Source organism: Cavia porcellus, unplaced genomic scaffold (assembly GCF_034190915.1).
Source record: "Cavia porcellus strain 051 isolate PalLab524CR breed Dunkin Hartley unplaced genomic scaffold, mCavPor4.1 scaffold_23, whole genome shotgun sequence".
Classification (NCBI taxonomy): Eukaryota; Metazoa; Chordata; class Mammalia; order Rodentia; family Caviidae; genus Cavia; species Cavia porcellus.
This window is the reverse complement of record NW_026947506.1, coordinates 3,214,762-3,503,119: the sequence shown is the minus strand read 5'-3', so window position 1 is coordinate 3,503,119 and position 288,358 is coordinate 3,214,762. Positions and strand designations below refer to the sequence as shown.

At 46.7% G+C, this 288,358-nt stretch overlaps 2 protein-coding genes and 1 long non-coding RNA gene across 18 annotated transcripts in view; 1 reads left to right on the top strand and 2 right to left on the bottom strand.

Moving 5' to 3' along the window:
• Window positions 1–112,346: 112,346 nt before the first annotated feature.
• On the bottom strand, window positions 112,347–249,297 carry Ccser2 (coiled-coil serine rich protein 2). 15 transcript variants are annotated; one of them, XM_063233716.1, is made up of 14 exons: window positions 249,159–249,295; window positions 247,475–247,592; window positions 246,484–246,631; window positions 214,953–216,411; window positions 213,724–213,920; window positions 185,335–185,425; window positions 173,146–173,308; window positions 168,444–168,639; window positions 145,663–145,746; window positions 142,174–142,260; window positions 138,243–138,332; window positions 129,434–129,518; window positions 123,050–123,089; window positions 116,586–116,883 (listed from the first exon to the last, which is right to left on the bottom strand). In XM_063233716.1, the coding sequence occupies exons 4-14, from the start codon at window positions 216,370–216,372 to the stop codon at window positions 116,820–116,822; spliced, it is 2,517 nt and encodes an 838-aa protein (XP_063089786.1). In that variant the 5' UTR covers window positions 216,373–216,411; window positions 246,484–246,631; window positions 247,475–247,592; window positions 249,159–249,295; the 3' UTR covers window positions 116,586–116,819. The 15 variants fall into 15 exon arrangements, with proteins under 15 accessions (XP_063089782.1, XP_063089788.1, XP_063089780.1 ...); XM_063233712.1 differs by lacking the exons at window positions 123,050–123,089; window positions 129,434–129,518 and adding an exon at window positions 217,237–217,442 and having other exon boundaries at window positions 112,347–116,883; window positions 246,480–246,631; XM_063233718.1 differs by lacking the exons at window positions 116,586–116,883; window positions 123,050–123,089 and adding an exon at window positions 112,347–113,814.
• A 214-nt stretch (window positions 249,298–249,511) lies between these two features.
• LOC134472410 (uncharacterized) lies at window positions 249,512–263,081 on the top strand. 2 transcript variants are annotated; one of them, XR_010042214.1, is made up of 3 exons: window positions 249,512–250,740; window positions 260,337–260,465; window positions 262,556–263,081. It is a non-coding gene; the product is annotated as an uncharacterized LOC134472410 (long non-coding RNA). The 2 variants fall into 2 exon arrangements; XR_010042215.1 differs by having other exon boundaries at window positions 251,580–260,465.
• A 19,179-nt stretch (window positions 263,082–282,260) lies between these two features.
• Window positions 282,261–288,358, bottom strand: part of Rgr (retinal G protein coupled receptor) — a 9,888-nt gene continuing 3,790 nt past the window's right edge. Inside the window, exons 4-7 of the mRNA XM_003466148.4 lie at window positions 287,310–287,463; window positions 285,971–286,088; window positions 283,986–284,099; window positions 282,261–283,684 (exon numbers count right to left, since the gene is read on the bottom strand). Coding sequence (XP_003466196.1) covers window positions 283,577–283,684; window positions 283,986–284,099; window positions 285,971–286,088; window positions 287,310–287,463 — 494 coding nt within the window. The 3' untranslated portion in view covers window positions 282,261–283,576. The remainder of the gene's footprint in view (window positions 283,685–283,985; window positions 284,100–285,970; window positions 286,089–287,309; window positions 287,464–288,358) is intronic.

Here is a 288,358-nt window from a genome sequence, read left to right as displayed (position 1 = left end):
AGAGTAACTAACAGTTGTTAGCAGTAATTAACATTATTATTAATCATTAGCATTGACCAGCGTTGTCCAGAGGAAAAAGAACCAATAGGAAATATATGTGTATAAAAATATGGACCATGGAGAATTGGCTGAGAGATTACAGAGACTGAGAATCCCACCCCTGAAATAAGCCGGAGACCCAGGAAAGCCAGTGGTTCAACTTGCTGAGTTCAAAGGACCAGGCTAGCGGGGGCCCATCTGAAAGGCAGCAGGGTACCCAGCTGAACGGCGGGGAAGATGGGATGAGAGGTCCCAGGCTAACGGCGGGGCTCCGGAGCTGAATCCCTCCTTTCTCTGGCTGTTTTTCTACTGGAGACCTCAATAGATTGGATGATACCCACCCTAAGGAAGACAAGAAGCAAAGCCGATTCAAATCCTCCTCTCACTCAGAAACACTCTCACAGACATGCTCAGAAATAATCTCAGTGTGGGCACCCCAAGCACATAAAATTAACCATCGACACGTAAAATCAACCATTCCAGCTTTTGTTATTAGAATAAATTACAGGCTACCATGCCTGTATGCCTTATTTCCTTTTGATGACAGACACCACCAATGACTCCATGATTAAAATAAATATAAACATTCAATATCTAATAAAACTTCAAATGTGTATAGCCTATTATGTTAGTTCTGTCACCAGGACAAATACCTGAGACAAATCAGCTTCTAAAGAGGAAAGGGTGATCGTGCTCACAGTGTGAGGAGTCTTGGTTCATGATTATCCAGACCCAAAGCTCTGCCAGCTCCACTTCACGGTGGGACAGAACTGCTGATGTCACAGCTGGGAAGAACAGAGAGAGGAACATGCCAGCCACCCATCACCCCATTTAAAGACCTTCCCTGGGTGACCCGAGCCCTCTCGCCCTCTCTCCCTGGTTCTGTTAGAACCACACTGGGGACCACCTGGGGCGTTGGTGGTTATTCCAATCCAGACAATAGCAACAATGTCAATACCTTTCACATGGCTCCCCACAACACCCAATACCCCACAGCACCCAATTCAAAGAGGAGCGATTCATTCTGGCTCCTGGTTCGAGGTATTCGGTCTATGGTCAGGGAGCCCCAAGGCAGAAACATCATGGTAGAAGGGCACTGCAGAGCACCCCATGAAACACGAGGAAAGGGGAGCACCAGAGAGGTTGATGAACCCCCAATGGTGCCCCCCACTGACTTACCTCTTCAAACCAGGCCCTGTCCCGTGGTCCTATCTCATCACAGCTCATTTGGCTACGGACTGACCAATGGATCAGTCTACTAATGAACGAGCACCCCCATAACCCAATCACCCACAAAAGCCCCACCTCTGAACACGCATGGGACTTTGGGGATGTCCTGGACACAAACCACACAGCACCAACACGTAAGCACTTCCATTTCTAGAAATCTGTTCTAGAAATGTGCATACATGGTTTTAAAATTAATGAAGATAAAGACACGGATGACAGCATAGTGGCTAACAACCAAAAATAACTAAAAATAACCATTAATCACGGGCCGGTTAGATAGATCATAGCACATGTTTAAACAGGTGGATATCCCTCTGTGGTAATATATGAAAGTTTCCATAATTTAAATCAATTTTTAAAAGTCTCATAATGGCATGCAAAATAGTCTATCTTTGTAAAAAACTAAAAATTTATGTGTATATATATGTCATATGAACACTTACATATTTATCTTGCATATACGTACAGCATCTCTGGGATATATATTTTAAAAAGTAACTCTTTTTCACTGTGAGAGGTAGTTTTCTGAAAAACAGAAAACAGTCTTTACCATATGTCATTTTGTTTATTTTTAGCTTTGTACCTTAAGCTTATGGGACCTACACAACTTTTAAAGATAATTGCAGGATTTAAGCAAAATCACACAATTCTGCCTCATTAGTAAAATCAAAGAAATGCAAAAATATGCAATGACAAAACAGCACTGGCCTATAAAAAAGACAGAGTTACTTTGTTTTGTTTGCTTTGTTTTAAAATAAGCAGCTTGATCTCAATTTGCACAATGTGGCAGAGAGGGGGAAGTCCGATCTGCCCTGCTAGTAGTCAATCAACGCAAACATTGGATAAACCAATTAATTCTCAGTTTTTGGTGAGCAGCTGAATTCTAGAAACATGTCCTGAGGAACTGGCTAAAGACAGGGACGGAGATGTGTGCACAGATGTTAGATCACATGGCTAAACAGTGTAAAGCCTTTTGGAATGATGTTTTGAATGCCTGGTTTTTACTAGCAGGAATACATTTTGAAGTTTATTAAGTTTATTCTTCAATATAAACATGAGTCTTGAATATGAACATAAAGGACATGAAGAGAGAACCTCATGAGATAAAATGAACAGATGAATATTATATGAAGTCATAAATGCAGCATCGCCCTAAGTTCCCAGAGATTTTTGTGCAGCGGAGGTTTGGTTGGCAGGTTAAGCAGCAGGAAACCGCGTCTCACACGTCCTGCGGCCTCAGCTCTTAGTCTGCAAGTCACAGAATTCAGCTGAAAGAATCTAAGGTTATTTCCTCCCCCTAGCATCCCCAAGACAGTCCCTGTTTCAAGTCTAAAGCTGCTGAAGGACACTTTAATAAACGATCCCCTGCCCCACGCAGGATCTGCCCGATTGTCTCATTCTCACGTCTGAATTCTGAACATACAGGGCCACCAGGCTGGAAGCTTGGAAACCACATTTTCCAAGCCGCCCTTGCCAACAGGTCTTCGATTAGATCTGGCTCTTGGGAGTGATGCCCAGGAAACGTGGAAGGCAGAAGAGAAGAGGCAGGAGTCTCTTGTCCAGCAGCTACAGAGGGCTCTCGGGGACAGCAGATGGCAATGTGTGGAGGCACCAGCGCCTGCTGCAGGCTTCAGAGCAACAGGAGCGAGCCCTCGGGCCTGCAGAGGGGCACATGTGGCCTGCCGCCTTGGGAACTGTCAGAAAGCCCTCGGGAGTCCTGCTCTCCTGACTCCCAGGACGCTGGCAGCAGCCCTGCAGACCTTCAGTCTCCTCCCAGCTCAGCCAGGGTGCAGTGAGCCCCTCCAGCCCGTTCTAACCCTTTCCCGTTACAACGCCCGTGCCTATCTGCTTCTGCTGAGAAAGCTCCCATGGTCAGACCCCCCTGTCTTCAGAATACAGCTCTTGAAAACAGAAAAGACACAAGTTACTGGTACTTTGGTTTTCAGAAATCCAGTCAAAATGTTCATCTTCTTATTGTTGTTGATGATTTTATTTTTCACTGAAACGTGATCTCACTATGCACTCCAGGTGGACTTAAACTTGTGATCCTTCTGCTTCAGATTTCCAAGTGCTGGGAAAATGTTTGTCTTCTTGACATTTTAGGTACTAAAATATGACCAAAGAAGTCTAAAACTCTAGCATTCCTAGTGTTTAGGTTTTTAAAATGCTGGTTCTCAACTAGAGGCAGCTTGTCTGCCTCCTACCTGAGGCACAGGAGGGGCATTTTTTTGTTATTGTTGTCCAGGGATCGAACTCACGACCTCACGCTTGCCAGGCAGGTGCTCTAAGGGGCATTTTTGTTGTCGATCCCATGTGGTGGAGGGAGGAGATGCTGGTAAGTGTCTCTCAGTCCACAGGAAGCTCCTCAGAATGCAGAGACGCCTGACCTGCAGCATCCGTGCCAAGGATGAGGGGCACCACCTCAGTCTAACCCATCAGTGCCCAGGGTCACTGTCCAGAAACCTCAGGCTGGAAACGTTTCAGCTTATCTTTGATAAAAGAAGAGAAATTTTTGTAATTAATTCCTAAAACAAAGTACAGAAGTGGCAGGGGAGAGCAGCCCCCTGCAGAACGTTCCTAACTTGCGGAACGAGGCAACCAGAAGAGGACTATCATGGAACAAAGCGAGAAAAAGATACTCAAGCATAGAAATTAGAGCTTATCTCTCCCTGCAAAATAATGACACTGGTTATTACTGCACGATCAATTATGGATGCTTTTTCTTCCCCTCTATGCTTTTCCAGATTTTGTAAATTTTATATAATGGTCATACATTACCTCTGTAATTGCACAGAAAAATCAATAAGCATTATACTTTTCTCGGGTGGAAATATTCTAGTCACACTGCCGCCTGTGCGTCCTGTCCTCTCCGAAACCCTCTGGGGAAGCAGAGACAAACAGAGAAATTATACAACTCCCCCCAGCCTGATTGTTCTGCTTTATAACTACCCATCCTCCCTGCAAACTTTATTAACACGGCTTTTCGGGTGCACCCAAGGTGGTCAGGCAGGAGCCGAGATTTTCCCCCACAGAGATAATGGTGTGCAAGAGTGGGGGTCCCATCCTGATCTAATCAAGAGATCATTGTTCAGGGAACACGGAAACCTCCTGAGAGAGGGGAGAGGGCCCTCCTTCCCGGCATCCCCGAAGAGCCAGCCCAGGCCTTTCTGCTTGATTTCCAAGGCCCCTTGCATGTGAGATTCTTTGGATCTGAATTATGTGCATCCATTAATAGCAACATTTTACTGTGAAACCATATTTCTAACTAAAGTTTGGCTTTTAATCTGTGGGTTTCAAGAGTACAGCTTGTTGCTGAAATTTAAAGACCCATAAAATATTTATTTTGTTATTTTAAATATATGAATTATTCAAATAGTATTGGGCCATACCCAGAACTAGGCCAGGTGCGCCCCCCACTCTTCTAGCAACTCCCCCCAACTGGCAGGGAGGGAACAGCCGTAGCAAAAGTTCTAGAAAAGCCCCTCAAAAGCACCAATACCTCAGCTTCAGGCTCTCCTAAGATAACAAGAAACGCTTCTCCTGTCCTGCACAGGCAGGAGCACGGCAGCGTCCTTGTGTCCACAGCGCCCTGCTGAGTCCACAGCAGCTCAGCATCCAAGCTCAGCACCTCCAGCTCTGCGTCTGGCCCGGGAACACATCTGAGACAGGAACAAGCATTCACTGTGGCAAGAAAATGTTATTTGTTATACACAAACCCCCCACTTCTACCCCCTCCAAAAAAATAAAACTAAAATTCCCCTTTGTTTAGGGGAGAGATGGGTCTGAAGGTTGGAGAAGCTCAGAGAATGGAAGGCAAATCGCCCCTGCCCTCCCAGGACAGAAGGTGTCAGGAGGTGGGGGAGGCCGATGGGAGCCAGCTGAGTGCTGCTGCTGGGGTCCAGAGTGCACCCCATAGGCCCCTGTGCGGAAGGTTTGAATGCAGCCCATGGAGCTGTGAGGAGTGCAGGATCTTTAAGCTGCATACAAGAAGAAATTGGGTCATTTGGGGCTCCGCCTCCAGGGGATACTGGAGATCCAGCCCCTTCCTCTCTCTCTTTGACCCCCAGAGACCAGGAGGTGAGCTGGCCCCATCACGTCCTCCTGCTGTGATTCCCCACATCAACAAGGCCAAGTACCAGGACAGAAAGAGCAGGAAAACCAGAGTAAACCTTCCCTCCTTTTAAATTTATTGTCTCAGGTATTTTGTCAGAGTAGCAAAACGCTGACTAGCAGTATGAGTTTAGCCTAGCAAGGAAATAAAAGGATTTAGGATCACTGCAGAGAAGTTTTTTGAGGGAAGGAATAGTGAATAACGATCTCTCTTCCATTTCCCCCATTTACTGAAATCAGGACTTCTCACTAATTGAACAGATTCATGTGCATTGTGAAAATTCAACAAATATTTTTTGAATTAATGAATGAAGGCACGGGGTAAGGGTGTTAAACAAAACTAGATTTTTATCTTTGCAGTGCACAAAAGTACTGTGTCTTTCCTCTTTCGGGTCATTCCACTGACTTGATAATCATGGTTTTTAAGACGCCTTCAACTCAAACTCACTGACAGGCTGTAATTTGCTTATTCATTGTAATTTAATTGTTTCTTCTGCTTCTCCATCAGAGGCCGGGCCCAGTGAACATCTCCGGGTGCACTGTCTCCCCCCCACACACACACACATACACACCGGCAAACTGCTTTCCCCGGGGTGGCAGGCCCCAGCCTAACGTGCCTCAGCTGTGAGGCAATGGGAATCGGGCTGAGCCGGCAGCTCAGAGTAGGCAGATACTGTCTGGGCCCAGTCCCCTCTGCAGGGTTTGGAGAAGCCGTGTAGACCACAGGCTGGTCCCTGCTACTCTTTATGAAACCATCCCAGGCCCAAAGCACCATGCCCTGAACGCCATCATGCACCCTGTGACCTGACAAGGAAACCCTAACCCTAACCCTAACTCTAAGTGCCATGACAGAGATGCTGAGTGTGCTTTGGGGAATACACAATGCCACCATCTATCACAGCGTGGGATGAAGATGGACAGAAGAGCAGGGAAGACTCGTAGAAGAGGAGATGTCTGCGCCTTTCTGAGAAGAGAAATGAAGGATCAGGTGGAGGAAGGGGAAGAGTGGTCACTTCCAGGCCGGGCGACAGCCGATGCAGAAGCAGAGACGTGGAAGAGAAAGCACACACAGACGCAAGAGCGACCAGTGTCACATGCATAATGGGGACCAGGAGAAGGGCTCGGGATGACCGAGAAGACAAACAGAAGATGGAATACAAAGCTTCTTCCGGAGTCTGGACCTCACGCTGGAGGAAAATGTGTCGTAGACCTGGAGCTGACACCCATGGGTGCTTCGCGTGAGGATCTCTGGAGAGCAAGGGAAGGCTGGAGCAAGGAGGCAGCCCGGAGCAGCCCAGGGCTGAAGGACAAAGGAAGAACCCCTGTGCTGTGGGGGGCGGCACCCTCCGAAACCCCGCCAGTGCAGCAAAGTTCCCCCTCAGCCACAGGAGTCAGGTTTCTCAGCTTCCACAGGCCTGGCACCTTCCCACCACTTCTCAGAGTCATTTCCACCATGGTCCTTCTGATTCCCAGTTTGGGGCTTTCTGGTTCATTTCTTCTGCCACTGGCTCAATGATGCCACCTTGTCCTCAGATTGCATGCCATGGTGACCTGCTCATTTCTCCCTGGATCTGCCCCCAACCAACTAGCTCGGAACGCTGACCCTGCTACACCTGTATATATGGAGATGGAATCAGGTACAGGTTTGGTCAATATCACAGCTCCACAAGCTCGGTGTATGGGAAAGGGTACTCTCCTGGGTCCTACAGAGACACACATGTGCATTGTAAGGCATTGGCTCAAATGACCGAAGATGCTAAGAAGTCCCAACAGCTGTAGTTTGCAAGCCAGAGGTCCAAGAGGGCCAATGATACGATCTCAAGTCCAAAATCCCGAGTGTGAAGAGCTGATGGTACAACCTCAGTCTGAGTCCAAGTCTAATGTAAAAAATCCCATGTCCTAGCTCACAGCAAGACAGAGAATTCCTTCCAACTCAACCTTTCATTCTGTTCTGTCCTGCAGCAGATCTGTGATTCTTGTGAACATTTTGTGCCTATCAACTTGAAAATGACAATGTCCCTAGAAACATCTTTGTAGACACCTCCTGAAACATTTGGCTGAGTATCTGGGAACTCTGGAATTCCATCAAGGAGATGCGTACAATTAATGACTGCAGGACTCCAGTAGGGTGCGCAGGTCCTGGAGATGTCAGTGTCCACAGGAGTAAAGATGTTTCCCACAGTGAGGCTCAGCAGGGCAGGCAGGAACATGCCCAGAAGGTGGCTGGTCTGAATCGGGAAGCACTGTGATGGTAAGGCACCGCCTCCAAAGACTAAGCACGGAAAGGTAAAAGGTAAAATCTCACATCGTGATGGTTGACTTTGAGTGTCAGCTGAATTAAGAACTGTCCACCAGGCTGCGAAAGCGTTATTTATTCTCTGTGATTACATTTGTTATCCTCGGTGCTTCATCAGGCACTGAGCTGGTCCCTCTTCTACCAAAAGAGAAACCAAGTGGTTTAACATTGAAGTAAAGCAACCGGGCTGCCCCAGGGTCCCCACAGGTGTTTCTTGGGGAGATTAGCCTGTGAGCTGATGGAACCAGCGTGGAAGATGTGTTTCAGTGCCGGTGGGTGCTGTGCAACCTGCTGGAGGCCAGAGTGAATTGGAAAGATGCAAGTGGGGTGAATGCGCGCTCTCTCTCTCTCTCTCTCTCTCTCTCTCTCTCTCTCTCCACATCCTATTTGTTCATTCTCCTGGGCAGCTATCCTCCTACCATCTATCTCCTTGATCCCTTGAACCAGGTAATTTTTACTCAAGAGGTACAACAAGCTCTCTGAAACAATTCTTTTTTCCACCAATGAATTTCACTAGATAAAAATCCTAAGGCTGCCTGATTTGGGCCAGAGGCTCCATTGCTGTATCACTGAACAAATAATCAGCCTTCTTCTCTTCTGTTTGCATTGAGAAGTAACAGACAGAATTAATTCCCTTCACTGAGAAAATTCCAAATCCATTTGTAAATACCGGTTTGGTTCTTAAATGGTCCTTGAGAGGTGATATATAATTAAACGCTGTTTAGATTTTACTTAAGCAAGAAGTTTCCAGTCGTGATTGTGATGGAAGTGTGTTTACAGATCTTATTAAGGTCCTACAGAAACCTAGAGGCATCCACCAGGCCTCTGTTGGCAAATTCCCAAAGCATAAAGCAGGGTGCTGTGGGAGAAGATGGGCCAGGGGGTGCGGAGTTTTCCCCAGAGGGTAGGAAGAAAATAACGAGTGAACAAACAGCAGGTCTTGCAAACGGCCACGGGAAGGCTGTTCCAGCTCCTCCCTGCAGCTGACTTCACGGTGCAGCCACACACCGCGAGCCCAGCAGCCCAACTCCTGCACCCCCTGGGCTCACAAAGGCTGGGTGAAGTCAGTCCCCGAAGCCTTGGACTGCAATCTTTCCATGCAGTTGTTGCCTCGGAAGAGGTCTCTTTGGGCTCTTCAGTGACTGCCTCCTTGTCACCTGACTGTGGCTGCCAGGCAAAACAAGCATGGTGCCTTGGCAGCTGTTAACCTGTCGGCATCCTGGCATCGCCCCTCCCTAAGCGTGCAGCCCATTCCATCTGCTTGCCTTGCCACCTGCTACCCTCCATCAGAGAGACGACTGGTCCTTAGACTCCTGTGAAGGAAAAATCTAAGGGGAGGAAGCCGATGAGGTGTGTGAGTGTGGGGAGCACAGGAGGGCCCTGGTGGACCATCACGAGGGCCTAGGCTCCAACTCTGAGGCAGTGGCGAGAGAGCGTGTATCGCCAAGTAGCCCAGCTGGGGGCGCTGTGCACAACACTGGACTAAGAAGGTCAACCTCTCAGTAACCTTCAAAGCCCATTTTCTCCTTGTTATGCAAAAGATTTAAGGCAAAGGTGGCCCAGTATTGGCCATGAGGGGCTCCTGGCACTCCCTCCAAAATCCTGAGGTCTCTGTGCAGATAGGGTTAGGAGGCCAACGCCCTCCATGCAGGGGCCATGCAGTGTGATGGACACTGCGGTTTGCCCATCCAACATCCATGACCCGCTTCTGTCTTGCTAGCAGCATTGTGAGGGTGAGATGTGCAGCCACGTGCTAGGTAGACGATTCCATCCCGGGCTCCGCGGCAGCTAAGAGAGCCCGCGTGCTAATTAGACACAAGAGAAGGACTTTGGGGATACCTGGAAAAGGGCTCTTTCCTGTCCACAGCCCTGCCCTGGCCCACAGTTTGGTCCTTTTGCTTCCTGCCCTGGACATGAGCCAGAGGCTGGAAATGGGGCAGGCACTGATTAGAACAAAAGTGATAAACTGAGAATGGACAAGAAAGGGTCAGGACCCAGCTGTCACCAGCCAGAGCCCCGCTCATCCTCGGGCACTCATCCTCGGGCGCTCATCCCCGATGTCTGGCTGCATGACAGATAGACCTCTGCTTACTTTAAACTCTTCAGATTCCTCACATCGCATCCTGGTAAGCAGAGGTGACCCAGTGTGAGCTCAGTAAGTAGAGGGACTCCTTAAACACCCAGTGTTTACATTACCAACTCCGTAGATACCCAGGTTCTTTAAAACAATACACCCTGTGAGAGGGGAGGAACGGTCTAAAGAGGGAAGGCAGTGGCCACTGTTGATCTATTATCATGATTTGAAACCCAGGTTGTTTTCATTGTTCTGTTTAGTTTTATTCTGTTTTAGTTTGTCTATCTGCATTAGATTTGATGGCATGGACAGCTGTTCAAAGATAGCAGGATACACTATGGTAACCATTTTTGATTTCCTGTTAGTTTGATTTGAAGCCCTGTATTGTTTTCACTGTTTTGTTCTGACTGATTTTATTCTATTCTGTTTTGTTTGATAGTCTCAAGTCTGAGGGTATAGGCAACTACTTTGAAGACAGTAAGATATACTACCCTACCCATTCTGGTTTGACTATTATCTTCTTTTGAAGTCCTATAATGTTAGCAATGCTTTGTTTTTATTGGTTTTGTTCTATACTGTTTTGTTTGATTTTATTGTGCCTGATGATATGGGCAATTCTCTTGAAGGTAACAAGAGGCATTATGGTATTGATCTTGTATTTTGTTTTTAGGTCATGTACCATGTTGATCCTTTTGTTTTGATTGACTCTCTTCTACTTTGTCTCATTTGGTTTTATTCTCTACAAAATAAAAAAATTAAATTAAATACCTGATACACACACACACACACACACACACACACACACACACGTGCATGTACACACACACACCCCTCAGTGTTCTCTGGGGATGATGTGAGTTAGTACCAAAGATGTTGACCCCCCAAGACTAAGGCGTGGGATGACCACACTTCTCTGTGAAAGCTTCAGCTGTGCGCCCAGGAAGTCAGGAATGCACTGGGATCTGCCAGGGATGGGTCGTGTTTGAGTGGGCCATAGAGGCCTGGCACAGGAGTCATCACCATAGCAATGGTCTGCTTCTCCACGGGAGCGGGAGGGCCTCTGCGACCTGGGGCCAAAGGTGCTCATGGGTCCTGCAGGTGCTGTGCACAGACAGGGCCCGAGCCTGGTCGGCCCAGCTGTCTGTGCCACCTTCTTCCGTGTGCAGAGCCCAGGCCAGTTCCCTGCACAAAGATGACTTAGCACAAAGAGGCCCTGACTGGAAGGCCTTGGCTGGGGAGGTGAAAAGGTGAGAGCACCAGACCCTGCGGAGGGGGGGACCACAGGGACCGCCATGCTCGCTGGGGCCAAGGAAATGTAAAGAAGCAGCCGTGTGAGCAGGAACAGGAGCTTTGGAGTTGCGAGCCCCAGCCTGCTGGGTCTCTAGGCCACAGGGCACAGTGCGGTGCAGGGAGGGTCACAAACGCTGGCACCTTCCCGCACCCTCTGCTGGCATAATCGGGCATAAAAGAGCCCCTGGCAGGGCAGGACAGAAGCCTGTGAGCCCAAGCCCAATATCATAAAGGAGACAGGAGAGGAACCTGGAGCCCAGAGGCAAAGGTTAGCGACTACACGGGATCCCTGCATCCGGCACCCAGGGACCCAGTCTGCCTCCACAGTGTGAGAGATGCACTAATCGGGGAGCAGGTTTTGTGGCTCAGAGACATCTAAGCACACTTCAGCATGGGACATGGGGGAACTGAGGAGCTGAAAACCATTCAGAAACCACGTGGAACCTGAGGCCAGGAGCGCTCCGTGCCCTTTGGGTGCAGGAAGGCAGGACCAAGAAACAGAGGAGGGAATGGACCCGCTGCAGGAAACCGCATCTCAGCCCAGAGGAGAACGGAGGCTGGAAAGTCACAAAAGGAGAAACGGAGTTTTCCAATGTGGTGCAGACACACAAGGGAATGCTTCTCAGCGGTACAAAGGGAATCTGCAGCAGCGTACACGGGCTTAGAGGTCACAATACTAAGCGCGACACACGAGGCGGGGAAAGACACGCATTCCATGATTTCATTCACAAGCAGAACAGGAAACCTCTGTGCCTACAGCGGCAGACGGGAGAAGGGAGGGGACCAGAGGGCAGGAGGGTGGGGAAGAGGCTGAGCTCGGGGACATCACCTAGCACGTACACAGCCGGCAGGAGCAGCAAGTTCTGTTTTTCTGTTGCACAGAGAGGTGATCACAGTTAGCAAGAGCACATCACAAGAGCCGAAACAGCTGGAGGAGAGGCCTTGGAGTGCTCTCCTCACAAAGGAAGACGTGTTTGAGGGGATGGTGGGCCAAAATACCCGAATTGGTTATTGTATAATTTATACACTCACCAAAATATCACAATGACCTCAAAAAGATCCTTAACTCTTATCCATCAGTTAAAATTAAACACATTTTAAAGGGAAAGACCTCAATTTGCACCTTAGGAAAGGATCTGGGACAGGCATCACTCCAGGAGATGGAGACAAGCCTGTCCTCGGCCAGGGCTGGTAGAAGGCTCAGCCTGTTTCGTCCTTCTGAGGGAGGAGATGAGCCACAGACTCAAGTCCCCAAGGTGCTGGATGCTTGATACCTGGCAGGCCCAGAGTGAATGCCACAGGACCCCTAAGGGCTGAGATTGAGGAGGGGCCAACACCCGCTGTGGGGTGACAACCAGAAGGCTTAGAGGGTGCTCCTTCTCAGGGCTCCCTTCCTCCCTCTTCTCAAAGACCCTCTGCTCTTAGAGGGGAAGAGATTCAAAGACTTCACGTCATGATTAAGTGAGTTTTGGTTGCCTGATCCTGAGGTTTATAACAAATAGCTGAAGCACATATTCATTATAATAATGGGTTTTATTGAAAATTTTCATGCATGCAAAGTGTATCCCTAATCACGTCCTTCTGCCACCCAGTCTCCTTTCTGTAATCACCTGCCTTCTAATTTGCCAACTTTTTCTTCTCTGCTGTCTTGGTTACTTTTCTCTCATGGCCGGGACAAAATACCCAACACCCGAAATGAAGGAAGTAAAGGTTTATTTAGCTCACTGTTGGGGCGGTTTCAGTCCGTAATCAGCTGTCTCCTAGGCAGGGTGGCGTGGCTGAGGGGTAACACTTCAAGGTAGCAGCTAGCAAAAGACACAGGAGCAAACAGGTGGCAGAGAAGCATCTGTTTTGTTCCTCTGCATCCGGTGCGTGGATTACCTGGGCGCCAAGTCTTTGGGTGAACTCGGCCTGGTGGCAGGGCAGAGCCCAGGGCAGGCGCCATGGGGGTCTGCTGGGGCCTTGCTGTGGGATCGAGAGTCTCTGCGGAGCCCACAGTCCTGCACAAGCAAAGGTGACAGACAGGACTCCCACAGCGCTGGCCGAGCTTGGTGCCCGCCCAGCCTCTCTAATCCAGCTGCGGCAGCCTCTCAGGGTCTCTGGCCCCAAGGTCCTGTGGTCCCTGGGGTTTGTGCTGGAGATGGCCAGGAAACCAGCGGAGGCGGAGGTGAGGTCTGGGCTGGGAGTCCCGGCCGGCCGCATTCAGGGAACAGAGGACCAAGGCCTGGGAGCAGCTGGCGTGGTGGGCATTCGGAGGGAGAAGAAAAGGACAATTTAAGGCTCATCACTGTGACCACACTCTGCCTTCCCGGGTCTGCAGGGGCTCAGGCGAAGCACGGAAATTGCTTTGAAATTACTTTAGGCCGTATGCGCTGTGTTCTTTTAAGCACAAGGCTGCTTTGGGGAAAAGGAAATCACAGGAGTGGTAGATCTATAAAAGTTATAAAATCATCTGAAAGATTCCCTCAGAGATACAGGGACTGTCAGTGAATACCCTGAGCCCGGTCCTCCTCTATTTCCAGGCCATTTCTGTTGCATAGCCACTCGGAGATTGGTGGCCTTCTCCCTGCTGTGGGGCTCGGCCCCTCCTGGGCCTCTACCGCCAAGTAGCTCCTGTCCCTGGGTCCTGCCCAGCCCAATGGGGACGGAAGCAGATTTCCGGGCCTCTCGTCAGTGTCCCCACAGACGGGCCATGGCCTTTGCCTATTTAAGGGACATGCTCATTCCCATAGACAGGGACACAGATGTCAGCCTTCAGGAGAGCAGTGGCCAAGGAATTACACATGCGTGCGTGCACACACATGTGCACACACGCACATACATGCACACTCACTTTCCTGGATGTGGATCCCCACACCTGCCAGCAAGGAAGAGTGAAGGGGACACAGTGATGACTGGGGTACCACCTTTGTCTCCTTGGTGTCTGTGGCTTCTCTCACTGCCAGCATGGAGACGGGGTGCTGACCTTCACTGGACACCACCCCTTCCTTGGAAGGGAGCGGCCACGCAGGTCCTCGCATGGATTCCAACCTGGCTCCTGGGCAGGAGAAGGTGAGGGGGGAAAGGGGACCTTGGAAGATCAGGGTCACATGGGACCGGTGGTCCCTGGGAAGCAGGGAAGCAGGATGGCCATGTCTGAAACCCAAACCCAGCCTCAGTCAGGCTCAAGCACAGGCAGCCTCTTCACCCCTCCTCGTGCCTGCTGCAAACCCCTGGCCTTGAGATGTCCCGATACCACCCACCCTGGCCTTCTCACTGCTGTTCCCTGAGCTCCCCCCCATCCCACCCCTACCGCAGCAGCCAGGATCTGCCCCGCCCAGCCATCCTCCAGCCCTCCCTCCACCCCCGCAGAAGTGCCCAAGCCTGGGCCATGGCCACCATGAGCTTTCGGTCCACCCTGAGCTCCTGGTCCCTCTGTATTCTAGTGCAGCAGCATCTCATGATTAACTCCGTAAATAATCTTCTTCCCCCAGAATTGGAGGGACAGCTTGCTGTTTGAACCCTGCCTCTCACTGGGCACACTCAGCATGTGGGACTGAGCAGACTTCACTTACTGGGAGACGGTGCTGGGAAACTGCCCCAGTGTTAACACCAAACCCCCAGAATAGTTACTGATTTCAAGCAAAACAGAATATGCAAAGAGCTTAGACCTGTATGTCCAAAATACACAATAAACCCTAGATATGACTATGACTGCCCCTCCCCCACCTCCGCCTGTCAAAACCCCTGTCCTGGTCGGGGGTTATAGTGACCCTTGTGCTACAGCTGTGCAGTGGGAGCCCTCAAACATCGTTGCCAGTGGAAGAGGGGAATTCTCAATGGATTCGTGGTCTTTCTGTGGTTAGCGTACTCACACACCCCAATTTCCAACCCATGTCTTCCTAATTATCTTGACCCTGCTTACACAAGCCCTGAATGTGTCCAGTGTACAGCTGTCTCCTGTTTCATTGAGAAAGCAGAGACCACGGGCATCTTTTCCTCCATGTCCAGCCCTGTAGCCTGAGAACGATTTAGATCCCAGCCAGCCTCCTCTGGCCCAAGACCCAAGCCCGTGTGTCCGTCTATTTTCTGGGTGATCTGGTCCTCCACCAGCCATCCCTGTCTGCATCCTCTCTACCAGCTGGGGTGACAGGGGAATAGGGGTTCGGGGGCAGACTCCTTCCTCACCCCGCAGGCGGCACCTCCATTCTCACAGTGTCCCCACTGGTGATACTTCTCTGTCCCGTCTCCTCTTCAGAACTTCTGAGAACTCGGCCTCACCCCGTCCGTCCGCACACCGTGACCTCCACCCGTGCCTCCTCCTCCCACACCCAGGCTCTCTTCCCACCGTCCTGTCTAAGTCAGTTCTTCCCTTATTCCCACCCGTCTGTGCCTCTGGTTAGGGCGCTGTCCCCCCAGCTCGGAGCCTCCACCCCACCCCACCCCACCTGTACCCATTCCTTTAGTGTCCAAAGAGTGCTTGGCTCCTCTCCGCCAGTTCTCAGTCTTGAGTTTACCAAAACCTCTTCCTCTATCTGACCCTTCAAGGCTGGGGCTTCCTAGACGTCTCCTTCGGGTCTTCTGCCCTGCTGTGACACACACCCTCCTGGGTCACTTCATCCTCCTACACGGTTGTGTTCCTAAACCTCTGTTTCAGTTGGTCTTTTCTCTTAAACTTTGTGCTTCTTTAATCCTTGCTTGGGCATTCCCAGGGCTCTCAGTGATCGGTCCTCAGTCTCTCTCTCTCTCTCTGTGTCTCTCTGTCTCTCTGTCTCTGTTTCTCTCTCTGTCTCTGTCTCTCTCTGTCTCTCTGTCTCTGTCTCTCTGTCTCTTTCTGTCTCTGTATCTCTTTCTCCCAGTCTCTCTCTCTGTCTCTATCTTTCTGTCTGTCTCTCTCTGTCTCTGTCCCTGTCTCTCTGTCTGTCTTTCTCTCTGTCTCTGTCCCTGTCCCTGTCTCTCTCTCTGTCTGTCTCTCTCTCTGTCTCTCTCTCTGTCTGTCTCTCTCTCTCTCTCTCTCTCTCTCTCTCTCTATCTGTCTCTGTCTCTGTCTCTCCATCTCTCTCTCTCTGTCTGTCTCTGTCTCTTTGTCTCTCGCTCTCTCTCTCCCCCGGTCTCCCCCACATCCTTTACACTCCATATCCCTTATCCTCCTGGGACACTGCTTTCCACATGTCCCCTAAGGTGTGACACTAAGCAGTTCCTCTCCCCTCCAGCCAACCTATCACCCCTTTTTTTAACTTTCACTTTTAAACAGTCCCAGATCCATCCCTTCCTGTCCCTCCTGCTGCCCTGGTTGCAGCTCCCCTCCTCCGTGGCCCACAAACTGCCCCCATCTCCTCGTGGGTCTCTACTGTTGATCTTATTCTTTGGAACCCTCCCCTGCACACGGTCCTGGGGGAAGACACCGAACTCCAATCTGCTTCGGTTTCCACCCTGCATAGAACTTTTCGACGGATTCCCATTTCAAGGTTTTTTCATAGCCTCAAAGGGCCGAGGTTATCTGGCTCTCCAAACCCCCTACTGGCCCCCTCCCTTCTCTCCTGCATACTTCCCTCCACCGGCACCAAAGCTACGCAGCCCCCGTGGCCCATGCAGTGTATTTGCACCTGGGCGTCCCCCGAGTGCCGGAGGAAAGAGTGCTTCTTGTTCCCTAGACCGCTCACATCCAACACCTGAGGGCTGTTTTTCTTCCAAAGCTGAGCATCAAACCCAGAACCTCGTGCATGCGGGGCCAGCCCTGAACTGTTTGTCCATCCCAGACCTCTGTGCTCTTACCCCACCTTCCCTGGGGCTTTGTCTTTCTGTCTGTCTTGCTTTCTGGCTCCCCGCCAGCCTTTGAGCTCCTCGAAGGCACGGCCACGTCTTCGCCTTCTGTGTGTGTCTGCCGCCTCCCCAGCCCTGGCCTGTGCAGGATCTTCAGCAAACGATGGATGAACCGAACTGAACTGACTGTCTAGCCGGCCGCTGTGCTGCTCATGCTCAGAACTCTCCACATCTGGCCCACATCAAACCATCCGACGACTCCCCTTCAAAGGCAAGAGCATTCCTTGCAGATGAAAGTCCTCTGTGCGCTGTCACAAGCTCTTTTCCTGACTCCGGCTACATCAGTTTCTACTTCACTAGGATGGTCCCATACGCGGTAGCTATTTTCTGGTTTGATAATAAAATGAAAGCTATCTGATGCCCAAATGTCATCCCAAAGGACCTGTGTGATAGGAGGCCAGGGGACTGGAGCTGGAGTCGCTGCTCTGCGGCTGATGTGTGTCAGGCAGAGAGCAACCCGCTCCCTGGCTAGGGCTCAGCGTCCTCGCCGTCCTGGTGCCACGGCGGGAGCTGAGCCTGGTGACCCGGCCCACATGCCGAGATCCTTCCTGGTGCAGGCCTGGCCTCCCTGCCAGCACGAAAGCACGGGGGTGCTCAGTCCTCGTCACCTCTGTCTCTGTATCCGCGTTCTTTAAACTCCTTATTCCTCACCCTACTGGGACATTGCCTGCCACGCTGTCCCTGAGTCAGGAGACTAAGCAGCTCCTCCTCCCCTCCAGTCAGCCTAACACCAGTTTCTTTAAGTCTCACCTCTTTCCCTTCCTGTCCCTGCCCTCCTGCCCTGTCCAGCTCTCCTCCCCTGTTCCTAGGGATTGCCACCCTCTCCTCATGGGTTTCTATTTTTTGCCAGAGTCGCTACTAAGGCAGCCCAGAGGCTGTAAGACGGTGAATTTGGAAGAGGTAAAGGGGATGAGAGCAGGCTCTATTCCTCTCATCTGAGGATGAGACTCTGGAGAAAGTGTCAGCCTGACAAGCAGGCTCCAACGCGCTCCTGGTGCCCTTGACCCTTGGATTTCCCTGAGTGTACACTTGAGGCTCTTGAACTTGTTCACTCCTCACTTTGTCTCAGCCAGTTCTTTTCAAATACTGACCTACAGAGCTGTCTGCTCTGTTACAGATGGCCCTCATGCCAGGAGAGCCAGCGATACAAAGAGTTGCTCCCTGCCCCAAATCCTCTACTGCATCTCACCTCTCCCCCAGAGCCTGTCCTCCCACTGGGCTTCCCCAAGCTCGCTCAGACAGAGTAAATCTCTGAGAGATGAGGACCTGCCCTGCTCTGTGCTCCTAGTCCTAGAGGGGCCTCAGGAAAGAATGGAGGCCTGTGTGTGTTAGAAACAGCCAGCAACTGGTCGATGCATCATCAGAGGTGAGGAAAGGAGCTGACTGGGGGTAACTCGGCAACCACACACTCGCCAAGAACAGAGCACATGGTCCACGCTGTGGGGAGTGTGAAATGATTTCCTTCACACTGCTCCTTACTGGAACATTCCCCACTGACAGCAATCACTCACCCTGCCAGGGAGACAGGCTCACAGAAACAACAAAGGAGAAAGAACACACAGGGTTACCCAGGACTGCACAGGGACACACCAACACATGCATACGCACACCTCAGAACGTATGCACAAGCACCCAGGTGAACACACCTCAGTACACACAGACCTCACTTACGCTGTTGTGATGCACAGATGCAAGACCAGCATTCATGTACTTGAACCCACACAGCCTCAGACATGTAGAGCCCCAGCTTGAGGCCCAAACACACACCAAACCCAGCCACCACAAAGCACACAACATCTCCTAGAACCCAGAGGACCATATAGACCCTCGAGTAGTATTTGTGAGTGTGCAGCTTTGCACAGACACCTCAACCCTGACATTTCATCAGCATAAAGACAGCCAAAGTGACCTGAAGAGGGTGAAACGTGTGCAGTATACAGACATAAGAGGGTGAGCTGACTGGGAGAGAGCACAGCTAGAGAGATGAGGAGAATCTGAACTGGGGCTGCGAAGGGATTCATTGCCAAGATGCGAGCAAACTTGGTGGCTGTCCCTGTGTGCTTGGTAGAGAGGAGGAATTTGTCTGGGGACTCTGGCTCAGGCGACAGGCTAGCACTCGTTGGGGCAGGAACACTGGGGAAGGAGGTGGCAGGATCACTCTGGGGACCTGCTGTGGAAATGCCTGAGTGCCTGTCACTGGGCACTGCTCTGGCCAAGCCTGCGAGGAAGGAGGAAGGAGGAAGGAAATGCCCCAGGCATATCATCTGCTGTTATGGCTGTGCCTAGATGTCCCCCCAAGCCTCATGCAGTCCTAGGTGGGACTTTTTCAGAGGTGGCTGGATCTAGAGTATGTAAATGATTCATGGTATAAGGTCAGAATTCAGGGTGCGAGGATTAAGGGTGGGGGATCACTACATCAGCCCGCTGGTCAGTCTGACACTGCAGGACACCCTGGCATCATGGATACAATGTAAGGGGAGAGAGAGGTTTGCCTCTTGCTTGCTCTGCTGCCTTCTGCCCACCATGAGCTGTTTCTTCTCTGTGATGCCCCCTCAGCCGTGCCACCCTGCCTTGGGGCCAGCTGAGTATGGACTGAAACCTCCAAAATCTGCAAGCTAAATAAACCTTTCCTCCTTTAACTTTGGGAATCAGGTATTTTGTATCAGAGATGACAAAAGTAGGCAAGACATCTGCAGAGGCCAGGGAGCACACAGACTAGAAGTCAGAGCAAGGAGCCTGCTGGGGTACAGGGGGAGCACTGGTCCCACCTTGGGATCCCTCAAGACTTTCCTGTCCATAGCACTCCTGGCTGAGGCTCCCCCCAAATCTCCCAGGTGTGGTTCAGCAAACTCTTTATGATCTCACAGCATGGTGCTCAGATTCCTCTGGGCACATCCCATTCTGGAATGAAAAAGGACACTTCTGGAGGCAAATGTCACCCTATGCCTTGGCTCCTCCTCAGGCTCCTCTACTTAGGACAAGAAGGTGTGTGTGCACAGGGTTCTGGTTCAGTAATCACCTTCAACCTCAGAAGTGTGACGGTTTTCACGACAAAGGACACCTGAGCAAGGACAAATAAATACCCAGGTGCCACCTACCAGAATGGATGGCTTGAGCCAAGCAGGGAGAAGGCTCTCCAGAGGAAGACCCCGCTACTCCAGGGAAGGACGGCTTCACATGGGCTGCAGCAAAGCTCACTCATTTTTAGCATTGAACGTTTCCCTTGTTGCATGAGAAGGAAGTTCTTCTCTCAAAGGCCTAATTCACAGGACCCAGGTGGGCTTTAATAGAAACCAGTTCCCAAAGGAAGCCACGCTGAGTGGCCCTGAGGGCTGCCCATGGGCTCTGCGCCCCAGGAGACACTCACTGCCCTTTGTCATGTTCCCCTCCCTTCCTCTCCCCCCAGGTCCCTATAGCTGGGACTGTAGGGAGTTTTTAGCACACTGGGTTCGGGACCAGGACCCTGGATATATCAACCTTCAGAGGGACAGCCTGTACCTCTCTGCCTGCATCCCCAACACATCAAGGAAGCTCACATAGACCTCGGTGGGGGGGGGGGGACCTAAGGGGCCTGAGGACACCATCTTGGGGCCACAAAGCTCAGGGCTAAGGGGTCCACTTTTCTCCCTGCTCCTTCATTCCACGAACTCTATTAGATGATAACATGCGATTTGGAGGTGATGGAGAGATGCCCAGAAGGTTCACATCTATCAGTTCAGACAGATTTGCATTAAAAAATGTTGTAAGATGGGTTAAGTACATACCAACAGTAACGAGAACACAGAGCTATGAAATTGCAAGGTAAATAGTCACCCTGCATGTGTGTGTGTGTGTGTGTGTGTGTGTGTGTGTGTGTGTGTGTGTGTTGGGGATAAGAGGGTCATTCAGAAGACTTCACAGAAGCACAAGTGGGAGCAGGCAGGTGCACACCGCACTGGAGAGCCCAGCCTGGGGATGAGCACTAGAATCATGGACATCCATGACACGGACCTGAGGGCCATCTCTGTCCCTGGAAACTGACCCTCCCTGCTGATATGATCTTGCCCAATTCTTCCCATCCGTGCCAAGCCTGGCCATCGAGTCTCTTCCCTGGGATGTGGATCTTAGATTCATCTCTAGTGGCTTGAGTTCTAAGACAAAACACTCAGGAATCTCTGACGCCCATTTTTCTCTCCTTGGAGAAGAACAAGGTGCAGAAAAGAGAAGCAGGAACCAAGCTGGGGAAGAGCAGGAAAGGGAGGTGGGGAGACCCAGACCGCTCCTGAGGTTTCCCGAGGTCACTGCACCCCTGACCTCAGCCCCTCCAAAAGACGCCATGGGCTCTCCACTGAATTGCATCCTAATACAGCAAGGTCTGTCTGGGTCTCCCCACATGTAGCTTTCTCCAGAGGACTGGAGTGACGAGGTGTGTGCACTGGGAGAAACCGAGAGGGAGAAAAGGATGCGAGCAGGAGGGTCCCCTGCCCTCTGAGGGACAAGCAGCAGCCTCCAAAAGGAGTCAGTGAATGTTCCAGCCCACACAGGCAGGTGTGACCTTGCAGAACCCGGACTAACACACGGGAAACCAGGAATGCAGACAGCACAGTAAGCAAGGAATGGCTGGGACAGAACTTCGACAGAACTTGGAGAAAGCAGTTGCCTTGGAGTCTAGTGGGAAGATTCCAGAGGAGTCTCCAAGGCAAAAACCAAAGGATCAGGCAGAGGAGAAAGAATTAATGCGGTGAGAGATCCTAAAACAGTGTCATGAGAGAAATAGATAATCTTAGAGCCAAAAAATTATATTCAACAACACCCCCTCCAAATCAACCAGGAGATCAGCATAATCACATTACATAGAAAGTGGTGATTAACCTGCTGCTCCTCCTTTATTTTGGCAGCTCAGAAGCTGCTGACCGGAGAGCAGTGGGCTCTGTAGGAAGGACAAGGTGGGAACCGAGGACATCATTATGGACTGTCTGTAAGTCCACCAGAAAGTCCACCCATGCCATTGCCATCGTGTAATTCTGGTGACCAACTTAACACACAATTTAACTCAACGGAAGTGACATTATTCATTCTTGACAACAGTTTTGTGATCCCTACTTCTATTTTTAAAATAATTTAAGAAACGTCTTCATTCAAAAAATGAGATTTTTTTTCTTATCAGCAATAACAACCCTAAATCAGCAACTCTTTTGCCATGTCCACATTCATGGTTCTATTTTTTAATAGTTAATACATGTATGTTTTTTGTGAACATTCAGGGCACAAAGGTTGTATAAGAAGGGACTCTCTTTCTTGTTCCTGTTTGCCCACTACAAACAGTGTCGGGAGCTGCTTGCTAGTAGCCCCCGAGACGGGCCATGCTGAAACACAGTGCTGTGGCTTATGCATCCTCTTTCCCACAGAGGTCTACGTGGGTGTGTTCTGTTCTGTTTTGTGCTTCTTCCCTAACAGAGCTCTGAACATGTTCGATCTCTGTGTATACAGACTTGCCTCTCATTTTGAAATGACAGCAAGGTAATTCTACAAACTGACCCATCGTGTTCTATTTCTTTAGGCCCTATGTGTGAACTTTTGGGTCGTTTGCATTACTTTACTAACATAACTAAAGATGATAAAAGCTCCCTTATAGGTTGTCTAGCTGTAAGTAAGTTCCCATAATTTATCTAAGTTAAAGGGGATATGCATTAGAAGTTTGGTAGTTATGCTCAAACTGCCTCCAAGGTCCCCCCAGAAAATGTAGGAGAACAACACTTCAGCCATAAGAGAGTGTGCTGGGGCACTTTGACTGTCAGGTGGTGTTACAATGGGGGGATAGTGTCAACCTCAGCCCCAGAAGCCCCAGGACCTCACAGTCCTGCGTCCTCAGAAGGAGCCCAGCTAAGCAGGCATGGGGTGCTGTCTGCGGCCTGCGCCTGGCCCGTACAAACTGAGCAGATCTTAGGTCACTGTCAATACAAGGCCACAAAAGGAAACTGCAGGAACCCACATGCACACAGCCCATCCGGGCCACAGTAAGCTGCTGGTAGAAACTCACCCCATACAGTGCCGGAAGCGCTCAGCCTCCTGAGAGGAAGCTGCTGCTCAGGGTCGGCGCCTGTCCTCATCTCCTTCAAAAAGCTGAGCAACTTTATCTCCAGGGTGAGGCCTGTGCACAGCTCATTTATCTACGTTTATATTTATTTTATAATGAGAAACTTGAACACTGTCCTATAGATTTAAAGATTCTTTTCCATTTCATGATCTATCATGATTTTTGTCTACTAAGGAAATCACAGTTCTATCTGATTTATAAATACTCTTTATACACTGTAAGGATGTATTCTTCACTGTGTGTTACAATTTTCTTTTTTTGGCTTTTGTGTTTGTCTTCTCACTGTAATTATGAAATGTTTACCATGAGGATCATCCCACTTTTACAAAGTATTTATCTGTCTTTTCTGTAAAGACTTCTGAATGCTATGAAACCATTTCAGTGGATTTTCATATTTTAAGGTTACAAGATTCCTTTTTTTTTCTGCCTTCCATTCTTTTCTTATTTCCCCATTTTTAAATTTTAGTATGCAGTGTCTCTGGAATACTTGTTTAGATATAATTAGGTAAAGATCTAAGTTTACTTTTTTTTACCCAAGTCAATGCCTCGATGTAAAAGCTTTCAAACTCTACCACATGGCACTGCTACAGTGGCTGTCAAACTTAATTTGTTCCAAATTCATATTTAAACACAAAAAGTTCAAGAATGGAATGATGTTCTCCCATAAGAAATACTGTAATGGAAAACCAAATAATTGGTTCTGAGGCCCCAAAGTTGCACTTACAAATTTGTTTTTCCAGGACATTATCACAAAGTCAACGGCCTTAGATTGTAGAAATATCCTATAACATATCAAAACATGAGAAATACAGTATATTAAATATCAAAGCAATACAGTAAATGAAATCTTTAAAAACTTTTGTACAGTGCTTTATCTCGCTGTGGACACTTCCTAGTGTACTGCGAGCTGTAGAGAATCACAGGAGGAGAAGAAATGTTATTTTTGGAAGGAAAGTCTCCTCCCATAACTGCTGAAACTAGGGCCTTTTCTCTTGGTCTTTTTCATCTTTTTTCACTAAAAATTTGTCAGACTAAGAGCATCGCTTAGACTGAAGCTTTAGCACTCTGCATCTGGGGGGGACTCCACGTGGGACTCACTCTCAGCCTGGACAGGTTTCTCCAAGTCAAATTTCTGGTTCAACTATTGAGCAAAATTATGAACACTAAGCAGATATTTTCAAACTTTGCTGTTCAAATAGTAGCGATTCAAGCTTGAAGCAGTGGGACCACCAAGATATCACTGTATATGCTCTTTTGGAGAATTAAAAGCACTTGGTTCTCAAAATGCTTTAAATATCTATCAACACCATTAAACAGATTGTGCCAGTTCAAAAGCTTGACATATCCTGCAGCTGACACTCTGTTCCCTTTTTATTAACTACTCCTAAAAATACACACTATAAAAGGATTTGTGAAACACTGAGAAGGCTAAAATTGTGAAATTATAAATATCAGAGTGGAAATTAATGCAAATGACATTAAGAAAACAATATAAAAATTAATTAACCTGGCGGCTGACACAGTGGCTGGAGCCCCCAACACGCAATGCCAGGTCCCAGGGGGACACGCCACTTAGGGACACCTCACAGCTGACCAGAAGATGAAAGGGTCATCAACAGAATCCCCAAGTATTCGATAGATAATAGCTAGCTACAGAGGCTCCCTGAGACCGTCAACTTAGAATTCAATATAATAAATCATGGGGAGCCCCAAACAGAGGGAGTTGAATTCTCTCGTCCCAAGAAGAAACTAAGGTGAGAAGAACCAATCAAACATACAATCCTGATGCTATTACTGCAACAGCTAAAGGTTCAGTGCTCCTGCCGCAGTGGGTGACTTACCGAGCTGTCCGAGGTCACGCTGTCTCAACTCACTGGAGGCATAGTCACACTGAGGTTGGGGGTTGGCCAGCTGAATGGAGAGGTGAGCTGGCAGGGAGCCTGTATTGACCTGTGGTGAGTGACAGGAGTGGAGCCATTCCATAAATGGGGGGCTCCGGTGGATGACATTCTGGGACAGGGCAGGACTGGCAAGTACAAGGGGCAGCAGTGACTTCAGTCAGTTGTTCCCTTCTCGAATGGGATTGATGGAGTGAGCTAGGCCTGGGTAGCATGACCTGGCTGAGACCAATAGGTTATTAATCCCTAAGGTGGCAGTGCACACTAGCCACACTAACACAGTGAAGGCCTCAGAAGCTTGACTGATCCAGAGGGGAGGGGCCAGCATACACTGTCCTTGTTTGCAACTCACTAGCACACTACAGGAGGAAGGGTCACCTAGCCAGCATGCTTCAGAAGAATTGTAACCAACAAAGAAAGAAACTGGGGCCTCCTGGAACAAACAAAAAAGATGAGAAGAGGAAGCAACAATAAAAATTCCCCAGGTCCCAACCCTGAGAACACTGACCCAGGACAGGTAAATACAAAGGAGAATGAGGACAGCAATGTGCAATGTCAGACACGGCACTAGTGGATATAAAGAGATATCTTTGGGACCTCATAGACGAGTTCAAAGATGAAATATTTAGCCAAATAAAGCAAGGTATAAGAAAATTAATAAAAGAAATACTAAGCACCCCTCAAGCAGACACAGACAGAATAAGGGAGGAACTCAAACACAGGAGAGAACCATTTGGTGAAGAATATAAAAAAATATAGAATACATGGAGTACATTCAAAGGGATTACCAGGAAATTAAAAACTCTATGGAAAGATGGCAAATCAGCTTGAAAGAAACTAAGGATAGATCATCCAAACTGGAGGACAGTTTTTCAATGTGGGATTATGAAAGGAAAAACTTTTTAAAAATAACAAGGAAACAAGCAGTAACAATACAAAGGCTAAAAGATGACAAGAGGATCTATAATTTGAGAATAAAGAATGTGAATGAAGAAGCAGGGGTACAAACAAAGGAACTGCAAAGGCTATTCACAGAAATAATTAAGGAAAACTTCCCAAACATAAGGAAAAGGAAATGATATTCAGGTGTATGAGGCAGAACTCCAGCCACCTACAACCAAAACAGAGCTACACCCAGGCATATAATAATCAAGATTCCATAAATTCGGTATAAGAACAGAATATTAAAAGCTGTTAGAGACAAGAAGCAGATAACCTATAGAGGAAGGCCTCTATAACAGCAGACTTCTCAACACATCAAGTCAAGAAGAGCCTGGAAAGAAATATTCCAAGCCCTGAAAGAAAATAATCTCCAGTCCAGATTGATATACCCTGCTACAATGTCTCTAGAAATTAATGGAGAAACAAGATGCTTCCAAGACAAAGAGGAACTTGGGAAATTTGAAACCACCAATCCAACTCTACAGAGAATACTGCAGGGCATTCTAGAGAGAGAGAAAAGCACTAGGATTCCAGGAACAGTGGCAGAGAGGCCTCAATGAATGGAGCAGAAAGCAGAATGAAGAAGATAAGCAGACAAATGATGGCAAAAAAGAGCATAACAGAAATGAGGCAGAAAATTTGGTTATAATCTCTAATATAGATGGCCTTGATACACTAACTTTAAAAAAATAAATAAATAAAATAAAAAAACCACATGTGGAGTAGATCAAGAGGTAGGGTCCACCGAGGTGCTACTTATAGGAAATACAATCAACATGAAAAAGAGTACATGGGCTGAAAATCAAATATGAGAAAACAACGTTCTATATGATAGAGAACCAGAGAGTAATAGGGGCAACTAGACTAGTATTTGTGGATAGGGTGGAAAGATAGGATTTAATAGGTAAAGGAATACAATTAGAGATCATGTCTAGGAGAGAGAAGATTTGGGACCACTTAGGTAAATAGCAGGTTGCCCCCCACCCCCAATTTAAAACCAAAGGTCTTAGTCAGACCCAAAAGTGCATGGTGTACCCTGGGGAAGTGAAAGGGGAGGGAGAGTCTTAAAAAAGATGGCAGAAGATACTGTTAATATTATATCAGGATTTAAAACCCACCTTACTTACACCACTCTGCTTAGATAGATTTTATTCTGTCCCGGTTTGTCTACTTGCATTAGATTTGAGGGCACAGACAGCTATCCCAAAAACATCAGGATATAGCACAGTAATCATCTTTAATTTCCTATTATCTTAATCTGGAGCCTTGTATGACTTATACTGTTTTATCATGACTGATCTTAGTTAAATGTGGTTTGTTTGATTGTTGTTTGGTATCAACAGATTTTATTCAAAACTGATATGATTGATAGTATCAAGTCTGAGAGCACAGGCAACTACACTGAAGATGACAAGACTCTACAATACACATTCTGGTTTGATAACTGCCTGTTTTTGAAGTTTTATACTATATACAAAGTTGCATTTTATTAATACTGTTATGTACTGATATATTCAATTATATTATGTCTGACGATATAGCCAATTCTATTGAAGATAACAAGAGACAACACAGGAACCAGGGTAGAACTCCTTGTACAACAGTCTTATATGTCTTTTTTGTTTCATGTGTTTATAGGAATATGTTTTATTTTATCTTACTTTGTTTTGTTTCTCCCTCTAATATAGAAAGGATAGAAATACATGTTAAGACTCATGCATGTGTAGAATCTATCAACAGTTTATGAGAACTGATCTTATGACACATGATGAAATGAACAGATACTTTGAAGAAAAAGAGACACTAACGTACCCAGTGCTGATCCTGGAGTGTCATAATGTGACACCCGGCAATAGTATTATTCTTTGTTCAGAGTGGTATCAGCCTGCTTGGGTTTGTTCAATCTCAACATAATTGAAGAGGTGGATAACTGCATGTATGTTTAAGTGTATAGGATTGATAACCATATTTCTAAGTTTTTGTTGGAGAGTTGAACAGGACTACAGGACTGGTTGCAATCTCACTGTTTGTATCCCCACTTTATATGCTCCACTTTAGTATCTTGAATAACTACTTGTAAGAGGACAATGTGTAATCATCAACTAGTGATTTCTTACTGTTTATTTTTTTCTTTGAAAGTATGTATTATTTCTACCTGTTTTCTGTTTTGTATAGTCTTTCTTTAAATAAAAATTTTTAAAAAGACACTACAGTACCCAGTGCTGACCCCAGAGTATCATGATGTGAAATCCATAAATACTATTATTTTTTGTTCAGAATGATTTTAATCTGCATTTGTTGTTTAACCTCAACATAAATGAAAATATGGATAACTGCATGTATGTTTAAGTGTATAGGACTGACAATCATATTACTAAGTTTTTGTTGGATAGTTGAACAGAACTGTCTGCAGTCTCGCTGTATGAATTGCCACTTTATATGTTCCACTTTTGTATCTTGAACAACTTTGTTTTTTAATTTATTTTTTCCTTAATTAAAAAATAATAAAAAATAAATCAATTTTTCAAAAAGGAAAAAAAGGGGAGATTGAGGTAAAAGAGGACATAACAACACAAGTCAGAACAGAACAATTTAAGCAACATAGTGTTTCACCACCAGATAACCTGACATAATAGTAGTTACTACAGCGTCTCTTTCCTTGAAATATTTGATATAACTTTACATACTATAGCATCAAATATATGAAGACAGTGTGAAACCATTCAAGAGAATGAAAGTATTACAGGGTATTTAGAACCAGCTAACAGAAAACGAACAATGGTTTCTATATTATCTCTTTGCCTATAAAAAATTTTGTTTATACTATCACATATAATAAAATCCAATAAGATACAACATGATAAAACCAATGGAGACAGAAGAACAATAGCTTGATGGGAGTTCAAAACAAGATGATATTAAAACAGCATGAGCTATTATGATGTATTGTTTTCTTCAAAATAGCTGTTCATAGTATCACAGACAATAAAATCAAACAACCCATAATAAAACCATCCCAATTAATGAGTGAAAACATTATAAGGCTTCAAACCAATGTAATGGGGAATCATGATTACTACATACATTTATGTATTCTTATCATTTCTTACACTAGGGAAACTATTGAGTATTTATACATGTGAGTTTGATTTATTTCACTTATGAGTATGGTCTCAAGCTGTACCCATTTATTTGTAAATATCACAATGTGATCCTTCTTTATAGCTCAGTAGTACTCCACTGTATAAAAATACCACAACTTTTTTTTTTCCATTCCTCAGCTGATGGACACTTAGGTTGTTTCCAAGACGTGGCTATATTGTGCTGCTATAAACATGGGTGCACATGTATCACTGTGGTATGATGTTGTCAGTTCTTCTGGGAATGTGCCTAGAAGTGGAATAGCTGGAACAAATGGGATTTCCAAGCCCAGCTTTTTGAGAAATCTCCAGACTGACCTCCACAATGATTGCACCAGACTACACTCCCACCAACAGTGCAGGAGAGTTCCTTTTTGCCCACAGCCTCTCCAGAATTTGTTGTTGTTGGTTTTCTTGATGCTGGCCATTCTTTCAGGAGTGATATGGAATCTCAGTGCGGTTTTGCATTACAGAAATTTGCATTTCTCTAATGAGTAATGATGATGAACATTTTTTCATGTATTTATTTGCCATTTGTATTTCTTCATCTGAGAATTGTGTATATATCTCAGATGCCCATTTTTAGATTGGATATTTGAATTTTGGGCGTCTGATTTTTTTTAATTCTTTATATGTTTTAGACAGAAGTCCTTTGTCTGAGGAACAGTTCACTAAGATTTTTTCCCAGTTTGTGGGTTTTCTTTTCACTATGTTAGAGATTTCTTTTGACGTGCAGACACTTTTTAATAAGAGGTGATCCCAGTTATTGATCCTGGGGAGTATTTCCCATGCAGTTTGATTCCTGTTCATAAATTCTCTACCTACCCCTATGTCTTCAAGGTTTTTACCCAATTTGTCTTCCAATAGATTTAGTGTTTCTGTTTTAATATTCAGATCTCTGACCAATTTCGATTTTAATTTAGTACATGGTGATAGGCATGGGTCTAGCTTTAGTTTTTGGCAAATGGAGAGCCTGTTTTTCCAGCACCATTTATTAAAGATATTGTCATTCTTCCAGTGAACCTGCTTGGCTCCTTTATCAAAGATAAGGTGGTTGAGTGCATTTGTACTTGTGGTTGTATCTTCTAATCTATTCCATTGATCTTCAGCTCTGTTTTGATTCCAGTACCATGTTGATTTTATTACTGTTGCTTTGTAGTATAACTTCAAGTCAGGGATTGTGATGCCTCCTGCTTTGTCTTTGCTGCTTAGAATTGCCTTTGCTATTCTAGGTCTCTTCTGGTTCCAGATGAAATTTAGGAGTGATTTCTCTAGATCTATAAGGTATGTTGATGGTATTTTTCTTGGGATTGCATTGAATCTGTATAACAGTTTTGGGAGAATGGCCATTTTCACAATATTTATTATTCCTATCCACGAGCAAGGGATATCTTTCCATTTTCTGAGATCATCTTCAGTTTCTTTTTTTCAGTGTAATATAATTTTCCCTGTATGGGTCTTTCACTTCTTTCGTAAGAGTAATTCCTAAACATTTCAATTTTTTGGCTGCTAGTGTGAAGGGTGTGGCTTCTCTTATTTCTTTTTCTGTGATTTTCTTGTTAGTGTTTAGGAATATTATTGATTTTTGAGTATTGATTTTGTATCCAGCTACATTGCTGAATTTATTTATTGTATCTAGGAGACTTTCAATGGAGTTTTGGGGATCTTCTATGTAGAGTATCATATCATCTGCAAATAATGATAATTTAACTTCTTTTTCTATCTTTATGCCTTTTATTTCTCTCTTTTTTATCTTTATGCCTTTTATTTCTCTCTTTTGTCTAATTGCTCGGGCTAGTATTTCCAGTACTATATTAAATACGAGTGGTGATAAGGGATGTCCTTGTGGTATGCCTGATTTTAAAGTAAAGGCCTTCAATATTTGGCCACTTAGTATGATACTGGCTGTTGGTTTGTCATAGATGGCCATTATTATATTGAGGTAAAGACCATCTATTACAATTTTCCGTAAGGTTCTTATCATAAATGAATGTTGGACCTTATCAAAAGCTTTTTCTGCATCTGTAGAAATGATCATGTGATTCTTACTTTTGGCTTTATTGATGTGGTGGATTACATTTATTGATTTACATATGTTGAACCATCATCCCTGCATGCCTGAGATGAATCCCACTTGTGCACAGTGTATAATCTTCTTGATGATTTGATGCAGCCTATTTGCCAATATTTTACTGAGGATTTTTGCATCTGTGTTCACAAGGGAGATTGGTCTGTATTTCTCTTTTTTTGGTTGGGTCTTTCTCAGGTTTTGGTACTAGAGTAGTATTTGCTTCCAGGAATGACTTAGGAAATATTACTTTCCTTTCAATCTCATTGAATAGTTTGAGTAGTGTCGGCATTAGATCTTCTTTGTATTTTTGTAGAATTCTGCAGTGAATCTATCTGGGCCTGGGTTATTCTTTGTGGGTAAGGACTTAATTACATTTTCAATTTCATTAATAGAAATTGGGTTATTCAGCAGTTTTACATCTTCTTGTCCAAGCTTTGGTACTTCATATGTTTCTAGGAATCTGTCTATTTCTTCTGTGTTATCAAACCTTTGAGAGTAGAGGTTTTCGAAATAGGTGTTGACGATCTCCTGTATTTCTAGAGTCTGTAGTGATTTCAGCTTTTTCATTCCTTATTGCATGAATTTGAGCTTTTTCTTCCCTTTTTTAAATAAGCTTGGCTAGGGGCTTATCAATTTTATTTATTCTTTCAAAGAACTAACTCTTTGATTCCTTGATTCTTTGGATTGTTTTCTTAGTCTCTATTGCATTGATTTCTGCTCTGATTTTTATAATTTACTCTCTTCTTTTGGCTTTGGGCTTGACTTGATCTTCTTTTTATAGATGTAGGTGTAGCATCAGGTTATTTATTTGTATTCATTCTGTTTTCCTGATGTGGGAATTCAGTGCAATAAATTTTCCTCTGAGGACGGCTTTCATTGCATCCCACATATTCCAGTAAGTTGTATTTGTGTTTTTGTTTGCTTGTAGGTATTGTTTAATTTCTTCTGTGACCCACTGATTACTCAAGAGTGTGTTATTCAGTTTGCATGTATTTGTGGGATTTTTGCAGTATCTTTTATCATTAATTTCTAATTTCCTAGCAATATGATCCGATAAGATGCAAGAGATAATTTCAACTCTTTTGCATTTATTTAAATATGTTCTGTGAGCTAATATATGGTTTATTTTAGAGAATGACCCATGTGCTGCTGAGAAGAATGTGTACTCTGTTGTTGGATGGAACACTCTGTATATGTCTATTAAGTCCATTTGTTCACAGGTGCAATTCAGTTCTGTTATTTCTTTGCTTATTTTATGTCTGGTTGATCTGTCCCTTGGTGTCAATGGTGTGTTAAGATCTCCTGTTAGAATTGTGTACTGCTAATTTGGTTTTTCATTTCTGTTAATATTTGTTTTATATAACCGGGTGCTCTGGAATTTGGTGCATATATATTTAAGATAGTTATCTCTTCCTCTTGAAGTTTTCCCCTAACCAGTATGTAGTGGCCTTCTTTATCTCTTCTGATCATTATTGGTTTGAAGTTCACATTGTCTGCAAAAAGAATAGCCACCTCCACTTTTGGGGAGGGTTCCTGTTGTGTGAAGTATTGTTTTCCATCCTTTGACTTTCAGTCTGTGAGTATCCTTTTGGATGGGTTTCTTGTAGACAGCATATTGTTGGATGTTATTGCTTGATCCATTCTGCCAGTCTGTTTCTTTTAATTGGTGCATTGAGACTATTTACATTAATGATTATAACTGTTATATGTTGGTTTATTGTTGACATGTTATCTTTCTGCTGTTGAATATCTTTCCATTTCTGTTTAATTGTCTGCTTTGCTTAGTAGTTTTTTCCTAAGTGTATCTGAACTGTCTTTCAGTATTCTTTGCAGGGTTGGCTTGGTGATCACGAAGTTCTTCAGCTGTTCTTTTTCATGAAAATATCTTATTTCTCCACCGATTTTGAAGGACAGTTTTTCAGGGTACATCAGTCTAGGTTGAAAATCATTTTCTGTAGGATCTGAAGTACTTCACTCCATGCTCTTCTTTAGATTGTTTGTGCTGAGAAGTCTGCTGTGATTCTGATAGGTTTTCCTTTATAAGTGATCTGTCTTTTCTCTCCGACAGCTTTTAATATTCTATTCTTTTGTTGGATTTCTGGGATGCTGATTATTATATGTCTGTGTGTAGTTTTATTTTGGTTATGACTATTTGGAGTTCTATATGCTTCACTGATCCTGATGTCAGTTTCCAGTCTCATGTTTGGGAAATTTTCAGCTATTACTTCTCTAAATATCCTTTTGACATCCTTTATGTTGTCCCCTTCTTTTTCATTAATCCCTATCAATCTTATGTTGTTTTTGTGTCATCTTGCAGTTGTTGAATTGTTATTTCCTGACTTCTTGTTATTTTTAAAAGATCTTTCCTTTCCTGTTCACTAGCTGCAATCTTGTCTTCGAGGTCTGAAATTCTATCTTCACTTTCATTGAGGTGGTTTCTACAAGTTTCAATGGAATTTTTGATTTCCTGTATATCTCTTTGCATCTGCTTTATGTATTCTGTTTGTTTCTTATATTGTTCATCCAGGGATTCTATCTTTTTGTTTAGTTCCTCCAATTTTTTAACTGTGTCTTCTTTAGATATGTTCAGCATCTCCTTCATTTCTTTTTATCATTTCTTCTTTTACCTGGGAGATTACTTCTAGTTTGAATTCTTTTAAAGATTCCTGGGGTTGCTTCTTTATTTTTGTTACTATTATTTCAGGCATATGGCATGTATTTTCTTCTATGTACATGGATCCTAGGTTTTCTTGGGATTGGATGGATGTTTGAGATTGCATTTTGGTCTTTCATTTTGTCATTTTCCTATATTTCCATATTTCAAGTGTTGTTCCAAAGCTTCCCCTGGGCACACTGGAAATTGTCTCCCATGTCTTGGGCTCCTGGGACTCCTCTGGTAGCACAGCTCCCTCCTTGGGCAGTGAGGCCCCCAGATTAGAAGAAGGTGGCCAGTCTCCTCTCAAGAAGGCCTAAAGCCTCCTCAAGCTGCACAGCTCCCCACTCTGGCAGCAAGGCTCCCCTGATGTGAAGAAGGCCACCTAGTGTGGTCCAGGCAGGCCCAAATTCCACTAAGCCCAATCTAGTGTGGCCACAAGCCCAGCAGGCCCCCAACCCCCTACAGGAGGTCTCATACTCTCCCGGAGATTGGATGTTGTGTAACCATCCACCTCCTTGGATGGCAAAGCTCCCCGGGCTGATAGAAAGTCACCCCGATGGCCTAGGTAGTCCTCAAACCTCCTCAGCAGGGCTGCTCCCTCCTGCTGGCGGTGCAGTAGTGCTGGTGCTCTCCAAGCTGAAAGAAGGTCACTGGCAAGGCCGAAGCAGGTTCCCGTGGCTCAGTCCAGCTCCCTCCTCCAGGCGGGGCAGCTGTGGCATGCCTTCGTGGGTGAGAGAAGACCGTCAGCAAGGCTGGAGCCTTGAACAACTATTTGTAAAAGGACAGTATGTAAACATCAACTAGTGATTTCTTACTGTTTATTTTTTCTTTGAACGCATGTATTATTTGTACTCATTTTCTGTTTTCTTTAGTCTTTCTTTAAATAAAATTTTTAAAAAATTAATTAATCAAAGAACTGGTTCTCTGAAAGAAAAAATAAAATTTTTAAATCCTTAGCCAATCTTATCAAAGAGAAAAGAATCAAATTCATGCATTGAGCAATGAAGAGTGAAATCACTACGGATCCTATGGAAATTCAGAAGACTATCAATACCTAGTCAGAACATCTTTACTCTCATAGGACAGAAAATACAGAAGAAATGGACAGACCCTAGAGTTACCTATGAATTACCAAAAGTGAAGTAAGAAGGTATAAAAAATCTGCATAACCCAAAATCAGTTAATGAGACTCAAAATGTACTTAAATTTTACCAACAAAGAAAAACCCAGGTCATGATGGATTTATTGTTGAATTCTACAAGAAATTTAGAGAAGATTTAACACTGATACTCCTCAAACTCTTTAATGAAATTGAGTGAGAAGCACCTCTCCCTAACTCATTTCTAGAGGCAAGTATTACCCTGATGCCAAAACCAGAGAAAGACCCAAGCAAGAAAGAGAATTATAGACCAATCTCTCAAATGAACATAGATGCAAAAACTCTTAATAAGATACCAGCAAGCAGAGTGGAGCAAATCGCTGAGAAAATTATATAATATGACAAGTGGGATTCATTCAAGAATGCAGGAATGGTTCAATATGCACAAATCAACAAATGTGATGCACCACATCAACAGAGCCCAAGACAAAAATCAAATGATCATCTCAATAGATGCAACAAAATGTTTTTGATAAAGTCCAATGCTCATTCATGATTTTAAAATGCTACAGAACATCAGGATAGATGGCCTTATCTCAGTGTGATAAAAGCTATCTATAGGGCTGGGGGTTTAGCTCAGCGGCATAAGTGCCTGCCTTGTAAGCAGGCAGTCGTGAGTTCGATCCCCGATACCGATAAAAAGAAAAAAAGACCAAAAAAAAAAAAAAAAGCTATCTATAAAAAGCTAACAGTCACCATCATACTCAATGGACAAACACTGAAAGCTTTCGCTCTAAAACCAGGAACAAGGCAAGGATGGCCACTAGCACCACTCCCATTCAGTACAGTTCTGGAAACATCAGCCAGAGCAACTGGCCAGGAGTGAGCAGCTGTTAAAGGGTTAAGGGCAGGAAAGGGAGAAGTTGGACTGCCATTATTTGCAAGGTGACAGGATGCTCTACAGAGAAGACCCCAAAACTCCACATAAAGACCTAGAATAGCCAAATGCAGTAGTGTAGCTGGGTATAGAATTAATACTCCAAAATCAATAGTATTCCTGTTCACAGACCACTAACTCACTGAGAAAGAAATTAGGGAAACCACACACTTCACAATAGCATTAAAAAAAGCAAGACTTAGGAATCAATATAACAAAGAAATTAAAAACTCTATACATTGAAAATTATGGTACTCTGAAAAAGGAGGTTGAAGAGGATATCAGAAAATGGAAAGATATCCTTTGCTCATAGAAAGAAAGAACCCATATAGTGAAATGGCCCTACTCCCAAAATTGTTTTATAGATTTAATGCAATCCCAGTAAAAATACTACCAGCATACCTCAAGGATCAAAGAAAATATTCCTAAAATCCATTTAGAAACAGAAGAGACCTAGAATAGCATTATTTTTTCTATTAAATAAAAAAAATGTCTCTCAGTTCATAGAAAAGGAAAGTTTACACTCATATTGATTGAAGAACTTTTTTGCCCATATTTTGCACTCTGAGGGGCTACTTTAAAGATAACAATATGCAATGTATTAGCTATTGTTATTCTATCACCTTGTTATGAAAGTCTGTTTTACCTTTTTATTATATGTATATATATATATATATATATATATATGTGCAATTCTTTCTCATTGATTTGCAAGAACCATTTTTCTGGCCTAACAAATGATAGAAACATTTGCTAAACTTCAACAATAGCCTCTCTTGAAGTGGGGAACAGAATTTTAAAACGGTTTTAGAGCTTAGTGAAGGCAGGTGAGGAAGACCTCTCCTTTTGTCCATGCGGAAAGTCCACTGAGGCTCTTTTTCTAGCCGTCGTGACCATTAAGCATTGATAAGAACCGAACTTAAATGATGAACCATCTAGTTGCTGTAACACAAAACATGAAACCAAGTCTCCAAAAATAATGATGCACATTTAAATATATTTCTTTGTGGGGTTGTTTTGCTCTAGAAGTCAACAAAGTTAGGTAATTTACTAAATAAATAAAAAGGGCCTAGGATGTATATCAGGGCAAAGACCTGTGTTCAATCCCAATACCAAAAAAAATTAAATTTTTCACTGGACAAGACAAACATGACATGGAATTGGCATAAAGAGGGGCAAAGGGGAGTCTGAGCTGTTTGTAACTGTTTTCTAGACAACAGCTCTCGTCTCCTTTATACTAGCCAAGGGAGAAATTCTTCTTTGCAGCAAATAACAAAGAAATGGAACCAAAAAATTATTTTTAGAAGGACAGATGTGCACTAAATACATACTCTAAGCCCCAGCAAGCGTGGTTGGGGGATGTATATGCCAATCATCCCCTAGCTTTAATGCAAATAAAATTCTAATAGCAAAATAAATGAGAAATAAAGCAAGAGACCCATCAGCTAAGAGGTAAACACCAGGACGGAACCGACCCTCCACCTTCTAAGTAAACATGGAAAACATCAGCATTCATACAAAAACGTATGTCATCGGTCAGGGAACTTGGTTGCATTAAATGGAAAGCAAGTGTGATTATCTTAAGCAACATCCGGAACTTAGATTTAACAGGCTGCTAGGAGATAAGGGCTGGGAAGAAGCAGAAGCCATCAAAGTTAGAGACTCGAGAGCAGGATGCAAGGAGCATCAGGCAGGCTCTGACTTAAATGCTAGACAAATTGCTTCTGGCTGATTTAAGTGAAAATAAATTTCCTGACTGCATATTTTGGAGCTGCAGAACTGGCAGGAAGATTGGAGAGCCGGGCTCAGGAAACGGCTGGGGTGAAGGAGAAGAGAGGCCAGTGCTGGCAGGTGAACCCCGTGCAGAGGACGGGGCTGGGGATGTCATCGCTGCCACAGGGGCTGAGGACTGGGGTGAGAAGCACCGCCCCAGCACCGAGTGACCAGCACCCAGAAGCTATCCCAATGCCATCCTCCTTCCCCTGTGGGCTCTCCGGGATGTCACCAGTGCGGCCAGTGAATGCCCAGCCACCCCAGGTCTCAGGAGCACTAGCATTCATTCTAAAGGTCCTGTAAATTCATTGCAATGGCCAGGCCCTGGATTTCTGTGAGGCCTGAGATATTGTATCTGAATTTTCAATTGTGAGAGATTAACTCAGCTCCTCCAACAAGTCCAAACTGGTATGTTGGACACTCCTATCACTGTGACAAAATACCTGACACCTCCAAATTAAAGAAAGAAAGGTTTAATTAGGCTCATGGCTCAGGGACTGGTTGGCTGGCTCCAAGGCCAAAACAGCACAGCAGAAGGGTTCAGCAGAGTAAAGCTGCTCAGCTCAAGCCAGACGGGAAGCAGAGAGAGAAGGGAAGAGCTGGAGAGGGAGACATACCTGCCACATGTGCCCACCCACCGCCGTGCACACCTCTTCCAACCAGGCCCACCTGCCAAGCCCGCAGTCAGCGTGGAGCTCAGCAGTGGGCAAATCTACTGATGCACAAGGTGCACGCATGAGCCAGACAGCTCCCAACAGCCCACTCAGGACACGTGAGCCCTCTGGGTGGCGTGTTCGGTCTACACCAACGGAACTCAGCGGTGAAGCAAACGACAAATGGCCATCTTCGCCACTTCTACTGAAAACTGTCACCATCCGTGGATGCCACAGCTGTTTCCCTGCTTCTGAAGGTGAATTATGTCTACCTCCTCAGCTCCCCGAGAAGGAGCATCAGAGAACCCAGTCATGGCCCCCAGAGGATGGAGGGGTGCCAAGGCCCCTGTGCTCCCACAGAGAAAGGCCAGTCCTGACGACAGTTACACACAGCAAAAGGGGACACTGCCCCTGAAATTCAGAAAGGAAAAAAAATACTGGTTTAGAAAAATACTTTGTACAGTACATACTTGAGGGTTTTCATTTAAACTAGGTATGAAATGTGTGCACTAAACAAGAGAACCTTGACCTTGCTAAGGGATGACTGTGAAAGCATTATCGAATTATATTTGAATTTAATACTGTCTCAAGATTACAGAAGGAAAAGCCAAAAAAAAAAAAAAAAAGAGGAGGAGGGGCTCAGAATGCCTTCTCCTCATGCAGAAGAAATCGAAGGAAAAACAAGATGAAGTTTACAGAATGAAGACCTGCGTAGACATCAGCAGTTCACCCCAGAGGAACCATGACGTACTGAAAATGCACATTGATGAGAGATATAAGGAAGAAAATATTCTCGGTCAGAAGCAATCACTTCTGAGATCTGTGAGTTAATGCAAAGGAAAACCACATAATTATATTCAGGTAACTTCAAAATGACAGGAAGAAAGAAAGAATTCTGTGAACATAAAGGCACAGAAAAACTACTGGCATTAAAACAGAATAAAATCCGAAGTTAGGCTCGGGCTTTCCTTTCAGGCACACCTGAGTGGTCCACCCCCGGTAGAAGGCTTGTTTTAAACGCACTGGAGAAGATCTAAGCAGAAATGAAACTACAAAATTCAAAACCAGAGAAACTAAGATATAAAAAATTGGTAATTAGCAATGAGATTCTGTGAGTAATACACATTTGAGTTTTATTGTAAATATCATTCAAAGAAATGCCAAAATTTATTCTGCACCTGCAAAGAAATATTAACAAGACTAACAGTAATATCTTAATTGAAATCTTTTTAAGAATGTGAAATTTAAGGGATAGTATTTTTGAGGTAGATAATTAAAGCAAAGTATAATGAGATATTTTTAATTAAATATATTTATAGACATCAAGAAAACACTGCAGAACTTGTAAATGACTACAGGGGAAAAAATCAAATTGAAACAGTACAGACGGCAAAGAAGTGGGAACGGGTGGGGTTTTACACAAGGCATAAAAATAAATTAAAAAAATGACATCAGAAACGCAGCTGACAGTAAGTATAATCAGTTAAATTAGAAACTAACGATGGCTGGCTTAGGCCCAAAGAAAGCACTGCTACCAGCTGTTTCCAAGAATCTACAACAAAGTGTAACATTTACAGGTTAAAATAAAATACCAGACAAAGTAAAACTCAACAACATCAGAGGCAGGACATTCACTGCAACACAGCGTTTCTACGGCCAACCTAAATTCTCCATCAACAAAACATGCAAACCAAAAAAATTCCAATCAATATAAAGTCTCAACCTACAGAAATTGCTCAGCTGACCAAAGGCGACTGTTTCACCTTCGGTGAAGACACAGCCCCTAATGACAGCCTCGTGTTAAGAGGAAACCAAGCAAAATCTAAGAACAGCCGCCATATTACACTGTGGCTCTATACCGCTCATCTCCTTTAAATGACAGCAAACAAGACAATTAAGGCCATAAACAAGCGTGAATAAACAACCTATCACTGCACTGCAAACTTCTGGCAAAAGAACAAGTCAAACCCAAAGCTCATACAAGGGGGAAAATCATAAAGAGCAGAGCAGAAATTAATGCAAGTCAGACTAAGACACAATGCAAAGAACAAGTGACTCAAAGAGTTGGTTCTTGGAAAAAATAAATAAAATTGATAAATCATTAGCCAACCTTATCAAAAAGAGGGAGAAAACTCAAATTCACGCAGTAAGGAATGTAAAGGGTGAAATCACTACAGAGTCTGGAAATTCAGATCATCGGTACCTGCTTGGAAAATCTTTACTCTCACAGGACAGAAAACAAAAGAAATGGGGAGATTCCTAGAAACAAATGAATTATAAAAGCTGAATTAAGAAGATATAAAAATTTTGAATGTCGCTATATAGTTTCAAGATTCAAAATGTAATTAAAAACTTACCAACAAAGAAAATCCCAGGTGCTGATGAATTCAAAGCTAAATTCTACAAGAAATTTAGAGAAGATTTAACACCAATGCTTCTCAAACTCTTTAATGAAATTGAAGGAGAAGGCATTCTCCCTAACTCATTTCTGGAGGTAAGTATTACCCTGATACTAAAACCAGAGAAAGACCCAGCCAAAAAAAGGGACCGACAGGCCAATTTTCCTAGTGAACATAGATATAAAACCCCTCAGTAAGATACTAGCAAACAATGCAGCAAATCATCAAGAAAATTATACACCATGACCAAGCAGGATTCGTCCCAGAAATGCAGGAATGGTTCAACATAATCATATCATTAAGTGTATACACCATATCAAAGGAGCCAGAGACAAAAATTACATGATCATCTCAATAGATGCAAGAAAAGCTTTTGGTAAGTTTCAACATTCATGATAAAGCCTACAGAAAACCGGAATATATCTATAAAAAGCCAGCAGTCACCATCATGCTCAATGGACAAACACTGAAGGCTTTCACTCTAAAACCAAGAACAAGGCAAGGATGGCCATAGCACCACTCCCATTCAGCACAGTTCTGGAAACATCAGCCAGAGCACCTGGCCAGGAGTGGGCAGCAGTTAAAGGGTTAAGGGCAGGAAAGGGAGAAGTTGGATTGTCATTATTTGCAAGGTGACATGATGTTCTACAGAGAAGACCCCAAAACTCCACATAAAGACTTCTAGATTCAATAACCAAATTCAGTAGCATAACTGAATATATATACAAATATATATATTCTATATGTATATTGCATTTATATACTGAATGTATAGTACAAAGGCAACACTCAAAATCAGTAACATTCCTCTACACAAACACCTAACTCACTGAGCGGGAAATTAGGGAAACCACACACTTTACAGGAGCATCCAAAAAAAAAAATGAAATATTTAGGGATCAATATAAAAAGAAATACAAAATAAATACACTTAAAGTTACAGTACTCTGCAAAAAGAGTTTGAAAAACATGTCAGAAAATGGAAAGATATCCTTTGTTCATGGATAGGAAGAATCAACATTGTGAAAATGGCCCTACTCCCGAATTTGGTATACAGATTTAATGCAGTCCCAATCAAAATACCATCAGCGTACCTCCAAGACCTAGACAATACACTCCTAAAGTTCATTTGGAAACAGAAGAGACCTAGAATAGCAAAAGCAATTCTGGGCAACAAAGGCAAGGCAGGAAGTATCACAACCCCTGACTTGAAATTATACTACAAAACTATGTGATAAAATCAGCATGGCATTGGCAAAAACCAGAACTGAGGATCAGTGGAACAGATTAGAAGATGCAGACACAACTACAAACAAACTCAGCCTCCTTGTGTTTGATAGAGGGGGCCAAATCTGTTCAGTGGAAGGAAGATAGGCTCTTTAATAAATGGGGCTGGAAAACCTGACTCTCCATGTGCCAAAGACTTAAACTAAACCTAATTTTGTCATCATGAACTAAAGTCAAAATGGATCAAAGATCTAAATATTAAAGCAGAAACACTCAATCTACTGGAATACAAAGAGGTAGAAATCTCAAAGTCATAGTGTAGGCAGAGTTCATGAACAAAAACCAAACTGCTGACCAGGAAATATTCCAAAGAATCAACAACTGGGATCCTATCTTATTAAAATGTTATGACACTCCAAAGGAGATCACCAATAGAGTAACAATAAAATCTTCATATTGGCAAGAAATTTAGCCAACTGTCCCTCAGACAAAGGACTTCTATGTAGTCAGGAATATAGTTCAGCAGTGTGAACACCTGCCTAGCAAGTATGCGGTCTTATTTGATTCCTAGTACAAAAACAAAAACAAAAACAAATAAACAAAAAACAAAACAGGACTTCTAGATAGAAAATATAAATAATTGAAAAAATCAAGCCCCCAATACTCAAAGACCCAATGCAGAAATAAACATCTGAGATGAATACACACTTCTTTGACAAAGAAGTACAAAAAGCAAATACATATATGGAAAAATGTTCAACATCATTGGTCATTTGAGAGATGCAAATTTAGGCAACCCTGAGATTCAATCTCACCCCAGAAAGAATGGCTATCATCAAGAAATTAAGCAGTAACAAATGGTGGGACTGTGGGAAGAAATAACCCTTCTCCAGTGTTGGTGGGAGTGTAGACTGGTGCACCCACTGTGGAGATCAGTGTGGAGGTTCTTCAGAAAGCTAGGATTAGAGTTCAGCCCAGTTATCCTCCTTCTGAGTATTTTCTTAGAGAACTGAAAACATCATGCCACAGCAATATGTGTGCACCCTTGTTTATAGCAGCACAATTTGTAATAGCTAAATCTTGGATACAATACAAATACGTCCATCATCCAAGGAATAGGAAAAAAAATGTATTTTTATACAATAGAGTACTACAGAGCTGTAAAAAAGGATAAACTTGAGGCTTTCATAGGTAAATGGATGCAAGTTGAGACCATACTCATAAGTGAAATAAATCAGACTTGCATGTATAAACATCATATTTTCTCCCTAGTATAAGAAACTGAAAGAGTAAATAAGATCCAAAATCTTGTAATCTGAGCAACTACTTTGAAGACAACAATACACAATGTATTCATCATTGTTAATTTCCTATTGTGTTGCTAAGAAATTCTGTATCATTGTTTTCACTGGGGTTTTTTTCTCTTTAAAATAAAAAAAGATACAGAGAAGATGGTTTAGAGTTAGACCATCCATCCTGTCTATCAATTCTCTGCCTGATCTTACACCGGAAGAAAATCATCCTGAAAAGACAATATGATTGAATACAGTGGATACACTGAGTTTACACAAGATTTTAGAAGTCTGTTGATATTTTTTTTCAAAGAGTTGGTTTCTAAATTCAGTGCATGGCAGTATTTAGTTTTAATTGGCTCCATAGTCAAAAATCAACTTATGAAAGCCTGCAGATCCACACAGAAGCATCGCACTGTGGGCTACACTTTCTAACTCCATTTTGCAAAGATTTTTCCTTTTTTGCTGAAATTCCATTCTATTAAATTTTGCCCATCCTCAGCTGTCAGTTAGTTATTCATGCCAAATAATTGAAAGGTAATGTATTTTGATTTCTTTAACCAAATAAGCTCAAAACAACAAAATTCTTTTACCAGTTTTTAAGTGTTAGCCTCTTTTATTCTGAGAGTTTTGTGCATGTATTTGTGGGGTACTGGAAACGCCACATATTGTTTTGGGGAGCAAAATCCCGTGAGAATGAAACATTCCAGACTGCTGTTTTCAAAATGTTCTTTTCCTTAGCTCAAGTTTCTGTCAAAAACCAGCTTCTCACTTGTTGTTAACCATACTTTTACCTTGAAGGGACAGATTAAACGTCTTTGTCTCTTCAAAACTGTCTGCTTGAAAGAAAAAGAAACAGTCTTCCATGAGGATTAGTGATGAGTATTTGAAGCATTTTCCGGGGCCATCTCTCCCTGTGGGTGCTGACAGAGCCATCCTCGCTCTCCTCTGCAGTGTCTTAGAAAGAACCCACCACTTCGCAGAAACTCCTCCGGTGCCCTTCTGGCCACAGCCAGGCTGGCGCACTTCCTTAAGGAGCCGGAGCCCAGGGGTGGATGTCACACCCGGGCCGCGCTGTTACAGAAGGCACAGCTGTTCCAGCTGCAGCACCAGAGTGCAATCCTGAGCCCTCTTCCTCCGTAAAACAGGGGCTTTGGCAGTCGTTATCAGAGACAGAATAATAACAGAACTGTTGGTAAAGAAGTCATGTATGTTCAAAAGCCTCTTCTCTAACACATTTAGAAAACATATCGGAATGGCTACACACACACACACACGGGTGTGTGTGTGTGTGTGTGCGTGTGCCTGTCCATGAAATACTGAAAGATCACCTAGTGAAAACTCTAAATTGAAATATCTTAGAAGCATTTGTGCAAACACCCAAGTATATACAATATAACTGTGGTAGTCAGGGTTTACAAAGGAGGAGATTTAATATAGGACACATGATCGATAGGATTATTTTATAATATTCACCCAAAGAGCCAAATGCAAAGTGTGCAAGAGATCTTATACACTAGGGATCCAAAAAATCCAGCTGAGGGACTGGATTGGAACCTGTGGCAATGTCCTGCACGAGTCCAGCCAAAGACGTGGAGCCCATGGCAGAGTCCTCTGGGAGTCCAACTGGAGGCCTAGAGCCCACGACACTGTCTCATGAAAGTCTGTACCAAGGACCTGCACTGGGAAGGCCCAAAGGACAGCGGCAGGAGCTAGGAAGTCTGCTTCAGGGAGATGAAGGAGCTGTGCCAGCAGGCGAGGGGTCTGCAGTGGGGCCAGGAAGCGACGCTCTAGGTAAGGACCAGAGCTTCCCCAAAGAGAGCCGCAGCCATCCTCAGTGACAGCGAGGACCCGAGCTCCTCTGATGATGAGAACAGCCGAGTTCATATCAGGGAACCAGCGTGCCGAGCTCCTCCAGGAGAATCCACAGCAGACTTCCCCTCCAGCTCTCCTGTGCTGTGGGCAGCGATCCTCAGGTGCCCTTCCTTCCACGCCAGCACTGCGCTGACCCAGCTCCGCTGGCTGTTACATGATGCTGCCCATCAGTTAATCCCGCAACCACAGTTCCACACTGAAGAGTTGGTTCTACAATTTGATTCTCAAGTATATACACACAAAGGTTTTTACCTGTCTTCAAATACTTTTTGCTGACAAAAGCATGCTCTTTTAGTTTGTTATGATGAGGTTTTCTGGATAAAATGTTGTGACTTTTTTACCACGAAAATTAGAGCACTCCCTATGATGTGTGCTTTGCTGTTGTTTATTACAAATAAAAGAACCTCAATAAAGGTATATATTTTATGACACAACTTAAACGTTGCTGAAAAAATTACCAACTCTTCAGGTCTTCAGGTGACGGGTAGTCAGCTCTCAGGGCTTCACTGACCTGGAGCGGGCACTGCTGGGTTTGTCTGCACCTGAGCACGCGTCCCGCGATGCGTCTTTCCACAGTCACTGCTGTTACCCTCGCTGACACGGACAAGGGCTGGTGCTGGCAGCGAGTGGAGTGCCAGCTTCCGGTTCTGGGTGTGGTTTGGTTTCGGGTTTTTTGCTGCTCCTGTGTCTGCATGGCTAGATCATCTTCAGTCGAGGTTTACTTTGCAAGAGTCTTTGTTTCACAAGAGGGGAATTACTCTTGTTAAAACTGGAAAATTATCTTTCAGTCTCCCGACCCAGGAACAGGTGGACTGTGATGCAGCACACCACGCTGAAAGCCAGTGAGAGCAGGACGAGGGTGCTGTCAGCAATTCTGCTGGGAAATTTCTACAGGAAATAGACATATAAAATATGGACTAAAAAAGAGAAGGGAAGCACCCGTGCATAAAGTCAGAAATAGAAAAGAACAGAGGGAAAGGCAGAAAATGTTTAATAATTTTATTTCTCAAAAGTTCATGTAACTTTAGAAATCTTAAAGATATGGGAAACTTTAAGAAAACAAATACAAAATATCAAAACCAACCCAAAACTAAATATAAAAATTTTTAATAGCTTCACAGGCAGAGAAAATTTTTTAAATGCGTCTTAAGAACCAAGTCCAAACAAAATAATGGACAGAGGTAATTTTCCAAGGGAGTTCTTTCAAATCTCTTTAGAAATAAATGTTTACCTTCTAAACAGCAGAAATGGAGTACAAAATAAAAGAAATCCATAAACCAATTATAAATGTAATTATTTGCAAAACAATACACAATGTATTCAAATAAATAAGCAACATGACTATATAAAGAACAGCCCAGGAATTCTCAGAATGTTTAATATCAATAAACCTATTAAAATGCGATGGTACCTCAGTAAGCTACAGAAAGGAAAATTATATTATTACCTGCACAGAAGCAGAAAAAGAATCTGATTTAATCAATATCCTATTCATGGTAGGGGGAGAAAACCCCTCTTGAAATTAAATCATACTTCTTTGATGTGACAGAAATTATACACTGCATGACACAGTTTGGAGGCATTTCTGTTAAACTCAGGAACAGGAAAAATGCAGCCCAAACTGTCATTAGTTTGCCACTGTTGGTAATTCCTAATCACCACAATAGGGAAAAAATTTAAATGAGAAAATAAAGTATCATAGTTAAATATTGTACATACAAAACTCATTAATTTTAAAGGTCAACAACAGCCAAAAAACTATACAACCAGTAAAAAAGCCAGTACACTGGATAAGTACATGATTAAATATGCATAAGCTGTTAGGTATTTATGTACCAGAAAACAAATATGATAATGTAATGTGGGGAAAAATATCATTTATAATACAAACAATGTAGTGTTCCATTAATCAAAATATGTGAAGAAAATTATTAAATTTGTCTGTAAAAACAACAGACAGTTATATCATAAATATACATGGGAAATTAAGTGCAAAAAGAGGACAAAATTAGTTTGCTCTTTTCTGCAATGTTAGAGATGGAACCCAAAGTTTCTTGTGTCCTGGGAAAGGACTTTTCCACCAAACTACCCTGCATCCCTATTTTGAACTTTAATAAAATTATAATTTAAACTACATTAAAGTTTTTGAGGCGCTCACAAAGATATATATAGTCAGAATATATAATCAGAATAAAGGATGAAACTCTCTTTTTTAAGGAAAGTACCATTAAGAAGTGTATTTCCAGCCACAGTCACATAAATGTTACACCGATGAAGAATTAAAAGATATCAAGAGGTGAAAAACTGACAAACTCAGAAATACTACATGTGTTTATAAACACTACTCATATGAAAGGGAGGCACCGGAAATCAGGGCAATAGAAGGATGTTCTTTCACGAGTCATACTGAGATACATAATGCGTTAGACATTTTAAATAGCAAACCGGACCCTTACCACACAACACATACTGAAATCAAGTCCAGACGATTAACAAGCTAAATCTAAGAAACTAAAGAAACCATTGAGGAGAACAAAGGAACTGAAGTGCTCTCTGACTTCAGAGACAGTCTTTGAAGTCACACAACAAATAAAAGAAGAAGAAATGGAAAAGTCTGGCTTTCCCACAGAGGATTTTTAAACTTCAGAGACCTAAAAGTAACTGGGACAAAATTAAGAGCACAGAAAAATGAGAAAAATGTGGGAAACTAAAATCAACAGAAAGGTTAGCATATTTCACATGTGAGAGAAAGCAAGCTGCTACTTGCCGTGAACTCTCCAGCTGGCCGCAGGGTGATGCCGTGAACGAGCCAGTTCATCACGTTAGGAAATCAGGGGACGTAAACACTGCGTACAACAGTCATGCAAAGTCAGAGAAATGGAACACAACACAGTAATGAGCTGACACTGATTTGCATGTTTTCTCTTCTCCCGGGTGCAGGTCGGTGGGGCACAAGGAAGGCCACCGTGCCCCGAGGAAGGGTGCGACTGCTGCTGCCTTTCCCGCTGGAAAGGCTTGGGGACCCTCGGCCCACCCAGTGCACGTCTCAGTGCTGAGAGAGCTGCGCGGTGATGTTTGTACGGTGGTGCTCATCACAGTGATGTCCTCAATGCAGAGACTCAGCAGCCATCTGAACACCAGCGACAGAGGCCTGGAGCTGTGAGAGACAGATTAGATAACCCGGTGCATATCTGCGGGGTAAAGCTACGGTAAGGTAGGAGGATTATTTTAATGAGGTAAGAAATTCTTCGAAATTCGATATTAGGTGGGCATCTGAACCCACCTATTTAGTGCACTTAGTGTTGGTTTGTAAGAGAGTGACGATCAGACAGATTGACTCCCACAACGTGTTATAATTCAATTTTAATGGTAGTTCTCGTCTGCATCCCTAGTTTTTACAGTGAGCAGGCATTACATGTATAAATCAGAGGGGAAATAATAAATCTTCAAAATTTACTCATTCAATATTTAAAAACACAACGTTCTCCAAGGTTAACCTCTTAGCAGCATTTCTAAATAATCCATTGTTCATTCACAGAAATAGAAGACATCCGTCCAGAATTCCGAAGCTGACAGCCATTCAGACCTTCAGCTTGCTTGGCGCTCAGACGTAGCAGTTGGCATTAAGTGTAACGGCATAAAAAGGGACACAGTAGAGGGTTTAATTCACATTTTGAAGCAGAATGTGTAACAGACAGATTCAAGCAGCAAAAAATAAATTCCCCAATGTCACATTCCACATAGGTCTGTTGAATTCGAGGTAAAACTTTTCCTTAAATCTGATTGGCAAAGGAAAACAGATCTATCAGGACAGGCAGCCCCCAGAAGGACTCTCGACTGCCCCCCTTCCTTCTGAGAAGGCCTCCGAGAGACTGTCCTGCTGTGTGAGACTCCTCCTACCTTCCGGGTCCCAGTATCAGCTCCCGGTGAGCACCAATTCCTCCTCAGGGCAGCCGAGCCCTGGTTATCAGCAAAGCATCTGAACATCCCTGAGCTCAACAGAGAGAAAGCAGGACCCTGGAGAAGGAGATGAGGCCAGATGGGTGGACGGAAGGAAGCAAGTGAGGCAGAGACTCAGAGCCTTCACTCACAAAGAGTGCAACAGAGACCAGAGAGCCCTGGTCTGTCCCCTGCCAGAAGAAGCAGTTATCCTCAGATGCATGACCTCATCAAACCCTCTCAACCATTCTGAGCAGGCAGGAGATGACGGCTGAGGAATGCACTCAAAGTCACAGACCAGGAGTTGCGGGATTTGAATGCAGATCTGCCTGGCTGCAAAGCCCCAGCCCATCTGCCCTCTTTCTGGGCGCTCCGCAGTTCACGCGTGGTCCCCTTGCGAGGGAGCGGACTGTGCTGGCTCCCGCCTCTGCCTTTCTCTGTGCTGCTCCTCTCCTCTGTGCTCCCTGAAGAGTCCCGTGCATCCTAAATTCGCAGCACCCCTTGTCTGGGTTGTTACCCCGACCCATTTCCTCCAGATGGCACCATCTCTCCTGAGCTGCGGATCCTCTTTGCATACAGCTAAAACTGCTGACCCCGGGCAGGCCCTTCTCCTTTCCTGTCCTGTTCCATTTTGCCCGCACCACCCACAGATTTCTTAATCTCCAAACATGTAGAAGCTCTTCCAGTGCAGGATATTTTTAAGAAAAGAAAAAAATCTAAATTCTCTCCGTAGGATGCAAAGCATACATAATTCACTAAATGAAGGAGACTGATACACAGGTGTAACTGTAAACAGAGAGATCATGCACTAAACATACGGGTAGCAAGATCAAATAGATTTAGGGAACAGAACATACTCCATCTCTTCACTGTGCATAACCATGTAATAAGAGTCATGAAAATCCTCCAGCTAAAGGATCATTTTTTAACCCAAATTACTTGGAGTCCAGAAGCCTTCTGCAGGACATTCTTAACATCTGACAGAGTACTAGCGCCTCTGCAACAAAGATTCAGAGAGATGCTGATCTTTTCTGATCTCTACAACAGTATATGTGAGCCAGAGAGAAGCCCAGGAATATGTCTTCTCTGGCCATGTTTCCAGTGTCATTTTTCTTGTCCGTCCTGGCGTTCTCAGCCCACCTCAGCACTCTCCCTAGCTCCCGCTATGAATCCTGAAGAAGTGGGTTCCATCCTGTACAGCCAGAAGTTGGCAAACTTCTCCGGGCATCAGGGTCTGTACTGGTCACATGCACATAATGATGCCTGTATTTGTAACACATCTGGCAGGCTTTGACCACCACACACACACACACACACACACACACACACACACACACACTTCTCCTTGAGAGATCCTGAATTGTCTTCTCATTGCAGAGTCTTCCTACTCCACATCTAAAACTGCTTCAGGCTCAGCCTTCAGAGCACGGACTTCAGCAAGTGTCAGCCTATTTCTTGAGCTATTTCCTTTTGCCATTTGTTGGTGGCAGATGCACACAATTACGGGGACTTCAGGAACAACACTTGCGTCCAGACTACCCTGCAAATATGTGTGACAGAACACACCTTCTTCTCCCGCTGCTGTGTGAGGATGAAGGAAGCTTCATCCTGGTGCTGTGGACGCTCCCTACTGGTGTAAGATCAGCTCCAGGCTGAATTTTCCTGCAAGTCTTCCTGGAATTTCCACATTCAGGGGTTGAGCCCTTCTTCCCCCCCCACCCACTCAGTGCCTCCCACCTCACTGGGTTTGTTCCTTCGTCCTTCCGAGGCCAGGGCTCCTGCTCCCAGCACACCTGCCCTGTCTCCCAGCAGCCCAGGTAGCAGCAGTGAGTTCCCTAGCAAAGTGCAGGCACTCATTTGCAACACAAATGTGAAGAATCACCCTTTGATCTCAGAAAATACAACACTGCATGTAATTACCCAGAGAGAACGGAACTCGGAAATGCAATCACATTTTCCTTGTTACACATTAGAACAAATGAGACCTCACCTGGCTCTCCTGTGTTCCTGCACGTCCTGGTATTTTCATTCCTGCATAAATAAAAAGCCACTGAAGCTCACCATTGCCTCCCATCTTATTCCGGAACAGGAAAACACCATCCCCAGACATAAGAGCAGTGTGTAAAAACTCCAATCAGAAGAAACCCCGGAAGCAGAGAGTTGACCAGAAATGGTTGAATGAGCCCCTCCCATTTTGCCTTCCAACCCAGGCCTTCGAGACACACTTTACAGAAAGCCGAGTTGAAAGCAGCCCCCCAAGGGTTTAGAGTGGTGGAGCAGCGTGGGCTTGGGGGACAGAGCCATCTGAGAAAAGCTGCCCCGCGTGCATTGGCTTTGGGATCCATAATGTATCCAACACACTCAGCTGCCCCTGCACCGAGGCACCTATGAGACCTTTGCAAGAAGAGTTGCCCCAACGTGAGATGGATCTTTGCTCAATGCAGGAGAGACCTGGACAGCAGAGAGCCGGCCCCTTCACAGAGAGCCAACCCAGCCTGCACGGTGTCCTTTCTGTGCTGCCTTTGGCTTTGTGTGGAAGGACAGGCGGCCTGGGTGGTGGAATAAGAAGACAGTCTGGTGCCTGAGGTTCCTGGGGTGAAGGACGGCAAGAGGAGGAGAAAATAAGAGACAAAGCTGGGGTCAGGAGCAGCCCTTGCCCTCCGATGGGAGGAGGAAACTGCTCCACCCTGCGGCACCTTTATTTGTACCCTCAAGGGGAAGACTTGCTTTCAGCCCTGCTGCCTGGCAACTCACTTGCCGGGCTGGCCTGGGCCCCTTGCCTTCTTGGAGCTGGAACGGCTTGTTCACCTGGCTTGTTTTGGGCTTTTTGTGTTTTCTGGGTGGGCTTGCTTTAGCCCCAAACATATGATCAATCTCCAGCTCCAATGGCTCCCTGCAGCCTGGGGCCAGAGCTTGGTCCCTTCCGGTGATACTGTGCACAGAAACAAAGCCTCCCTCTAACAAAGACATCTTTCTTAGGAGCAGCTTCTGAATTGTTTTAAGTCTCAAATCTCAAGTCAACTTACTCATTTTTCCCCATTCTTACCAACTCACTGGTTCTCCCCAGAAGCTACCAGAAAATTCCTTAGATCCAGCCACCTCCTCTCCAGGCCCTCCCCTCAGCGGCCAGGATGACCCGTCAAACACAGGACCCAGCTGCGCTGACACTGTGGCGCCAACCCCATCCTCCCGGCCAGCAAGGATGCAGCTGTCTCCCCGCTGCACCCCCAGCCTCATCTCCGTGCTTCCCTTCCTGGGTTCCATAATCCGTGTTCCAGATGGCAGCCAGAAGGAGCCATTAAGAATCAAAAATGAGGTCATGTTTCTAATGTTTATGTATTTTATTAGTACAACAAAGAAATGCAAGTTAAAACAACATTGAGATCCACCCTACTCCTGAAAGAATGGCTGTCATGAAGAAATCCAGCAATATCAAATCCTGGGATAAAGGCACCCCTCTCCAGCGGCGGTGGGAACGTGGACTAGTCAGCCACTGTGGAAATCAGTGCAGAGATTCCTCAAAAAACTAAAATTAGAAACTCCATCTGACCCGGCTATTCACCGTCTAGGTATTCCCCAAAAGAGTTAAAGACCTCGTTTTACAGGGAAACACACAACCATGTTTATAGCAGCACAATTCATGGTAACTAAGCCTTGGGGTGGCCAGCAGGTGCCCCCCCTTTCCCAGCTTCAGCGCCATCACTCATAGAGAAGAATTCGGGCACAAGTCACGGCCCCAGGGTGGCTCCATGGATCCTCACGCTGACCAGCACAGCGTCCATGCTCAGACCTCTCCAGTCATCTTTCTGCTTATGAGACCCACGAAGTTCAGTCCAGGCTTGCCCTTGTTACTTTCCCTGCTGGAATCCGATTCTTCAGATCCAGGGAGGCTGATGGCCCTTCTGTCCTCTACCATTCCCATCTGGAGGCCTTTGGTGACCAGCTGGGCCATGCCCAGAGAGTTGAGACATTCAGCGTATTCCTCCCTCCACTAGATGTAAGCTGCACAAGAGCAGAAACATGTCTGTCTTGTCTTTTCACCACTCTGTTCCCAACTGGAGGCTGGGACACAGCACACATATTAACCATTTGTTAGATGGATAGTTCAGGGATGGGTGGGTGGATGGATGGGTGGATGGATGGATGCATGGATAGGTGGATGGGTGGGTGGATGGATGGATGGATGTATGGATGGATGGGTGGATGGGTGGGTGGATGGATGGATGGATGTATGGATGGATGGGTGGATGGATAGGTGGATGGGTGGGTGGATGGGCGGATGGATGTATGGATGGATGGGTGGATGGATGGATGGATGGATGGACGGATGGATGGATGGATGATGGGTGATGGATGGATGGATAGGTGGATGGGTGGATGGTGGATGGGTGGATGGATGTATGGATGGATGGGTGGATGGATGGATGGATAGGTAGATGGATGGATGGATGGATGGGTAGGTGGATGGATGGATGGATGGATGGATGGATGGATAGGTGGATGGGTGGATGGTGGATGGGTGGATGGGTGGATGGATGGATGCATGGATAGGTGGATGGGTGGATGGATGTATGGATGGATGCGTGGATGGATGGATGGATAGGTGGATGGGTGGATGGTGGATGGGTGGATGGATGTATGGATGGATGGGTGGATGGATGGATGGATAGGTAGATGGGTGGATGGATGGACGGAAGGACGGATGGATGTATGGATGGATGGGTAGTGGATGGATGGATGGATGGATGGGTGGATGGGTGGGTGGGTGGATGGATGGATGCATAGGTAGATGGGTGGGTGGATGGATGGATAGATGGATGGATGGATGGATGGATGGATGGATGGATGGATGGATAGGTGGATGGGTGGGTGGGTGGATGGATGGATGGATGGATGGATAGGTAGGTGGGTGGGTGGATGGGTGGGTGGATGGATGGATGGATGGATGGGTGGATGGTTGGATGGATGGATGGGTGGTGGACTGATGGATGGATGGATGGATGGATGGATGGATGGATGGATAGGTGGATGAGTGGGTGGATGGATGGATGGATAGGTAAATGGCTGGCTGGCTGGATGGATGGATGGATGCATAGGTAGACGGGTAGGTGGATGGGTGTGGGTGGGTGGATGGATGGATGGATAGGTAGATGGGTGGATGGTTGGATGGATGGATGGGTGGATAGATGGATGGATAGGTAGATGGATGGATGGATGGATGGATGGATGGATGGATAGGTGGATGGGTAGGTGGTGGATGGATGGATGGATGGATGGGTAGGTGGATGGATGGATGGGTGGATGAATGGAGGTAAAGAGACATCAGGTAACTTCCTATATCAAACCAGACACTTATCCTAGAATGTAGTCCACACGCCTTGTCATAAGTGAAAAGCCACCACATCAGTCCTGCCTACTCCACTGGCCTCCTCTCCCACCTCTCTCTAGCCCTGGCCTTCTGGCATTTAGAAAAGTACAAGTCAAGCTTGCAAGTAAGCCAGAAAGACCCCCACCTTCACTGAGCATCACACACTTACACTGTCCGGCAAGCCCACTTAATGATGTTCTGACATTTTAGGGGAAAATGTTTTTGTTATTTACTGTTTACTATTGACTGTTTACTAGGACTCTGTCATGGTAAATGTTAACTTTAGAATACTGATAAGTTGCGGGTGGTTTTTATTTTGGCAGAATGAATTCTGTGCAGTAGAAGAGATAACCAAACGTTGCAGTTTCACCGTTAGACAGCAGCTCGGTATCTAATAAAATCCCTTTTCAGCAGTCCCTCGCTCACTGACAGGTGCTGCAGGCTCCCTGTTCACCTCTGAGTCAGTTGTGCCACTGTACTGGGTCCTTCTCTTTGGTGTGTTAGGTCAATCTCTGACATGTGCTCACTGTATTTTTTTAGATATTATGCTCTGACACTGAAATACTAACACGCAGCTGTTTCATTTTCTCCCCACTCTGCCGTATGTCCCTCGTTTGATGGTATAAAGTGTCCTTCCCCATCTCATCCTCTAACCCCATCTGTCTCCCTGCCTATTCTCCCCGCAAGTGTTTCTTGTTCATCCCTTTAATCTACACTAAATGTCAGCACAGTCCGCGACAGTCCAACTGTGTGTCTGGGGTGGGTTGTGGAGGCCCAATTTTGAGTACAGTGTGGCCCCTGGCCCCTTCCTCCATGGTCCAGTCCCTGCTCTGCACTCTGGCCACCACATGAACTGTGCTCCCCCGGGCCCTTCTGCCATGAGGCACCAGTCTCAGAGCCAGCCGATCCTGGACCGAACCCTCTGGAACCATAAACCAAACTGATCTCTCCTCCTGCCAGTTGTGGCTGCTGGGTGTTTGTCCCAGCGATGGAAGAGACCAGTGCACACCCCAACACCGGTGAACACACGTGGATCCAGCTTTCCTCCCGGCTTTTGTGAGCTCAACTAGAAATCAACAAAAACAAAGGAAAAAGAGGCCAGGTTCGTGCAAAATCTTAGACAGACACCAGAGTCTTTGCCTGAGGAAGGGCGGACCCAGCTCCATTACAGACACAGACGAAGCATAAAAGCTTCCACTGCCCTTCTGGAAGTGTTGGCTCCTCAGAATCTGAGCACATACTCCCAACAGCAGATCCACAGAAATCTTTCCTTCACACAGGTAATCAGATCATACAGATCATACAGCAGAGTGGTCAAGGACACAGCTTCTGAAGCTACGCCCTGGGTTCAAATCCTGGTTCTTCTGTTTACTGTTCTCACAAGCTATGAGACATTGAGCAACTTATTTAGCTTCTCCGAGCACAGTGGATCCTCCCTAAAACACAATCATAGTGCAGTAAATCTGTCCTTATCAGTCAGTGTAGGAATCAATTAAATTAAAGTAACTAGAGTTGTTAGAAGAGTCTCTGGCACCAGGAAAGTAAATGAGATGCAATTAGCACTGTGATCCTGGGGTCTGTATTCCAGGTTCATGCCAAACTCTCAGGCACACCTCTTCCCTGGGTCAGCTGGGGTGCACACACAGTGGGAACCTAGATGACACGTACCGGCTCACCACAGCTGTGGAGAGGAGTCCGCACGTTCACACTTGAGGCAGACTGCAAACCACTGTGAACCCTGAGTGTCTCACACAGTGCCTGCTGCAGTAGGTACCTGCAAATGCCTTCCTTCCCTCCGTCCCCCCTTCCCTCCGTCCCCCTGTCCTGACTGTCCCCAGCCCCAAGCTTGACCTCATGGGTGAGAAAAATTTGTGACGCTTTTGATGCTTTAAAGAGGGAAGTGATTTTGCATCATTGTTCATCTTTTCTTTACTATCTCATTGGTTTTGCACTAAAATATTTTTTCTACATTTTCAAATGAGGCTCTTGCTTTGGCGGATCCCGCATCTGGCAAATTACAAACAATGGCATGAGTTTCTTTCTGCTCTTAACTTTAATTTTTAAAAACCCAATAAGTCGTCCTTGATGTCTTTAGAAGATATTAAATAGCACAGTTGTCTTGGGTTTTATTATGAAGACGGTGCTCCCAAGACTGTCTGCACCAAAACACAGGGTTATGTGTGAAAATCTGAGGTGCTGGATTTCTGGAGAACACCCCGTGAGGATGTAGAATGGAATCAAAAGGGTCCATGGGTTGCCTCCAGGGCTGCAGTGGTTTTGCTGAGAACAAATGCAAAGAAAATTAACAGACTGACTGGACTGTTGTATTTTTTTTTTCATTCAACATAAAAAGTCATTTTTAGTGTAATCCTAATTTTACCTACTAACAGATGAATTGGAGAACACTAAAAAGTGCACTTTGGTTGGTTTGGGCCACTAAAATATTTATATCTTAGTTCATGTGGGAAGAAATATCGCAAAACCGCTTTCTAATCGCTGGCCACACAATAGATGGAGTGGACCCCTTGGCGCCTCACAGCTAACGCAGATCCCCCATCTGGGAACAAAGGGAAGTCTGAGAATTCAGAATTTCAAGAAGCACTAGGCCACCTGCATTTCCAAATCAGGCCGCGGGGTGCCCTCTGACTCTTGGCCCTCAGGTGCTCTATGCTAGCGGTAAAACCCGGGAGCTCTGCCGTCCACCCCAGGAAGCAGGCTGCCCGGCTGTGCCCGCATGCCCAGGATGAGGACGGTGGATCCCTGGTTGCCCCACACCACACACCAAACAAGGTGCCTCTTGATCTTCTGCCCTGACCAGCAGTGACCTAACTCAGCCCCCGCCCCCCGCCCCTCTTGTTGACTGCCAGATTAGAAGCCAGAGCAGAAGGCTGTACACAGCCACACACACCCCTCTGAAGTCTGCTTGGCCCAACCCCCTGAATGGCCCTGTCTAACTCCTCAGTGCTGGATGACAAGCCCTCTTCCTGTGTCTGATCCCACTTTGCACACCCAGCTCCCGCGGAGAGGCTGAGAGCATTCACCGGCATCCCAGCTGGTCCTCCCCGCAGAGCCCCACCCTTCCCTGGTGCCTGTTCCTCTGCTGCCATCCGCAGCATCCTCTAAACTGTCTGTTCTGGAGAAGGCAGAGTGGGCCAAGGAGCCTGGCCATTTAGTCTGTAGCGAGACAACACTGACATCTTGTGGTCTGGAGCTCTGTCACTCCCAACCAGTACGGGCCAGAGCCTCCAGGGAGCCACCTGGGAGCCTTTCCCTGCCCAGGAACCTGTGAGCAAGCTGAGGGGTTTTCCTGACATGTCCAAAGGGCAAGGGACTCACCAAGGGCAAACCAACAAGGGGGCCAAAACTGAAATTCAGACCACACTGCTAACCAGTCCCCACCGCGAGCTGAGAGCGTGGACAGCAGCCTAGAAATCCAGGACTTCCCAGTGTCTCCTGTCAGGTGGAGTCTCAGTGACCCCTAAATATACCCGCATTCTGCTGAGAGAGCTTCCGTGGCTCCCTGAATGTGCTGGGGCAGCCCCATACCTCCTCTCCCCGGGAGAAGCTAATGCTCATTCAAAAGCTTTCCTGTAAACCAGGAAGTCCATGATAAAACACAAAGTCAGGGTATCAGCCTCGCAGAAGGGGCTCTTAGACACTAACCAGGAAGTCAAGGGCTGGAGGAAGCTGGGAAGGACCATCAGATCCCCTCCCTGGGTGAGCAGAGCACTGGGAACTTGTTCAGTTCTCACAGAATCGTCCAGAAGCATCAGTTCCCTGACCCGGCTCATCCCACCCTTCCTCCTCCGTCACCACACAGCGGTAACTCTGGCCGTGCTTGACTCTGCATCCATGGGCTAAGTCCAAAGGGACACCCTGGCTCTCACAGCCGTCAGGACGGGCTTCCGGTGCTGTTCTGAGACCTTTCTACTTACCTCTCAAAGTGTGTCTCTTTCCCATATTTGTTTCCTGTATTGTCCACGTTCTGCCCAGTTCAGGATAAAATTGCATCATACAGTGCATGTGACAGACTTCATAGAAGTGAAGGTCAAAACATACAGTGACTATTTAAAGGACTTCATACAGTAAAGGATACATTGCCATGAATGCCCCCCAAATGCCACTGCCTCACAGACCACTGATCCCGACACTTGGAGCCCCATCTGCACGTAAAGGGGACAGAGAGCTGGTCACTAGTGGCCACCTTGGCCCCGGCCCAGCTCAGAAGATAGTCAGGTCACCAGCACTGTGGAATCACCCTGAAGGGGCTCCCTGAGGGAGGGGTGGGGAGCTGTCACTGCCGCAGGGGCCTGTGGGAGGTGGCAGCAACATCCACCCAATGCCACGACAGCCACTGGCGAAGGCCAAGCTAACACTGCCCGGGGATGGCCCCGCCCTGCCCTCTCCCCCACCTCCACTCCCGTAGATGCCGCCCTGGAGCCATTCTCCTTCACGCTGTCCGCCAAGCTCAGTGGCTCCATTTCAGGGCTAGGAAAGTTTTCCCCTTAAATGATCTTGCTCAGATTGTAGACCTGCTCCAGACTTTCAGGGCTCAGTGCAGCCGCAGATTCATGGCCCCATAACAGAGAACAGGGAGAAGGCGCAGCCAAGCTCCCACGGGCACAACTTAGTACCAATGCCTTCCAGAAGAGGCTGCAAATTCAGGAACCGTGTGCCCTTCCCCCAGTGCACAGCTCCCGCCAGTCCTCACCAGACCGGCGTCTCGGGTAAGTCTCAGGAACAGGACAGATGTGCAGCCCGGGGAGGGCACCGGGAGAAGCCCATTGCTACTCTGCAAAACCTTGCAATCCCCTGTCCTCTGGCTTTCTGACCCAAAGCCGTCTCCGTGGCAGCCAGGACAAGAAGCCTGTCTGCACGCAGACGAGCACACAACATGGTCGCTGTGGATTTCCTCCGACACATCCCAGAGACTCCGAAGAAATCAAAACACAAATGTCCTTCCTCCCTGGCTAGGAAGTGTCCTTTCATTTTTGCAGAAGTCCTGCTCTCTCCCCTCTCTGGTTCCAGTTTTGGTTTCTGCAGAAATCTCCTCCCTTTCCCCTTGAACCCTTTCTCACTCGCACCCTAAAGCCGCTCCACAGCCTGGATGCTCAGTGCCGAAGTGAAACATGGCCTGGCCCCCAAGAGGGCCAGGGTGGAGGCGCTGCTGGCCTGGTGAAGGTGACCGCTTTGTCACTGACACTGCCCAGCTTCCAGCCCCCATGTGCGAAGCCCCGCTGCAAACTGCCAGCCCCTTCTGTGTCCTCTGATGACACCACTCTCCCTTCCGCCTCGGCTGAAAGTTTATTGAGTACTTAGTATGTCCCAGACACTCTCATCATTCCGGCTTTTATGACATCATTTCTTTCCCACCCCAAAGCAGCGGGGAGTTTTTAGGACCTGAAGTTTTTCTTGCACTTCAGCACCTTCAAGGGGGACAGAACATTGGTAACGGGGACACAAGGTCGGTCCTGAAGCAGCGCACGCCAGCTGTGCTTGACCAGCAAGGAGAGGGAAGAGAATTGGAGGCCTGGGTGGGGGCTGGACCTTCGAGACCAGCTCTGTGACGGCTCCTGCTAGAAGCTGTCACCCTAACCTCAGATGGGGCCCTGCAGGTAGCCACCTCCTAAGGGGTTCGGGGGACCCACGGAAACTCGGTCCATATGTTGTATGCTCCAGCCTCTCTGGTTCCTCGCTGCACCCGGCCAGGACCTGTGGGGAGCAGGGCCAAGGCACCAAGGTCACCGGGCATCTCCATGAGGACTATGCATGTCCCCTGACATGCCCAGTGGACACCAGGGAGGAACCAAGGCCTCCCCCTGCAGGCTGGGCCACCTGCGTCACCTGCCCCAGGGACAAAAGCATCTCAGAGGAACTAAGTCACTGAGCGCTGGGCCGTGGCAGACCCTCAGCAAGTGACAGTGACAAGCAACACAGCAGGGCCTGGAGCTGCCATGCAAAGTCTAGGCGGGCTCACTCCACAGAGCTGCTTAAAACCAGTCTTCAATTTCCTATTGTCTAACCAAAACATCCTTTCTTTTTTATTTTAGAAACAAAAAAGGATTAAAATGATACATAATTTCAAAACAAAATAGGAAGTTAACATTAGTTAACATATTACGTATTGTTATTTTGAAAGTAATTGTTCAGATAACAAGACTTAGGCACAAAAATCAAACAATCAGACAATGAAAATGCAAACTGTTCTTTTGATGAAATAACAGATTAGTAGCATAGTTGTCTACCTTGTACACGTATATACATACACACATATTTTTGTACACATATACACGTGTAATATCTTTTCTGTTCCTCCTTTTTTCCTTTCCCCATCCCAGTTTTTCTTTCATTTCGATCACTTTCTTTGCCTTTCATTTTCATAATATCTACTATCGTTTTAGTTATTTTCTCTTTCAGTTTTTTTTTTTTTTACCCTAGGGAGACAGTACAATATTTAAACAATGAGTCTCAGTTGTTTCACTTACGGGTATGATCTCAACCTGCATTCGTCTACCTATAAAAGCCTCAAGTTTATTCTTCTTTATAGCTGAGTAATATTCCATTGTATATAAATGCTACATCTTGGGGCTGGGGCTTTAGCTCAGTGGTACAAGTGCCTGCTTGGCAAGCGTGAAGTCATGAGTTTAATGACCAGTATCAAAAAATAAATAAGTAAAAATAAAAATAGCTCTTCTTTTTTTCGTCCTGTGGCTGATGGGCATTAGGGTGTTTAGCAGCTCCTGTCACCCTCAACCCAACCCCTGCTGCAGAGGCTTCTCTGTCTGACCTCATAAAAGGAAGCTGCTGCTGAGTGACCCATAGGACTCTTCTTCCGGTAGATATACCCCACACCAGAAGCACCATGACTGCAAGAGAGCCCCGGGGGATCCTGGCTGCCGAGCTGGCCTGGGTTGTCACTCTGTCTCTTTCCAGCTCTGTTCTGTGGAGAGAAGGTAACCTCCCTCACGGGGCTGCCACAGTTACACAGAGAGGAGAGGCACAGACGCTGGGAAAGGGTGCAGGACTCCTCCTCCCACAGAAAAGGGAGCTGGATTCACAGGGACAAAGTGACAGGAAAAGAAAGCTACTCAGCACTGCTGTGTGGGCACTCCAGGAAATCACAGTGGACCCACAAGGCAGGTCACCGTGGCCACCCTGGCAGGGAGCCCAGGGGGAAGGCTAGCTCGCCGTCAGCCTGCCCTCTCCTCACCTCTGGCTCTCAGCACTGACCCCGCACACTTCCGCTCTTCCACGCCCTCCTGCTCTGCTAGCAGAGTGACCGTCCTGGACCTCCTTCCCTGCGTCACCTGTGGACTTCAACTGGCACTTTCCCCTAACATAACCCATTTGTGTTCAATAATCTGCATGGAACACAGGCATGGGAAAAATGACTTAAACAGATCAACAGGATGTGTGGGATCAGCTTCTAAGGATCAAACTATAGGCTTTTACCACTCAGAAAGGGCCACGGTCCTTTGCCACACCCAAACTGGCAAGCTGGATTATGAGGTCCAGCCGACTTCCTTCTCTGCCAGCTGACGCCCCTCCCAGGCCCTGGGGCTCATCTGTGTGACTCAGTCCGTGAGTTTCTAGGGAAGACAGGATGGGGTCAGGGAATGAAGGTGTGTGTGATGGTTGAATTTAATTGTGTCTGCGTGGTACATCTAGGTGGAGTGTGGAGGTGGACCTTGGTACCATACGTGGTCGTGGTCCCTTTTTCTCTGACACTGATCCTCTGCTCTGCTTCCACTGAACCAAACATCTTTGCTTTGCTGCACCCTCCGCCATGATGCTTCTGTCTTAGAGTCAGCCAGTCGTGGACTGAGCTCCCTGAAACCATGAGCCAAATTTTCCTCTCCTCCTCCAAGTTGTGGGTGTTCTGTATTGTGCCCTAGCAACAGCTAAGGAATACAGCCAGCCTAATGGGTGACTTTTCACAAGGAGGAAATGGCTGCAAGTCAAAGCTGATGACTGCTTCCATGAGTGCCCTGGGAGGGTCTACCCAGGGCTGAGCAGCCAGAGGAACAGAGGTCAAGGAGGCATGGAGTGAAGGCCCCATTTCTCTCTGGCGTCCTGCTCTGATTCCGAATGACCAAAGCAGATGTCACGTAGCAGAGCCCCTTGGGGACTGTTGCCATTTGGAGAGCTCAGGGAAGCCACAGCCAGCATGGAAAGGGGGCCGTAGAGAAGGGCAGAGAGAGAGTACAAGAGCTGCTCTCAAGCAGCAGCCAGAAAGGATTCAGTGCGGAGATGAGGGCAGAGCTCTCGGCAGGCCAGCTGAGCGCACAGGTCATGTCCCCAGGTCCCCTGGCTGCAATGGGAAGCCGAGATGCTGCCTCTGCTGTGGGAGCAATCAGCCGCCAACGTGCAGATTATTAACACCGAGCTGCCTCACTGTAAGTGTGTGACGATGTTTCCAGAGAGCATTCAGATCACACACCAATAAGGAAGAGATAGCTCACCGGGGAGATTCAGCAGGAGCAAGAGCATAGGGGACCAAGTGTGGCCCTGCAGGAAAGATGGCTTATATTTGAGCAGGGCGACCAGCTAGCACCACACGCAGCAGCCTGCAATTTAAGGCTGAATGAGTAGCGTGGGCAATAAGAAATCTGAAATTCAGAAAAGGTCAAGGTCAGTGTGTGCTGAGCGCTCCAGGGAGGCGTCTCAGAAAAGATGCATTTGTTCTTGCCCCGAGTATTTATGGATCTCCTCCCAGGAGCGTGTCAGGCATCAATCTGCACCCTGGAGACACACAGAAAAGTCAGATCACCTCTCAGGAAGCTCAGAGCCCTGAAGGGGACGCAGCTATGACCTTGGGGTAGTCTCGAGGTGCGAGTCTCTGTTCAGAGCAGTGGGGCACCGGATGAGACCTTTCAAACTGTCCAGGAAGGAGGGAGACGGGAGGCCTGCCCAAGGAGGTGGTGCCCCAAGAGGAAAGCCCGCGGTGGAAACAGTCAGGGGGGCGGCGGGAAGGGGAAGATGCTGAGCAGGGGAAAGTCTGCTCACGGAAGGTCAGGCAGGGTCAGAGGCAGAGACAGGAGAAGAGCACAAGGGTCCCGAGTCCTGAGGAGGTGGGTGGTGTTCAGAATGACAGGGGACTCCTGGCTCTGGGCAGAAGAACGCAGGGTGCTGCTCACAGAGAGGGGTGTGCAGAAGGGACGGCTGCACGGCAGAGCGTCAGGAACAGGGACGGCTTTGGGTTCCTCTTTGCAGGCTCCACCACCCTCTGGGTTTGCATCTCGTCGTCTCCTATTCAGCAAAAGCCAGCAGGCTCCCCCCTCAGCTTCCTGATGCAAAAGTCCCCTGGACTGCGGCCAGGCTGCCCTGGGACCCCAGCTGTGCGTGTGCTAGGGTGGCTTCTCACTGTGAACACCCAGCGCCAACCCAGTGCATCCAGGGAACATCTGTTTTGTCACCATCCACCCTGGACTCCATCCACGGGAGTCCTGCTACTTACCGAGGCGGAAACCAAATCCACCTGATTGATTTCCAGGGAGAGTTACACAAGTCATCACCACGTATGGATTTAAGCCTTAAGAACTAATGAAAGAAAAAGCTGCAAATGTTCTCAAACCACAGCCCAAGTGAAGCTTTGTCCTTGAATGCTCGAAATTTAGGGCTGTCGTCTGCGGGCCTGATAATGAAAAGGAGACTTTATACCAGCCCTTTCTTCAAATAATAAAAATTGATTTTTGACCAAGGCCAATCTATTGTTCTAGATCATTAGCTTCAGAGAATAAATCATTTCTGATGCAGTAAAGCTGCTTTCTGGGGGTCTGACGTTTCAGACAGCAGGCAGGGCAGGACAGAAAGTCCCTCCGGGCTGGGGCATCTGTGGGGGCTCAGTGCAGCCACCATGTTCGGGTTCCTCGGGCTTCCTTGCCGGCAGCTGGAGCCCAGCGGACCCTGGGTACCTTCTCCATTTGCATCCTGCGGCCTGAATCTGAGCTGCAGGATCCTCTGCCACTCTCCATTCAGGACGGGGATGGCACCAGCACAGCTAAGTCCAAGGGCCGTGCTCACACCCACCCAGCCGGAGGGTTGAGGGGCCAAAACCCAACATGCTCGTGAACCACGAAACCGAAATGTGTACGCAAACCTCCCTAGTATCAGTAAGGAGTTAGAGCTGTAAGACATTCAGGAAACCTCACTCTCCTCTCTTACCTGAGGAGAGGCTCAGGTAGCCTCAGGTAGCAAGAAGAAGCTGTTCTTTCCTATGCTAAATCTCAAAGGTCTTCGGGCACCTTCTCCACCAGGGGCTGGCAGCTTCTCCCAGGTTCCAGGAAGCCAGGAGAGGGGAGCAAAGAGCATCAGCTGGTTTTGGTTGTCGGAGGACTGTCCACACTGATTTTCACAGTGGTTGCACCAGGTCCCAGCTAATCCCCTTGGTATCTTCCCAAAGGGGTGACATCATGCTGTACTGATCCACGCACACCCGTGTGTACAGCAGCACAAATGCTGAGAGCCAACATCTGGAAGCTGCCGACCTAGCCAACCGCAGATGAACGGGTACAGAAAGGTGTTTTTACACCGCATGAGGAGCTCGTCCGCCATCAGCTTGAGCCACTATAGGAAGATGGATGCACCTTGTGGCCATAAAGTGAATCACAGTAAATCAGACGCACGAGCTTAAATACACATAACTTCTCTTATCCGAGAAACCCAAAGCTTTAAAACAAATCATGGACACTAGCAAAGAGGGAGAGCTTTAGCAAGTGTGAAGGTCAAGCCACAAAATGAGGGGGGAGGAATGGGCCAGGGAAGGGTAAACAGAATCAGGCTGTGTTAAGTACGTGTATCTGATCCCTAAGATGACTGCAAACACCAGGTACTATCACAAAATTTAAAATTTAAAAACGGGCCAGCTACTGAGGAACCCGTGCTAGAGATCATCATAGTGGTGGTTTGAGAAGAATAGCCTTGAACCTTTTGTACAGATTGGAACACTGAGGCCCAGTGACCCTTGCTGTCTACCCCAGACCACAAATCCCGAGCAGCAGAGCCACCTTCTAGCCCAGCCTTTGGTGCCCCGGGTGTCATGCAGAAGCTGTGTCTGCAGCCTCGCGCTGGAGGCTGGGGAAAGTGTCCAGCACAGTAGGCTCAACACAACAGGACTGAGTCCCATTGACCGTGCCTCCCGTTCAGATGAGCCCCGTGACTCATGCATGTATAGCAAAACCCTGGCCCAGGCTCATGGGCCCGGCTCACACAGGATGGTGGCAGAAATGCTAATGTCTGCTGTGACACATGACCAGTCCAGCAGAGCAGACAGGGCTGTGAGCTGTGGGATTTACCTCCTCCCTGCTCATCAAAGCTTGCACACAGGAGGCAGGCAATTGGATCTCTTACTGGGAAAACCTGGACTGTTGAGAGACCAATAGCTGACATCCTATGTGGTGGCAACACATACAATCACAGCACTCTGGGAGGCTGAGGCGGGAGGATCCTGAGTTTGAGTCCAGGGCGGGAGTTAGCAACATTCTGTTTCAAAACAATTTAAATTTAGAAATGGGCAGGGATGTGATTCAGTGAGAAGGCCCTGGATTCAGTCCCAGCACCCCAAGGAAGACAGGCAAACAAAGGCCCCACGGGGAGAGACAGGCTGCTCACAGTGTGTCCAGGAGGGCCCCTTTCCCCAGCCCCTGCAGCTCCAGCCTGAGCAGCCCTGACCCACCCCTGACCTTGGTTTACAACAGTCCCCCCTTCACCCTGCAGCTCCTGTTGGAAACAAAAGAGCGTTCATATTTTCCAGCTCTCTCCTCACCCGGAATCCTCTTCCTGCTCAGAGGCCCCACCTGCACACAGTGCATTCTGAGTGTAAGGCACCTTTCCAGGTTAAATCCCGGAGTGAATGCTCAGCACGCAGGGTACCCTCACCCTCTGCTCCTGGCCCAGGTGCCCGGGACGGCAGCCCCCGCACTATAGAGGGCGGGGTCAGGTGTGCACCTCTCCTCCAGGGCTTCGCGGCTTCCAGTGGGAGGAGAGGCCTTGGTCACTTTGGCAGCTGAAGCCCCAGTGGGTACGGCTGTTGAGTCCCTGCACAGCCAGGGGACCAGCTTCATCAGCCCTGCTCCCTGGGGCCCTGTGCCCCAGCCAGCACAGCACCCTGAGGGTAGTGGGCCTGGAGGTACCAGCCTGGGAACTGTTGCCTCCCTTCAGTGGTGCCATGCTTAAACACCACAACCACCCATAACAGGCCACAGAGAGAGAGGCACTGAGCTCCCCACATTCCAGGGAGGAGTTTCCCCAAATCCCTCCATCCTCAGAGCCGGGAGGACAGAACGCCCCTGCATCTGACCCCCCCCCCGCCCACTGATGGGTGTCCTGGTCCTGGAAAGCTTGGACCCCTGAGCCTCATGCCCACAGGCACCTGCTGCTGAGCAGACAGGACAGCAGAAGCGGGACCCATCCACACCAGCCTGCACACACCGAAGCCCGTCCTCCCACCCCAGGTCAGAGCTTGCCCCTGTTCCAGCCCTAGTGCTGCCCACGATGCCCACCCTGACCCAGCTCCAAGATCCCCCTGCCCTGCCTGTGGTAGACAGCTAAATAGATAGAAATTAACATGCCATCAGGGAGGGACTGGGCCCTCGAGGATGTCAGCACCAGATAAATAAAGACAGAACTGTAGCTGGGGGAGATGCAATAGCCTGACCTGCATGACAAACAGCAGCTTGAGATTACACTGTAACAGCACCGCCTGGTCCCCTGGGCCCCGATGGGCTCTCTCTGCACCCATAGGTGTATGACAGAGTGCCTGGCCGCATGCTCTCTCCCCTTCCCCAGACTGCCTTTGGTCTTCCCACACACCCTTGCCACCCGACTCCTTTCCTATCAGATCAATAATAGCTCAGTGACTGTACTTATAATCATACAGGTTGATTGTCATCTGACCACACCGTACCATGTTGTGACTTTGCTGTATGGATTATTCCCAACACAGGCCACCCACTCGGGGCCCTTCCTGAAAATCTAGGAATATTCCTCTTCGCCTTCTTACCAATCAATCTCTCCTAACTTCCTCCTTTGGTTGGCAACTTCATTCTTCAATGCCGTGAGACCACAGACTCAGCACAGGTGACAGCTGACAGTCTGGGACTTGTATTTTTCTGTATCACCTCCTCTGCAGTTTTTCAGGACATCTGCTCTTTGGGCTGGAAAAAAACTGGAGGCAGGCGCAGGAAACAATCCCCAAGTCCCTGGGCATCCCAGAGGCTTTCTGGGGAAGGAGGCATGCGGGACCTCAGGGAGCAGGACAGCAGCAGCCAGCAAGTGCCCAGTCTGGAGACTGCAGGGAAGGGACATGGCGGGGTAGGGAGGTGCTGGGCAGAAGGGCAGGCGTTAGCAAGGCTGAGAGACAGAGGAGGCCCAGGTAGCACGTGTTACTAGAGCCTTAGGGTAGCACACCTCCATAGACATTTGTTAGGGCTCAGACCCAAAGTGACTCCACAGACCACAGTGACGTCTTACAGTGACCCCCAACCCAACTGCAGAGCAAGGCACCAGCACGCCCAGCTTGCATGGCCTACAGCCCAATGACATCAGGAAGGAAAACGTTCTTTAAAGAATCCCCTGCTTTGGGCTGGAACCTGGTTTAAATGAATTTGTCTTTTGTGAATCTTTTATATTATTAACACCCCAGAGGAAACAGCACCTGTCTTAGTTACGTTTCTTTCATTGCCAAGACAAAATATCTGATGCCTAAAATGAAGGAAGGAAAGGTTTATTTAGCTCACAGCTTGTGGAGGTTTCTGTCCATAATCAGCTGGCTCCAAAGCAGGGTGGCGTGGCAGAGGGGCAACAGTTCAAGGTGACAGAAGACAAAAGGAGAGAAGAGAGAGAAGGCTCTTAAATTGTATATAGACTACCCATGCTAGGGCGGGTGTAGCACTCACACCCATAATCCCAGCACTAGACAATGAATCGATCACAAACTCTAGATTCAGCCAAGCCACCTCTGAAAAGTGCCCCCCACCCTGTGACTGTAGGCAGCTTTGGGGGGACATACAGACACAAACCATAACAGTATCCATCTAAAAAGGACACAGAGATATTTGCAATTCCTGACTTCTAAGTAAAATGACGGTGAACAACATAATTACCCCAGTTCCCTGGACCCCAAGAGTAACCCTTGGGTGCATAACAATGTACCCAAATTTGCACTCAGCACAGATGCCTTTGTGGCACAGCCCACTTTCTTACTGGAGGTGTAACTCTGTATATACTTTACACTAAATTTTGCCTAGACTTCCACACAGCCTGTGCATCTTCACTGAATTCTTTTATGCAGAGCACAAAGCATCAAGCACCAAGGAAGGGCGGGCTGCTGTCCAATGCATCAGAACCCAGCTTCCCGCAGCACAGAGACCTGGGCTCCTCGTGCTGGCTACACGAGGCCATGAGCTGACTTCGTGCAAGTCCAGAGCCTCACGGAATTCAGCATCATTTTGTTGAATTTAATATCTGAACTGTAAAATGTGTTGCCATCTATAAAGTCATCTTTAATAATTTTATACCACAATCTTCAAAATTTAATAAGCCCTTCAGAGAAAATTAATAAAAGTGTACCTTAAGTAAAATGTAGAGGTGTAATATCTTTAGATATTAAAAGCCTGCTGTTGCCAGGCCTCTCCGGCCTGTGACCCTTTCTCCACCTCTCCGGGAGCCTGTGCTTCCCCAACACCCTCTGCAGGGAGGAGGAGGGTAGTAGTCAGGGCAGAATAAAGAGAAACGCTTACCTCTGAGCTCAATTCCGGAGCTAGAGCTCAAAGGAAACAGTTTCCTTTGAATTTCAAAGGATGTATTTGACTCAGGTGATCAGGAACCAGAGCCCAGAGGCTGCAGCATGGAGTTCAAGGCCCTGGAGGAGGAAGTGAGTGTGGAGGACACAGGAGGGGACACTGGAGCAACCCCTGCCAGGGGTCCCCAGCAGGACCCGAGCGTGGCACGAGGCATAGCTTGGACATTACCTGGGTCTCTCTCTAGGGACTGAGAGGGTTACGTTGAGCGCGACCAAGAGAGCACCAGGTAGGAGCTCACGTATGTGGGGCTTGAAGTTTTGGAAGAAGAGTGCTTCTCAGTGTCCAGCAATGGGGGCCAGGAGACTGGGGACACAGCAGGTGTAGCAGGACTCATGGACTCCCCTGCAGGAAGTCCACACTTCTGCTTTGGGGTTTCATATTCAAGTCTGATGAAATAAGTCGGCAATCAACAGATTCCCAAGAGAAAAAGGCAAAAGAGGTTTATCCAGTTACAGTTTTGTGAGACGTGGGAGCCTTTGGATTGAAGGCTCAAAGACCAGTGTTCAAGAAAAAGCGGGCAAACGCTCACGCTCAGGCGCCGTGAATCAAGGGCAGCCGTGTGCAACTGTGTGGACAGGAAATCCCTGAGCCAGCGGCTACCGACGTGGAGGCTGGCCAGCAATGCCTGCCCGTTCTCTCAGATCCCTCTCAGCCCCAATGCAGCACTCTTTCCTTCCTGATTTTGGGCAGCATTGTTCCTCAAACAAAGATCTTAGGGTCTACCACCAAAATAAGCCAAGATTTTCTTTATGACCAGGGCCTACACAGAAGGGGGGTGGGGGTTTTAGGTTTTATGGTTGGCTTTGGGTAAAGGAGATTGTATGAGCTGTGCAGAAGGAGGAGGAGGAGGAAGAGGAGCAGGAGCAGGAGCAGGAGGAGGAGGAGGAGGAGAGAGAGGAGGAGGAGAGTGAGGAGGAGAAGAGGAGGAGGAGGAGGAGGAGGAGTAGGAGGAGGAGGAGGAGGAGGAGGAAGAGGAGGAGGAGGAGGAGGAGGAGGAGGAGGAGGAGGAGGAATAGGAAGAAGAAGCCAGCAGGAGGGAAATCATTTCTGTGTGTCCACCCCCCCCCAAATAAAACTTTCACCTCCAAAAAGACTACTAATTCTGGCTAATGAAGAGCAAATGCTGAGGGCTGGTGTCAGAAGCATGCATGGAGAAGGGGCCATGGAAGGCACCTCCGTCCCTGGGTCAGCTGGAGACCTCTGGCCTCGGTCCCCAGCCTCGCAAACAGCACCGCTGAGAGTCCACATGCGGGGCAGCTCCCAGCTGATGCTCCTCACGTGGCCCCACAGGGTGCACACAGGGCCATCATTCCTGCACTGCCGGCCTGCTAAGACTCAGCCGCGTCCCTCCCACTCTCAGCCCAAGCCGCACATAGCTGCCAGGACCTTGTGCCACCCTGCAGTGACTTCTGGCAGCTGTGCTCCGCTGTGCCCTTCTGCCATGATGTTCCTGCATTGCAGCCAGCCAACCTCGGACCGAATGCTCTGAAACTATGAGCCAAATAAACTTTCCCTCCCCAGTTAAGTTTATGAGTTGGGTATTTTCTCCCAGCAACAGAAAAGCTGACCAACAAAGTCCCCAAGCCCCCAGACAGAGAGCACATGTCTGGGGACAAGAATTTAAGAATAAAAACAGCTCCTCCCTGCTCACAACCACCCCCAGCACAACCTGTTCCTTACTCCTGCATAATCACTAGAGACCAAAGGATGCAAGAGAGGTACAGTCCCTCCAACTGCCAGAGGGGAGCCTGCTATGGTCAGACCTGATTTCTGTGTCCCTCGAGGTCCAAGTGCTGGAAGCCTGATCCCCAGTGTGGTGGTGTCAGGAGGTGGCAGAACCTTCATTACCCAGCGAAAGGCAATGAAGGCAGGTTAAGCTCCCAAAGGGATTCAGCGGATCTCATGAGACTGGGTTAGTTCAGGTGAGAATAGGTTGTTATAGGGAGCCTGGCACCTCCACTGACTCCATCTTCCAACACGGTCCTGCCATTACTGTGAGGCCCTCACCAAAGCTGGACAGACACCGACATCACCTTCATAGATCTCCAGAACTGTGACCCAGAGAATCCTCTTTTCTTTGTAAATTGTCCAGGCTTGGGTATTTTGTTATAGCAACAGAAAACAGGCTAATACAGAGCCCATCTCAGCCCTCCTTTACGAGGTGGAAAATACATTATCAGTGAAGTTCTTCCAGTTGCCTGAGAATGAATGAGAAAGACCTCCGATGCACACATCTCCTATCGTCTAAACAGATGGGATGTGAGCCAAGGTTGAGACTGAAGGTATAAATTTGAATTTAATTTTATTATCCAAGAGAGACTGAAAAGTACCAAATCATTCCCAGATGCTGCTGTGCATGAGAAAGAGACTCAACGGGGCAGGAGTAAAAGAGCTGGCCGGGGAGCAGCAGAGGTGCCGCTGCTTACAGCGCTCTGGGCGGAGCCCCTCCGTCAGCCAGTTACAAGGGGAACTCGGCAGTCATCACACCCTGGCTTCCAGGGGAAAGCTGTCACCATTTCCTCAAGAAATCCGAAACAAACTCCATGCTGCTCCTTCCTGTTCTGAAGTAAAGGATGGGAGGGGATAAGGGAGGCGAGGAAAGGAACCCTCAGTGAGCTCAGCTGGGACTCTCCCCAAATCATCTCCTTTGTTCCAACAGCCCTTTCAAAGGATGGCCAACCAGAGACTCTAAGAGCTGAAGCGATTCATCTCTGTGCTAAAATACTTACAAGCTGCTGGGTCTGACAGAAAAGCTGCACATTTTTTCTGTGTCACAGACACAGGATTTCACTGCTCCTGGAAGGGACCTAACATCTCCTTTGTTTTCTTCGAGCCCATCGCTCTGCAGAGACCCTTCTCCTCGCAGACCCGCTGTGTCATCATAGACAATGTATTTTCCAGCACTTTCCCAGACACTGGCAATCACACTGCTCATCCTGCAGTCCTGCTCCCCGTTTTGGCTCCGGCAGAGAAGATGGCCTTGGTGGCAGATGGTTGCCATGAGCCACAACTCTGAGCTCACTGGACAGCACCTTTCCCCTTTGAATGCACGCTGTATTGGTCAGCTATCCCGCTGTTAGAGACAGCGTTTGACACCCGTGGTTTAAAGGAGTTTTAATTTGGCTCGTGGCTTAGGGGGATTCGGCCCATGGTCTGCTGGCTGCAAGGCGGAAATGTCACACCGGAAGGGCCTGGCGGCACGGGGCTGCTTAGTTCATGGCAGCCGGGCAGAGCTGCAGGGCAGTGGCAGAGAGGAAGCAGTGAGTGAGCAGATAGGAATCCCAAGGTCACGCATCCAAAGCCAAGTAACACCCATCTTATGGCCACACCAACGGAGAAACGGCAGGCACAACTCCTGCACAGCCAGGGTCAAGAACCCGAGACTGTGGACTCTGAAGCAGTTTCTTCAGGGTAACTCAGCCAGAGTTTAAACAGCTCATTCTCCCCTGCCCAGTCTATGGAAGCCTCAGCTGAGAGGAGCTGTGGCTCACTCTTCCCCTGGGCCATGCTTACAGAGTACTGAGCGTGAGGCGAGGTGCTGAGCCAGACGTTCAGGCTGCAGAGATGCCGACCAGAGTCCACAGGGTCACACAGATCACACAGAACTCTGGGGCAGAGCTCAGGAGACCAAAATAAACACCAAAGGAGCAAGGAGGTGGACACAGAGAGGACAGAACTCCACAGCAGAGAGCCCCAGATGAGCAGAGGACCCCTACAGCACTGGAGGAGCTTGGGCCAGTGCGTGCATGTGTGCGGAAACAGTGCGAGGCTCGGGAATGGGAGACACCTGGGAGGACTCGGGAAAGAAGCACCAAGTGGGGTCAGAGGCCACTCTCATCCAGGCCAGAGTGGACAACACCATCGTGACCCCAGAAATGGCACTCTCGCCACCTCCTCAGCCAGAACCTCGCATCTGTGGGGAGCTGCCCCAGGTCCACGGCAGACCTCATTCTGTGCCTTCGTCCACATCCTGGTCCTCCCAGGACCCCACATCCTCTCCACCCCACATCCTGGTCCTTTTAGGACCCCACATCCTCTCCACCCCACATCCTGGTCCTCCCAGGACCCCACATCCTCTCCACCCCACATCCTGGTCCTCCCAGGACCCCACATCCTCTCCACCCCACATCCTGGTCCTCCCAGGACCCCACATCCTCTCCACCCCACATCCTGGTCCTCCCAGGACCTCACATCCTCCCACCCCACATCCTGGTCCTCCCAGGACCCCACATCCTCTCCACCCCACATCCTGGTCCTCCCAGGACCCACGCACAACAAGTGGACCTCAGTTTCTGCAGTGGTTTGACTGATTCGTCTGTCACTCACAACGCACCCAGGGACTCGTGCAGGAGTTTAAGGGCAATGGGCTTGACTGGATCCTGGAGTGCAGAGGTCAAGTGGAGCACTTAACACCCACGGCAGGGTGCACCCCCTTACCACAGGGACAGCAGAAGCAGAACCATGTCCAGAGGGGTCTGGCATGAGTAGAGCTATGGTGTTGGCTGACCACCTACAGTCCCTCAAAGTGAAACAGATGGGGCACATCCAGAACTTAAAATTTACGTAATTTAAAAAATGTAAGAGAAAACAGGCAGAAACCTATTTCAAATTGGAGTAAGAGGTAATCATGGCCACCCAACCAGTTCCCAGATGTGAGCCAATTTACAGATCCAGGATCCCTTGAATGAAAGGGAGGCAAGGTCCCCTTGGAGAAGGATCCTGATGTGCCAAAAATGTATACAGTCGGTCTTTCTCCCGTCCTTCTCCAGAGGAACTAAGGCCTTTCGCCTGAGGGACTGTCCACTGGGGAAGGGAAATGATCGGACATTTCAGGGACTACTGGACACTGGTTCTGAACTAACACTGACTCCAGGGGATCCAAAATGCCATTGTGACCCTGCAGCAAGAGCAGGGGCCTATGGAGGTCAGGTCCTCCACGGAGTTTTAGTGAAGGTCTGAGTCACAGTGGATCCAGAAGGTCCCCGAGTCCATCCTACAGTCATTTCCCCCGTTCCAGAATGGGTGATTGGGACCCACGTACCTGGTACTGGCAGAATCCTCACATTGGTTCACTGACCTGTACAATGAGAGCTCTAATGGTTGGAAAGGCCAAATGGAAGCCAGTAGAGTTACCTTTGCCTGGTACAATGGTAAACCCAGAGCAGGACCACATTCCTGGAGGGATCACACAGATTAGCACCACCGTCAAGGCCTGGAAGGATGAGGGTGGTGGTCCCCACCACACCCCCATTAATCCTCCCACTGGCCTGTGCAGGAGACAGGTGGTCTTGGAGAATGATGGTAGAGCACTGTAAGCTTAGCAAGTGTGATTCTGGGTGCAGCCGCTGTGCACCAGATGTGGTTTTCTTGCTTAAGCAGATGGACACATCTCCCGGTCCAGCTACTGACGTGGCAATCGCCTTCTTCTCTAAACCTGTCCATGAAAACCAACAGAAGCAATTTGCCTTCAGCTGGCCAGGTCAGTAATACAGCTTCCCTGTCCTTCCTCAGGGCTATATTAACTCTCCAGCTCTGTGTCACAACCTGATTCACAGGGATCTTGATTGCGTTTCTCTCCCACAAGGTGTCACACTATGTGATGGAGCCAAAGCAGGTCCGGAGGGCACAGGTAAATTACATGAAGAAGCTGCCCAGATGGCCATGGTTTCTACTTCTGCCATGTTTCCTTCTGCTTCCCAGCATGCACCTGTGGCCTTGTAATGTCTACAATACGATCACCTGTCAGAGGAAGAGAAGGCGAGGGCCTGGTTTATGCACCATCTGCAAGTGGACAGCCGCAGCATGATAGCCCTTTTCCAGGACATCTCGGAAGGCCAGTGGAAAGGAAAATCACCCCAGTGGGAAGAAATCCAGGCAGTGTACTTGCTAGTACACTTTCCTGAAGGATAAATGGTCAGACTTGGGGCTGCATACTGACTCACGGGTCATAGCCAGTGGTCTGGATGGGTCTTCAGGAACTCAGAAGGAACATAACTAGAAAATTGGTGACAAAGATATTTGGGGAAGAGGAATGTGGATAGACCTTTGTCATTGGGTGAAGGATGTAAAAATATGTTTCTCATGTAAATGCTCGCTGAGAAGTGACATCAGCAGAAGAGGACTTTAATAATCAAGTGGACAGGAGGAGACATTCTGTAGATAACGGTCAACCTCCTTCTTCAGCCACCCCTGACCCTGCCCAATGGGCCCATGAACAGAGTGTCCACAGCGGAGGGACGGAGGGCTCAGCAACATGGACTCCCACTCACCGATGCTGATCTGGCTACAGCCACGGCTGATTCCCCATATGCCAACAGCAGAGACCAACACTGAGTCCCCAGTATGGCACCATCGCCTAGGGTGATCACCCTGGTGATAGGCTGACTGTATTGGGTGACTCCTATCACCGAAGGGACTTTGTGCTTAGCAGCATAGACACTTATTCTGGGTATGGATTTGCCTTCCCTTCATATAATGGTTCTGCCAAAACTGCCATCTGTGGATGCACAGAATACTTTAGCCGCTGTTGTGGAATTCCACACGGCATTTCCTCTGACTAAGGAATGCATTCACACCCAAAGAAGGGAGGCAGTGGACTCATACTCACAGAATTCACCGGTCCTACTATGTCCCTCATTATCCAGAAGCAGCTGGATTGATAGAAAGGGAAATAATCTTTTGAAGACACAGGGATGGCACCAGACAGATGGCAGAGGCTTGCAGGTCTGGGGCACCATTCTTCAAAAGGCTGTATATGCTTCAGATCAGCAACCAGGATATGACCAGGATGCACAGGCCCAGGAATCAAGGGGTGGGAGTGGGACTGGTGCTGCCCATCATTACCCACAGTGCTCTACTAGCAAAAGTTTTGCTTCTCGCTCTCCTGACCTTATGTTCTCATGGCTTGGAAGTCTTAGTTCCAGAGGTGAGGGAAGGCTGGTACCAGGAAGCACATACTACTGAACTGAAAGCTAGGATTTTCCCCTGGCCATTGTGGTTTCCTTGTGCCTCTGACAAGTTGCCACGGGAGTCACAGTGTTGTCAGAGGTGACTGATCCAGACAGTCAAGAGGAGATTGGACTATTACTCCATGATGGAGGAAAGGCAGAACACACGCGGAGCACAGTAGACCCCATAGGACTCTTTCTAGTATTGGGGTGCCCTGTTGTTAAAGTTAGCGGGAAACTACAACACCCTAGTGCAGGCAGCATGACAGATGCTGCAAAGCCTTCAGGAATGAAGGAACGGGTCACCCTGCCAGGGAAAGAACCACGACCTGCCGAGGGGCTTGTGAAGGCCAAGGAACACATAATGGGTAGAAGAAGGAGGTTCTAAATCCCGAGGATGACCCTTGATCAGCCACAGAAAGGAGGTTTACAAATGCACTATTCCTGTCCTCATATGATTCTAACATAATATAAAGGTGATAGACCTGGTTCTTAAGGATTGTTAAACCTGTGTTGTAATACTTGAGTTATGAACAGTTAAGAGCAAGCATCACCCAAAGAAAACTTGTATCTGGAGACTGGCTTAAAGAATCATGTGCCATTGTCAGGCTGACAAGGGCTGGATTGTGATGGCTGATTCTGTCTGCTTGAGTAAGAGAAGCTCACGGAAATCAGCTCAGCAGTTCCACACTCCAGGGTGTAGAGGACCCACCCTAGGGCGGCCTGTCACCTGGATGGTCTGCGGGGGAAATGAAGGATGAACCTTCGTCTGTTTCTTTGAAGGAGCTCCAGTCTTGGCCTTCACTTTGGACATCATCTCTGGCTTCCAGTGCAGACTCTTCAGACTTCTGTTGCAGACCATCAGCCTCCTGTTATGGGCTCACCTGGGACACTGCAGTGAGCTCCAGACCTTCACCTGATCCTTCGGTCTCCAGTGTGCACTCTGTTATGGTTTGTGTCTAGGTGGTCCCCAAACCTCAGGCAGTCATGCAGGTGGCTGAGTCTAGCGTTTGTGATTGATTCCTCGTCCAGCGCTGGGATTGGTGGTGTGAGTGCTGCACCTGCCCAGCGGTGGGGACCCAGCATATACTATGTAAGGGAGGAAAGAAGGTGCTTTTCCTCTCTTGCCCTTTTGCTCTTGCTGGTAGCCACCACGAATGGCTGCCCCTGTCACACCACCCTGCCTGGGAGCCAGCTGAGTATGGCCTGAAACCTCCAAAAAAGAAAAAATTCCGTAAGATAAATAACCCTTTCCTCGCTTCACTTTGGGCATTGGGTATTTTGTCTCAACAGTAAGAGAAAAGTGACCATGACACACCCTCTGCACACTTCCTTATCTGACTCATAAAAGATATCAAATACATGAGAATGTACATCTGTTTCTCTAGTAAACACTGACTAATGCAGGACTGCAAGTCTTAAATGTTTTTGGATCAATTCCATCTTAGGGAGGAAAAGATAACCACGGTTACTCTCTCAGCAGACATAATTTTTTACCTCAGTTTTGTAATTTTGTTCTTTTTTTTTTAAAACAAGAGCCAACTGGCAGGAGCCCAGTGAGCCTCAGATTCGGGTGAGAGATTTGTGGCTTTCCAAGCATCCGACAGTTCTCCATCTTTGACACATCTGTTTTAAATTCACGAAGTCTACATTTCTGTACCCTCTCGTTTTCCCATTATCCCTTCAGCTTTATAAAAGAGGAACAAAGTGGCACCAATATTTAAACAGGCGTGTAAAGGTGCTCACCGTGAGAAAGTACCCTGTGGCCCAACTCAGACCGCGGGCCCCGGGCCGGGCCTCAGCGCTCCAGCAAATGGGCTTGTGCAGGGATGGAAGCTGTCCTCCCCTGCTTAATACTGCGTTAGGTCTGTTTGATCACACAGTAGTGTTCTGCATTCAGTGGAAACACGGAAGCGTGGAGCTGTGCCAAAAAGGCACCCTCTCTTTCTGTCCCCCCAACCCCTCCACCCAGTGCCACGCCCGGGGAGCGTCCAGGTGACTGCACTGTGTGTCTCTTTCCACGCTTTCTCTCTGCACAGGTGCGTATGAGCAGGTGTATGAAAACATCGTTTCCTGCTCTAGCGCATTATTTCCAATCCGGATGAATTCATACTGTGCTTCAGTGTCTTTCATTTACCTTTTCGGCCACAGCATCCAGTGGGCAGCTGCCCAGACCTCTGCAGACGTCTAGTTAATTTCACCTTAGGCCTAATAGTTCACATTGTGGATAGGTCATCATTTATTAATCCATTCCTAAGATACATCTTCAGTTGAGTTCTAGCTTTTTGACATCACAATAAATTTCCTTGTATACTTACAGTAAAAAAAGTTCTATTATATCTGTAAGAAAAATAGCCAAAATTGCATTTGCCAAGTCACAGGAGTTTCGTGTTATTTATCCTAATTAGTTAGCACTTACCGCTTTCCCAAACCTGTAAAAATTCACACTCCCACCAGTAACGTTTTAGAATGCTATTCCTCACTGTCGTGGGGAGCTGTTTTCAATGGTTTTTAAGGAGAAAAAAATAAAAATAGCAATAAAACAAGAGTTTCAAAGCAGGTTAGTAAGAGTCACAATAATTGATACGTAGCATATTGTTCTTTTCATATTAGTTATGCAGAGTACAAGATCCAGGCATGATATCTCGTCCAAACAATGCTGGCACGAACCTTTCTTCTCAATGAACTCAAGATAACTAACTGTATAATATCTTAATATCTCATGCATAAATATATTTTTTCCTTTTTCTCTTTCTTCCTCCCCCCACGCCCCTCACAGTTTGTCTTGTCCTTTGAACAATTCTGTCAGGGCACAGTAATACCTCATTGTGTTCTTTCTCACTAGTGAGGTCCAGCATCTCTTCAAAGATTAGCTGGTTAATTCTGTAAAGTATCTGTCCCCGATTTTCTGTTGGCTTCTCTGTCCCATTACTGTATTAATTTTCTATTGTTCACATACTTAAGTCTCACAGACGTGGTGGCTTCAGGAACACAAACTTACTTCTTAAAGCACTGGTGGACAGAAGTCCAAAATGAGTCACAGCTGGACAAAAATCCAGGTGAAGCCAGCCTTTGTTCCTCCTGGACTTTCAGGGACAATCTGCTGCCTTGCCACGTCCAGCTTTCAGAGGCCAGTCTCGCAGTGGCAGGCCAGCTCTTTCCCCCACTGCTGGCCCTGGTGCTCGGTAGCCAGGAAAGATTGGCTCCCCTTAGCTCCTAAGGGCCGTGGGCTCCAGCCAGCCGGGTGGTGGAGGATGACTCTGCCCCACGATTTATTAGCTGCATCCACAAAGCTCGTTGGCCAAGTAAAGGACCTGCTGGTAGGTCCAGGGGATTAGGGGGTAGGAAAGTCTGGGGCTGTAACTGTTCCTTCCACAGTGCCCTGGTGTGCAAGTACATTTTAAGAAAGGCTATTTTTCCACTGCTGGCATAACCGCTATATACATTCTTTAGCTTTATCATATCACGTATTATTTGTGGCTGTTCTTGTCATCATGATGTCTGCTGTCTTCAGACTTGCAAATATCTTTCTGTTTCACCTCTCCGAAGGTGGGGAACTTGTGAAGTAAACAATTGTTTCCTGAATTTCCTGGCTCAAAGCCTGAGCACTGTCTCAGGAAAGTCAGAGCAACAACTGACAGACGATGCATCTGAATATCTTGAACTCCAAATCCCTCCGCAGCATCCTTTGCAATAGAAGTGGCCCTGTCGATTTGATAGGAGTCGCTCTGCCTGCCTTGGGGACCCTATCAGGACCTTTTCTGGGGCAAGGAGATTATAACTGTAAGCAGAGCTTCGTTCTCAAGACCCAGCTCCCACCACTATGTGTTGCTTCAAGATCCCTAACTAGGATCCATCGATCCCAGCACTAGCTGGGACGAGATATGGCACAGAAAAAGGCGACGACACCCTGAACTATAGTATTTTGCTAATTTATATCAGCAAATACCTAGGGATTATTTAGAAAGGGATCCTAATCAAGGGAATCAGTTGACGAGAAAGAAAAATCACCGAGACCCAAATCACTTTAGGCGTATGATGCGTACTCTGACCTAGGGCTTTAAACGGGATACCTAGGGGAGGCCCTGAGGACTCAGCAATGGTCTGTCTCAAATCAGATGGAGGCCCCGAGACCGCCTTGGTTTAACTTCCTTAGAGGAAGACTGGGGAGATGGGAACATTCTCAGTGAGATCTGCTCCCATCTGTGTCCCCCAAGAGACACAGGGCAATGGAGAAGTATATCATCAGGAACGCCAGCATCACAACCAAAGTTCTGTGATCTCTCTGTGACTGGCCAGGGTCACACTGCATGACATGGGTTCTTCAACTGTGGTGGGGAGGTGGGATGAGGTGGTCTTTCTCAGACCTGGTGGGCAGCAGGGTCCCCTGGAGAGTGGTTGCTGAAAACCACAGATTGCTGAAACCTTCCCTCTGCCAGGAGTCTCTGATTCAGTAGGCCTGGGAATCTGCATTTCTAGTGAATTCCTAGGTGGTACTGATCAAAGACCTCCACCTAATTCAGGGGGAAATATTGTTTAACTCCTAACCTGTCAGATGTTAGATATGCTGAGCTCCTGTTCCCCAAAACTGAAGGACGAATTCGAAAGAACAACAGAGGTTAAGAGCAGGAAATATTTATTGAGAGAGACAGGTCCTGAGAACCAGGAGCAGACCCCAAAATTGGCTCTCAATGAGCCCACTTCTTAAATGAAGTTTTAGAGAGCAGAATCCTGACGTGGGTACAAAGTCAAGAGGTAGATTATCAAATCACAAGGTGGCACAGCATTGGACAGAACTATGACCATCCAATAGGATTACGGCATAGCCAGTTGGGCAACGTGGATCCAGCGGGGAGACAGGTCACGTGGCAAGTACACGTGGAAAGAACAAGCACCTTCTGTGGAAGAGCTGTGTAGGAGGTCCCGGGCACCCCCGGGGTGGCTGAAGTCTACCAAGACTTCACTGCACCAGGTGACAGCAGTTACAGTACATTGCTTAACCCCTGGGGAGGCAGGCAGGCCTGGTCACCCCACCTTTTTCCTGAGGCCTGGCCTTCCATGAATGCCCCTCCAGCCATCGTTACAGTGTGTTCTGATCCTCTGCACTGCCTCCCTTAGGGTCCAGCCCCATCTGACCACCTATATTTCTACCTCAGTTGGCTGTGTTGGATAATTCTGATGTGGCGAGCTTAGGGCCCAGAACTGGAGAACACAGCACACTCAAAGAAATACACAAAGCAGAGGCACCCACCCAGGGACATAGGAAGTGTGGTTACTACAGTGGGCAGCAGAGCTAACTGACCTCATCAAAATGCTGTGACCCATGAGGATATTTCTTGGTGGCCAAATACTCTTGGGATCCCAAGGTCTGAAACAGACTGGCAGAATAGCAAAGCCTTAATTGATTTGATCCAAAAGCCAATAAATAAAACAAAACAAAGATTAGGGATTAGGCCTCAGGAGGCAGCAGCCCACAGAGTCCTGGCCTCTCCTTGAATTCCCAGTGTCCCTCTCTTCACAGACATGAAACCGCCAGCTCCTGCAGAGAAAGAACCCAAAGATGCTACCACGGGATGGACTGTCGGCTGCCTCTCTGCTCAGCAGGACCTGAACATCAGGCTGATGGTGCATGGAGGAGGCAGCTGACTGCCCAGGCTGCTCAGGGACTGCTGGTCATTGACTCTAAGCTGATGGTGGCCCGGAGGACCCAAAACGCCACTGAGGTTCACAGTCAGAGCTGGGGCCTAGGGAAGACAAGCAATAGGCTTTGCTGTGTTAGTCCATCTCGCAGCTGGCCGTGCCCATGAAACTCACTCCACGGATGTTACCCAGACACTGAATGTGTGATGCATGCTTTCAGCTCTCACTGTGTGCAGCTCTGCCAGTTCATAGCTCGTAATCACTAAGGGAGAGTCTTCCACCAGACACGGTGGAGGCTGAAACTCCCCCTTGGCGATTCTGAGCCCCACACGCAACCAAACCAGCAGAGTGTAAAGGGGACTAATTACACAGACTGCATAAGATGGGGTGCAGCTGTCCAGTAGGTCCAGCAGGAGGATGTCTGACATGACGGGAGTGATGGGAAAAATAACACACGGTGCTAATGGGAACGATGCACAGGCACTCCCATGGGCAGCGCCAGGCAGTCACAGGGACCCATATAGATTACTAAAGGAAAAATAGGTACATTTAAAGGAAATATATATGAAAATAACCTCCAATTAAGAATTTTGTGTCCAGCTTAAAAGTCTTTTATGTCCTTCAAAATAAAGATTTTTTTCTCACATTATTAAAAATCTAAAGGACTTGAATTAGATGAAATACTAAAAGAAATTCTGCAAGCAGAAAAAAAATTCTAGATGAAAGCATGTATTTCCAGGAAGAAATGAAAATCATGAGAAGGAAATCATCCACTAATGATGTCATATGGGCTGGAAAAGTTCGTGCAGCTAACACACACACAACAGTACAGAAGGCAAGAGATGGGTAAAAATTGAAGCCTTTGAATTACTGAACTTGAAAGAAGTTTTGTCAGAAGTTAGAGAACTGAACAATGCCTATTGTATTAAATAATGCTACTGTTTTTAAAAGCTAAACAAATTATCAAACAAAAAGAGAAAAAGAATGGACTAAATATGAATTACTTGATGGACTCTGAGCAAACAAAACAAGAAAAAAAGAACAGGGGCATCAACAGGAGAGAGCCCCTGGATGGCAGACATAAATCTGCAGATATCCTCACTTACACAGAAAATTAACGAACTAAGTCCTATTGTGAGAAGGTGGGGGGGGGGGGTACAGAGTGGCACAGCCCTGTAGTACAGCCACTCCTTAGGCTGAGTCAGGAGGGTCGCAAATTCAAAGCCAGTAAGGGCAACTTGTTGAGATCTTACCTCAGAATAAGGTCTGGGGATGTGGCCCAGGGCCCAATCCCGATGTCACCAGGTTTTGGGGTGCTGAAGTAACCTTCTAGAGGTGGTGTCCAGGTTTTCTCCTGTCCTGAACAAGGAACTGGTCAAGACAAGGTCAAACAGCAGCGAAGTTTTAAATTTTTAAAGGTAGGAAAGGAGACAGGTTCCGCAAAGTGAATTTGAGCCAAGTATAAGTAAGAAAAGAAGCTCAGCCGACAGCGTGAGGCGGCCTCCATGCTGGAGAGGGCACGTGTGAAAAGCTCATTGTGCACAGTCCCTTTTGTACCCCCTCTCCCCCGGGGACGTCAGGTCTACGCCGTCCCGTGAACGCCTGCTCCCACGCTCTGAGAATCCGCCTGCAGGGCTCTGGTAACTCACCCACACGTGTGTCCTGGGGTTTCGTAATGAACAGGTCATGCCTGCTTCCCCGGCCAGCTCTGCCGTGCCCCAGTGTCCAGTCTCACCAGTGTGGCAAAAAGTCCACCTAATGAAAGGTAAAAGCTGTCACACCGATTAAAAATCAACTGTTATATGTTTCCTAAAAATCACACCCCAAACCACAAGGATGCAGAAAAATGAAAGTAAAAGCAAAGAAGAAAATGTATCACACAAAAAGCTGGTGACTCTATATTATGTCAGAAAGAACAAACTGTAGGACAATAAATTATGAGTGACCAAGAAAAGTAGTTCACAACGTTAGGAGAGTCAACAATCAGTAACATTGCAAAAATGAAAATTTGTGTGTGCCTAATAATGTAACTTCAAAATATATGATTCAATAATTGATGAACCTGAAAGGAACTAAATAAATAAGTAAACAAATTTACAACTGTAAATGGCAAGATTTTTAGCATATTTTTCCCATAACGGCCAGAAGTGAGAAAACATTCAGAAACAAGGATGACTAAACAGGCCGGGGATTTAGTTTGGTGGTACAAGCACCTGCCTGGCAAGCATGAGGTCATGAGTTCGATCCCTGGTACGGAAAAAAAAAAAAAGCCTGGCTAAACACGCTTAGCATGTATTCACTAATTGCCGTGTATAAACGCGATAGCACAGACTACAAAATACACCATTGCTTTCAATTACATATAGAAAAATTACCAGCAGACCGGGGAGAACCGGGAAGGAAGGTACTCCCCATCTCCACCCCAGGAGAGAAGACAAACTCCCCCGAACCTCCATGAGCAGACAGCTGATTTGGAGGATGTGTGTCATTTGATTGACTATGTAAGCTTAAAGTTGGTAATCTGAGCACTATTTAGAGGATAACAATACACAATATAATAGCTATTACAGATTTCCTTCTGTCTTATCACCGCTTTGTTTTGCTTTGCTTTTCTGTTTTACTCCCTTTAAAATAAATTTTAAAGAGAAGAAAATTTACCAAAATCAACCACATACAGACTCAACAGCAAGTATCAACAATGCTTAGGAAATTAAAACCTCAGAGTGTATCCCTCACTGGAATGAATATAAGCTAGAAACTGATAATGAAAAGATGAGAAACTTTCCAAAAGTCTTGAAATTAATCAGCATATTTCTTTTTTATTTTAAAGAGAATAAAACAAAACAACGCAAAACAAAACAGAACAAAGCTAATCAGTATATTTCAATATTGAACATCAGTGAACGGAAAAGTTACTGCAGAAAACAACAAATTCACAGAGAGAAAAATTAAGGAAACCACACTCTTCACAATAGCATGCAAATAAATGAAATACTTAGGAATCAGTCTAACAAAGGAAGTAAAAGATCTATGCACTGAAAATTACAGTTCTCTAAAAAAGGAGATTAAACAATATATCACAAAAGGGAAAGATATCTGTTGCTCGTGGATAAAAAGAACACAGTGAAAATGGCCCTCCTCCCAAACTTGTCGTATAGATTTAAAGCAATCCTAGTAAAAATACTATCAGCATCCCTCAAGGATCAAAGAAAACATTCCTAAAATCCATTTGCAAACAGAAGAGATCTAGAATAGCAAAAGCAATTCTGGGCAACAAAGGCAAGGCAGGAAGCATCACAACCCCTGACTTGAAATTATACTACAAAGCTATGTGATAAAATCAGCACGGCACTGGCAAAAAACAGAACTAAGGATCAGTGGAACAGATCAGAAGATGCAGGCACAACTACAAACAAACTCAGCCACCTTGTGTTTGACCACAAAGGGGCCAAACATGTTCAGTGGAAGGAAGACAGCCTCTTTAATAAATAAATTTCCAGTGCTGGAAAAACTGGCTTTCCACGTGCTGAAGACTTAAACTAGACCTGTGTTTATCACTATCAAAATGGTTAAAAGATCTAAATGTTAAAATAGAAATAATAAAGCTACTGGAAGAGAAAGTAGGCAGAAATTTTGAAGAATTCATGAAAAAAAAGAAAAGCAGATCACATGGGAAATACTTTAAAGAATCAACAACTGGGATCTCTAGTTATTAAAAAGTTTCCGCACATCAAAAGAAATCAGCAACAGCGTGAAATGACAGCATGCAGAGTGGAAAAAAATAGCCAATTGTCCCTCAGACAAAGAACCTTAGGAACACATAAAGAACTGAAATAAGTCAGACCCCCAAAATTCAAAACCCAATCCGAAACTGGGCATCTGGGTTGAATACACACTTCGTAGATAAAGAAATACCAACAGCAAAAAATATATTTAAAAATGTTCAGTAACATTGATCATTTGTGAAATGAAAAATTAAAACAACTCTGTGATTCCACCTCACCCCAGAAAAAATGGCCATTTATCAAGAAATCAACTAATAACAAGTGCTGGAGAGGCTGTGGGGAAAAAGGAATCCTTCTCCACTGTTGCTGGGAGTGTAGACTGGTGCAACACTGTGGAAATCAGCGTGGAAATACCATAAAAACCTAGAATCAGCGGCCCCATTTGACCCAGCTATTCCCATTTGGTTATCTTCCTAGAACAATTACAAACATCCTACCACAGCCACATATGTGCACGGGGTGTTTATGGCAGCTCAATTCATAATAGCTAAATCTTGGGAACAACTCAAATGCCCATCAACTGAGGAACGGATACAAAAGATGTCTTCTTTGTCTACAATGGAGTACTCAGCCATCAAAAAGATAAACTTGAGACTTTTAGACTCACATGTGTAAACATCATATTGTCTCCCTGGTGTGAGCAAATGGAAGAGTAAATAAATTCCAAAATGCACAGCAGATATTGTGATTTGGGAAGAAATTGTTCAAAAGCAAGAAGGACCTAGATGTGGGAAAGGGGGAGGGAAGGAAAGGAAAAGGTAAAAAGCAAAACACAAGATAGTTACACTGCTAGTTTCCCTTAGTTCATTGAAAACAAAAGTTTGTGCTAATATAATCTGGAGAATTGTAATCCCATACCTTATACACTGATTAACTACTTTAAAGACAACAATACTCAGCGTATTAGCTATTGTTATTCTCCTATTATTCTGCTATTAAACTTTGTTTTTTATCATAATTTTTTAAGTAAAAAAAGTTACTGTGGAAATCAGGAAATATCTGGAACTGGCAAAGCTATATCAAAATTTGGTCCACCGAGATGCTCCTTATAGGAAATATAATTAACCTGAAAAAGGGTATATGGACCGAAACTCAAATATGAGAAAACAATGCTCTATGTGACAGGGAACCAGAGAGTAATAGGGGAAACTAGACCAGTGTTTGTGGATAGGGTGGAAAGACAGGCTTTAACAGGTAAAGGAATACAACTAGAGATCAAGTCCAAGAGGGAGAAAGGTCGGAACCACTTAGGTAAATAACAGCCTGCCCCCACAGTCTAAAAACTGAGGGTGTTGGTGAGACCCAAAAATGTACAGTCTTCCCGGGGGGGGGGGTGAGAGGGGAGGGAGAGTCTTTAAAAAGACAGCAGAAGATACTGCTAACAGTGTATCAGGAATCAGAACCCACATGACTCACACCACTCTGCTTAGATAGAACTTATTCTGTCCCAGTTTGCCGACAAGCACTAGATCTGAGGGCACAGAAAAACATCCCAAAAATATTAGGACACAGCACAGTAATCATCTTTAATTTCCTATCAACTTAATCTGGAGAGTATAGACAACTATACTGAAAATGACAAGGTTCACTATGACACCCATTCTGGTTTGATTACTGCCTGTTTTTATGGTTTTACACTATCTACAAAGCTCTATTTCTATCAATACTGCTATGTACTGATATATTCAGTTATACTGTGTCTGATGATGTAGCCAATTCTGTTGACGATAACAAGAGACAAACAGTAACCTTGATAGAACTCCTTGTACAGCGGTTTTATATGCCTTTCGTTTTATGTATCTATAAAAATATGTTTTTGTTTATTTTTTTACTTTTTCTTTGAAAGTATGTTATGTCTACCCATTTACTGTTTTGTTTAGTCTTTCTGTAAATAAAAAAAACTACGAATAGAAGAGAATGCTTACCGTTAAATACACACTTGAGAAAAGATGAAACCTCAAAATTCAAGGAAATGAACATCCATCTCAAGAAGTAAGACAACAACAAATTAAACTCAAAGTGAAAGAAAATAATAAAGATCAGGAAAAGATTTAAAAGTCAGAGTTTAAATATGCAACGTGCCCTTTGAAGACCCTGACAAAGTCTATGAACACTGTAAAAATTAACCATGAAAACAAAAGGGAGACGCAGCAAACTCCTGCCGGGCATTAAAAATAAAACAAGCGGAACTAAGGAACAGTTTTTTGCTAAGATATTTAAATATTTAGGTGAAAAAGATTACTTCTCAAAAAGTTTTAAGAGAAATAGGAATTTGAGCCAGCCCAGCAGTGCGGCCTACAGCCCCGGTACTTTGGAGGCAGAGGCGGGAGGGTCACCGTGTGAGGCCAGCCTGGACACTCAGGAAGACCCGGCTCAGTTAAAGAAATACCCAGGGCTGGACATGGAGACTTAAGGGGCCTCTCGCAGGAAAGTGCAGAAATTAAATCCATAACTGAAAATAGTTTTCTAAAGGAAACCTCAGCCCCATGTGGCCGCTTGGTGATTTCTTCAAACATCTAGGGAAATGGTGTCAGTCACATCAGAGTCGCCCAGAGAACAGCTGGGGGGCACCATCCCCAACCTGTGTGTCCGGTAAGCACGACCCTCCATCCCAAAACCTGTGAAGGTACGGCAAGAAGGGAAAATCTCAAGCCCATCTCGGAAAACACAGAACCCCAAATCCCACAAAGTGGAAGGTAACAGTGAAGGTCAGGACAGAAATCAAAGCAAGCCAAAGTCCAACGGTGCGGCTTGTGCATAAACACCTCACTCGTGAGTAACCCAAAATACAAATAAAGACCACATAAAAGACAGACACTGCGAGGCCAGGAGGTACAAAAAGAAAAGGGATCCGGGATGGAGGGCAGCAGGCAGGGGAGGAAGAGGAGGAAGCGGGTCAGTACCTGGCCAACTCAGCACGCTTCACAGTCTATGGGGATAACGACATGTCACAGTTAGACACGTGTGCTCCCGCAATGAAGGAAGCTTAACGTTAGCAAACCAGTGAGTTTAGCTTACAAAATAAACAGAACAAGAGAAAATCACATGATGAGTTCAACAGAGAATGGTAAAACCCACAGTAAATCCAGTGAGCGTTCCTGATAAAAACTTTCAATTAAGATTTCCCAAAAGAAGCCGCTGGCCTGAGGTCACACAGCACGCGAAGGGCTGAACAAGACTGGCTAATAGATTCGGAAGAGGAGGATCTTCTTAATCCGTTAGTTTATAACGGATTGTAAGTACAAAAGCCTATTGCCGGTATGGCACCTCACAGTGACCCCTAAAGCGGAAATGACACGAGGAAACCCACGGTCACCGCTCTGCTCAGCACTTTAGCAGAAATCCCAAGCAGGCAGTCAAGCAGAAGCAATCGATGCCAGACCTAAGAACTGGAGGTGAGATGTGACACTCCTTAACAGATTGCTGCACAGGCCCCTTAGCAGACAACGGAAAACAGGCCCAGATCTACAGACACACTAGTGCTATGCACAAGCACATTTAGCAGAATTACCGGATTCAAAAGCCAATTGACAAAAAGCGATGCCAGCTTTACATTCTAATAAATCAGCTGCAAATGAAATTTTATTTATATTATTGTTTTCGTTATAAAACTTACAGACTATGTGATAACTTGATATATGTGTCTACAATGTGCATGACCCTATTGGCTGGTTAGCATTTCCAGCTCCTTAATCGTCTTGTAACTTTCTGATGAACATGGTGAACATACATATTTGTGAGAGCTGGAATGGGCAGTATCTCGGTGCACGGCTGCGTATTACTGATTAAATCAGCATAATCAACCTTCCATTCCCTTTACCATTACTTTGCCTTGCAGCCTGCAGCCTCCTCCTAGATGAAGGATGTGCCAGGCTTTGGGCACCGCAGTCCTGCCCCCTCCTGTTCCATAAACACAACCTTACCTGTAACCGTGCTTGGTGTCTGATGCCAACCCTCACCTTTGCAAGCCTCCAGGAATGACTGTTATAACTTCTGACAGGCATCTTTTAATTCCCCACAGGAGAGAGAACAAGCAATTTGTCAGCTTCTTATTTCATTTAAGATAATACCCTCTGGTTCCACCCATGTTTCTGTAAATTATAAGATATCCCTCTTTTCCGTGGTGACATAGAATTCCATTGTGTGTATATGCCACATTTTCTTCACCATGCATGCACGGGCACCCAGTGTGATTCCACACATCAGCTGCTGAGCGGCACAGAGACGCCCGTGTGCATGCAGGGCTCTCTCTGATGTGCTCACATCCCCAGGAAGTGGGACGACTGTGCCACACGGCAGCTCTGGCTGCAGTTTCTTGGGTAACCCCGTAACATTCTCCATAACGGCTGTATTAATTTACATTCCTGCCAATAGAGTAAAAATTTCCCTTTCTATACAACCTTAGTAGCATGCATTCTTTTTGTCTTTAATTGTAGCTATAGAATGAGGTTTCAAAATACGCCAGGTACATTGTTAAAAGACAAAAAGATAAACAGTAAGGAAGGTATAAGAACACTATGCGTTCAACCACAAAACACTGGGAGACTGAAGACCCCTACACAAATGAAGAGATGCGCCACCCTCATGGCTGAAGGACAGTGCTTAGAGGCAGTTTGGTGCATAAAATAGCTGTTAAATTGGTGCTAATTGTTCTCAAATTCAATGCAGTTCTACAGAGTCAACGCAAATCTTATCAAAATAGCAGAAGGGTTTTCTAGTTCAAGTTGGGGTGTTTTGAAGTCTTGTGTTGCTTGCGTTGTTGTGTTCTGATCTGCTTTGTTTTGTTTTATTCTCTTTAAAATATGATTTTTAAAATGTATATGGAAATGCAAAGGACCAAGAAGAGTGAAGACCTCCTGGAGGATTTCATAAAAGTCTTTGGAAGATCCACAAGAATCGGGCAAGATGAATGAGCTGCTGCACACCGGCTGGTGCCCAGACAGGGACTGCGTGGTGGAGGCTCAGCTAGGAAGGCTGCTTACGTCCTGGCAGCCGGGAAGCAGAGAGAGAAAGGACACGAGCCAGAAACAAGCGCGGAGGGCCCTCGGGGTCACACCTCCAGTGCCCTGCCCCTCCCTGGGCCACAAACTCAATGGTGGTCTAGCTCCCCTGTGAGCTGAGCACCCCCATGATCCAGTCACCACGCAGACACATGAGTCCTTGGCAGACACACAGATTGAAGCATGTGGCTTAGTAATAAATAAATATGCATTAAAGAAGGCAGAAAGGAGTTGATTGTGTCACCACCACCACAAATAACACACACTCCTCCAATACACACACACATATACACGTGCGCGCGCGCACACACACACACACGCATACATATGAACATCTCCAAGCAGCATGGGGATGCCTCTTCTTGAAGGAAAGAGAAATATTAAGGCCATAAACTCGAACTTTATACCAGGCTTGCCATGGTGAAAATGCCAGGCAAAGCCCTATAAACCGTGGAATCAACCACTAAAATTGTGCTAACCAGGGGACCAAAAAGGGGCTTCCATCACCCCTCCCACAGGCCCAGGCAGCACAGAGGGGAGCGAGACTCTGCCCTTTGGGGAGAAGAGTGTGAGGGCTAGCATGAGCCAGGCCCCCAGGGTGAGAGTCAGGACCAGCATGGAGCCAGTGCCCGCTCCCAGGCAGAGCTTGTAGAAAAGCCTGCCACCCTGCTCCTGTGTCCAGTGCAGACCTGGATGCCAGGCATCACCGCCAGCCTTCCTGTGGACCCTCGGCTCTCTGCTCGCTGGAACTGTGCAGGAGCCCGGGGCTGTGAAAGATGGGTATGACCCAGCTAGTGACAGCACTGGTGACCACGGGACTCCCCAGCACCCGTGCTCCAACCTCAGGCAGCAAGCCATCCCCAGCCAGTGTGCTCACACAGAGCCTGAGGAGCTGCTCGGGTACCAGGCAGAGACACTGCAGGCTCTCTTCCTTGGCGAGCATTGCCACCAGCTGCCACTTAGACGTGGCATAACCCTGAAACGGTGCAGCAGCTGTGGTCGTGAGACTCGGGCACAGCCAAGCATGGTCAGCCTTGGTGGCCAAAAGTCTGCCTCCTCTAGCACCCCCAGACTCAGGTAGCCCATTTGCTGGCAGTAGACAGGATCATTAGTGCAGAACTTTGCCCTGAAATATAACACTGAGCTGGTGAAAGCTCACACTTGGTGGTGCTAACGGCTCCTAGCCCCAGAGCACCACCCACATACAAAGCTCAGGAACAAGCCTGGCATCGGTGGAGCTACGTGGCCCAGGCTACCAGGGTTGCGGCTGGTAACTGGTGATCAATTTAAACACCAGCCGAACTGCAGCAGTGTGGTGCTCGGCACCCCTGAGCACTGTTGCCAGCATAAAAAGGAGACCTGGAGAGGAAGAGCAGTGTTGTTGTTTGGAGCCATTGGTTCTCCTGGAGGAGCTTGTCAGGCTGGCTCCCCAATATGAGGTTGGCTATTATCATGACAGGAGCTCAGGGCCTTGTTGCCAAGAATGGCTGTGGTTCCCTTTGGGGCAGCTCTGGTTCTTACGCTGAGCATCGCATCCTGGCCCTGGAGGGAAGCTGCGTGCTGGTTAGTGTCCAGGAGAAGCTGTCATGCTGGCTTCTTGATATGATCTGTGTTATTCTCATCATCGGAGGAGCTCGGGACCTCACTGTCACTGAGGATGGCTGTGGTGATTTTCAGGGGAGCCCTGGTCCTTTCTTTAAGCGTCTCTTCCTGGGCCCCGTGCAGATCCCTCAGTCCTCTGGCACAGCTCCTTCACCCTGCTGGCATAGACTTTCTAGCTTCCACCGCTGACCTTTGCGCCTTCCAGCACAGATCCATGAATTAGACTTGCATGGGTCATTGTCTTGGGCTCTGGGTTTTCAGCAGAACTCATGAGGTTATTGCCATGGGATCCAGGCCCTCGGGTGGGTTCTCTGTCTTTAGTGTGTGCACAGATCTCCTGCACTTTCTTCGCATTTTTCTCCCCGGGTGACCATTATAAATAACACTACATTATGTGCCCTGTGTGTAATGTTCTCCTTGCAACCCCTGACTACAGCCAGACTTCTGTTCTGGCCAGCGGCTCTTGGTTAGGGCCAGCAGTCCTGCCAGGAGTCCACACAGCGGTAGGCTTTGCCCAAAGCCCAGCTTTCACCCGACCTGGTACTGCACTGGGCTCAGCAGTGTGAGCTAGCATTGTGCATCCGGTGGTCGTGGGCATGGGTCAGGAGCCAAGCAGAACCCGCAGGGCCTGCCAGAGCCCAGTGACCATGGAGAAGGTGTCTGGGCTTGTGGGAATGTGCAGTTTCTAATTCATGGCCTGCAAGAAGCCTGTTCATTTGGGACAAACCTGGGCTTGGACTGCCCTCTGGTGGGGAAATTGCAACAGCACACCATAGTGAGTAACCCTGAGCGCAACTTCAGGAAAATAAGCGGCCTACTGTGTACAGTGTCTGTAAAACCAGGAATAATTAAAAAAAAAAAAAAATTACACAATGGAATAGCTAATCCTTCAAGGCACAGACAACACTGCACCAATGCAAGTGTCAAGAAGAACCAGGGAGGCGCGACTCTCCTCAAGGTGAAAATAAAATGCGGAAAACTGAGCGTGCTGGTGAAGGCTGCTGTGAGGGCTGGAAACAGCCAGCTGTAGGGCCCTCCACGGGCTTCAGGGGACCCGGAGAAATGATCCGGCATGGAACAGACGCTCACCATGAGAGCAGAGCAGTGGGGGAGGGTGCAGCAGAGGTCCTTCCAGACGCACGATGCAAAGTAAGAGCGACACAGAGGACGTGGGTACCAGGATACATCACGGAGAAATGGGAGGAGAAAGGCTACTGGGAACAAAGAGGAGCTGGAGGAGGAGAAAGAACGGGGAGGAATGCAGACAGCAGGCCGGTGGCAGAGAGCACACATTTACCGAGGTGTGGCAGTGCAGGCCTGCAATCTCAGCCACTCAAGAGGCTGAGGCAGCACGACTTCAGGTCTGAGAGGGTCCGGACAGCTTAGTAAGACCTGGCTTAAAATAAAAATTTAGGGGCTGGGGATTTGGCTCAGCGGCATGAGCGCCTGCCTTGAAAGCGCGTGGTCGTGAGTTCGATCCCCGATACCGATTAAAAAAAAAAAGAAAAAAGAAATAAATCAAAATAAAAATTTTAAAAGGCTAGAGATGCAGTTCAGTGGTGTTTCATGAGCTCGGCATCCACAAAGCCCTTGGTAATCCCTAGTATCACAAAAAAGAAATATCTAGGTTATAGGGTTCAAGAGAAATCTGAGACTGCCAAAGGGGTATAAAGCTCATTCACGAGATAACAGAAAACCTCCCAAACCTTAAGCAGGACACAAATACCCAGGATAGAGATCTGAGGTTACCAGTCAGATTTGACTCAACCACATCCACCCCCAGCCATTTCTAATCGAGCTCTCAGAAGTGAAAGGTTAGGGTTAGATCTTCAAGGTGGCAAGAGAAAAGAAAAAAATAGCACGCAGAAGTGTGCCGGTTTGCCTGTTGGGAGACTTTTAGGAGAGAGCTTACAAGCCAGGAGGGTGGCATGGGATTTGCACAGCACTGAAGGAAAAGCACAAAACAAAATAAAACACAACAACCAGCAGAGAAGTCTGCACCCTGCAAACTAGCAGAGGAGATGAAGACATTCGCAGACAGACCAAAGCTGCGGGACCGTCTCCAGCAGACCGGTGTCACAAGAAAGGCTAAAAAGAGTTCCCCAAAGCAAAGAAAGTTAACAGCTGGGAAGAAATGTGGGAAGGTATGAAACTCACCAGTCAGAGGCCGGGAGGACAAACTTCGGAAGGCACCAACGGTTTAAACATGTGTAAGTCATTCCTATCTGTCCTGTGAAGTCTAAACACCAAAAAGTTAAAAATAACATTTCATTAGTTTGCTAAAGAGACAAAGGAGATGCAAAATGCAATCAAAACTCCAAACCCTGGAGGAATAAAGTAAGCCCAAAGATGCTTTCTAAGTCTATGTTCTCTGTTTTATCTCTTACCTTTATGACCATGTTATGTTGCTATCACTTCAAGATAGTCTGTTATAATCAAAGTAGATTTTTTAAGTTTCATGGCAGCTACAAAGCAAAATCTTTAATGGAAAAATGCAAAATAATAAGCATGGAATCAAGACATACTACTGGAGTAAATCACTTACTTGAGAAAGAGACTGCTCAGTGGCGAGAAATACAGAAAACCTAGAGAACACGTTACAAAGGCTATTGTAGTCCTCTCTCAATAATGAGTTTGACTCTACATGGTTTGGATTCTTCAGTTAGAATACAGAGCAACTGGTGAATGTTTAAAAGCAGGACCCAAATACATGCTGCTTATAAGAAGCGTGTTTCACCGCTGAGGACACGGAGACCGAAGAGACGGGACTAAGTGAACAGCCTGTGAACACCAGCGTCCAGCAGAACGCAGACTGACTGTATTTCTATCCGAGGAAATGGACGTAAATCAAAAGCACTAAGGAGAGACAGAGAAGGCTACTCTCTAGCAGCAAAGGGCTCATTCGGGAAGTGGAAACAGCAGGGAAATTCAGGAAGAGGAAATAGCCGGAGGTGCCGGGAGGGGGCAGCAGGAGAGAAAGGCGGACCACAATCCGGTAGGCAGACTTCAGCACCCTTCTCAGCAGTGCGCAGTCGCCTAGACCAAAAATTAATAAGGAAATAGCAAATTAAATTGCACCTTAAACCAAATGGACCTAACAGACATCCACGGAACATTAAACCCAGTAAGTGTAAAATCCGCACTCTTCTCAGTAGGAGACTCTCCGTGATGTGATGTATCGTAGAGCAGGTTACAAAAGAGGTCTCACTGACTTTTTAAAGTTACAGTCGCAGCAAGTACCCTCCTGTCCACAGTGGGAGAAAGGTAGAAATCCACAACAAGAAAATCTTAGGAAAGTACCCAAACACACAGAAAGTAAATAGTTTACTCTGGAAAGCTGGTAAGTCAATAAATATGGGAATAAAAAGGAAACGAAAAGATTTCTTATGACAAATGAAAAGGGAATTATAACACACTAGACTATATAGGACCTAGTGTAGAGGAAAGTTTATGGCCATCAGCGCCTACATCAAAAACCAAAAACACCTCAAACAACAATCCACTGATTAGTAGAAAGAAACAAACCATAAAGATCAGAGAAGAAAGAGGTGAAAAAGAAACTTTAAAAACTAATGAAACAAATAGCTGATATTTTGAAGAAATAAACCATTAGCTAGAAAGAGAAAGAATAATAAAATAAATAAATCAGAGAAGAAACTGAAGACACTAAGGTTGACCCTACAAAGACATAATCATAATTAGAGATTACCATGAACAACTCTACATCAAAAACTGGGGAACCTAGAAGAAACAGACAAATTCCTGAACACAGACATCTTACCGAGACTGAGTCATGGAGAAACAGGAAAGTGGAACAGATCAATAATAAGTGATGAGGTTGAATCAATAATAAACATTCTCCGACCAAAGCAAAGCCCAGGACCAGATGGCTTCACTGCCAGACTTTACCAGACCGATAGATTTCACCAAGAATTAAGAGCGGTTCTTCTTAAATTATTCTACAATATTGAAGAGGAAAGAATTGTCCCAAGCTCCTATGCGGTCGGTATTACCCTCATGCCAAAACCACAACTAAGAAAGAAAGGAACCAGACAATAAAATTAAGCTAAAGGTCAATATCCTGGATGAGTGAAGATGCAAATTTCTCATTAAAAAGCTAGCAAACCAAACCCAGTACCACATTAAAAAGATTCACACGATCAAGTAGGATTCATCCCCGGGATGCAAGGACGGCGCCACACACAGATCAACACAGGGGACACAGCAGAGCCACATCGTGAAGGATAAAAATGCGATCTCTCAGGAGACGCTGGAATGGCTCTGCACAGCACTCAAAATTCCTTCCCGACATAAAGGCTGAGTACATGAGATCTAGGAGGAAGCTACGTCCACATAACAAAGGCCCACATAAAAAGCCAGCAGCTCCCCTTATACCGGATCGGAAAGCTGAAAACTCTAAGATCTGGAACAAAACCAAGCTACGCACTTTACCGTCTCCACTGAGATTTCCATTCTGGCTCGAGTCCCAGCCAGGGCGGTCAGGAGAGCCAAAGAAAGGAAGGCCTTCAGCTTTCAAAAGAGAAAGTCCAAGTGTCACTGTTTGCAAATGACACAAGCTTCTGTAGAGAAACCCCCCCAAATAGTCTGCCAAAACCCTTGAAATTAGAATTAAAGAACTCCAGCAGAGCTGTAGGACCTAAATTCAATATACAAAATTAGTGGTAGCTTTGCTGCACACCAGTACCCAATCATCCTGAGGAATAAATCAGCAAAGCAACAAGGTCCTTAACTGTGTCTTTCTGTCCCCTTCATTTTATGCAGATGTCCAGGGCGGGAGCGTTCCCACCTTTAATTCTATCCAAAGATCGGCTGATCTACTGTAAATTTTACTCTAACAACCAGAATTCTTAAACGTAAGCAGATGATGCAGGCTGGCTTATGCAGAGAAGAAAGGCATGAACAGGTAAGGAGGAGCCCCGCACCCCCGGGAGGATGCACTGCACAGAAAGAGGTGCGCAGCTGCGAGTGACCACTCCACAAAGAAGAAACCTGGCCTGCGTCTTCCATTCCCAGAGCCCAGGGCAATACTGGACTCAGAGCTGGAGGACAAGGTGAGGTTCAGGCCGAGAATAGAGACCTGCAGTCACAGACAGCCAGACAGAAGGATCTTCTTGGACCTTGTAAGCCCTGTGTTGTTTTGCAAATGTCTGAATGTCTCTCAGCCTGGGATGTATGAAAAATGGGCCTTAAGGTGGGAATCATTTTACAGAGTTGCTGTTAAATAACAGCGAATGCATGTAAGTGCTCACTGTGGTTCTGGGGCAGAGTAATGCTCACCATGTCAGCTAATGGTTCTTTTTATTGCTCTGCATACACACTAATTTTTTAATGACTAAGTGAACCTACATGCCAATATCCTCGAGTACCTCGCTCACTCTAAATTCTGGGGTCTGTTTTCAGCCTCTGCCAGCTCCATTTTGCTCCTGATTTGGAGATCTGAGGTCCAAGACAGATCTTGACCAGAGCTCCGGGCCGAGGTCGCCTCCTCTGAACTTCTGCAAGGCCCTTTCCTGGCAGTGTCCGACTTCTGGGATGGCTCTAAGCTGCCCTCCGGAGCAGAGAACCACCCCGCTCAGTCGCCCCCGCACCGCATCCTGGACCACAGCTGCTGGGTGCCCTTCTCCACCCTTTCCCGTCCCCCCAGTCCTGAGATGTGGATGCCAGCTAGTGTAACCGCCAGCCCCTGTTCTCCGAGGCCAGATGCACGGCCCCTCAGTGGGCCTTTCTCACTTCTCTACCAGCAGAGCTGAGGCTGAGGGTGTCCTATGGAAGGAAGCAGGCTGATTCACTGAGCACCAGATTGCCAAGGCAGTGATCCAGTTGTCCAGTTATTGAGGATTCATTTTTGCTGTAGCTTTACCATCACGTTCTTACAACTGCAAAGCAGCCTGACTGACCGATAGGCTACAGAATCCTTGTGAGTCAGGGTTATTGGTTAGTCTGGAGTGTCCTCAGAAGGCTCATGGATTCAAGGTAGAGCTCCTGGAAAGGTAGGGCTGAGTCGTGGGGGGCCACAGCTGAGGGGCTGGGAGCTGGCAGAGCCCACAGTGATGTTTCTGTCTGTTCCCCGGCTCCTCCAGTCACTCCCTGCTTCTGAGTTGCCATGATGGGGGCGGTTTCCTCTACGGAGGCCCTTCCGCCATGCCGTTTGTGTGTCTGAGCCAGTCAACCACAGACTGAAACATCTAAAAACCCCTTTCTCCCTTTTGGTTGTGGGTGTCGGGTACTGACACCCACTGAGTCCCGGCAACATGGAAGAGGCCAAGACACTGTTCAAAGGCAGAGCGCTCCCGAGTTGGACATCATGTTACCATGAATGTGTGGATCCCTGAAACGCAGCCCCCCCGGCCTGTACTTCTGCAGACACGTCCCTGGTGCTTCCCCCGGCATCTCCGTCTACTTTTATAGGAGCTTCTTACTCTGTCAGCCACACAGCAGCAGCCACCTTTGCTAAGCACAGTTAAGTCTTTGACAGTTCTCCAGTTCTCGATGAAGTGGCTGTTCAGCGATCTGATGACTCAGCGAATTGACTTCTAGCAAATTAAGTCCCGGTGAGCGGACTTTTAGCAAATTAGCCATTCAATAAATTAGTTCTCATTGAGCTGACCTAGATCCGTGAGCACTCCGGGTTCCCAAGTAATATTTCAGAACAGAACACCAACTGAGAGCAAAGAAAGAGTCACATTTTTATGCTACAGGAGAACTAGGACTCCCTGACACTTAATCAGTGTCTGCACCAATATGCAGCTGCATGTGCACACACATGCACACACACACACACACACACACACACACACTTTCTGCAGCTGCCCCATCACAGCTGCCAGGGTCTGTTTGTAATGACCCCAGCCATCCTCAAGAAAATACAGGAAAGATTCCGGAAGGAGGCCGCATGGCAGCTTGCCACCTGCAAGAAGGGATGGCAGAGGTCTGCATATGTGCAAGAGCTGCCTGTTGAAAAAACCCATTTGGCTGAGAATCCGGTTTGGTGGCTTCCTCCTGGAAGACTGATGATTGCAGGAGCCTGCATGTTCTGGGCAGTCCCGGGGCCCTAGCAAAATCCTAAGTGCCTGCAGACACTAACGGTGAATACAGTCGTCTCTGTGTCCAGGGGACCAGTACCAGGACCCCCCAGACACCAACCGCTGAGGCCGCTCATGTCTTATATAAACAGCACAGTATTTGCAAATAACTTACACACCTACTTCTGTGTATTTTCTGTTACCTCTACATAATTTAGGATACCTAACATGATATAGGTAGTTGTTATTCTGTGCTGCTTATCATTATTCTGTATTGTTATTGGTGATGTACACCTGTAATCCCAGGAGGCTGAAGACCCAGGAGGCTGAAGCAGGAGGATTGCAGTGAGTTTGAGGCTAGCCTGGGCTACATAGTGAGATCAAATTTAGCCTGAACAATACAGTGAGACTCGGTCTCAGAAAAAAAGGATAAGAAAATGATCTGCACATGCTGGTGCAGAAGCAGCTTTTCCTGACTGTTTTCAAAGTTGGTGAATCTATACGCATGTTCAGTTATGAAGGGCTGACTGTGCTGTTATTAACCCCACAACACAGATAAGAAAAACCGACTCGGTGTCACCCAGCTAACAAATGGGGGATCCGCGCTTAAATCTCCAACCCAAGGAGTTTCTGACAGCTCAGCTGCAAGGTTAGAAAGGTGTCACAGCCGCGTCCAACAGAAAACACAGCCAGCGCCCAGAAGGAGGGACAGGAAAGGACAGAAACAGGCAACTGAGAGGAACTGAGCTCCTGTTCGTGTCTAGAACCGGGGCCAGCACTATCAGCAGTCCTCAAGCCAGGCATGGGAGTGCACGTCGCCTGTAACCCCAGCACTCAGGAGGCTGAGGCAGGAGGACTGTTGAGAGATTGAGGCCATCCCGGGCCATATAGTTGGTGCAAGGCCAGTCTGAACTGCACAGTGAGTCCTGAGACTCTGGCAAGATCCCTGTTGCATGAGGAGGGAAAATGAAGCCAGAGCCAGAGCCCAGCAGAAGACGGTGGAGCCAGGCTCTGCGTTCAGACAGGCTGCACTCTGGAACTGGGCTCGCATTTGTGGGTGAGCAGGCTGAGAAGGGGGACAGAGAAAGGGAGGATTTCCCACAGCCAGCGCCAGGAAGCCGGGCTCCACTGGAGAGGACCTCTTCCCACAGCGACACCTGGGGATGCCTCAGCAGCCTGACCCGTGGAGGTGCTTCCCGAATTGGTGTCAGACGTCAGAGAGGGCCTTGGCACCCGGAGGCTGCACAGGCCCCTCCAGGTGTCGCACACAGCCACCGAGGCACTTAATCTAGCAGTGTGAACACCAGTGATGGGTCAGAATGCTTATCAAATGTCAGTTAGCGCTCTGCGTAATTGATGTCTAATTAACAGAGTAGCACAGGTTGCTGGATGCCAATTAAACCCTGCACAGTCCATTTTAGTTTACTGTACCAACAAGACAGCAATTGTACATTTCTCAGTCCAGTAACTCTGGAGTTAATTTCACTGTGAGCTTTTGGAATAGGGAAGCCCAGAGAGAGCCGTCAGGCAGGCATCTAAGGGCTGTGCTGCTTTGATGCTGCCCACGCCAGCCTCGGGTCAGTCCCTGCCTGAGGAATCAAATCACTCCCTTCCCGAAAGGTCAGACTTCCTGGTGTCAGCGCTGTGCTCAGGTGAGCACCATCAACAGCAGGGAGACAGGCAGGGCCAGAAGGGTCGGAAGGAAAGCAGGCCCTGGGCTTCCTCCCTGCCTGCCAGGCCGAGGTGTCTCTAGGAAGGACTCCTGGAACGGGGCTTGCAGGCTGGGGACAGGACATGCCGAGTCTCTGGCATGGGTGCAGAGCATGTGACGTGCGTCCATTGCTTCCTCAATGGAGCTCAGGGAGAGGGACCCTGGCCTTCTGCACCCCGCGGAGGAGGAGCAGTGGCCGCTCGGGAGTCTGAAACACAGCAGTGCCAGGGAATCAAGCAGAGGAAAGCTGTGAGGATCGGAGCGAAGTACGGGACATGAGGCCTCCTCTGGGCCACGGGAAGATGTGGTCATTAAGTGACGTCCTGCAGCTCCCAGTTCCCCTTCTACCTCAGCTCGAGGCCAGGAGGGTACCAAGCCCACTCCTGCCTGCCCTGCCTGTGCCCTGTCAAGGCCTACCTACCAGCAGGGGTGCGGAGGGGGATGCGAGGCTGGAGGGGAGCAGGATTTGCTCCCTGTGCATATGTGGCCTTCCAGTTGCTATGAGCCTCAACCCAGCGACCTTCTGTACCCTTGCAGAGGCAGGTCCTTCTTCTGCCTTGACATTTTTCTCATCCCTCCACCCCTGTCCAGTGGAGAGACCCGAGCCCTGGCCAGCCCGTCCAGCGGCCTCAGCTCCTGCTCCGTGGAGCTCTGCTCCAGACTGGAGGTTCTAGCTGTCCTGGTCTCTTGTTCCTCCCGCTGCTTCCTGCCTCTGGGCCGCTCTGGAGTTCCTTCTGTGCCCTTTCAGTTACATTTCTAAGCCTGTGGACAATTCTTGATGTGAAATCCTCCCCGTCCAAGTAACTGACATGGTTCTGTCTCCCCGTGGAACCCCAACTCATGTGGAAGGACAGACCGGAACCCGAAGGGTGACCCATGAACGTGGGCTTCCTGGAACACTCTCGCACCATGCCTGGCTGGCATGGCAGGCAGGGTGAGCCTGGGGACGCTTGTTCTCTGTGAGGCCTTGGCAAGCTGCTTGGCCTCTCCATGCTTGACTGCTTCATCTGTAAAATAAGGGTGACGCCAGTCCTCTGTGAGTCGTTTTCCCATCACTGGGACAAAATAATACTGGACACCCACAACTTAAAAGAGGAGAGGTTCAGCTCACGGTTTTGATGGATGCGGTCCATGGCCCACTGGCTCCATGGCAGAAACAGCACGGGAGAGCAGCAGGGCAGAGGAGAGCTGTCCACTGCGTGGTGGCCAGGAGGCATGAGGGAAGGAGAGGCCAGGAATGGGGCTAGAAGAGGGCAGCTCTCTCCGTGTCGGCTGCGCTGAGCTTCGCACACCAGCAGCTCTCGTCCCGACAACCTCTGTTAGTGGCCCTCAGCCCCGAGGACCAGCGGCCTCAGCTCCTAGTGTCAGCAGCCAGCACGGGCAGCTTCCCATCATCCTCCGTCGCTCTGCAGCTGCTGGCAGCCTCCAGTGTTGGGCATCCGCAATGCATCACCTCGTCCTGCTGCCGTAAGGCGGAAATCACGGATGGGCAACGTGAAACGACTGGACCTACGCTGCAGCGTAAGAGGACGCCATGCAGGGCCGGAGGACCCAGACTTAGCAAGGATAATAAGAGGGCTGCTTGTGCAGAAGCCGGAGGGGCACACACACATACAGCCTCCCCTGCTGACGCGCTCCTGCGCACCCTTCCAGGCACACTGGGCCCGCCTGCACTGGCTGCACGGTCAGGGAGAGGGCTTCTCCCAACCTGGGAAGGCGACATCTGCAGAGAGGGCTATGAGGGCGACCTCACCTAGGCCCCTCACAGGGCCTCTTGAAACCAGGCACTCCTGTCTTAAAAGCACTTGGAAGCGCACCTGGTATAGAAATGCTCCATCAACTCTGCCAATCATCTTCATCATCAGATTAATTAGAGAGTAGTGGGGGAAATCAACACACAAAAAGTGATGCTGTCTGCTCCTGCCAGCCGTTGCTCTGCAGGTGGATGCTGTGATGCGCGACTGACCGGTCCACACCCCCAAGGCCTGTGGGAGGTGTGTGGGTGCGGGGGAGATTGGGTCGCTGGGCGCTGCAGCACTTGAGGCCCATGTGTGTTCCCAGGTCCGCTGCAGCAGGGGCCTCACACTTCTTGGGGCTCGGGGCTCCATCTGCCGCCTTTCCGCACTCCCCAGCCTTTCCATCACACTTCCTATGGGCACAAAGCCCTGGGCAGAGAGGCCTCCCCATCTCCCGTATCACCCTCCCCAGGAAGCCGGAGAGATGACCACTCGGCCCCTGAAGGCTCTTTGTCCTAACCCCTTCCAACCACCTCAAGAGGACCTGGCACACGGTGGCATCAGGGGGCCTGCAGACAAGACCACATGGCCATGAGACACTCCAGCCCTGGCCACAGTGCTGCCAACCACAGGGTCTCCTGGCAGAGCTTGAGAGGCAGGAATGGGAAAGAGCTGCAGGCCGCACCCGTGGGTCTCTTGCTGCCTACTGAGGATGCGTGAGGGGATGCAAATAGCAGGACTCCAGCCTGCTCAAGGACACCACTGAGGCCCTGAGGGGGGGCTGTGGCGTGTGTGCTGCAGAGGGCTGTCTACACTGCTGGAAGCCCTAAAATGTTTGCAGCCACGGGCCCAGGGCGATGATGTTCAACCACGTGGTGGTACTGGAACCCACAGGGCTGTCAGAAGTGCCGACTCTAGGTCTTGCTCCGGACCAGCTGTTCTCCACATTGTTGGTGTCTGAGTCACTAGAGGGCTCAGGGCTGCAGACACTGGCTTTTTCCAGAGCTCCTGGTTCAGCGTCTCTGGGGCTGGGACTGGTATTTCCAGGTAGCGATGCAGCTGCTGGTGCTGCCAGTCCGGAACCTTGCAGAGAGATGCACTGCCCTGGAGCGGGTTGATGACATCAGAATCACTGCAGTGGGACCAGTGATGCCAGCTGGGGAGCACGCTCAGCACCCCTCCCTAGGCTGTGGTGCCCCGGGAAGAAGGCTCAGACTGGAACTGCTAATGTGGGGCTAAGAGGACTCCACGCAAGGACCCCAGTGGGGACTGGCAACTCACACAAACCCACGCCATGTCCCTGTAGGCAGGGCAGGAGCTCGTGCTGGACTCGCCAGGCAGCACCCTGGGGCTGCTGCACCCCAGCTCCTCAGGCATGTCCCTCGAGGGACATGACAAAGACATAGTAAGTCTGCGCCTGCCCTGTAGCCTCGTGGGTCGGAAGCTTGGCTCCACACTAGAAGGTCTTGGAAGTGGGGCCCGTCCAGTGGAAGGTGACTGGACACCACCCTTGGGGAGATGAGTGTACTTCTCATGGGACATTGGTTTGTTCCTCCAAGAAAATACTACTATGAAACAAGCAAGCCTGGCTCCTGAATCTCTGGCGTCCTGTTTGTTCGTCACCGTGGCACACATTCTGCGCCCACCGCAGGACCATCCACCGTGAGAAGCCTGTCAGAGGTCCAGCCAGGGGGCCCTCAACCTCGGACCTCCAAAGCTCTGAACTAAATAAGCTTCTCTTATTAAGCATCCGGCCTCTGGTATTCCATCACAGCAATTAAAAATAGGCCAATATATGTGGGCTGTGGGTTACGTCTCTAGGTTATTTCTTCCTTGTAGGCTGAGACACAGTAGCTCAAAAGCCTGCCAGCACCAAATTCAAAATGTCGCCCAAGCTAGTATTTTAAAAATAGTGCAAACGAGCAAAGTCTTAGGCATATAGACACCCCCTGTGCTTGTCACTTCAGTTCGCCTGACAGCTGCTGTGCGTTGATAGGATGGACACAGCGCTGTATGCTGCTCAAGCCCGGGCCTCTGACTCCACTCCGCAGCACTGAGGACCCTCACATGGATGCACAGGCCCTTCTCCCCCAGTTTCCGTGGCCTTCTGTCCCTGGGTGGTGGCCAACGTGTCCGGCAGCCTCCAGACAGACCCCTGCTGGAGGAAGTCCCCCTGCACCTCTCCCAGGGCCCGGTGGACCTTGTGGGTGCGGCCTCTCACGGCCTTGCCTCTCCCTGATCAGCCCCAGCTCCTCATACCCTAGAGCACTGTGCTAATCCCTGGCTGACAGGGAGCCTGGGCCCAAGGACGACGCCCACCAGGAGCAGAGCCCTTCTGAGACCAGGGCAGAGTTCCAACCCCTCCAGAGCGCTATGACAGGGGTGCGTCCCAGACGCCTCCACGGAGAAGGCCTGGCCTGCAGCCTGGGGACACAGGGACACATATGGGGCCTGCGGTTCACCTTCGTGGGTGGGATGAAGCTCAGCTGCTCGTTTCTCACCTACTTTATCAGCCTCATCTACTGCGGGAGCCTGTGTCACTGTCCTAAATGTCATCTTTACGGTAAACTAAACTACACTGTTAACACTGCCCCCAGTGCACACACACTGTGGCAATACTGTGTCCTTCTACCACTGACCGCTGGACCCTCACAGATGAACTCACGGCACTGTCATCCTGACACAGTGACCGCTCAGGCCCGGAAGCACTTCCTGAGGGCGCCTCAGTGCCAGGTCCATGGGCAGTGCCAGGACCTGGGCGCTGTGAGCTGGGACCCCCACTCTCACAGCTCACTGGAGCTTGGAAGAATCACTCACCCTGACGTAAACGGAATTCTGGCCACAAGGTGCCGCTGGGTTCTCAACAACCTGCTCCTCCCGGTCAGTGCCAGCATCGAGGGACACCAGGAGCTGCACCTGAGTCTGAGTGTGCGTGTGTATGTGTGAGCATGTGCTCAGGTGAAGAGAACTTGGACCCTGTTTAGTGACTCAGAAGAGCAGCAAAAACGAAAGAAGTTAGAATGCACTGTCTCCACCCGAGTCCTAGGGTCAGGCGCCCCCAGAGAGGGCGGTGGGCTGGAGGCATCTGGAAAGGAGCTGACGAAGTCAGAACTCGGGCAGCTGCAGGCTGGCTCCATCTCGTGGCTTCAAGAGTCAGGGAGAGGCTGCACCGAGTTCAGGCAGGCAGGAGGTCAGGGAGGCGGTGCCAGCGGTGCCAGGAGGGCAGGAGGCACTCAGAATGCTGCAGGCTGAGGAGCACCTTCTCAGAGGAGACACTGTGCCTCAAATAAAACCCATCCGAAGTCCAGCTGGGCCTCCCTGCCTCGTGGAGTTTTACAACCTGGGCGTCCTCCTCTTAGTCTTCACAGACACTGCCTAGTAACCTGTGGCTCCCCCGCCCCAGGACATCAGCCCCCTGCAGTGTCCTGTCTCCGCTCAAGGTCACCTGTTTCTACAGGAACCTCTGCATCTGAGGCCTCAAGACCACAACGCATCTCTCTGCGGACGCCAGCTCCGGGCATTCAAGGGCCCTTGGTTTGCTCCCCAACATGCGCAGAGATCCCCTGGCTGCCCAGGCCAGAGGGTGGGGACCCCGGCTGCTGTCTCTCTGGAATCTAAGAGGATGGGGTGGTCTTTGTGAGGCCAGCCCTGCCCCCCAGATCAGAGAGGGGATCACACACACATACCCCACACACAGCAACACAGCACACAGACACCACTTCCCGCCCGGCTGGACAGCACAGGTCCACCTGACAGCCTGCTCAATGCATTTGTCCGGCTTACTTTCCACACCAGACTGCAAGCTTCACAAAGACAGGGGTTGCCCCCCAGGTGCCCATCCCTAACCCCAGAACTGGTCCAAGCACACACTCTGAAGATATTTGCTGCATGGTAAACCCCAGAATCTCACTTTAAAAACAAACAAACAAAAAAATTCCCAAGGTATGAGATCTCTGCCCTGTGAGACCCCTCAACCCAGGGTCATCAGACCTTTGGCAGCAGCCTGTGGTCGCTGGGCAGTGGTGGGGGGGGTGAAAAAGGAGAGTCGCCCCCAGCCCCCCCCCCGACCCTGCACTACCCCTCCCCCCTGCAGTGCCACCAGCCTGGACGATTTGTAGAAGGAGGTGCTGAGCTCAGCCAAGGGACCAGGAGACCGGGCTTCCAGCAGGGCCCAGGAACAACCCTGCAGATCTGGATTCTTGGGGCGGGGTGTTGCGGTGCCAGGGCCGCCTGCTCGCTCTGTGGGGCCCCAGGAGCCAGTGCCCACTGCACCTTGAGACTTTCCAGGGGCCCCATCTGCAAACGAGAACCCGAGCCAGCACCTACGTCGCTAGGCTGGTATCAGAGGCCCAGGTAGGCTTCTAGGTGGGGCAGCCAGGGCTATGGGGACACTGAGGTCACTGCGCTGGCCCTGAGTCCTGGCACCTGGGTCTGATTCCAGGACAAGCACTGGATGCGGGTGCCGCGCGCCCCCGTGTGGCCGTTCCCGGGATCGCAATTCCTTCGAGGGCTGTGTGCACAGAGCCTGGGCTGGGGGTGCCCTGTGAGGCCCAGGGCTTTACTCCCTGCGTGTATCGGCCACGCCCGAAAGGAAACCTCAGGCTCAGTTCTAGAGCAGGGCCAACGGGGGTCGTCCCTCTGGGCTTCAGGGAGACGGGCGTGCTTCCCCTCCTCTCCTGCCCGTTTGCCCTCACCCTGGGACCCAAGAGAGGACCAGTACCCCCCTGGCAGGGCCCAGATGGAGCGCACCAGGTCTGGCCCGAGGCAAGAGGCAGGTGAAGGGCACGGACCCCACTTTCCTGGACACCTCGCTGTGCCTTCGAAGTGAGTCACAGCTGAACATGCAAAAGGAAATCAATGGCATGCACGTTAACATTTCTTTTACTTAATCCAAATACAGTGAGTACACAATAATCAGAAATATATCGACTTTATTGTTCCTGGAAACTGGTGTGGACTCTATAGCCTCGGGCATCTTCGTGCAGCGCACCTGAGTGGACCTGCCTCGTCCACAGTGGGGCCGTGGGCTGCGTGGGCCCCAGAATCCACGCACCACTGCTGTGGGCCTGGCCTCCCAGACCAGGCTCCAGCGCTGCAGCTGAAGCCCAGCCAGAGCCTGGAGACCTGCAGGGCCTTCCCGGCTCCCTGCAGAAACTGGGGCCTCGGTTCCTCCGGGACCTTCGGGTGGCTTTTCCAGTACATGAATGTCCACACTGAGGGCACCTCCGGTTCACAGAGCCGTTGTTAATTACTGACAAATTTCAAGAACAGGAAAACTCCCTGTTCAATGCATTCGTCCGGCTTACTTTCCACACCAGATTGCAAGCTTCACAAAGACAGGGGTTGCCCTGTCTTTTTATTTTTAATTTTAAAAAGAATAAAACCAAACCAAACAGAATAAAGTTGATCAGACGAGAACAACAAAATCAATGCAGGACTTCAAAACAAGACAATAGGAAAACCACAATGGTTACCATAATGTCTCTAGTTTTCTTCAAAATAGCTGCCCACACCATCAAACATAATAAAATTACACAAAATAGAATAAAGCTTATCAAAGGAATAAAGCGTATTTTAAAGAGAATAAAAGAAAACAAACTAAAACAGAAAAAAATCCTTTTTATTGGACAAAGAAAGCAGTTTCCCCTCTTTGCCTTGGCTGCCAGGAAGCTGGAGCTAAGTCCGTTCTCCAATGACATCGTCTCGGCCACTCTTCCACTGTAGAGTGTAGTTGTTGTGTTTCGCGCTTTTTGGCGATTGTCCTGTCTCGTAATTTTTGGTTTTTGTCTCCTGAAGGAGAAACCCCATACCATTTTTTTTGGAACAGGCCTGACATATAGGCGGGAGGTCTGCGATCTGACCACCAGGGGGAGGCGCTGTCCCGCGGCTCCTACCCTCCGCGTCTATCCCCAGATCCGAGTTCTGGGAGACCGGAAGGGCCCCGAAGGGGAGCCGCGGTTCAATCAGCCGTGGGAGGCGGGCGGCTCTCCCGGCTCTCCTCGCGGCGGAGACGCTGGCGGTTCCCGAACACCCTGGCGGGGGCCGCAGCACCGCACACCGGACTGGGGCGCACGGAGCTGGGGGTGCAAGCGCGGCCCTGACGTCTCCTGGATGCAGCGGGCCAGACGGGGCGGAGGGAGCCGCCTTGTGGACAGCAGCTCCTGTGCAGCGCTGCCCAAGCGCGTCTCCTCCTCCCGAAGCCTCCGGAAACAACCCTGGGCCGCGGCAAACGAACACCGGAAGAACAGGAATCATTCTTCTTCCCAAAGCGCACAGCGAGCGGCGCAGGAAGCTGCTCCGCCCCATGGGACCCAGGTTCCCTGACGCACTGCACCTCCTGCAGCCCGCAGTAATAAAGGTGGCTGCACTGACGCCACTTGTAGCTTAGATTGCGCAAAAGCAGCCAGGGGACAAGGCCTGAGGGGAGCACTAAACATCCTGCCTCCCTACCGCGGACCGCCGCTTCTGTCTGAAAGTTTTCTGGCACTTAGAGAAATGAGAGTGGGCGCTGCGCTGCATGCAAGGTGACTGTCTCAAACCACAGGCTCTGTGCTGGGCCTGGTAACACACACAATCCCAACACTCAGGGAGGCGGGGTCAGGAGGGTCACAAGTTCCAATACTGTCAGGACAACTTAGTGAGACCTTGTCCCACAATACAGAACACTAAACTAGGAAGCTGGGGTGCAGCTCTGTGGTGGAGGGCACCACGGTGTTTACACTCCACACGCTCACCTTCCTCACATTTGTGCTGTATCCTGAGCCCCCCCCCCCCGATTTCCACCATCCATGAGGTTAAGACATTTTATTATAACCATTTGGGGTCCCCATCAGGCCCCAGGGTCAGCTCCTACTGCAGGGTGTGCTAGGGGAGATAAAGTCACAATATATCACTTAAAATCTTTAGCAAGGCTCTCAGAACCAGGCAGGGGCAGAAGCCACCACAAGCCCTAGGGGAGAGGCCTCTGGCTGTGACCGCCTCCTACCCTGCAGAGGGAAGGGACTCCTGGTCACTGCCACTGTCCTCTGGGGCTGCAGGAACCAGTGTAGGCTCCAGCAGGATCCGCCTCAGGGTAAAAACAGGGCTGGGCACCCCGACAGGAAGGTGGGAGAGGAAACCTGAAACTTGCCTTTACTGCAGTTTGTGACCCCGTCACCCCCAAATCCCTGGGACCCATGAGAGCATTACAACTGCCAAACAGCACAGTCTCAACTGACTTCCTCACACATAAGCTGCTGCCAAACAATCTAAAAAATAAAAGCTAAGAATGTAATTCCCTTCACAAGAACACCAGGAAGAATAAAATATTAAGAATAGATTTAACAAGTATAAGATTTGTGCACCACCAATAATAAACTTTAATTGCCCTGCTGAGAACACCAAGTAATTGAAGAGATGTTCCCCATTCGTGGGCTGAAGCCTCAGTGTGGTTAAATTGACTTTCCCCCCCAAACCCGAAAGATTCTGGGGTTGCCTCAGTGAAATCCCAGCTCACACGTCTGTAGAACCTGACAAAATGACCCTAAAATGTATATGGAATTAGAAAAGACTGTAGGGACGGGGCCCTGCTGAGACCACGGGTGTTCAAAACCACTCAAAAACAGCAAGAGTTAGGGTGCGAGACCTTCTAAGTTTAACACCTAACTACGAAGCTGTCCACGGAAACGGAGGTGGAGGTGGAGGACAGAACTCGCCATCCAGAAAATGGCACTGGGGTTTATGAGCATTGTGGTGGGTTCGCTAACAGTCACCTTGTGACACCCAGCGCAACTGAGTCAGCGCGGTGCTGGCTGGAAGGGCGGGCACCTGAGGATCGCTGCCCACAGCACAGGCGGAGAGCTGGAGGGGAAGACTGCTGTGGATCCTCCCGGAGGAGCTCGGCACGCTGGTTCCCTGATATGAACTCGGCTGTTCCCATCCTCAGAGGAGCTCGGGTCCTCGCCGTCACTGAGGATGGCTGCAGCTCTCTTTGGGGGAGCTCTGGTCCTTACCTAGAGCGTCGCTTGCTGGCTCCACTGCAGACCCCTCGCCTGCTGCCACAGCTCCTTCACCCCCAGTGCAGACTTTCTAGCTCCCGCCGCTGTCCTTTGGGCCTTCGCAGTGCAGGTCCTTAATAGACTCGCGTGGGACACTGCCGTGGGTGCTAGGTCTTCAGCTGGACTCATGTAGGATGCTGCCGTGGGATCCAGGCCCTCAGCTGGGTTGTTTGGGTGTCTAGTGGGTGGGCAGTTCTCCTGCGCTCTTGGGCATTTGACTCTTTGGATGAATATTATAAATTACCCTGTAAATTCTGTGTCCTGTATTAAATGTGTTCCCTCGTAAACACTGAGTACACCAGACAGTGAACAGCAGACAACGGCCTTTTTAACAAGTGGTGCAGGGCCAACTGGATATTCCCGTGTGAGATGAATGTGAACCCTCACCTCGCACCACAAGCAAACATTTCCAAAATGGGTCGGCTTTAAAGGGCACAACTACCAGAAGATGACAGGGGAGAAGACCTTCGAGGCCTTGGGCTTGGCGAAGATTTCTTGGATATAATACTAAGAACAAGAAGTATGTAAAAGAAAAATGAACATCTCTGTACGCCCCATGATACAAAGATAAGTGGAGGAAAAGCCCTCTGATCAAGGGCTCTATCTGGAAAACACAAAGAGCCCAAGCTGCGTGGGCAGCCCTATGAAACGCACGCAGGTCTGAACAGACCGGCCAGAGAGGCAGCATGCATAGCTACTGAGCGGCTAAAGCAGACACCACTTCCACCTCCACAGGATGGCTGGCACCAAGGACAAAGCTGGCAAGGGTGGGGGACTAAGGATGCCCACGGCTCGCTGGTAGGAACACAGGGCAGCGCAGCCAGCTGGGAAAACCGCTGGGCATTTCTTAACAATTGCAGCCTGGGTTTGCCTCCTGACCCAGTCATCTGCCGCACAGGAAGACTCAGTCATGGATGCTGTTAGCAGTGGACTGGCAATAAACAAGCACTGTAGACCACACAGGTGGGCCTGCTGGGTGACGACCAGCGGAACACCGCTCAGCAAAACGCGGACGCAGTGCCCGTGCTGACGGGTCGAACCCCGACATCACAGCGCTGCGGGAGGTCACGCCTGCCTCTGTGACGCAGCTCATACCAGCAGGGCCCGGGGTGACCATGGAGGCGTCCAGAGGCCTGCAAGAAGAGCCTGCTAAGTGTGTGTGTGTGTCAGTGCTGCTCTGACTTGACAGGTTTGGAGATTTTTTTTTTCTTTGAAACAAAGTGGATTTGAGGAAGAAAAAAAAAAAAAAAAACAAGCACTCGTTAATAACTCAGATGGCCTTAAAGTTCACACAGGTATTGTAAGAGTCCTAGTCCAGCTTCCCAGGAATAAACCTCCCCTCACCATCCCCACCATACGCGTAACCATCACTGCAGCAGCCGTTACACACCCATCACACTGACTAAACTGAAAAGATTTGTAAAGTGAATTGGCCCCCAAAGGATGCAGAATTTTACTGACTGAACCTCGTTCTTCTGGCAGGAATTCTGTTCCTGATGTTTAAAAGCAGTTACACTTGCTAAATAGTGAGCTCTTCTCCTTTGTGCAGCTTTCTAAGCTACTGTGCTTCCTTCAGTAATTCATTAGCCACGTCCCAGGACTTTCCTAGGATAATGCAGAAATGTGAGTGAAAAGTGAGGTACTAGGTCACTGACAGTATCTGTGAAAACACAAGAAAATGTTCAAATTTCTACTCCGTCATCAGGGATTTCAGTGTGAAGTGTAAGAGGGGAGCGTGTAAAAAAAAAGGTATCAGAGTTTGAAAAGTAATTAGCAAATGAACAGATATTTATCTTTGTGGAGAAAAACTATCCAAAAACATGTAAACCATGGAACTCACAGTCCAAGACCAAGAAAAGTTTTGTAATTACGAACTTTATTTTTACCTACTATGCCAAGATTTTCATGAAAGAGACTTTACATCTGGTCTTTACACTTCACTTTACAAGCAAGTTCTAATGTACAGTATGTACTCTAAACCAGTTTTTAAAGTCAACGTGGAAAACAATACTGTGGGTATTACTTTTGTGTTTAGTCGTGATTTAAGAGACCATAAATTTTCAGGGCATTGGTTTGCTCTAGCAATGCTTTACCAAGGAGAATGTGGGTAACTTTCCCCCCAACAAGACATGTATTTTTAATAACTAGTTGTACATTGGCGCCAACCTCCATAATCATTTATACAAACGTATTCTCAAATGGCTGCAATAGAAAACAGAACAGAACATGTAAAAACACTGAGTAAACAGAATTCGAGCATCAGAATTAAGTTGCAAGGCCATCATCCCCAAGGAGAAACCTAAGGTGTCTTATAATTAATTTTCCAATGTGTGCACAAGCACGCAGCGGCGCAGCCTGAAGGAACAGGCCACAGGACCCTGCGTGAGGAGAGGTGGGGCGCCAAGGAGCAGGAGCGGAGCCTTGAGCCCTGGCAGCCCCAGTGCACCCCGGGGCGCAGCTGTGAGAGCAGCCACAGAGCAAGGCTGGGAAGAGGCCTGGGGGGCCGTTCTCTTCGCTGTGTAACGTGAGTAAGTGACTTCAGGGACAACGGAACGGTTAAGGACAACGTGGTTTTTTAATGGCAGAGGGCCACGCTGGGGACAGAATTTGGAGGGGCTCCACCGCTAGCTTCTTCACACAGCAACAAGGCCAGACTCCACTAAGCCACACCGGGGAGGCGTCTTGGCATTTCAGGCACAACTCCAAGCAGTTAAGCTCTTTTAAAGTGCAAATCTGATATATTCTTTCATATCCAGATTTTACTTGTTAAAATACTTTGTAAGTCCCCTAATGTCTATATAATACAATGCACAGTAGTCTTAGATGCCTGGAAATATTGCACAAGTGAAAATGAGACTCCAAAAGAAAAACGCTAGATGGTCGCAGGTATTAGAAACATTCTAAATGACGTGACTTTGTAGTCCTTTGTTTACTGCCTTAACATACTCTTTAGCTAGACGTATAAACTCCTTCGGGCCAAGCTGTCTTTGAAAAAACACGTGCTCCTATAATAGCCAAATCCATGGTTCTGCATACTCTCAACTTCCCCTTTCCTAAATGTGAAACAAACCCACCCAGGGCAACTTCTTCCTCAGGACTGTGAATTTACACATCTCCAGGTCTTTGCTGACCCCACGGTAACTACGAGAATCGGTGACCTCAGCTTTTGCAGGAGGGAGGCTTGGGCCAGAGCTGATCTACAGAAGTGACAGACAGACAGACAGCCCAAGAGGCTAGGCTCTGATGACTGGGCCTGGTGATGCACATGTCCACTTCTGACTTACACTGACTAAGCAACCAGCATGACACTGCAGCTATTGAAGAAAACTGCAAAAAAAAAAAAAAAAAAAACTTTGTTACTTGTATGAGCAGTCTAGATATTTTTGCTCTTAAATACGCTTCATAATTATATTGATGACCCTGTCTTCTGCCAAGAGCAGGGCCTAACAGAGGTACAGAGAAGTGGAACCATCCATGAGCTAATGTTTCTGCAGGTTCACCAAAGAGAACAAAAACAGCACAAAGGCATAAATACTGGAGTCAATACTTTTATGTTACAGGCAATATAGACACTTTTTTAGACTAGGGGGTTAAAAATAAAAATGTAAAAAGTTTTCCCTAAGGATAAGGCCAACTTGTAAATGATATTTCATAAGGCTCTATACCAAACTTCTAAACAAACCAGAAGCCCACTGAGTAATTCACCAGCACAATTTGCTTTGCAGAAGTCAGACAGTACCCAACCTGCCAGCCATGAAGTCAGCTTTCCGTCTCCTTGACAGTCAGAGACCGCATCCCCACCTTCCCAGCAGTGCCCGCCTAGCCCGGCTCCGTCCCCAGGCAGAGCTCGGCTCAGAGCACTGCGACTCTATGCCAGCAGGGCTGGACCGCGCAGCACAGGAGTCTGCACACCACACTGAGCCATGCCGCCCATCTGGAGCCAGTCTAGGACCAGGTTCCTGGGGCTGCAGGCAGGTGGCCCCGGGAAGGAAGCCTGCGTCCACATGGAGCACACACCGCTCTGCCAACCCCACTCAAGCACTTGCTATTTTCTGCTGAGAGAGAGCAGGTAACTTCAGGAATGCACATTTCTTAAAGAAATCCCTAGAAATTCGAGTGCTTTTTTTGGACTGAATTTCTTTTGATATATATTTGATTAATCAAAACATAAACTGATCTTTTAAGATATTTTGTCTAAAAAGACTAATTCCAATTCAGTTAGCCTCGGACAACCAGCCTAAAGATGATGTGACCTAAGAGAACAGAGGGCAGATTTCCTCCACCGCCTGACAGCTGGCCCAAATCGTGACTGGGTGCGCGTGCGTGATGGCTTGGAGGTTCCACAGCTACCTGGGCAGCACGTTAAAATAAAGGAGCGTTTTTCTCTTAAAATATTTCCTAATAAAACATAATTTCCCTGTACCGTCCTATTTTCCTTCCCAAATCTACTTTTCAAGGGACTGTCATTCATACATGCACCAACTGAAAAGAGAAATCTAGGAAACTCAAAAAAGCAAAACTGTTATGAATTGTTTTTCAAGAGTCTTTACATTTTAATTTTTCAAAATATTTTAACTTATTTTGCTATAGAAAATAAACTTTAAGTCTCTATGTGTGGGATACTTGTATCCCAACAAAGTTTTGTGCAAATATTTCAAGTTCATTATTCCAGTCTTCGGATATTAGCAGAATCAATAAATATAAATATTATAATAAAGACTTAATTTAAAATATATGCTGTGGAACCTTAAATCAGCTATGATGGGTAGGGTAGGTCTACAGGGTTCGAAGCTGAACTGTCAGCAGAACTCTAGCACCAACACACGTTACAGACAGATCCCCATTAGGAATGGGTTTCGAGGTGTACCACGAGCTCTCCACAACTGCCAGTACCAATACAAGCACAGTAGTAATGTGTGTATGAGGAACAAGACGTTAAAGCAAAGTGTAACGGCTTATATACAATACTGAACACTTTCAGCGGGGCAATCCCTCTGGAAATGAACAAACTAGTAAAACTTGCTGATTCCAGCAGGGGAAAATGAAACGTACACAGAGCTCCCAGTAAAGCCTGATCTCTTTTATTTGTCACAAAGCTTCTGCATAGCCGTTAGAATGCACAGACACTGGCCAGAGCTCTGCTCGCTCGCAGGTGACCACCTCTGTCACCACCACATCTTCAGGTGATGGCAGCTGCACTGCCGGGACAGTGCCTGGGGTGAGCTTGACACCTCAGCGGCACAGGCCACAGGAGGAAGAATCAGCGAAGCAGCTCTTGCCCGCTCAGTGGACATCACGACCTTCACAATGCGCAGGGACGGACAGTGTGACTGGAGCTGCGAGGGCCTCCGAGATGGTCAGCAGACTTGTGTTTACCTGAGACAAGCGTGCTCCCGTGGTGTGTACTTCAGCCAGGACACGACGTGGAGAAGCCCAACTAGTGCAGACTCCCCCGACTTCATTTTGAGATTTGCAGGCTTTCAACAGAACCTCCAACATGGTAGCAAACCGCACATAAAGCTATTACACAACAGACTTTCAAAGAACAGCAAATGGCAGGTGCTGGCTATGCACTTAATATATCTTTGGTTTAGGAAGACGAGAATATCGATTAGAAGCCAAACAATCCCCAGAATGCAAATTGCCATTTGGAGTCTGCATGATTTCTTTCTGCCGTGCTAGCGGCCTTGGGATGCTTGTCTTGGCCTGGAAGTTCTGAGGCTCTAGTCGAGGGCTGGGGTTGCCTATCTGTTTTTGCTTGAAAGAGGTGGAAGGGGGACGGAGCTTAGATGCTTTCAAACTCAGATTGGTCAGGCTTGCTTGGCCAGATAGTGGCCGAGGTCTTGGTGAACTGCATGGTGTGACTATGAGAGACTTCTCAGAAGTGGAAGTCTTACTTGGAGAGGATGCGGTGTGTGGAGGAAGTGCTACAGAGCTCAAGAGGGATGGCCTGGACAGCTGCACGGACCTGGGTTGTGACGGGCAGCCCACCCACAGAGACGGGTCTCTTCCAGCCCCCGGAGCTTGGTCCCCTGCGCTTGACTGGGCAGCTGTTCGGTGAGAAGACAGCACAAGCTGTGCGCCAGTGCTCTGATTCCTTTCCAAGTGGGGAGGCTCTGGAGTGTGCATGGCCCTGTCCGAGGTCGCGCCACAAGGTGTACTCTGTGCTGTGTCCACCGTGAGCTGCAGGCTGGCGGGGCAAGGCCGGTCCTTCGAGCCGCGGCTGTCTTCCTGCTGCGAGCCGCGGGAGCAGCTTCCATCGGGCTGCGCACTGTCCTGACACGGGCCCTGGGCCGCGCCCTCACTGCGGGCCTCTGTGTGTGGCAGCTTTGTTAGTTTTCCCTGGGCGTGGTCTGTGGGTCTGGGAAGGCTGCTGGAAGGCTGTAGTACTTGAGGCTGTCAAAATTTAAAAACTGACATTAGTGACAATTTCCTTTAGTGATGGCACCCAGAAGTAACGTAAGTCGAAAGTTTCATATAGGATCTGCTGGTACTTGCTATGCTTTAAAACAGAAAGTATGTGGCTTCTTAAAAGTAAAACATGAATTGCAATATCAAGCCAATTCACGAGACACGAGAGAGTGGTAATGCAAACAAAAACACGACACAGGCAGGAAATGCTAAACAAGGCCAAAACTGAACAGGGGAAAAGAAAACCCTTAAAATACTTAAAAAGTACTGACTGGTCTTAAAAAAAAATTCTTGCCTGAACAGATTCATCAAATATTTACAACCGTACCTACAAGAGACAGAATGGTTTCTACAGCGCATTTGTTCAGGGCCACAGGTGCTCAACAGTTAACTGTGATCCTCAGAACATTACCCATTTTAATGCTCTGTTAAAAACATAAAGTTGTACACTATGTTTTAACATGGTGCACCTTTATACAAAATGAAAATTACAGCAGATATGCAAGCTTTAAAATGAACAATAAGTTGTCAGCTTATGTGAAATTGTAATTATTTAAACAAAAAAGGTCAGTACACTTTACTAAGGCTAGCCTGCCTTTAATAGTCCTGCTGAAAATTTTCAAAATAAAATATTTGCAAAGCTCATTTGTTCTGTCTCATTGTCCTTATGGCTGACATATGGAAAATATACCTACCATACCCCAAAGTAAACACCTCTTCAATAAAATTAAAAATGACCAGATGGCCGGGATTTAGCTCAGTGGCATAAGCGCCTGCCTGGCAAGCATGAGGTCATGAGTTCAATCCCTGGTACTAAAAAATAAAAAATAAAAAAAATAAAAATGACCGGATGTGGGGGCACAGCTTGGTGACAGCTTGGTTACTATGCACAAAGCCCTACATCCATCCACAGCACCACCAATAAACAAAAAACAAAACCAGATCCAAGAGGGGGCCTTTTACACGATGGCTGAGTGCGAAACAAACACGAAAGTCCCTCTGAATAGAAAGCAAGCACCAAAGCCTCCAGCGGCAAAGCTCCCAAGGCCAGTGAACCTCGCAAGTCCGTCTCAGCATCTCACTGCTGACTGTTTTCTATGAAAATCCCAAGAAACATGCAATTCTCGTTACCTTTTGGCATCCAGTAAAAATCAAATCAAATCAAATCAATAATCTTCCACTGGCCCAACTGGTTAAATACACAGAGCAGGGCCTACCAGGCCTGCCTTGGCACTGGGTGGGCAGCTACACCTGTGTAATCTTCACTTTATTACACACACCTTTTTTATTAAATAACAACGGCTAACATATCAAGGGTTTGGAGAAAAGCTTTGAAATGTGAACTTCAGACGACAGATCTTCACTATTACAGCAACTTTTCCACTGTGCTCGCCCCACGCTTTCACTGCTCCAACACACAGAGTCCTGCCTCCAGGCAGCAGCTCCCTTTCTCTGCTCTGGCGCCCCGTGAGTAGCCTAAATTATGCAGGAGCTGCAATCAGGGCTCAGATTGCAGCCAGGCGGAGGGCTTGGGAGCCTGGATGACCACACGGCCCAAGCTCACTTTAAACACAACATAAAAATCAAGACAACTACTTAGAACTGACCCCTAGGATTGTATGTTAAATCTTACTGCAGAATGTTTAACCTAACTGAGGTCAGCAGGGCATGGTGGCAAACACCTGTAATCCCAGCCCTCGGGAGGCCACAAATTTAAGACTAGTCCGGGCTACACAGTAAGTTCAAGGCCAGCCTGAATTACACATTGAGACCCTGTCTTAGAAAACCAAAAAAAAATACCAAACCAACTCAGATGCTGCCTGATGTTAAATCCAGACTAAGGCTTTTCACAATCAACCGCTGTGAGATGAACAAACTGTCCTTCAGCAGGACAGGTACCATAAATCACCACTAATTAATTCCACAGGTTCTCTTTGGCGTTCACTAGAAAATATGACCAAATCAAAGTGATCACAGCCCACAAATAATAGAAACATGGAGTGGGACTGTATTAAGGAAATTAAAATCTACCAAAGGGTTAGCTGGACAAGAAAGGAAGAGGGAAGGAGAAGGGAGCAGCACAAACGTTTGATCCTACAGGGATTTGACTTCATTTTCCAACGCAGCAGGGTACCCTTGTCTCACGTTAAAAACACAACTTCAGAACTCTGAAGTGTCAGTGCGATCTGGAAACTGACTTCCTGGTAACAAGCCTTTGTCGGTTCTAACAAGCAGGGCTAAGCGCCTGCCCATAATCTCCAAGGGAGCTGCAGTAACAAATCGGTCAGGACAGCCACGCCTTCAGCTCAGTCACCCTCTGCACTACTCCGATCGCTCTCCTCATCCTGCTGACCACTCCCTGTCAGAACAGTCAGTGGACACCAGGAAAATCAGCAAGGGCTGCTTGTGTTTCGTGGGATCAAAGTTCCACTTCAACTACTAAAGAATTAGGAAAAGACCAGGTTTTGAAGAATAACAACAAGATGAGTGTCTTACTTAAGAGGAGCTGGAGTGAACAGGGAGACAAATTACAAAGTCTAAATTAGCATCTACTCAGTGATTTCTACGTGCTAAATAATGCAGTTTCTATTTTCACTAAAAATTACTGTTAGTGGAGTGATCTAACTTCCCGGTCCCAAATGTCTTGTCTTACTACTGAAAACTATAGTTTAACAAATCATTTCCACTACTGTGAGCAGAAATGTCTCATTCAGAAAAAAGAGGGCAGCTAGGAGCCGTGGCACACTCAGGGTGGAGGCCGAGGCAGGAGACCTGGGAGTCGGAGATCCAGGCCAGCCTGCGCTGCACAGTGAGACCTGTCTCCAAACGCCAAAGAGAAAGAAGAATGGCTACGATCTGAGGACCAAAGAGATGGCCTGCTCCTGATATGGACAAGGCTACATGGAAGAGGCTGCACCCTAAGGACTGGGTCGTTAACAATTTCTCCTGGCAAGGGGCACCAGATGCTACCCTGAACTCTAGCAAGCAAAACACAGAGCAGTTCTGATGTCTGCTGCTTACCCTACAGCTTCCCCAACTCTACCCACTCACATAAAGGCAAGATGCTAACAGCTCATCTCTTCACATTTAGGCCATAAAAGATGCCCTTATACATCTTCAGAATGAGCTTAAATACAAAGGTCCCACAACCTCATGGAATGTAAGGAGGACTAGGAGGACTATTAAAGACTATTTATTTGTAAAATAGCTGTTATGTGCTATGAACCATACCAGGCACGGAAAACCTAGAGCCGAACATGACACTGTGCCTGGGCCTAACGGGCCTGCTGAGGCAGAAGGTCAGATCAACACAGCGTAAGACCACATCTCTAGCCTAACACATCGGGAACAAAGACAAAACACAAGCCTGAGTGGAAAGGTGACAAAAGGCATCCCCAAATTTGCATTCAATGTGCAATGGGCTTTACATGCTGAGTAGGAGCCTGACAGGCAGACTAGACAGGAAAACATCCTGGGGACCCAGCCAGGACACACCAGGCAAAGACAGGAAAAGCACGCGGTGCGTTCCACCTTCTCTAACTGTAAGACTCGATGTGGAGAGGGCGCTGCGGTGGGAATGTGTGCAGGCAGAGGCTGCTCCTAAGGGGGGGTGCAGGTGAAGCGGTTCTGACTGCATCTTAAGCCGCAGGTGAAGGCAGACACTGGTGAACCCGAGCAGGAATCGTCAAGCCCACTGTGTGTCTCTGAGGTCCCTGGTAAAGTCCTCTGGGAGGCGGGAGCCTGGCAGAGAGATGATGGGGAGGGGCCACAGCCAGCAACCCGGATCATTACAGCTTTCAATCAGGAACCCAACCAGGGAGGACTGGAAGCCTCTGAGGGTGGGGGTGTGACAGCAAGGCGGGCAGCACTCTGTGTCCAGGGTCTCTGGGTAAACCCGATGGTCCTCCCTGTCACACAAGCCTCCTGCTCCGGGGTTTCCTCAGCCAACTCCCTGAGCCTCTGAACACAGCGCGGCCGCTCAGCTCATCCTGCAGCCCGGGCAGGGTTGGCGGCCGAGGCTTGGAAGCAGAGTCCAGGCCCAGAGCTAAAAAGTTCAGCACCTCTAATGGAGTCAGCAAATCGACTCCTGTATTTGCTACACGTGTAAACCTCAACGCGCTATCCTGAGACCCCTCGGAGAGTCACGCCCAGCCGGAGGCGCGGGAAGCACGGTCCACACCGCCTCCCAGCAAACTCTGGATGCCAGGCGCTGAGCCGCTGGCACGCAGGCCATGCTTCCCTCAGTCTGTGCTGCAGTCAGAACTCCTGCGATCTAGGGCAGACTGGGAATACTGCTAGAAAATGAGTGCCTGAATACTAGCTGCACATTTAAAAACTTCTTCTGGCCATAAACTATCAGAGTCATATTTTCCTAACAATCAGTGATACAGGGTTAACGAAATCAAAACCAGTTTCAAAAAAACTGATGGGACGGGAAATCTGATCGGGGGAAAAACATTTTTCCAATAACTTTGGACTTAGTGTTTGGAATGATAGCAGGAAGGGCTGATTACATGTTAACAAACTTGAGCATAAATCTCATAAAAACCTACAGTTTAATCATACATAGTTTTTTTTTTTTTTCTTAAACTAAGCAGGCTGTGAGAACTATCTCAAGAAGCATTCAGCTGTTTTCTGATTTCAAACCTAACAATTAAATATGATTTATATATATATATATATATACACACACACACAATATGTAGAATACATACGGCATACAGTAAACATTCAATAAATGCCATCTATTATTCCTAAAAAGCATAAGAGCGATGAATTTCATCCATGGCTCTTGCAAATGGTCTTGGGGGAAAGACAGCTGCATAACAAACTAGCTGCTATATAATACATTTCCAGGCTTCAGATCCACAGTTCAGTAATGTTAGCGCATGCGTTAAGTAGCTAGCAGGCTCAGCGTCTGTCTTTACTGGCTTCTTGACGCTACAACTGGAGCCATGACTTGGAGGCACTTTACAGTTTGGAAGGCACTGCCAGGACTCCACCGAGGGAGGGGCCAGCCCAGCAAAGTGCTGCACCACTCAGCCTGCAGGCAGACTGACGGACGGGCGTGTGAATCCCAAGTCTACTCCACACTACGGGTAGGACACTGGGCAAATGACCTACTGCCCTGAGACGGAATTTCATAATTTACAAAATGAGGGTGAAACCAGAGCCTGCACCGATAAAACCGTTTTCAGAGAAACACGCACAGGAAGTGTTTAATACACTGCCCACGCATTACAAGCACTTGGGAAACAGACTCGGCTTTGAGCACACTAAGGGCTCCCTTTATCCAAAAGATGCCCCTTTATCCTTTACTGTCTTTTCAGAATGAATAAACTGAGGTTTAACGAAATAACATGTTCAAACTTCATATACATTAGCAAATGGCAAAGCCAGGATTTTAACCATCAAGTAATTTTAAATGCAGCACTAAAGCTTTACTACTTTGTGTTATTTGGGTAGTTCTAGGAAGTTCACAGGCTTTCAGAGTATGCAGCACAGATGACCGTTCTACTGTATTTAAAAACTCTACAGACACTCAGTACCATCCTTCAGGTGCCAGCTTTCCTGCACAACGCCTTATTTTCTTCCTAGGCAAGCGCACCGCCAGAGAACAACTCTCAGACAGCAAGCTCCAGCCACAGTATGAAACAGTACTTCCGCAAACAGGTGGCTCCACCTGACTACCAGAGGATCAAGGCAAGGCAAATTCTTACAACTGAGAAGTCTTCACCTATCCTGTCCCTTGTCCCTTCAAAGATCCCCAATGTTACTTTAAGGAAAAGCACTCACGCCAGGTTTTGTAACCATTGTTGTTCCTGGGGAAATAGTAAAAAGATGGCAGATAAAAATGTCAAGTCCTGACTGCTAAAAACTAGCCACAGTGTCCAGAGCAGAAGCAGGAACTGTTCCCAAGTGTAAAACTGCTACTGTGTGTTTCCACACACAGGAACTGGCTAAATCATCTGCTGGGTCCACAAATGCACTGTTACTGAACACGCTTCACTGGTCCAGGGAGACGGGGACGGAGTCATCTGCAGCATGCGTATGATCTCATGCAGGCGCCGGCATGCATCATGCAAAGTGGTGGAGGAGAAACCAGAGCACGAGGAAGGTGGGGGGAGAAAAGTCCAAAACTGTACCGTACCACGCTTTGTCAGAGAAGTAATGGACTAACTTCTCAACTCCTTGCCAAGGGCACAGTGGGAGAGCAGACAAGAAAAGACAGGACGACAGTGTCAGAGACCACACAGGACAGCAGGGCGCTCGACGGCAGCCGGAGAACTGTCACTGCGCCTGTGCTCATGAGCTTCCATGACGTGGGCATCATGAGACGTAGTTTAATAGGCCTATAGTTTCTAGATGATTGACTGTAAGTCGGTGTAAACATTTATGCCCATAGAAAAGTACGTAAGATTCTCACACTTGGAAGGAATTACCCAAATCTTACCAAATTTGAAAAGAATTTTAACATGATTTAATATCCATACTTGAAAGACTTAAAAAAGGTTTGGCACCTTGTAATCCTTTGAGAAATAATTTTGAAGCTTCCTGCATATTACAGAAGTAAATAAATTTCAGCATGCTAACTGACTTTGATTACTGCTTCTGCAGTAAAGACCACTAGACATGTACTAAACACAATGTAACAGATTATATTTGAGGCTCTAAGTTACTATGAAGTGGGAAGATTGACTGAGGCTCCCAGTATAATCAAATTCAAAGACTTTTCTCAGAAGTTCACATAAGGCCAATCAGTTTTCAGTAATTTTTTTAATGTTATTTATCTAGATTTCTGAAAACTTCCAGAGAACAAGTGATTGGCAAATATAAATTACTTCTAAGTTCAGAAATACGGAGTTCAATGACTTTTCTTAGTTGACTATTGGGTAGCTGCTTTTACAAATTATCAGAGCAATTAAGAGTGACTTAAGTATTTACATTGCAGCCTACTCAGTTTCACATCATTAAGTGCCTGGGTCCGCATCTTAAAGATACAGAGTAGTTCAGGGGGAAAAATAACATCTGAGCAGTCCTGAGTGTGACGATGTGCGTGGTCTGTCTGTCCAGAGTAAGACATTAATGCAAGAACTGTCACAGCAACAAACACCACTAAGGAAACAATCCCACAGTTTGACTTAGGAAAAGCTTTGTTCGGAAAATTCTGTGTCTCCCACATCTGCACATGTGGAGAGAAATGAACCCACACCTAGGTTTACAGGAAGGCCCACCAGACCTGCGTTAGATATGTTTCTAGTCAACTAAACAGTAATTACACTAAGTGCCATTTGAAATAAGCTGCAAAAACACACAGAGTACGTACCATTCTCAATTACCATACTGAAATGAAAAATTTCCATGTTGTAAAATGACATAGTTTTTATCAAGTTATTCTAGTTTCCAGTTCATTAAAAATATTTTATTTTTATGAAAAGTCACTCCCAGAGCTAATTTCTCATTAAATCAGTAAGTCTGAAGTTATCTCTTAGCTATAAAATCGATTACAGTCGCACTATGAAGTCAACCAGATTGAGCCATGTAAACTGTCTAGCACGTGGCCCTAGAAGGTGTACCTGCCTTTCAGGAACAGCCTCCCTCCCAGGCCTCCCCCCAGGAAGACCTGCCCGCCCGGATTTCACACGGGAGCCACGTCTCTGAAACTGGAAACCCCATCAGCACCACGCACCGTCCAGCCAGAATGCACCCACGCATGGCGCGCTAGCATCCAGCTGTACAGCGGTGACGGGAGAACCGTTCACCTTCGTGCAGCATGCTATACGGAAAAAGCAAAGCAAAGAAACTGAAAAACAAAGTAAAAAAGTTGAGAAGAAAATAAAATCTGTTCTCACTCAACTATACTATAAAGAGAGAAAAAGTAAATTCTAAAGAAAGGGTCACAGTACTGCACCTGCAGTACACAACACTTCTGGACTCCGATTTGGTCACTTATCCTGGCGTTTATTTAGTTACATTTCCTTATAAAATCTTCATAATAGTAACTCCCGCTCTTACGAGTTTTTGTGAGGCTCAAATTTAACTACATTGCCTACAGAAGCACTTAAGATAGAAAAAACCATTGTAAGTACAGTATTGAATTAGTATTTGTTCTTTCCCTTTTCTTAAATATATGGTAAACTTTCATCAAATTTTCTATGTGAATAACTTGAAAACTGCAATACTAAAATATTCTCTGACTAACCAGAGGGTGTGCATGTGCAGCCAGCACTCTCCAGCTCCACAGACTGAGAAGCAGCGAGGCCAGCGGGCGCGGCAGGGACACAGGCCAGGCGGGGAGTGCCCCATGGGACGCGCACCAGAGCCGCCGGATGCTCTTCCTCGCCTGTCTCTTTTGCTTTCTCGGCACAGTGCTGCTGATTTTTTCAGAGCTTTCCGCACTAGCATCTAACAGTCACATTTCTTGTAGAAAGCTGTGCACAGACACGAAGGCCTCAGCCTTTCTTTCCTCTCCTCCTGCTGTGGTCTCCCTGCCCACACTCAGACCTACTGTGCCCTCACTAGGAGAGGCCCTCCTAGTGCCCTTTGCTCTTTATACTGTGGGCTTCCCATATACACGAAACATGCAATATTGAAGCCCACGTGTCTGATTTATTTCACTTAACATTCCGGTCTCAAGGTGCCTCTGTCTACTTATAAATGTATCTACCGAACTTGCCCTCCTTAGGGCAGCCCACAGTTTCTCCACCCACCCATCTGTCTGGAGAAACACAGACACATGTAGGCTGCTCTTAAGGTTTGGCTACTGCGCTACAAACACGGGTGTGCATGTATCACTGTAATGTCCTGAACTCTTCCGCAAGATACCTAGAAAGGGAATGGCTGGGTCCAGTGGGATTCCTTGTTTTTTCTTTTTTTGAGCCATTCTATTTCTTAATAACAAAAAATCTGTCCTGGCGTAGGCTTAAGTCTTAGCAGGCACCACCTTAAAATACCATAATAAGGCTATTTCTGGGGGGAAAAGTCCTACCACCATCATTTATATAAAACCCACGCACATTATGATTCTAAGCTTCTCAGCCCTCCTGTGTAAAGCTGGTGCCTTAAAACTTGAAAAGGCCAGACTTACACGGGTGTACAAAACAAACTAGTGCTTTCTCAATGCAAAGTGCAGCAGCAATTTTTAACTCAAACAGAATCTACGGGAAAAAAATACAGGAGTGTCATAGTATTTCTGAAGAGAAAGTGCTGCTTCGTGAATAATTTACCTGATTTTTCAATATATACACCTCCATATTGGATTGTAAATACATATTTTCATTCCATAAATACACAGTGAGCTGTGTTGTAAAATGAACTTAAACTCATTTGTCAAAATGGTTTGTGAAAATACCCTCCAGGTACAAGAGAAAGAGGACATGAGAGACAATATGAATCTGTGGTTCTTCCTGCCATTCTGGTGACTGTAACTCCTATTACAATATGAACTTAGAACCCAGGCAACACTACAATAGACTGCCAAATTGTACAGATACATGCAGATGCATATATGTGACTTCTATAGTTTTAAAACCATTTTTTCTTCTCACCCTTTTACCATAGGGTAAAGATAGAGATTTCTAAATTTTTTATAAGTAAGGCACCAAAGAACTTTTTGTTTTAGGCTGAGTCAAGGTCTCGCTCTGTAATACAGGCTAGCTTTATACTCACTACGTAGCCCAGGCCGGCATCCAATTCACACAATCCTCCTGTGTCAGCCTCCTGAGTGCTGGGATTACAGGCATGCACCACCATGCCCAGCCCAAAAAACAAATTTTAAAAGCTTTTAAAACAAGTACACATTGTTTCAAAATAGGCTTTGTGAAACTACTACTGTTCCTATAAGCATATATTCTAGTAAGAAGCGCTATCTGGGATGACCATTACGGTGTTCCACTCATTCATCACGAAGAATTATCTTATTACATTTTCTTATGAGTTAGGTTACTGTTCCCAATTTTTTAGTAGGAAGCCAGAGAACACAGATAACACCAATGTGAGGTGAATAAATCTGGAGAAAGGGTATGCTCTTTGTTGACAGGAGGAAAAGTTCAGTATGTCTAAATGTAGACTGTTCTCTGCTAATCAAGAAAAAATTTAATTTGAAATCAGCAAGGTAATTATCATGAAATAGATACTAGTAAGCTGAAAAGAAACCTTCAGAGGGTTCAGGGGGACTAAAGCCAGGAGCACCCCTCATCTCCACCCGCTAGAGTTCTTCTTAAACCCAGGGAGAACAACGCTGGCGGGCGGCACTCCTCTGAGACGGCCGGGGTGAGTGTTTCTTATAGCTAAGTGGGAGCTGTGCCACTGTCTGCCCACCTAGAGGAGCGACGGTCCTTCCCGTGTGTGTGTCCCAGCACCTGCTCCACTCACTTCGGGGAATTTCACACACAGGGCGTTGGAGTCACAGTCACTCTGTACCCCTCCCCCTTCCGTCTCCCTCTTCACCCCAACTAACAAAACCAGGGGTCTCTGCGGAAGACCAGGCTGCTCCATTCTGCAGGTAACGCCGAGCAGTCAAGCCCGGCTCAAGGGGCGTCAGAGAGAAACTCACACATTTACACAGTTCTCCAAAGTGGGCGCCTGGAGCTGCACCTGACAACGCGTGTGCTCACACAGCCTCTCACTAAACACACAAGTGGTGCAGGAAGCCGTGAGGTCTACTGCAGAACACTCTGGAGCCGCCAGACTTACTCCTGCGATTCCATTCCCTTGTCCGTATTCTATCACTTAAAAATACTGTTAGTCAGCAGGCCACTCCAGGGTAAACCCAAAACATGCGGGAGTTTAAGACCTATTTCGCCTCCACGGGCACCTCTCAAGTTCCAAAAGAGCTGTCTCCAGTGAGCGAGCAACTCCTCTGGTGCTTTCTTCCCAGACAGGATCCAGCATCGACGTCTAGCATCTCAGGGCCCTTCTCTCCACCGTACAGACCTTCAGGAACTTTCTCAGCAAAAGAGGTCGCTGTGTACGCACTTCCTCGGACAGCCCCAAATCCACAGGACTAGAGCCTTGCTCCGATGGAGATGCAAGAAAGAGGCCTGCTTGACAAGCCACTGTGACGCTGGTGACAGCAATGAAGAAGACAGCTCTGAGCTAGGAGGGAGAGCAGCAGGAGCCCCTGAAGGTGGAGCCCACTGGCTCACACAGGGACGAGGAAGTTCTGAGGTCATTCACCTGAAGCAACGAGCGGGATGCTTCTGAGAAATGTGCTTTAGAAGTAAACCTAACGTTCTACTTGCAATATAGAAAATTAAGCTGAGGGGAGAGGAGGAGGAGGGGGAAACCTGGGGCGGGGGTCAAAGGGGAGCTGTCTCAGAGGCTTCGGGAAGCAGTGAGGCAGGGGAGTTAATCTGAGGTCAACCTTCCAAACCAGCTGGTGAGCAGCTCCAGGTTCCCTTAACTGCCCTTGGAATTTCAATTCACCCATTAGCATTTCGGGGCTACACTTACAAACCTAGTGGGAGTACTCCTCTTTTCACTGCTCCCCCTACTAAATTATTGTAAAAGGTTAGACAAACTGCATTTTTTAAAATTAAAACAAAGAGCACAGAAGGCAAAGAAGTCAAAACACAAACTTCACAGCTTGCCTAGAATTCATGTTGACACCTTGTAATTTTTACTAATTCAAGAATCAAAAGCTGTATTATGTAAAATACATACCTAATTGCTTAAAATTTCCTTTTGAATGTCTGACATTTCACATATATTAAGGTAATGAAACAGTTGACACGGACCACAAATCAGGCTGAATCCAGGAGGAGCCATAGAAGTAACTCTGGCTGCTTTTGTACATTTCTCATTAATATTAGCTTTTTGGGGGTGACTTTTCAAAAACAATAAAATATGATGAACTTACCAGGTGTATTTAAGAATATAATGTAAAATAAACACTGTTTTGGAAAGTAGATTTAATGTAAATAAAAATTATAAAGTCAAACAATGACTAAATCATTAGAAATGTTAGTAAACCATGCATATTCAGAGCCATTTCTTCCGTGGCGTAAAGCAGCTGATACATTACAGACATATTAGTTGTTTAAAGAAAAAACCTCAGAAAGAACAATGCAAGCCTTTCAGGTGGCAGTGGGTGTGGGTGGGCCTCTGATTAGGGCCTGGAAACGTGGAGGGCCTCTGGAGCCCCTGAGCAGCGTGCACCCGCCCAGGCTCAGCTGGAGAGGCGCGCTCTTTCCAGGAACAGATGAAAACCACGTTTAAGTTCTCGTATCTCCAGGTCTTAGAGAACGAAAATGCATTTGAGGACAGATGCACACAGGGAGGTCTAGGGTCACTGGCAGCAGGGCTAAGCTGCCTCAGAGGAGAACCTCCCTCAGCAGCTGCCCCGAGGCCCTAAGCAGAGGTCATGTCCATGCAGTCAGGGACAGGTAAGAGGGGAGACCGCTCACTGCACCAGGGACTGAGCATCTGCCTGCAGGCCATCGGAAGGGGCGGGGAGGCTGGAGGAGAACACAGGCATGCGGAGGGGACGCCAGGAGCAGGAAGCAGGGCGGGAGGAGTGAGAGGCAGGACTCACTCTGTCTGCGGTGCGGTGGAACAGTCCGTGGGATCCCCTGGAAGGAGCCCTGCCAAGGAGAGGAGGAGGGAGCAGAATACCCACCCTGTGCAGAGAGAGAGACAGGGCAGGGAGGCACGACAAGGAAGGGGGTTGAAAAATACAGAAACCAAAGTCACACTTCGTTTTGTTTTCAAGAAACACAGAGCAACAGTGTTAATGAGAATAGCTTTAACTTTTAAAAAACCGGCAGCTCAAATTACTATAAATATACCATAATGCAGAAATTTACACAGTAAATGTTTTCAAGAGCACATGATTTTCCTCTAGTTTGTAGTTAACACACATGAAATAATGCTCTTCCTGGTGCATATCACATTCATTATCATGCATTTCTCTAGAGTAGCAGACGCTAGTCTTCTGCAAAAAAGGAAGCATTTTAGGAGCGATGGATTATAAACATTCACCAAATGCATTAGTTTATGAACCAAGCAGTCACAAATATACCACATAAAATTATTCTTTTTAATTGTAGGCTTTCAGAGGATTAGAAGGTAAAGGAAGAATATTAGCTAAGTTAGAACCAACACAGCAGCAGGAGACCTGGATGGTGCGACAGGCCTTCACAGGAGCGTGACTTGCGCCGGCTTGGCTTACACACACGCATGCTCTTTAACCTGAGCAAACGCCCACTTTCTTAGCTTTGTTATTTTAATAACAGATTATCAGAATTACAACGCATTTGAAACATCGTTTACTTTGATTTCTCACTTTCGAAATACAAACGGGTCTCTGGGACAGTAATTTTTCGATGTCTCAGGAACAGAACTGGGTTAGGTCTCCCAACTTGTTACCCACAGCCTCCTCACTGATCAGAAGACGTTCACGAATCGAACTGATTAAAATGCTGAGAGCACCGCCAGAGAAAACGCACCACCGCTCTCCGGCACACCTAGGCAAATTTGCAAAACAAAGTATGCAGTTTTTTGTTATCAATTAACCTGACACAGAAATAATGCTGCCTTAGCAAATTATTAATGCAGCTTTGCTGGTGTTTACAGATTTCACGAACACTGTTTCAAATACAAAGCTCTCACCCCTCTGTCGACAGGCCTTGGATCAGTCAGGTATAATCAGACATGTCTTCAAACTTACATTGTACAATATAAAATAAAAGCAAAACAAGACCTACTCTCTATGTTGACAGAGGGGAAAGTAGCTACTAGGAACGGAACAGAATTAGTGTGCCTTACAGTAGTCTGTTAACATATCCTGCCTTTTAATTAGTTTCAGATCTTGCCCTTAAAGGACACTGTACTTTCTCCATTAGATTAACCACAGATATTTGCAAAACAGCCTAGGAAGCACCGCATACGGTATAGTCCCCCGCGCGCTCCACAGACACTATGTGTGACAACGCTCGCTGTCTTTGGGGAGTCCCGGTCAAGGTGACAATACACCTTCCTCAGACAGCTAAGCACAGCCACGGGCCCACCCAGAGGATGACTGCTCTCGCCCAACAGCAGCATCGCATGGCACGTCAGGAGTGAAGGCACTGCTGGGGAACGCACCGGTGTCGGGGGCTTCTGCAAGCTGTGACCTTGGAAAATCACCAGGCTTTGCACCTTGGTTTCTTCATCTGTCAGACGCCAAGGCTGGGATGCTTCTCTCTAACACCTCCCATTTTCAGTTCACATGGTTTCTAGCACACGTGTTCCTATGCCCACTCCGGAGTGACTGCTATCGTTATTTCTCTACTTATACGGAATGTAAACAATCAAATCTGATTGAACTGTCTCTCTTATGGGCAGGCTGCTGCCAGACTGGGAACAACTAGACCCAAGCCTCTCCCGGTGAGGCATCATCATTTGAGGACTGGGGGGAGAGAAAACAAGACCACACCGACAAGCAAGCCCAGGCTGGGAACCAGCACCATGCGCAGGCCGCTGCCAGACGGGAAACAGCCAGACCCAAGCCCCTCCAGTGCACAGGCTGGCAAATAAACAAACAAACAAACAAAAAGCACCAGGCCCACCCCTACCTCACCTCATAATTTGGTTTCACTGTTTTCTCCTCTTTAAAATAAATAAAACAATAGTCTCTCCTGCTACACGGTTAATTTGTAAAATAAAGCATTTGTCAGAGTCCCTGCAACTTTGTGGGAGATTTAAGAGAAATTAAATGTCCTGTAATCTCTAGCCTAACACTCCTCAGTACAGAGCAAACTCTAAATTGCTGATTTAAAATGAATTAAACTATCTCATTTAGAGACAAAGATGCAGTATCTGTCGGTCCTTATCACACATTACAATCACCTAAGACATCTGAAAAAAACAAAAACAACACCTTTATTTCACCAAAACCAACCACTCAGCCCTAGGACAGGCTGGAGCACCAGCAGACAACTTTGTGACTTAAGTACGTACACAGCTCTGCCCACGACGCCAAGGGACGCCCACCTTAGCTGACAAGACATCTCGAGCCCGCAGAGCTTAGGCCCCAGAAGGCAAAGGAAGCTGCTCACTTTACTTCTGACCCTGGCAGCGCCTCCTCCCCGTCTCTGGCCACCTTCAGGACCTATTCAACCCCCAGCTCATTCCAAGGGCGTTTCCTAAAGGTTTTTCCTGGCCCTGGCTACATAAGCTACGGTCACTCATGAAGATTCACAGGTCCTGGGATTCCTGCCAGGAGAAGTTTTTCTTCCTCTTCTTATTATGTTGATCTGTACATATCGTATAAACACACACACACACACACACACACACACACACGTCTACTAAATACATGCCCTCCTGAAATGGTAGGCCTACTTTTCTTGGCATCAGGATAGCCTCTTGCCAAGTGAGTCACAGTGCAGAAATACCACAGCTTGATCAATATTTCTTGAAAAAGCAATTGCAGGTACACAGCAAGATAGTGCTGACACATTTCTTCCTTTTTCTCCTGTTAAGCACACCTAAAGCCCCAAACATAACACAAAAGCAGACCTCTGAAAGGTCGAGAACAAAAGGCCACACAGCTAGCGGTCCTGGGAACTACAGAAAAACATGGTAGGAAGCCCTGAGTTTTCTTTTTCTGTAATACATCCTAAGCTACATAATGAAGAAGCCAGCACCTGGAAATGTTAATGAATGCAAACCAAGGCCTGCTCCACTAGCTAAAGGCCCAGGAGAGACAGGTGGCCCAGTAATGCAACAAACTCGTACATAAAAAGTCCACTACATGCTTACTTTGGCAGAATATATACATAAATACCCACCTTGTGCCACAGAAAACCTGTGCCCACCCCTCTTCCTACCAGAAAAGGCCAAGTGGGCATGCTATTGTCTTACACAGTCCTTATTTAAGACACCTGAAAATGGAGGAGGCCTTAAAGGGAAGTACGTTTCCTACATACAGTATTACAGGCAGCTGGGTTAGACAGAAACTCACACAGTCAGAGAGGACTGGGCTTTCCAGGAAGTAAAGACGAAAATAAAGATGCCAGCCCTGTGGCTGGCAGTGCGACTGAAGAAGGCCAGGCCTCAAGATGGAGATGCAGTGGCCAGGCCCGCCCGCCTCCCCATGGGAGGAGTAACCTGAGAGCCCACGGTCACTAGCACCAGTGTATGACACAGACACTAAAACAAAAGCACAACTACTCAAAGCACTAAAGACACATTTTCTAGGAAAAACTTGCTATTTATATCAACCAAACATTCTCAGCAGTGATAACCTTTGATATTTAAATACAGAAATGTCTTACAACTAAAAAAATGAGAACTTTCCCACAAGAGACCTAATCAATTACCATCCTATTGGCATACATTAAAATAATGCTTTTATTACCTTTTGTGGAAGCAGATCAATTTTTCCAAAAGGACAGCTGTAACTGCACTGTTCCCTAGCAAGCCAGCAGGACTGCCTGGTGCCCACCAACTGTGTCCACATCTAATACCCAGAGCAACACTGCGTCTGTCTAGCCCACACCTTCACAAGTAGATCTGTAAACTAAACTCCAACACGACACGAAAGAAACAGATTCCAAGAGCAGAACACTGGTGCCATCTTTTGTTTTTTTCTAGTAATAATATAAACCAGTCCTTTTAATGTACAGCTCAATTTCACAGCTCCGGCATCTAGTATTGGATGGCAAAGACTTGAGTAATCTTAAATTTCTTAATATCTTAATCATTCAAATGCTATAATACCCATATTTAATTTGTTCCTAGCCTTAAAAAATGATTCCATTTGTCAGCTGTTAGTTTGATATAACTAAGAAACACAAAACAGGCTTGGTTTTTGGAAACGGTATCAAAAGCAGTGCTTGTTGTGCTGTCCTAATTCTGCACGCGAGAATGCGGTGTCTCAGCAGCACAGGTCATTCCTGCCATATCAGTAAGATACCTGACACAGGGCTCAGCCAACAGCCAGCGTCTAAGCTTGACAAAACATTATGCAATTTAAAAGTAATTGTGTGACCAGAGCATACGCATTACTTGCTTTAATATCGATATATATGCATTTTTCACTTCAATTGTTCAATTGTACAGTTTAGATACACACCGCAATGAATACAAATGAAAAAAGACCCTAGAAATGAAAGCAATCCTGTAAGTGCCCTTGAGCACGCCACCTCCAAACCTGTCCACCCTGCCTACCTACCTTCCAGCTCCCAACCTGGGTGCCCAGCAGTGCGGGAACCACGGCCTACAGCACACCTGGGCAGCTTCCTACTGCGGTCATAGGGCAAGCAGGGACACAGCAGGTGATCTGCCCCTCCCTTCCCTTGCTGGCTTCACACACAGAACAGTGTGGGTCATTACTAACACAGCGCTAACAGGCACCTGTAGCACAAAACCAATGCCACCATAGAGTGTCTAGAAAGACACTCCTAGATCCCAAGGGTCAAAATGCACAATCAATTCACAGCAGCTGAGGCTGAACAGATGCAGAAAACAGCATAATAAGAGGGCTCTGGGGCAACAGGAAGAAAACACTGTACTAACAGCTGTAACAGCTGGCTGAGCGCCCCCTCTCATCTGAAATGACTGTGTGGGGCTCGAGCTGGAACCCTTCTGGTCAAGGAGCCACCAGTCAGGAGCTATCACCTAACACGACTGAACTCTCCATTATATAGTCTAGTATCACGGAGGCCATCAATCATTTTCTCACCCTCTAACACCTGGCAGCAGTACAAAATTATACAGATCAGAAAACACTGTAGCAAAGGATTTCCAGAAACACTGTAGCAAAGGATTTAATTGATTAAAGCATTCTTTCATTTCTGGTGTAGCAAAAAAAATAAATCAAACGAAACAGTAACAGCAGCCACTCCCACACCCACCACGGTTGTTGGTGGCCATGGCCGTTATGTGTAACGTCATTTGAGTCTAAACAGCCGAACAGACACGAACAGACGCGCACATACGGACATCAGGCCAAAGTCTGAAAGGCCATTCAAGGAACACTAACCGCGGCTATCAGGGGCTGGGACACCTGAGTAGTGGAAATGTTTCCTAAACTGTTATTTTCTCCTTGATGCAACTGTATCCATGTAAAACTGCAACCGCTCAGTAAACAGGACCAGAGTGTCCCCCTCTGACACGTTACCATACGGTAAGGGCTCTACGCCGTTCACAACGCACCCTTGGGGCACTCTTCTCCCATTCCTTAGGAGGCCCTGAATCCTACCCTTTCTAGTGACAAATGACGCGTAATCTACTTGTGCCAAAATGTTTGTCTTTTTGTCTTTCTTTTGCTACTGCTCCTACTAGGTTGAGCTTTTGTGGAAGATTTCTCTCTTGCGTTTTCACTGGCTCTACCATTTCAACCGCAAACGCCTTCCCCGCAGTAATGAAATCCGCCCAGCAGGCTTCTGAGTTCTCACAGCGGACCTCGGGCACCTGATGGCAAGCTCTTCTGTGTCCAGCCTCCGCCCCGGCTGCCCAGGGCTCGGACACTGTCCTGCCTGCTCCTTCCGGTCACGTCATCCGCTGCTGCCACTCAGGACAGAGAACCAGAGAGCTGCCCATAGCCGGGAGCACTCGCACACATCGCTTCCTAGGCCTGGTGTGCAGAAAATCGAGGCTGCCACCTGCGGGCGCGTGCAGGATCTGTGCCCACCTGAGGGCCACCACGGTGTCTGCCTCACACTCACACTCCCAGGCCAGTGTGCGTTGGCACCGAGTCCACACCTCTGCCTGCCAAGTGTGTGGGGAAGGCGGTCTTCCTTCTGTTCCACTGTTTTCTTTCTTCCTTTCTTTCCAGCTGGCTGTCTAAATCAAACATCGAATCAGCAGCCACTAGGAGCCACCAAGATCCCCTTGGACAGAAGGACACAGAAAACCCACTGTGGGCTACACACTTCGCTCCCACCTGCCGCTGCGGGGGACCAGCCAGTCCCCGCCCGCAGGCCGTGACCAGGACCTGACAGCTCCTGTTTCCTTCCGCCTGCTAAGTGGCTGTGCACAAGGCCTCCAGGCAGCAGCTCAGCCTCCTTCGCCATTCCTCCCCTCCCCAGCCCAGCCAGGGTCCTCCACGTCTAGAAGCATTCGGAGCAGACTCTCGCCCGTCCCTCACAAATCTCAGGGTGGGTTCCATACCCAAACACCGGGGACAATGTCAAGAAAGGTATTCAGACTTTTAAGGTACCATATAGAAGGGCCTGAGTGAGACTCGGACATAACCTTCAACCTTCCGAAAGGCTCAGTCAGATCAAAAACACTTTACCTAGACTGAGCCTGAAGGTTTTCATTCCCAAAATTAACACCTAACAGACTAAATGTTGCCAAAGAAGAATCACACTGCGTGTCATCTCCATCCTCAAAATTTGTTTAAATACGCTGCATTCTTGCTAAAAAAGAACATTTAGAGTAAAATACAACTTCCAAACAGAAAAGAAAATCACTGTGACTATAAGTCTCCAAAACATGTATTTCAAATGAAGTCCCAGAAATAGAAAAGCTAGCAGCTAAATTTAGTATTGAATCTGACATGTGAAAACTGTGAAGTACAGTATTTATTTATTTATTTATTTATTTATTTATAACTGAATAAATAAGACTCAGTCAAACTTCCACAGTAATTCCCACATTAAATGTTCGATGCCACGCTAAACGAATTTCATCACTAACTCCACTGTGCTTGAACACACAGCGTGTTCGGCCGCAGTCACATACTGGCGGCCTTCCTGTCCCTTCCACCTCTGGCCTCTGCTCGCTCTATTTCTTCCCCGAGGGATCCTTCCCACTCTAACCCACAAAGCCTGCCAGGCTCCTCGGTATGCTTCAGAACAAGAAACCTAGAACCAGCAGTCCTAAATTACAGTGCCAGCTCGGGCACTTACTTACTACAGAAATGTTAGCCGGTCACTAACATCCCTAGATTCTGGTACTTTATCTACAGCCAGGCGATCGTCCCAGGAAGGATAACAGGAAAGGCTCAAGCCCGGGTATGTTAGGTGTGCTAGGGTGGAAACGCTGACCCCGAGCCACCCAAAACTAAGCTAGGAATCAACACAGAGCACACTGGGCTTGCTCTGCATGAGCTGCCGTGCCTAGTGGGGAGGCGGGGAGGCTGAGGGAGCCAGAGAGAACGCCTTGAAGCACAAACTTCCATGAAGAGGGCAGCGTGGAGCCTGGCATGCTCACAGGGATCGCCCATCTAGTCGGCAGGCTGCTAAAGCCAGACAGCTCTGTGGGTTGGCAGGAAACACCTGGGAAGCCCGAAAGTCCACTTTAGGGAGGGCACAAGCTTTCGTTTTGCAACTCAGTCTGTTGATGTCCTTGCTTTCTGGGATTCAAACCCCACCCGCACCTTCCTCACCGAGCTCCCTCCAATCCTAACCTTCAGGGAACTTACAGCAGTGCGATCAGTGCATCACTAATTCCTCCAAAGTGCCCACAAGGGGAAATTCCTTACGCGTCTACACACGTTCCCAATCCCTCATGTTTACTTTGGTAAGAGTCTAGTACCTCTCAGATGAGCAACGATCAAACTTTCATCAGTAAGTTCGTGTTTGCCATCATACTTTACAGGCAGCACAGGAGAATAACTATTCTACAGACGTTAAAGCCCAACAGTAAGCCATGCATTTCCCTGCTCCTTTGCATCACTGTGGTTCCCGATGCTCCAAGGTGACAGCAGAGCTGAGGTTGGCTGACCAGGCACCCTACTAGTAACTCCCGCTACCCGACCTCCCGTAAAGGGCTAACGATGGCTGGCAGGCACACGGTGACCCTCAGGCACAGGGACCTCCTGAGCTGGGGGCCGAGGAATTCAGGTTAAATGACGGTCGGAGTATTTTCAGTACTAAAAATGTTCTGAGACACACTATTTAAAGAAAAGTATTTTTCTACTGTTTAGAAAAAACAATAGCCTAATTCTACATAAAACACAACCTTCTCTAGCTATGCCCTCATGCATTAATAGTGCCTAATATTATCCACATTAGTAATTACAATCATAGATCATTTGCAAGAACCTCAAACAACAGAACGGCGTGACTGTGTATACCTTCCAAGTGTCAAGAGCTGCTGAAGCGGCATGACCGAGCGCTGGGCTTCTGTCCTTTCAGGCTGGGTGCACACACTACTCTCATAAAAGCATGCAGTGAGAGGAGAGAAGACACTCAAAACGGGCTGCGGTGTGCAGAATGGAAAGCTATTAGGCGCACATTCGCTTATAAAGGACACACAAGAGGAGCTGTAGAAAGCACAGAAACACCTGACAGCCATGAGAAACAGCTCAGCCATGACAGGTTCAAAATCATTAGTGATTAGAGTCAGAGGGCAGAACAAAACTTCACAATAGCAATGACCTGAAAGCAGGATAAGAAAATGTTACTCACAGGGATCCTTCTCCAGGGTGTTTGGGTGTATTTATCAGCGTATGTGCATTTTTCCTCTTTTGACTTTTGGTGGCAGTTACACCGGGTTGCCTGAAAAAAAAGACACAGATTTTTACACTGATTTAACTGTGCACATACAAACAAAAGTAATGAGTGGGCTTCCTAGGTTATGCAAATCCAAACCAACAAAAAGATCACACACTGCAACCCAGTTCTGGCTACTTGTATAACGCTAGTATCTCTAGCAACATCAAGGTCTGTAAAGCTGTCTGCATCTTATTCACGGACTGGGTGTGTAAGCAGGCCGGTAAGGCTGGGATTTTAAATAAGACAGACTGCCCTGGAAATGTCTTAATCTGTTCATGAAACACAATATATATGATTTGATGTATATACATACATACAGTACTAAGTTCACGGACATAGAATACAACAATACCGACACTTCTCCTGAATCACGGCAGCGTCACCGTCATTCCCACCCGGCTTCTTAAGTGCATGCTGGATGGGCTCTCCTGGTGGTCAGACAGCCACAGTCCACACTCTCAGGGGCCCCCACACAACGCCATGCAATCTTCAACGACGTAAGGCCCTACTGGACTGGAGCATTCGGAAGGTCCTTGCCCTAGGACAAAGACCCTATCGTTTCGGGCCATTTCAATTCGCAAACATTCTCCAGACCTCATTCTACTCAAAGCACACACTTACACGAGCACATGCACCTAGTGTACAAGCCTGGGACTCGAAAGAGAGCAAAGACGACGATGAGAATTTCCCCTGAGTGACAGTATTTGATAAACAATCCACCACAGACATAACACTTCCCTGTAAGAAAACTACGAAATTCCTGGTTACGTTTCCACCTTAAAGATACTCCACATTCTTTTTCAGGAAGTAGTTCCTATTAGATCAGACCAATTTCTTTATACAAAACAAAACATAATTAAAAGGGAAAAAACTATGAAACACATGTTTTCCTATCCCTAAGAAGTGGGACAGTCATTGAAACAAAATGTACTACACAAGGAAGTCAACCTGAGTGTCTCTTAAAAGGCACTGTAATAGGACTCAACTTATGCAGAGAAAATATAAAACACTTACTGCAAAGCAAGCACATTACTTAGTCCTTTTTGACTACAGGAATCCCAGAAATACTCTTTCTGTGGTGTATGTGTTAATACAGGGGAAACAGTACAGCAAGTATTTCAACTTTCCATCGTTTGGACAGTCTAGTTTTCATGGACATCTCAACAGATACAAAATGACTAAGATGACTCCGCGAATGTCCCCTCTCTGAATAATGGCCTTCACTGCTGTCATACCCACGCATGTGTACAGATGCTCCCTTTCTGTGCGGTCCCTTAGTTAGGAGAGTGTGTCCTGTCTCTCGTCCTAGAAACCTAGATGTGGTAAATCTGCACCAAGCTCTGTGTCTAGGAAAGCATAAGTAACCCAAATCTAGCCAGTAAACACAGGAGAAGTCTGGGGTATTTCCAAGACAGTGATCCTTGTTTTAAAAGTAGGTAACTCAAGAAAAGAAGTCCTTTATTCTAACCTTTAATAATTCTGTATGAGAGAATGGCACCACAAACTATAGCAGACATCTTGTAACTACTGACAAAGCACCCAAAATGATTCCAGAACAGCCAGCCTAGAACTTTCCCATGAACCAAAAGACCAAAAGCAGCCACGGAAACGGAGCACTGATATATTCCTTGTTACCTGAGCACACTACAAGGGATCAAGTGCAGGAGCTTTGCACTGAGTTACATTATCTGCCACTTTACAGTTTTTAAATTTTTAGACAGGGTCTCACTGAGCTGCCCGGGGTAGTTCAGACTTGTGGTGCTCTTGCCTCAGCCTCTCGGGGTGCCGTCCCTTTCGGCACATACCACCACATCTGGTTTCTGTAGTGTCACTCTCAGTTAGGGACTTTTACTAGAAACTGAAAGCACTGTAAGACACGTATTAATTTATACTAGGTGGCTTACAGCAACCCATTTGACAGAAGAGACCAGCACGTATCCAGGGCAGGCACCATGCAGCTCCCATCCCATTATAACCCTGCACGACCAGGATTACTCTTACTACTTTCCATTTAGAGAAAGGGTTAAGAGAAGCTTCATAGTTTGCCTTAGGGAACACGGATACGAAGTTTCAAAGCCAAGCTCCGAATCATTTACAATTTTACAAATTATCTAAGTTTATATTACTGGAATCCCACTTTCAGTGTCCTGAAAGAAAAATTCTACACTACCAATGTCACAAGATTATTCTGAGAACTCAACAAGCCAATGTATTTAAATGAACTATTTAACTAATGTGATGAGGCAAAAATTACCAAGTAGTCTTGACACTTTCAAGTAAGGTTCAAACCTCTATACTTTTCAGTTAAATTCTCAGAGCACTGTAATCTGATTTTTTATCAATGCATTTAACACAGACTATGAATTCAACGTTTTAGTATTTTCGTGGAAGTTTTCATACGAATACAAATTTGTGGTAACACATATTTTAAAACAATATAAACAAAGCAAAGAAGGCTACCCTGGAAGGGAATCTGACCAGACAACCCTTTTCACTGGGGATAAAGCCCTGGACCAACAAGGGCACGGCCAACAGCATTCAGCTTATTAACCCGGAAGGAGCCCTCTTGCTAGTTCCAGAGAAGCCCTCAGTCCTGTCTATGGCTCTCCTGGTTGCTTTCCCCATTTTAAAAAAGTTAGTTGGAGATAAAAAGAAAAAAAAGATAAACACACAATAAAGAGGAGGGAAATTTTAACAATGTCAGTGAAAAAATGTTGCTACCTATCTCTCTACTTTCCGAAATTTCTATCTTTAAATTTTCTTGATTTGATCATACGATTCTTTATAGTTTCCTAACTAAACTTTCCACTGTTACAACCTTTCCGAATGACTTCTGACTCCTCGTTATAAACAACACACAAAAACTCTGGGCCTTAAAACTCATCTAACACGACACTCACTTCACAGAGCAACACTGCTGCCCATGCGAGTTCTCTAACCTCTGCTGGGAAGTGTGCGTCCTGAAGGTCATCTCTTTCCTTCCCCTGGAAACTGGCTGGGATCTGATCTCCAGCTCTGAAGATAAACACTGGGTCTTATTGTTCTCCAGAAAACTGTGCATGTGGTAGAACCTCAGTTTGCAGCATTAGTCTGCTCTTTCTTTGGGTTCTGAAATGTTTTCTGTGCCTTTATTCACAGTAACTGGTCTGTGTGTTCCACTTGCCATGAGGTGGGGTCTGTGATCTGCCCTTGTGACTCCAAGGGTCAGAACAGCAAACCTGAGTGAGCTAGTATTTCACACGGGTGAGCTGCTCTGGAACCAAATCAAAAAAAATATGGTTTCTGATTTCCATTCATTTATACCTTTTGTATTTTTGCAATCTAAGTTACAATTGCTTCAAGTCACTATAGATAGATTGCTTTCATATGGGACTAACATTTGAAGCTGTAACAGTGACAGAAGCACAAAGATTCAGAGCTGATGCTGAGAAATCTCTCAACATCATCCAGAGCAAAGGAACACTGTCTTCACCTGCCCTGCAGCCTCAGACACCCAGTGCCACTCTGCTCCAAGAGAGAGAAAGAGAGAGAGAGAGAGAATGTCCTGTTCTCAAAGCTATCTGGTGCCATTTACATTCATCAATGAATGTAAAGTACTGAATTTTGAACCCCCAAAATGGGAATCACTGAAAATGGACCAATGAAGAATTTTTCACATTGAATACATGACATTTAGATTGACAGTTAAATCATGTAGTTCTATTAGAGTATATAATGTAAACCTAATCATGCAATTTGAGTAGTCAAAAGTAAGACAAATTCTTAATTCTAGTTCAGAGTCTTATAAAAAGCAAAAAAAAAGATTGAAAAGCTTCCATTTCATATCCTACTGTATAATACTTACAAGTTGATGTTCTAATAGTTGAATTTTTTCATCTTTTTTCTTTATTTCATCTTTAAGCTGTTTTATTTCATTTAATAAATCTTCGGTCTGAAATGCACAAATTTAAACTGTTATTTAAAATACCCTAATGAGAAGCTTTAAATAAGCTAAAGACCCAGTGAAAACCCTCTCTCTAGCCCACCATCTGGTGGAGCTGACAGGTGAACAAGGAAAGCCCCTGGAGGGACACCTGACGTTCAGTGAGTGCCTAAGTGTGAGCACACCTGAGCACTTTCTGCTGTCCAGGCATTTGATGATGAAGCATTTGTACTTCACGTGTACTACAAACATGACCTAAAAGAAAGATTATTTTCAACGTCCCAACACAGCTACCTCTTACATAGTTAGTAAAATGTCCTGGTTGACCTGTTGAAAAACTATGAAGATGTGTGCTACAAATACTAAACAAGGGGAAGTATCTGACGTGATGAGCACAGACAGAAACATGGAGCACCATCAGGCACAGCATTTACCCTCCTGGGCACACGAGCGAGCGGCAGAGTCCTCTAACAATGTCTGTACCCTTTGAAACAGTTTCCCACTTACAGAAAGCCACGCCAAAGACATAGTTCCAAGTCTGACAAATTCTACAAGATACATGAGAGCTTACAAGTCTTCAAAAGACATATGGGGGCAACTGAAATGTAACGCAGTAACCTGATGCAACGGGACGCACACATCATTCACGTGCGCACGGCTGAGCTCTGCCAGTGCTGCAGGAAGAGGTCCAGAAGTGCAGTCAAAACACCAAGAACTAAAAACAGAAACAGCCAACAGGCACACAGCACTGAGCGGGCGGCGAGCACTGCACAATGGACTTCACATGTAAAACTGGCTATGCAGACACTTCAGGCAGTGACTGACTGCAGGGGGTCTTAAAGATCCCCAGAAGGTTTGCACCTCACAATAAGAGAGGCGACCTGTCACACAGTGCAGATGTGAGGACAAGCCCAACACCTCTGGACCACAACAAACACTGACATCACAGCACAAAGGCTATGGTAAATGAATAGCAGAAAGTGATTTGCCTACCAACATGGGCAAAGGTCGAATCATGGAGGACAGTGAGGTCTTCGGCAAGACTCTGGTCAGGGAGTGACAGATTTGCATGAGATGCACTGACAACTGCCTGGAGGGCAAAACTTTACTACAAAGTTATTACCAAGACACTGTAATATTTCAAATGGAGTAGCAATATGACCCACAAGAATTACAAAGATGGAGAAGGGTCAAGGCTGAGAGACTAGGGAAGTGCACTGATGTCAGAGACAGCACCGGGAATGCCGAGGGACATCTGACTTCTAGTCTGAGAGATGTGGTGAACGACTGCACCACCAAAACAAATGCACAGAGTCACACAGCTATGTCTGAGGAGGAGTCCATGCGAGTTTTAAAGACCCGTTGGAGAGAACTGCGGGTGGCAAAATGGGCAACTGGAGCACCATGAATGAAAAAGAGAAACTTCAGACATTATCAGTGTCTATCATAATTGAAATCATAACAGTGTAAGTTCAAAGAGGACTGGACTAGGGCCGGGGATTTAGCTCAGTGGCATAACCACCTGCCTGGCAAGCGCGAGGTCATGAGTTTGATCCTTGGTACCAAAAACAAATAAATAATAATAATACACACACAGATACACAGACACACGGGGACACACACACACAAAACGTTTGGGACTGGGGATTTAGCTCAGTGGCATAAGCGCCTGCCTGGCAAGCACAAGGTCTAAATTCAATCCCCAGTCCAAAAAAAAAAAGAGGACTGGACTGAAAATATATATCTAATACTGAAGGAAGAGTAGAAACCCACAAAGAAAATTAAGGGAAACGTTTAGATTACGAAGGATTCCAGAAGTGACCCAAAGCCAAAGGACGAAGCTTTGCAGGTGAAGGTTGTGCCTAACGTCTGCAGACGTCCACTTCTCCAGGCTGCCCAGGAAGTGAACAGGCTGAAGGGGAGTCCGGAGAAAGCCTGACTGAATGGATTCAGGGGTCTGAACCCTACAAATGTGCACACTGATGATGAAAAAGAGGGGGCAAGCAGCTCCTAAAGATGGATGAGAAAGACCTATGTGGAGGCAGCGAGCCCCTAAGCAGCAGCAGAACTACGGGCACAAAGGGGCGGCATCCAGAGCCCAGAGGCTGCTTCGCCCACGAGCAGGATGGAAGAGCAGGACTGGGAGAGGCGAAGTCCGCACCTGAAGCCCATGGGAATCCGGCTCTGCTGGAGGAGCACAGGCTCCATGCGGGGCCAGAAGTGTGCCCGCTGAGCACGGAGCCTGCAGCCATCAGGGCTGGGAAACATCAGTGTTTCCCCCAGGAAGGGGAGAAACACGAGGACGGGTGGGGCGGGCGAGGCGGGCCCAGGGTCACCACTCTGTGCTGCTAAGCACCCGGGAAAGGAAGGCGGGAGGAGTCCCGCACCTGTCCGGTCTGGGAGAACAGACCTGAGCGAAGAGGAGGAAGAATGCGGAGTGCTGGGCTGGAAGGAGAGAGCGCAGGGGCAAGAAACAAACCCCGAGCAGCACTATGTCTACCGCGTAACAGTAAATGTATACACAAGACACAAAGAAACATGGGAAACAGTGAACACAGTAGTGGCACAAAAAGTTGCATTTTTTCTATTTTAAAAAATGCTTTCACAAAAAAACTGAGGAAAAAAGGTTAATTTTTTAAAAAAATATGCCAGCCATAAAGTTAAAAACTAAGACAGCCTGGGAGATCATTAGATCACTAGTTCTCAAACGGGTATGCATGTGAAACCTTTTCAGAAAAGCGCTGGTCTAGACCTCAGGGTGTGGCCGACCATTACACCCCCAGCAGAGAAGCGCTCAGTGCCAGGAAGGACAGAAGAGCCACCACATGCAAAAGCCATGAGGAGGAGGTAAGGAGGTGAATGCTCTGCGGAGCCCCACTTGGCCCGTTCTACACAGTGTACTCCCAGCGAGTCACTGAGGTTTATTTATATACAGATTTAAAAACTTCTAGCTACTCATTAAAATAGAACTCTTCATAAGAAATGAAAACTTTATGCACTACAAACAAGTATGAACAAATTTTTAAACATTTAAAAGTATATCTGAATTCTCTAAGTATATATTTAAACATGAAAAAAAATAATCTCATTAAAATCAGTGTATTTCCCTAATGCTGTGCTTGTACTTGAAAAGCATTACCTTCTTTTTTAAATTTTACTGGTAGCCATAGTTTAAGGGCTGTTACTCATTTACTAGTAACATAAAAACCAAGAGCAACAGGGACAAATTATCATACAACTGATAAACACAAACTACAGCTGTCACTGGAATATCACAATTTAAAAAGAAGCAAACATTAAGAGCGAATCTGACCTTCTCAGCCAGCAAAGGTCAGTCAGTATTTTAATTATCATACTTTATTACTGGAATAATAGGGACCCTAGCTCGCCAGCATCACTGTGCAAGCATACCTTGTATGCCTCGTCAGCTTCTTCTGGTTCCGGACTGGAGGGCAAGGACAGCTGGACGTCGTGCACTGACCCACTTCCATCATGCTGTCAGAAAAGAAGGACACCAAGTGAACGCAGGCATCCAGCCCCCAGCCCCCCAGGAGCAAAGGGCAGCACAGGCTTCCACAGAAAGGCCGAGGAGGGAGGGAGGCGGGAGCAAGCTGTGGAGACGGCCGCTGAGTGAGCAGGCAAAGGACACAGCCGGAGGCTTCAGAGCTGGAGGTGTGAGAAAAGTTTTAAGGCCCGCAGGTTACCGCAGCTAAGAAAAGTGCAAAATGACCGTCAGTGGGATCTGCTTGGGTTTAGACGTGCTTTAGTATAAAGCAGTGTAATATAAATCATTCAGCAGGAGACACTGCAAAAATTGTTTGATTAAAAATACTAACTACCTGACACTGTACCACAGGCCTACTTTCATAGGAAGCACGGAGACAGGACACGAGTCAACAGCACGGAGATCAGGACACCGACTGGGAGCGCAGCTCTCTGGCTGGGAAGGAGCCTCAGGCACGAGGAGGGAGCAGGAAGCCTGCTAGGTCCTGACTGCCAGCGGTCACAGAAACACGCTTAGGAGCAGCTCAAGTCCCACACTTACGACTAGGCACCTTAGGCATGTTACAACTGCTATGTCACACCTCAAAAGCACAGGTGAAAATACAAAGCATTTGGCCTTACACTTGATCAAACATGAAGATAATACCATGTTCTACAAAATGGCCACTGATTCAGATACACCACCTCAAGGAAGGAGGGCCACGGTGGACTCTGCCTGGAGCAGCGAGGGTCTGAGCAGCCGATCAAGGCAGCGCTATGGTGACACCCGCAGAACCAGCGCCTCCGCAGAGCACACAGGCCAGGTGCGTCCTGCTACACCTGGACAGGACCCTGCGCCGACACTGGCGTGTGTGCAACAGCAGAGTGAGCATCCACTAACTGTCCCCTTCATTCACTGTACCACGCAGCCGCTGGACCAGAATCTCCAAGGATGGACCCGAGGAAAGCCCGAGAGGCAACACTGAGTGTGGCGACCTGGCATCGGCTAAGCTGCCAGCCAGCAAATTACATTTTTAACGTGCTGTGTAAGGAAAGACTGTGGCTTGAGAGGAGAGGCAGGATCCCAGCAGACAGGAAATGTTCTCAGAACTTCTCTTTTCGTTCTGTTGTTGTTGTTTAATGTAATAAAAGAACAAGAAGGAAAAAGGGGGAGACTTTTATCATCTGTTATTAATGAACCACACAGAAATAAAGGGCCACCCGATATACAGGCAGGTGTGAACGGAGAACCGGAACTCTGCCTGAAGTCCAGGTATCTCAAGGCCCTCCGACAGCTGCACAGCAGGACTTCCGGGAGCGGAGCTTGCACAGGTGCGAGGGAGGAGAAGGAAACACCTTGATTTCAGGTGGAGCCAGCAGAGCAGGAAACACCCGGGACACCGCAAAATGCCAGGAACTCAGGACAGCGACCCCACTTTGTAAGCTCATGTAAATTCCCAGATTGGATCCAAGCAGCCTAAGCAGCACATCAAAGGCTATAAAATAAACCAAGAACTAATCTAAAACCACCAGCCAAGTCTTAAACTAGTCTCTAGTATGCACTCAGGATAGATCTGGAGACTGAATGACTCTGAAAGCAGAACTGACACTGAAGGACAATATAACCAGACCGTTAGCCTAGTTTAAGAAAGAAAGAAAAACAGGCTTTCCTAGGGTCTACACAAATCAAGACTCTCATTATACAATGTTTAAGTACATAAAGTATAATCCAGAATTACTCAGCATATAAACAAAAGGCAAAATCTCAACCCACTCAGACACCAACGCCAAATGACACACCTGGAAAAGACTTTACTGGTAGAGCTAGCATGAAAACTCGCCAAAAGCAAAGTTCACTCAAATTCTTGATGTAAACAGAAGAAAACGTCTCATCAAAGACAGAGACTACATAAAGTAAAAATAGCCCAACACTTTCAATGTGCACAAAGGGCTAAGTACCAGAATTTGTGAGCTGGGTGTGGTCACACACCTCTTACGCTCACACGCTCCCAGCACTAGGGAGGCTGAGGCAGGAGGCCCATGGAGTTCAAGGCTGGTTTGGGCTACACAGTGAGTTCAAGGCTGTCCTGAAGTCTGCAATGAGATCTTGACTCAAAAAGACCAGAAGTAAGTAAATACCAGCATTGGAGATGTCAGAGTGAACCTGAGACACATCAGCAGAAATCATCCTGTACGATGAGAAAAACACTGGCAAGGAGCTAACATCAACAGCGTGGTCGGGAGCCTCCAGGGACAATCACCCAAGAGAGCTTGCTTTCACACCAGGGAGTCCCAAAAGAGGGCGAGGAAAGAATGGATGGGTGCTGAAAGACACGCACCCTCGGGTTCCAGAGTCTCGCTTTAAAGTAACTGAAAACACACAAAGTACACAAGAGCATGAACTGGAAACCAATAAAAGGAGTCACCCTTTGGAGATTTCCCACTGTCTCATTAGGCCTGGACCGCCCTCTCCCACCTCGTAAGACCTGGACCAGAGGACTGCTGAGATCAGACAAGACTGTCAGGGCTCCTGAGGTCACTCGCTGCCCTGCTACCGCTGGGTCAGTATTACCTAAGCGACTGTACTACAGTCTTATTGGTGGATCATAATTTTGACCCAAGCTGTACCCGCCCCATGAGTCTGCTCTTTATACAACTTCCTCTGAGAGGTGGGCTCCTGGGCAACCCACTGGGACCCTGGGAGCACAGCACTCGGGAAGCTGAGGCAGCAGGACTGCCCCAAGTTCAAGGTCAGCCTAGTAGGCTACACAGTGAGTTCAAAGACAGCCCGAACTACATAGCAAAACCTTGCCTCAAAAAACTAAAATAATAATATTTATTATTTCTTATGGCAAAGAACTAACATTTACAAACCAAAATCCAAACAAAACAGAAAATTCAAGAAAAAAAGATCAAAATCAAAATTTTAAAAATAGAGAAAATATAGTTAAAAGTTCATCAAAAAAGACACATATGTATGTGAAAGAAATCAGAAAAAAAGAAATGGAGAGTTATCCTCTGTTCATGAACTAACAGATTCAATATTGATGAATTAAAGGATTTAATATAGTTATAATATCAGTCTGTTTCAAATTCAACTACAAATTCACAATCCTGTCAGTCAAAATCCCAGCAGAATATTTTTGGAAAAAGAGAAAAGTTGCTTCTAACATTTACGTGGAAAGGCAAAAGAATTAAAATAATGAAACTATTTTGAAAACAAATTTGAAAAGTCATCCAGTAAGTTCACATTTTAAGCCAACTGTATGAACCTCCAGCAACTCAGACAGTATGGTATCACCATAAGATAAACAAAGGCCAAAGAAACAAGGAAATTCAAAAGCATCCTGCACCTTTATAGTTAGACTTTAAAACAAACCATAAAGACAACTTAATAGAGGAAGCACAGTCTTTTCAGAATCACTGCTAGAAAGTTCACACCAGTGCAACAGGGTAAATGGTACCCATCACTCATACCATATGCGAAGACTTAAAACTGACAGTGACCTAGACTTTAAACTAAAACTTCAAAATGCCTTGAATACAGACAATCCTTGTGTCCTCAGGCTGAGTCAAGATTTCCCTGATGTGCCAAATCAACTGATCAATTTACATATATAATTTGTATGTATGTGTGTGTGTGTATAAATATATATATATATTTATACACACACACACACACACACACACACACACACACACACACACACATATATGACTTTAAGAGTAGAATGCTTGCCCGTTAACAAAGGAACAGAAAACTGCAAACAGAAGTATCACTGACGGGTGGAGAGTACCCACCTCCAGTACACTATGAGCACAGTGCCCACCTCACACCGGGCATCTAGGAAACTAACCCTGAAACAGCAGCGACCACAGTGTAGAGGTCCAGGGTTTCCACTGACTTCGTTCACTGACATAACTAACTCTGTTAGCTCCAGAAACAGAACTGGTACCAAAATTCACCATGCCGGCAAACCAGAGTGTGCCAGGACGTCTGGCCAGCATCCTTCTTCACTACAGCCCACAATTAAAACTGGATTTCACATTAAGTGGCTGCACTGAAAGGCTTTTACATGTCTGCGTAACAGCTTCAATTTTAAGTTGCCTCGGGAGACTAAAATGTCTATTCTCTGGCCCTTTAAGACAGCGCTGCGGAACCCTGGCGCTAGGCCATAAAGGAATCATCAACACATTCCAAAAGAACTGGTATCACACAGCACTGTTCGTGGTTATCCGTACTAAGGTCAGCTATCAGTTAAAGGAAACGCCACGCCAGGTGTGGGGCCGCAATCTGGAGCCCCAGTTACCTGGGAGGACGACCCGGACGACTGCAGCTCAGGGAGACCTAACGGGACGGGCTCGGCGGGGATGCGCCTGCCTGGCAGGTCCAGGCCCTGGCTGTATCCCAGGACCACCAAAACCAGAAGGCCCAGTGGCCACACTACTATTCTGAAAACTAAAAGAAAACATGAAATAACATAAATATGTAAGACTGCCCCCAACAACTAAGAATTATTAATGCGTAAGTTATTGCTATACTGTGAATAAATCGTGCCTTTTTTAAAAATAAAAATAGGAACCAGCAATCTAGATTTGGGAGCTCAAAGAGGAAAAAGGCTTTTATTTACATCAAAGCCCAAGGGCTTTGCAGACTCCTGAACATGGTCTCCAACTGAGTTTACCAAAGGTCCCTTACTCACATCAACGGGGCACTCACTCAGCAGTGCACTGCTTTCTATTGGATCCTGACCAAGACGAAAGTGGCCAGGTGAAACAAACGTCCTCAGCCACGCTTCTCCTAGGGTCGGAAGGGGTACCCCTAGAAAGCAGGCAGCACTCTCTTCCAAAGAGGCCCTGTCCCTGCTCACATGACTTATACCAAGAGCTAGGCTGGGGGCCAGAGCTGGGGCCGCTTCCCCTGCTCCCTCCCTGAATCATTAGCTGTGGACAAAACTCCCTGGAGCTTGCCGTTCCAAACTTGAGCTCAAGAGAGGGTGGCCTTCTCCAAGCACGCCGATGAGGGCCAGGCCCCTTCCTCAGTGCTATGAGAACCCGCGTGATGGTTAGAGAAACACTACCAGGACACGCACTCCTGGAGTGAAGGGGACCTGGTAAGTCACCACCGCCCACCTTCCACGGCAAGGAAAGGAGCAGCCTCTCAGGCTATGCCTGAGAGGCCCGGGGACAACCCAAGTGTCCCTCAGGCCTGGCTCAGTGCGCCTGGCCCCTTCTAGGCTTGAAGGCCCCTCACCCCATCATTCTATAATCAACTCTATCCGTATCCTGCAGGACAGCCTTCATGTCTTTTCTGAAATCTGTCATCAAAAAAAAAAAAAAAAAAATCCAGAACCCAAATGTATTGCTGGTTCCTCAAAGTCGGTGACACTGATGTTCACTGCCCAGCGTTGGACACTATTCTATTTTGCATAGACATTTAACAAGCGCACTGAAGCAAAAACATTACGAACAGCACAGCAACCAGCCAGAAGGCGAGCCAGTCCACACTTGGCCTGCCAAGCACCCCCCGGGTGTCAGCAGCTTCTGTGGCTTCCAGCGGGGCTTTCTCAATGCTCAACGCACCGGAACGCCACAGTTCATCCATCAGTGGGCCTCACAGACGCCCAGCTCCTCAGCTACGGTCCTTTAGGGAACTACTGGCGGCCACCTGCCACTTTTCCTTTTTAAGAAGGTACAAAGGCAAACTGTCGTCCTGGTAGTCTAAATCTCCCACATATTAAGTTGTTCACAAACCTGACACCAAATCCCATCTTACCCAGATGGTTCTTCTGCGGCTCTGCAAAAACTGGGGCCGCCTTATGAGTTCCAGAGCAGCTGCAACAGACATGGGTCCCGGGAATGACTCTCAGGGGTGAGCTGTGCTGCCCAGCCCCACAGACAGGGTCACTGGTGAGGTCACTAAGCTGCCTTGTGTCTCAAGATCTGCTACAACACAATGGAGAGAGGGCAGCCGGGAGGGTGGGCGGAGAGACTGTCCTCCTCCTCTTCCGCCTCCTCCTCAGGCCTTCTGACAACTCGGAGGCACAGGGAAGAACCGCTGTGGAGCCTGCCCTGCAGTGCACCCAAGGACAGCCTCGGAGTGGCTGCATGGCTGCCCTGGGGACTGAGGACATCCTGTGATTTGCCTAGGGCCAGGCTGCACGTATCTGAGTAAAGCGTGTCACCCTTCCTGGAAGTCTCTACTACTTACAAATCTTACTTTTAATTTCTAACTGTAACTTCTAACTTCTCCACAGTTCGTTTTTTTAAAAATTACTTAACCCTTCAAGCCATCTGAATTTACTACAGTATAAGAAACTTAGAATGGTTCCACGACGTTCGTAAGTTTTCTTCAACATGTACAAAAATCTCTCTGGATCCAGCTGTGCGGTTCACATTTGAGTCTTCGGCACACACGCCTTCCCACTGGCGCAGGCATCTGTTCATGTCGGTACTATATCCTCCTCTAAAACACAGCTTTCCCCCTTCTTTTATCCTTTTCTTACACGAAACTCACCCTGTGATGCTTCCATTTTGCATTTGAGTCATTTTGATGAAACTCCAAAGTAAAGCGCTGTGATTCTGGTTGATCTTTTAAATCTGTAAATGGTTCTAGTACTAGAAAGAGCTACAGATTTACATCACACACCTCAGACCCTTATGCTGCACAATCCTTGGGTGACACATACTTTCCGACTCTTACTATCAATATTCTTATGTCCCCTACATTATAAACTAGCTGTCTTGATTAGCACATTTAATATCAATAAAACTTTATATTTTTTTATTTTTTTACTTTTTTATTTTTCTTTTAGAAAATCAAACTTTTCTACAGCTTTTTAGGTTTCTTTCTAAAATACCACAAACATCACTCAGTAGATTTATTGGTTTGATGTTTTATTGGTGTAGTGATATTTTCATTATTTACATTTTAAATCCCAGCTTTGAAATTATCAGCCTTGACATTTTAATTCTGCTTGTGTTTATATAGTAGCACAAGATATTTGGGGAATGACATGCAATAAGAAATACATTTTATATCACAACAAAGTACACATACACACATATGTAAATATGCAGGCATACATATATACACACACATACACACACACACCAATGTGAACACACATTGGTATACTCAACTTCTGTAAAACAGTATCTATCATTATTGGATGTGATGTCCTCCAATAGTTTTATACTGTTTTTCTTCATTATCAAATATTCTAGTCGTGATAAATAAAACTAATCTCAGGATTCACAAACCATCTCAGGATTCATAAAGCAGTTTTAACATGAAGTTTTAATATACTAGATACAATACAAAAATTATGTTCTCTTTCTACATTACTGCCACAATTCTTAGTATTCAATCAATACTTAATAAAGCATACTAAATGACACAAAACACTTACTAAATAAATACTAAAGTAAATGGAATTTGCTTTTGAGACACTGTCTTAATTTGTTCTCATTGCTGAGCCAAAATACCCAACACCCAAAGTCAAAGGGGAAAAGGTTTATTTAGCTCACAGTGTGCAGAGGCTTCAGTCCAGTTAGCTGGCTTCAAGGCAGGGTGGCACGACAAGACGGGGCATTGCAAAAGAGAAACAGTTTACAAAAGCTAGAAGACAGCAAAGCAAAAGCAAGCAAGGGACAGCCCCAGCTTTCTGTCCCTTATGTCCTTTCCGGGTTACTTAGGGTGGGCAGCACCTTCACCCTTAATCCTAGTGCCCTCCATCCTAGCACTGCACCTCAAATCAACTCCAGAGCCACACACTCGAGATCCAGCCACCTCCGAAAAGCCCCACCTCTGGACACACGAGGCTTTTGGGGGAGCATCTAGACACAAGACACGACGACAGACACCTAATGAAACTGTGACAACACCAACAATTAAAAACTCTGACTTTCTTTGTGTGACCTGTTTTACTTATTCTCTCATTGCTGAGACAAATACCTGACACCCAGCGTTAAAGGAGAAGAGATTTATTCCAGCTCACTGTCAACTGTTGCTGGCTCCAAGGCAGGTGGCCTGGCAGAGGGCATCCCAGAGGAGAGCCGGTCCCCAGAGGAGGAGGCAGCAAAGCGGGGACACAGCAACAGCAGTCTGCTGTCTGTCCATGTGTCCCTGACACCGGGACACCATTAACTCCAGCGCTGCACCCTGCATCCAGTCAACTCTGAAAAGTGCCATCTATGATCACATGAGGCTTGGGGGCATCTAGACACGGTGAATAACATCACCCAAAGCAATCTACAGGTTCACACAATCTCTATCAAAGTACTGATGACACTGTTAACAGAATTAGAAAAAAAAAAATCAACCTTAAAATTTGTACGGAACCATACACACCACACACACACACACAACTAATCAGGCACTGAGCAAAAGCAAGAAGCAGTACATTACATAGTATTAAAATATACAGCAAACCTATAGTCACCAAAACAGCATACTATTGGCATAAAAATACACAGACCATTGCTACAGAATAGAGCTTAGAAATCAAAACATACATTTACAGCTAACTGACTTTCAGAAATGTTTGCAATATGCATTATAAACAATCTTTTCAATAAACCATGATGGGAAAATTAGATAACTAAATGCAGGACAATGAAACTAGTCCCCTCTTCTCAATAGTTACAAAAATCAACTCTAAATTAAAGACTTAAATGTAAGATCTTAACCTATGAAAACTACCAAAGAAAACATAGGGAACATGTTTCTGGACATCAGAATGCATAAGAAATTTTTAGAGAAATACCAAAAGCATAGGAAAGAAAAGCAAAAAAAGACAAACTAGATTATAACATGCTAAATTCTTCTATATAGCAAACAACAACAAAGTGAGCAACCTACAAAACAAGAGAAAATATTTGCAATGATAAATACAGTAAGGGATTAATATCCAGAACACATATGTAAGGAACGAAAAACAGCAAAATAATAACTTTACTTAAGGGACAACAGAGCTTAACACACAGTTCTCAAAAGAAAATGTAAATGGCCAACAAGCACATGACAGAACACTCAGCATCACTGACCACTGGAGACTGCAAACAAGCCCAGGACGAGGCAACGCCAGACTCCATACCAACGGCTGTGACCAGAAAGACAGAAGCTGGCACATGCCCCCAGGGTACGGAGAAAAGGGGACCTGGACTCAGCCCATCATGGACAGCAGGGTGAGGTTCTACAAAAGGTACAAATAAGAAGTGCAGCAAATCCCAGAAACCCCCTCCTGGGAATGTATTCCAGGGGATGAGGTACCCATGCCAGAGATGTCTGCACTCCCGAATTTATTACAGCACTATTCACTATGGCCGAGACAAAGGCAAAACCAGGGCTCCCCAACAAAAGAGACAGAGAAAATGCACTACATGTTCAGAATGGAATACTGTTTAGTCCCAAATACCTGGGAGAGAGTAGGGTCTGGGGAGAGGCTGACCACTCAAGGATGGCCAGGGATAAAAGCGCCGCTGCGCTTCTGCACAGAAGAGGGTGACCATAGGTCATGCAAAGTCTGTACGTTTCAAGAAGCTACAGAATAAAGGATCTCGAATGTGTTCATCATAAAGAATGGAAAACACTGTGGAGACAGCTATGTTTAACTTGATTTAAAGATTTTATAATGTATGTATATATCAAAGCATCACCTGGCACTCCACAAACATGCATAATTTTACAGCTTTCATATATCTGTTAAAATGAATTTAAATTGAGGAGGAAAAACTAAAATAGTAAAAACCAAGTCGTAGCCAGAAACTCTGAAAAACTCTGACATCACTGCCAGATCCAAGGTATCCAGGAAAGCGTGGCTGGCAGACAGACATCAGGCCGGCTCAGCGAACGCACCCCGCACCACCTCTGAGCAAACCCCTTGCCGAGAGTGTGCGCTGGCTCCCACCAACACAACAGAGCAGCATTTCCATAACTGCGCTGCACCCATTTACAACAGCCGCCTCGTAGCACAAGTACCCCTGCCACATGTGACACAGCGGGCTCACACTGTGCAAGACTGCTGCCTTCCGCACCCCACAAATCCCAAACTCCATGCTGCAGCTGCTGGTCCTATTATTACCACTGTTAGTGTAACACTGTAGCTAACATCCTCAACCTGAGCACAGGGCTGGCTGCACTCAAGTTGGCTGTCAGTCAAGAGCATTTTCCCTAAGAAATAATGGAAATACCTATAATGCATTCTGAACCTTCCAAAGCACCCCTTAACTAATCTTTTCATAACAAACAGTGCTGTATGATGCCTGTAATTTACCAGAAACATCAGTAACTTTCCTAGCGTAGTCACTAGAAAGTCCTAAAATGTGCCTGGTGTACCAGCAGCAGCAGCTCCCTCCTGTACTAAGCATTGGGGTGACATCCTTGGCTTGCAGGAAAGGACTGGGGCAGGGGGGGGCATGAGGTGGTTGCTGTTGGGAAGGACAGTGCCTCCATGAGCACATCAGGAATCTGGTTCCTGTGTCCGTTCTCTCCTTGGGAGAGTCTGGGGCAGTCCAGGACCTGCTCTGGCTCAGCAGGGCTCAACCTTTTCAGAACTAAAAACTGGTAAAGGTCATCTGTTCCTGTCTTTTCTTTAACATTGTTCTTTTTGTTGTGATGACTTTCTTTACCTTTCCTTCCTTCTTTAGCTTTTTTCTACCTTTTTGGGGCAATTAATTGCTTTATATATATTAAACACTGTGCTTAACATGTTATCTGAATTAACTTATGCAGTCTTCAGATAGCCCTGGGATAGGTGCTTATTAGAAACTCTATTCTCTATCAAGAGGAAAGAGAGTCATGATTTAAGTATTTGTCCAACATCACACAAGGGAGAAAACTGCTCTGAACCCAAATCTCTGCCCTGTATTGTCTATTCTGATTTCTTACAATTACTCACTCCTACTATATTTCATCAGTATCATTTCAATTATCCCACAGCTGAAGGCAACGCAAATTTCTGTCAACAGGTAAATGAACAAAAGTAAAACTGTGAGCTGGGTGTGGTGGCACACACCTGTAAGGCTGACACCGGAGGATCGCTGTGAATTCAAGGCCAGACTGGGCTACAAAGTGAGTTCATGGCCAGCCTGAACTGCACAGTGAAACACTGTCCCAAAAAGACAAACAAAAAAAAAAAAAAAGTAAAATTGTGATACACACATGTAACATGGAATGGTACCTATGAATAAAGAAGAATGAACTGCTTATAGGAACACAGACGAGTGCCCAAGCCATTGTGGCGAGTGAAAGAGCCCACAAAGTGTACACATCAGATGACCCCACTTAGGTGAAACTGTAGGAAAAATAAAACCTTACTCACAGACAGCAGAGCAGTGGAAACCTGGGCAGAACTGGCTGCAAAAGGAAATGAGGGAATGCTGGCAGGCACAGAATTTTCTGTGCTGACTCCGTGACCATTAGACAACAGCACAGTGGTAAACTCAAATGGTGCCCTTAAAGTATGCACGCTTCACCGGAATGTAAATTTTATTGCAACAGTTGGTTTAAAAAGTTAATTCTTCTGTTTGTCCTAAGTTACTTTTCTCACTGCTGACATCCAAAGTTAAAGGAGAAGAGGAATTTCAGCTCAGTTTGTAGAGAGTCAGTTCCCAGATGACTCTAAGGCAGGGTCACAGGGCGACAGGAGGACAGGGCGACAGGGCAGCAGGGCAGAGGAGAGACAGTCCAGGCTGCAGCAGGCATGGTGTCCTTTTATCCCATCCAGGCTACCAGCCTCTTGGGGAGTGCCATCCAGTAATTCAGTAGTAAACCCCCCTAATTCCAGTACCATGCACACTCGATCTAACCAGCTCCACAAAGCCCTACTGACGACTGCATGAGGCTTTGCAGGGGACTTCTAGATGCAAGTCGCAACACCTAGCCTTACTGAACACACCGTGAGGTGGCTGGCATGCAGCTACACAGGTCTCCCTCCAATCAGATAAGGACAGCTCAGCAGGGAGTTTCAGAGTCTAAGCAAGCAGAGAAGCACTGTCCATGCAGGGCACAGCTTACTGTTTCATGTTTGAAAGTGAGGGCTGGGGAACAGTCCATTATCAGAGTCAGGCACAAGTGGAAAGAATGTATACACATAAGAGTAGCCTGGAATGGGCTGCCCAAGTCCATGTAAAGTAAAATGGGGACTCAGATGTGTTTGCCTGGTGAGAGCTGCCAGAGCTCAAGCAGGAGAAAGGGGAAAAGCCAAGTCAGAGTCAGAGCCAAGGAGGCTGCACCCATATGGAGAGGGGACCAGTGCGGGTGTCAGAGCCCAGGAGCTGGCAGTGAGGCACAGCCTGAAGACTGTGAGTTAGGTGTGTGCAGGGTACACAGCTACACATGGGGCTCAGAACCTTAATGGAGAGAAGGGGACCATCAGACACACACAGCCCTGCACGAGCTACCAGTGCCCACAAGGGCTGAGATGGGCAAGCGTGCAGGAAATGGGGAAGCTGGTGGCAGGAGATGGTGAGAACAGGAGGACTGATCAAAGACTAAACGTGGTCCTCAGAGCGCACACCCTTCTTCCCAGTCTCGGAGAAGAGAACTGTAAATATGATAAAGCGGGAACACTGCATTTGAACAAGTAAAGCCATGAGTATGAAGTCATAGTTTCTAATGTAGACCGACACAGAAATATAGTCCAAAGTGTGTCTGTATTAGTGCCAAGAAATCCTCACACACGTGTGTACACACTCAATTATAACAACACACACCCTGAGAGGGAGTAAGAGCATCTGACAGCAACACGCACACCCAGCGCCAAGCTGAGCTCCTAAATACTGCACCCTCCTGCACAGAAAGGAGCCCAGGACTTCTTGGGAAATAGATGTTTCCAGGTTGGGACAAAGAAAATAATAACTAAGCCTGGATGTCTCGCACTGCCAACGACCAAAGAAATGCTCAAGGAATAATCAGCAAGTGTCATGAGGAAACAGAAGCCAGCCTGAAAGAGTGCTCAACCAACAGCCAAATCTTGGACAGCCTGAGCATCAACATCAATCATATTCATATATTATAAATGACTCAAATAAATCACTGTATAAACTATTGAGTTACATAGTTTCAAACTTCCTCCCTGTGAAAATACTAATTACAAAGGGGCAAAAAGCAAATTAAGAGTCAAGACAGCTAACAGACAGCATTTAGTAATCAAAGTCAATGTCACTAATGAGACAAACCACAGCTACTGCCAGCTGGCAGGACACAACAGGAACAGCACAGCACTGGCACTGTGGCATTTCTGTCACCGCTGCATAACCTGAATCCCACCGCATGGCCACAGTGCACCAACGCAAGTGGGAAGCATCCTGCAGAAAAGCTGACCTGTAATGTTAGACTGCTGGCACGTTCCATGTGAAGCCTGAGGAGCTGCTGCAGACTGAGGGAAACACAGACAGACAACCAAGTGCACATGTGACCCTCCGGCCACAGAGATCTTTTTGCTACAACAGTGTTACTGAAAGAAGGAGCAAAACCTGGACAGACTGTGAGGACCAAGCCGTAGTATCCATACTGCTTTTGATGACTCCTGTAGCTACAGTGGGGATTATCTGTTTGTAGTAATTACACAGGTGACTTAGGATTATGACGTTTAAGAGAAAGAGCTACTGAAACTGGGAAAAAGCACTTGAAATGTTTTTGTAAGATGCTTCCAAAATGTAGGTATTAAAAACAAACGCTGGAGATGCAGCTCAGTGGCACAGTGCTTGCTAACACGTGCAAGGCTTCAGGTTCGAGCCCAGCACAGTAAACAGACACAATTTCTCTTCATCTTATAAGGGAAGTCACATAAACGACACAGTAGACATTATATTACATGAACACTGAGAGCATTTCTGTTATGCTCAGGGGCAAGACAGGAAGAATGCAATAGTTTACTTGCATTTCTAACTAAATGAGAAAACAAGAAATGACACAAACACTGGAAAGGAAAAACACAGTGTCATTATTGCAGACAATATGCTTACTTATGCTTTAAAACACCAAAATCCTACAAGTAAGTTTTTAATAATATTAAGATTGCTGGACACAACTTAGTAAATACTTAGAGGCTGAGGCAAGTAGACCGCTCTGAGTTCGAGGCCAGCCTGGACTATATACCAAATACAGCCTGAGCTATACACCAAGATCTTGTCTCAACAAACAAAAACATATGAATGTTTACTCCATTTCTGAAAATCAACAACAATCCACTAGAAAATGATAGCATTGACAGCAGCACAAAAAATTCAGGTACCAGAAATGACTCTAATCAAACAGTGCACACTTCTTATGCAAAAAAGGGTAAAACATAATTGAAAAAATAGATCAGTGGACCAATATACCATGTTCCTGGACACAAAGTCTAAAATTACAGAAGGTTAACTCTCCCCGAAATTAATCTATTGGTTCAGTGCTACTCCCATGGAAATCTCAAATTTTCATAAGACTGAATAAGATGATTCCAACATTTCACAGACAAACAATGATGTAAGGACAGTTAGGTACCACTGAAGAAAGCATGACGGGGCACCAAGACGACGTAACACTAATGTGCTGCTTAACCCTGATTTAAACTTAACTGAAATTAATGAAGTGTGATTCTGGGTATGCTTCAGAGACAAGAAGCACGCAGGATGGCGGACAGGCAGAACGTGGGTATCACTCTCCAAGAGGGTGGGCCCAGATGGAACAAAGGCGGACCCAGGACCGGCCGGCGCGTGCACCCTGCACCCTGGCTCACGAGGAGCCGCTTGCCCTCACATGCCTGCCCACAGGACGCTTCTGTCTCACCACAGGCCTAAGAACAACATGGCCCAGCAACCACAGACTGAAACACTGACACTGGGGGCCAAAATGAACTCCGCCCTAGGAATTCTGCCACAGCAACAAAAAGGCAACTAACACACTCAGCAGGCGTCAGGCGGTGCTTGTGTGAACTGTACAGCAACCCATATAAAAGACATCTGGTTTTTAAAACAACAGGCACTACATGTCAAGGATAAAAGGGCATTCTTTAACATTTTTAACTCCAAACCCAGTTATCATCCAATGAAAACAAATCAAAGTGGACTAATTCATACCTACATGTAACAAATCAATTCCAGAATGTTTGAGATTTAACTCCTAATTCTTAAGAACAGGAACAGCTCAGTTTTTATGACCTATAAAGGAAGAGGGGCTGGGGTTGAATCTAGGGCTTTTACACTGAGGTATGTCACTGGCTCTTTTTTATACATTTTATTAATATCAGGGAAATGAAAATTAAAACCACAATTAAACAGCACTACTCTCATGGTTTATGTCTGTGGCCTCCAGGCCTCATGAGACTGCATTGTGCATTTGTGATTGGTTCACTGTCTAGTGCTTGGATTGATGGTGTCAGCCCTACACACCCACCTTGGGTGGAGCTAGGATGTGATGTAACGGCAGGGAGAAGGTGTGTCTTGCTCTCTTGCCAGTTTCCACCTTGCTGTTTGCAGCCGCCGTGAACTGCGGCCCCGCCATGCCATCCTGCCTTGGAGCCAACTGAGTACGGACTGAAACCTCCAAAAATGGTAAGAAACAAACCTTTCCTTTCCCAACTTTGGGCATCAGGTATTTTGTCTCAGCGACGAGTTAAAAGTAACTAAGACTTCATGATGAAAATTAACAAGCTGGGTAATATGAAGTTTGGGTAGGTAGGTACAGAACAACTACTCAAAAGAAATGGAAAACATGGAGGCCAGGGATTTAGCTCAATGGTATAAGCACTTGCCTGGCAAGCGCAAAGTCATGAGTTCAATCCCCAGCACCAAAAAAAAAAAAAAAAAAATAATAATAATAATAATAATAACAAGAAAAATAGAACAACTCTGAAAGACACTCTGGTATTTCCAGGGCTTATGAGAAACTCTACTCCTAATTAGATACTTCAAAGGATTTTTTATACATGCATGCCAGGAAAATGTTCACAACATTTGTCAGAAGAAAAAAACAGAAAGTCTGGGGGAAAAAAACTCACCAAAAACAAAGCAAGCATCAAGAATAAAATGGACAAAGATAACATGATTTGTTCACAGAACAGAACAAGAAAATGAAGTTATGAAACAGAGCAAACATAAACACATACAACCCTTAAAGAAAATGTTAAAGTAAGTGATTTTACTCATATACACTTCAAAAAGAAGCCAAACTCCTATCTGTACGGACAGAAAGCTTAGAGGACAGCTGTGGACCCTAAAGACAAGAAGCGCATTTAGGGATGCACACTGGGAGCTCGTCCCTGGGGGGAGCACAGCCACTGCACAGAGCTGCCACGCTGGCCCTAGCCGCACCGGCTGTGCCCCCTCCTGACGTACTCAGCCCTCCCCTCCGGGAGGGCTGGGAAGGCCGTGAGCACAGAAGACGACGAGCGCCGGGCCTTCTGGCGGCCTCGGCCACGGCAGGGCAATCATTAAAGCTCTTCCTCACAGCACGCCCACCCAGGACGCTGCTGCCCTGGGCACCCTGCCCACACCACAAACAGACCTGGGCACCCACGTATGTGCATACACACCCCCAGACACGCATGGTGAGGAGAGTCACATGAGGGTAAGAATTACGGGTTTCATTCTCAGCGCTGGAAAGAGAGTCAGGCAAAGTTACGTATCACACTTGACATTTCATAAACAGTGGTATACAGTCCCTTATTTTTAGCCCCAAAACAAACACACTGAAGACAGGGCTGAATCACAAGGATTAAATATTTTACCATCCAAATCAAATGTCAGAAAGAAGTATCATCATGTTGTTCCATTACTGCATCCCAGATTCCTCATTTCCCACTTCAAGGTCAGAGCAGGTGCTCAGTGTGATGCTAGGAAGAGCCGACACGGAAGGTAATACACACAGTGAGAGGGGAAGTGAGTGGGAAGCCCCTGTGGTATCCATAAATGCTGATGGCAGCATTCCCTAGAACCGACCAGTACTTCCAAGCACTGACATATGTCCAACAAACATGCAGAGACGTACAAACGAGAAGACACGCCGTCCGGTACTGTGGCAGCACCAGTCACAACAAGCGAAGAACAGAGCCCTGTCCACTGTCAGCCAGGCCAGAAGAAATCCAGCCTGGAATACTCTACAGCAGTGAGAATGAATCCAAAAACGGATATAATGTTGAGCAAAACCTGACATAAAATATCCAGATATTTGCCTTAATTTCATTTCAAAGTTCAAACACAGGCAAATCTATTTGTTTTCAGAAACAAAGCAGTGACTGGTAGGACAACAGGACAGCCAGAATGAACTTCCGCTCGGTTAATGTTCAGCTCTTGGCTGACCACACACACAGGCCTCAGCTTCTAGTTTAGAAAAACTCACTGAAACAGACAGGCCTCCATGGCACCATGCTGCAGCTCTGAAACAGGAGACAGCCTAGGAGAGCAACGCTACGTGGGTACCTTGTGAAGACTTGAGAAGCTGAGAAGTTTAACTGGGAGACTGGGTAGGAGCCAGGGTTTGTTCTCTGTAAATAACCTCACCTGGTGCGAGAGGAGGGCATGAGACTTTGCCATGCTATAGCTGCCTGCGGGCTGCGGGGTTGGCCCGTGTATAAGGGAGGAGAAGAGAAAAGAAAAATATCCCAGAAATAGGAAAAGTTCACACAACACCAATCTCCAAGTAGCTCTCCAAACATTGAATGTGAAGCAGAAAACAAATCGCCCCGACAAAATCAGGTAGTAGGACATCACTCTGAAACTGAAGGCGACCAGCAATTAAGAGTCCACCCCTCCCGACAGATGGAAACAGGCAAATACAGTCAGTGAGCTGCGGCCGAACAAGGGCCCCAGAAGGGAGGCTTCCCAGGGCTGAACGCGGCCCTGGACAGCAAGGCCTCCCATGGGTAAAGGGAGCCCACTTCACCTCCAGCCAAGCGGTTACACACAAGTCACACCATTCATATCTGCCACAAGCAAACAAAGAGACTTCTGGAACTTCCAATGAGAGCTGTACATTTTGTGCCCATTTCTCTGCCCTTATAGGCTCTAATATATTTTTAAAAAGAAGTCTACTTGCTTGCAGATCCACAAGCATATGAAATCTATAGCACACAACCACTGAAACTTTGGGTAAATTAGTGGTGCTTTTGCCTAGGAGAAAACGGTGATTCAAATTATTATGTGAAGGCTTTACAGCCCTATCTGAGATATTATCTGACATCAGTAGAGTACTTTACCAGGATGTGTGAAGAGAGGAAAATGTGATGAACGTGCCGATGCGTTGTACGGGATAGCGGAGTACTTTCTCCACAGCGTAAATGACCAAAAAGCACATGGCGAGTCTCTGCTTAACACTTCAGTTGTAAAGGAGGGGTCCATGAGCACCGCCATATTCAGGCCATTAGACATTTTGGATGCTGAGAAACCTGGCAGTTACATGACGTCTGCTATCATATATTAGCAACAACAATGTTTTTACTAATTCTCTTTATTAATCTAAAATAATTATTTGTTGCTATTATAGACATTAGAAGTATTTACGGACCCAAAAGAAGAGACGTTTTGATGATGCAGTAAAAAGGGTTTGTCGCCCACTTACCCCCTCTTGGGAAGCTAGTTAAGGCTACGCACAAGCGCAGGAGAGATTAACCCAGAAAGCAGAGAGGATGACTAGTGAGGATACAGATGCGGATCCACTCCCAGACGATGGTAAAAGACAGCCCAGGGAAGTTTCATACAGTAACCTGCTCAGATTACAATGACTGCCTGAGGTGGGGGAAGACAGAAACACTGCTTTTTCATTAAGCTTTGGGGTAGTACAAGAACTTTTTAAAAGCCGTGTATATCTCTCATATTGACTTTTTAATACAGTAAAATTGAAAAGGAAGGTGTTTAAAAGAGGCCAGTCTATGAAATCCTGGACTCAACTGCTAACTTCTAGTGGCATCTGGAAAGCTTTAAGACATCCTACAAAGATTCTGTGATTTTCTTCTCACACTTTTGTTTTTACCACATAAACAAAAAGTCAGCTTGATCAGTGTAAGTTACATAAAATGCCCGGAAAGAACCAATTAAGAAATTCACCCCTTGCTGAAAGGCACCCAAGATGCTTTTTAATCTGTGACACTGTACTCCTTACCGGATGTCTGTGCGCCTGTTCCCTTTCCACTATGTCCCTCTTGTCATTGTTATAGGCGGCCTGGTCTCATCAGCTAAAATTTACAGTGGGTTGTTGTTTTTTGTTGAAAAGCAGGGTCTCACTATGTAGCGCAGGTTGGCCTTGAACTTTCTTTTGGAGCCCAAGCTGGCCTCAAACTCACTGTGATCCTCCTGCCTCAGCCTCCAAACTGCTGGGTTATAGGCGTGCACCTCCACACCCAGCTATCAACTGAATTTAATCAGGCTTCATGACTCAGGGCAACACACCCAGAGAGGAAGTGGCACAGCCAGCACACTCACCGGCTCTCAGGAGACGGGTAACACGGTTTAATTATGTCCCCCCTTTCCTGCCTCCTCTTCTCCATGAGGCTGACGCCCTGTCAGAAAATCTCCCCAGAGCAGCCAGCAGAGGAACACTATTTTTAAAAGCCCATACTCTAGTTATACTTCAGTAAATTGTAAGTTCTATGTTTGGATGATTCAGCCATGGAAACCCTCTCTGCCCTGGGAGGAGTCCAAGCATCTCAGATCCAAGAAGAATTTACACAACAAAGAATAGGTATTCTCACCACGATTACTAACACAGGAGCCACAGCTCACTTCAAGGAGCCTTACTGGACAGCTCCTGTGCCTGGTTTTGAGGGCCACCAGGATGTCCAAGACATGGTCCAGGCTCACACAACACTAAAACATAGAACCATGAGGAAAGAGCCCCAGAAAGCAAACCGCACGGCACGGATGAGTCCCAGTGGTCTTGTAAGTGAGAGTGGGCCGGTGTGTAAAGCACAAGTACAGTGGACTTCCCGTCACAAGCAGCCCCACACACATACGAACAACTCTGGTTACGACTGGAATTTTAAGTTTTAACTTATGGGCTACATCTCGAGTTACAACCCAAATGCTGGCCGCTTGTGCAGTTGTAAACAAAGACACAGGATGCTGGAAATGCATACGAAAGGGTACGTAAGCATCACTCTGAGCCCACATACATGCGTGTGATTATGGACATTATTTCAGTCAGTGCTTTATTTAATCACTATAATTACCACTATCGAAATGGCCCCAAAAAAGCTAAAAAAGCAGCTAAGGAAGGTAAAAAGGTAATTACAATTGAAAAGAAGGAAACTGTGGAGCGATGAGAGTGTGTGCGGGTGATCAATCTCTCACGTCAAATCCACCATCCCAACAGTCTTCCACAGAAGAGACTGTGTGAGCACGCTAGTGTTGATCAAGGGTTACCGGAACTAGTAAGTCAGCCATCGGCAGCACTAGACAAGTTAGAAAAGCTGTTACTGGTGTGGGCAGATAAAGAGCAGATGGCAGGGTCCAGCCTGAGCCTTAACCTGTGAAAAAGCCAGGGCTATAAAGCAGATCTCATAAATGATAACCCATCTCGAGTGACAATGGTGAAACCCTGCATGCCAGTAAGGGGAGCAAGGACAGCGGAACCAGGCAGGGTGAAGCAGCCAGTGCCGATGAAAGGGCTGCTGAAAAATCACATACCCCACTTTGAAACAATGACACAGAACTGGCTTTTGCTCTCAAGTCTTTAATGGGATGGAACTGGCCTTTTCTAGGAGAAAAGGCCCAGGAGAAAACACATTACCCAGGAAAACAAGAAAAGGCCATGTCACAAGCCTACGAAGGATGGGCTCACCTTCCTGCTATGTGCCAGCGTGAGCGGTGACCTCGAGACAGCGCCCCTCCTGCCTTCCCACCCTGAGGCGCCCCGAGTGTTCAGGAAACATAAAGCCTGAAGAACTGGCTGGGGTCACGTGGGGACCTCTGCAAAAGCCTGGGTAACAAGAGTGCTCTTCTTTGTGCATCGGGGAGGCTTTCTGTCCGGTGGTTAACAAGCATTTACAGGACAAAGGTTTACCACTCAAGGCTCTCCTGGCCACCGACAACGCTCCTGCCCACCCTTATATTCTTCCAATATACGGAAGAACTGGCTCAATTTCCACAGCTCTCAGTCCAGTGCCTCCCACTAATATAATCCCTCTACTGCAGTCTTCGGACTTAAAGCTTACATTTATTTATTTATTTACTTATTTACTTACTGCTGTGCACTTTGAGCTGGCCTGAACTCACTTTTTAGCCCAGCTGTTCTCGAACTCACAACGATCCTCCTGCCTCAGTCTCCCAAGTGCTAGGCTAAAGCTAACTTTAGGAAGCTATTCTTCAAGTGCTTCTAGATGGTCTCAGATCCAGATTTAACCATCACAACACTCTTTCCTGCGTGGGACTGACTGAGAAATACTGGGCCAGTGTCCCCTCTAAGGACGCTAAGATCTGTCTGGAAGAACAGGTGACTTAGAATTACACAGGAAAATAAAGGAAATCCTGAAAACACAGGCAGAGCTACAAACATCTGCAAAGAAGACCCACCACGACAGAGAAAGAGCCCATCACTGCATTCACCCACTGAACTGACAGTGCCATGTCACAGGACAGGACAGTGCAAACCAAAGACAGCACAGACGACCTCAGGGGAGTTTCAGTTCTGAGAAGGCTGAGCCCTGCTGAGCCAGAGCAGGTCCTGGATGGCCCCAGACTCTGCCAAGGAGAGAACGGACACAGGGACCAGGTTCCTGATGCGCTCATGGAGGCACTCTCCTTCCCAACAGCAACCGCCTCCCCCCCCCACCCCAGTCCTTTCCTGCAAGCCAAGGATGTCACCCCAATGCTGAGTACAGGAGGGAGCTGCTGCTGCTGGTACACCAGGCACATTTTAGTACTTTCTAGTGACTACGCTAGGAAAGTTACTGATGTTTCTGGTAAATTACAGGCATCACACAGAACTGTTTGTATGAAAAGATTAGTTAAGGGGTGCTTTGGAAGGTTCGGAATGCATTATGGGTATTTCCATTATTTCTTAGGGAAAATGCTCTTGACTGACAGCCAACTTGAGTGGCAGCCAGCCCTCACAAACCAATTGCATTTGTAAGCCAAGGGCCCACTGCAGAGATTTAAAACTACACATGAGGCATACATAATTTTAAGCTAGTATTTATTCTTTGTCCGGCTATACCCTGTAAATGGTTAAATAAAGGTGTCCTTGAATCAGAAGTTAAACTCTAACATTACCTCGTCTCACGACTTTGAACAAGTCACATGTCAGTGCTATGAGTTAATTTTTTCAAAAGAAATTAACACTGGGGAAGATTAAACTTGAAGGTCTCAAAGTTAAATTACATGATTATCTGCTGCATACAAAAAGTGCTGATTCTTATTCCCCATGTAGCTGAAACTACAGTACTAGCAGCTGGTTACCGAATGCCACTGTGTGTTCAGTATTTCACTGCTCAATTTATAATGACAATTTCCAATCCTGCACAACTTCCCAGGTAGTAACAGGAAACTGAGGACTCAGAAACGGTGCGACCGACTTACCCAGTACCACACAGCCCAAAGCTGCCGAGCTGGACATCGAGCCCACCACACAAAACACCCACTGTTTTTTCTGGCAAGTGTTCATGGTATACGATCTGCAGACAGAGTTTCTACAGGCATCTAACCCTTATTATATTTTCAGAATTAAGGAAAGGCCATGCACTCTTCTCAGTTCCACACAACTGGCCTGGAACTGCGTGCCGCGCACTCACCTGGTGCAGCAGCCGCTTCAGCTTGAGCAGCTGCGTCTTCACGGCGGTGCAGTCCTGGACCATGTGCCGCAGGGTCATCTCGTCCAGCATCACTGTGCTTTCTGGGACGTCTACGAACACCTTCTGCGCCTGGAAAAAGGGGGTTCCTCCATAGCTTTCAAAATGACCCAAAGGTGCTTCTCTGTAAGGAGAGCCTCTGAAAGGGCAGGAAATAGAGGAAAAGAAACACACGTTCAGAAAGGAAGGAAGGCACTCAAATCACTGCTGTGATCTCTACACATCACCCACCATCACCACAGAAGCCCCGACGGGCACTCCCCTCCGCCCCCCAACGCCGTCCCACGGGAGGACACATCCATGCCAGCTGCTGCTCAAACAGCCCCTCCGGAACTCCCAGCAGGCCCCTTCTGGGTATCTTCCCTATCTGCTAACCCTTACACTGCACCCCCTTTCTAGCCTCATACCCATGCGGCCCCATGAGTTCTGCGTTTGGATTCTCCTTAGATTGCCGTTTCGGCAGGTAGCTAAGACTGAACTGCTATTTCTTTGCTCTTTTGTTTTTACACTATTGGTAAATCTTTTCCAATAAAATTAAACAAGGTCCTATAAAAGCCATATTGACATCACTTATTTCCTAATCTTAAAGTTCAAGTTTAAAAAAAAAATCTCTGAAAAAAATGTATGCTTCCTTCAGTTTGATGCCAGAACATTCATGCTGAATAAGAGAAGGAAAATTAGCTACTTGGGAGGCTGAGGCAGCAGGATCACTACTTCAAGGCCAACCCAGACGCTCAGTGAGAGCTGCCTTGAAATGAAATTTTAAAGAGGTGCACGGCAGATACAGCTCAGTGGGACAGTGTCTGCTTAAAGAAGAAAAACTGAAACGAGATGAGTAGAGGGAAGGGAGGGAGGGAAGGAGGAGCAGCAACAAGAAAGCAGGGCTGCTGTGTTCCACGGAGTACAAAACAGAACGCTCTGAACAGAAAGCACAGCGACAGCAATTCAAAGAATTACCGGATCCACATTAGACACAATTCTAGTTAGTTTGCAAACTATGCAGTACCTATTAGGCCACATACATAAACAAGAAACCTCAATATTTAAACAACACTAAGAAGGTATTCGTTCTCTCCAGTATAATGACTATTTTGACATATTATGGATAAAAATCAATTCACTGAATTTGTTAAAGTGACAACATATCAAATTTCAAACAGACTGAAAATGTAGGCACATAGTTTTTGGTAAATTTCAACATTTTAGCAAATATTATTAAATCTCTAAAGTAAGTAAAGTAAGGAGTTCACATAGTCAAAAGCCTTAAACCTCAAATAAATTGAGAAATTTTACATCACTCAAAGAGATTTAAGAATATTTTAAAGCTGAGCATGGTGGCACACACCCATAATCCCACACTCAGGAGGCTGAGGCAGGAGGATTGCTGCATTTTGAGACCAGCCTGGGCTACAAAGTGAGCTCAAGGCCAGGTGAACTGCATAGCAAGACCCCGCCTCAAAAGGACAAGGAGAAACAGCCTTTACCTAGAGGTGAAGACGAAGACACAGACTGCCTCTAAAGGGTGGAGAGCTAAGGGGAGTGGGAAACCCCTTCATGTAAAGACACTGGGGACGAAGGCAGCTTAGGAAGAAGACATCAGCTACAGAGAAGAATGCAGGCCAAGAGGTCAAGGCTGGGAAGTTCAAAAGCCAGAGGATTCAGCCGGTCAGTGGAAGTCAGGGAGAGGGGAGCTGTGGGAGAAGCCGGTCAGCTTACAGACCGCGGTATTATGATCAAAATAGGAGATCAAAGAGCAGCCATCCCCACCACCAGGCTTCCTAACACCACAGCATGGAGGGACCAGGATCCTGTCACTAACCAGGGCAATGACGGGAGCTGGAAAGGGCTCAGTACTCAAGCCAGAGTGGAAAGGCAGCCTGCGGTTAATCCCTCCACGCTCTCACTCACAGTGAGGCCCAGTGCAAGAGCACTGAGGCACGCTGGGCACGGCGGGCCGGCGCCCATCATCCCTGGGACGGACTGAGGACCTGGCACTGCCCCACACCAGGCGGCCTGGGCGGGTAGGTGAACGGGCCACACCCTCCTCACCCTCAGCGGCCAGCACGCCCCGTCCACCCCGTCCACCCCGTCCGCTTGTCTGAACGTCCTGTGTGAAGTTAACTGGATTAGCGATGCCAAGAACTTTACAGACTTCTGTCTCCTCAGAACACCAGTGTGACTGACCTGGGCAATTCAACACATCGTAAATTCCTTAAAAAAAAAACTCTGCAGAGGGATTTGTAATCATGTTTCCAGAATGCTTATAGAGTATATCTATCACCTAACATTTTGTGAAATCAGTATATTCACACATCTTCAAAAGAAATTAATTTTACCTGATTCTTGTACTCACTTGACCAGAGAACTTACTTCTGTTTCCATACCTACTGACATTCACAAAATATGTTTTAAAAAAAAGTCACTCAGCTTCTCTGACAGGTGACCTAAACCCTGCTTGTTCATCCCCAAGGACAGAGAGGCTACCTACCTCCAGCTAATTCATCCCATTTATGACACTCTAAGTCTCACTACAAGCTGAAATTTGCCATCCTTCACTTCCCACTGCAGATATGACAATTTTGCCACCTACAGTTAGCGATCAGGACGACTCATTCCTCCAAATGCCTGGGCCATCCCCGTCTGTAAACTTGGTAGTTCTCTGCAAAAGCCACACTGGGCCATGCACGCATCTCCACACGCCATTTTCCCCAGGTGGAACCCGCCCCTCTCCACTCTCTCCATCAGACCCTGAGCCATCTCTCTAGGCCGCATCCTGTGACTCCCAGACCAAGGCCAGCTGCTGCGCATGCCTGGCGTCTGCACACAGCGCTCCACCTCACACCAACTGCGCTGCAGCTGCCTCGCGCCCCTCTCTCCTGCGGACTCTGAGCATCCAAGCAGCAGGAAGAACATGCTACTCACACGGGGCTGGGGCGAGCACGGGAATCTCATTCGGACCAGTAAATGAAAGACACCTACTGAGCTCTGCCACTGCAGAATTATTTCTACTGTCCCCAACGCGGTGTTCCAAGAAGCTACTGCCAACCTGCAGCTCTCCCGCACACCTTCAAATTCACCCAGCTCGTGGAATCAGAACAGCGTCCAACATACAGATTCTCAACAAGTATTTTTAAACAGACGGACACACTTTAAGCATAATCAGTGGTCCATATTTGAGTTAGCCTGCTAAGTCTGATGACCTGGCCTCCCGTACTTCCCAGCTTACTATTCTTATTACTTACCTTGCTAGCAATGAAGACTGTCCTTACACCACGTTCTCACCTGATAATTCCCTCTGTCTGATGCCCGCTTCTTTCCTTCTTTCCAGGGTCTACTTCTCAGCTAAACCCTAGATATAGTGTCTGAAATGCTAACACACTTGGTGCCTTCTTCCAGATCTTTTCAATTACATCCTTTCACTAGATGTGATCATCCTGATCACTCGAAGAATTTTTAGTTAAAAATTATTGTTTTGTGACACACTGAATTGCCTTTTCTCAACCAGACTAGAGTTTTTGTCACACGTACAACTAAGAAACAGTTAAGAAAATTATCATTATTTCTACTCTGAGAACCTGGGACCTGTCCATCCTATGTCAAGGTATTTTCTTTCTAAGAATTCATGCAGGAAACCCCTCAGGGGTTTTCCTCATAAAAGAAAATCCATTAAGAAGAAACACATGCACACTGAGTATCTGGTAAAGGACCAAGTTTTTTCTTTGCTTCTGTCACAAAGAATCTTACAGGTAATTCTGTTTCCTACTAAAGGGAATATACACACCCGTACATTTTCTTCTCATTACATCTTTTTTTGTTGTTTTTTTTGTTTTGTTTTGTTTTGTTTTGTTTTTTACCGGTACCGGGGAACGAACTCATGACCGCCTGCTTGCAAGGCAGGTGCTTATGCCGCTGAGCTAAATCCCAAGCCCCTCTTCTCTATCCTAATTTTAATATTTGTTATGAATATGCTCCAGAATGGCTTCAAATCTCTTGTGGAAGGAGATGAGAAAAGAAAAAGATAAAAATAATGCTGCTGGCCACTGAGTGCCTACTATGAACCAGACACCCAGCATTCCTACCCCACAGCCACAAATCCCGAGAGACGGTGTTATTAAGGGTCTTTTACCAATGGTAAGCTGAAGTAAGTGGGAGGTTAAATAAATTACCTGCATTTGCAAGGCTAACCTGCACTATACACAGTCTTAATAACCATAGAGATAGATCCTTTACACTTAAATTCTGATCAAATTAAAGGTTATCCCACGATTCAAAACAGAAACGACTTCCAGGGCTACATGGTATCATCTTATGTTTCTAATAGTACTTGTGGAATTTTAAGATTCAGATCATATAAGAAGACAATCATTTGGCACTAATTTTGCATTATTTATCATTTTAAAAAAATGTTAAACTTTAACCAAGTTGACATTTAATCATTCCCAAATGAGAACTTAAAAATCTTCTACCAAAACTGAACACACAGCAATACTATTTATATTAATGATAAAGCTAATGAAAAAACATGTGAGCCAGGAAGAATTAGGCATTATTCTAACTGTGCCACATGTCACCTGGATTCTGGAGGCAGAGGGTTTGGGGGAGAATCACTACTCAAACTAATGAGTGGGTGAGAAGCGGCACTCACCTGCTCAGGTCACTCTTCCCGTGGTGATGGTAGTGGTCGGCATGGCTGAGGTGGTAACGTTCCTGTCCGCTCCACCTCTGCGGAGGCCTTTTCCAAAACCCTTCCTGCGACTGCCGCACATTTCTGTCTGGCCGGTCGAAGCGGTTCATATTGTCACAGTCCACTGGACAGATTCAAAAGCAAAAGTCTATAAACACGTATACCTGCTGTGAAAGTTAGCTATTTGTGACATGGTAACTAAATGCTGCTGAAAACATAAAACTAATATCCTAAAAACAGCAGCCACTTGTGCCAGCTAGTAAATTTTCAGGAGAAAAACAGGAGTTCTTTTAGAAAAAATGGAACTCTGTATCAGTTAAACCAAAGTAAACTATGATACTCTCATACCACAGTCATTAAGTGAACCACTAACAGCTGCAGGGTTTTAGAACAAGTACATCACCCCTGAAATCAACATGGCACATTTAAAACACCAGCCAGAAGCCTTAGGTGGTATTCATCATCATCATACGTTGATTATGATTTCAGAATGAAAACAGCAGGAAAAAGCAGACTTTAAGTCAGGAGAGAATCCATCCCTGACATGAGTACCACAGTTAGTTTCCTCCCATTCCAGTAAACACAGATAACTCCATTGCAAACACGTTTTTAAGAAGTAAGACCGTCCGTCTGCCTGTGGCAAGCTGGCTCAGAAAGTCTAACAGGCGCTGGAAACAAAGCCAGTGCTCTTCAAAAACAACAGTGCACTCCCGAAATCCAAAGGCTCCGAAGCAGAGCGGAATCTCTGAGACGCCCGCTCCTTCGCTCACCCCAACTCCTTCTCCTCACATGTCTGAGCACTCACGGGGGGAGCCGCTCCGCACAAGGGCGACATTGTGTGCCGGCTGCCCACCGGACACAGCCGGCCGCACGCCGGGCAGTGCTGAGCAGGCCTTCCTTCCTGCCCGCTCCAGCCCGCCCTGCGGGAAGCCAGCCCAGTCGCCCTGTGACTCCGTCCTCCTCACTCACATAGCTACAGAGTTAGGGCTGTTTCTAAAAATACTGCGGGACGGGGGCTGATCCAAGCCACTGGAGGGAGGGTTTCTCCAGTCTGGAACTGCTTCGCAAGAAGGGTCAAGTCTCCCGTGTTTAGCAATCTCTGTGATGGCAAGTGTTAGAAATCAACATATTTCCAAATCATTCTTTAAAAACATCACTTAATTAAAAGACTGTTTTACTTAGGCAAAAAACTGTCGTACTGCAGTGCAGTAAATAAAAACAAACTTCCCATTCCTAAAAAGAATCCGTGTAGGTGAAGTGCGGATGTTCAATCGTCAAACACACAAGAGCTCATTTTCTCTAAACACACAACCTAGAGAAGCTCTCGTGAGAGCGGTGAAGTTTTTTTGGCATTCATTAGAGGAGTCATGGAGGATATATGTATTTTATATCTTATTAAATTTTGAGAATTTTTAAAAGCAGTCTTATGTTAAGAATAATTTAACAAATTTTTATCCTGTTAATGGGATAAATCAAAGGTACTTCTAGTAAAGTTCACTTACAGAAAACCTAACACACACTTGCTATCCCAGCACTCTGGAAGGCTGAGGCTTTAGAAAGAACCCAAGTTTGAGACCAGCCTGTACAACTTAGCGAGATCCTCTCTGAACATTTAAAAACATTTTAAAAGGCTGTGGATGTAAGTATGAAGACCTTGGTTCAACCTCCAGTAGAAAAAAAGAAAAAGAAGAGAGAGAGAGAGAGAGAGAGGCAGAGAGACAGACAGAAAGACAGACCTAACAGATAATAAAAGTATAGTGATTGTCATGTTGAAAAAATTAGATTGAAAAAGAAAAAAACTAAATGTTAAAATTGAGAACTGCTTTTAGTTCACCCCCTTTAGCAGGATTCCTTGTAACTCCTGTGTGGACTATAACGTACAGGTCACAGCCACTATCCCACAGACAACAGTGCTCAAGACAAGAGCTGATAGGCGCACTGAGTGTAAAACCAGAGTTAGTTCAAAACAGTAGGAGGGCTGTGAAGACATGACAGAACTGTGACAGTGACACGTGGGTGGGTGGGTGAGTGAGGAAATGAGGGGCCAGAGCCTTCTAAATAAACATAAAAAAGGACCGAGCAGACTCGACACAAAACAAAACACACTCTGCTATACTCAGGAATTCAGTGAGGTCCCATAAATATTTCCACTTGGCATACGATGCTACCTCACTGTAAACAGCTCTATACAGTTGGGAGAGCTCTTTTAAATGTTTATATGCTTTCTATCTACCTTTAAATGGTTTGAATTTGGTGTTTTTTTTTAATTTGGGCAGAGGAAATCCCACTCACTCCCGGAGCAAGAAACGGTGTCACAATCATCACCGGGGAGGTTCCTGGCATGGTATCAACAGTGCACACAGAGTAACAAGAAGCAGGCCAAGGAGCCGAGGAGGCGGGGACACGGGCTCAGTGCTGGAGCAGTTACAGTGCAGGAGTTCATGCGCTGCCCTTCCATACACTCAGGCTTGCTGGGGCCATATCCAGAACCCAGACTGGGGCTCTGCCCCCAAGCGCGAACCTAGGCACAGCAGACAGCACACAAGCTCCAGGAACACGCAGGGCTGTAAAGGGAGATGGAGCCAGGGGTTAACCTCGAGAAGGCAGGACTGCTCCAGGAGGCCCAGCCTGTGTTTCACCTCAGGCACCAGGTGATCACACACTAACACACTTTCACACGTGGCCAGGCAGGTATGATGTGATGTGACACCAGCTGCTGTTACTAAAAAAGTTAAGGGTTCCCTGCCAGAGTGAAAGAATAAGGGGGAAAAGCAGGCAGCAAACAAAAGTACAAAATGAAAGTAAATTAAAGCCAGTTTCCAGAGGCTGGTGAATGAAGACAACAAAACTAAGAAAGAAAATAAGCTTCTCTAAGTGTGTACCACTGTCTCAGCTAAAATTCCATTTCTGAGCCAAAATACCCCACACCCAACGTTAAAGGGCTCACAGTTTAGGCTCACAGTTGGTAGAGGTTACGGTCTGGAGCTCACTGCACTATGGCGAGGTGGCACGGCAAGGAGGCAGGGCAGGCAGGAGAAAAGGTCCATGGCAGGCTGAAAGCAGCAAAGCAGTACAAACAGCACGGCCGCTTTCCCCCCTCCCACTCCGTAATCCCTCGTCCCACACACCCAGCACCACCCAGCTCTGAAAGCCCACCCAGGACGGAGTGGGACGGGAAAACACCCAGCTAGAACCACTACATTCTGCCCAGGTGCCTTCAAAGTCATGCGCATCCCTTATGCAAAAGACATTCCATCTGGCTCTAAGAGCTGCCAAACTCCTAACAGTTTCAGCACTCCTGGACAGTCCAACTTCAAAGTCTCCACTGATGAAGATACATGAATGGTAAATGAATACACGAGGAAAATGTTCACCACCACTGGTCATTCAAGAAATGCAAATTAAAACGGCTTTCAGATTTCATCTCAATCCAGAAAGAAATCAACAGATAACAAATGTTGGCGAGGATGCAGGGAAAAAGGAACACTTCACTGGCGGTGGGAATGCAGATTGGTGCAACCACTGTGGATATCAGTACGGAGATTCCTCAAAAAACTAGGATTGGAAGTTCCATTCAATCCAGCTCTTCCCTTCCTGGGCATTTTCCCAGAAAAACTGAAAATGTCATGTCACAGTGATATATGTGCACCCATGTTCGTAGCAGCACAATTTGTGATAGCTAAATCTTGGAAACAATCAAAATGCCCATCAACAGCAGAATGGATGAAAAAGATGTGGTATTTTTATATAATGGAATATTATTCAGCTATAAAGAGATGATCTTGAAGCCATTATAGATAAATGGAGGCAAACTGAGAATATCTTCATTAGTGAAATAAGACTCACATTAGTAAATATCACATTGTCTCTCTAGTGTTTTAAAACAATAATAAAAACTGACAGTAATAAGATCCAAAAAGAATAACAGATACCCTAAAAGTGACTAAGGGAAGGAAAGAGCTCTAAAGAACATAATGGTATGTATAGTGTGTAAGATAGATGACCATATTACTAAATTTCTGTTAGATCACTAAACAGAATGGTTTGCACTATCAATGTTTGAGGGTCTAGCCACTTTTTATGCTTTAATTTTGTAACTTTAACAACTATTTTAAGATGACAATATGTAATATATCAACTAGTGATTTCATGGTGTTAATTTTTTTGAATTCTGTATTCTACCTTTTTTCTTTTTTTCTATTTTGTTTCTTTTCTTTCTTTCTTTAAATAAAAAAAATAAAAAACAAAAATCTCTTCTGAGATTTAAGGCAAACAGCCTTGGCTTCCTGTACAAATACAAAGAAAGTTAAACACTTCCAACATTCAATGGCACAGGATGGATATTTCCATTCCAAAATGTAAAATAGGAGGATACAAAAGTATGAGACAAAACCAAGTCAAAAATCCACCAGGACAAACATAAAAAAACAGTTCCCTGTCTAGCATCCAGGGCAATTTGTAGAAAGATGTGAACCCCCACGGACTTGAGTGGCTCTGCCCTGGCCACTGTGTGAGGTTGCAAGGCTTCTCTCTTGGGCCAGTTCTGCTAATTCCTTGTGGCTTTTCTTAGGCAATCCATGTGCCAGGCTCCTCAAACCTTCTCAAGTTCTCGACACAATGTCAGCTTCACACTCACAACTTCACACAGTCCTCTTAGGGTACACTGCCTGGCCTCCCCGTTCTTCTGACACCTGGATGGAAGCTTTCCTGATCCACAACTGCTGCATGCTGTGTGCACTGAAAACCACCACTTCGATAACACCAGAATCTGCCGCCAGCTAGAGCAGAAGCCAGGCTTCCTTCCCTTGGGTGTCAGGGCCAGCTCCCTGTGAACTAAATCCTATGGAACAACTTCCTCAGACAACCAACATTCTGGAACATGGTGCTCTGGGACTCTCCTCGAAAAAAGACCTTCACCTTTGCAATTTTGAGGCCACAAAGGGTACGGTTCTCCTGGCTCTTGTGATAATTCTCAGGCCATTTTTCCTACTGTCCTCTTCTGAAATAGTTGGCCTTTTCCTGCTAGTTTTTTCAGCAACCCATTTCTCCTCTATTCCATTTTTGCAGGCCACAACTTTACTACAGCTTTCTTTCTGGCTAAACTAAAAATTTGTGAAGTCATCGTGCTGGGCTCTTTGCTCTTGATTTGTAACACAGCACTGGCTAAAAAGTCCCCAACAGCAGTCATAGCACCATCTCAACATTAGACTGTCTTGAAACTTCTTCTGTAAGATTCATTAGTCTGCCCCACTCAATCTCAGTCTGCTGCAAACTCTACGGGTGTGAACAAAATACAGAAAAGTTATCTGCTGAAGTATATAGTAACTTGATCTTGAGTCCGAAAGCCGTGTTCCTAAGTGAAACCTCCCAAGCCTGGTCTTTACCAGCCTCATTTTTCTCAGCATTCTGGTCTTCTGAACTCTGACTAAAATCTTCCCATTTAGTAGAAATTAAAGCAGTCCAGGATTGTTTCTTCAGTTTTCCAAACTCTTCTCACAAGCCAGCTCCAAAGGTTGCTGAACCACATAGTCAGGATAGTCACAGCAACAGCCCCACTTCTGGTACCAAAGTACCACTACTTACTAGAGAAACAGATTTAATGCAAGATATACAAATAGGTAAGAATTTACAAGATTGGTTTACAAGAGTCACTCAGAAAGTCAGGTGTGGAAGAGTGCAAAAGGTTTGCTTGCACTCTGGAAATCTGTAGGATCCAGTCAAAAGCCTGAAGCTCAGCATAGAGTTCTGTTTAAGTTCCTACCAGGAGGCCGAAGAGTCTGTGCTGGGGGATGAAGAGAGTGAACTGGAAGCTGGGAGACAAGTCCAAGGTGAGGGTGAAGACTGGAGCTCCTCTGAAGAGACACAAGTGAGCCATCCTTTGTTTCCCTTTTATTCCATTCTGGCACAACCCTCCCTACAGTGGTTCTCCACACCCAAAACTATGCTGGTCCAACTTAGCTGGACATTTCTTACTCAAGGTGACACAATCAGTGAACTCTCACAAGACACCCCCTTGGCAGCTTGATAATCAGACACTTCTGTATACCATAGACTTTAGACACAAACTCAAGTGCATAATTACACCTAACATGTCATAACTCTCCTACATACAAATGGAAACACACTAATTCCCTCCCACAGTTAACATTATAACAGATTTAACCATGAGAAGCAAAAATTTTGCTAGTGGAGCACTGTGGGTAATGAGGAGTATCATTTCCACTTCTACCCCTTGATTCCTGGACCCATGCATTCTGGAAATGAGAGACACAGTAACATTCAGTGGATGCTGATCTGAAGCATATGCAGCATTTGCCCCAGCCCTGCAAGCTACTGTCACCTAGCTGGTGCAGTAACTGTCTCTTCAAAAGATCATTCCTTGTGCTTTTCTGTCTAGTGACAAGGAACATAATAAGGCCTGTAAATTCCATGAGTATGAGTCCATTGCTTGACATCTTTGGCCATAACATGTGTTCTTTAGTCCAGGTATAATGTCTTAAGCTCTGCCCACTGTGATGACTTCCCTTCAGCTTTGCCCTTCAGACATATCCTGGAAAGAGGCAAAATGTGGCAAATGTCTGCTTCAAAGTGGTGTCTGCATAATGTGCACCGTCATCCATACACCAGGCTCTGGCCTTCTGTTCCTTTGACAGCTGATCACATGGTACACCCATGATTAACAAGACTGAGAAATTACAAGACTGGGAAGAACATACTTTGCAGAAAGCTTTAAAATCTAACCAAGAAAGCTTTCAACTGCAATTTTGTTCAAAACAAAATCTCACACAAGAAAACTAAAGAACAAGTATTAACCTTGTTATTACTGAACACGAGAAGCAGTCAAATAGGAAGCTACAGTGTTCAGAGTGGAGTTTCACTTGATTGGCTCTGGGATCCACTGAGCAGAACAGTGGGACATACTCACAGGTGTACTTAGGTATAGATGGTCCCAAATCCTAACCTATAACTATCCATGAAATAGGAGCCAACAAAAATTCTTTGCTTCCCTGGATTAACACACATGCTATCTTAAGGAAAAAAGGCATATACAAATGTATTGGCTAGGTAACTATCCTCCTGACAGATCATAGCAAACCTGCATCCCAATCAATCCTAGGTTGAAGATCAGTAAGGTTCAGTCTTCTTTTGGACATAAATGCCACTGATACTGGCAGCACCCAAGGGTCTAAAATCATGAAAATTCTGACTGAACTATCCAGATCTCTTCCCAAACTTGAAAATCCTCAGAAGCTAATAAAGATCTAAAACTAACAGCTAAAAGCATGTTGGAAGATTCCTTACACCTTACCAGTTTTTCTGACATTCCCACATCCTAGGCAAAAAAATCCAGAGGATAAGTATGGTTACATAGTTCCCCACAGCTGTAAAGAAGACAGGCACCCTCCACTTACCTGTAGTGTTAACCCTAAATATTATTTATCTTTGGTCCCTACGAAAGTTATACATTTTAAACCCACTTTCTTTAGTGTTCTTTTAGCTCAAAACAGATAAACATGTCTTTGCCCACAAAATAAAACCTATAAAATGTGTGAAATTTCCAGGACTTCCCTGCTACTTCTTATAAATCCCCCATCAAAACACCAAAGCCATTCAACTGGCCAGTCTTGCTTTTATGTAGTAACTGTGTGGGGCTCTACAGGTGAGGCAAGCTCTGAGGAGACTGAGTCCATCTTTAGATCCTATTAACTCAAAAGAGCGTAAGGCTTCCAAAGAGAAGCTGACAGAATTCTATCAAAGTAAAAGGTGCTACTAAGATGTGATTTAGTCTAAGAAGGTAAATTCCTCACTGAAAAACCTGAAAAATTCTTGTTAAATTCCCTGATCACTAAGTCTCATTATCATTTACCCTACGGTAATGGTGTTTTCTCTTATAGTGTTGAACAATATTTTGCAATTTCACCTCCTAGGCTACTAACTCAGATTCCAACAGTAATCATGATTTCTGATATATTCCAAACTATTCTTCCAGGAAACCTTATTTTATAGTTCCTGACAGCATTGTGCTGCAGCTGAATCTGCTGAAATGGTCTCATTATTATCTCCTTAGACCGCTCTAATTCTGGAAGTTCTGTTCTTTACCTGGTGTGGCTGATTTCTGCTCCTAAGCTCTTGCTGTAGAAATATCCCTGAAACAAATAGGAAAAGGCAACATTCTCCACTGCCGTGATGGACTGGACTGGGTTCATAGCCCTTCACTATCTCCCTGACAGAATTATACATCTACAGCCCTCTGTTCCAGAACTACACAACTTCCCAGTGTGAGTATTCCCACAAGTACTTGACTGGGCAATGGGATCAACTGTATCCAATCAAACAGGGCAGATACAGCAATGTGATGGTTCTAAGCCAAGGAGGAGACACAGTGTATGCATGGTTCTGCTTGTTTTTCTGTTCTCCTGCCATCTGCCTTGAGAATCATCTGCTCCAAGCATTCCTGTCTCAACATGAAGCAACATGGAGTGTCTTGAACCCAGTCACACAAGATCCCTGAATGAGAAAAATCAATGTGTATTTATTTTTGAGATTAATTATAACATACCAGGGAAAAATAAAAGCCCAAACAACATGACAAATAGGAGCCGTTGGTAAAAGAACACCCCAATGAAACACTGGACCATCTCTCTGAAAACCCTTTGCATTTTTCTCACATCACAGACAAAAAACACTCTGCTCACCCATTTTATCCTGGAGAAGAAACCAGGCAAAAACTAACTGACAGAGGCTCCTTGGATTTACATACCCATTCTCCTCAAGAACCACCCCCATCTCAACTCTCATCACAAGGGCATGGAGATGTTACCTCTGATCCTACACCAGACCTTAGCACAGAAACCTTACAAATGCTACATCACTAGGGACAGGAAAACCCCAGGGCCCTCGCACATATGGATTATTGAAAGCCCACCCAATAGGAACCAAGATCCAGAGAGGATAACAGACTGAAAGTGGGGGTAAATAGACAGAAGGCTTCATTTAGAGGGTCTCTAATTTCCCTAAATTGATCTTCCGAAAATATTTATCAAATTCATATGTTATACTACTTTGAAAGTCACATGACATATTTCTCTACCTGTATGCTCCTAAAAATCAAAATGAAGCAAAAGGAAACTAGCAGGTACATAGGAAAAAAAAAGAAAAACCCAATCTAGCATTTACTTGATAGTACAGCAACACAACATTATCACATCATAGACAAATCCCATCTATCATTTACTCCGTAGAATAGCAATACAACATTATCTGTTGGAGACCACTTTCTATGTTTCTCTGTGAATCTGTTCTAGGCCTATTCCCTTTGCCTGGCGATGGGAGCTGATTCATAGTAAGTGAACCTCTATGAATCACTGGTCCTGGCTGAGGCCTGTAGTGGCCTATGAGGCCAGAGATACCTCAAAGGGCAAGAAAAGGCCACAGCTGCAGATACTCTGGCTCTAACCCCAATTAACATTAACAAGATTAGGGACTGCAACTACAGAGATCACTCCTACAGTCTCACTTCTACCATGACTTCAAGATAAGACAGTGCTACTGAATTAACTTGATTCATGACCTGGAGACGTCCTTGAAGTGACTCCCAAGGCCTTGCTCATTGCCTGCACTTTCCTCAGTCTCTCTGCCCTTTGTCCTTGGTCCTAATATAACTAGACTGATCCAGAGAATCCTTTGTCTTTATACTCAAAGCCTTGAGCTTAATTAAAGGGTTCTGACCCTCCTGGAGCCTTAAAAAAATCATACAATTTGTCTCTTTTTATTTAAACAGGGACTTAAAAAATCTTTGGACTGGAAATTTATAGGCTGAAGGAGTAAGTCTGCCCAGAGCGGAAAGTATTGGATACGGAGGAGGCCTTCACAAGATGAAAACTTCACCAGGGACGCCTGGAGAGAAGAGACGGAAGAAAAATGGTGAGTCTTCCCACTGTAAAAAGCCATTTTTTCTGAGAGTAAAATATGGGGCAAAAGGTTTCAGCTGAGCAGCAAAGATATTTACAACTACTCCAGAGCCTGCTTAAACGCACCGGGGCTCGTGTACCCAAAAAAAAAAAAAACAAAAACAAAAAACCCACTTAATAAACATGTTAAAAGCGGCAACCAAATATATATAACCCATGGTTTCCTCAAAGAGGCACTACAGAGACTGACAATACAGATCATTTCCCCTGAGATATTCTCAACTTGAAATCTGGTCAGGTCAGTTTTAAGTCTCTTTAAAAAGCTTACAGTCAGGCTCTGATTGGGACACAGAAGGAAAAGAGCTCCCTGCTGAGGTGTCTGCCCCCAAAACAAAATCCCTAGAGGGATCACCTCAGCAGAAGCCAGAGCCTTTACAAAAAATATCTCATAGGGCTCTATCCAGAAACTTACAGATTTGTGGGAAGAGGCAGCCACAAAGAAAACAAATAATACGCTCCCCACTTACTTCCAAGTTGGAATTTTAACAGATGATAATGATCAGGAGTATTCAATCATAAGCCTTTTGAAATACAACTGCTAAAAAATCTTAAAGTGTGCTTAACAATAGAATCCAAAGTCCATTTACTGTGGGACTCTTGCAAAATGTTTTGGATACGTATCAATTGACAGCTTATGATATAAAACATTTAGCACAACCGTGCCTGTCTCCGGCTCAATTCCTTCATTCTGATGTAAAGCTGAAAACTCTTGTCTTGCAGCAGGCTCATAAAAATAAAACCAATCCCAATCCACATCCAGCAATAAATGAAGAAATGCTCTCTGAGACAAGAAACAGTTGGGTTTCTGAAGCAACAGCTGATCTTGTGCTGGGAAAGGCCGATCTCAATTTAAAAGGAATAACTACTGTGGCTAGTGTGATTGATGGTGATTGTAGAGATGAAACACAAGTTCTTACATGTACTATGGACATCTGGGTTTTTGAACAGGTAGACTATATAGCACAGTTGATTTCGTTACCTATAGAGAAGCCTTCTTTTGTTAAGTATACACAGCTCCGGAGGGAGCAAGACCCTCAGAGCAAAACTACAAAAAGAGAAATTTATTTTACGCAGGAAGTGACTAAAAACAGGCCTATGTGTTTTATAAAAATTAATGGGAAATACCTTGAGAGTCTGATAGACTCTGGTGAAGATGTGTCTATAATTACATTAGAACAATGGCCTGCCACATGGCCAACACAAAGGGCCCCCACCTCCATTATCAGACTGGGGATCCCTCAGCGCGTTTTACAGAGTGCCTCACCTTTGCCTTATGAGGGACCTGACTAACAAAAGGATTTCTTTTTACCTTACATGGCACCTATTCCAGTTAACTTGTGGGGAAGAGACTTATTACAAAAGTGAAAATTAGTGCTGACTAGCAATTCTGGTTTTAAAGCTGAACAAACAAATTCCAACTTGGAAATGGAACAAACTGATTCAAAGCCTAAAATTAAGAAAATGATTAAAATGGGATATCAAAAAGACAAAGGACTACGAAAAAAACTTACAGAAAATGAAAGAGCCTGTTAAATTACACCTAAAGATGACAGACAAGGTATTAGATATCAACAGGTTTTTTTAAAGGACCAATGATGCCCCCCCCCTCCCCCGCAAAACAGCTCTGCCTTTACAATGGAAAACTAAGGAGCCTGTTTGGGTAGATCAATGACCCCTTTTTAAGAAAGGAGAAGCTAACTCAACTAAACAAATTAGTTGAAGAACAATTACAACAAGGCCATTTAGAAAGCTGTTAGCCCTTAGAATACTCCTGTCTTTGTTGTTCCAAAGAAGTCAAACAAATAGAGGTTGTTACAGGATTTAAGAGCTGTAAATGCCTGCTTAATTCCTAAAGGGACTCTGGAGCCAGGATTGCCAAATCCACCTACAGTTCCTAGAGACTGGCCTCTCATCACATCGTAGACAAACCCTTCTACCACTTCATGATACAAGTAAACAATGTATAGAAACGCACAGAGTAATATCTATGACCTAGAAAATCAGCTTTTACAGCAGCTGATTTGCAAATGAACTCATTTTATATTACTTAAGACTGATTATCAATCCAGAAGGCTGCAATGAGATTAAGAAGTCTACAAGGAACAAATTGTAGCTGGCTCCAGCCAAAGGGCTCAAGTACTGTACACACCTCTGGAGGCTCAGTACTGTTCCAACTCACCATTGTCAAGAGGTGCATCCTCTGGCAGATCCACATCAAGCATAAGATCATCATCCTCAAGGTCACATGATTCAAGATTATTCAGAATATCCTGTAAACAAAAGCAGCAAAACACTAAAGCTGGGCTCAAGGAACGCATTTGACTACTAGTTTTGAAAACAGCATCAAAACGATAACCTGGATTCATTCAGTGTTTGCATTAAGAATAAAACAGATTTTTAAAATTAAAAACATTCAGTTCAGCCACAGTTGAGATTCTGAATCTCCATCCAAGGGCTTCATCAAAGGCTCTGTTGCAGGATGGCACTCCTAGGAGGTGGGACTCTACAGGAGGTGGAAGGAAGCTAGGTCCCAGAAGATGGGCCTTGCAAGGACCCTGGGGCTTCCCCCCACCCCGCTTCCTGGCCATGAAGTGTGTGGTTCTGCTCTCCCCTGTGTTCCTACCATGATGTGCCACTGTGCCACAGCCTCAAAGTCAAGGAGCCAAATGATTATTGACCAGAACCTCCAAAGAGAAACCCTTTCTCTTTGTAAGCTGATTGTCTCGGGTTGTTTTTTGTTTGTTTGTTTGTTTTGCAGTGACAGAAAGCTGGCTAACAACAAACTAATTTATTTAATACACTATTTATAACACTTTTCTCCAGGTCTTCCCACTTCCTAGGAATCTTCCCCAGTAGATGCTTATTTTCATTATAAAACATACATAGTGCTCACTAATGTGGCAGAGACTGTTCTAAGCATTTCATAAATAATAATTCTTTTATCAAAACTTTAATTCTATTAGTAAATAACATGATTCTTACATTCACGTAACCAGACTATTACACAGAAATTCTACAGTCCTGACCAAAATAGAATGTGAACAAAGGTCTACCTTCTGTGTCCAGGCTTTCAACCACTTCCCTGATAGCACGAATAACTGAAAAGAGTGAAGAATCAGCCCAAATTTAGTCTTTAGGTGTGAGTTGTCATTTTATTACTTCTATGGTAATGAATTCCATTTGACCTATAACCCACTGGGGGATCTTTACAATCTAAGAGCTGATCTGATATACTAAGGACACTCCTTAGTGTATATAAGTAAAACAATCACAAAAATATGGATTTATAAATGAAAGTATGGTCATTAAAAATTGGTAAAATAGGGGACACCTAATGTATCACAAAAAATTCATAAAATTAGAACTATTTCATATGAAGTATTCCATCAAGATATTTCTAGTTTGGGGCTATGTGAAGACTAAAAACAACTTGAATTAAAATTATCTTTCCAAAACTCTCTAGATAATATTCAACTTTGGTCCCAGAAAGAGTTACTATCCTGAAAACATCTGTTATTCTTAATATATAGGCTTCCTAAAAACCAAGAAAAAAGATAACAAAAGATGAAGGTAAATAAAGCAATGGCAAAAGGTGTGACAATTTATAAGTATAAAATAAACAACCAGCAAATCCAATACAAGGAAAGAATGTTAACAACAATGATGCGTTATGATAAAGGGGAAGAATCAAGCACAATAACACCTCGGCTCACGGACACTTCTGTTTGCAAACAATTCAGTTCTCAAACAAAAGTGTTCAGCAAAATTTTGCTTCTATTCACAAACTCCACATAGGCTGACAAATACTACCAAAGCCATCTTCCCTATACAAACACAAACACAGCCACCTTCCCTGAAATCATAAAATCAAGTTTGTAAACTGAGGTACCACTGTACTCATCTATACTGGAGATAAGACTAAATGCATACTTCCTACAATTCAATTATCAAAATTTAGCTAAGGTGCTTTTTGAAAAAGGCAAACCATTGTTCCTAAGAATTTGTCCATTAGAAATAGACCAAAGTATCCTCACTGCATTGCAGCACAGTTCACACTGTTCGGAATAGTAAAAAGCCAAAACCGACTTGTCTGAAAGTAGAAAAACGGTCAAACAGGAAATATGGTACAGTCGTACAACGCAGTACTCTGTGGCTCTCAGATCATGAAAGTGTAGACACAGCAAGGTTTTAACTGGGGATAAAAACATACTAGGTTTGGGACAATCTTTTAATCTTAAAAATAGTATTTCACTAAAAATGCTGATATCATTAGAGTATAACAGTGGTTTTTATCAGAGTTGAAAAAGGAGGGGCAGATGGAGAAAGGATGATGACAGAGAGCACAATCGGTTGGACCAGCTACGGAGTCAGGTCTACTCTTCTGTAACACTTTTGAAGAGCACCTCTGGTCAACAGCATTTCACCACAGCTTTCGAAAGAGCACAGAGGTTTGGAGATTTCCAACACAAAGCAAAACTAAACATCTGAGTGATGGCTGTACCAATCACCCTGCTCTACCCATTACACATGTGTATGTGTCCTAAAATAGGACACTAAGATCAGAAATGGCTGAACAACAATCAACTTTGTTTCTCAATGTTAAAAATTATTTCAATAAACTCTTGTAAGTAAAAAACAAAAGTGAACTGTATATCAAGATGATAGCATAATGCTCAGAAAGAAAATATAAAGTAAGTACAGGCAAGTCCTAGACTATTGTGATTAATTATATTAAGAGGTCACAGCACTAGAATTTTATCCTAAAATGATTCCGTACATACAAATGTAAATGGAACGACTTACTGTAGTGGTGTTTTTGAAAAATTGTTATCTTAGAAAAAAGGAGATAAAGATGTGAGCAATTAAGCATTCAAGATTTAAGAGCAAATTTATTAAAACCTCTATGTTCCCAAATTTCAATGGGAAGTGTTAGTATGAAATACAAACTGTATTTTACCTTAAAAAAAAAAAAATTCCTTCCACTGAAAAGTACTAGACATTAACCGAAAAGGGTGGGGGTGTTGTCTAAAATCACACATAGAGAATCACCCTTGCTATGGAAGAAAACACTGCATGACATGCACAGGGGACATCAGACGACTCCAACACACGCTCACTCTAATTCAGACTCAGGAGGGTTTTCTTCCTCTCCTTTTTTTGGATCAAGTACCTATGGTTCCTTGATTTCTGGAATGAACATTATGACACATGTAATTTAACCAAACCCATCTGGCTGTTTGTACATCTGAACACTGTGAAGAAGCTCATGTTAGGGACACCCGGCCAGAACTGACAGCTAAGGCCACAACTGAGCGAGCGCCAAAGGCAGTAAGCCACGGAACGGCAGTCCCGCCCAGAGCACTGAGACACACGCACGCTGCCACCGCACCGCTGCCACCGCACCAGCAAAACTCCACATTTCCTGTGTGGTTCTCCGTACTTTTACTCAAGTTGTTAAAAAACAGCTTTAATGAATACAAGTGGGAATGAGATTATTCTAATGAATTTAAAATAATAATGACAGTTACTAAGAAAACCCAGTAGAAAAGGAGAAAAAAACATTAATGAAAAGGGAAAAGCATCTGTATTTAGCACTTATCAATAAAGCATTCCAAATGTTTCAGAAATTTCCTCTTATCACGTGGAAAGGAAGGTGCACAGAGAAGCACATTACAAATGCAAAATATGGCTGCATCGTTAATGTTAAAAACCCACTTAAGTATCTGGAAGGTGGCACACCAGCAGCTTGCTGTGACCTTCCACTCTGTGACAGGGCGTATGCGTGTGCTCTATATTCCTTTTGACTTTGCGGTATACAAACAGTGCTTTTCCTAGTGTTATTTAATAGCAAAGCTTCATGTTAAATGAAGTTTCTTACCTTGGCCACAGAAAGGTCTATCCTGCAAACCCAGCTGCAGTGAGCGCCATCACTTGCCCCCTCCCGAGCACACTGAAACCCAGCGCACCTCGGTTCCCTCCCACAGGTCTCTGTATGCCGGGGTGCCCCCCTGCTCTCCTGAGACATTCTCGCTGTGTGAGTATCTCTTCAAACACTCTTGGTACTTGTGTGACACCACAAGGCTCGCATCTCATCAGTTTTGGAAGAAGACGACTGAGCCTGCCTCTCTTCACAGTAACCAGGAGACAATAATTTGACAAAAGAAAAAGACAGACAGACAGACAGTACTGTTCTAAGTATAAATACACCGCAGTAAGTAAGACTGAAGAATTTTATGACCAACTGAAATGTGCTTTAAAGAAGTATTCTGGCTGCACTGTGGAAAACGGATCTGAGTAGGACAGATAACCTCTGTGTGGCTCCCGCAGCCCCCTATGACACATGGTGGTGGCCAGTCAGGTGTGTGAGAAGGAAGAGTAAGCGCCTCTGGAACACGCTCAAGACTGAGAATCCACAGGACCAAAGAAAACCGAAAAATAAGCCCGGGGCCATAGAGGGCTCCTTAGTTTCTGAGCGAGAAAAAGACATATTATGCACATTATGCCTCGATGGAAACAAAGCATAAAAAACAAACACCAACCTCAAGAAAGCTGGGAAAAAAAAAAAATCAAACAAAATCATAGAACTACCACCAAAAAGACGCAGGTCAGATCTGGTAGGAAAAAAAGAACTGGTGTATGTTGTTAGAGCCCAGTAGTTCTCAAGTACTGTGGGGTTTCTGAGAAGACATGGGCAGCGGACAGCCGGGTATCCAAGCTCGGGGCTGAATAAGACCTGCGACGTGACACACGGAAGACGCTGAGCAGCCGTCTCAGAGCAACATCAGAGGCGCAGGAGGGCAGCCTCAGAGCGAGGGCTCCTCGGCCTGCCTGTGCGGACCATCTGCAGACCGAGGAGGGAGCTCACACGGGAAAGAGCTCCTCCCGTGCCTGCAGGGGAGCCTCCCTTCCCTCCCGCTGGCACCCCTACACCTGCTAGCCTCCATCCGCATCACCTCTGCAGCTGGCAGACCAGCATCAGCAGCTGCCAGCGGAACCTACCTGTGCGCACTCTGCCTTCCAGAGGCCTCCCCGAACTGCAATTTCCACTCTGAGCAAGTCTTGGCAGAGTTACCACAAACTTCTCCTGGTCTCTGAACGTGGTTTCCATCCAACAGAGGGAACTCTGAGACAGTGGTTCCCTGCTTCATACATTTCTTTCAGGACACAGTCCAGAAAGCCTACATTTGCTTGACAAATGATACCACTATGAGAGTCTGCCTTAATTATTATACTGCAGAGTTAAATTTTTGGTAGGCATAGTTTATGAACTTTGAAGTTCATTTGTGAACTTTGAGGTTAATTTTTGGTAGGTACAGTCATGAATTCTGAAGCGCACACACGTTTGTGTAAATTCTGACACAAGTGAGATTCAGAACATGTCTTCACCCAAAGGCCCTTGCCATATCCAGGTCCAGCTGCATCTTCCTTTTACCCGTCACTTCTGTCAAACACTAACCTTCCGCTGATCGCAATCACCAGCACAGGCGTTGCCTCTCAAGAATGTCACAACAAGGGAATCGCACAGCGTGCAGCCTCTTCCGTGGCTTCCGTCCCTCGGCATGATGCCCTTCAGATCCATCGAGCTGTGTGGTGTACCCACCGCAGCCTCCTCTTACCACCAGGGAGTACTCCACCCTGTGCACGTACCCGCTGTCCCCGTGTACTCACTTCCTGTCAGCCCTTAACGATGGTAAATGAAACTGCTAAAAACACTCAGGCATACGTTTCTGTGCCAACACGAGCCCTCACTTCTCAGGGTAAGAACACACGAGTGCCACCCCTAAATAATGGGGCGTAACATAGTGAAGACACTTCTGGGCCACATCCCACCTGGGGTTACCTTAACCTTCCGCACAGCAAAGAGCAGCGCGTGAGACTTGCGGTTGCTCAGCATCACCACGGTCCCTAGACTTAATCTTCACTTTGCCTGTCTTAAAAGGTGTTTCTCAGCACGGTTCAAACCTGCTCACATGGTCTGGACACACCACCATGTGCTTATGTGCCACTCTGCCATCTTCTCGGGTGAAGCGTCTGTGCAGATCTTTTGCTTTTTGACTGGGTTGTCCGCTTGCCTGGTGTTGACTTCTAAGAGTCCGTTATATATCCCAGTAAGTCTTCTGACAGGTATAATAACTCACAAGTATTTTCTCCCAATCAGTAGTTTGACTTTTTATTTTTTCTTTAGCAGTGTTTTTGATGCAGTAAAGCTTTTTAATTTAGTGAAATTCAGTCATCTTTCTATGAACCATGCTTTCAGCCTAATATCCAATGGCTTCACCTAACCTCCAGGTCACAATGATTTCTTTATGTGTTTTCTCCTAAAAGTTTTATGATTTTACACTTTACATCTTAAACCCAAGTTGGGATAAACTCTGTACATGGCAGGAACTAAATTTTAATTAATACCCTTCTTTCTTGCTTTTCCATATAATACTTCCAACAGTGTTTGCTGAAATCTTTCTCATGGAACTGCTTTTATACCTCTGTCGGAGACCAGCAGCTGTCCTCTCCTGGGTCCCTTTCTGTTCTGGAATATGCATGACCATGTATTTGCCAGTACTACAGTGTTCAAATTGTTGCAGCTGGCTTTGCATTAAATGTATAAGTCACTTGGGAACAGAATAACATCATCGCTACATTGAGTCCTTCAATTCATGAATACTAAGTAATTAAGTCTGCTTATTTTATTAGGTATTTCATTTTTTACCAGCTCCTTATACTCCTCAGTCTATCCTGTACAAGTTTTGTTAAAATACATGGATTATACAGCAAACTAATAATATTATGTATTCACTCTGTACTTTACAAAATGTTAAGCTCATGTCAGTGATGGGAAAGCCAACACAAACACTGAAGTATCACTCCAGAAACCCTGCTAAGCTGACCTGTGAGTTACAGAATTATTCTGTAGACCCCATGGGATTTACTGGTTGGCTCACACCACCATCTAAATAAAGACGCTTCCCTTCCTGTCCCAGCGTGGTCAGGACAAACACACGCAACGGTGACGACAAGGTTAGATTGCCTAGTGACGGTGTGGCCACCCTGGTTCCTGTGAGTCTTCTAGTGGATGTTCACAAAGAAATCCCTCCCGGAAGATCATCTCAGGACATGCCCCATCATCACAATGTGCAACTGTGCACTGATTAGGAGTAGAGAAGGCATAGACGTCTCCATCAGCTCCCTAATTAAAGAGAAAGTCATTAATCTTTCTCACTAAGGGTAATGATAGCCACACAATTTTTTGTAGTTGGTTTTCAAGCAAGTTCTCTTCCACTGCTAGCTCACCAAGTCATGAACACATGTGATGACCTGCTAAATGCCTTTGCTCTTCGCCTACTGACAAGATACAGTTTCCTGTAGAACTGGTAAGGTGGTGGATTAGACTGGTTTCCTTTTAATACTAAACCAGACTTACATTAATTCCTAGGATAAAGTCACATGCAAAGTGTTTTGATGTGTTTTCTGTTCTATGTGATCAATCTCGATGTTCAAACACTACTACGGAGGTCAGGCCTGTGTTAACGAGGGTAATGCTCTGCAGTCTTCTCATGCTGCTCTGGCTCTGGTACCAGGTTAATATTGGCTTTGTAACATTGCCATTTTCTTTTTCCTTTCTACTTTCTACAGGAGACTGGTAAATTAATACTACTTCCTCATTAATTATCTGATAAATTTTACCATTAAAACCAAGTGGAGCAAGGAGAAATTTATAAAAGTACTCTTCTTAAACCTTACAGTCTGGACCTTATAATCTGCTTCCCTCTGCTCTTGTCAGTCGTGCCAAAGGTTCATCAATTCTGCTGACCCTTCCCAAGGGCATTCTGGAGCTTCACGGATTTTGCTGTTTCTCTTGGGATTCTAGGCCCTGATTTGTCCTGTGTTCCTTATCATTTCCTTTCTTCAGTTTGACTTGGAATTGATACTCCCAAACCACCAGCCTAGTTTATCAGGATGAGATAGCCTTCATAATTGGTTTGGGACCTTTCTTTTTTCTTAATATAATTAGCACTATAGATTTCATTTTAAACACTGCTTTAGTTATATAAAACAAATTTGAAGCAGTATATTTTCAGTTTCATTCAGTCCAAAATATTTCCTAATTACCTTTGAGAATTCCTCTTTGATCATTTCAGACATTTTCTCTGTTATCATTTCCCTATTATTTCTAACCTAATTCAATTACAGTCATATGCATTACTTGGTGTTACTGCCACTCCCTAGAATTCGTTGCAGCTCATGTTCTAAGGATGCACTGTCTTTCTTGGTAAATGTCGACTCTGTGTGTGTTTTTCAGAGACAAGGTCTTACAATGCAGTCCAGGCTGGCCTCAAAGTAACAGTGACTCTCCTGCCTCAGATTTTTGAGAGCTGGGATTACAGGCATGTGCCATTACACCCAGCTAAATGTATGCTGGAGGAGACATCTGTTATGTTACTATAGGTAGAGTACTCGACGCATGTCAAGTTTTTAAATGATGGTATTTTTTCCACCTTTGCTGATTTGCCTATTAATTCTATGAATTACTGAAAACAAATGTAGCACTCTTCCGCTCTCATTACGGAGTTGAATGCTTTTCCCTTCAGTTATCCTATTTTCCATCCAGTTTTGCTCTGTCTAAATAAAGCCTGCTTTTTAAGTGATGCATACTTATAACTGTTGCGCCTTTTTGGCAAACTGACATTTACCAATATGTAATTCTTCCCTGGGAATTTCTTTACTCTACAAACTTTTTTAAAAACACAATACAGACACACTCAAATTTTCTTTTGATTAGAGCTGCTTTCTAGCAGCTGTGTCAGTCTGCCTGCTGCTTCAGAATGACAGCTGTTTCTGGAGCTTGTCGAGCTGGCTATGACTACTACAGGCTACTACAGGGAACAATAATTCAGGGCTACCCACTTCACTTATTTATTGCTCTGCACTTCCTGTTGTAGCCAAACTTGGACACTTAAGTCTACCACCCCTTTAATTCAATAACGAATTCCATCTGCCACTTTCACCTGTAGTAACAGATCACAACACAGTCATTGCGCACACCACGGTGACTCAGAAGGCACCTGGAAAGCAGAGGCTCACCTCCTACCCTTTCATCCTGTGACTTCCCAGAAACATGCTTCCAACGAGTCAGGTCAACCTAACAAATTCTGCTTTTTCTGATACCGACAACAACTTCTGACACAAAGGTTCTGAGAGGCAAAAGTTCCCAAGGCCAGACCAGTGCTCCCCGGGGAGACTGGCTTCGGACCCAGCTGTGGACGACAGGCTGCTCAGTGCCCCCCCCTTACCACGCGGCCCGCAGGTGGCACGCGTGAAGCCTCCACTCCTTTCACACGAAGGACGGTAATGGCGGGGTGGTTTCTGTAAACTAAAACCTTTGTGGTAGGTAAGTAGGTGCTCGGCTGCACTCATCCCTAAAAGGTTTCTCATTACTGCTCCACACCCTCAGGCTTGATAATTTGTTAGCAAAACTCACAGAACTCAGCAAAGCAATGTGTTTATAATTACACAAAATATGAAATCAAAATATACCGTTAGTGTCTAAGTGCCAGGCTCTTATGAGTACATGTGGCCACTTCTCGGGGGACACTGGCACACGTACATAATATCCCCTCGTTCTGGCCCTCCCTTGTCCTTGCCTTCTCTCCTCCCTTCCTCCTCCAGTCGGCACGTGTACACCCCATCCCAATTCCTCTTTCCTCCTTCCCCCTCCTCCCTCCACCATCTCTTGATCCCTTCTCCTCTGAGAAACATCCACCCCTCTACTCCCTGTTACACTTTATTTTTCTCTTTATTCCTCTGGGTTTCTCGCACAGTAAAGAATCCCCCTCAAAGCTCTTCCCCTCACTTCAAACACTCTGATCCCGCTTAATACCACTTTCTGACACCATTCTGGGAAGTCCGCGTCCCGGCTTCACAAGGCAAGGAGAAAACCACAGGAAGGCTGCCGCCAAGAACCAGCGCACAGCAAGGCTCATCACACGGGCACCATGGGACTCGTGCTCTTCCGCAGAGTCAGAATGACCACAAAAAGTAACAGTTCTGAACTGATTCAGGACATCAGGGCAGCCATGATGGAACAACTAAAGACACAAAACAAGAACTTCCAGAACTCTTCAAAAAGGAGCAAAAGTAAACTTCCAGAACTCTTCAAAAAGGAGCAAAAAGTAAACACGCCTGTAATCCCAGCTCGGGAGGCTGAGGCAGGAGGAGCCTTGTGAGTTGGAGGCCAGTCTGGGCTATAAAGTGAGCTCAAGGCCAGCCTGCACTGCACAGTGACATCCTGTCTCAAAAAGACAAAAAAAAAAAAAAAAAAAAAATGTGGCAAGAGTGACGGAGTGTGTATTTTCAAAGCAAGAGGGAATATTCTGAGGAGGAATCAATGCCCATGTGTCTTTTATTACAATACACTTTTAAAAACTGTTTTAACATTCACTGTATTTTTCAATCATACCTCACGGTTCTACTGTAACAAGACCACGAATCATAACCAGCTGAAGAAGCCACACACAGGCAAGGTCCAACGTGGTCCCAGGCACGATGCTTCCATGTCCTCTCCTCCTGGAACCAGGCTGGCAGAGTGCCAACACTCACACTGTTGTCAGCCAGGGGCGCACCCAGGCCCGGCGTCCAGAGCTCCTGCTGGAGTTTCCTTACAGGGCATTGCCGTCTTAGTAACTGAACTTAATCCCCAGCACCTTTCCTTCCCACCCGAGCTCAGAAAACTTCGCTACGGCTCCCAGCCCAACTCTAGTCATGTACTGATCTTTCTGACACACATACCCCCAGCCTAAGCCTCCAATCAGCAGAAACCAGCAGAGTCCACCATGAACAAAGAGCCCTATGGCTCCAGAAATTCCAAAGACGCAGAGGCTCCCACACATGAACCGGGGAACAGGCCAGCTGAATTCTTTACAAACAACACACAATGGATCATAAGACAAAACCAGACAGTAATTAAGGCCACATGTTATTGACAAAAGAACAGGCACACAGATCAGCACAAGAGAAGACAAGAGTCAAAACACACCCATGTAAACCTACTTAACTGGTTTCTGACAAAGGAACACAGGCGATTGACTGCAAAAGGGACAGTCTGCAACACACAGCGCTGATCTGACAAAAACACATGCAAAACACAGGCATTACACAAAAACTAACTCAAGTGGGTCACAGACCAAAATGCAAAACACCTTCAAGTAAAACAGGATGCAGCTTCATAATCTTGGGTTATGCCACCTTTTTTAAATTCAACACCAACAGCCTAAGAAAATCACTACGTAGAACTCTATTAATTTTCAGCTCTATGAAATCGTATGTTTAAGATAAGGAAAAGAAAAAGCAGAGTAAAATTCTGGTAAAAAAGAAAACCACACCACCCTGCCATGAGCCAGTTCTGCCAGGGGGATTGGGAGGAGACAAAGCATCCCTCTCCCACCCAGCCAGCCAGTGTGCAGGCTGGGAGAGCAGAAGAGCACCCCCAGCCCGCCCCACCAGCAGCTGGCTGACTCGGAGGACTCAGGTGAGATGACAGCACCCAAGGTGAAGGGTCAGCTTGACCCTTGAGTTGTCTGACCAACTTTGCAGGCCTGGGCACTGTGATCACTGGGGGATTTTCCTCTTTTTTTGAAATCTAATGTTTTGTTCCATTTTACTGTTTTACTGGTAACCTGAGCAACTATTTTGAAGATAACAATGTGCAGTATCACAACCATCGTTAAATTCCTATCATCTCGCTTTGAAAACCTATGTAGTGTTGGTTTTTTTGTTGTTGCTGCTGTTTTGCTTTTGTTGTTGTTTCTTAGGTTTATTTCCTTCTTGATGTATCTTTCTTTTTTCTCTTTAAAATAAAAAAAATCCTGGTAAAACATCTATGTGATAAAAGAGAATTACTATAATCGAGCAATCGCATTCCTTCAGATTTACCTGATTTCGAAAGCTCAGAGCCACTGACAACCAGCACATGAACCTGTGTGGCAGCTTTATCACAATGAGCAGACAACAGAGAGCCTTCCAGAACTGAATGGGTAATGTTTGGCACACATGCACACACAGCAAAAACAAATGTGCTTTCAAGCCACGAAAGACATAAACTCTAAAGACAAGAAGCCAGTCTCAAAAAGCTGCATATGATTCCAATTATAAGATATTTGTGGGAAGGCAAAACTTTAGAAATGGTGTACAGATGGCTCACAGAGGAAAGGATATATAATGACAGAGAGAGGACATTTCAGGACAGTAAAGTGATATTTATGGTGCTGGAATGGTGACTACAAGACGCCGCGTGAAGTCTCTAGAAACCATTTGGGTGACAAAAATCTCAGTGTACTAGGAATGTATGGACCTCCCTCACTGAGAGCTGGGGAAGGAGGCCGCGGCCAGCGAGCTCTGAAGTAACAGGAGCCGCAAAGACTGGAAGTGGCGCTGCGCACAGCGACTCAGCCTAGCCGACGGCCATTCCTGGGAGTTCGAGCTGACCGCAGCCAAGTCACTATCCACATAAGCTGGGATCCGGCCAGTACAGGGACGGCCACTGATAAGCAGCAGGTCCCACACCCCTGGTGAGGGGGTAGCCGGTAAGGAAGGAAGACATGCCCAACACAGTCACGGGTTGCAATGTGACGGCAGCTTGTGAACTCAGTTCCACACAGGTTTACACACTCAGGGGCTGCAGCCCGCCCCTCTCAGCTGAGAGCGCCCAGTAACACACCTAGCATGGAGATCTTACCTCCTCATACTGTTCTTCAATAAAAAAGAGCCAAGCTGCTTAGACCAACAGCTGATTCTAGCACTGAGTTAAGAAAATACACAAGGGTGCTGAGGATTTAGCTCAGCGGCATAAGCACCTGCCTTGCAAGCAGGCGGTCATGAGTTCGATCCCAGTACCAATAAAAATGAAAAAAGACAAAAAAAAAAAAAAAAAAAAAGTAAAAAAAAAAAGAAAATACACAAGATGAGCCTGGAGCATTCTGCAGTGCCAGAAAGTTAAAAAAGATCTCAAAAACTAAAGTAAAACCCAGTGGGGGCTTAAATTATAAATAACGTATAAAATAAACATCTGAGAAGTCACAGCGACAGGGAGAACTAAAATGAAAAGAGAAGAAATAAATCCCTGCAGTAGGACAGCAGAAACTCAAAGAATTTATTAGAATCTGCGCTTCAGGAGCTGGGATGTAACTACCTCCTTAAGGCTGGGTGCACATAGCTCTTGTCTTCCCCCGAGCACAAGACCAACAGAGAAAAAGGAAGAGAGTAACTTCACTGCAGAGAAACCTGACCAGCACCATGCTAGGGTGGGCGGCCGAGCAAGGGTAAGTCACACTGACAGGTGCCCCTAAAATGGTGCATGCTATCCACGGCTGTGATCTCTGCAGCACCACTTCCAAAACAACATAACCCACAGCAACCATAAGAAACACATCAGACAAACTCCAATCCAGCAGCACACTGCAAATTACCTAAAACAATACAAAGAATCAATGTACCAAGTTGGTATCTGGTTGTCACAGGAATGGAAATCGTGACCTCACACTTTCCAGGCAGGCACTGCACCGCTGAGCCAAATCCCCGGTCCTTTGGACCTTTGAAAGATTAAACAAAATTAACAAACTCCTTATTCAAAAAAGTAAAGAAAATATTCAAATCATGCAATTTGGAATGAAAAGGGTGAAATCACAACAGATTCTGCAGAAATTCAGAAGATCATCAATACCTACTCTGAGAACCTGTATTCTAATAAAAGGGAAACCACAGAAGATTCCTAGACACATATGATCTATAAAAACTGAATCTAGAAGATATAAAAATTCTAAGTAAACCAGTATCTATCCATGAAGTTGAGGATGTAATTAAAAACCCACCAACAAAGGAAAGTCTAGGCCCTAACAGATCACCAAAGATAAGATAACCAAACCAGAAAGATCCTACCTAAAAGGACAGACCAGTTTTCCTAATGAACACAGATGTAAAACTCATCAGTGAGATGCTGGCAAACACAATGCAGCAAATCATCAAGAAGATTATACACCACAACCAAGTAGCATTCATCGCAGGGATGCAGGGATGGTTTAACATACACAAATCAGTAAATGTAACCCACCATATGCTGTGGCTGGTATCTAGTTGTTCCCTCAAAGCCTCGTGCAGAATTAGAAAGCAGGCTCTCCTTGGAGGAACCTGAGTCTGGAGTTTGTGACTGATTCGAGGTTCAGTGCTGGGATTTTGGGTTGAGTGCTTCGCCCCCCTAGGGTGGGTAGCCGCATACAGTATTAAGGGACAGAACGGGTCTTGTCTCTCTCTTGTTGCTTCTGCTGTCTTCCACCACCATGAATGGTGAGCCCTCTGCCATGTGCCACCCTGCCTTGGAGCCAGCTGGTTATGAACTGAAATCTCTATAGTCTGTGAACTAAAAACCTTTCCTTCGTTAACTTGTGGGTGCTGGGTATTTTGTCTCAGTAATGAAAAAAGTAACTAAGACACCATATTAACAGAGTCACAGACAAAAATCACATGACCATTTCATTAGATGCAGAAGAAAAAGCACGTGCCAAAGCCCAACACTCATTCGTGATAAAAACCCTACGGGAAACTGGAACTGCTAGTCTTTATCTCAACCTGATGAAAACCATCTATGTCAAACCAACAGCTAGCATCATACTAAATGGACAAAGACTGAAAGCCTTCACTCTAATATCAGGAACAAGACAAGGATGTCCACTATCACCACTCTTATTCAGTATAGTTTTGGAAACTTTAGCCAGAACAACTGGACAAGAGAAAGACATAAAAGGATAAGAAAAGAAGAGTTAAATCATCATTATTTACAGATGACATGACCCTCTACATAGAAGACCCCAAAATTCCAACAAAAGACTCCTAGTTTGCTTTTTATTTTCTTGGGTGTTTTTGGTATCAGGGATTGAACTCACACCCTCGTGCTTACCAGGCAGGCGCTTATGCTGCGGAGCTAAACCCTCAGCCCAAGACTCCTAGTTTTAATAACCAAATTCAGTAGCACAGCTGCATGCAAAATCAACACTCAAAAATCAATAGCATTTCTGTATACAAATAACAAATTCACTGAGGTAGAGAAGCTACACCTTTCATAATAGCATCCAAAAAATGAAATACTTAAGAATCTAACAAAAGAACTAAAAGACTTTTACATGGAAAACTATAGTACTCTGGAAAAGGAGAGGCTATCAGAAAATGGAAAGATATCCCTTGTTCTTGGGTAGGAAGAACCAAAATAGTGAAAATGACTCCCAAAACTGTTATACAGATTTAATATAATCTTGATAAAAATACAAAGACAGAATTAAAGAAAACAATCTTAAAATTAGAAGGAATTCTGGGCATCAAAGGCAAGGCAGAGGGCACCACAACCCGACTTGAAGTTATACTGCAAAGCTACAGTGATAAAACAGCATACTACTGACAAAATCAGACCTGAGCATCAGTGGAACAGAACACAGGACACAGAAACAACTCCACAGTCAGCCTTCTCATCTTTGCCAAAGGAGCCAAATACCTACACCAAACAAAGACAGCCTCTTTAATAAGCAGTGCTACAAAAACTGGTTTTCCATACACCAAAGACCAGTATCTCTCACCACACACTAAACGAGACGCAAAATGGATCAAAAATTTAAGTACTGTAACAAAAACATTAAGTCTGCTGGAAGACAGACTAGGTAGAAATCTTGAAGACATAGGTGTAACAAAGACCTTATGAACGATACTCCAATCACACAAGAAATATCCTAAAAAAGTCAACAAATGGGCTCTCATTAAAAAAAATGTTTCCGCAGCAAAAGAAATCATCAACAAAATGAAGAGATAACCCACATAGTGGGCAAAAACTTTTGCCAGCTGTCCACAGAAAAAGGACTAATATTTAGAATATTACAGAACTCAAAAAAAGCAGACCCTGCTCCAATTTTTAAAAACCATTAACCCATTTGAAATGAACAGACACTTCTCAGATTAAAAAAAAAGGCAAATAAATGTAAGAAAAGAAATTCAACATCACTGGTCATTTGAGAGGTGCAAATTAAAACAACACTGAGAAGCCGGGCATGGTGGCAGACTCTTGTAATCCCAGCACTAGGGAGGCTGAGGCAGGAGGATCTTGCAAGTTTGAGACCAGCCTGGGTTACAAAGTGAGCCCATGGCCAGCCTGGGTTGCACAGCAAGACCCTGTCGCAAAAAGATTTAAATAAGTAAAGAAATAAAAAACACTGAGATTCCACCTCACTTCAGAAACAATGAGTGTTATCAAGAAACCACCCGCTAACAAATGCTAGCAGGGCTGTGGGAGAAAGGAAGCCTTCTCCTAGTGGTGGGAATACAGACTGGTGCAACCACTGTGAAAATCAGTGTGGAGCTTCCTCAAAAAAGTTGCAGAAAAAAGAAGTAATTTTCCTGATCAGTAAGATAATCCCTGCAATCATCAGGTATGAATGATTGAAACCTGAGTATGTTAGGTCTACATGTAAAGGAGGAACTGGGGTTGCCGATGAAATTACGGTTGCCAGCCAGCTAACCTGCAATAGCACCACTACCCCAGAGTCTCCAGGCAGCCCCCTGCAGTAAGCACCCTTAGAGAGGAAGGGGGAGGCAAGGAGGAGGTTGGAGGCGGTCAGAGCAACAGGGCTGCAGCTCTGCAGGAGGCAGGAAAAGGTAAGTAAGGAACAGTCTCCCGAAGGTTTCCAGGAACACAGGCAACCCTGCCTTTACCCAGCTGGACCTGAGTCTGACTGCTAATGGACAGATCAACAGTAAGCCACATCAGCTCTGCCAAACTGTCACGGCAGCACTAGAAAACTAGGACAACCTATTTTCTCAAATTCTGTAAGATTCCATGCTAGTCCCATTGACGGTATCTTTATTATTTAAGTATCAGGTTCCTCTTTTCTGTGGTGCCTTCCAAGGAGGCAGAATGAGAAACAGGCCAACACAGGAGGCCAGCCGTACCTGAAAAGGAAGAAGACACAAGCTGCAGGGGGCTGGCGGAACTGTTAACCGCACTGCGCACTGCGCCATGGACCCGGGACTAAGACCAGACAAGCTCTGTTTCCTGGGCTTTGCTTAAGCCTTGGAAGTTCCCAGGGGACTACTGTTAGCTGTGGTGGCGGCAGGATTCAGCTGACATGCATACTTACTACATGGAAATGCCAAGTGTATTGGGGGCATGGTGGGACCGCTTGCTGGATAACACACTTAGTGACCCCACTCCTCCAACAGCCGGGATTTCCTTCGCTCAGGTTCAGGGTCCTTTACACCAATCCAGTCACGGTGCAGCTCAGCAGAGCCAACATGCACAGGACCACCCGACTCACTGCTTATTGTATCACATGGCAATTCTGGGAAATGGAATCTAAAAGAGACCTTCTTATTTGGTCACACTGCAGAATGTCAGACACTAAGGACACTGCCTTTGGGAACAGAGTGTGGGAAGGGGTGGAAGTGAAAATGTGGATAAAACACAGGAAAACATAATAATTCCAGAATTTCATTACTTGCAGCACTTGAAACTCACCAGTAAGCGTTAAGAATGGAAGCAACCGCTGTCTTCTAAGAACATAGTGCCAGAAGAAGAACCATCATATTGTCCTACTGAGACTGTGATACACAGAAGTTGGTGGTTGTTTTTTTTAAGCAATTGAACAGAAGTTGATAGGAACCTACGTAAAATGATACAAGTGTTTCTCTACCTAAATCATAAAGATAAATGTGCACTAGAGAACCATTGTAACAGTCTGTAACCACAGAATACTGACGATCCTAAGGTCCAGGCAGGACAGCAACTGAATAAACAGTGTACACCTACAAACTAAAACAGTTTACAGCGTATGGAACAACTGAGAAAGATCTCTCAAGTATTACGAACTACACAAATACTTAAAATGAATCATGATGTATGGGGAACCTAAAATGAAACAAATAGTGGCAAACAGACCTAACAGAGTAACAGTGAACAGCAACCTTGCTGGAAGGTAATGAGGACCAACGAATCTACGCCAACTTGGAGACAGTTCAGATTAAGGCTAAAGTTAAAAAAGAATGCAAGCAAATATTATACGTCAGAAAATTCATTTTTCATAAGTATATGCTAGCAAACTGAAACTATGTATATATACTACAATCCTGACATGTAACATTCCTACTATAATTGTAACACACACACACACAGGTAAATAAATTGTGATACACTGGTTAAGAGCCAGGTTTCTCATTTCTGAGAAAAATGAGTTAAAATAAGCAAAGAGGGAAGGCCATCATGTACCCTGTGTACACAGACACAGAAATACGACCAATGGTGTGGACACAGGACTCCCACCTCTGTCTGCCATGATGCCTGAAAACAATTACACCCCAGAAGCAACAAGCACATCTAGCCCCGAGATCTTGGTTTCTAAACACTATTCACGAACAATACTTTCCTTACAGAAATGATGATTCCAAGGCTAAGGAAGAAAAAACACAAGATGAGTCTGGAATATCTTGTAGTGCCAAAAATAAGAGAGTGTTTGAAAAATAAATCTTACCAGAAAGACACAGAAACAAATCTGAAAACAACCCCAATAGCCAAATTCGGAACAATCCGAGCAGTAAAATAAGTTCCAATTGAAAAGGAATCTATCAATGCTAATATCAATGGACAAACCCATGAAAACATTTGCATAATCTCAAATTTTATGCTCAGAAGCATTAATTATAAAGGGAAAAACAGTAATTTTGCATTAGAGAAACTTGGTCAACACCATTAGCAAATGAGCAAATGAGCAAAATTAGTAACAACAGTTGGGCGTGATGGCACACGCCTGTAATCCCAGCACTAAGAGGCTGAGACAAGAGGATCACGACGAATTCAAAGCCAGCCTGGGCTACGAAGTGAGTTCAAGGCCAGCCTGAAGCATACAGACAGCAAATACTCTGAGTTTCTAGGTTAGACTCTAGATCAGACAAAACAACACAAAAGAAAACTGGCCTAACTTAAAAAGGGTGAGCATATTATTGAGGATTATAGTAAATGTACTTCCCTAATTCTAATCAATGAGTAATGATAAAGTAACATATTGATATTAGCAGATGGTAAGTGCAAGGTACACAAGAACTCTGGATTTTTAAAAAGTTCTCTGTAAATCTAAAATTAGTTCAAAATAAACAGCTAAAAACAAAGTGAAACAAGATAAATATTCATCCCATATCACACACATCACTTTCTGGGTAAGAAAACAGTTCATAGTTGTAACCTTCAGGGTATCACAAAGGCCTATTAAGTATTAATAAAGGAGAGCTCAAAATGAATAGGTTATTAAAAAATGAGACAAGAAGGAATAAATGGAAATGATGGTTTTAATAGAGAGCACAGGGCAAAAGTAGGATCAAGTTATATCCCGTATAGGTACAAATTCCCTGTGATGAATTATGTATACCTAAAATGTACCAGTAAAATCTGAGTTTTAAAAAAGGGTAAGAAATATCTTCAGGCTATGTCACCACAGTAATGAACTCTTCAGCTAAATCCAGACAACATGTTTACAAGAAAAGGCAAATATAGGCCCATTACACATATGTGTATGTATTTTAAAAGCCAAAATAAAACATTACCTAGCAAATTTTTTTAAAAAATTGTAAAAGAAATGAATAATTAGATAATTTAGTAAATCAAAAATCTCAATGAGAACTAACACACATTAAAAACAAACGGGGCCAGGGAGTTAGCTCAGCGGCACAGGTGCCTGCCTTGCAAGTGCATGATCCTGAGTTCGATCCCCACTATTCCTCCCCCAAAAAAAGAAGTCCCCATTTCTTCTAGCACTAAAAACAAGAAAAGAGTTGGCAAATCGAATGCCAGAACAAAGGACAACTTCAGAGCCAAGGAAAGTCTCCAAAGATACCTGATGTAACTTCTCCCAAGAGAAGACCACCACAGGCTACGGGCACAGAGACACTGATCACACCACTAGGCTGCGTGGTGGTGTGACTGCCTACGGTGGCCTAGCACCCCATGCTGTTTTCCCCTGGGCGCATACTAAAGCACAGGTTAACTTTCCATTTCTGCCCCCTTACAACCTTAAACTACTAGATTGGCAGCCTGGCACACGCGGGTTGCCGGACTCCCCACGCCAAAGAGATGAAAGATTGGGAGACCACTTCATTGTCTCTGAAAGGGGAAGGCCTGGAGCGGAACACTGCAGTGGCTTCTGTCGGAGTTACCCAGGACGATCAAGGAGAAGAGCCTGAGCGGAAGGGGCTACTTGCTCCGGCCAGAAGAGCAGCCCCGCAAAGCCTTCCCCTGAGCCAGACACCTAACTTCTCAGCTCCATGTCCTTCTCTACTGTAACAAATCTACAGACTTACTGCGTACAACTTGGAGTTCAGATTTTCTCCATGAATATTAACAAACTCTATGCCAAGTACTGTGCTCTGTAAAAGAGGCATGGTGGTAAACAAATCATTCTCTTTTCTTAACAAGAGACATTTTAAGTTCACTGAGCTGTCCTGGGAGCACAGGCTTTGACCCGCAAGGAGCCAAGAAGGCCCAGTACCTCCACGTTCATGGTCCGTATTACTGGATCCCCCTCCCCTAGCACCATGTGCACCTCCAGCTCCTCTGCACCCCGTACCCCGCTCTCAGCGATGTGACAGCTGCCCACTCGTCAGGACTCTGACACCCCCACGTGACCGTGTATGCGGGTGCCTACTCTATCAGGCCACTCCTACCTCCTTGACCAGGGCATCAACTCTGTGTTCATTCTTCAAAACAGGACTCAAATGTCGCTTCGTTCTTGAAACCTTCTGAACACACACACACACACACACACACACACACACAGAATTACATCTCCCTTCTGTGTTATTTAAAACTTCGTCCAAGCTTACTGCCTACACTATCCTATGATCATCTCTTCATGTCTGCCTGTGACCTAGACTTTGAAGTGATTAAGGATGAAGACAGTCTGATCTGTCTTAGAGTCCTCAGAACTTATCAGAATACCTAGGACACAGCAGAAGCTCAAAAAATAATTACTGAGTTGAATTTCATAATGTAATATACTTAACCTTCAAGACACAAATACTGAACGAAAAAACACACAATTATGTTTAAAGGATCACAACAACATTTGACAAATACTTTTAAACATAAAAGTTACATTAGCAGGACAAAATGAACCTAGGCCAATTAATTAAATGTACACAGAAGATTCAGCAGCCTGGCCAAGAAAAGAAGACATTGAGAAAAACAGTCTCTCGGTCTGCCGGCATCCCCTTATCTGTCACAGGAGAGCTGGCGCAGATCCCTCGGGCCCTCAGCTTCCGCAGCCGACGGTCGGGCAGCGCCAAGCAGCAGCGCGGATCCACAGCTTTCGTTACCTGCAGCTGGGCCTCTCAGCCTCCTTGAGTGTCTTTCTCTCCACTACCCCAAGCGCTGGCACCCCATTTCTAGTCACTCGCACCTTGCTATTGTGACATGTGACACCTCAGAAACCCACTTAGTGAGGAGGTTATGTCACAATGTGCAGAGAAAATACTGAATGTAATGAACAGTAACCTCTCGGTTAAGCGTTTTTATTTTCAGTTAAAGGGCAGTGATCGCCAGGCCTTTGTGGCATTCACTTCAACAAGTGTTTTCTGAGACATGATTTCCTGCCAGAAACTGGGGAACAATGAGAGATGGTCACAGAGCAGCTATCTTCACGACATGCAGTACATGCTGTTTAGCAGACACTGAGAAATTCCTACACTGACCGGAGTAATCCTGGGCAGAAGACACTTAGACAGGAAATGGGAACCCAACAAGAAAATAACAGAACTGGCCACTTAAGACCCCCGGCGAGAAGGAGGAGAGGCAGAAACATTAGTTACAACTTCTAAACGTCAGGGGGGGGGGTACCTTTCTCCCCTCCAGTAAATTATAGATGTGGTGCTCTACCCCATCTTTGAGCTGCCGGCCCCTGCAGGTCCCCGCGCCAGCACCTGGTAAGTGCCACCACCACCTCTCACTAGCGCAAGGGCCTCAAGGACCCGGCTACTTCCCCTAACTCAGTTTTTCTAGAAGGCCTTTTGGGGCGAGGGGTGGTTTTGGTTTTGGTGTTTTTGTTTTGTTTTGCTATGTTGTGTTTTCAGAAGCAGGGATCAAACTCGTGCTTGCCAGGCAGTGCTTACGCACTGAGCTAAATCCCCAGCCCTGTCACTCAGTTTTCCACACTGAGCACTTTTAATCACACTCCTTCCCTACAGCCTCTGAGAGTCACCTTCAGACTAAGGGCCAAGCACACAAACCCGCTCTGGAGAGGCGCTGGGTGGGCTGGCAGCTCCTGCAAACTGCTCCTGTCTGCGCTGAAGCTGCCCTGGGCTCTTCAGCTCCTGCAACGCCCACCATCCCCCTTCCCAGGCTCCCATTCCACACACCTCGGGAACCATCCCAGCTCACCCAGCTGGAATACCGTTTCCTGGAAAAGCCTTCCCTAACACCCACCAACACCCACCCTGGGCAGGTCCTCGCTAAGACAGTGTAACTCTGTGGATCCCCGGGGGGTAGCAGTCCCCCACTCACCACTGAAGCCGTGATGTTAGTGAGGTAGCTAACATTCACCTCACCTCCACCACACACTGCCATGGAAGCACTGCCACACCAGCCTCCTGGGCGCTGCACCCCAGCACCTGGTACCATCAGACTCTAGTACCAGGAGGATCCAAAGGTACCTTTCCCTGAGGTTACAAGAATGATACCAGGGAAGACTGCAAGGAGAAAACCAAACAGGAAGTGTACAGAAAGCTACAGTGTGTCTGCTTGGACAGCTAATTTCTCAACCTTCAAAACCATCTGCAATGTCTAACACAAGGGTCAGCAAACACATTCTTAAAGGTCAAAGAGAAAGTTGTGGTTACTGCAGACTCTGTGGCAACCACTCCGCCCTGCCACCGCGGCATGAAAGGAATCCCGGGCTCTGCACACAGGCCACGGGCTGCATTCTCACAAGGCTTTGTCCACAGAAACACGTGGGCAGTCTGCAGAGGAGCATGCCGGCCCCTGTTAACCAATGGAAGACACGGCTTAGGCAAAATTAACCAAGTGTCAGCACAGCGAGGGGGCCAAGCTCTGACTCCTCTGTCTCTTGAAGGCTGTCACTTCACCTTCCTGGGCCTCTGTCTTTATCTACAGACTGAGGGGTAAGACTCAGGGAAATGCACTAGGCTTCACTTTGATACCCCATTCTTCTGCATATAAAAGACCAAACAGAAAAGACCAGTAGCTAGCAGAAAGGAAGACAGCAGTTCACATAAAGTCCCCTGTGCTAACTAATCCATGCAAAACAGATGCTCAGAATAAATACACAAACTGACAGTCACCAAATGTACAAAGGTCCAATGTCCAGCAAAACTAAAGCTGGGGCAGAGTTCCTGTCCCAGGTGAGCCACATCTCGGGAGCTGAGCAACTATGATTTATTCTTTTTCTCCTTTTGTGGTGCAGAGGCTGGAGCCCAGGACCTCTGTGCATGTTAGAGTGGTTAGATCTCAAAAGAAACAGAACAGAAATAGAGGACAATTAAAATAACCAAGAGAGGAAAAATACTCTACAGAAGCGCGATGTTTCTTTTTTAAAAGATACTTTCAATCAGAAGAAATCTAGACCTGTAATTATTAATGCAAAATGAAATCAAATAAATGCATTTATCATTAACACAACTAGTAGTTTAAAAGCATGTTCTGATTTGGTTTTTGTTTTTTGGCTTTTTGAGACAGGGTCTGGCTGAGCAGTTCAGGCTGACCCAGCCTGGCCTTGAGCTCCTACCAACCCTCTGCCCTCTGCCACCTGCGTGATGGGATTACAGGTACGCACCACCATGCCCAGCCTGACATGCCTTTATATTTTGTAATCTACAGAGAGCTGATCTAATATTATAACTGAATACTGGACATTCTTTTCAAGTTAGTATTTCAGAGTATTTTCTCTAGGAAATACAGTTAAAAATATTACAAATCGTACTCACTATGCCATGCATTTTTAAAAGGCGGGAAAAAATCTACATGCTGTAAAGCACGGTATTTCCCATTATCTTACTACCTCTGCAGTGCCATTCTTAGAAAGGAGTCATCTTTAAATCCCGTGTTAATTTACAGAAAATATGCATCCCACATACACATTTGCATACATAACTAATTAAACCCAATTATTATATCAAGAGTATTAACAACACAGGAATACTAAAACACATTTTGAGATCTCCATATAAAATCTATGATTAGCTAGAGTACTACAATTCACTAGTGAAAGATACATGAATAACTATGCCACAAGTTTAATTAATTTAAACTGAGTTTGACTAAACTATGTTACAATTCAATTTTTAAATCAATTTATAACTTATTAGAGCCAAACCTATTGATCTCAAAAAATTATGTTAATAAAAATTAAACATTTGAAAAATGCATCAGCAGTTGTGTTAGGCAGAGTAAATGCCCCCAACCCTATCCACGTTTTAACCCCTGGAACCTGCAATGTCAGCTCACACTGCACAGAAGAATCTCGGCTACAGGTGACGTCAAAGTTACTACGGCGTGTAGCAGAGGGAGCTACGGGTTACAGGGTGGTCTTGTGTGTTCAGGCAGTTTCCAAGGTGGTCCTGTGGTGACCCAGGCACCTGAACATCTGGAGGAGCCCTGCGCAGTGACAGGGCTCCTCAGGGAAGAGGGAAACAGAAGGCAGGCTCTAGCACTTGGGACTGACTGACTTTGAAGACAGGGCAAATCCATCACAGCAACAGGAGTGCAAAGCAGGCTTCATGAGAAGACGGCAAGATGCTAAAAAGTCTTGAATAACTTTCATCGACAAATGACAAGCTCAGGTGAAATTTTTGAAAGCCGCACAAGAATATGTATAGTTTTTAAATGGGCCAGTATCTTAAAATCTTCTTGTCAAGAAATTCCAGGTCCAGAAGCCTGAATTCCAGTGAACTCTTTTTAAATACTTATGAAAAAAGAAGTCAACATCAATTATATACAAACTCATTAAAAAAAAACAGGAAACATTCTTGTTTCCTCACAATGCAAAACCTGATTCCAAACATGCCAGAAAAAGAAAATGAAAACCACAAAGCGGAACAATCCTACTCATGAACATCACTACAAAAAGACATAAATAAAAGATAAGGAAATAGTGTCTATCAACATTAAAAGGAATAATACCTCACAGCCATCTGAATGTATTCTAGCAATGGAAAAAGGTAGTCTAGTATCTAAAATAAAGCAATGCAATCCACCAAACCAACGGGAGAAAAAAATGATTCAATTATTTCGAAAGATGTACCAAGCATTTGGCAAACACTGATACAATTCACAACAAAAAGTGAGCAAACAAAACAAAAAGGAACTCCATAACCTGGTAATCTCACTTTTCTCTCCCACTCCCCAAAAGACTTCAGTGGTGAACAACAGAGCTTCTTCTAAAATGTTATCAATATTCTGTTGGTCATCCTAACCCGAGGAAGAGAGGGGTCACAAATTATGATTACCTAGTATACACGGAAATTCCACAATAACCCACAGGCCAATTATGAGAATGATAACGTGGGATCATTTATAGTAGCAAAGTCAAAGATCTAAAATATGTACAACATTTTACAGAAAAGTATAAAACATTAGCAAGAAACACTGCTATAATCTAAACAACTGGAGGAATCAAATTGGAAAAATAACACAAATATGCCAGTTCTCTGCAAGCTGATATGATAAATTCAATGCAATTCCTTTCAAAACCACTCCAGGCCTTCACAGAAATTGACAAGTTCACCCTTATACTCAAAAGGGAATATAAAAAGCTAAGAAATCTTAGGGGAAAGAAACAAGATTTTTTGGAAGACTTACACCACCAGACATCAAAACTTTTCAAGCTACAAAAATCAAAACTGCGAAGCATGGTCAGGAGAACAGACAAGTAGACCGATTTGTACAGTCACTGATTCATGAGAAAGAAGACCCCTCAGTAGAACGGGGAAGGGGACTCACCGTACTCCCAAAGTTAACCTTGACCTCTGTCATGTACCATACACTAGTGAACTGCAGAAAGTTTAAATATAAACCAGTAATAAAGTCTTTAGCAGAAAACAAAGGAACATGTCTTTGTGACTTTAAGGTTCGCACGATTTTACAACAGTATTAAAAAATGGTAATAAGGAAAAACATGCTAACACTGTCTTATCATAAACAGACACTACTAAAAAGTTGGGCAGCCTAGAGTAGAAAATGTATTATACTCATAAATATTTTATGAACATGTATTATCTTACATACGTAAAATATTTATATCCAAACTGTATGGGGTTTCCACAAATCCTAAGAAACAGTGTAACCCAACAGAAGGCCCTGCACAGAAGAGGACACCCTGAAGGCCGATGAACGGGGTGCAGGTGCTCAGGGAGCAGCCACACAGGGGAACGACAAGCATCTCAATTCAATGCTGCCGTGCCCAGCCCAGGAGGGCACCCCTGTGAGTGCAGACACGGAAAGAGAAGGCCTGAAACACTCACTTCCTGCCACGGGAGCTGCCACAGGACCACCTTGGAAACTTCCAGAACACACATGCACACCCTGTAACCCAGCACCCCTGCTACATGCCACATCAACAGCAGACATGTTCCCCATAAAACACACAGCAGGACAGTCCCAACAACGTGGCTCTCCAGCAGCCAGTCACAAACTAAACGCCTGTCCCTGATGCTCTAACTAAAGGAACTGAGACAGCGAGCAGCCACGCTGATGGCTCCCTCTGTGCAGGTCCAGCACAGGAAAGCTAGTCTGCAGAGGGCCAGAGGCCAGCCAACAGGGCTGCACCGCTCTGTGCTGGGAAACGCACGGCCGGAGGACAGCAGAACTCCTGGGCTGACAAAAAGCTGTGTGACTTAATCTGCAGGACTGTCTAGCACATGCAGACGTCTGTCAAAACTGTCAGGCTGCCAGCAGGTCTATGCGTTGTGTATTATCTACTGTATGCTTATTATTGTATTTTACTGTATATAATTACACTTCCACAAAACTCTGCCAGCATGTAAGCCACACACACAGAATTCGCGGCCAGTGCTGTGGAAAGCACTCAGCCTACACACTGTGTGCTGGGGTCCACGCAGGTGAGACACTGCTCCTCAAGGGCTCTCCACGCTCCGTGCCCTGCGAGGAGAAATGCTCACTACGGGAACAGAGAGGCCGCGCAGGGGGTCAAAGTAAAACGTATACTCTGGCAACTGCACCTGCTGCCAACCCAGCCTAGGACAAGCTCTGTTGCGGTATGAAGGAAACTCAGAGCGGGCTACACTGGCTTCCCCGTTAGGGCGGACACGGTGACGGTCACAGAGGACGCACAGAGGACAGAAGGCGAACATCTGGAGACCGCACGCTAAGGACTCATTGCTGCCACCTGCTGGACACACGCTCAGAAGCCCTTCGACCACAGCACTGTACTGCAAGAAGTGCCGGCAGGAAAACAGAAGGCCCCAAGCTGCACGCTAGCCTCCGTCACGTAAGGAGGTCGAGATGCTTTCCTAAAATACAAAATGTGCACCCCCTCTATGCTTACACACTTGAAAAGCCTCCGGTAATGATGACTGTTTTTTCCAAATCACAGTATGTATTAATATAGAAAATTACACAGCCTAAGATCTACCTGATAAAGATTACTGACTTGATTCTCCCGAAAACCCAATGTTATATAAAATAACTGTGATGGGTCACTTTTAAACACATCAGTTACATTTTATTCACACGGCTCATTCATCTGCATTACTCATGCTTCTGAAAGCGGCTGGTATGAAATGCACGCCAGGTGGGCCAGCGCTCACTGGCAACCCGCTCCTTCACCTTCAGGAGGAGGAAAACAACATTTCCTGTCCTCCTACTGTGCTCTCCTGGGGCACACCAGGTTAGCGCGGCCAACCTGTTGGGAGCCTGAGCACGCCAGGCGCCCCTGCAGGCCAAAGCCGGTAACTGCATGGGCGAGACTTGCCAGGTCCTCCTTGGCATAGCCTCAAACCTGGCGAGACAGCAGAGTCCAGCAGCGTGGGTCACTAATGACAGCTGCCCGCTGCCCTAGAGAGCTGTCCAGACATGAAGGAGACCTTCTAGCCACAGCGGTATTCCAACCCAGCCTGGGGTCTCCAAGCAGCATGACGGCCAGGTCAGGCCGATGCTTCTGCTGTGGGCCCACTGCGAGCTCAGGGAGGTGGCAGGAAGCACTCCCGGGCTCCCCTCACCACGGAGGTCCCCAGGGCCCCAGCCTCGGGCACAGCCCCACTCCGCCTCAAGAACCGCTGGCCTGGCTGCTCCTGACCCATAGGGCACACAGGGTGTGTCCACATCTGAGTACCTGAGCTTACGTGTGTGAGCACACGAACGTGCAGAGTCACTCTCTCCCTCTTCACTGTGTGCTTTATGGGCCCTAACATACGTGAATTATTTTCACACTAGGAAAGCGAACTCATAAATTCAAACTAAATGCAGTACCATAAGTCTTCTTACAGTAAAGTAAACCAGCTGTTCCAAAAGGGCACATAAATGCATACGTACTATGCTGTTCATTTCAGAAGACTCATAGCTCCCAACGGGGTGGACGTTGCCAATGGGCTCCAGGCCCTCTTCATCCCACATGTACGTCCCGTCAGAGCTGTCGGACGGAGAGAGCTCGAATGAAGAGCCAGCTCTGTAATCCGTATCCGGAGATATTAAGTTATTCCCACAGGTGTGTTTTGCACATTCACTCCTGTCTTCAGTTGATTTAAAAAGAGATAAAAAAAGTTATTAATTCACACAATATATAGCTTATTTCTATAATATAAACTCTAATAATTTCATATATTATGCCAAAAAGGCTCGAAAGCAGTATTCACAACCACAGCATTTTCTAAAATCTAAACAATAAAAAAGTCAAAGTCTTAAAAATACCCTCCTGTAATGTGGACAGTGAACAGAAGGGAAGCTCTGCCATCTTTCACCTCGTAACGTGCCTGAGAACGTTGGTGAGGCCTCAGATCCCTTTACCACGTCTCCCGAGCTCACCTGAACTGCCGGCCGAGAGCCTCCTCCTGCTGCGGTGCGCACCTCACTCAGCCTCGCAGGGCCTCCCGGCAGGAGAACACCTGCTCTCGCAGCCGCGTCTACAGGACCGGTGACCAGCAGGACTTCATGTCCCTCTCTGCACCTGACCAGCCCTGCATTAAAGCACCTGCCTTCCTCCGAGGCCTCCGCTGCTCTTTATTCAGGACACATGGAAGCAGGCACCTGTGCTCCAGGACTTAGGGCCAGGGTCATCTACTATAAGGGGAAGCATTTTTTTTTTAAATCACACTTTCTTCAACTAAAAAATATACAAAGCTCTTCTGGAAGTACTAACTACAAAGATCAGTAAGAAAATCTGGGATATAACCCGTGTATCTCACTCGCCCTTTGGTATAGCTACGCTCTTACAAACAGCAGTGATCCTCTCCTACCGGGAGAGGACTGGCTTGGTGGCGTACCCAGCTGGGGTAAGTGGGGGAAAGTTACCCTGCGAGCACTGTCTATACTAAGTAAGAACGGCTGCATGCAAGGGCAAGACTGCTTTTACGGATTCCATTTTAGCTCGGACGAAAAAGGGGAGGGAGCAAAGTCGCAGGAAGATAACTGCTGTCCACTCTTTCACCCAGAATCCTCGGCCTGTGAAACTGACAGAATCTTGGAAATGTACCACACCCCCGAGATGTAAAAGTACTAGTATTATCTAGGAGAAAGCACATCAACTTAAGGACACTGATATTTACCAGATACACTTAGATCTAGCCATTCCTCGGCTTTACTGAAGTCCTTTGCATTTTCCTTAGGAGAATCAAAGGTATCCTTTGATGGCTCACTTTCGTGCTTCTCTTCTTTGAGAGAAATTTCCTCTGGAGTTATTCTAGTTCTGTTGGAATCTTCTATGTCTATAAAATCATCACTAAAGTCTTCACTTAAGTCATTCTTATCAGAAGAAGACAAAGAAGACAACGAAATATCATCCACATCATCACTCAGGTACCTAATCTTAGCATCAAGCTTCACGGTCTGCTGGCTCTCTGTTCTGTAACTTTCATTCTCAATGAGCTCTTGGTCCTTCTCGGCGGTGCTGCCCGTGGTCAGCTCTGCAGTCTCTTCCTCCACACACACGTCAGCGGGCAAATTTTTATTACCATCCACGGTGAGAGTCCCCGCAAATGGAGGTCGGCTAGCTTTCAGGAGGGAGGGGTGAACCATCCGGTAGCCCAAGGAGGACGTCAGGCCGGAGCCGTTTGGCAGAGCCAGCTTCTTCCCCCCCGGAGCAGCATAGGGCCGCCCGAAGCCGAAGCCCCCGGGCTCGTTCCTGTTGAGCGCTTCCGGCTGCCGGGAGCCTCTGGCCAGCATGCCTGACCGCAGAGGCACGCGCACGGGCCGCTGCTGGCCCGGGTAGGGCTGCGTGAGGTCCGCAGCCCTGTTGAAGGAATGTGACCTGCTTATGGACGAGGGGGGCAGGAATGAACTCTCCGCGGAATGTGAGAAACTCTGGGACCTCACCATCCTCTCACAGGGCGTGGGCTTACCGCTGTCTGGCGACTGCGCCAGACTCTCTCCAGAGCTGCTTCTGGCGGCACAGGGGTTTGCCCGAGGCCTCTGCATGCTGCTGGCGGACGGGCTGCCATAAAACCCACCAAGCGGTGCCCTCGGACCGCCGGCTGAAGAGAACGGAGTCCTTCCCAGTAAGGGGCCCTTGGGGAAGGTACCCAAGCTAGAGGGTCCAGAAAAAGACTTTGGGTTTAGTTCTTCTGTGGATGGCACGAACATGGTAGATGGCTTTGCTATCTTTGATGTGAATAAACAAGCACTTTGCAAGCCTCCTCTTACTCCATTTTTATCAAACCTTCCTGGAATGGGAGCATGCTTTTCAGGACCGATTGATTTACCATGTAAACTTCGAGGATGACCAGGTCCTTCAGCACTCTGAGCACTAAGCTGGCATTTACTTGCTTTGCTCCAGTGGAATGAATGGGCCAGTGCGCACTCAGACCCATGGTTTCTGACGTAACTGCCCACATGACCGCCCTTAGACGTGCCCAGCAGACTAGCAGCTGGCCCACTGGGCGCTGGCTGCAGTGTACTTCTCACAGGGTTTGCTCCATACTTCGGCAACTTGGAACCCAAAAATGTTTTGATCTGTGTTTTTTCTTCCATGAGCTACAAGGTGCATTTGTTCTTAAAATTTGTCAGAACCTACGGAGAAAAGAAAAAGTAAATTAAACATTCCTAAGGATTATTACACAGATCCGTGAATATATATGCAACTACTTTTAGAAAAACTCAAAAGCTATCATTTATGATCTCTACAAACCCCACAAGCAATGAAGACGCTAACTTAACCAGCAACTTTATGCCAGAAGGAAACATTTTTATACTTTTAGAAACTTGGCCTATGGATGACAGGAAAGCCAGTAAATAATAGAATTAGATTATCAATTTGAATTTTAAAAAACGCTTCTATGGTACATTGTCAATTTCCAGTCAATGAGTTGACATTTTGAGTCACACTCCCCTTAAAAAACATAAACGTGATTTTATATTTTTAAAAGACCCACATGATCTTACAAAACCTGGAATATATTTGTAAAACTTTACTAAAGCCATGTAACAGATGTTGGTAAAGAATACAATAGCCTCAAGACACTTCTTCTGACATTAGTGGTTGAAATATCTATCAACTGTCATTTTAAGTGACTTTCTCAAGAGTTTCCATGCAGTAACACAAATAGACTACAGTTATTGCAAAGGTGAGAACACACACTGAATAAAGTGGATTCATTCATTAATGTCAATACCTCAAACGCACTTTAAAGAATACAAAACTACAAACACAAAAAGGAAAATGTACGCACAAGAGCATAAAACTAGTAGCTGTTTAATACATTAAGGCATTCCCTATGATGAGATTATAAAGATGCATAAATATTGAAATGTAAGGGAAATACCTGCTATCTGCTCGTATATAAAACTTCTGTGAAAACACAGAGGAAAAAAAAAAAAAGAAAAGAAAATATATACCTTGGGTCACTTTTCTTGGCATATTTTTATAACACTGTTTTTAATTCGTTAAGACTTTTAAATCTGGCCAAATGCCAGGCATGGTGGCACATGCATGTAATTCCAGCACTTGGGAGGCTGAGGCAGGAGGATCAAATGAGTTTGATACCAATCTGGGCTTTTATAGTTCAGTGAGTTCAAAGCCGGCCTGAACCACATAGTGAGCCCTGTCTGAAAAAAAAACAAAAAAGAGAGAGAGACTCCCTTATTCTTTAAAAAAATTATTTAGTTATTTCTTATGTTTGTTTTAATTAAGGGGAAAAATTTTAAAAATTAGGATATGTAATAGTAACTCTTTTTGATTTCCTATTAACTTGGTTTGAAGTCCTGTAATACTCCCACGATCTTGTTTTGACTGATTAGACTCTGTTCCATTCTGTATGATAGTATCAAGTTTGAGGGTATAGGCAACTACTTTGAAGGCAATAAGATTCACTAAGATGCCCATTCTGGTTTGACTATTGTCTCCTTTGGAAGCCCTGTAATGTTTACAATGCTTAAGTTTTATTGGTCTTGTTCTCTACTGTTTTGTCCAACTTTATAATATCTAATGAGATAGACAATTCTTTTTAAGGAAGCGAGACAACGTTGATAACCATTGTTGATAACCTTGTACTCTGTTCTACACTATATGCTATGTCTATCCTTGGTTTTGACTGACAGCTTTGTTTTGCCATATTTGACTTTATTCTCTCCCCCCAAAAAAAGTAATAAGAACTAAGGAGTAATAAAATCCAAAATGTGTAAATTTTGTTGTAAAAAAGAGAGGGAAAAAAAAAAGAGCTCTAACGGATATAACAGCAAGTATGTTTAGGGGTGTTAAATAGCTGACTATACTAATGTTTTTGGATCATTGAACACAGCTATTTGCAGTCTCTCTGTTTGAATGTCCACTTTGTATTCTTTGATACTGTGATTTGAGCAACTATTTCCAAGATGATAATATGTAATCTATTAATAGGTGATTTCTTACTGTTATGTTTTTTTTTGTAGTTCTGTATTACGTGTACCCTTACACCATTTTGTTTTGTTTTGTGTTTTTCTCTTTTTCCTCTTAAATAAAATTAAAAAAAAAAAGAGAGAGAGAAAGAGAAACCTGGCCTATGAATTAGTTTCTAGAGTATGTAAGTTTTGTTAATTATGTCAAAAGTACACAGAGAAAGATCATACAAACTTTTAAGTAACGCAGTTACATAACATCTTGTCCCGAGCTGTTAATACTGTTAAAGGAGTGGAAAATATATTGCTGTATGTATAAAGTGCTAGCTGTGGTCCAGTAGTACAGTCTAAACCAAGAACCTATAAACTTACACAAGTAACAACGGGAAGAAAGAGCCTGCACTGCACAGGATGGCCCAGAGGGTCCCACTGCTGAGGGCAGCACTGTGGCCACAGGGAACCACAGAAGGCTGGGCTGCCCTCCGAGAAGCGCGGGCGCCCCCGAGACGGCTCCACATGTCTGCCTTCTGTGCCTCCGCTCAAGCTGCAAGGGCACCTTGGAGGTGCGGCCGTCGCAGCCCAGAACTCACTGCCTCCATTTTCCGTCAGCCTCGTGTCCGCCCTGTTCGCGCCCTGCAGTAACCCTGCTGCATCTGCCCGGTAAGCCTGGCCCTTCGCTGTGAAGGGAAAGCAGAGAGCCGCCTCCTCCTGTCCCGGCACGCGCGAGGACACCACGTTCACCTTCCTGCCTCAGTGAGGGACTGCATACTACCAGCACCTCCAGGGTCATCACTCAGAGGCCCGAGACGAGCCGACAGACGGACACACTGTCCTGCAAGGTATCTGAGGCTCTGCCGCCTGGGGACAGTGCTACAGTATGTGGAGTGTCCTATCTCCTATCAGTAAACCAGCTGTGGTGGTGCACACCGCAATCCCAACAGCCTGGGGGCCGATGCAGCAGGGTTACGAGACTGCGCCCAGCCGCTGGGGATACGGCGCGGTGAGAAGCCACTGTGTCCAACCCCCAGTACCAACAAGACAAAATTCTATCAATAATAGTCGCTGACTTCCAACAGCTCCAACACAAACAGCTACGACATCAGTGACATCAGCTGTCTGCAGCTGGGCGCTGAGGCCCAGCCAGTCTGACGGTGCACTGCAAGGCACCTTCACCTGCTTCTGTGTGAGCTGCACTGCACTCAATGTGACCATCACTGCCTCAGAGTCCAGCACCCTTCCTCCAACACATGCTTGAACTTTGAAATAAAATAAAAGACTATGAACCAGCCTCATCTTGGTAGCTGTGCTATACCCAAAAATATGCCACCTATTAAGTGCAAGCACCAACAATCTGGAAAAGCACACGTTGGCCGCGTCACCTGACAATACACTCTTCTCTGAAACACTGCAATGCCTTCTCTGAGCCTTAATTCAGTGATGAGCTAAGACAATACCTGGTACAGGGCCTGGAGTCAAGAGACTTCCTGTCAGTTTCTGAAGTAATTTTTAAATTACACTGCTTTTCAGAATTGGTATAGGACATTTGAAACAATTTTCAAAACTGCATACAAACTTCCTTTTTAAAGATACAGTTTTTTGACTTCCGGGAGAACATGGCAGACAGATAGCAGCAGCTACGGAGGCTCTCTGAAAGACCCAGCTTAGAATCCAGGAATGGTGCGGAGTGAGGAATTCTAAGCAAGAGAGGAGATATGCCCTGCTGACCCAAGAACGAACTGGGTTGAGGGAAACCAACTGGGAATGCAATCCTGGTGCTATAACAGGAACAGATAAAGCCTCAGCGTGGAAGCTGGAGCCCGCGCCACTGGAAACCGAGATTTGAGTTTCCTGTCGCCGCGGCTACAACTGAATCAGCTCGGCAGGGAGACAAACGCGCGAAAGCTCTGAGAAGGGAATTGGTGAACGGAGTTGAGAGCAGGACAGGCGGGGAGCCTTGCATCGACCTGCGGTGAGTGAGAGAAACTGGGACTCTTCCACGATCTACGAGGCTCCAACAGAGGACTTTCTGGGACTGGGCAGACTTGCCGGGACAGGGCGCTGTAGTGACTTCAGTCACATATCACCCTCTTAAGCGGGACTGGTGAGCAGTGCCTAGCCCACGTGACACTGCTGGCTGAGACCCAGTAGGCTAGCGCAGCCCAGGTCCCAGCACCTGAAGGAGACCTGGAGGGGTGGGCCCCACATAGGCTGCCTGGTCCGTAACTCCCTGGTGCGTTGAGGTGGGCGGGAACACCTAGCCGGCGCAATTCAATCAGACTGAGGCCGACAGGGAAGGAAGCTGGGCCTCCTATATACGCTTGCATATATAAGAAACAAAGAATATGGGAAGAGGGAACAACAAGAAAGGCCCCTCAGCCCCCAATCCTGAGAAACAGGCAATAGCGGACACCGCACCAATAGACATAAAGCGCTATCTCCAGAGCCTCATAGATGAGTTCAGGAATGAAGTTATTAATGACCTGAAGCTAGACATAAGCAGAATAGTTAGAGAAATGCTAAGCACCACCCAAGAAAAAACAGATGGTGGAATGGAAGAACAGAAAAAGAGGGGAGAATTGTTTGATGGAGAAAACAGAGAAGGCACAGAATACGTGAAGCAGGTTCAAAGAGATTACCAGGAAACTAAAAACTCTATTGAAAACTGGCATAATAGCTTGAAAGAAACTAAGGATAGATTATCTGAACTGGAGGCCAGATTTGTAATATGGGAGCATGAAATGAAAAACTTCTTAAAAATAACAAAGAAACAAACAGCAATAATACAAAGACTAGAAGATGATAAGAGGATCTATAACTTAAGAATTAAGAACATAAAAGAAGAAGTAGGGACACAAACAAATGAACTACAAAAGCTACTCACAGAAATAATCCAGGAGAATTTTCCTAATTTAGCAAAAGGTAAAGATACGCAGTTGTATGAAGCATACAGGACCCCAGCCACCTACAACCCAAACAGAGCAACATCCAGGCATATAATAATCAAAATACCAAAAATCCAATATAAGAACAGAATATTAAAAGCTGTCAGAGACAAAAAACAGACCACTTACGAGGAATACCCATCAGAATTACAGCAGACTTCTCGGCACAAACCATCAAATCACGAAGAGCGTGGGGGGAAATAATTCAAGCTTTGAAAGATAATAACCTCCAGCCAAGATTGAAATATCCTGCACAACTATCCCTGGAAATTGATGGAAAAACAAGGTGCTTCCAGGATAAAGAGGAACTAGGGGAATATGCAACCACCAATTCAACTCTACAGAGAATACTGCAGGATATTCTAAAAAAGAAAAATACGAAGAATCCAGAAATAGTGGCAGAGAGGCCACAATGAATGGAGCAGAAAACAAAGTGAAGAAGACAAACTGACAACTAATGACAGAAAAAGAGCTCAACAGAAATGAGGCAGAGAGGACTGGATGATAGGAACAGCTATTTTGGAGAAAATGACGTCATAATAGGTAATGCTGATTTAGTATCATCTTGTTTTGAAGTCTCATCAAGCTTTTGCTCTTCTTTCTCCATTGGTCTTAGCATGTTGTATCTTACTGGATTTTATATGTGATAGTATAAATAAAAACTTTTATAGACAAGGAGATTATACAGAAACCATTGTTCATTTTCTGTTAATTGATTCCAAATACCCTGTAATACTGTCATTCTCTTGAATGGTTTTACATTGTTTTGATATATTTGATGCTACAGTATACGAAGTTATACTCAAAGATTTCAAGGAAAGAGACAATATGGTAACTACTTTTATGTCGGGATTATCTTGTAGTAAAACACTATTTTGCTTAAATGGTTATGTTTTTTTCTGCGCTGTTTTGTTGTTATGCCCTCTTTTATCTCAATCTCCATTTTATTATTTACTTTTTTATTTTTATCCTTTTAAGGGAAAAATAAATTTTAAAAAGCAGGATATATTATAGTAACCCACTTTGATTTACCATTAACTTGATTTGAAGCCTTGTATTGCTCTCACCATCTTGTTTTGACTGATGTTCCTCTATTCTGTTTTGCTTGATAGTACCAGGTTTGAAAATATAGGCAACAGCTGTGAAGATAGTGGGATTCATTATGACACCCATTCTGGTTGACTATTATCTACTTTTGAAGACCTGTAATGTCTCCAATGTTTTGGTTTTGTTGGTTTCGTTCTTTACTGTTTTGTTCAATTTTATTATAACTGATGATATAGGCAATTCTATTAGAGATAGCGGGAGGCATTATGGTAACCATTGTTGATCACCTTGTATTATGTTTTTACATTATCTATTATGTCCACCCTTTTGATTTGACCGACTCTGTTCTGTTATGTCACATTTGGTTTTACTCTCTTCCAAAAAAAGTAATAAGAACTGTGGGAGCAATAAAACCCAAAATGTGTAATAGTCATTGTACAAAAGAGAAGAAAAGAAAGTGCTCTAAACAATATAACTGCATGTATATTTAAGTGTATTAAGATAGACAATGATATTACTGAGTTTTGTTGGAACATTGAACAGAACTGTTTGGTCTCACTGTTTGAATGTCCACTATATAAGCTTTAATTCTGTAACTTGAACAAATATTTCTAAGATGACAATATGTAATCCATTAACTAGTGATTTCCTACTGTTTATTATTTTTCTGAAATTCTATATAACTTATACCCTTTCTCTGCTTTTTTTCTTTTTCTCCTTAAATAAAATTTTAAAAAAAAGAAAAAAAAGATACAGTTTTTTGAAATAGAAATCACAGTTTCTGGATTAAAAAAGGCATTCATGGCCAGGAAAAGGACACTGAGCTCTTACAGGCCAGGTACCACACTCACTATGTCACCCTTAGTGTTATTTAATCATAATTTACCGAGGAGGTGGACTTACATACCTAAACCAAAACTCACAAGCCTAAAATACCCACCCAAATTCCCAAGTTCATAAAACATCAATACAGCCCTGGGCTCAGGTGCACCTGATGCCAGGCCAACGCAGGCTGTCTTCCCGACAGAGGGCTGAAACACGCTGAGAGCACGGGTCGGCTGGGGCCAGCGTGACGGCAGGAACTGGGCAGTGCCTGCTGCCCGAGGGCCCTGTAACACTGAAGGGCCATGTTGGCCGCAGGAGAAGTCCTGCAGGGAGGAACGTGAGCACTGTCACTTTCCAAACCCCCTTCCTAGTCACCCTCGTCACTGTGGCATCTGAGGAACCACCCACTCTTTCTTTCTTTCGTTTTCCAAACAGCTTTGTAGAAGGCTCCGAGGCACCTCCGTGTTAGGGATTTAACTAGGCAGGAGTTCACTGCAGGAAACTGAACACCACTGAGACTGGCATGGACATTAAGCTGCCTCCACAGTGTCACTTCAAACCACTTCTTACTGGTTTGCTCTCCCTCCCATTCCTCAGCTGCTCCGCAGGACCTCCGTTTCCTCTGCGCGTACCTCCTGGCTGTTGTCTGTGGCATACACCGACTCACAGGCTGGACGGCAGCGACTAAGCTAGTAAAAGGATGTGTCCATACGGGGGTAAGCGTTAGAATACCACGACTCCATTCCAGATTCCTCGCGGTCCTTCTTTCCTCGGTGGTCTTAGACGGGACACAGCTAGTCCCACACAACGCCCCTCACTACCGTACCCTCTTTTCAGACCTCCTGTACAGCTAAAGGTCTACTGTCAGGTGAGATCAAAGTAGCTGCTGTAGTCAGACTCGGAGGATCTGTGGCTTACAAACATGAAATGCAAAGTCAAAGTATGCTATTTCCCAAAATTTTAACTTAGGGCCAAGAAGAATATTAGCAGACAGAGAGGAACAAGAAGTTCTGGGCCAGAGCATAAAACCTTTCCCTCCAACCTTGCCATCTGAGTCAGGAACATGAACTGAAATCAAACTATGCGCACGCAGTGTCATTAATACGCAGAGGGCGAGGAAAAGATGCCAGCAGCAAACTGACCAGTGACCGAGTCTAACCCTGAGCAGTTACACTCCTTTTAAAGTAGTAGCCTCTAGCAGGGGCCACTCATTCACAGATTGGCCTTTGCAAGCCTTCTTCCCTCCCTTTGCTCAGCACTCTAAATTCTAAAGAGAAACCTAAGTCATTAAGATGTTGATTGCCAAATAATTTCTGCAGACTTCTAGAGTCCAGCACATCTGGTGACCTTCAGACTCCAGCAGAATATGTAACACACCCCCCCCCCCACGCCTGGGTTCTGGGCCTCAACTACCACAAAGCACGAGAACTGCTGTGAGACTTAGCTCGCCGAGAAGGAATGCCTGTCTAAAGAATCACAAGAACTAGCTCTAGAAGTTCCAGCCAGAGGAGGAAAGAGAAGATAAGCAGACACTCCTCCGCAGGCAGCCTCCCTGCCCAGCGTGCCCTCACCTCCTTCCCTCACCGTAAAAGCCCTTGCTGTATCTCAGCTGAGAATGACATGCTCAGGACTCTGACCCTTGAATTAAAACCATTTCCTTCCCACAATGCTCTTCTCCCGGCACTGGCTCTTCAGTGGCGAGCACCAGGTAAAGTCGAGTTATACACAGATGTTCATGAAGCACAAGCCAGCACACTGTCCAAACCAGGTACCTGTCAAATCACAACCTGCAACAATTTTGTTTTTGTGCACACAGAGCATGGTACCACAAAGTTTCCTACATTAAATTAAATGAGCAATTAGGGTAGGGACATAAGGTTTGGAGAGAAATGTGAATAATGTTAAATGGGTACATTATTCTGTGAATCACTGGGCTTAACTCAATAGTGTACATTAGCTAAGCCCAAGCTTGCTCTATCTATGATAACACGTATTTAAACATGAAATAATTTGCAAAGAGGAACACATAGTGAAATTATAATTTAACAGAAAATAAATTTTACTAGTAATCTGGTACAATACAAGGTGATAAAGAACTGTATATTGTTGTGTATAACATCACAGATTAAACTAAAAGGACCCTGAAAACAAAGGAACCTAGTACTAAGATACATAACACAGTTCTTTTTTTTTTTAATTTTATTTAAAAGGAAAAAGAGAAAAAACAAAACAAAACAAAGTGGTGTAAGGGTACAAGTAATACAGAATTACAAAAAAAAAAAAAAAAAAAGTAAGAAATCACCAGTTAATAGATTACATATTATCATCTTAGAGATAGTTGCTCAAATCACAGTATAAAGCATACAAAGTGGACATTCAAACAGTGAGACTGCAAACAGTTGTGTTCAATGATCCAACCAAAAACATTAATATGGTCAGCTATTTAACACCCCTAAACACACTTGCTGTTGTATTCTTTAGAGCACTTTTTTTCCCTCTCTTTTTCACAACAAAATTTACACATTTTGGGTTTTATTACTCCTTAGTTCTTATTACTTTTTTTTTTTTTGAGGAGAGAATAAAGTCAAATATGACAAAACAAAGCTGTCAGTCAAAACCAAGGAAAGACATAGCACATGATGTAAAACAGAGTACAAGGTTATCAACAATGTTCTTGTTTCCTTAAAAAGAATTGTCTATCTCATTAGATATTATAAAGTTGGACAAAACAGTAGAGAACAAGACCAATAAAACCTAAGCATTGTAAACATTACAGGGCTTCCAAAGGAGACAATAGTCAAACCAGAATGGGCATCTTAGTGAATCTTATTGCCTTCAAACTAGTTGCCTATACCCTCAAACTTGATACTATCATACAGAATGGATCAGAGTCTAATCAGTCCAAACAAGATAGTGGGAGTATTACAGGACTTCAAAACAAGTTAATAGGAAATCAAAAAAAGTTACTATTGTATATCCTGCTAATTTTTAAATTTTTCTCCTTAATTAAAAAAAACCATAAAAAATAACTAAATAATTTTTTTAATGAATAAGGGAGAGATTGAGATAAAACAGGACATAACAATATAAGAATACAGGTCAAAGCATGACTGTTTCAGCAACCTAGTGCTTCACCACCAAATAACCCGACTTAATAGTAGTTACCATAGTGTCTTTTTCCTTGAAATATTTGAATAAAACTTCACATACTATAGCTTCAAATATTTCCACATCATGAAGCCCAGAATAAAGCCTTTCCAATTAATAAGTGAAAACTTTATAAGGCTTCAAGGCCAAGATACATAACACAGTTCTATTAACACGAGAGTCAGGGTTCCACTTCTGCTGAGATATGAAAATCGCCGTCATTTCTACCCCACAACCTAGAAAAGCCACATAACTCTCAAAATCATCATCTTTTATGAGACCACCAGAGCAAGGTCACTAAGTAAACTAACTGCAAGCCAGACAAGCTCCTCCAAGGAAAGACTGGACATCTGAGCAGCTCTGCTCTCAGCAGAGCCCAAGCCACAGCGGCTGACATTCCACAGCCACAGCAGCGCCTAGGCCTAGATCTAGCAGTGCCCAGGAGGGCAGGGGCATGCAGCAGGTGCTCAGAGTCCCTGGGAGGAACAGAGCTCCTTTTTTCTCTAGATCCTCTTTCCCATAAAGCAAAGGCTTCAGAGAAAGGAGCAGGAGCCCCTCCTGCCCCCAGGCCATAAGAAAGATCCCAGACTGCCCCTGGAAATAGAAAAGAATGTGAAAAATGCTTGGTTGGTCCTTGCATGAAGGAGAAGTCAGGGATAGGTTAAACAAACTATTAGGATAATAGAAGTCAGCCTGCCACAGTGACAGTGGACACTGTAGATTGAAACCACCTGAAAGAGCTCATTACAACAGCATCAGGGAAATCAGGGGGTTTTGCCCCCCAGACCTCCATGAGTCCACGTCTAGGGTAGGGCCTTCAGAAGTGTATTTCCATGCTGCAGTGGTGCCTCAGTCCTCCCTGGACCCAATCCCCAGTTCCAGTAAGAAAGAAGGAAAGAAAGGCTCTCTAACAGTGGATTTCTAATGAGTGACACTCAGGTTGCTGCTGGGGCTCCCATGCTAAGAACCCCCGGGCCAGGGACTAATCTTCAAGGGGGGCCTGACTGAAAAGAGGCTGAGTAGGGTGCTGGCAAGTCTATCGTTGGTCTGGAGGGCGTAAAACTCACCACCCGTGAAGATCCATGCGCTGTATTGTAAGTTATAGTACCTCAGTTTACAAGCTGCACTAAAACTAAATCTTCCGTTAATACTCCTAACCCCATTAATAAGGAAAATGGGCCTCACTGCTGAACAGCTCACCTTCCACAAACCAATAAAACAGTTCTGCCTTTGTTTCGAGGTAACCAAACACTCGTGGATGACTGAAAATTTTCTTCATTGAAAAACCGCACCTGAGGGCTGAAGTGTAGCTTACTGGAAAACTGCATATCTAGTGTGCACAAATCCCTAGTGTGCATCCTCAAACCTTTAAAACAAAAACTGATAAAAATAATTTGCAAAGCAAGAAATTCATTTTGAAAAATCTAATAATTTAATAGCTTTAAGAAGCAACATCGGTGATTCTAAGTCCATTAGTTGAATAGACACTTGGAACTAACCTTAAGAAGAAATACAGAGAACCACTGAAGAAATATCCTGGCCTAAACAAACTGAATTGGAATCCGTTCAAGCTTTTACCAGTTTACAGGGAAGACAAAGAACAAACAACATGGTAGACAACACAAGATATAATTTGGTCGAATGTATGATGTGGAAAAATTCTACCAGGGAAAAGATTCAACAAATAGTAAGTAGGGAAAGCTGCAGGGCACCCAGAGTCGGTCACATGCCTTAATCCCAGCGTTCTGAAGGGCTGAAACAGGAAGGTCACAGATTCAGGCCCAGCCTGGGCACTTAGTGACCACAAGCTCCACTAGGACCGGACTCCCCGCCTCCAGCCTGCCTGCCAGCAGAAGTCCCCTCGCTGCAGGGACCTCAGCTCTGTACTGAAGTTATCACTGGCAAGCACAGGCTGTCAGGAAGGAAGAAAGACAGGACGAGGAATTTCGTGGGTCCTGGGGACATCTGGAATGACTGGAGATGCCCAAATTTTACCCCAGACACACCAAGGACTTTGTCCACAGAGGTGCAAGACCACCAGAGAACTCTGACCATAGATGTTTCTTAAAATCTTCCCACCTAATGTCCCCTGCCTTCTTTCCATAGAAGGCCTGACCAGCTGCCTGTACCCAGGCACAACAAATTCCACGCTGTGTTCCCTAACCCAAGTCTGGTGATCTCTGTTGTTCCCCCCTCCATGTGTTACAGGGACTTAATGAGACTCTGTCTCAAAATAATAAATAAAAAAGGTTTAGGGATATAGTTCAGTGAAAAGTAATCCCCAGTTCCAGGGCAGAAAAATGTTTACCAAATTCAAATCCAATGTGTACATCTTACATGGGTTCTAATTTGAAAAATTTCTAGTAATAATTTTTTGAGATAACTCAAGAAAATAATATTCAGTATAATTTGAGTATAATCATTAAATTATACTAAAGGTGCTAGGAGTACAATATTTCTACTTTTGTAAAAGTCATCTGCTTGATATTAGAACTGTAAGTACTAAAGTATTCAAACATGAAATTCTAAGTGGGGAATTTCCTAAAATAGTCCATTAAACATTAAAATACCCTTCAAAAAATGAGAGGATACACATGACAAAAAGTAACTGCTGGCAGTGACTGAACAACACGCTAGGGATTAATTGTATTATCCCCCCCCCCCTTATACATGAAGGAGTCCCTGTGATTTTCATTTAAAAACAGTGAACTCAAGGAGGCTGCTCTCTCCACAGGCGGAGACTTCCTCCCTCTCTGAAGAGCTGCGGGCTGCGGAGCCCTGCAGGATGCACTCCCAGCAGCACAGCTGAGGACAAGTGACTTGGCCCCTCATTAAACCTCCGTTTTCTCATCTATAAAGAACAGCCACAGGGTACAGAATACTTCCTGTTGTGGCTTTTATTGAGCTGCACTGTCTTCAGATTAACAAAGTAATCTGATGCGCTAGTCTGGTCCTGTCTGACAGGCACCACAGGACATTTTGGGGAAACATTTTACCAAAGAGAACTCTGGCAATGCGCAAGACACTTGCTTCTACCACATCCGAGAGCTGCCCTGATCCGAGAGAGGGCGGGGACACTCAGGAGGATGGAAAAGTCCTAAGCGGCTTCATCACAGATCGCTCTGTGGTTTACAAAGGAACAGCCCTTGGTAACGGTTTTAAGACAGACAGCTCATCACCCAGCACACCCAGCCAGGTCACACCGTGATGCTTCACTGTCACGTCAGCGTCCTACAGAGCCTTTGAACACCCCCAGCTCTCTTCCCATACGTAAGCTTTGACAAGACAGCAGGTAACACAAAATAAATTACAAGGCACATATTTTAATATTAATCTCAACTACAACTGAACAACAGATGTTTAAAAAATAAACTAATCTGGCAAGATCAGAGAACAAATTTCTCTGATAACCAAATGCTGGGTAATACTTACAACTCAATATACGCATGGTGTTAGATCTGCACTAATATCTAATATACGTCTCTGGAAACTCAGGAAGCACTTCAAAAATTATCACAGTATCTGTCTCAAGTCATCAGGATGACTTGTATAAAACGTTACTCCAGGAAGGCCAGAATTAACTAATCGTTGAGAATTAACTAATCTTCTGGACAAGAAAAAAATTCTTATTAAAAAAAGGGGGGAGGGCCTTGGGGATTTAGCTCAGTGGCAAAAGTGCCTGCCTTGCAAGCAGGCAGTTGTGAGTTTGATCCCCGGTACCGATAAAAAGGAAAAAAAAAAAAAAAGGTTGATGCACGTGTTAAGGTTTAGATGTTCCAGCCAGGTATAGTGAGCTGCATAAACCTGCAATCCCAGCACTCAGGAGGCTGAGGCAGCAGGATCACCGTGAGTTCAAGGCCAGCCTGAACTGCACAGTGAAACCCTGCCTCAAAAAGACAAAAACAAAGAAACGTTTAGATGGGCCACAGCCTCCAGTGAGTGGCAATGAGAAAGCCACATGAGTCACTTTGAGAAGCAACCTCGTCCAACCAGCCAGGGTCCCAGAACCACAGGAGCGCACCCACCGTGCTCAGGGTCCAACACAAGACCCTCTTCTCACAAGCTCATAAACGTGTGCATTTGAACAAAATAATCAACTGAAAGTTTCTCAGCAACGCTTGCCACCAAAAGCAGATGTCAGCAATTTTCTACAGAAAGATTAACGGTCTTTCAGAACTTAAACTCTTCCCATAAATAATTTCCACACTGACAAGGAAAGTGGGGGAATGGGGTAAGAGGAAGCAATCACATCGCGTAAATTTAGATAAAGTAAAATTACTTTCCAGAGCCAGAAAGTATTACCAACTTCGGCAGTTTTTCCATCATTCCCCTCAGCAGTAACAACATATTACAAAGTGAATACTGTACATGAGAGAAACCAGGGAGCTCCTCTTCCTGGGAAGTTCGACTATGACCGCCACAGGGGAGCCCCCTACCAAGACCAAGAGGTTATCATCTGGTTAGAAGTATTTTTGCATAAGCCAATACCTGAAATGGTATTTAACCAAAGCTGTAAGAAAAATGAAAACATTACAAAAGTTAAAATTCGCAAGAGGCATTTGAAAGGAAAGTTACAGACAGTTGCATCAAACTGCACAGAGAAGAAAAAAATTACAAACTGCAAAAGTATTTTCAACTTGGTAGATCACAAATTTGGTCTCCTCTGCCGGAGCAGTTTCAGGAGACGAGGTGAGGCAGGGAAACATAACTGCAGCAGGTTCAAGAGTGCAAAAGAAAGACATGGAGTCAAGAATCGTAACCCACTCTCTAAGGAAGGAACTTCAGAGGACAGGCGATCATTTTGATTTTCACTTTTAAGTCTGAGCCCTATTTTCTGCAGGGAAAAAGTTAAGAGAAAAGGTTAAAAATAAAGAAAATCGTGGGGCCAGTATTTGACACCAGAGCTCACCAAGTATAAGATGAAGATGGGCCCCAGCTGAGCAACCTGACCACGTCCAGCAGAACAGGGGAGCAGGGTGGCAGAACCACACTGGCACAGACAGGGCGGAAAAGCGGGCAGTGACGGCGGCAGCAGCAGCAGCTTACGCTTCCGTAGCTCCTTGTGTCAGGCACACGCATTAACTGCACCCTTTTATTAACACCTTCCTTTTAAATGAAGACTAAGCATGCAGCTAAGTAACATAAGTAACACGTGCCGGGCCACCCAACTGCCAAGCAACAGGGCAGGACTCAGGTGGCATCCATCACCGTCTCTCACGGCACCCTTCCAGCTCATGTTCCAAGCCAATGCTGAGCACCCCTGTGTTTGGAAGTCACGGGTCAGGACATCAGTTACGGGTTATCACAAGCAGGGCCTGTGGCTAAATGAGAGAACAGAACTGCATGGACTACGGTGTCTCTCCCCAGCACCTTACTAACCCCGGGTGAAGTAGCTGAGATACACACGGTAGCCCAGCGAGCTGCAGGGCACGCATGTGTCACAGCTGTGGTCAGTTTTCAACCATCAAATTTAACATGCAAAATACTCAAGAACCATTTGTGGAGCACGAATCATACAACCTGTTCCTTCCCTCAGTGTTCAATTTGTATAGAACAAAGAATACATTTATGAATTATTCAAAGCCAATTGTAAAGCTTGTTTTAAAGGAAACCCCCAAAGAATAAACAACTTCCTGAAGAAATCAACTTTCAGAAAAGCTTCTAAAAGCATATAAGGAGAAAGGGATCGAAGAGGGACAGGAAACGGGACAGAAAGCTTAAAAAATGCTCGATTCAAACATACTACACTGAAAAACATTCACGCTGGACGTAAAGGTGCAAGAATAGATGGAGGGAAGGTGCTGCCCCAAGCCCCTGAAACCTGAGAGTAACACACAAATTTCAGTATGTAAGTAAGTTAAAGAGCAAAACCAAAGAGAAATGACAGGAAACAAGGGCAGACTGGAGATGGAGAGGGGATCTGGGCAACGGAGAAAGGGGGAGAAAGGGGGAGAGGAAGCGAAAATGATCAAACGCAGGATATGTATGTTCTAACCCCCAAGATGAATGTCATTACATTACAAATACACAGCAATAATTTAAAAACTGCACGGTTTTTTGAAGAATACCACAGTAAGACAAAGTACTTTTGAGGAGTTAATTATAACTTAGATAATTGTGTCTTACAATAACATTCTTCATGCAAACACTGCTAAGTACAAGAAAATGGGACAAGAAAAGCAAATTAGTCAACCACCATGAATAAGAGAACTACACAGAATCTTGTACAATAAGCCTAAGAAAACGCTCCTTACCACCACAACAAATTAGAAGTGGCTAAAAATACATAGAGGAAAATAAAAAACAACATTCTCAATAGAAAGGTAACACAAGTGCACTCAAGTACAAGGGGCTGTACAGGCAAGAGAGGCCTGAAAAGCAGGCTGAGGAAGAAACCTTCAGTAAAAGGAGCACACTACAATGCAAGCCCGTCAGCCCGATCACTAGAAGGAAGAGAAAAACCAAACAGGAGCCTCTAGACAGCCAGTGATGGAGGAGGATTAGACTGTGAAATGGTAAACAGGGCCATGCAGACTCAGCCTTTTCTCGTGAAGTAAGTGATTCCCTTTGGGTGGGGTAATAATCTTACTTGTCAGAGCAAACAAACTGGGAAGGTCAAATTCAGTGGACCTTAGGGACAGAGGAAGACGGCAATGTTTTTAAGCTTCGGCTCTAGACCCTTGGCACTCAGGCTTCACTGTTTTGCTCAAGAGGCACTGAACTCTTCTGATTCTCCAGAAAGAAGATGCTACAAAGGAGACAAAAGCTGAGAAACCTGAAATACAGATGGTAGGTTAAAGGACTATCAAGGTTAAATTCAATGAAGCTCATAACGATACAGGAAGTAAGTATGTAAAACGAAAAACAAAACCCTATTCTTAGGAAATTAGAGTTGAAGTGTTTAGGTGTTAGCCACGATATGCAAGTATGCAGGAGAACAAATGACTAACTTAAAATATTAACAGGTGAACCTGAAGGAACACTGTATATAGCTGGTCTTACAACATTTCTGAAAATCAGTCTGAACTACTTTTTTGAAGACAATGCCAGGTTTCCCTCATTCATGCTAATAACTCTGCTCCTTTCTCCTCGGCTCGTATGTGTCTTCCCCAACCCACCACAGCCGTCCTGTCTTTCCACATCACTAGAGCAGGCCCCACGGGAGACAGGGGCACGCCCAGCACGCTAATGAGAAGGGTGAGCACTGCCAGGCTTCCTGTAGTCGCTGGCCTCCAGAGCAGCGCCGCGCCCGACTCTGTGCTCCGGGAGGTACCAGGCCTCCGTCCTGATCTGCAACAGGCTGCGGGGGCAGCTCCCTTTCGGTGTGGTACTTGCTCTTCTCATGGAACACAACAGTCCACCTCACAGCAGAGACCTACCTGCGGGGATCAGATGTTCCTCCCTCCCGCGTGCCTGTAGCTTCACATCCCTAGGTACAGCACCTGTCCTGTCCCATTTCACTTTTAAAATCATGTCATCCTGGGTTCTACTTTCTCTACTAGACTGGGGACTCTTTGAGGACAAGCAAGAAAAAAATTATTTTCTATTCTAAAGATGTAGAAAACGCATTAATAGCAATAAAGTTATTGAGCAAAGAAACAAAAACTACTGAAAAATCTATATATGTTATAATTGCAGCTCTACTAAAAGCTCCTTCTTTGGCTTTGTACTTAGCTGTATAAAGAGACTCTTTAAAGTAAAAGAGACATAATACTTAAAAATCAATGATAAACAAATGAAAATGCCTATACATGCAGAATACCAAATTTTATTTCTGTAACACAACTGTAAGTGTATCAAATATGATGAATAAAAAGCAACGCAATATTTTAAACTGAGGCTTAAGTCTCAACCACACCGTAAAATCAAAGTGCATTATACTTAGCGCATACTAGAAACTGGTCAAAACAACACAAGGGACATTTCAGTGTCAAGATAACGCTTTAGACAGAACTTTGCTCTCTATTACCGAAGAATTTTTAAGAAAAATTATGTAGGAAAAGTAAGAACATTTAACTTAGTAAACAAATTTAAAGACTATTTTCCCCTAAAAGGCGGTTGCTCCAGGTGAACTTGCAAAGAGGACAGCATTCAGTCAGGATGTCATAAAGAACTCCAAAAAGGGAGCTCTGAGGCGGAAACCCACCTTCACCAAACGATCACAGAGCAACACATCCAAACTTTCCACTACCAAATGTCAAAACAGCAAACCTTAAAAGAGAATTAACAAAACATAGATGAGCCCCACTTCCTAAGGCCTGACCCTCAAAAAGGGAGAATGCAGAGCCCAAATCCAAAAACCAAGCAGCCCTCCAGGTTTCAGGTGTCCTTCTGCGCCCTGCAACAGAAGGAGTGCCTACTGTCTCATGCCCTAGGCGAGGTCTCTCAGGCCCATGCTCTCTCTCTCCTGCAGTCCAGAGGTCCCCCAGTTCTTGGGGTCTCAGCTCTGGACTCATCCTCTAGGGCTGCCCAATGGCCCATCCCCATGTGTGGAATGGCAGGTCCTTGGCAACAGAGCGCCCAGAGTCTCGCCACCTGTTCAGCCCTCTCCAGTTAAAAACAGAATGGAAGGGATGGTGTTTCCCAGTCAGCTGGGCACAGCGCTCTGTCACACCCCTGCAGTCAAGTCTGCCAGCTCCCTTTAGATCTCTCCTAGCCATGGGACAGTGAACACACAGAAGAAATACGCAAAACCCTCAGACCCTCTGCCCTCGCCGCCACCACCTCATTTCTTACCGCAGAACACCCCATCTCTCTAGCCAGTACTCTAGCAGGAGCCGCCTTAATTCTCTGCCTTCACTTTGTCCCCTGATCCGTTCTCTACACGTCTCCCATAATTAACATTCAAAACTACAAGGCTAGTCATGTCACTCTTCCTCTTAAGATCTTTCCATGATTCTCCAGAGTATAAATGCCTTAAAACGGTACTAATGCAAGCAGTAATGTTGACTGAGCACCTGTGTGTCACATAGGTGTATTACTTCATTTCAGTCATATAATCCTGTAACATTGATTTTTTTATTATTCCTTATTTTGCAGATTTCAGAAAACTGCAACTTGCAGAAATCACATTTGTCTACAGACCGACAGCTAGTGAGGGCAGCTACGATTACAAAAACCTTCAAAACCTGGCTTCGGTTTTTCTTTTATTGGCTCCCTTCCACCACCACCTACCACACCCTGACTCCCACACCATCTAAGGACCGCCAACTGTTAATCTGTATTATGTTCTCTACCAAAGTGTACACTGCTCCCTCGGCTCCAAGGACTCACCCACCATGTCCACCTTGGAAATTCTCAATCCTTCCTCCTTTCTTTCCCACACCCTCAGAGGGAAGCCGGTAAGCAGATGAATATAAATCAGAATGATACACACGTCCCCCTCTCAACTTAAAAATGCTATAGTGCAACAGGCGAAAACAGATTTCCCCAGGTAAGAGCCAAGTGAGAAATCCATGGCCAATCTCATAAACACCTAAATCATCAGAATGCAGATAAAGATCAACAATAGAGCAATAGCCAAAGCTAACAAAAACACCCTCAACACTTCTGCAAAATATTCACAAAACAGAGAATATGAGAGTCTTAGGGGTTTTTTTTGTTTGTTTTGGGGTTTTTTTTTTTTTTTTTTTGGTCTTTTTTTGTCTTTATCGGTACCAGGGATCGAACTCACAACTGCCTGCTTGCAAGGCAGGCGCTTATGCTGCTGAGCTAAATCCCCAGCCCCGAAAGTCTTAAGTTTTAAAGTACTTTGTCAGATAAAGTTGGACTTTCTTAATGTCACAAATCCTATCATCTGTTAGCACACCAAAACATTTCCACCAAGTAAAAAGCTTGTCTATGACCATGCTCCAAGTCCAGCAAATAATTCTTCGATGCTAACCTGCGTGGCTTATGAAGCACGGGAGACGGTGTGGAAGAACAGTGCTCATATTACCACATCGCAATCACCAGCACTTCCGCCTGTGCCTTCCAGGAGCACCTGAAATATCAGGAGTCCCTCTGCGGGCTGGCTAACAGGGAAACATCAGCTCAACAATCCCTGCACTAAAGCTCACATCTCATCTATCCCTGCTCTCCAGATCTTCCTGAAGTTAATGACTCTCTAAACACTAGACACCAAACACACTGTTACTTGCAAACTTTTAGTACCCTTTCTAGCTCCTGAAAACACCCTGTAAGATCACTTCTCGCTCTTCTCCCAGCCAGACCTCAGTGTCTGCATCTTTCCTTTTTTTCCCTGTAATCTTAACAAATATCACTAAACCTCAAGTAAATGTCTTGAAAAAGGCAGAAATTATTTCATAACAATGTCCTCTAATAGAGATATTTTAGGATCCCTACCTTTAATGGACACAGAAGAGCCCTGATTCAAGTACTAGTCTAAGGCAGTCACCCCAGAGCCTCCTGTGCCTCTGGCAGTGCTAGGAGGTATAACCAGCAAGCACCACCCAGACACTGGCTACACCGGCTACCCAGGGCCAGGGTGAGAAGACTCACACTAAAGCCTGGGGCTCAGGTGTCCCTCGGGTTAGCCTAAGAGAAAAGGGGGACACCAGTCTGCACAACTAACACAAACAGAAGATAAGAGAACAGAGGTCAGGCTGACTTCCAGGCTTGTAATGTGGGCAACAATTAGTCATTATCATTAAACATCCCTGAATGAGGTCAATCTATGAACAGAAGCCAGAAGAGGCTAAGCAAAAACAAACATCAAAGCGAAATGGAGATTGAAGGCTTAGAAGACAAAGGAAGAGAGGATGTCAGGAACTTAGGCGGGATCACTGAGAGGTTTACAGTGCACTTAAAACTCAGGAACTGCGGCAAAGCATAGACAGATTTCAGTCAGAAACAGCGCGACACTGGAGAAAGGGGGCGACTCAAGACGAGAGAGGACACGGGAAGGACCCTGAAACAGAGCCCAGGCAGTTTTGCTAGAAAGACCATAGAAGGGACGAGAGAAAAGGCAAGTGAGTCAAAGACTGAATTCCAGCTTTTATGTTTGGACTGCATTCTATGAACAGGAAAAATGACCCACAGTTTGCCTGCTTCCTCCCCCTTACACTACTGACAAGATGTATGATGAACTGGAACAAGAGCTAAGGCAGGAGAAGCTGGCCAGAGGTCTCAAAGTCACCTAAATATGGTAATGAGGCCTGTAAAGAGACTGGCAGTAACCACACTCAAAGGAGCACAGGAGACAGGTATTTTCCACTCGCAAGGCACCTACGATAATAGAGACAGTATTTGGTTTGTACCCCTGGTTCCTGGCACACAGCTCCTAAAATCCTTGGAATCCTCAACGTGATCAGGAAGAACTGGTACTTAGAGGTTCCTAGACAGCCACAGGATGGGACTGGTCACCAAAATGACTAAGATGTGATCCCTGGGAGGAGACTTTCATCCCCCACCCCCAGGAAGGGAAGAAAGGCTGACGATCCACCAATGACAGATCATGTGATCAACTGCTCCACATTTAAAACCCTCTCTAAAAACCCAAAGGGTGGGGTTCAGAGAGACTTTGGATAACTGAGCACCCCTGGATGGTGAGGGCCCAGGGAGAGCACAGAAGCCTCAAGCCCCTATCGAATGTCTTGGGCCATTCATCTCCTCCATCTGGCTATTCCGTTATATCTTTTACAATAAGTGGATAACCATAGTTTCCTTGAGTTCTGTGAGCCACCATAGCCAATTAATTGTCATGATTACTTTTCTTTCATTGCTCGGACAAAACACCCAACACCCAAAGTTAAGGAAGCAAAGGTTTGAGCTCAGTTTGTGGAGGTTCTGTCCATAATCAGCTGGCTCCAAGGAGGGTGACACGGCACCAGGGCAACACTTCAAGGTGGCAGAGGACAGCAAAGCAACAAGAGCAAACGGTGGGGAGGAGGACAAGCCCCTTTTCCTCCTCTGTACTGCAGGCAGATTACCTGCCCACACCACCTCCCTCTCCCTTTCTTGCACAGGCTCAGTATGTTTACAAAGTGAGGACCCTGGTCCTCCCTGAGTCCCTTAAACTTCCAAACTTCCCAAGCTGACACAGTTGATAGGGACTCCTGTGAATCTTCTTGAATAACTGAACAGTCACAAGCACAGGACACAACCTGGACACAAATGGCACGTGAAGTAGGGAACAGACTTGTGAGACAGGCTTTAGCTATGGCAGTGATGGCAAATCTTATATACGAGTACCCAAAGTGTAGCCCACTTCTGTATCACCAAGGGCCCTCATGCAACTAAACCTGAATGCTGAGGTTTTAACTTAGGAAAAACAACTCATACATTAACATCTTTTATTTTAAAAGAAAAACAGCATGTGTGCACCGGGTTCACCACCACTGCACTATGGGATCTGAGGCTCCCTCCAGGCAGACAGTGTCAAGTTTGAGATAACTGTTGGGAATCTATGAACCGTCAGAAGTGTTGTACTGAGTTGTGCAAGATCAACACTTAGTTTCTCCCTTCTTCTAACAGTGCCCTCGATATCCCACTACTATGCTTATCACATGGTCTCATAATCATTTCTGGACTGTGACCTCCTCTGATTCAGCCTCTCATTACTAATCCTAACCAGCCAAGAACACAGGAAATAGGCAAGAGAAACGTTTGCCGAGTTACAACAGAACTTCATAATGGATGAAATGCAGAAGTAAAGACTTACAGTCTGCAGAGGAATCTAAGAATGTACAAGATAGTAATCAGGAAAATACTAATGGACAAATTAGGAGGGGAATCAAGCTTAACGAATGAGTTTTAGGACATGTCTAGTTTTAGTGCAGAGGACAGTAAATACAACATCCAAATAAAATGTCGAAGAGGAAAGAAGGAAACCGACCAATCAGCGGGAGTGGGTGGGCAGACAAGAAATAGGTGGGTTATATGTAATAAAATCATCAACAAATCCCATTATTTGCTGAAGAAAATAATGAAATGCTAATTTCCTAAGATTCTTTAGGCTATGACTTTGTTTTTAAGAATATTACATGAAGTGCCTATTCGTACAAATTAAATGATGTAAATACCCAACTAATTGGATCAACCAAACCTGGACCAACAACACTATATAGCTTTACCTAATCGTTCATTCAACAAAAATTTACTAAGTGTTTTAAGTTTGGTAAGGAAAATGAGTCATGAAAGTAAACAGTAGAATACAAGAAATGCTACAATGAATTAACCATAAAATATTACAAGAACACAGGGAAGACAGAATACAATGATGATGGGCAGGGGAAAAAGTAGGGTAAAAATATGCTCATCTACTCTCCTAAAAGGGAGATACCTGCATTATTCTCTAATAAGATGAAGTGACTTACTGAGATAGCTAGTACGGTAACTAGTGTTCTAGGAACAAAAGAACAGTATGTTCAAAAGCTTAGAGACACCCCGTGTCTTATCTTCTTGGAACTGTGACTAAAGATGGGGCAAAGCACCTCCTGGAAGATCTTCCGTACCCTAAGGATCTGATCTTCATCCTGTCACCCTACAAGAAACTTCAGATGTACATCAGAATCCCCAAAGCAGCACTTCCCTAAAGCAGAGCGCATGCATGGGCGGGAGCCACGAGACAAAAAAGAAAGGAAATCCACCCAGGATTTTTCAGATGTAACAGGACCTGGTTAGATCTGTTTCAGAAATCAGCAACAGTGGTACTAAAGGAAGCAAAGCTGGGAAACTACCTGAGGAGAACTAAAAAGTAATCACAAACACATGCCACAGCACACAATGGCGACCACTAGTCTTCAGACAAAAACGAACCGCAGAAAGAGGCACACACGTACAGTAACCATAGTAAGTGCTTTCACCATTTTCTAAATTTATCTCAGGAATCAATGATCATAAGCAATTACCGTAGAAGTGCGGTGAGGTACATTAGAAAAAAAGAAAAGAGCAGTGAAAAGAAGCCATGCAAATTTCCCCCCAGAAGTAGCTGGTGGCACTTCAACTTAAGAGTTCTTCAGTGTTTTAAAACATTTGCCTTTTTAAAAAGGCACTGCAGCGGGGCACAGCAGCTCAAGCCTATAATCCCAGCTCCTTGGAGGCTGAAGTAGGAAGACCTGCAAGTTTGAGGCCAGCCAGGAAACAGTGAGACCCTGGCTGACATGAAATCTTAAAAGCTCAGTGGTACAGCACCTGCACCAGAACCTGCCAGTGTGTTCGAGGACTGAGGTTCACCGCCACGCACCTAGTACCAGCCAAACCAAATCAAATCAAGACAAAACAAAACATAAAATTACCTTATCAGACAAATTACTAAATCCAAATTAAGACTCTGCAACAGGCTAAGCACTGTCCAAAACTGCTACGAATAACCAACAAGGAGAATACAGACATTTAATTCATTTCCTGGTAAATCACTAAAAATATGGTCACCCACATACAAACACTACTTTTGACCTGATGAAATTCTCCCATCCCCTACTAGAGAGAGTAGTGGGGAGACACACGATACTGCTTCACATTTCCTCCCAACAGCCAAGGTCTTTGTCTGAAAGAAAAGAAAATACGAAAAGGCACGTGTGATAATGATGGGTCTGGGATATACAGACCAGTATAAAATGTCATTTTTGTTTCAAAGAAATGGTTCCTGCAATTTCCTCCTCTACTGGACCATTTCATTTACTATATATTTCAGACACAAATAAAGCACAAAAGCATCACTCTTTTAAAAAGAGAAAAGAAAACTCCTTGGCATTACACGCCCTCCAGCTCCCACCGGTTCTCAGTTTCACTGAACAACACACTCCTTGAAGGAGTCTCGATCCCTGAAGGAGCCTCTGTTCCTGCTGTCTCCAATTCCACTCCTTCCGTTCGAACTCTCTCAGGCCGATTCCAATCAAGCTTTCTCCTCCACACTGCACCAGAAACAGTCTAATGAGCTCACGGATGATTTCCATGCTGCTAATCTAACAGGCACCTCTCAGTCCTCATCTAACTAATGTTACACAGCCAATCGACCAGTGCTTTCCTCCTGAACCTCCCAGCTTCATGGACACTCCCCACCCCTAGCTCTCCTCTCCTCCACCGAGTGCTTCTTATTCTCCTTGGCTAGTGCCTGCCTCTCTCACTCTCTGTGTCTTTGTAAATACAGAATCTGAAGAGAAGTCTTCGGCCTTCCCCAGTAACACCCACTCTTTCACTCTCTTAATCATTCTCTAAAAGCTCGCTGCCAGCGGCTGTAAATTTGCATCTCCAGCCCGACCTCTGCCCTGAACTTCCAACTCTTGCGTACCTAGCTGTCTACAGAACATCGCCACCAAACTGCTAACTTAGCATGTCCGTAATTAAACTCTGCACTGGCCCCAAACCTGCTTCTTCTGCTGTCTGCCCCATCTCAGTAAATGTCAACTCCATCCTGCCCCTTTCTTTAAGCCGAAACCCACAGGCCACATCCATCCATCATCAAGCTGTTGGCTCTGCTTTCAGGATGTATAAAGAACATGCGTGCTTCTCATGACTGCTGCCTACAATCCATGATCTCACGATGGCCCATCCCACCATTCTCTACACAGCAGCTCAGGGTACCAGCTAATAAGCCAACTGCCTGCAGTGGCTTTTCACGCTCAGAATAACCCCAGGCTTCACTGGCTTTGATGGCCATGCATGATCCCACCCGTCCACCTACCCCTCAGACCTGTCTTCTCTGATCATTCCCTGGTGCCTCCCCACTACACTAGAACAGACCAAGGATTAGGATGCCACCAGGATCTGTGCACTCCTGCCTCATCTTTTCTAAATGTTCTGCCCCAGGAGCTGCACAGATTATAATCTCACCTCGAGATCACTGCTGCCCACAAACCGTCCCCATTACAGCTCCCGAGCCCCCTGCACAGAGCAGCAGAGTGCTCCTCCTCTGCCCTTCTCCACCTCGGGCTGCGTGTTCTCCACAGCACGGTGCCAGCCAAGGCACTCCATGTATGCCTGCTCGCCTTCTGTACCCTTTCACTAGCATGTAAGCTCCACAGAGACAGGGAACTATTCTATTCACTGTACTCTTTTTAGTAAGTGTTTGGTCATCTTGGACAGACGGATGGATGGATGAGGAAAACCAGACCTGGGATCCAGGTAAAAGTCAGGCCAGAGGAAGTTTTCAGAGCTGATGCCGTAAAGTCCTGCACAAGACAGGCTACAGCTACAGCCAAGTCTACAACTCTAGTTCGGGCCAGTACCAAGCAGGGTTGGCAAGTCCATGCCTTGTGGAGAAGGACGGGCGGAGAAGGAGAGAGAGAAGAAAGGGTGCCCCGTGCTTCCTCAGCACCCCATGAAAACAACCAGCCGGCCTTTTCCAGTAAACTGGCCTACCAACTCTCACCAAGTCCGCACACACACTTAAAAGCTGTCATGAACTGTGCCTGCTTTTCTAAGCTATGGTCTGCTGAGAAAATTTTAATTCCCAACCCAAACTCAGCTGCCAAGACATAATGGTCAAGGAAAGCTCTCAGATTTCCTCAGAGCACTCAAGCTGCAACCAAATATCATTAATACGATGACAACAACTCAAAGAACCTTCTCGTGTCTGCCTCTCTGCTGTCCCCAGTGTATACACTAGTGGCTCCGTCATCAAGGTTTTGATATCTTAGCAGGGAAAAGCAGGTAACAGGATTGTTTTTTAATTTAAAGACAGGAAAAATGGTGGAGAATTAAAAAGCACCAGCTCACATATGAAGTATTACCTGGGCTTTTCACTGAGATTCGGGGCCGTCCCCAGCTAAGGAGCCACGTCTCACAGCTCCCACCCCACGCTCAGAGCTGGTGATGCCAGACTGGAGCCCACACTAGAGCCCACGACAAACCCAGCAGCTGGGAGCAGGGATGGGGCGGGGGAGCAGCAGCTCCTGGAGCTTTGCGCCTCTTCCTCTGTACTCACCAAATACAGAAAGTGGGCAAAAAACTGGGAAGGACGAAGCAGAATGGGGGATTAGGATGACGTAAAGCAAATAAATAGCAGCAGAAAAAATCAAGGACAAATTCTTCTTCTAAGTGACTGAACAATGACATGAAAGTAAATTAGAAAGGAAATTAAAAACAAGTCCCCATACTTTTTATAGAATTACACAAAACGACAATTCTTAATTATAAGGAATGATCTGTGGTATTTTAAAACCAACACTCCCCAGTGATCCAACCATATTCCACTTAAGCCAGTGGTCCACATGGAAAGACGAACAGGAGAAAAGCTAAAACTCTCCTGAAGGCTTTAAGAATCTCCTGGTTTCCCCCACGGCTCCAAACCTCAATTTAATCACCTAGAAGTCTCGAAAGGCACATAAGTGACTCTGAGACATTCTAGGACAGTAACTCAGTAGAGAAGAGCTAAAAATGCAGAAATCACACATCCCATTCTCTGATTTGACAGTCACTCGCAGAGAAAGGAATGCTCTGATTGGTTAACCTCAGCAGTCTGACTCATTTCCCAGGCCCAGCACCTGAGCAAGCAGAAGCTCAAAGCCAAAAGCTGCAGGAGACAAAAGGGGCAACTTTCATCAAAGGAGCCTGAAGCTGGGTACGGTGCTGCTGCACACCTGTAATCCCAGCACTCAGGAGGCTGCGGCGGGAGGATCACCGGAAGTTCAAGGCCAGCCTGGACTACTACTGAGAACCTGTCTCAAAAAAAAAAAAAAAGGAGAAAGAAAAAGATTCTTGGGAACTCAGTAACAGTGGAAACAGAACTCAGCTCTGCCCAGGAAGGCACACTAACCGGAGTCGGTTAGTCGGGGGCAGCACTCCCCATACTAACCCCATACTAACATCCCCACAGCGCTCTCTCTGACAGGCACGCTCCACTCCTTCCTCCATGCAGCCTTGCATTTTGGAGATGGGTGTTTCCCATCACCAGATCCGTGCTCACTCACACCTTCTCTTCTGTCCCCCTCCTGGAGGAGCACAGTCCGTGGGGGGGTCACCCGGGTCATGAGGCACAACACGCCACAGTCCATGAGATGCGACACACAGAGCAGTGCTGTGAGCACACAGGCAGCTGCCACCTCCTACACGGGGTCCTCCAAACCAACAGCCCCCTTCCCGTTCTCCTGTGTCACTGAGCCATGCAACCTTCCAGAACATCCTTGATCCCCACTTCTGCCAAAAAACTTAGACTTCACTTCTCCCGTGACATTTCACTCACTTCCTACAAGAAACCCAGTTCAGTATACAGCCACAGTCACATCAGCCCTATCTCCAAAAGTGGTAACTTATCATCCATTCCCTAGCTCTGAAACCAGCTACCGTCTTTCAAATCCCCAGGAGAACAAGTTAAAGTCCTTAGCACACCAGAAAAATAATGCAGTACACAGCTTCTGCTAAAAGCACAGAGGCTGTCTGAATTCAGGTCCTACAGCCTACTGGCCATGGTACCTTTGGCAGGTCATTTGCATGCGTTTTCTGATCCACAAAACAAGGTCACTAGAAATGTACCACATGGGCTTGTTAGCAAGCACTCCACGCCAAGTACCAGTACCCTTCACCTTAGGCTATCGCATCTACCTAGAACACCTCACTTCCCAAGAGAAGCAGATGACCAAGCTTTGTGTTCATGTATTTTAGAATGATTAATAATAAGAGTTAAGTCAGAATGACACTGGTTAATCTGGAACGAGCAAAACTTCAGTTAAGCAATACATTGCATTCATGAAAATTTTGGTTTGTCTCAACCTTATCAAATTTACTTTAATCAGATAGGGATAGAATTTCATCCTCAGACCTCATAATCAAATGACAAAAATCACAAGAATTAAAAAGTCAATGATTCTTATAATATGAAAAACTACAAAGCCCTCATTACTAAAAAATAAAAACAAAACTGACCAGAAACATTTTCAAAAAACTTACTCATGGTGTTAAATGCTAATGAAAAATGGTGAAAAGATTAATGCAAATTTACAGATTAAGGACAAGTATTAAAAAGGAGAGAAGGAACCGAGGGAAACACTGCATTTGCTCCTCAATCATGGCCTGTGATGTGAGACAGTGAGTCCTCTTAGCAAACAAAGCCTTAAAGGGAGTGTGGGCGGTGCTGCCTGTAATTCCAGCCCCAAGGGAGCCTGAGGCAGGCAGATTCCAGGTTCAAGCCCATCCTGGGCAATTCAGCAACTAAGCAAGAACCTGTCTCAAAATAAAAAAGTAAAGCGTAGCCGGGGATGCAGCTCAGTGGAAAGGAGCTGGGCTCAAAGCTTAGTAATATAAACACTTTTTAAAACGTTTTTAAAAAATGGATAACAGAACTGATGAACTAAGCTGGGCCGGAGGCAACATAAAGCAACACCTTTCAAAACAAAACCTGGCAGTACTCTGATAAAACCTTGCTGTCCTCTAACCCTGCAATCCTTCTCCTGGGCCTGAGGCTTAAAAGAAAGAAGAAAAATGATTAACAGCTATATGCTACCTGTACTACTTGCTAAATGGGAAGCAACCTAGGTGTCAAGTTACTGAGAAATAAGTAACTCACTCCTTGTAACACCAGGTAATAGCCTACAGGCATAAAATTATGGCAAAGCTGGGGATTTAGCTCAGCAGCATAAGTGCCTGACTCAAGCATGAGATCTCCAGTTCCATCCCCGGGAACCAAAAAAAAAAAGAAGGCTAAAAAAAACACATTACAAATGGAAACACATGTTTAATATTATATGTGTGCTTTGATTATACAGCACATATATATGACAAGAAATAAGTAAGAAGAAAAATTAAAGGTTCATATGGATTTTTTTTAAAATTCCTTTGACCATTACTTTGTTTGGAATTGATTAGGCCCAGCACACTAAGTTTAAACCTTTCAGGACTGACTTATCAAAAACATGAAACCACAATCGTATTCCCCCTAAAAATCTATCACACAGGAGTAATGGGATACACTCTTCTCACATAAAGACAAGCCATACATGTAATTTTAGCCATGCTATTAGCCAGCTGTAACCTTATTATATTAAAATCTCATTTTACCATCAAAATGTAACCACAGGATCTCCATATGGTGAGATCTCGGGTGCCACTTGTTATGGGACATGTGGAGAGAGGTCTCTAAGCATGAGGTTAAAACCATCTAGCCAAATGGAATGCCAAGTTTCAGCTTCTCCCATATTCCCCGAAGAATTATCACGTTTCACAGCTGCTCAAGGCCTCCAAGTCCCCAGGAGCATCAGCTAAGGATTCAGGGAAGAAGAAAGTACAAGCAGACTTGTCACCCTGTGAAAAACTAGAGACTTCTTCACTGCCACCTAAGCTCCACGAAGCAACAAAAATAAGTAACTATAATACCTTCATGAGGTCAGAGGTGTAAGACATGATCCTAAGTAATTTCAGGCATGTTACTTGCCTGTTCAGGCTTTGGTTCTTCTAATGGCAAAACTCTGAAGGTTGAACAGATGGGCATGCTGGCACACGCATGCAATTTCAGCACTCGGAAGGCTGAGGCAGGCAGATCACCTTGAGTTCAAAGCCAGCCAGGACTACACAGGAAGGCCCTTTCTCAAAACAAGAAAGTTGAACCAAATGGTCTGTTAATACTTTTAATTCAACACAGATGAATGTAACCCCTTTCCCCACACACACACACAAGTCTGTCACAACTCCCACTCAGATGATGAAAGAATTATTAAGACTCAGCATTAGGAAAGGAGGGGGCAAAGGTGAAACACAAAGGTGATCGTAATCTCAGTCCCATCCCTCTTCCCACATGACCACGGGCAAATTGCCACACTTCAAAATGAAGTCCCAGGACAAGGCCTCAACCCTCCCTGGCCATGCCCCTCTCACTCCCGCACCACAAAGTGAACTGGTTCTTGCTAGCTTTACTAGGACTTCATTTCTAGCCAACAACTTGTGACTTCATTCTTGGATATTATAAATGTCTTGCACATTAACCTTTTCTGTTTTCTGATGCTGACAAAAGGCAGTCTAACCTATTTTGCCTACTTTAAAGCTATATTCAAGGCTGGGACAATTCCTCAAAAATGTATTCAGCAATAGGTTTTTGTACACCTAGGCACACAACAGTAAGCTTTGGAGTTGTGAACTTCAGAAGAAGCTAAAAAGCCTCAGAGACAGATGGATGAATTGTCATGAACTACCAACTGGCAAAATGCTAAGTGCAGAATCATCCTCCTCCTGGGCTGGGGAAGACAGAGGGATTCGAGGTCTGGACAGGACGAGAGGACAAAACAGTGAAGCGGGATGTGAAAGGCAATGTGTTTACTAAGAATAGTCTTCTCAACAGGGGGACCGCATAAACCACAAAGGAGGATGTCATCTTCTGACAACACTCATACAAATAATGGTTGGAGATGAAACTAGAAACAGACTCGTACCAGAAATGGTGAAAGGTTTGGATGTTCGCCATAGACACCGTGACAGGTCACCGAAGGACTTCCGAACCTGAATCCAAGTAAAAGGAGCTGAGTGAAGGCAACCACCAAATACTTCTACCTGTGGAAAGGTAGGATTAAAAACAGCTGTTTTTACTGCAGAATTCTGGTGCTCAGAACATGCATCTTAACATTAACACTGCTGAAGCAGTATATTGCAAATTATGGCTAACAGGTTGAAGAAAGTATTTCAACTTGATTATATAAGGTCTGTGTGTTTAAAGCACTAAAAAAAATCAAGAAAACAATGAAGCACTTTTGATCCATAAGAGAAGAAATAGGAATAAAGACCAAAAAGACTGACTTCAGGCAAAACCCTGAGTGATGTTTACATCCTTATTATACACTGATTACAGACTATAAAACAATCTATATTTCTTTTACTGGAGAATACCTCACATTTGATTAAAGTATCTTTAATCTAACCTAAATGATACTTTTAAAGGTAACTGGCCAAAAAGCTGGAAATCATCTTATCATTTCATCACCCAAAATAGTGAGGAATAGCCACACAGCAGCAAAATTTACAGCCCAGGAGCTGAATTGATTTTTAAGGCAGAGAAATTATTCTCCACGCTATAATAATCACTGAATTAAAGTCACTTGCATTTGTTAAACAATAATAATATTTACCGCAAAGAGTGAATCCTAATGTGAACTGCACTTAACACTGACCTATCACTACTGGCTTATAAATTTTGACAAGTAAAAAATGGGTTTTTCAAAAATATATATATAACTGGTCAAATGAATCTTATTAATATTTTAATGATCAGCAGGAAAGGAAGGCCTTTACCAGTGAATAGTTTGCACCTTTCCTCCCCTTTCTAGTTAAGCATGACAGTCCAATCTGGAACCCCAGAGTCCCTGCAGCAGTAATTTCCACCCTGCCAAGGCCTAGTCTAGCAACGACAAGCCTAATTGGCTGTGTGGCCCACAGAGATGAATTTGCAATTATTAAAATACGAACCCAAGCTTAGTCATCAAGGACTACCTCAGAGAAGCCATTCCTCCTTTTACTTGATCAAGAAAGTAGGTGCATTTTTTTTAAAAAAAAAATGTATGAAAACCGGAAGGGGGAAGGGAAGGAGGGTCAGAGATGGGGATGAAAAGGAATCAGGATGAGTTCTGCATCTGTACTGACTCCCCACGGAGAGTGCCATCGCTACGCACGGAAATAATGCGCTCCTAATAACAAAAATGGTTTATTGGATAAAAATAGCAGCCGTCCAGTGAGGAGACGGCGTCCGAGCCCACAGCCCCGGCGGGTGCGCCCAAGTTTCCTCTCGGGTGTGCGTTAGGGCGTGTCTTTGTTTTCGCCGGTGACTGAAGCACCCCACTCCTGGGGCACCCGGGACCTGCCCCCGCAGCCGCCCGGCTCCCCGCTCGGCCTCCGGCGCCAGCGGCCCGGCCTCGCCCCGACCCACGGCCCCGCAGGGGCGGCAGCGCACGCCCCGGGCAGCGGCGCCCGGCCTCCCGCGCCGGCGTGCACGCGCGGGGTGGCCCGGGTACAGGGTGCCGGGTCCCGGGTCCTGGGGTTCTGGGGTTCCGGGGTTCCGGCGTCCCGGGGACCAAGCCGTCCCGCGCCGCCCCGCCGCCGCCGCCGCGCCCCTGACTCCGCTCTCACCGTGGCGGGTCCCGCTGCCTCCTCGGCCGAGGCCCGGCTGCCGGCCGCCCAGCGACCCGCGGTCCGAGGTCCGAAGGTGACGCGACGGCGTCACATCCCCGAGGGCCCCGCCGCCCGAGCCGCAGCAGCAGCAGCAGCCAGCATTGCGCCGCGGCCTGAGGTAGCGCCGCACTCCTCAGCCGCCGCGCCCCCTCCCTCACCCCGCAGCGCGCACGGGCTCCGCCCTCCGGGCCCGCACTGCGCGCGCGCGGCCCCGCCCCAGGACGCCCCTGCGCAGGCGCGAGCCTCCCAAGCCTCGGCCCCGCCCCCGCCCCGCCCGGGCCCCGCCCCGCCCTCGCGCCAGCCCTTCGGCCCCGCCCCGCCCCCGACCTTGCCCGCATGCCCCTGACTCAGGTGTTCGTGGGCAGCGGGGATAGACGCTGACCCTGCGGGTGACCTCGCCCCACACGCCCCTGGACTAATATTAGCAGCTTGACAGCGGTCAAACCTATCATCAGCTCCTCCTCCAAACTGAAAAGTTAGGAGTGGCCCGGGCCCTGGCCCGGGCTGGAGATATCCCACACTGTGTGTTTTGGGGCCCCCTGCCCTGCCTGAGCCCCAGCCCGGCCTCCCGCACCAGAAACCCGGATCTGGTGGGCCGAGGGGAGGGGCGGCCCCCGGGACTGACAAGCGCAGCTGTCCTGCGGTGACGCCTGGAATCTGGGTTCCTTTGGCCAAGAACCAGGTCTCCTTTTCTTTGAGGCTTTCTTCAGTCATTTGTTCTTTCTTCTGAGGCCACTGGGCAGGTTTTTGGGGTTTTTTTCAATCTGAGGTGCTCTACCACCTTCAGGTAGGGTCTCCTTATTTTGCCCACCCTGGGCTAGAACAGGCAGTCCTTCAGCCTCACCCTCCCAGATTCCAGGCATGTACTGCCACGCCTGGATAGGTCAGATCTGGAGAGGCCTCATCCTGAAAACCATCAGGCTCTGGCCTTACCTGATGGGAGACCAGCTAGCTGCGCCCTGAAATCCTTGCCAGCTCCCCAACAGCTGAACTACAGTAAAAGTAACATTTAAAGAGAACTTCTTCAAAAACGTCCATCTGGTCCACCTCCAGATGAGCGATCCTCAAAGGAGAAGGGGAGCGCAGAGCTTGATTTGTAAAATCAGGTTTCATTTAGTAACGTACTTTTCAGAAAACCATGTCGTTTTTAACACAGACCCATATAAATATATAAAGATTGAAATTCTTGGGTGGTAATGCACCTGCTTGGCATGTTGAGGAAATCCAGGCCTGGACGTTCTACCGCGTCTCTTTGGGTCAAGTGAGATCATTTAAAAAGCGAACACCGGACAGAATGGAGCACAGCACTGCAGACATTTCCTTACCGAAATGTGCTTCGGGGTTTATGCCGTCAGCTAAATTGAGAGATGATAAAGAAACTCCCCCCAGCACATCCCTGGGAGATGGGCAAGCGGCTCCATCTTCTGCAGTCTCCACGTGAGGATCTGGGAGACAAACATCACTGGGTTCCCTAACCCAGGAAGAACAAAGCTTTGCTAGACAGCTTGGTTGCCATCTTGAATTTCCTTGAATGATGCAAGTAAGTGTTTTGGGGTGTTTGTTTGTTTTTGCTGTTTATTAAGTGCTTTCTCTCCTAAAGACCCTGCTAGGTGCTAGTTGCATAGGAATATTTCCTGACTTCATCTAATTTTCCCTGTTCCCATCTTGTCTGCTGTCTCTATCTCCTTGGTCATCATTTCGTCACATTGGTTCTATTTCTATGAGCCATTTGCTTCGATGTGTACCCATGGGATTTTAATTTATAAGGTGACTGGGATGACTCGGAAAGGTCAGTGCAATGAAAGAAAAATTGTATTACTTGCATTTCCTGAAAGCTGGGGCCATGCCAAGCCATTTAGGGCCCTGGAAAAGTACCAGGGCTGGGCAAGAGACAGATTTGGAAATAACAGAAGTCTTGGCCAGAGCTGTGACTGGAGCTTTTGTGAGAAAAGCAAGACAGGGAAAGAGAAGAATCTTGGAGTTGGCTAGTATGGATAACGTTATAGGGCTGTGACCTACAGGGCTAATCTCTAGTTCTCTGGTACTTAGGTGACCCCCAAAACCTTATGTGCCCATAGATGGGGCATTGGATCATGGGAGTATGATACCCATCCATGGATCACTGATGAGTTCACAGCTAAATGTGGTATTGGAAGGTAAAGGCCTGTCTGAGGATGTAGGTTACTGGGGGTGTGTCCTGGATCACCCTTGATATCTCTCTCTCTCTGCCTCCTTCTCTCTCTCTCTCTCTCTCTCTCTCTCTCTCTCTCTCTCTCCCTCTCCCTCCCTCCCTCCCTCCCTCCCTCCCTCCCTCCCTCCTTCCTGATGCCCTGCATGGACTGTTTCTCCTCTGTGATGCTGCTCTGCTCTGCCACTCAGCCTTGGAGCCAGCTACCTATAGATTGAAACCTCTACAGACTATGAACCAAAATAATAAACCTTTTCTCCTAGAGTTGTGAGTGTCAGAAACAAGACAGTAACTAAGACACCAGTCCTGGCTGATGCAGAGCAACAGTAACATTGGTTTAGTGTATGTGAAAGTTAGACAAAGTGGATTGAGGAGCTAGAGTTGGTATTGGTTGGAAGTTATATAGTAGGGTTTTCACATGATCACAAACACTGGATTGTGGCACACAATAAGCAATTGTGGGCCAAATAGACAAACAGAATCTAAGAAAACATTTAGAGCACCACTTAAAGAATATATAGAAAGGTTTTAATATTGTATACAAATGCATAAATAATATGTAATACATGTCTCTGGCACACATGCACACATACATATGTCTGTCCCCGAGGGTCTGAAGGCTGTCTGTAGCTAAAGTTAAGGCTGAGAAGCCAGACCAAGCTAAGCCATGCTTCACAAATTCTAGGATGCTTCAGAATCCACTGGAAGGCTTGGTACAATGGGTTCTGGCTTCCACACCCAGAATTCCTAATTCAGTAGGCCTGGGTGAGGCCCAGGAATGTGCATTTCTTGTAAGTTCCCAGGGGATGCCAGAGCCCTAGGGCTCACAGGACCGCCATACATCGAATGCCTCTTCTGCAGTCTTCCGAACCTGATGGGAAGAACCCTCTGGAGTTCCTGAAGGATTGACGGGACACAAGTGATGAAACATGCTGTCATGGGACAGATATCACAGCTGTGCAGCCTTGCACACAGGCGAGGCAGGGCACGCAGCAGCTGAGGAAGCTGGGGTCGATCCCAGCCCCAAGATGAGGAGAAGAGTAAAAGAAATCCAAGCGTGGCAGATGGTACAAAATGCCATGATAGGAATGTGCATGGTTTGACCACCTTCTTTGCTCTGTGTGTGTATGCACCTGTATGTGTGTGTATGCGTGTGTGTGCATGTATGTGTGCATGTGTGCATGTGTGTGTGTGAATGAGTCCGATGCTCTCAGAGCACGGAGGCTGGGAGTCAGGTGACCTTGCAGAGTCACAGCCTGCAAGTCTTTGTCCAAACAGCAGAGCCCAGGAAATGTGCGTGTGGCAGCTGGTAGGGGCTTTAGGGTTGGGGCTTATGATGTCTGTGGGGATTTCACGACGCTGAGTGTAGGGAAGAGTGAGCTCATTTATACATGTGGTGAATCTTCTGCTAGACTGGGTTGTATACCATATATACTCAGTGTCTGAGGCTCTCAACATCCAGTGTTGAAATCCTGCTGCTGTTTTTGGGGATCAGGAAGGAGTGAGTGTTGGAGAGGGTGATGAGAGGTGTCCTCATGTGGAATCGGTGTCCTTGCAAGAGAAGGAGGCGGCAAGGAGCTCTGCCTCCGCTCTCCACCGAGAATCCACCCAGGGGGCCGTGGGCAAACAGGAAAGGGACCCCTCTGACACCGAGTCCGCCTGGGCCCCCAGAGCTGCGAGGGACACCTGCATGAAGCCGCCAGACTGGTGATTGTTCCAGCAGCTCAAACTAAACGCACTAAAACATTTCCACACAGACCTAATGGGAAACAGGAAGAGACTTCTCCCACAATGCTAATGTACACGTGTGCTTAGTAAAATCACATTCTAGAGAAGCTTCCTTAATTTTATAGACACCCCGGTAGGTTCTGTTTTGAGTTAATGTTCAGCCAGGCCTTTCCCCCTCAAAGAATCCAAATTTACTTTTGGCAAAAATCCAAAATAGGCCCAAGGAGCTGGCATCTGGGCAGTGGCAGGGCATCTCCAGGGGCTGCCCTCCAGCCTCGGTTCCTGCGCCTTCCTCCACCTTCAGAACCCCCTTCCTGCCTCAGTTTCCCACTGAAGGACCCTGTGATTCTGCTGGGTCCAACTCAATGATCCAGAATAGCATCCTTACTTTAGGGTCCACTGATTCCACCTGCAAGCTCAATTCCCCTTTAACATGGGAGAACTTCTTGGCAGAAGTTTCAGCAGCGCTGTGCACTGACCGCTATGTGGCAGGAGGTATTCCAGATGTCGCCTTAAGCGATCGCGCACCGGGGCCTGTGGGCCGCCCCTCCAGGCAGTCACTGCCCAAAGCAGTGCACTGGGACTTAGGCTCCCGCAGTCACACAGCTTCTCTGTCCATCTGACTCTGTTACCGGGAGGACACCTGGGTGCCTTCTAGCACCTCGTTTGGCAACAGCGGTAAACCCCCTCACCAACAGGGAATGGAGGGTCCAAGGTCTAGCCTTCTTGACAATGGTGAAAATCTGCATCATGGCCATGAGGAAGACAAAAGGAGATAGAGTCGGATGGATTATTTATTATTTTTTGGTTCCGAGGATTGAACTCAGGCCCTCACACTGTACTACAGCCTTCTTTTGTATTATTTATTTTGAGGTTCTTGTTAAATCGCTAAGTTGCCCAGGCCAGACTGGAATTTGTGATCCTTCTGCTTCAGCCTCCCGGAGTGCTGAGGAGAAAAAATCAATTTATGAAGAGAAGCATGTTACCTGGGTTCACAGTTCTGAGGTTGTCACCAATGCTGGGGCCCTGAGTCAGAATTACAGGGTGCTGAGGAGCACAGATTGGAGGAGAGAGCTCCTGGCCAGGGAGGAAAAGTGAGGAAGGAGGAGACCCAGTTCCCTAAGTTACCAGCCACAGTGGAAGCCACATGACCAAGGACCTCCCCTGGGCCCTGCCCTTCCAGCCCCATCTCCCCCAGCCCTCCCGCCAGCTGGCTGGGGACTCAGCTTTCAGCACTGGGCCTTTGGGGACGCTCCGCTCCCAACCATAGGAGTCATTACTGTGTTTTGTGTTCTGAACGTTAAGCACCTCTGCGTTTATGCTTCCATTTGTATGGTACGGGTATCTGGGGTAATCTTCTGTGTGAGAATCGCTTTCGTTTGTCACAGATTGCGCATCCTGGTTTGGTTCTGTGGTGCTTGGGATGCAACTCAAGCTTCCGTATCTTGTCTTTATTCTGCGTTATGCTGAAGAAAATTGTCATTTTATTTTCTTTTTAATCCAAAGACTTGCTTCATAGAATATCTTTAAATTCTCATCAAAACATAATGTTTTCTTTGTAAGTTGATTTTCTCTCCTCTGGGAGACTGAGGCAGGAAGATCACAAGTTTGAGCTAAGCCTGAGCAACTTAGCAAATTCACAAGAACTTCTCTCAAATAAAAAACAGAGAGGGCTGGGATGTGGAATTTTTATACTTAAGAATGTCCACTCTAATGTCTAGTTTTGTTGCATTACAATCAGAGAATGTTGTTTGCATTATTCTGTTCTTTAGAATTGTTGTAGTTAGGGGTTGTACAATGAGAATCAGGATGTGGAGTTTATAATATTGTTTTATGATGGTCACCCAGACCATCATAAAACACAAGAAAATGCAGGAAATTTATCCACAGCACCAAAGACATAGAATATCCAGGCTTGGATCCCACAGCAGTGTCCCACTTGAGTCCAGATGAAGACCTACAGCTCATGACAATGCCTTCCACAAGTCCAATTGGAGGTCCAGAGCCCACAAGAAGGACTCACGCCAGTCTCTTTTACGGATCCGTGTGGGGAAGACCCAAGGGTCAGCGGTTGAAGCCAGAAAGTCTATGCCAGCGGGGTGAAGGAGCTGTGCTGGTAGGTTGAGGGTTCTATGCTGGAGCTGAGAAGTCACATTCACAACAAAGACCAGGGCTGTCCTGAAGGCACCACAGCTGTCCTCAACGACACGGAGGGCCCGAGCTCTTCCCACAACAGGCACAGTCAGGTACATGCCAGGAAGCAGCGTGACGAGTTCATCCTGGAGACCAAACAGCACATGTCTTCCCCTTCAGAGCCAAGAAGCAATGCCCAATGTAAGGATCAGAGCTTCTCCAGGAGAACCAACGGCTCAAACAGCAACTCGTAGGAGAACCTACAATGCCTCAACGCCTCAGTGCAACAACGCATTAATGCCTTTCTTCTCTTTCTCCACCTCTGTATTTATGCAGGCAACTTTCCTCAGGTGGAGCATCTACGCTCAGTGCCATGCTGATGTAATCCAGCTGGTATTAAATTGACCACCAGTTCTTAATCCATAACAAGAATTCTTCGAGTTTCTTTGTGGTTTAATATAATGTCCCATATCTACTTAAAAGAAAAATAACTGCATAATATATATAACTTGAAATTGTCTTATAGGCTATATTAAGTTTTCTTCTCACTTAACAGTGAACAGAAAGCCAAAATTATAACCAGGCCATGGCCCACGCCTGTAATCCCAGCACCCAGGAGGCTGAGGTAGGAGGATCACTGTGAGTTCAAGGCTGGCCTGCACTACACGGTGAAACCATGTTTCAAAAATACCCAAAAAATGAAGAAATAAAATAATGAAAACCAAAATTATAAGCCACTAGAGGAAAGTCTCTAACATGGAAAATAAAGATCCAAAGACATTTGAAAGGAACTATTCCACAGGAAGGAACCATTCCCATATCCTCCCCCCTCAAAAAAAAAAAAGGGAAAAAATTACTACAATGATATATTCAGAGAAATAAGAAAGTGTGTCTCTGAAACAAAAATAGAGGTTATAAAAAAAGAAATATTCTCAAAACACAGAAGAGTGCTTAGGAACGAAACTTACACAACAGAGAGGAAAAATCAATAGAAAGAAGGAAATCTGCAGATTGGAACACAGGAAAAGGAGACCGAGGACCGGAAGGGAAGCTGATGTGCTTAGATCAGAAAGCTTCCAGCTCTCCGGTACTAAGAAGCCCTTCACTGGGTGAGCTGCGGGGAGGATTCCTGGTGCTAGAGTTTGCAGGGCTGTCCCACAAGGCCCCCACCCGAAGACCCTCCAGTCCCTGCTCACCTATGGTCAGGACTCAGAAAATATCTCCCCTCTAGCTAAGGAGCTCTGCCACGCCCAACCCCACCCCAGCCTTTCACGCTGACAGATTAACCACATAGGCTAGGGAAAGGCTGACTGACCCCTTCTGAATCAACATCTATAAATAACCAGTTTTAACGCCGGCAGCAGGGCTTTATAAAATAAATTTAAAATATACTTCCAAAATTTTTTCAGTAGTATCATGTTTAGGGCTTAAAAAAATTTTTTTTAAAAATTCAATACAATAGTCTGTGACTATACCAGAATTGATTGCTCCCGGTAGAAAATTCAGATGAGGCTGGGGAGGTCAAGTGCCTTTGACATCTCTCTGCCATCCCCTGCAGCTCGGCTCTGGATAATTAGGATTCTCAAGTAGCTAAACCCTCCCCAAGTCTCCTTGGAGCCTTCCCCACTGGACCTGACTTTTGGAGTAGTGCGCTGGTCTCCACATTGCCCAGGTTTAGCAGGCGCCCTGCGGAGTGGGACGGCTGGGTCTGATCCCACATTCTCCACATCTGATCAGGCTCAGCCCTGACCCGCAGCCCGCCCCGTCCTGCAGGTGGTTCTGCTCACTGTGGCCTGGCCTGCCTCCGGAAAGAATCCTGCAGGGTCAGTTGGGCTAAAAGCCTTCCTTATCGTTGATGTTTTCACTTGGAGATTTTCCATCCTCTGAGCCCCACACTGGTCCTTGGTTGCAAATTGCCACAGACCCTTGTTCCCTCGACCTGCTGTGGAGTCGTGAGAAAAGCCTGTCTTACTGAGGGTGACAAGAGCCGCTGGAGGGTGCTTTCACGCTTCTTCTCTGAGGTCTAAGTCAGTATCTGTGTTCCAGACAGTCAGTGCCGAAGGGTGGAAGGGGCCGTCACAGCCGCCCTTTCCCCCTAATGTACTGATCCCTTTCTTGCCTCTCTTGAGCGTCTGACGCAGCACGGTCATGGTTGGCTTTGAACTGATTCAAAACATGGTCGGTCGTTTGGACCTCAAGGAAGAGCCAGAGGTTTACACAAGCCAAGTCCACCACATAAGGTGGGTGAGGACAGGCTGTCATGTCTTCTCGTGACCGTCTTCCTGATGGGTGCCACTTGGCAGCCACATTCACCGAATTTTTGATCATGTCTCATAAAGAAACACACACGAAACTTCCAAAACTGCTTCAGCAAGTAGCCAGAATGATGGGATACGTGTGCACAATCAGGAAGGGGTACAGGCTGAGTATTTAGAGTGGTATGGGTGGCAGTGTGTCTTTTATTATAATAAATCTTAATCAAGATGTTTGCTTTATTGTGCCAAACACCCTTTTATTTCCTTACGCAAACTTTAGTTTATGGCCACACTTCTTTGTAGGAAGCTCCCATAATGCTTTCCTCCCTACGACTCTGCCCACGTAGGAAATCTAGAAACTATTTTTTGTTCTTGTTTTGGTTTGGTTTATTTAGATAGTCTTGCTGTATAGTTCAGGATGTCCTTGAATATGTGCCCCAGCTGGTCTGGGACTCTCAGCGATCCTCCTGCCTCAGCTTCCCAAGTGCTGAGATTACAGACGTCTATAAACCACTGGAGACTAGGAGAATGGGGATTACGGCAGTTTCTGCCACGGCAGCTTCGGCACAGGGGCTGTCCCCACCCTGTCACTGCTCCGTTCCATGAATCCAGGAGCTCGGTTCAACACATGGGACCTGCAGAAATCTCTGGGAAAGGAAGAGCAGCTGAAAGAAAGCAGGCAGGTCGTGCAAAGATTTCAATCTGTCCCTTGAAAAGAGAAGGCTACTGTCCTGTGGAAATACTGCGCAAAGACGGCCCACAGGCAGGTTTTAGAGAGGATTACAGGAGAAACAAACGTGAGAGCAGAACACGGTCTTCCTGCGCACAGTTTTGGTGCCTAGAACACAACCCGAGGTGTAAGTAAGCACTGGGAAGTATTGGCTGGAGGGAGGAGGGTGCGATGGTGTGGCCGTGTGTTAATAAGTGAGCCCACGCGTGTGGGAATCAGCGGTGTGCAGCCTCGGCCCAGGCTGCCCCCTGCTCCTGTGCAGCGGGATCCCTTGTTTATACGAGATGACAAGCAGCCTGCAAAGCAGCCGAGGGAGGGTGGCCGGGACTGCGGAGCCCTGCCCGGGTGGGGCTCACCAATTGTCTGATGGGCTGAGAGGGTTCAGAGAGTCTGGGCTCCCTGCCAGGCAATGTCAGTGTGGAAGGTCCATCCATCGGTTCCCTTCCAGAAAGAGCCATTTCCAGTCCAGCTCAGCTGTTCCCCAAGGGAGACATCCAAGTCCCGTGGCTAGCAGGGCTGTGTCCTTCTCTATCAGCGTGGCCTAGAAGGGCAGGGAGGACTGAAGGAGCCCAGCCAGTCCCTGGGAAATGAGACTTCATTTCTAAGGTCGCACACACACTTGGGTAGCTTTTCAATGGCGCATTCCATGCACAGAACATCTATGCAAACTAGGAAATCAGTAAAAATTATAAAATTACAATTACACGTATGAGAAAAAGGAAAGTGCCAGGGCAAGGGGTTGCAGCAGGCAGAGCTGAGGGAGGAAACAGATGGGACTGAAAGCCAAAGCCAGGACCAGAGTGCAAGGCAAGAGCCCGGTGAGCGGCTAGGTGGGGAAGGAGAGAGGGAGATGTCCTTGGGGACTGGAAATCGTGGGTGAGGGTGTGGGGTCGCACACAACTGTGCTTCACCCACATTGAAAGCCACAGTACCTCACTCAGGAGGTCTGCAAGGACCGAGTCTTAGAAAACGAGCTGGTGCCGGGAGGCTAAGGAGATGAGGAGCCGAGGAGCCATCTCTATGGTTCCCAAACCCGGCTGCGTTTGGTGCTGCCTGTGATGAAGACTCTTTGGCCAAACCTGAGTCGTGAACCCTTTGCCTTCCTTCTGTCTACATCCCTCCTTGAGCTCTACATTTAGCTTATTTTGGTTTGAACGGGAATCCTGCCAAGTGAGTTCAGGGAAAATATCCCCCCCCCTTGCTATCCGTGCCCTGTGAATATCTGATTAAATGTCTTCCTCCCCCGCTCCGTGTCTCATCCTGCTGACCTGCCTTCAGGAAGCAAGAACTCTGCTGAGCCAGCACAAAAAGATACATCAAGATGTGGACAAAAGGGAATCCTTGGTAGGAATGTAAATTGGGCTAGCCATTACAGAATGGACTATCAAAAACCTCAAAAAATTAGAGGCTTCTCAAAAAATTAGAAACAGGACTGCCATGGGATCCAGCCATCCTATTCAGTATCATTTGCAACAACATAGATGGAATAAAATAAAACAAGCCAGACACATAAAAGCAGGTATGATCTAATCTCACTCACGTGCGGAATCTAAAGTAGTCACAAGCAGAAGCAGAGTGGAATGGTGTGTGTCCCTGGTTCAGCGGGCAGGAGAAATGGAAAGGGTAAACTTAAATTTCAGTTATACAAGATGCATAAGTTACGGAGATGCAGTGTACGATATAGTGCCTATGGCTAAAAGTGTTATATTATGGACTTACAATCTTCTGACCAAGAAGCTTGGTAAGAACACCACTGAATGTTCCTAACACACACAGATAATCATAAAATAGGCAGAAAGAAACTCGAGCAGTAAATGGATAAGTGTATACCCCTAATGGGTGATAGTTCCCAGGGTATGCCTACCCACCAATGCCCTGAGTTGCATACCTTAAATATGCGGAGAGTCTCATGTCCACGCTACCACAATAAAATGATTTAAGAATCTTCTTGAGCTGATCCAGCAAGAGTCCCCTTAGCTTCCGCCCTTCCTCTTGGGAGTTTCCCGTCCACCGGCCCCGCCCTGCTCCCCAGCTCTCCGTTCCCAGTCCAGGCGTTCTCAGGTTAACAGCACAGCAGAGCTGAGCACTCTCCCCTCCTGCAGCGCGCTCTGCATGGCTGCTCCTGAACCGTCTTCCTCACCGTCTTCAGCAAGCGTCACCAGTACCGTTTCCTCACCACCACTGTACGATGCCTGACCTAACCCCAGCCCGAGAAGCCCTCCACAGTCCAGGTACATATGTCATAAACTTCTGTTTCTTCCTCTGTCTTTTGTTATGAGGCCCCCAGAGAGAACCTTGAAGGACAAAAGAAAAATATTTCCTTCCTTTCCTATATAATGAAAGTAACGAAATTGTTGAAACTGGAAATGGGAGGCATGGAATTAATGAATAAAATGGGATTAAGAAGTATAAACAAGCAGGTCAATGTAATAAAGACAAAGATAGCACAGTTACTCCGTGTACCACGGATGATTTGAAAACATTAAACTCTATGCTTCCCAGTAGCCAACTGGCCATCAGGGCCTAGGGAAGGTGGTGATGTCCACTGGAGGAAAAGACAGTATCCACAGTGGAGAAGCCGGAGTCCTGTTACAGGGGAAATAAGGGGGCTTTCCGATCTGGAGAGAACAGAAAATAGGAAAAGAGACGCAGAAGATGCAATGCCAGCATCCTGTTATTTATCCTTCCCACACTGGAGCTCTAAAGTTAAACTGCAGGAGGGCGCCAGAGGAAAGCCTGCCCTTGCTGGACACATGGTGGTGCTTGCCTGTAATCCTAAACTTTGGGAGGCTGAGGCAGGAGGATTGCAGATTCCAGGCCAGGTGGCGTAATTTAGTGACACACTGTCTCAAAGGGTAGGGTGGGGGGAGTTGTCAGGGGATCTAGCTGAGGACAGAGATCCTGGGATCAACACCCAGGGAGGGAGCCTCCACATCACCTGGGGAGGAGGGAGAAGCACAGGATCCTCCTAGGTATGGAGGAGGGCTGGGAAAGGCTTCTGCCTCCGCCAGGAGGTAGGAACTAAGCCAAAGCTCATGAAGGTGAATTAAGGAGCTTGGCGAGGCCTGGGTCTCACCTCCCCCATGAGTTCTGCCCCGGGCCTGGGAACGTGCCCAGGAGTCTGTTTTGGGGATCTGCATCGAGTCCAGGGCTGGCTGAAGTCCAGAAAACCCCGAGCTGGCCAGGAGACTGAGGGCCAGGGTGCCCCACAGTGTGGGCTTGCAGGAGCCCTGAGCCTCCAGCGCCCATTCCAGCTCGAGGCCAGGTGTGCCGGGCACACAGCTGGGCCCTAAGCACCTGGGTCTGCACCTGTGCACCTGGCATCCCGGAGAGCAGAAGCAGGAGACTGAGGCCTCACCCGAGATTTGCCTCCTCAAGAGCCAGAAGCCAGTGATGACTTCTTTCTTGACAAGGACTCATGGCTTACTTTTAACTGACAAGGAGAAAAATGTATAAATCAAAAACTTCATTTTTGTAAAGAACCGTGTGTATCTGTGTATGAATGTAATGTGTATGGCAAGAAGATTTAAAACATATAGAGTAAGTATTATGATGATTTTCGAAAGCAATATTACAGCTAGCTGCTGGTTTCATATTCACTAACTTTTTATGAATATGAATTATTTGTATAGTTAATTTTGAGGGTGTTTAGTTTGGGTCTTGGTGCCGGGAATTGAACCCAGAGCCTCAAGCGTGCTGAGCAGCTTTGTACTGAGCCACAGCCCCTACCCTGTGTGATCAGATTCTATAGAGATTTGCACAATGATGTTTATTTAAATGAACTTTGGGACTGGGGATATAGCTCTGTGGCATAAGCGCCTTCCTGGCAAGTGCAAGGTCCTGAGTTCGATTCCTGGTACCTAAATAAATAAATGGACTTTAGGGAAATGAAGCCCTATATTTGAAATAAGAATGGCTAAGTATTTTTTAAGTACCAGCCAGCATGGAGGGCTTCCTGGGCAGCAGCTCCTGTCTGAAGCATCTTGAGTGCAGTCATTCACTGAAACCTCACGCCAGCCGTGAAGGGGAGGTCCTCACCACCTCGTTCTCAGAGATGGGAACCAAGCTGTGGGTCCTCAGCGTCACCGCTTGGAAAGCAGCAGGACCAGGGTTCAGCCCAGAAGATGGCATCCATGTTCCTGCCCTCTGAACTGAACTGTTTGGCCCTTTACACGATGCTTCCACATACTGATAACTGATACCACTAAGATCGGACTTCCAAACAATTAACATTGCATATAAAAATGCACAGAAGAAGACAGTGTTATCTGAAAAAACTATGCAGGTCTCTGTAGCCCCGCATGTCTACCTTGCTTCCTAGGTCAGGGGCAGCTTCCTTTCACCCGTGGAGGAATGAAAAGCTGTGATCCAGACCCCTGGAGAGGGTCCTCACCACCAGACGCCCTTCCCTGGCTGAGATCCGATGGAGGGCTGGTCGCTGCCTCGACCTCTGGGTGCTGGCTGCAGCTCGCCTTGAGAGAGCACAGGGGTGGTGGGGAATCAGGGGGACTTCTCTGTCCCAACGCTTTGTGTTACACTTTGGGTAGAAAGTTTCCTAAGATGTGTTTACATTGAGATTGGCTTATTGGGCGCTGTACGTGTCACTGGATTCATGCATGGAGGAGCTCAGAGCTGTGTGTGCTGAGAACAGATGGAGCCTGGTTGGCGGTGGTCACTGGGGTGTGGGCAGAAAGGGGTCTTATCCCTGGCTCCTTCCCCGCCCCCTGCTTCCTGGCTGCCGTGTATTGAGTGCTTTTCCCTCTGCCAGCTCCTTCTGCCATCCTGTTTCTCCCTGGAGCCAACCATGGGCTGAAACCGTGAGCCACAATAAACCTCTCCTCTGTTAAGTTGTGGGTGTGAGGTGTTTTGTCCCAGCAATGAGAAAGTGACTGAGACACCCCAGCACCCCAGGATGCCTTCTCCCTACCCTGTAGGCACGCTGCCATTTGATAAACGGCTGGCACAGTAGTTCTTCATGAACAATTTCAGGAAAAGTGATACCCAAACATGATTAAGATGACTCAGAGGACACTGCGAATCATAGCAAAGCAAACACCACTTCTGCCTCCGACCATATCCCATCCCTTTCAGGCAGTTGCTATAACCGTCATTTATTGATCTGAGACATTATCTCTTTCCTGCCTGCCACGTTGTGGGTAGAGTTCCGAAATTCTCCACCGAAATTCATGTTGAAATTTAATTGCCGAATGAGTGGTTCTGAAAAATGGTGGCACCTCAAAAAGGTCATTGGGTCATGCGCACCACCTCCACGAGCAGACAGGAGTCCTTGCACATGGCCCTGGCGTGGTCACGGCAGGGTAGGTTGTTAAGAAGTTCGGGCATCCCTGGCACTTGTCTGTGGGTGTGCCCCGGCCCCTCCGCTCTCCTCTGAGCATGCAAGGTGCTCACCAGACACAGTCTCTGGCCTTGGATTTGTGGCCCAGAACCATGAGCCCAAATAAACTGCTCCCCCTTAAACAGCACCCAGGCCCTGTAACTGTTATAGTAACAGAACACGGCGGGAGCCAGGCATTCCTAGCAGGCGGCTTCAGCTCCGTTACAACTCCCCCTTCCTTCAGTGTCCCCACCATCACTACTATTTTTAGTTAAATCAATAGCCAGAGACCATCTTATTATGTCTACATCAACATTATTCTTTGTAGAGCAAGGTAATGCGTTTTGACTCCTTTTTTGAAAAATACAGCTTTGTATCTTTCTTTCCTGGAGCCCAAATATTTTTGTTTGTTTGTTTGGATACCAGAACTCAAACTCAGGACCTTGTGCTTGCCCGGCAGGCACGTGCCGCTGAGCCACATCCCTTTTTTTTTCTTCCCTTAAACACAATAATACCCACAGAAGCAAGGACTCTGTGGTGTCAGTTATGCAGTGAACCACTTCTTCTCCAGCACCCAGGCTGAGCCTGGCGCTCAGGGGATCTGAGGGGCACACAGCAGCTCCCAGCTCGCCTGCCTCTGGGTCTCCCCTGCCTGGCGGAGGACGCCTCTTCACCCCTACTTGAGGAGAGCACTCTCCTCCCCGCACCCATCCCTCTCTGGCTCTAGTGCCGTTCTGTCTGTTCTGTCTGCAGTGTTCTTCCGAGCAGCTGGAGATGCCAGCGCTGCCTGGGGGCAGCACCATTAGGCCAGCGTTGGTCCCAGCCCCCCATCAGGGTGAGCCTGGGGCTCTCCTGCTCCCTTCAGCTCTGCACACCCACGACTCCAGAGGGCAAACGTGGCTACTAATAATTATCAGGACGCTGGAGCCCACAGTGAGCAGGGCGCTCTCTCCTAGCCCAGCTGGTAATCACTGGTGCACCTCCCTTCTCCTGGGAGCCTGGGTCAGGTTTGCTTTTCTTGCTGTGGCTCCTTGGGGCTGGCCTGAAAAACCAGGAGCCACCTTAGCCTTGGGAGGAGGCTCCCTGGGCTACCCCAAAAGGGGCCAGGAAATGAGTCTTCACAAAGGACCTCACTTCATCCTGGCCAAGGGCCTCGCCCAAGGAAGGGGCACAATGGCCTGCTCTTCCCATCCTGAAGATGGGGTGTGGGGGGCGGGGTGGGGGATAAAGAGGCCGGAAGGAAATATTCCGGGATGTTGGCAGCTTTTCACTCTGGCTGTGGATGTAAAGGTGCTCATTTTTCTTTTAAAGACTTTTTGTATTTTCTTATTTTTGGAAATCGTGTGTGCTGTGAGATGTTACCTAAACAGATATTCCCAAGCACGGGCGGGAGCAGGACAGCCTGTCTTGAGTTTGCTCTGCAGTCAGGCTTCTGGACACCTCACGCCATGTGGGTTACAGGGCTGTGGTCCCCTTGGCACGGATGCGTGCACCAACATGACAGAGACTGTGCTGTCACAGCTGTATCCCTGGCACCCTTCACTGTGTCCTGCACATTACAGGTGCTAGAATGTGTCTCTAAAAGGCACAACTAAAGAACGCGTGGGTAGCAGTTCTTACTGGTGGCGCCGGATCCCATCAGGAATTTGGTCATTAGGGAGGAGGCTGGCCCAGGCGGCTCTGGGCCTGCCCTTCATGACTGAGTCTGGGAGAACAGGATGTTGAACACAGAAACAGAAAGAGCTGTGACACCAACAACAAACAGAGCACTTGGAGCAAATGCATTCAAGAATGCGGGAAGAGCCTCAGTCGCCTGCTTTTCCGCACCTGGCAAAACGTGGTTCTCTGTGACAGCGAAGCCAAGCCCTTCCCAGGGGAGTGGAGCTACTGGGCGGGCTGGCTGGCCTGCCCCAGCACTGATGACAGCTTTGCTCTGCTGAGAAGGACTTCGGGGAGTGGAATGCATCAGACCTGGGATGTCACCCTGAGACTGCCTGTTTGGGAGGGGAGGGTGGTGGCTGTTTCTAGCCTGGTGCTGAGCGTCAGGAAACAAAGGCACAGTGGGAAAGGGGGTCCTTAGTTTTTGGTCAGGGGCCTAGTCCCTTCCTGCCCATGGAACAACCTTGCAGTGCCCTGTATTGGTGTTCTTGGACATCAGGCCACACTCCAGCTTCCTGGGGATGGAGATCCTCTGCTCTGGGTAGTGAGCTTCTCGGAAATGACTGAGTCACCTGGATCATCACCATCCAGCCGTCAGACACAGAGGGAGGCTGCTCTTCCCCACGCCCATGGCCTCTGGACTTAGGCTCCTTGCTGGAGGTCCTTCCACTGCACTGTTAGTTAGTTCTGTCTTGTCAGAGAGGTGTTGTGGGGGTTGCTGGGGGTCTGCACCCTTCCCCAGAAGTAGGGTCAGGCAGACAACTGGAGAGAGCCCCTCAGAATGGAAGGTCAGCTGCACAGGTCCAGCTGGGCTTCTGCATTGTCCCTCAGACCCCGTGACGATTATTAGCCTTGTGTCTTAGTTTGGCTCCTCCGTGATGGCCGGGAGCCATGACCAGCGTCTGAATCAGCAGATTTAAGTGCAGCAGAGAAGCCTCCACATGCTGGCAGGGGGGTGGGGGGAGCTCACCCAGCTGGAGAAGATCTTAAATTGCTCTTCTCAGGTGTCCGGGAGAAGGTGCTGGTCTGCCTCAAGGCGACAGTGCTCTGCTCAGCCCAATTTCAGCAAGAAAACCTTGCTGAGTCAGTGTGTCACGAATCCTGCTGCCGAATCTAATGAGTTCCTCTTCCCCTGCCTCAGCCTAGACAACTCCTCTTGACAACTTCCTGTTCTTGCCCCACCCTCCCCTCCTCCTCCGGCCTCCCCCACCTCGGAATGTAAACCCCACCTCCTCCCGAATTGTATTTGATATGCCTTCCCCATAAGGATGTGGGAGCAGAATGCCCTTGGTCAACATACAAGCAGCAGAAATTTGTTCTGGGGCCTGGGGAGTCGAGGTGAAGGGCCTCAGGTTCAGAGGCAGGCAAGGCCAATCTTCTGGTTCCTGGGCGGTGGCTTCTGGTGGCGCCCTCTCCTAATGGAAGGGATGGAGGGTCACTCAGGCCTCTTTAGCAAGGGGGCTAGTGCCATTCCTGAGGGCTCTGCCTCGCACAGCACAACCTCTGATACTGTCACACTAGGAGTGAGGTCTCGACACTCAGATTTTATGTGCACATAACTACCCAGACCATAATACTTCCTGTTATAATAGTCCTGAATAAGTCCTTCCATTTTTAACAAGAATCTGATGAATAATTTCTTTTTAATGATACAGATCCTAAATCTGTAACTCTGAAGATTTAGGAATTCTCCAGGGTCACGTGGCTGCTGTGTCCTCTAAATGACAGATGACAGCAAACCAGGAGAACCTCTGCAGATTGGGGTGGAGGGGGACCGGAGGGGGCGAAGGGGAGCAGAAAAGATTAAGACGCAGCCTGCACATGTATCAGCTGCCATGATGCACGGGTTCCTCGTGCACTGAGAACATGTACTCGGAAAAAATCGAAGCCAGCATATAAAAACTGGACAGCACACGAGTTCGCTTGTGGCGTAGCACGCAGGGTCAGGGGAGCCACTGATTCCTGCCTTCCACTCGGGAGGGGCGGCTCTACTGGATGGCAGGCCCCTGCTTCCCTTCCCTCTGAGGGGGAAACCAGAGCGCTGCAGCACTCCAGGGCGGAGGGGCAGAAACAGGACTGCTCCGTGACAGTGAGCGCCTGTGTCCAGAACACTCTGGGTTTTCATGTGGCACATGGTGAGCAGAGTGGAGAGATGGACGAGGTCGTGATGGGCCTGGAGCTGCTCTCTAAGAGGCAGCTGGTGAGCCCCAGGGGTGCCACAGGTGCTCACTCGGGCAACAGAGTCACAGTGAGCCCTGGCAATGTCAGACAGACGGTGCCATCCTTCTGACAGTCGTCACACCCCCGACAGGCTCAGTGCAGCGTGCTTCAGAGCAGGGTGTGGCTTCCTCCCACCCTGCTCCTGGACAGGGGCCACCAGATCCAAGCAAGTCTCCATCCCCAGACAAGCGTCTGGCAGAGGAAGCCAGCTGGAAGCAAGGTCAGTGGGCAGTGAGAGGAGAGGGGCGTCCTGACCTCGGTGGACTCCTGAGATGCACCTTGGCTGTGGCACTGCTGGGTGTCGAGCCGGTGATGTCCTCCGCCCCGGTTAGGGAGGCTGAGTTTGGTGAGACTGCTTTTGCAGAGGAATGTCACTGAGACTCAGCAGGAGCCCGGGGCACCCATCGTGTTTTTCCAGGGGAAAATGCAGGCATGCTGCCAGCATCTCCTTTTTTTTTTTAATTACTTTTTCTTTTGGTGGGAGGGCAGTGCTGGGAATCTATGACCTTAGCCTCACACAGGCCAAGCCAGCTCTGTACTCCTGAGCTACATCCCAGCCCCTCCCCCTTTTACACCTCTCCCTTTGGTGACCTGCATCATTGCACGGCTCTCATTATGATGATAATAAATGCAGCTAATGACTACTGCAGACTCCCCTTAGGTCAGGTGCATGGAATATCTCATGCCTTCCACCAACCTCATGATCCCCATTTCAAAGATGGGAAAACTGAGGCACGCAGTGTTAAATAAACGCTCCCGGCTGCACAGCTAGAGGGAACACAGCGTGAATGCTGACCATCTGGGCTACCCCTCTGCCAGCACGTGATTATCATAGCATAAATGTTTATCTCAAGGCATGGCTGTTGCTGACCCGCCCTAAAGCTGGGCTCCAGGCCTCAAGGTGGGAGACCTGTTCTGTTCCTAATGGGCCTAATCACACCCAGAAAATCTCTACTTGTTGGCAAACATGGTGCTCTTTGGCCCAAGGTGTTGCCAAACCCTTTCTGGAGGCCCTGTGTCATTTTCTCCCCCTGGACAGGAACACAGCTGTGTGCACTTTCTCCCGTGCCCCAAGGAGCCCCCTGAAGGCTGAAGGAGGCAGAGAGGAGCGCGCCTGTACTACTAAAGTATCGATGATTTTGATTGCCGACTCCGAAGGCCCTTTAGTTGAGGCTGGGCTGTGCTGTTGACATTAAAATAGCAGCATCTGAATTGCAGGGTCTGAGGGTTTGGACAGAGAAGCCTGGAATTCGATTCTCTGTTGCTGACTAGCTGGGGCACTTCCAGCGGGTGATTTGAATTCTGTGCAGCACAGATTCTCCCTCGGTGGGGGGGGGGGGGGGAAGATGCCTGTTCCGTCCTTCATCCTTGTAAACCAGGCGTAGGGGCAAAAATGCAGTTCGCACCAGGCTCGAAGGTCTTGGCTGGTTAAGTTTCACTTAATTTTTTCAGACCTCATTCCTACGGGTCCCGTTTCTGCTAGGCAGTGACCCTAAGTCGGAATCCTCCGCTTCGGGACCAGGACTGGGGATTGGACCCGGGCTTTGCCCCGAGTCACACCCACAACACACTTGTTTTTTTTTTTTTTTTTTTTTTTTCACGACGGAGTGTTGCTAAGTCACTGAACTGTTCAGACTGGGCTCCACCTGGTGATCCTCTTGTCTCAGGTCCTGGAGGGCCCCACCTTCCAGGGGATCCCTGAGATCATTCAGCACCGAGTCCTGGGTCAGCACCTCATTCCAGTTCTGGGCCACGACTTCTGGCCATGGTGCTGAAAATGCCTGGACTCTGTTGTGTCTACCGCCTGGGTCACTGGGTAGCTCACGGGTTTTGTGGGCAGCCGAGGAGCAGCGCCTGGTCAGAATATACACTTAGGCTCCTCAGCAATTCCCTAAAGTCCTTTGAGCAGTGCAGGAAGATGCTGGGGAGACAGGCTGATTTCACCAGCTCCTGAGTAGCATTCAGCCCAATGCCCAGCTCTCTGCTTAGAAATGTAACGGGTAAAAATGCTGATAGACAGCAACTATTAAACCCTTTCTAATTTACCTGTATTATTAAATTAAGGAATAATGTCTGATACACTTAGGCTATGTCTTGATATATAACAATCCCTCAATAACTAGCTTTTGTACTGTTATTTTCATTTAACCTCCTCAAAATTTCTAATGAGCAGATATTGCCATGCCTACTTTACAGATGGAGACTCTGACACTCCCCGTGGATTAGCACCTATTGAGACCACTCAGCCTGAAAACACAGAGGCACCGCTAAATCCCAGGTCACTTGGTCCTGAAGCTACTATCCATCTTATGATGCTCCTGGCCACACGGACAGCGATGGCATGATTACCTGACCCACCTGTTTCTCCTGAGCCCAACCCACCTGCGGGGGGGAGGAGGCTCACGTGGGCTCACCAGAGTCTACCGTTGCCTCTCTGCTCAGCTCTACGTTCAGTGGGACCATAGTTGAGCATGAGATTAGCCGTGGCAGGAAACTTTCGCCATAGAAACAGGTAAACACTGAGAAGCGGGGATTTCTAGACTTTTGCAGGGAGATTTAATAGTATACATTGCCCAGTCTATTAGAACAAGACACAGCACTGTCACGGATGTTCATTTGTGCTCATAGCTGTTGGTCTGTGGGCTTCTGACTACCCATAATATCCTGGGAGAAGTGGGAGTCCATGTGACTGGTGCATTAGTAATCCACTCCATAGCAAATTCAACTTAGTGGCTTAAATTAGCTATAGATATGTATTACCTCAAAGTTTCTGGGGGCCAAGATTTTAGGAGAGGAACTGGGGTGAGTGGTTCCAACTGAAATGGCAAATGAGATTCCATCTGGACCTCCTGTGCCTATGCTTGGTGAAGCCATGCTGCGAAGGTCAGGGCACTTCGGGTCCTGGTCACAGAACCTCAGCACAGGGCCGCTCGAGTGACAGTGGGTTTCCTCTAGCATGAGTAATCCAAGAATGCAACTCAACAGGAGCCAGGCGTGGTGGCACACGTCTGTAATCCAGCACTGGGGAAGTTGAGGCAGGAGGATCGTCGTGAGTTTGAGGCCAACCTGGGCTACATAGCAAGACCCTATCTCAAAAAGAAAAAAAAAAAAACCCAAAAAACTAAAAAAAAAAAAAAACCACCAGAGGTAAAAGCTGCTTCTACTGTTGGATGACCTCCCTTCAAAGGTCCAGCTCCACCATTTCCACCACCTGTCCTGGCCGCGTGTCACCATGTTTGGTTGGGGTAGGGACCACAGTGGGCGTGAATGCCAGGAGCTGAGACTCACTGGAGCACCTTGAAGGTGGTTGCCAACTACGGCAACAGAGGCTGGGATTTGTTCATCCAAACCATTGTCTGCTAAATCCCATGGCAACCTGCCCCGAAATAGTTTTTTCCCTGAGCAATAGAAGGGGTGGCTGATGAGACAGATGACAGTCTATTCTGTGCCCTGAGGAGAAGCCCCCCTTGTTTGCAGCAGACAATGAGCCTGCACATGTTTTCTCCCCACTTATTAACTGGCATAAGCGCCTCTGTGTCTCCGCTGCTCGGTTGGCACAAGCCAAGTTTGTTTCTCTCTGATTGAGCAGAGAGCCTTTTCATGGGCATGGGGCTGGATCTCTGGGCAACGGGTGAGGAGATAAGACAGACTAATGTGGAAAATAGTGTCAATTTCCTTGGCTCCAAGGAGACGAGAGTAAATAAGGCCTCTGCTGCATGTATTCTGCTCACCAGCGCCTGATTCTAAAGCAGCTCCTTGCTGAGTTCACGCCCAGGCTGAAGGAGAGAGAAGGCATGGGATTGCTCCCAAAGGAGCTGTCTTTGGAAGTCCGCTTCCAGAGTGGTGTGGATGCAGGGGAGGAAAGGAGAGAGGTTTCTGGTTCCTAATTCCTCACATTTGATTTCTTCATCATCTAAATGGTACCCATAAGTTTCAAGGAAGAAAGATGTTATAATGCCACATTGGCATCACTGGTGAGTCTTCACTCCAAACCTTCAGACAGAGGGCTCCAAACAGTACACACATCTTTACCTGGGACACGGCTTTGGGTAAAGCCAACAGTGCGGGCTCCCTTCCTTGTCCTCCCCAACCCCCAAATGAAAGGCTTAAATGCAACGGTTCTCAGATGAAGAGCATGTGTTTCCCTCCTAACTGACACCTCCGGGTGAAGACAGGTGCTCTGAGTGTAGCTTTCCTCACTAACCCAGTCAATTGTCCTGTCCTCTTTTGACACGAGTTCGTGTAGAAAACCATACCAGCCCTCGGTGTGCCTGACTTGGTGAATCAGGTGGTGGGATCGCCAGTAAAGAGCTGTGTACACGGAGGTCCTCGCACAGGCTGATGGCTTCGTGTTACCATGAAACAGGAGCATGAGGCGGGGTGCGGTTGGTGTTGCGGAGAGTCAAAATTCGTTCTTCTAGAAGATTTTCAAATGAAAACCTCTCAGTCTGAATGAGGCTCCCTTTTGTCCCCCTAGAAACGGTTAAATATGTGCTTGTCAAAATCGCCACCTGTAGCAGCTGGTGTTCAATGAAGCAAACCACAAGGATACCATAGTCATGGTGATTTATTACAGGGATCGGACTTGGTGCACACTACCAAGACACTTGGCCACCTTGGAAGCTGGTTCAGTAGGTGCTCTGAGGTTGTCACATTTGCTGCTGAGGCTGAAGCTTAAAGTCCTCCAGCTGGGAAGAGAAGGAAGGAAAATGGTTGTAAAATGGCCTAGAAATGGGACAAGTGGGACACACCAGTGGCTCAGGACCCCAGAAACACTGGACCCCATGTGAATACAGGGCTGCCTCCTGCTCTGAGTATGTGCTCTCCTGGAAGCGTAATCGGTACCCTCCTTCATGGAGCTAAGGACGTAACCAGCCTCGAGTAGAAGCTGGAGTCATATTCAGGGCAGGCCTGGTTGGTGTCCCTTCCAGCAAGGTACCCAGAGATAAACAACAAAGCACGTGGGCTGCTTGGGGTCCTGCACAGGCCTGGGGTGTCAGAGCATTGTGACTGCTGTCTCACTCCTGCACGGTAGTGCCTTGTGAGTTATCTCTTGTGGCCAAGTCTAACTGGATGCAAACAGGGAAGGTGGGCTGTGGACCATGCTTCTGCCTCTCCAGGCTGCCAGCTCACCAAAGCTGCCAAGCTGTCATCAGGTTCTAGGTCCTTGGTCCTGCTCTGACCCTACTGCCTGCCCGTTAAACCTGGTGATGTCCGAATCTCACACCTGGGATTCGTGGTGTCTCTCCTGCGGTCAGTGGGCTCTCCATCTTGCTCATGATCCCCATCGCCCCTTTGGGCCTCTATCTCAGCCCCCACAGCCATCTGCACAGGCCAGAGTCCAAATATCACCCCTGGCTGCTGCTGCTCACCAGTCTGAATCCTCATTCACCCCAGTCTGTCCTCTGACCCCACAAGGTTGCCAGTCTGTGACCTCTGTTGCCTTCACTCAAAGCGTCACCCCTGTTTTCACTACGCTCTTTGCTCCAATGAAATTCTCTGGCCTCTCACTTTAATGGCCCTGAAGCTCCTCTTCATCCTGTCTTTTGTTGTGTCATAGAACAACAACAAACCCCCACCTCCTATGAGCCCAAATAGCTCACCTAAAATACTGAGTACTTCCAGAGAAAGTATCACAACAGTACCGAGATCTCTGACCGCAAGTGGGTCTTTACTATGAATGCAACTGCCCGGAATACATTCCCCACTCAGCTACACACATATATAAAGTCTACAGTTTTATCAGTTTAAATATATGTAATAGAAAGGTAGGTAGGTGATAGATAATAGATTGATGTATGTTGTGATTTGTGTCTAGATGTCCCCCCAAAACCCCATGCACTTAGATGGTGCATTCTCAGAGGCGGCTGAATCTAGAGTCTGTGATTGATTCAAGGTTTGGTGCTGGGATCAAGGGAAGGTGACAGCTGGATCGGTCCACTGCCTGGATCGGCATCATCCTAATCCAGCAGTCTGGATGAGATTCAAGGCGCAGAAACAGTCTCATTTCTCTCCGTGATTGCTATTTCTGCTGCCATGAGCGGTTGCCCCCTGCCATGTGCCACCCTGCTTTGGAGCCCACCGGTGATGGAGCACACCCTCTGCAGACTGTGAGCTAAATTCACCTTTCCCTCTTTAGCTTTAGATGCTCAGTATTTGTGTCTCAGCAATGAGAAAGGTAACTAAGACAACATATATAAGAAATACATATATAAGAAATCTTTTATACTTTGACGTGTTTTTCCAAAAGCAGTGTTTTAACCACCCATAACATAATATCACAAGTGTATTGACACTGATATAACTGACAGATCTGATTTGGATTTTCCATTTTCCATTTCTGTCTTTGGTGTGTGTGTGTGTGTGTGTGTGTGTGTGTGTGTTCTGCACAGAGTATCACCGTGTAGATTACTGGTTCTCCACTGAGGTCTGGGTACTGACCCATTCCAGCATACTAACATCACCAGGACCCCCTCGCTGTCTTTATTAGTTAGACAAAATGCTCAACATCCAGGGCTAAAGGAGGAGAGGTTTATTTGGCTCGCAGTTTGTAGAGGTTTAAGTCTGTAATCAGCTGGCTGCAGGGCCAGGTGGCATGGCAGGGGGCACCACAGAGGAGGAAACAGTTCATGGTGAAGGCAGCAACACAGCAGTTAGTGAAGCAGTGAGCAGCAAGTGACCACAGCAGCCCTCTTTCTGTCCCTTACATTCTATGCAGGCTGCCCGCCTCAGGGTGGGCAGTGCCCACACCCAGAGCGATGCCAAAGCAATCAGGGGCCTGCTTTAGCAATCATGCCCTGCATCCCAGCAGCACGAACTCTGAAAAAGCCTCACCTGTGGCTGCATGAGGCTGTGGGGGACACCCAGACACAAGCCAGTGCAGGTTCCCTTTTCAATCACAGCTTCCTTCCTCTCGTTCCGTGTCCCCCATCTCTTGCTCTGCACAGCTACCAATCTGTCCTTACCCCCCAAATTTTGTTGTTTGACAAATGCTGTGTGAGAGGAACTATATACAGCATGTGGATTTCTGGGGTGGCACCCCCCATCTTATACTCTGGTGACCCGCCCAGTTGCTCTGTGCACCAATAGTCCATTCTTTGTCCAGTTACTCAGTAGTCCCTGTATTCTCGTGGCCTGGCTGTGGAGCCTTCTCCCCTCCAAAGACAGCTGCAGGGATTCCAGTTTGGCACCGTGACAGGACAGGCTGTCCAGGGACATTTGTGTGGGGATTATTGTGGGAACAGAAGCCCTCAGTTCTTTGGAAGAAATCTCCAGAAATACAATTGCACATTTCTTTTCTCAAAAAATGGGGCCAGAGCTTTAGTTCAGCGACATAAGCACCTGCTTGGCAAGTGTAAGGTCATGAGTTCAATCCCCAGTACCAAAAAATAAAATAAAATAAGAAAAGAAATAGTCTGTCTGTTACCATCAGCTGTGAGTGATGTTTACACCTCTACCAGCCCTTGATGTGGCCTCTAACTTTAAATCTAATCGTCTTTCTAGCGGTGGTGGGCTGTCTTGTTGTGGCTCAGTTAGCCTTTCCCTAAGGGCTAACGAAGTCCAGCGTCCCTGTGGGTGTTGTCCATCATCCGTGCATCCTGCTGCTGAGAGGTCTCTCTCGTGGACTTGCTCGCTTTCTAGTTGTTTTCGCTTTGGCTTCCTCCCTTCCGACACTCGCCTTCCCTCTTCTGAGCCAGGCTTTTACAGAACAGCAGTTTTTAACCCGATGCAGTCCAGCTGTGCGGCTTTTCCTTTCCTGAAGACTCACTTTGCTATCAAGTCTAAGGATACCGCCAGGCCCTATCTCAGAGGCTTCCTCTTCCGTTTCGTCCAGACCCTTTCATAGCTGACATTTGTGCTTATAGCCGGATTTCTTTTGAATTGCTTTTTCTATGACACATGGGACTTAGGTTAGCGTTCATTTGTGATGAGAAACCCGGACTGTAAACCCTTTAAACAGCGAAACGGAGGTGAAGGGTAGGAAGCCGGAGGGCTGATTCTGGGGCGATGGGGAGGCCTGGGGCGGGTGGAGAGGGGAAGACCGTGGGGGAGACGAGGAAAGATGCTTACCTCCAGGTGCAGGAGTCTCACGCCCCCTAGACGAACGCGGTGGTCAGGGATCACAGACACACACTGGTGACAAGGGCTCATTCTGAGCAGTTACTCAATTATGTGCTTTGCTCATAGGAACTCGATCACACAGTTGGTTGAAAATGTGGTTCTCTCCCCCCATTTCCTTGTTTTTCTACATTTGCGACACATTATGCATCCCAGGTCAGGCACCGAGATGTGGGCTCACTTTCGGGTCCTCTGTGTGTCCGTAGCTCTGTGCGACTGTTCTCCTGGATCTTGATGAGCATAGCTCTTCTCCTTGGGTTTTCTTTCCCCAAAGATCTAAGGTAGAATCTAAGTTCATCCGTGGGTAAGCTCAGACCCCCTGCAGTCTCCCCACCTGGCCACAGCCTCGGTTACCACCGCTGCGCACAGACGGGCGTGTCCGTGTGGGGCGTGTCTGTGTGTCCGTGCACACATGCACAGAGGCAAGCGCTTCCTCCCCACCCTCGCCACAGCGTCAAGTCAGCCAGGGCAAGACCGCGTGCATGCATGCGTCCCCCTGACGGCTGGTTTGTCCCTCTGGTGCTGCCGTCACCGCCGCGGTCCACCTAATGCCCACCTCTTACCCGGGCCTCCTCCAGTGGCCTGCACGGGTCTCCCTGCCTCCACCCTGGGCTCTGAGGAATGCTGATCTGCAAACCAGACCTCCTCAGTCTCCGTGAAGCCCCCTCGGTGTCTTCCTCCTGCCCTTCACACAACGCTGCAAACTTTAGCTGGCCTGTAGGGGAAGGTGTGGCCTGGGCCCCGCTTGCTGTCCACGCTGGGCTCAGACCAAGCACTGTTTTCCGTTTATTACTAACCCCCACCCTAGCTTCAACCGGTGTCTTCACGCTCACCTCCACAGCACCCGAGGAAGGGTGCAGCTCTCCATCCTCAGCAAACGAAGGGAAGCGCAGGGAGCAGAGGACAGAGGAGCGCTCCCTGCTCCGGGCCCTGGGCCAGGCCTCTGCCCCTCCTCCTCGGTGCCCTTGGGCCCACTACTGCCGCTCCTTCCTCCGTCTCTGTGCAGGTCAGCGAGTGGCCCGGTGGGTCCCGGCACTGGGCCGTGACATCCTCAGCAGCACTGCTTCTGTGGCAACGACGCCCGAGCCCGGGGCTTGGTCTGACTGCACCCCACTGCTGAGCCTCTAGCACCTCCAGGTCCAGGGCGGTGTCACCCCCTTCATCTTCACCGTAGGGAGGCCAACCTTTCTTCCTTGGCGAATGGAGGTAACGTCATGATAATTTTGTAGATATTTCCTAAGAACTAATGCCTAATTTCATTGGTTCCTCCGCTTTCAATTCCCAGCTAGAGCTACCTCCTCTGTAACCTTTAGTATTTCCTTCCTCTCGCTTTGGGGTTCACTTTTGCTGATGTTTTCCTAGTTTCTCAAGGAAGATGCAGGCTGCTAATCTTGGATATTTCTCTTTTTTGATACATGCTTATGGATCTGTGCCCTCTGGCACTGTTCTTGCTGTGCTCCATGGGCTTTGGAATTCTTCATTTTTACAGTCATCTCAGCATATCTCCTAACATGCACTTGCGGTTTCTCCTTTGAACCTTTGGCTATTTAGGAAACCATTGCCTGTGCTCCACTTATTCATAAATCTCTCAGATTTCTTCTTGCTCTCAATCTCTGATTGCATCCCACTGCTGGCAAAGAACACACTGGGTAATTTCCAGCCTTTTAAACTTCCTGCACAGCCCACCCTGAGGTCCATCACAGAGAACCATCCCCGTGCACTGGGGAAGAGTTGCACTCCACTGTGCGTAGAGGGAGCGATCTACATATGTCTCTTGGGCTTAGCTGGTTCTGGGTAGTCTAGTGAAATCACCAGTTTCTTTATTGATCTTCACTAGTTTTCTTCAATGGGGCACTGAAATCCAATAATTACTGCTGAATTGTTTACCTCTCTCTTCAGTTCTGTAAGTTTTTGCTTTGTCTATCTGGGGCTTTGTTGTTTGTGTATGTGTTTACTGTGGTTCTCTGTTCTTGATGAATTGATTTTTCTGTCATTATAAAATTTTCCTGGTGTTAGTAAAGATTTTTTTGCCATAAAGCCTAATTTATCTGATATGAGTATAGCTGCCCCAATTTTCTTTGGTTTCTGGGTTTTTTGTCTTTTTTCTGAGACTGAGTCTCGATATGCAGTTCGGGCTGGCCTTGAACTCACGTCGCTTCTCCTGCTGAGCCTCCCAAGTGCAGGATTACAGGCATGCCTTACCACGCCAGTTTTGTTTTCTGTTCTCATGGTGTGTGTTTTTCATCATTTTAACTTCAGTCCTCAATCCAAACTGTGTGGATTGTAGACATCTGACAGTGTACCATGTTTTGAACCCTAAGATCTCTACCTCTTGAGTTGGGTGTCAGTGAGTTTACATTTAACACATCAATAGTGCAGGATCACTGTCTTGCTTTTGCTGTTATCCTCTATATTTACTGTGACATTTTGTGCTGCCTCTGTTACTTTATTCCTTTGTGCAGAGTACATATTTTTGGTAACATTTAATACCCTTCACATATTTATACCTCTGTCTATCTACATATATTATATATGCAGATATATGCAAATTATATGTAATTTTTGTCTTTTTGAGACAGGGTCTTGCCATGTAGTTCAGGCTGGACTTGAGCTCTCACTTTGTAGCCCAGGCTGGTCTTGAATTTACAAAGATTCTCCCGCCTCAGCCGCCTGAGTGCTGAGATCACAAGTGTGCACCACCACGCCTGGCTTTATTTATTTTGAGACAGGTCTGGCCTTGGAGATTTGGCAATCCTCCTGCGTCAGCCTCCCAAGTGCGGGGATTACAGGAGTGTGCCGCCATGCCCACCTTCCTTCACTGTATTTTTACAGTTATTTTTTAGTGCTTGCCAGAAGCATTACAGTTGCCATCTAGTTTATACGAAGAACTTCAGGTTAATACCAGTTTAATCATAATAGTTTACAAATATGTGCTTCCGTAGAACTCGTTCTCTTCCCCGTCACTGTTCCGATGGCATGCAGAGCGTACCCACAGCACAGATTTACTACTACTGCGCTCGCAGTCATCTGGTAAGTCCTCGATGAGCTGCCCTTTGGAGGCTGCCGTGTTCTGCACTGTGTGTCCCACTAGTTTGAGGAACTCACATGCCGAAACCCTAACAGACAGTGCCGTGGTACTGGAGACGGGGTTAGGAGGTCGTGAGGGTGAGGGACAGCACAGCGTGTGAGGTCTTAGTCTAACAGGACTGGTGGTCTTGTAAGAACGGGAAGGGAGAAAGAGAGAGGAAAAGGGGAGAGGAAGAGCGATCATGAGGGAGGGAGAGAGAGAGAGAGACAGACAGAAACAGAGAGAGACAGAGAGAGAGAGACAGAGACAGACAGAAAGACAGAGACAGAGAGAGACAGAGACAGACAGACAGACAGAGACAGAGAGACAGAGAGACAGAGAGATAGAAACAGAGAGACAGAGAGAGACAGAGACAGAGACAGACAGACAGACAGAGACAGAGAGACAGAGAGAGACAGAGAAAGACAGAGACAGAGACAGAGACAGACAGATAGACAGAGACAGAGACAGAGAGACAGAGACACAGAGAGACAGAGAGACAGAGAGACAGACAGAGACACAGAGAGACAGAGACAGAGAGAGAAACAGACAAAGAGACAGAGACACAGAGACAGAGACAGAGAGAGAGACAGAGACAAAGAGACAGAGAGATAGAGACAGAGAGACAGAGAGACAGAGACAGAGAGAAAGAAAGACAGAGAGAGACAGAGAAATAGAGACAGAGACAGAGAGACAGAGATAGAGAGACAGAGAGACAGAGACAGAGATAGATAGACAGACAGAGAGAGAGAGACAGAGAGAGAGAGACAGAGAGACAGAGAGAGACAGAGAAACAGACAGAGAAAGACAGAGAGAGAGAGACAGAGAGATAGACAGAGAGAGACAGAGACAGAGACAGAGACAGAGAGACAGAGATAGAGAGACAGAGAGACAGAGAGAGAGACAGAGACAGAGACAGAGAGACAGATAGAGAGAGAGACAGACAGACAGAGAAAGACAGAAAGAGAGAGACAGAGAGACAGAGACAGAAACAGAGAGACAGAGAGAAAGAGAGACAGAGAGAGAGAGACAGAAAGAGACAGAGATACAGAGACAGAGAGAGAGACAGAGAGACAGAGACAGAGAGAAACAGAGACAGAGAGATACAGAGAGAGACAGAGAGACAGAGAGACAGAGACAGAGAGAGACAGAGAGACAGAGAGACAGAGAGATAGAGAGACAGAGAGACAGAGAGACAGAGAGACAGAGAGATAGAGACAGAGAGATAGAGACAGAGAGAGACAGAGAGACAGAGACAGAGAGAGAGAGAGACAGAAAGAGACAGAGAGAGACAGAGAGAGAGAGCGTGCTGAGTGAGGTAGGTGTCATTCTCTTTCTGGTGAGCAAGCCATACACAGCAAGAAGACAGCCACTTGTAAGCCAGTGAGGAAGCCTCACCAAAAAATGGAGCCTGACTGTCTTAGCACTCGGGTTTTTTTTTTTTTTTTTTTTTTGACTCTTTGAGGCGGGGTCTCCCTATGTGGTCCAGGCTGGGCTTGAGCTCACTTTGTAGCCCAGGCTGGTCTCTAACTTTGAGACTCCTCCTGCCTCAGCCTCCCAAGTGCTGGGATCACAGGCATGCGCCACCACGCCCAGCTCTAATGCCTTTTGAGCTTCCAGCTTCCTTAGCTGTAATAAAACAAATCCCGCTGCTCAGACACCTTGTCTTTGGCATTCTGCTGGCAGCCCCGCAATGTGACACACCTGCGGGCTTCGGCCGTGGATTCTGGCTCCCAAGTCGCATTCCTTGTCCCGCCTGCAGAGTCCCTCCAGTGCCTCCTGGATAGTAGGTCCTCCTGGCAAGGAGTTCTCTGGGCTTTTTTTTTTTTTTCCTAATTTTGGAATGCCTTAATTTTTATTCTGGCGGGATCATTTTGCTGGAAGCAGATGCCTTTATTGCTGGCTTCCTACAACGTCATTTCATGGTTTTCGGGCCTTCACTGTTTAGGCTGGAAAAAGTCGGCTACTCATCTAACTAAGGATACTCACTATTCGAGGAGGAACTTCTGTGAAGTTTCTCTTTCTTTGGTTGTGACGGTTTAACTATGATTTTTCAGGCCTGGATCGAGTCCATTTTTTAATATATATTTGGAACTCAGTGGGCTTGTTGAATGTGCAAGTTAGTATTTTTCTTCAATGTTACAAGGAGCCAGGCAGGATCTCTTGAGCCTGGTCTGCCTCACCAAGACCCCAGTGACCCCATGGGCCTTTTGGGTGCCCGCTGCTCCAGACCCAGGGGCACCCTTGTGATCCCCAAGCTTCCCCCAGCCAGGAGCAGTCAGCAGCCAGCTGTTACCTTCCTGCTGGCCTTGGGCAGCGGCCTCCTCCTCTCCAGGCATCTTCTGTCCTCCAAGAGACCTGCTGGTGATCGCTGGGGTTTGGAGGATGAGAATCCTGACCATAGCTTGGGAGCGTGGTGGTTTTCATTACACTGATTTCTCAACGGGTTTGTTTTTGTAACAGAGATGGAACCCAGGACCTTAAGCTTGAGTTTGCTGGGAAGACACTTTGCTGCTGAGCTAAAACCCCAGCTCTCGCAAGGTTTTTGTTGTTGTTGTTGTTGTTTTTTTCCACCTAAAACTGGGTTTTACAAGCAAGGGCACAGTGGGGCGCAGGAGAACACGGGTGCCAGGTACAGCAGGGTCACCCCGACTCTGTCACACCCAATCACTCACAGCGACACAGGAGAATGAAACTCCAAACCTACCATATGTCCAACACAAGTTATGTTCTCTAAAATCGAACTTTAGGAACAACGGAGATTAAGAGCAGAATATATTTACCGAGAGAGACAAAGCTTCTGTCAGAGAGACAGAAGGATCCCAAGCGGGTTGCCAAAGACTCTGTCTTTTCTAGGGATTTTATAGAGCAAAACCACAAAGTGAGGCGGGTCTCAGTGGGGAAAGCGGGGAACTCACAAGGTGGGCATAAGATCAATGAGATTAATCGCTCAGGTAGAACTGATTAGATTGGGGACAAACGGCCTAGCAAGTGGGCAGGCCAAACAGCAGGACTCTTCCCTTAGGGGTTGGGGTGGGAACTCCTGGCTTCCTCTAGGTGATAGAGACCTGGTTAGAATACCAGTCCTTGGATATGGGTGCATTTGTTTGATCTTTAGTCTTGAGGCCTGACCCGCAGCAGAGGCCTGTCTTCTCCAAGGCTGCAGGGTATCTGGCCTCCTGCAGGCTCCTCCCAGGGCCCAGCCCCAATTGACTGCCCAGAAGTTTTCTAACTCAGCTGCCTGGACAAGGGCAAGGGCTGGATGCGGGCCTGGCCTCCAGCATCGGACCGGGAACAAACACCGAGGCCTCTCCTGCCCCAGCCTGGAAACCAGGCTCCCCCCCACCAAGGGTCCACGCCCACGCGGGACACAGCATCGTGGGACACTGCCACCTGCTGGCGCCACAGTGCACGCGTGGGCAGCTGTCCCTTTGCAGGCCTGGACCTTTCCCGGACCCAGCTGCCAGCCAGGAGGGACCCGAGGGTCTCAGGGGGCACAAGCAGTGATGCCCAGCAGTGGAGGACTGGGAACCTGGTCTGAGCAAAAGGAACCCGAGCTGTGTCCCACGAAGGACACCAGGGATCCTAGCGATTTCACGGCCGCGGAAATACATGGGGGCGACGTCCTTGCTGCTGAATGTGTTTATTTCCGTCCGGGGAAAAGTTTTCCTTTCCCCTTTGCCCTTAAGAGAAAGCAGGGGTATAATTTAGGCGCCACCTAATTGACATTTGCTTCCTTGGTGGTTGGGCACAGCCCGTCTCTCCCCCAGGAAATGGCCCGGAGTCCTGGGGAGGGGGGGTCACAGTCCTTGCAGGTTCCTCCTCAGTGAGCACAGCTCGAGGCCCTTCCCTGGCCACCGCTGGGCCCACTCAAGTCCTGCCCGCCTGCGCTCCACGGCTGGCACTGCTGCTGCATGGCCCACGGCATCTACAGGCCCCATAGGCAGCTCCAGCCCTGGGCTCCTGGGATGGCATTGGCTCTGCCTCCTGTGTCTGGCCACCCCCCCATGCCAACCGAGCCCCAGAAACGCCTGTTCCTGCTCCCTGTCTGCCTCCATGCCCCGTGGAGCCTGGGCCTGTGCCACCCTGCCTGTCCTTCCCATCTCCCCCCTGGGGAGTGGGTCCCACTAGGACTCTGCGTCTGCCACCCCTGAGCCACTGCTGTGTGGTTTCAGGGGTGAATGCCCTGCATTAGTGTCACAACCCATGGCCCCCAGGCTCTGCAGAGGACACAGGGACACAGGGACAGAGCCACGGACAATGCTGCACACCATCACCATGGAGGAAGGCAGCTAGGCCAGGCCTCATCTTCTGACATCTGGAGGTTCAGTAATTCGTGATTTTCAAAGCTTGGCAAGTGTGTTTCTAAGTGACACGCAGGGTTGGCCTACACAAGCAGAAGGCGGCCCGACCAACGGGTGCTGGCGTCGGACTCTCAGGAAGCACGTGACAGGCAGGTCCTGCCCTGTTGCTTTGGGCTGTGGTACCATCCCTCATCTCACAGGCCGCGCACAGATGTGGGTCAGACACTTGAGTGTCTGGTGCCAGAGCATGCTTTAATAAGCAGGGTTCCGAGCGCCGGCGGCTGGGGCTGTAGTCCTGCAAGTGGACCCTGGAGCTTTTCCTCTTGCTGTGGGAGACTCCAGGCCCCATGAGGACTCGGGTTTCACAGCAACAGCTGGGTTTGCAGGAGCGTTTCCTGTGTGTCTGGATGTACACGCTCTCCTGTTCTCATCTTTGGGGTCCAGGTGGCCTGGGTGGAGAGTGGCTGTGCCAAGGTCACCCAACCTCCTTCCGCACAGCTGCATGCATGTGTGAATCTCCTGCCCAGCCGAGGGCCAGGCTCAGCTGGGGCTGGGACTGGGCCTCCTGGCTGCCCGGCGGCCTCCTGCCGTGTCTCCGGGGGGGATGAGCAGCTCAGGGTGAGGTGGGGCTCACTGGACTCAGTCCTGCTTGCTCCTCTGCATTTCGAGGCTCTGCCAAGGTCCTCTGCCCAGAGAGTAGTTGATGGCGTTGATCGTGGGCACTGTTTTGGCAATGAGCGCAGGCACCTGTGGGGCACAGAAGTCCGAGAGTGAGGGAGGTTCCAGAGCTGCTGTTCCTGCCACATCTGCAATTCCAGACCGTCCTTCCCTGTGGCCAGCAGCCATCTGTCCTCGGCTCATTCCGAAGCCCCTGGGTGGTCCCTGACTACCTGGGGACAGCGCACAACCCCGCCTGGTCACAGGGCATGCCTGTGGTCACCCTTGGCCATCTTTCCCTACCGTTCCCACCCGGTGAAGCCTCGACAGACAAACTTCATCACAGTCTGAGTATTGAAAGGAAGAGAGGAAGAGGAGCCAGGAGCTGTACCATCTGCAGTCTTGGGGACAGGGTGTGCGCGTCGGCGAGGACCGCGTAGAGATACAGGAGGGCATAGGGGCTCCAGCAGAGCAGCAGCGTCCTGGCCGGCTGACGGACGCTCACCTGGAGAGACAGCACCACAGGGACATTGCTGTGGCTGGCCGGGGCTCCGCACAGACAGGGAGGCCGGCCAGCGGTCAGCACCTCCGGGCTGCATGGGAACTCGGGACCTGACCAGCCTCCTGCCCCTTAAGGTCGTAGGACTCCTGGCCTCAGTAAGGTCATAGGACTCTGGGCCTCAGTTGCCTTTTGAGTAACATGGCCTGGTGATACTTGGCTTGCTGGGTAGCCCCACAAGGTGGGGGTGAGGTGATCACAAGCTTCCTTTCAGGGCTTAAGAGGAATCCTGAGCTCTGTGACTGTGCGCACAGAGGGCCCAGGCTGAGCCACCATGAGACTTGAGGCCCAGAGTCACCTGTGGCCGCGGCCACCTAGTGAGAGCCACCTGTGGGGTTCGTTTCCCCACTTTAGATGCTAAAGTACCACCAGTGGCCAGGAGGGGGAGCACGGCTTGCGCTTCTGTTCCAGAACGGAGTAGCCAGGGTCCTGCTCCCCGACTGGACACAACACCCGTTTCCCACTGACATGTCTCTCCTTAACAAAGAGGCAGATTTAGGTTAGAAGAGGGCATTTTCTCTTCAACCTTGGGTTTTAAACATGCTAAATTTTAAAATATTTTTCTTGAATTGTCTCTCATTCTGGTTTTTAAGAAAGTGCTTTGCCTTGACGGAGAGGTCCCTGGGGGAGAAACTGAGGTCTCAGTGGGGGGCCACGTCCTCTCCAGAAGTCACTTAGCTTGCGGTGCAGTTCTGGGGGCCGAGGTTGGTGATGTCCACTAAAGCCAGTCACAGCTGGTCATATCTCCAATAAATGTGGTGATTGCGGATCTGGACGGGGACGGGTGAACAGCGTGGGGACTCCTGGGAGGAGGGACCTTCTCCAGCATTGAGCAGGGGGCCAGGAAAGGGGCCTCAGCTTCCCCCTGGGACCTCAGGGAAACAGGGGTCCCCGGCTAACACAAACTTGCAGAGTGCATTTCTGCTTGGTAAGAGGAATGAAATGAAGCGGCGGGTCGAGGGTCATAATGCAGAGACCGCTTCCTTCTGTAGGACGGCTGCACATTTGGCTGGGGGGCCCTGGTCTGGGTTCGGCCCCGTCTCTGCCGACACTAGGCGTGCAGCTCTGTCGCCCCACTTAGCTGAGCGATCTGTGCCTCAGCCCCGCCTGTGACACAGGGGTGGCAGAGCTTTCCTTCCTCTGAGAGCGGCCACAAAGATGAAATGACGATGCACTTAGAGCGATAGTAGCATCTGTGTTTCAAAATAAATCTTTTCATGATGGTGCACACCTATAACCCCAGCGCTTGGGAGGCTGAGGCAGGAGGATTGCCATGAGTCCAGGCCAGTCTGAACTACATAGCAAGACCCTGCCTCAAATAAAATAAAACAACTTTGCTGCTTGTTAGGACTTGTTCGCCAAGTTTTCCAAGTAAAGGAAAAGTGTGTAAGAGCATATTAGTGCAGAAGTCTGCAAGTGGCCGGGAGGGCTTGTACAGAAGCACCGTTTTCTTGGACAAATGTCGCTGGTGCAGTTTCCTGCCGTGGGTGACACAGCTGTGACTGTGATTAAACTGGACATCTCCGAGCAGGTTAGAAGTCACCTTTGCAGGGCCCATTGCTTTGTCCCAAGCCTCGAAGTCTCGGGAAAACAGTGTAAGCTCATGGACCAAGGCCCTCAGGGAGCTCTACTTCCCCGGGTTCCTAGGACTGAGCCAATCTGGGCCACCCTGGTCCCTGTGCCCGGGCTGTGCCGTCCAGCTGTAGCTGCCCAGGCGCCCCTCGGGCTGAGCTGGCAATGCGGGCCCAGACGCCCCTGGTGCCCCCCATCACCTCCTGTGTGTTCCTGGGCGTCCCGTGGCCTCACCAGGGCCTCACCTGGAGACGGCTGCTCCGGGCCAGGTGTCGCTCCATGAGCTGGCAGGAGGTGACCGTGATGAAGAGCGGCACCAGGAAATTGAAGAAGGCCATGGTGAAGAGGAAACTGGTGAAGTTCCTGTGGGGTGGGGAGGGGTCAGCCTTGGGCTGGCCAGCTGCCCGCTGGGCTCCAGACACTCACAAGTGTGGCCATGCCCGGTCCCAGCTGAGCGCTGCTCTGCAGCCAGGAGCTGCGGGGTCCCCCAGAACTCGCCTTTGGGAGCCTGGGCCGAGATAAGCAGAGGCCCCTGCAGTCCAGTGCTCAGCCCTGCTGTCCTGCCTGTTTCCTAAGCCTTGAGAGCAGTACATTTTCATCTGGGAAATGGGTCTATGAGGCAGTGGAGACACCAGTGGTCTGATACAAAGGGATGTTCAAGGAGGCCCGGGGTGTGAAGATTTGTGTGGAGGCTGGGGATGACGCAGCCTGGACACTGTGTCCCTGAGGATGTCACTGAAGGGACTGCAGAACAGCTGGGGTCTCAGTGGTTATGGGAGGGTGAGAGGGCTGACCAGGGACAATGGGAGTCCCATGTCACGAAGGGAAGATTGAGCTGTCCACCAAGACGGGCAGAGGGAAGGGCTGCACTGGGCCACAGCCCGGCTGCGTGAAGGGCATGCTCAGGTGGGCAGGCCCTCGGGTCGGCTTCACCTGGGGAGCCTGTTCCTGGTGGCAGACGCTTTGTGGGTTAATGCCATGTGACAGGTGAATACAGCATGGCTCTGTGGAGGCAGGCGGGGACTGCAGCCTGTGTGGCCTCCCCAGGGGAACCCCGAGGGGTTTGCAGCCCTCTCCTCCTAGAGCCATGAGGATGGGGCAGCACAAGGACATGGCCTCCTGGATAGTGGGGACCATGGTGCACTCCAACTGGCTCAGCAGATGCCCGGGAGTCCCCAGGCAGGAAGGCACCCCAGCCTCCACGAGAGACAGTGCTCTTCCAGTCTGTTGAACTAATGGCCTGGGTCCTTCTAGAAACCAACAAAGGTGGATTTCGCTTTGCCTGAGGTGACCAGGGAAGTGGAACCTGGGGAGGTGGGCGGTAACTGTCACAGCTCACCCCAGCCGACGGCTCACAGTGTCCGGCTGCCTTCTCAGGCTCCGCCCCCCCCGGGTTCCCATCTGAGTGATGGTCCGGTCCCCGGGCAGGCTCCAGAGAGTGGGCTTTCCCACTACCAGCCTGCCAGGGCTCCATGACTTGAGGGGCTGAGTTGTCGCTAGAGGTCCACTGTTCCCCATTGACGTCGTGGGGACTCAAAGCCACAGCTGCATGGAAAGGGCCTCACGCTGCTCCCCCCGCCTCACCTGTCCCCCGTGGAATAGTCCAAGGTGCAGCAGGTCCCCAGGGGCTCATAGTCGTAACGGCCCCAGCCCAGGAGGGGCAGCGCAGCCCAGAAGGCAGAAGACAGCCACACGAAGAGCACCAGGGGCACGGCCGTGCTCCAGGTCAGCCGGCCGCCTGCGGGGCAGAGCAGGGAGAGCGGGGGTGAGGAGAGCTCAGCGGGGAGCAGCGGACTTCGGGGTCTCATGAGGAGCCCCGAGCCCAGCTTTGATTCTTGGTGCCCCTTGCAAGTTGAGGTTGCTCTGAGCCTCAGTTTCCCCACAAGGCACATGATCTTCCCTGCTACCGAGGATGCCACAAAGAACACAAGAGGCAGAGGATGGTGAGAGTCTCCCAGTAGACCGTGTGGCATCTTCTCTGGAGGATAGAGAGGAGGAGCTGTGGACGTGGGGTAGTGGAGGAGGGGGGTGCACACAACTGACCACACCCTCGGCTCCTGCTCCCTGGACACCCTGAGAATTCCACTCAGGAACTGGGGTCCCTCTCTGTGCCCCAGCAGAGGCAGCTCCCAGCGGCTTCTTGGGTGTGACCTGGCTGTCCTCCTGCCCCCTCTTCCTGGCCCTTTCTCTCCTGCAGCCTCATCCAGCCTTCCCTTGCCAAGGTTCCCTGGACCTTCACAAGGCCTTTCCCAGGCTGCGTCTCCAGCCCTGACCCCATGTTCATCATCTGTGCTCTGGGTACACGAGAGTCCAGGGCAGGAGAGGAGGAGCTCCCAAGTCCCCCAGAAGAGCAGTCTGCATCTTCCCTTGTCCGAGCCCCTGCTCCCGCACACCTGGCTCGCAGTTTGCTTGGTGGTGTCCCCTGGTGCAGACCAAGTGTCTGTGTCTCCTCAAAGCTCCTGCTGGAGCCCTGCTCCCCAGGGGATGGCGTTTGAAGGGGACACTGGCCAGCGTGGTCAGCTTCTGGTTTGCAGGTGGTCTCCTTGCTGGGTCCTCACTTGGAGGACAGAGCCATGTAAGAAGGGCCATGAGAGGGCCATCTCACCCCTCCGTGTGAGAACCCAGCCCGAAGG

Bases quoted from the DNA above. Each gene is read 5' to 3' on its own strand.
- Ccser2 (XM_063233713.1), bottom strand. From the start codon at position 216,372: ATGGAAGAAAAAACACAGATCAAAACATTTTTGGGTTCCAAGTTGCCG. The intron at 185,426-213,723 runs GTACGTATGCAT...TTTTGTTTACAG, and splicing joins CTTCTGAAATGAACAGCATA to GATATTCTGAATAATCTTGA. The intron at 168,640-173,145 runs GTGAGTGCCGCT...CTGCCCTTTCAG, and splicing joins GGGAAGAGTGACCTGAGCAG to AGGCTCTCCTTACAGAGAAG.